The sequence below is a fragment of the Rattus rattus genome, chromosome 6 (assembly GCF_011064425.1).
Source record: "Rattus rattus isolate New Zealand chromosome 6, Rrattus_CSIRO_v1, whole genome shotgun sequence".
In the NCBI taxonomy this organism is placed as follows: Eukaryota; Metazoa; Chordata; class Mammalia; order Rodentia; family Muridae; genus Rattus; species Rattus rattus.
The window spans coordinates 6,401,465-6,646,464 of record NC_046159.1 but is presented as its reverse complement, the minus strand read 5'-3'; the positions used below and the strand labels follow the sequence as shown (position 1 = coordinate 6,646,464).

Genomic DNA, 245,000 nt, shown 5'->3' with positions numbered 1-245,000 from the left:
ATTTCCCCGCCCCCCCCCAAAAAAAAAAAAAAAAAAAAACACAAACAGGGTTTTTCTATGTAGCCTCCCTTGGCTGTCCTGGAACTTCCTCAAACTCAAGAGATCTACCTGCCTCTGCCCCTGAGTGCTGGGATTAAGGATGTGCCCCACCACCACTGGGCTCATTTGTAAGCTTTCTAATGGGTACAGAAATATGATCTGTTCAGCTACCCTCAGCTCTTTGATTCTCTAGTGTGGTGGTTATTTGGCTGGCAGTGGGGCGGGGGTTGGATTACTTTATGTTTGAATGTCTCGCCTGCCTGTATGTTTGTGCACCACTTGGTGCCTAGTGCCTGGAAAGGTAGATGAGGGCATTGGATCCCCTGGAACTACGTCTGAGGGTTGTGAGCCATAGTGTGTACTGCGAACTGAACCAGGTTCTCTGGAGGAACAACCAGGGCTCTTTACCACTGAGCCATCTCTTCAGCCCATCTAGTGTTTGTTGTTGTTGTTGTGTTTTGTTTTAAGCATAGAAACATCAGACTCCCTTGTCACCGTGTTAACGCTATGCTTTACAGAGAGGAAGCCTCACAGTGCTGCTGTGTGGAGAAAATGGCCTGGTTGCTGCACTGGAACAAGTTTTCCATCATGGGTTCAAATCTGCCCGCATCTTTCACAAGAATGTCTTCATCTGGGACTTCGTAGGTAAATTAAGTAGATGCATGTTATTATAAAGCCGCTGAATTGTTCCTTAAAAAAACTCAGGAAGCCAAAATTTTGAATGAAAATTTTAAAAACGGTAATAAGTCATACACAGGAGGCAGAAGCAGGTGGATATCTCAGTTTGAAGCCAGCTTGGTCTAAAGAGTTCCAGGACAGCCAGGGCCAGGGAGGAGGGGGGGGAGGCAGCAGGGAGAAAGGGAGGTGAGAGAGAGAGAGGGAGAGGGAGGGAGAGAGAGAGTGAATAATAACCTAGTATGTTTTGGGCTGCTGAGGGCTCAAAAAATACTGCGTTTGATTGCAGGTACCTATAAGGTAGAAGGAGAGAACTGACTCCCCACAAGTTGCTACACACACACACACACACACACACACACACACACACACACACACACACACAAAATAAGTGTTTAAAATAAAATAGGGGTCTGGAGTGATGGCACATTAGTTAAGAACACATGCTGAGGCACTGGTAGAAGGGGAAGCCCTTGGTCCTGCCAAGGTTGGACCCCCAGTGCAGGGTAATGGAGGGGGCAGTAAGGGGGATGGATGGGGGAACACCCATATGGGGCAGGGGGAGGGGTTGGGGGCTTATGGACAGGAAACAGGGAAAGGGAATAACATTTGAAATGTAAGTAAAGAAATATGTCTAATAAAAGAAGAAGAAGATGTGAAGATAGGGGATATGGTAGATTCCTTTAGGCCCATAGGCTCATGGCCACTTGGTTGCTAATATTGTTCAGTTTATGTCATGGTCATCATTTCTCACCACCATGTAAAATCAAGCACTATATGGAGAAAGCAATAAAAGTATAAAGAGGAAAAAAAAGAACACAAAAAAAAAACAAAAAAACACATGCTTCTTTTCCAGAGGACCTACATTCAGTCCCCAGAAGCCACATGGTGGTGCACAACTCTGTTTAACTCTCCTAGGGACTCTGATGTGCTGTGCTGGCATCTGAAGGCACTGTTCTCCCATAGACAGACAGACGAACAGGGAGACAAAACTGTCATACGCATAAAATAAAGATATTGTTTTGGTCAAAATAAGTCTTTAAAAAAGCATGCTAAGTTTTATAACTTTTTTTGTTTGTTTTTGGCTGGTTTTTAGTTTTGGGGTTTGTTGTTTGTTTGTTTGTTTTTGTCTTTAGGTATATAGACTTCTAGAACTCTCAGTTTCTTAAAGGTCTGGTGAATCATTTTGTGTTTGTAAATTGGGCCAACGTGAACTCAGAACAGAGCTTTCTAGCAAAGGAAGGAAAGTTGCCAATGTACCTAAGAGTGATTTTCCTCTTTTCTAAAAACCTTAGAAATTTACTGCTCCTGGCTCTGATGCCTGTATACTATGTCTCTCTCCTCAGATTGACTCCATAATGTCCATTTAGGTCTATTTGATAATCTTAGTTAAGGCAGCCATCCTAGAAGTGGGCACCGCCTTCACGGTCAGATGGTCGTGGTGTTCTTATTCCTGGAAGGGTCTGCCCTTGAAGATAATCTCCTTTCCTTCCTTTCTTCCTTTTCATTCCTCTGAAAGTATTTAAAAAGAACAAACTTTCCAGCCTTCTGTACTGTGTTCTTGATTAGAATATAAATTCCTCCCAGGCTGTGGTGGCACCTGCCTTTACTCCTCACACCAGGGAGCACACTGTTCAGACCTTGGTAATTTGTTCTGAAATGAGTGAAAAGGTAATGATTTGGGTTAGAGGGCTGGCTGTGATGCCTGGCCTCAGTAGAGTTTCCAGAATAAATTAGACAATGATTTTTACTGCATATAAAGCTTTGGCATTTCTGTAAATAACTGTTGTACTGTGGTGTAATTCTCTTCTTCTTCAGAGAAAGCAGTGGCTTATTTTGAGACCACTGACCAGATTTTAGACAATGAAGATGATATGCTCATTCAGAAACCATCATGCAAAACCTTCTGCCACTATGTGAATGCTGTCAATACTGCACCCAGGAACATTGGAAAGGACGGCAAATTCCAGATTCTCGTTTGCCTGGGAACAAGGTACAATGCCAAAGTTAGGCTTTCCTTATCTTTGTTACATGGGGAGCATGAGTCTAGAACAGGTTAGACCAGGTTATGCCCTTTTCTCCTGGGTTTCTTCATTTTGACTTTTATTATGAGACCACTGTTTTCTTAGTACCTTTCTGTTAAAATAGCACCTGATTTACTCACTTTTTAAAAAGACTTATTTTATGTACATGAGTACAGTGTCGCTGTATTCAGGCACACCAGAAGAGGGTATCAGATCCCATTGTAGATGGTTGTGAGCCACCATGTTGTTGCTGGGAATTGAACTTAGGACCTCTGGAAGAGCAGTCAGTGCTCTTAACCACTGAGCCATCTCTCCAGCCCCTGATTTACCCATGTTTAAAATAGATTTCTGTGTTTTTATTTTGTGTGTAAATGTTTTGCCCTACCTGGAGTGGTGGCTCACATCATTAATCCCAGCACTGATCCCAGAGAAGTGCAAACCATCAGTTCAAGACCAACCTGGTCTGCAAACTGAGTTCCAGGACAGCCAGGGCCACAAAGAGAAAGCCTGTCTCTCAAAGTCAAAAACAAACAAATAAATGTTTTTCCATGGATGTGTGTATGTGCTAAGTGCCAGGTGCCTGCAGAGACCAAAAGAGGGTGGGTCCTGGAAAAATGAACCCAGATCTGCAAAAGCAGTAAGTGCTATGAAACACTGATCCGTCTCTCCAGCCCTCAAATACCTATTTTATAAGTGAGAAAATAGGGAATAGATTGAGTCCTAAATCATCAAATTATCCCACAATCATGTAGTAAGAAAACAGCAATTCCTTATGGTCTGCAATCCCAGCTCTGTAGGAGGCAAAGACAGACAAGTCCCCATTAGGGCTTCCTTTGGCTACAGAGCAAGTTTAAGACCAGACTAGGGAATTTAGTGAGACACTGTCCCAAAATACTGAAAAACGGACTGGAGATGTGGCTTAGTTTAGAGCCCTTAACCAGTACACACAAAGACCTAGATTCAGTCCACAGCACTTGGAGAAAGAGCAGGGAAAGAAGGGAAGTATGGGGAAGAATAACAAAATAAATTAGACCTTAATCAAAAATAAAGAGATGCACTTAAATGAGATATACCTGCCTGTGAGTACGGCTCCACGAGGGAGCATGGTAGAAAGTAAGGTGCACTCAGAATGGGCGTGGGCTTTGGGCTTCTCCAGGAAAAGCTACAAATAATGCTCTTAGGGTAAGCAGTGGGTCTCAAGGTCCATTTCAAAAAGGTTCTAAGAAATGTTTTTCTTTGTCTTTTGATAAAGTTTAGATTTTAGGATGGCTCTAGAGATGCCTTGAGTGGAATTATAATCTGATAAGTAAAATCAAGAGCAACTAGGGTTTACACAAGGAATTTAGGGCCTGTCTTTTCCCTTTAAATAGGGCTTCTAGCAAGATTCCTAGGAAATTGTAGGTTTATATCTGGGAAAGGAGAAAGACTGTGTCTGTTTTGGTTTGGTTTTGTTTTTTCAAGACAGGGTTTCTCTGTATCATTGGCTGTCCTGGAACTCTCTCAGGAACTCTCTCAGTTCACCAGGCTGCCCTTGAACTCAGAAATTCTCCTGTCTCTGCCTCCCGAGTGCTGGGAGTAAAAGCATGTGCTGCTACCACCTGGCTGTGTCTGACTTTTTTAAAAATGATATTAATTGCATTTATTGATTATCTATTTAGTGTGGGTGTAGGAGGTGGGAGGCATGCCCGGGCATCTGTATGGATCAGTATAGTTACTAGGGTTCAAGCTCAAGTCATCAGACTTGGCAGCAAGCAGCTTTACCCAACTGATCCATCTTGCCAGCACTGGTTTGCTTTGTTTGTTTTTTAAGTTAAAAAGCTCAGGGTAAATCAGTGGTCGAGTACTTGTCCAGAGTGCCTCAGAGCATGAGGTTCTACCCCTAGTACCACCAAAAATATTTATAATAATTGTAATATACAAAAATTAAAGGAAATTAACTGCTATTTAACTTTGAAGCCATAAAACTCTGGTTTAACTCATTCACTCACCACCCTCATCACTTTGGGTAAATTTGATGGCAGGATAAACTAAATAAGGAGACCTGATTTTCAAAACAAAACAAAAAAAAAAAAAAAAAAAAAAAAAACTAAACAAATGAAAAGAGGCAGGGGATGAATTGCTCAATAGAAAATGCTTGCCTAGCCAGCACTTACTCAGGAGGAGTTGATAGGTACTGAGTTAACCTGTCAAGTAGTTAACTGAATGAAAGAAGAGGAGGAGGAGGAGGAGGAGGAGGAGGAGGAGGAGGAGGAGGAGGAGGAGGAGGAGGAGGAGGACATTACTCTCCTAAAGTATGATTCTTATTATAGAGACAAGGGAAAACAAGCAGAAGAAAGAACATGGCATAGAAGAGGAGAGAAGTGGGAGGGAGAAAAACAGAGCAGAGACACTGACCAAGAGACCTGAGCCAAAAGACCTGCTTAGTCAAAAATGGATGAGTCATAAGTAATCAGTGGAGAGGGAAGGGAAGCCTACCCCTGGGAGGAAGAGGGTTAGGGTGGAGGTGAGAAGTACTGGGAGGAGCTACAGGTACTGAGTGAGACCTAATAGTGGACAGGCAGAAAAGGCAACAAGGAGAACAGGCAGGCGAGAGAGACAGACAGCTGCAGGGTCTCTGAAGAATCAGAGCCTACACAGTGCAAGTGTGTTCTGTGTACATCACAAGCCTACCGCTAGGCTCTCTGACTCCCAGGCAGTCGGGTTGGTGGAATACAGGATGCACTGTCCGGTACTCCCTTTTACATAAACCCACTGACTGTGCTAACATTAACACAGAATGAGGCTGGACTGTGCACGATCCTACCCTCCCAATTGAAAATGTTAGTATGTGTACATTGTGCATTGTTTTTGCCTAACCTCTGGATCATAGCTTATGCCAGAACAAGCCAGGTTAAGGCATCTGTCCTGGTTAAGCCAAGTAGAAAAGCCTAATTAATAGTGAAAAGCAGGAGCTGTAGAGATGGATCACCAGTTAACAGCACTCACCGCTCTTCCAGAAAACCCAAGTTCAGTTCCCATTAGCCATATTATGCAGCAAATAACCCAGTTACTCTAGCTCTGTGGGGTGAGGCCCCACTACTGACCTCCATACGCACAGTATGCATATGGCATACACCAACACAAGCACACAAACATAAAGAGAATTTAAAGTTTAAAAAGCATAGTGAGAAGCAGAAAGGGAGATGTATACAATGGGCCATATTGGGAAGAGAGAGAGAAATATATGCTCAGTCATCCTAAGGGCCCTGACTTGGGGGAAAGGATTCAATAGGAAACAAAAGTAGTCCCACCAAGGTGTGGTCCCACCTGTCATTGTCTAAGCTCCCAATCTCTCCTGCAAGGTCTCGAGTTACAAGTTGTAAGTCTCTCTCTGGGAGAGCTCTTCCTCTGGCTGTACTCAAGATTTCAGCCTTCTCCCAGGAGAACATTTCTTGGGGAACTTGTACTTTATGTTGAGAGAGGGTTTCACTATGAGGTCTGAATAGCCTAGAACTCATGTGTAGACAAGGCTGGCCTCAAACTCACAGAGATCTGCCTGCCTCTGCTTGCCAAGTGTTTGGACTAAACAGGTATGTGCCACCACAGCTGCTCCTGGTAGAACTTTTAATTTATTGTAATTAAAATTAAAATTAAAATTTATTGTAAATTAAAATTAATTTGTTTCAGTAGGCTGATTAAAAGTAAAGACACAAGGGGGAGCCAGTTACACTGTATCTGTTAGAACTCAGGTGCTGTGTCTGTTTGGTCTGTAGGGATCACCTGCTCCCACAGTGGATTCCATTGCTAGCAGAATGTCCTGCCATCACCCGAATGTATGAAGAGAATGCACTCCTTCGAGACCACATGACTGTCAACTCCCTTATCCGCATTCTGCAGACCATTCAGGATTTCACCATAGTCTTGGAAGGATCACTAATCAAAGGAGTGGATGTGTAAAGCAGCCGACAGAAAAACTCTTCATCTACCCCTGGCTCATGACGCTTCCTCAGCTATGGGGACCTATCTGGACTGGTCTGACCATAGCACGCACTGCGGGGGCTGTGCACTAGAAGCCCCAGATTGAACAGTCTCCACTCTGCAGACAAGGCAAAGTGCTGTATTGTAGTTCATTTGAACCTGAAATTTAGTATAAAATAGAGTATTTTCATGTGTTAGAAGTGTGTAAATATGCTATCTTTAAGAAATTATATTACTCTAATAAGATACTTTTCTTAGATTGAATATTCCTGTGACTTAAAATAAGTAGCTTAAAAATGTTGGGGGCGGGGAAAGTGGTGCTAGTCAGGAAGAAGCCAGTAAATGTGTAAATAGTGCAACCCAGGCAGGCTTCTTTTTCCCTCCAGGTCTCACAGAGGAACCAGGATGCTTCGTTCTGAAGCAGCCATCCCTCCTGGAGTCCCATCCTGTGTGCAGTGAATGTATACAGCTTTACATAATGTACAGCAGTCCTCGTTGGTCTTTAAGTTATAAACCATCTAATACATTTGAATTATGAGTCATTTTTCTAGTTTTGGGGAAGTTTTAGTTGGCCCCCAGCAAGGTTTGGTGGCTCTGGGGAGGCAGGGGCATCTGAGTTGCAGGCCAGACAGAGCTACATAGCAAGACACACACACACACACACACACACACACACACAGAGAGAGAGAGAGAGAGAGAGAGAGAGAGAGAGAGAGAGAGAGAGAGAGAGAGAGAGAACACGAGCGCACAAATACCAGATCCCAAGAGCTTGGCTAATTGGAAAGCAAACACAGAAGCCCTGAGAAGCATGGGCTTATAACTTCTTTACTTTAGAAAGATTAACCTGGAGGCTTCATTGTTGGCGTTTTTATTGCTGTTATTTGACAGAACTTTTGAGATAATGAATTTTAGTATTAGTCATATAGCCACAACTGCAAGAAACAGTGTGACTCAGTTCTATTAACTCGGCCATCTAAACTCTATAACTGGAGTTAATCTACCAGTCCATTCTTTGTTAGGTCCCAGCCACTCCCTCGGTCTGCCCCATCCCCCTCTCAGGAAAAGGAAGGAATGTGGAAGAAGGAGGGAGGTCTCAGTGTGATTTGGAATGCTTTTGTGAAGGTATTTGTTGACCATGATAATGCAAATAGCAGAAGCCGAGCGAAAGAACGTAGCCTTTCTGGGTGTTTCAGGGAAATGTAAAGCAATGGCCCAGAGAAGTTAAAAGCCACTGCCTCAGACTGAGGAGTGAATTTGACACATGAGACAATTCAGGAAGCCTTTAAGTTATACCTTTCTAGTTTGGTAGCTTATTTATTTTTTAAGTTAAATAAAGATGTTAGCAACTACATAAATCTTTATCTTTTTGGTAAGTAAGTTGTGGAACTCTAATTAAGCACTGATACCTTGTTAGTAGCAAAATTGCCTCAGCAGAGCTCCAGGTTTTATTCCCTGTTGTAGCTGAAAACCAGAGCCATGGCCTCTCAGGATCCGTGTGCAATCTCAGGGCCCTGGGCTCTTGCCAGCCGTGCTGTTTTTCCTTATTTACTGGAAGAAGAGACTAATAGATCAAGTGCCTCATGCCCTTTATCAAAAACTAAGGAAGGGTCTCTGAAGGTACATTTACAAACCCATGGAAAGGGCTCAGAATATGTCTCTAGATGACCTGGGTAACCCAGAGGTTTGCTTACCTAAAATAAAGGTGTTTATACTAGAACGAGACTATTCTAGAGACAGATCTACTGTGGGAACATCCAGAAGTTAGATGCCGTCCCTCCCAGGGTTTTACCGTTGTCTTCCCGTGGTGGACTTTTAAATCAGTATTCCACAGTTGGGTCATTGGTGCAGCCTCTTTCAGACATTCTTACCCGATATCGTTTCTCCTGTTGAATCTTCAGTCACCTGTACAGATATGAAACTCTATCTCTGTGCTACTTAATGAGGACTGAAACTTAAGTTAATTCATTTTGTTGTTAGTGAAACAGGATCCCATTGTGTATCCCAGGCTAGCCTTGGAACTCCATTTGTAGACCAGGCTCACCTACCTGGAACTCACAGAGATCTACCTCCCTCCACCTCCTGAGTGAGGGGATTGATGTGAGTGCCTGCCCAGCAAACTGCTCTTTTTTTTTTTTTTTTTTTTTTTTTTTTTTTTTTTTCGAGCTGGGGACCCGAACCTAGGGCCTTGCGCTTGCTAGGCAAGTGCTCTACCACTGAGCTAAATCCCCAACCCCAGCAAACTGCTCTTAATCTCTTTGGCATTACATCGTTGTGAAAGTGGGGCAGAGTTGTGTTCCAGCTTGAGTTTAAAACTGGTACTTAAAAAAAAAAAAAAAAGTAGTAGTAGTAGTACCAAAAAAAAAAAAGAAAGAAAAGTTACCTATAAGGTTTGTTCCACGTGATATCCTTTGGATGGACTAGTGAAATAACTGATTAAAAACACCAAGCATTGTCTCAGAAGTTAGCCTTATGCCTTGGTACAGAATCTGCTCAGACGGCTGGGCCTCATGGGAGCTGCTTGACCGACCCACAGCCCATTCCTTTAAATTTCCCACTGGTCATAAATTTTAGCCTTACAGAATAAATTTAATATGTAGAAACGTCATGAGCACTTTAGGGTGTGATAAAAAAAAAGAAAAATGTTCCCACTGAATTTGGGGTTACCTATTGCAAATGATAAAGAAGTAAGACTTTCCATGTGATCTATAACAAACTGAATCAACATGAAAAATACATCACAGCAGTATCGGATTGCTCAAAACAGTTGCATATGACCACACAAGCTGTAAGGACTTTTGTAAGGACCGTACAACAAATACATTGTTGTACATCTCTGCTATTTAAAAAAAAAAATCACCTCATAGCAAATAAAAACCAAAACGACTTCTTTTGTGTGTGTGTTAGTTAGTGCAAATAAATTTATAGCAAATACCAGGGACCAAAATTAATATTCTACATAGTAACTTTAAAATAAGTCATTTTAAAGTTAAGTTGGCAAAGAGAGATGGCTCAGCAGTTAAGAGCACTGGCAGCTCTTCCAGAAGAGGGTTCAGTGGCCAGCACCCACATGGTGACTCACATCCACCAGTTGCTACAGTTCCAGAGGATCTGATGTGCTCTTCTAACTTCCTTGGGCACCCAGCGTAGTAAACTTACATACATGTAGGCAAAACGCTCATAAAATAAAACTCATCTTTCTTTTTTTTAAGTTTTATTAAGTGTGCAGTGGCTGGGGATGTAGCTCAGTAGTAGAGTGCCTGTGTGGCTTGTACAAAACCCTGGGTTCTCTCCTCAGCAGGCACAAATAAAATTGCCAAATTTTTTCTTGAGTACCAAACCCTCCAATTTTAACCTTCATGTCACCTTTCTGGTAGCCTTATAGTGACTTGCATATCACACGTGAAGAGCTTTTCCATGTGAGGTGAAATTGTCAGTTGGAAAGCAGGCTGCCAGGAACCCCTGACCTGACCCTGTTTCCCTCTGGGTGTGAAAATTTAATAGAGGAAACCTAAAATTTGCAACAGTTGAATTTCATCTAAAACTCATTTTAAATGTTCGTATTTATTGTACTTTTTCTAGCTCTGTGAGATTTACTTAACATGACTTTTTAAAAAAATAATTTTAGTGAACTTCTATAACACTGTATGAATAATAACCATTTGCTTCTACTTCCTTTTCTGACATAAGCACATGTATAAATGTAATGAAAAACAGATTAAGACTGTACATCGCACCTGTGTCTAACATGTGTCAATATCTCTAAAATAGGAGGTAGACAAGGCCATCAGATCCCCAGGTATATATTTAACAGCATTGGTAATAGAGTTCCTTATAATGTGAAATGTCTTCTAAGAATAATGGCTTTTGAATAGAGTATTCATTTAGGAAATTGTGTTTTCTCTGAAGTTTACAGAAGCTAGTCCACATTTTCATGATGCTGAAAGGACATTCTGAAGTACATATTTCAGTATTAACGCACCTTTATTGATTGACAGCAGAGCACTCTACTGCTTTGATAGAGTAAACACTATCTCTAAGCCTCTGTGTCTTTTGTATGTTTGGTTTTGCTTTTGGTTTTTTTAAAGAGTCTTTTTACATAGCCCAGGCTGTTCTAGAACTCACTCTATAGGCCAACCAGGCTGTCCTTGAACTCACAGACATCTACCTGCCTCTGCCTCCCAGTCAAAGGCATGCACCACCACACCTGGCAGGCATCTGTGTCTTTAGGAATCTTTGTTTCATATGTCACTATTTTTTGCATTATCATTTAATATAACTGGGAGACAGAAAAAAAAACCAACTTATGTCCCTTGTTTTTAAAATATATGTACAAACTTGCATAATCAAACGGACTGTTAAGCTTTTTAAAGAAGTTTGCTTTTGCAGAGTGATGAAAGGAATCCAAGGAAGGGCTGGAGTGGAGCTCAGTGTTATATGTGCTTAACACATACACAAAGCTCTGAGCAACACCCCAGCAAAAGAGAATAAACTCAAGGATGATTATAACCCCCCAAGTCTGCTGTCTCTCTCTTTCTCTCAAGGATAAGATCAAAATTGATTTCAGAAAGACATATTGAGGTATTTATATTTATATTAGACTGAAGAAAAGTTCACTAAATAAACTTCCCCCTCTTTAAAAGAGTTCTGTCATATCCTTAGCTATTTAGGAAGTAGTCATGCTTGGTCCAATTACTTGTGGGTTGGATCCAATATGTATTTTAAACAAATATTGACACAGATAGTAAGGAGTTTCTGTTATCAGTCTAATGAGGATGTAAAACAGAAAAAAAATCTTATGCTACACTTGAGCCACATATGAAGATAGCCTATGTTTTGTCATTGTTGTTGGTTTTGTTGTTATACTATTTCTGCACTTAAATTATACTGTTTTCCTTTGTATTATTAACAATGTAGGTCAGAACTGGAGTTTTCTCCCCTCCCTCGTCTGAACATGATACAAAATCCGAAGAGTATTGAAACATTTAAGCACTTTAACATATCAGACAAACTGACATGGGTTTTCAGGTTTTGGAGTACATTTAAATATGACTTTTCATGCTTTGTTCTTTACAAATAAAACTGTGGGGTTGATACTTTGTTGTTTTTGCTTCACTTTTGGTCGCTCTTAATAAAAGTTTCCAAAAACAAGAGACTTAAAAAACAGAGATAAAGGGGCTGGAGAGATGGCTCAGTGGTTAAGAGCACTGACTGCTCTTCCAGAGGTCCTGAGTTCAATTCCAGCAACCACATGGTGGCTCTGTGATAGGATCCTATGCCTTCTTCTGGTGTGTCTAAAGACAGCTACAGTGTACTCATATGCATAAAACAAATAAATCTAACAAAACAAAACAGAGATGAACCAAAGTCATTACAGGGAAGGAAGGAAAGAAAAATCTGCTGAACATAGGGTTATCCAGTAAGGTTTGGGGATGTTGAGCGGACATGAGTAGTGGACACTCTGCTCAGCAGAAGTCCAATTCAGGGGGCATCAGGATGCTGGAAATGCAAGGCCTTGCGCATGCTGGATAACTATCCTACCACTGAGTTATACTTTCACTCTTTAAATACTAACTTTATTTTAAAGGGTGGAGGGGGTGATGGTGGTACACCTTTAATCCCAGCACCCGAGGATCAAATCTCTAAGTTTGGGACCAGCATAGTCTACAGAGTGAATTCTAGGCCAGCCAGGGCTGTGAAACAAGAATCTGTCTCAAAAAAAACAAAAACAACCTTCACCAAAACATCTAGAGTAATGTTTAGCCAACTATCTGAGCATCCTGGCCCATTTAAGTTAATGCATAAGGTTAACTACTGTAAACCAGAATCTTCTGAGTATTAATCTCTAAACCTGGTGCAACTGTGCATTTGTACAACCAATGTTCTCTCCTGTCACCTTGGGGATCTTGGAATTGAACTTAGGTTGTCAGGCCTGTATGTACAGGACAGGGACCGAGGATGAGGGGTGCAGGGAAAGGCGACAGTCACGTGATGAATCCCGGGAAACCAGACTCGAGACCAACTTGGGAGTACAGATCTGAGTTTATTACACAGCTCGTACGCTTATTTACCGTGTTTGAGCCAATCCTAAACCCGTAGCCAGTCGTATCTCACCACACTATCATCACCGCACCAAAGAAAGCCCTGTCTGATGAGGTTACGCAGGAGTGGGAGGAGCATCGTCCTGTTAGGACTTCTGTGAAGACCGAGAGGGCTGTCGGGAGCAGTGTCCTGGCCTCGGTTTTTTGCTGTCTTCCGGGAGCCATCTTTGATTTAGTGACCTGTATGGCAGATCAGGACTCTGAGGAGTCACAGGAGCCTGTAGCACAGAGCTCTCCATCCCGCTTTGTCCTTCAGAAGGTTGACTTCCACATCCCCTACATGTATGCAGATACCTGTACACTCCGACCCACCTCACTGGGCACTTTTACTGTGTATTCCATCAACTTGGTTCCTCTAGAGATTCTTGACTCTAACATACATAGGTTCTTGGGGGTTCAAGTCCTGCTTCTCCTACTTGTTCTGGCGCTACCTACTTGGCCATTTCTCTCACCCACCTCCCATAAATATGTTTTGGGGTTGTTTTGTTGTTTTGTTTTTTGAGACAAGGTCTTCCTTTTATGTAGCCCTGGCTAGCCTGCACCTCATTATGTAACCAGGCTGGTCTGGAATTCACGAAGATCTGCTGGCAGCCTCTGCCTCCAAATGCTGGGATTAAAGGTTGTTATCACACCTAGCTCAGTTCATTTCTTTTTTAATATACATGCTTATTTTTTATGTTATAGATCGTGATAATTATTGCCAACCTTATTGATAGATTATTTCTTTGCCAGTGAAATAAACCAATTCAAGCCAGATTAGGTTACATTAAAGGCAGTTTTATTGGGAAACTGCTCTTGGACAATGAGTTCACTGGCCCCAAGGACTAAGGCCAGGGAAGTTACCATGAGGAAATGGGGGGCGGGGATGAGAGGGGGCATGGAGAAAGAGAAGAGAGAGGGAAGAGAAGGAGAAGGAAGGGAGGAAGAGGAGGAAGAAGAGAAACCCCAAAATGTCTGGATTATATAAGGAAGAGCCTCTTTGGGAAGGGCAGCCCAGGCCCTGGGCTGGGAAGTCCAAGGTTTGGGACAGGGTATGCCAGATAGGGAGTGAGAGATGCTGGGAGAACCTGGAGGCCAAGTCGGCTTCAATATGTAAAATATGCACCTCAGTCCCTTGTCCCTGGGATTCGAGACGAAACACTTACAGTAAAATCACCTGGAGATAGACCTTTAGGTAAGATCCTGTGCAATTGACATGCATCCGCTTCTCTGTTCCTAATTATAGATGCCAAATGTATTAGTCAGGATTCTCTCAAGTCACAGAACTTACGGAATGTCTCTATATTGAGGGAATTTATTATGACGACTTACAGTCTGCAGTCCAACAAACCCAACCATGGGCAGCTGTGAATGGCAAGTCCAAGAGTCTAGTAGTTGCTCAGTCCCACGAGGAGAGCTGTTTCAGCTGGTTGTCTGGAGACGTAGGTTCCAATAGAGGTGCTGGCACGTAAGTGCAAACAGTTGAAGAGTGAATCTTCCTTCTGCCAAGGTCCTTATACAGGCCTCCAGCAGCAGGTGTGGTCCAGATGAAAGCTGTGTACCGCCACGCCTGGACACCATATGACAAGCTGACCAACAGACAGAACAAGCGAGCAGGCCTGATGGCGGGATTTTTAAAGGGTACAAGTGTTGCCTTTGGCAGCTGGTGATGGTGGCTGCTGGGGCTAACAGTGACTTCTTGCTAAGAAGTCCTACGTCTATAACAGGAAGATCTCAAAAGCTTTTACCAAAAAAATGTACATAGGTGTGTGTGAAGACACACACGTGTAAAATTCAGAGAATTTATGACACCTAAACACTAAACTACTTTTTAAAATATTTTTTAAATTTCCAGTTGGCAGCTGGACAGTGGTGGCGCATACCTGTAGGCCCAGCACTTGGGAGGCAGAGGCAGGCAGATCTCTGTAAGTTCAAGGCCAGCCCGGTCTACAGCATGAATTCCAGGACAGCCAGGGATACACCAAAACAAAACACTGTCTTGAAAAACCAAAATAATACAAAATAAACATCAAGTTGGCTTTTTATTTATTGTTTAAATTTGCAGTACCGGAGATCAAACCCAGGTTCTCCCTGAACATTGGGCACATATTCTACAGGGAGTTACTGCCTCAACTCCTATTAATTCATCCTACAATTGTTTTGTTTTTTTTTTTTTTTTCGGAGCTGGGGACCGAACCCAGAGCCTTGCGCTTCCTAGGCAAGCGCTCTACCACTGAGCTAAATCCCCAACCCCCCCTACAATTGTTTTTAACAGTTATCATTTGTGTGTCTGTCTGGCTGTCTGTGGGATGGAGTACAGCCGTGGGAAATTGGTTCTCTCCTTTCACCATATGGTTTCTGAGTATCAGACTCAAGTTATTAGATTTGATAGCAAGTGCCTTTTCCCACAATATCTTTGTTGTGCTGTTTTGTTTTTTGTTTTGAGACAGGGTCTCACTATGTAGCTCTGGCTTTGTTCTGGAACTTCTTGTGTAAACTAGGCTGGCATTGAACGCACAGAGATCTTGTTGTCTCTGCCTCCTAAATGCTGGAACTAAAGGAATGTGCCACCATGTCTAGTCTTACTCACTGACCCTTAATACTTCTTGTTGACCCTTAATACTTTGGTTTTGAAAGGAAAGGGCATGACTGCCCCTTGGTGTGGTGGAGGAGAAAGTTTATTGTAGACAAAAAGGAGAGCACAGCCAGAGGCAGGGACATCTCGGGGAGTCCAGACTGAACATGACCAGACTGAGCTGGGACACGTGAGGAGTGTTTTATAAAAAAAGAAAAAGAAGCCAGGGATATGTTTGGTGGAGGCTCGGTATAGTGAGGAGGAAGGGAGTGCTTTTGCGGGCCCATGCTGAGGCATCCCTTCCTCTTGGGGTACCAGCCATCAAGGATGGTATAGTGTAGAACAGAATTTATTTAGGGCATGGGGAGGGGAGTTGAGGAGTAGTAGACACACACACACACACACACACACACACACACACTACACACACACACACTACACACACATTCTCACACACACTATAACACTTGGACACATACACACATGCACACAAATACACTGTAACAATTGTGCACACATACACACACACTACACACATTCTCACACTATAACACTTGGACACATACATGCACACAAATACACTGTAACATTTGTGCACACACACACACACTCACACACTAAAAACACTTGGCTTCCCCATCTGCTCAGATGACTCTGTTAACTTTTTATGGCTGGATTCTGAAAGGTTTCAGTTACCTCCCTCTTGAACTGAAGTTTAAGAATCCTGTACTCACACTAGTTAACAGCACAACCCCCAAGTTACTAGACTTGAAAAAGACCTGAAACATTGGACTGATCCCTTCTTTCATGAATTTGATTAAAAACAGCCCCAGAGGTGGTTGAGCAACTTCCTTGGACCAGAAACCAATCCAGAACCTCCACTTCCCACTCGTGTCAGGTTACTTCAGGGACTTACAATATGCTTTTGAAAGGAAGTACACACCAAGATCCTTTGAGTGAAAATTCTTTTATCTGGTAACTGTTCGTGGCAGAAAGATGAAGTTGCAGTTGATTCAGTGTGGCATGTGTCACCTGTACCAGACTCCAGAAATAATGTGGACAAACTTAGATTTCTTTACCAGATCTTGGATTTTAGTGACTTCATTCCAGGGGTCTGAGGATTTACCTGTTTTGCTTACCCAGCCAAGTGTCCAGTGCATGGTAGAGGACACTTAAACCCTTGTTGCGCCCCATTCCATTATAGAGTGTGGGAGGGTTTGCTAGTGACACTTAATCCTTTCCCAGTTATACCTGCACAATGAATACCTCTGCTTGTAAGTCCTTGGCTGCATATCTTGATTATTTCCTTAGGATATTTTTGTAGAAGTGGAATTGCCTAGGTTGAAAGATATGAACTTTATAAAGCACTTGATTCAGGACCTTTCCAGCAGTGTAAAAGTAAATTTCATTTCCCAGAGCGTTATTAGCCTCAATGGTTATTTATTCACTTGTTTATCTATTCCTTTGTTCATGTTGTCCTTCTAATTTAAAAAAAAAAAAAATCCTTAATGCTTGGCAGTCATGATGCACACCTTTAAACTCAGCACTTCGGAAGCAGAGGCAGGAGGATCTTTGAATTTGAGGCGGGCTTGGTCTCCTTGAGTTCCAGGAGAGCCAGGGCTGCACAGAGAAACCTTGTCTTGTTTATATAAATCTTTATTTGCATCTAAGGGTAATTAGATTAAGCTTATTTTGAAGAAATTCCCTGAATTGTCTGTAGAAAACCTGAGGGAACTGGAAGATCAATGAAACCCTTAGCAAGGTGAAGCCAAAGGCTTCTGTCATGTGACTTGCCTTGACTGAGCCAAGTGGTTATAAAATGAGTACACACCATGTTGGAGGGAGTTCCCTTGAGTAAGCCACCAGGAGGTGAGGGTGTCGGCTTCCTTGTGTTCATCCTCCTGACTTAGTGGAGGTTGGATTATATAAGATATGAAAAAAATAGATACATATCTTGTAATATTGCTAGGAAAGGGCCAAACTGGGGAACAGGTCAATCCTGGAAGATGAGTGGAGAGTTGTTTTCCATTCTTTTTTTTTTTTTTTTTTTTTTTTTCCGGAGCTGGGGACCCGAACCCAGGGCCTTGCGTTTGCTAGGCAAGTGCTCTACCACTGAGCTAAATCCCCAACCCCAAGTGGAGAGTTGTAAGAGTTGTTTCCAGGAGACTGAAGGGGCTTGCTGCCAGACAGCTGTGTGGAAGACTAGTGGGGCAGCTGCGGTAAGACACCCCCACCCCCCCCCCCCACCACCACCCCCACCACCCCACCACCCCACCCCGAGCTGGGGACCAAACCCAGGGCCCAGGGCCTTGCGCTAGGCAAGCGCCTACCACTGAGCTAAATCCCAAGCCCCGAAGAGCTTTTAATGGACTTTTGAGACTCGAAGTTAACTTCCAAGTACAAAAGAGAGTACATGTACTCCCTGACACAAGCTACATCACAGACACTCGATCAGCCAGGTTCATTGCTGCTCAGTGCACAATAGGTGGGGAGTGAAAATAAGCAGCAATTGGATAATGAAATGTGGTACACACAGACTATGAAATACCATTCAGCTTTAAAGAAAAACAAAATTTGCAGGTAAATGAAACTAGAAAAGATCATAATGGGGTTGGGGATTTAGCTCAGTGGTAGAGCGCTTGCCTAGCAAGCGCAAGGCCCTGTTCGGTCCCCAGCTCCGGAAAAAAAAAAAAAAAAAAAAGATCATATTGAGTGAGGAAAACCTGACCCAGGCCCAACCCAGGAAGACAACATCAAATGTTCTCTCTCCTCTGAATCTCTGCACTCCAAATCTTCAGATGTCTGGGAGTAACTACAGAAAGGAGGAAAGTAAAAAGAGACCAATGCAGGGAGTGGGGGTGGGGTGGGGGGAGTAGGTGTCAAGAAGCAGTAGAGAAGGCAGTAGCAAGGTATAAGTCATCTGGCCAGGAAAATGAAAAAGAAGCTCTCTAGAGAGGAGGAGAGGGAGGCAAACAGAAAAGGGAGGGAGGAGGGTCCAATAAGTTAGGATCTTTGAAAATGTAAGGAATGACAACTATCTAAAGAAAATGTGATTCTGTATAAAAACGTATAGTTTAAACGAATTTTTTTCATCTGGGCTGACAGTGCTCCCTCCAAGAGCCAAAGACTACTAAAACCAGACAGGACAAGCCTTTTTGTGAGCTGTTGACCAGGGTTGTCCAAGAGACTTCCAAAACATACATTCTGTTGCTATTGCCCTTGGTTGTCCCCAGGGATAGAAAGTTAAGTCCCTATTACACTTCAGAGAACCTAGAAGCCCCTGAGCCTGAATTGACCTGAATGCTTCTTCCTGAAGACAAGCTTCCATGGTACCAGAAGGCACCATGCAAGCTTCCAAAGGAGAGAAGCAACCAGTAGTCCCACCCAACTATTGATGCCTACGAACCACAGCGATGACTGGCAACGCATGGCACCGCACGGCACGGCACCGCACCCTTAAAGGCACAGTAGTGACAAGCATACCTTTGCAATAACCAACAGCTCTCTAATTGGTCTTAAGACTTACTCAACAAGAGGGGAAACATACCTGGTGCTAGAAACTTAGGTAGCTACCCAGGGCTAGTGAAGTCTCGAATCTTGGAGGAGAGTCCACAGCCACCACTTTACCAACATAATCCCCAACTACAGTCTAAGCACTTGTCCTTATTCTGACAGATAAGTACTGTCCTCACCCCCCATCAAGGAAATTTCTCTTTGCAACAGAGACTCACAAAACCATAACTAATCAAAACACAGAGTTGTATAGCCAACTGATAAAACTATAAAACATACCTGGTCCTAAGGCTATGGGAACATTGTGGAATGGGGGGATTGTAAGAGTCAGAGGATCAGGGAGGTTGCTGTGAGATTGTGTCTCCTGGAATGACAGAAGCTACATTCATAAAGTCTCACCTACGAGACTGCCAAAAAATGAACTGAACAGAGATGCGTCGATGATAGACATGCCAAATGGATGGGGGAAAGCCCATGAGGCTTCATCTAAACACACAGAACTGCAGGGAACTGAGAAATGCTGCAAGCAGGAGAAATAATCTCCTGAGAAGAACAGTTGATTATCCAAGACCAAATGGTCAGCCTTGGGCTGGAGAGATGGCTTAGTGGTTAAGAGCACTGACTGCTCTTCCAGAGGTCCTGAGTTCAAATCCCAGCAACCACATGGTGGCTCACAGCCATCTGTAATGAGATCTGATGCCCTCTTCTGGTGTGTCTGAAGACAGCTACAGTGTACTTATATATAATAAATCTTAAAAAAAAAAAAAAAAGGTCAGCCTTGAAAGCATTTATACAAGTAACATTATACAGACTGAGCAGGTTATATTTAGAAACACACATGCACACACACACACACACACACACACACACACACGAGCATGTAGTCACAATTAATGAAGAAAGAAGCCAGGAATTAGAAAAAGAGCAAAGAGGCATGTGTGGGAAGGTTTGGAAGCAAGAAAGGAAATGAAGAAACAGTGTAGTTATAGTATAATCTCAAAAATAAAAACATTTAAATGAAGAATACAGAGGTAACTGAAGAAGCCATATACTTCAAGACAGAGTAAAGGTCAACTGGAAACCACTCAGACCTGGGCATACCCTGCCCTTCACTGCCCACAAGCCTACGTGGAGGATGACTGACTTACAAATGTTACAGACCATTTATTGTGCAACTCTCCTTTGCTTTGTTTTAACCACCATCAGAAGTATCCTCATGATAATACATATATGGATGTATTTTATAGTTGTTTTTTCTCTGTGAGAAGTCATTTTGTTGAATACTTGCTTTAAATTTTCTAATAAAGTTTTAAATGTAACAATCAGATCAATCTGTTTGTTTTCATTTTGCCACTGTCACCAAAGACATGGGTTACCTTTCACAGGTTCCTACTCTCATCCTATGGAGATAAAAGAATTTAGGCCAGGCATGGTAGCTTATGCCTTTAAACCCAGCAGTCAAGAGGCAAAGAGGCAGGCTGATCTCTGAGTTCAAGGCCAGCCTGGTCTAAATAGTGAGTTTCAGGTCAGACAGGGCTACATAGAGAGACCCTTTCTCAAAAGAGGGGAGGAGGGATGGGTGGGAGGTTGAGGCTATTTAAGCAACTGGATCAAGGAAGGGGATTCTGGGATATTTATGTGCTAATTCATTGAGGAGTTAGTCATTGCTTCCCTCTCATATCTTTGAGTAACACACACACACACACACACACACACACACACACACACACACACACACTTTATGCTTCAGGCTTTTTTTCTTTTTTTTAAGATTTATTTATTTTATATCTATGAGAACACTGTAGCTGTCTTCAGACACACCAGAAGAGGGCATCGGATCCCATTACAGATGATTGTGAACCACCAGGTGGTTGCTGGGATTTGAACTCAGGACCTCTGGAAGAGCAGTCAATGCTCTTAACCTCTGAGCCATCTCTCCAGTCCCAGGTTTGTTTGTTTTTTTTTTTTTTTTTTTTTGTTTGTTTTTTTTTGTTCTTTTTTTTCGGAGCTGGGGACCGAACCCAGGGCCTTGGGCTTCCTAGGCAAGCGCTCTACCACTGAGCTAAATCCCCAACCCCCCAGGCTTGTTTTCTTTAAGATATAAAACTAACTATTCTCCTGCCTCCAGAGTTCTAGGAGTAAAGGTGTGTGCTATCACACCTGGCCTCGCTTAGTTTTTGTTTCTAATTATTATTTTTTACTTTTTATTTATTCTTTGCGAGTTTCACATCATGCACCCCAGCCTCACACATCTTCCCAAGCCCAAAATAACACACACACACACACACACACACACACACACACACACACACACACACACACACACACACACACACACGGGATGATGTCACAGGTGAGGCCGGTACAGTATAGAACGAGGCCTGTCATTGGATGAGAAGGAAGGATGGGCGGGGAAAATTTTGAGGGAAAAGGAGGAAGGAAGAGGAGACCGGAGACCGCAGAGTACCCTCAGAGAGACAATGTGTAAGCTGAGGTTAAGATCCCACACTGTACCTTTACAGGTTGTTATGAATGTTCTTAAGGGATGGGTGTGTACAGGGCTTTGTATGTTTAGGTGGGCAATTCTATTTTATCAATTGGATCAGAGGTTATTGTGTTGTGTGTTCTTTCTTGTGTAGATTTAAGTGAAGGGAGTGTGCGGCAGCTGGTCTGGGCAGCCATGGAGTTGGGATGTGTGCTTCTGGCATGGAAACCTGCCTTGGGAACTGGATGGGCAGAGAGATGGCTGCCAGGTTCAGAGAGAAGCCTTCAGCAGTGTGATATGGGATGGAGCAAAGCGGGTGAGAGGCTTTGCTGACTGAGACTTAAGATATTTAGCAGATACCTTGGGGCACTGCAGTGCCAGATCTAGTGGGGGAGAAAAACCAGCATTTTTTGTTTTTTATATTTTTACAGCAACACACACACACACACACACACACACACACACACACACACGGGAACAAACCATAGAAAACATCTCATTGTGGAAACTATAGTGTGTCACAGTGTGTCCCATAGTCTACCCCTTTATCCACACAGCTTCAATTGCAAATGTTCACTGAAATGAGTCATTGGTCTGGTTCAAGGCCTCTGGCTTCTATCAATATTGGATCCTCACTGGGATCTTCACAGTTATCTTGTTGCCCTGTGCTATGGAGATCCTGCAGTTTGGATCAGCAGGACTGGCCCTTTCATCCATCCCAACCATTTCCAGATGACACAGATTTTGAGGTGGGCCATCTCTGAGCCCTGAATCTGGGCCTGGGTGGCATCTGAGCTGTTCAGCACATCAGCTCTTCCTTACTCTCACCACGGATGAACTCTGCATCAGTGCTCAGGCTTGGCCACCCAATAACACTATCAATCAGCAGGCAGGGTCAGCTCTCATGGTCTCATGCCCTTGGGACTGGCTCACCTGCACCCGTGCCTCCAGGGCCAGCTCCAGTCAAGGGGAGCAGGGGCACTCAGAAGCACTGCAGCCCTTCCAGCGACTGGACCAGCTCTTCTGGTCTCAAATCTCCCAGTCAGGCTCACTGGTGCCTTTACCATCAGGGCCAGCTCCATTGTGCTGCCCAGACAAAGTACAGGGCTACAGCCAGTAAGGGGACAGGGTTAGTTCTCCTGTCCTCAGGACCAGCTCCTCCTCCTACTGCAGTTGGTGAGGGGGATGGACATCACCCTCATACCCACGCAGAAGAATGGAAAGTGAGCCCTTCCTTGCTGTTGTTCTTGGGCAGGCTCACCTTCATCCCCACCACCAGGGGGCAGCCCTGCTATGCTGTCCAGGCAAGGTGCAGGGCCTACTTTCTGAAGTATTGCAGTTGGTGAGGGTCAAGGCTAGCTCTCTCAGTCACATGACTCTGTGGGCAGATGGATGGGGGTTGGTGGGTGGACGACATCACCTTTGTGCCTGTGCCACCCTATGGCAGGGTCAGCTCTCCCACCCAAGGGCTAGCTCACTCATGCCTTTGCCACCAGGGTCAGCTTCACTGTGCTGCCTGGGTGAGGGGCAGAGTCCACTCTCCTGGGGGTGCTGCCACCAGTGAGAGGTGAGGCCAGTTCTGCACAGCCCCTGGACATCCACGTGGTATCCAGCAGCTGCCCCAACCAGGGATATCCCCATGTTCTCTAGTGGTAAAATGAGCCCCGGGCATCAACACTGACCTCTGCTGCTGCATAGCCGTAGCCACAGACCCAGACATGGGCTTCAGCAGCAGCTAGGGCTCACCTCGTCATGGCCTCAGGTAGTGTGGTTGGCCACTCACAACCTCCAGTCTCCAGCTCCATCTCTTTTCATAATGCTCAAGTTGTTCTACTTCTCTTTCTCTCCCATTGTTATGGTCTAACCCCCACATACCCCAGAATAGCTGTAGCCGTTTTGTTCCATGCCTGCCAGCTATTTTATATTGTTGATGTAACATGCCTGCCAGTCACTGACACAGAGACATGACTTGCCTCAAGGACGTGCTGACCACACACCCTGTTTTGTTCTGTATGTTCTGAATGTCCTGTGTAGGTTTGCTAATCTTAAGAAATTCCACAAAGCTTTAGGTAGGACCCATCAAATCAAAGGTCAGTATGAACCGTTATGTCTAAAATCATTTGTCAGAGATGATCACCAGGCAGCCCTTCCTGTACCTATATATGAGCTCACTGTGTTTTTGTGCGGCTTGTAGGATGATGTCATTATACAGGTGTAAGCAGGTACAAGATAGAACGAGGTCTGTCCCTGGACGAGAAGGAAGGATGGGCGAGAGAAAAGTTTTAGAGAGAGGAGGAGGCTGGAGCGAGGGAGAAGTGACACAGAGAGAACATGGAAGCCGATGTTAAGATTTCTCTCTACACCTTTACAGGTTGTTATGAATGTTCTTAAGGGATGGATGTGTACAGGGCTTTGTATGTCTAAGCAGGCAATCATATCTTATCAGTTGGGTCAGAGGTTATTCTGTTGTGTGTTCTTTCATGTGGCGATTTAAGTTCAAGAGAGTGTGTGGTGGCTGGACACGCTAGACCGCCACGAAATGGGGGTGTGTATGTCTGGCATGGTGGCAGCCTGCCTTGGGAACTAGACAGGTAGAGAGATTGCTGCCAGACTCAGAGAGTAGCCATTGGCAGTGTGATATGGGATGGAGTAAAGCAGATGAGAGGCTTTGCTGACTGAGATGAAGATATTGACCAGATGTCATGGGGCACTGTGGTGCTGGATCTAGTGAGGGGTAAAAGACAGCATTTAATTTTACAGCAACAGTGGCTGACACTGAAGAATGCTACTAATATTACAAAAAGTTATGGTTATAATACTCATGCTATGTTATCCCAGTGTTCCCCTGTTCACCACCCACGTACCACCCTCCATACCTTCCCTGGGACCAATCAGCTTAAAGGGTAGCTGATAATACTTTGCCTAGTAAGCCTACTGCTCCCCTTCTTGCACTTCAAACTTTTGAACCTGTTTTCCCTACAAAAAGCAAAACCTGAGAGCAGACTAGGACCACAGTCCTTTTTGGGGTCCTGGACATCCAGCGTTATTGGTGTGCGTTCAATAAACTATTCTTGCTTAACTGAGTTCAGTGTTTGTTTGGTTTGAGTGATGATTCCTGAACTCCAGCATCCATCACATACTTGCCCATTGTGGTAGTTCCTGCTGCAGCTGGTGGGATCCTGGATGACACCCTCCCCTAAATCGGTGTCAATGTCCTTGCCAATGTCAGTGTCACAGCCCTTGGTGTGCACTGGAGGGCAAGTCTGTGGGTGGCCGGGTGCTTCACAACTCTCTGTCTTCCTCCTCCCGTGCTGTGTTTCGTGGTGGTAGGTGGGGCTTTGTGTGTGTCTATGGCCGCCACCCTTGTGTATTTTTATATCTCCCACAATCACCGTGGATGCCTCTGATACTGTAGTCTGTACCTCTCCCCATTCCTCTGAGGAGCTCTCCAGACCTCTGCCCCGTTTCCTTTGCCCGTCGACATGCATCACTTCTGGCCATGTTCATTTTCTGGGTTTTGTCTCAGAGAACGACTTCTCTCAGTTATTCAAGCCCGAAAGCCTTTTTTTTTCTTTCAGCTGGGCATGGTGCTGTACTCATAATCACAGCACTTAAGAATCAGAGGAAGGAGGATTTCCTTAGTGTGGGAGTGACCAGCTTATCTAACATAGCAAATCCGAGTCTCAAATCCAAGTTGGTAGAGTGCTTGCTGGGCATACACAAAACCCCGAGTTTGACCCCTTTTCCATAGCTTTTTAATGACGTAACATTCCATTCTTCCTCGTTAGTCACTACCTTGGTTTAGGATTCCTAGTTGGCTTTCCCTCCCCATCCCTCCTTTAAGACAGTGACTCTGCACTGGAGAAAATTTCCTGAACAAAACACCAATGGCTTATGCACTGGGATCGAGAATCGACAAATGGGATCTCATGGGGCTGCAAGGCTTCTGTGGGGCAGAGGACACTGTGGTTGGGACGGGACGGCAACCAACAGATTGGGAGGGGATCTTTGCCAATCCTACAACAGATAGAGGCCTTATATCCAAAATATGCGGAGAACTCGAAAAGTTGGACCGCAGGGAGACAAATAACCCTATTAAAAAATGGGGTTCAGAGCTAAACAGAGAATTCGCAGCTGGGGAGTGCCGAATGGCTGAGAAACACCTAGGGAGATGTTCAGCGTCTTTGGTCATCAGGGAGATGCAGGTCAAAGCAACCCTGAGATTTCACCTCATGCCAGTGAGAATGGCTAGGATCGAAGACTCGGGTGGCAGCGAATGCTGGCGAGGATGTGGAGAGGGAGGAACGCTCCTCCATTGTTGGTGGGATTGCAGACTGGTACAGCCATTCTGGAGATCAGTCTGGAGGTTCCTCAGAGAATTGGACATTAAACTGCCTGAGGATCCAGCTGTCCCTCTCTTGGGCATGTACCCAAAAGATGCCCCAACATATAAAAGGGACACGTGCTCCACTATGTTCATCGCAGCCTTGTTTGTGATAGCCAGAGGCTGGAGAGAGCCCGGATGCCCTTCAACAGAGGAATGGATACAGAAAATGTGGTATATCTATACGGTGGAATATTGCTCAGCTATCAAAAACAACGAGTTTGTGAAGTTTGTGGGCAGATGGTTGGAACTGGAGAGTATCGTCCTGGGTGAGCTGGCCCAGTCACAGAAAGACATGCATGGTGTGCACTCATTGATAGGTGGCTATTAGCCCAAGTGCCTGGATTGCCCTGGATGCCTGGAACAGATGAAACTCAGGACGGATGATCAGGGTGTGAATGCTTCACTCCTTCTTTGGAAGGGGAACGGGAATGCCCTTGGCGGGGAGGAGAGAGGCAAGGATTGGAACGGAGACTGGGGGAACATCCATTCAGAGCCTGCCCCAAATGTGGCCCATGTGTATACAGCCACCCAATTGGACGGGATGGATGAAGCAGGGAAGTGCGGAGGTGTGGATCGCTCCTGAGAGACACAGCCAGAGTGCAGCAAGTGCAGAGGCGAGTGTCGGCGGCAAACCTCTGAACTGAGAGTAGGACCCCCGTTGAAGGAATCAGAGAGAGAACTGGAAGAGCTTGAGGGGGCTCGAGACCCTATATGTACAACAATGCCGGGCCGCCGGGGCTTCCAGGGACTAGGCCACTACCTGGAGACTATACATGGACTGACCCTGGACTCTGACCTCATGGGTGGCAATGAGTATCCTAGTGGGAGCGCCGGTGGGGGGGGAGGCCCTGGGTCCTGCTAGTACTGAGCCCCCAGTGAACTAGACTGTTGCGGGGAGGCGGCGGTGGGGGAGGGTCGGGAGGGGAGCACCCATGGGGAGGGAGGGGGAGGGGATGTTTGCCCGGAGGCCGGAGGGGAGTGGCGCTCAGGGGTGTGTATAGGAGATATTCAAGTTAATAGAAAAGGAAAAAGAAAGAAGAAAAAAAAGAAAGAAAAAAAAGGGGAAGGGGGAAAACAAAAGGAAAAAAAAAAAAAAAAAAAAAGGAAAAAAAAAAAAAAAAAAAAAAAAAGACAGTGACTCTGTAGCCCAGGCTGGTCTTTCCAGTGCTGTGATTCCAGGCATGCGCCACCGCGTTCCACTCCGCTTTAACATTTTCAAAGGCAGTTCTTCCATGTTAGCTACCAGGACGAAGTTCTCCTTTTTAAAGTCTTTGGCTACAGCAGAGCCAGCCCTCCTTTCAAGAGAAGCACAGAGAGGCCAGATAGAATCAGTCAGCCTGGAGAGGACTTTGAACCAGAAGAGCTGAGTTGAACCAGACAGCCAGAGATCAAAAGAACTAGGAAGGGGCGAGCTTACTCAGCAGCAAGGCTCGGAGGCAGAGAACATTCTGGGTCTAGATAAGATTGTACAAAGGCTACAAACTTCCAGGACTAGGCGTAGGTTAACAGACTGAGGCAGTACGCCTCGGAGGTGACAATTACAGCAGCAAATAAAAGATACTTTTATACTACACAGACAGACACACACACACACACACACACACACACGCACATGCATAACACGCACACGCACACACACTTGCACTTCTCTCAGCCATAATGAATTTTGCCTGTGTTCACTGGCCTAACCATTCTTGTTTGTTTTGGGGTTGTTGTTTTGTTGTTATTGTTGTTGTTGTTGTTGCTGCTGCTGCTGCTGCTGCTGCTGCTGCTGTTGTTTTTAGAGACAGGGTTTCTCTGTACAGCCCTAGCTGTGCTAGAACTCATGATGTAGACCAGGCTAACCTCAAACTCAGAAATCTGCCTGCCTCTGCCTCTCCAGTGCTGGGATTAAAGGTGCGCACCACCAGCCCTAACCATTCTTAGGTCCTGCCCTCTCTTCTTACTCAACCCTGTTGCTTGCTCCCCAGATCTCAGTGTGGATACTATGTCAGGCAGCCTTCAACTTCCCTATGATCCTGGCCTCAGGGCGTTCCTGCCCCTACATAATAAGCCCCTTCCCTCCAGTGCACTGTTTCTGGATACAGTCCTGAATAGCAGAATTATTAAGCAGTAATGGGATGTGAACTCTGAGGCTGGGTGACCTGCAAACTGTAGTTTTTGTCGTTGTTGTTGTTGTTGCTCATCCTTGCTCTACAGACTCTGTGAGCAGTGGAAGGAAGCCCGTGACACTCTGGAAAAGGAATCCAGCATTATTCCTGCAGGTGGACCTGGGGGTCCAGAGGCATCCCAGCAGGCAGCATCCCACTACTTCAGGAAAGATTAGCCAGGCAGCACTCAGACTTACGCTATTGGGTTTGGGAAGTTAATTACACAGTAATAGATAAACAATGTTGCCACGAAACCCCTGCCTGCCTCCACACCAGATTCACCATCTTGAGTTCTAGGGCCAAGTGTCTGCATCTGCTGTCTCTAGTCCGACGTAGCCTTTCCTACATGAGTGGCCAATGTCTAGTTCATACCCAGGACTCCAGGTTGTGGCAGTGTAGTGAGAAAAGGGGGAAGGGAGGAAGTTGGCATGATTCTCCCCAGTCCTCTTAATGCTAGTCTCTTAGTGTCAGCAGATGCTTGTAGCAAACTTGTGTGGGGGAGGGGGCACTCTTCTGGAACTTTCTGAATGGATGTGGTGAGGGCGCCTTACAGAGTGGTGTAGGAGCACCCAGCTGGTGTGTGTGTGTGTGTGTGTGTGTGTGTGTGTGTGTGTGCGTGTGTGTGTGTGTGTGTGTGTGTGTGTGTGTGTGTGTGTGTGTGTGTGTGTGTGTGTGTGTGTGTGCGTGCGCTTGTGTGTGTGTGTGTGTGTGTGTGTGTGTGTGTGTGCGTGTGTGCTGTGTGTGTGTGTGTGTGTGGTCCCTGCAGAAGTGAAACCGGAAAGTGGAGCCTGGTGTCTTCTTACAGCTTTCACTTTTCGGAGCTTGCAGAGCAGGACCGACACCTCCACCCCCAGCCCCACCCCACCACACACCCTGAAGGCACCTGAAGCCTGGCCTGGCCTGTCTGTCACTGAAGCGCTGGAAGGCAGTGGTCCCTGAACTCTAGAGACTTGAATGGGGACAGAAAGGCAGTCCCACTGTGTTGTACTGCTCTCTGACCAGCTGTTGTGAGTCCCCCAACACTCCTTTGACTTCAGCCTGCTGTATGTACGTGAGTAGACTGTGGTACACATTCAAGGCTGAACGGGTACCACATGGGGTCGGTCAGACTGAGAGGACCGCCTGAATTTCAGTTTTGTCATTTATGACATGACTTGACCCGACCACCCTATGCCCTTCTTTCTCTGCGTTGCCGGGGAAGCCATTTCCCAAGGATGTTCTGAAACATTAAACCGCAGGTACAACATTGTGTGATATGCAAATACTTGGTTTTTTTTTTTTTTTTTTTTTTTTTTTTTTGAGCTGGGGAACGAACCCCGGCTCTTTCCCTTCCTTGGCAAGCGTTCCAACACCGAGCCAAATCCCCAACCCCACTTGGGTGTTTTTAAAAGGAGCTAAACAATCCTAACAATTTTTCATTGGCAGTGTAAGAAACAAAAAGAGCTCTGGTCTTTGTTGTTTGTTTGTTAGTTTGTTTGTTTTCTAATGCTAAGGATCAAACCCAAGGCTCTCCCAATGCACGTACTTACTGCTGAGTGAAACCACCAGCCCTTAAAAGATTCTGATATCCAGTTGACAAGGTGTCACACTTAGTTTTTTGGTGTGGTGGGGAAAGAAATATTGAAGGTGACATTGCTAAGGGACTTTTGTGTTCGTTTTGTTGGCTGGCTGTTTTACTTTCCGAAATACGGTCTTGATAGCATAGGCTAGCCTCAGATTCGTTATGTAGCCTTAGCCTTGTGACTAGTGAGGTTATAGGAATATGCCACCACACCCTGTAACTTCCGTTTTACTGTTTTGTTTTTTGATTTCCTGTTGTTGTTGTTGTTTGTCTGTTTGTTTGTTTGGGTACAGGTGATCAAACCAGAGCCCTGCTCCTGTGAGGGAGGTGCTCTGCCGCAGCCCGGTTTTATCAGTTTATCAGCCTGACTCTCGGGCCTGCTGCTCTAGGTCCTTGCTGTAAACCGGCTGCTCTAATGCAGGAGCAGATGTGCCTGAACCTGCCCCTGCCCCTCAGGAGGAGAGGTTTTGCTCCTGTTTGCAGTCAGATATCCGCACCTTTGTGCTCTAGTCCTGCTACAGATGGATGCAGCCACGGCACATCCAGAAGCACAGGATATACAATGGTGGTGTGCTAAGTGCCCCCTGTCATCGTCAGCAGATAGACAGACTCTTAGACCGCATTCCGCTGACTCACACACATCATTCCATTTTCCAGTCAACAAACCTGTCTTCATTGTCTGTTCACTACTCAGATTAGAACTGGTAGGGAAGATCACGGATTCCAGTTTTTTGGTTTTTTTTTTCCCAATCAGCCATGTTTATCACCTGACAGTGTTTAGCTGCCCAGATCTAAGCATGATCAGAAAAGGATCCAAACACATTACACTGGGGGACTGGGGCTGTGGCCCAGTTGGCTGAATGCTTGTCTTACATTCATAAATTCCTAGCATAGCACAGAATAAGTTGAGTGCTGTACCCTGTAGTCTGGAGGATCAGAAATTGAAAGTCATTGTTGGCTACATAGTAAATTCCAAGCCAACCTGGGATACCTGAGACCCCATGGTTAAGAACTCTGGTTACTCTTCCAGAGCCAGGGGTTCAATTCCCAACACCCACAGGGAAGCTCGAAACTGTCTGTAACTTCAGTCTCTGGGAATATAGCACCCTCACACAGACATGCATGCAGGCAAAATATCAATGCATACAGGAAATAAATAAAACCATTAAAACAAAGCAAAACAGAAAAGTCAGGTACAGTGGCCCACACACCCTTAATTCCAGCACTCGAGAACCAGAAGCAGGCAGATCTTTGTGAGTTTGAAACTAGCCTGGTCTATGTAGTGAGTTCCAAAACAGCCAGAGCTACATATATAGTGAAACCCAGTCCTATGAAAAAAGAAAAAAAAATTGCTTTTGGGTTTTTGGTTTTGGCTTTTTTGTTGTTGTTGTTTTGTTTTTTGTTTTGAGTCAGAGCTTTTTTTTGTGTAGCCCTGGCTGCCCTGGAAGTTGCTCTGTACATCAGGCAGCCCTTGGACTTAGAGATGGCTGTCTCGAAAAAAAATCTAAATAAATAAATAAAATATTAGTCATCACTTACGGTAATTAAGATTATCAAGATGCTGTGAAGCTAAATAAGTTTGGCTGGTAAAGAATTTTATGACCTAACTGGGTAGTGGTAGCATAAACTCTAGAGGCAGAGGCAGGCAGATCTCTGAGTTTGAAGCCAGCCTGGTCCACATCATGAGTTTCAGCATAGCTAGGGATACACAGAGGAAACCCTGTCTCAAAAAACAACAAATAAATAAATAAAACAATTCTATGACTTTATTTAGACCACAAGTCCTCGGCTTTGGAAAGCTACGTATTCTAGATCAGCTGAGGCAAGCATTCTAGACTCAGAGTGCAAGCTAACAGTAACCAAACTCATAAAAGATTGATTTACAAATCAACCACCAATTTGCTGTAAGCAGTAAGAAGTCCAATGCCAAGAAAAGCAGCAGATGGTCAGCCCAGATTCCTAACTTCAATAGTGTGGACAGTACAGAAACCAAAGTTAGACTGTGTGGGATGATGTCACAGGTGAGGCAGGTACAAGACAGAAGGAGGCCTGTCATTGGACGAGAAGGAAGAGTGGGCAGGAGAAAACTTTGAAGGAAGAGGAGGAGACTGGAACGGAAAGGAAAAAGACAGGAGAGGGAGGGAGAGAAGCCATGGCAGGACAGTATGGCAGGTGACGTTAAGATTCCACGCTGTACCTTTACAGGTTGTTATGAATTGGGCCAAAGGTTATTGTGTTGTGTGTTCTTTCATGTGTAGATTTAAGTGTAATGGAGTGCGGGGGCGGCTGGTCTGGGCCACCATGGAGTTGGGATGTGTGTTTCTGTCATGGAAACCTGCCTTGGGAACTAGATAGGTAGAGAGATTGCTGGCGGCTCAGAGAGAGCAGTGTGATATAGGATGGAGCAGAGCTGGTGAGACTCTTTGCTGACTGAAACTTAAGATATCCAGAGATATCTTGGGCCACCGCGGTGCCGGACCTAGTAGGAGTAAAAGACAGCTATACTTTTTTTATTTTTGATATTTTTACAACAATAAGACTGGGATGATGGAACTTAGAAGCCAGGAGTTCTAAGCTGAAAAGTTGTTGGGCTATGAAGGCCTTCCTTATGGCGTGGGATTTCAGTTTATAAAACAGTATTGTAGTTGCCTTTATTTAAAGATAGTAAAAAATCCTGAACGATTTAAACTGTGAAGTAACGAGTACTCCGGTTATAATCTGAGCAACGACATTGCGGAGTTTTTCTTATTTAACTTGAAAAGTAATTCCCCCGCCCCTCACTGGCAGCAGCACTGAGAGCAGGCCCCACAGCTCTCCTGGGCAGCACGGTAGAAAGGCAGGAAAGAAGAACGAAAAGACAAAACGAGGAAAGATGGGAAGGGAAGAAAAGAAACTTTTAAGTGCCCCAAATTAGAGATTTGTTAATTAAATTATGAAAATTCCCTCTAGACGTTTATAGAGATCCTGAAAACAAACATACAAGGTGATTTCTAAAGAATCATAAGTCAGGCATGATTCTAAGTACTTTATGAGTCTAAACTCTCTGAACCCAGTGATAATCCTACCAGGGAGACGAGAAAAACCAGGCTAAAGAACATTAAATGCAGACAAGGATACACTTCCTGTTTTAGGGTCTTATTGCTGTGAACAGACACCATGACCAAGGCAGCATCTCTTTTTATTTCTTTTACAGTATATATACTGTAGCTGTCTTCAGACACACCAGAAGAGGGCATCAGATCTCATTACAGATGATTGTGAACTACCATGTGGTTGCTGGGATTTGAACTCAGGACCTCTGAAAGAGAGTCAGGGCTCTTCTTAACTACTAAGCCATCTCTCCAGCCCAAGGAATCTCTTATAAGGACAACATGTAACTGGGGCTGGCTTACAGGTTCAGAGGTTCAGCCCATTGTCATCAAGGCAGGAGCATGGCAGCATCCAGGCAGGCATGGTGCAGGAGGAGTCGAAAGTTCTACATCTTCATCTGAAGGCTGCTAGTGGAAGACTGACTGTCCAGGCAACTAGGACAAGTATTAAAGCCGACACCCACAAGGCCGTACCTACTCCAGCAAGGCCACACCTCCCAACACTGCCACTCCCTGGGCCAAGCATATACAAAGCATCACACCTCCCAAGGTCCATTTCTTTTTTTTTTTTTTTGGTTCTTTTTTTCGGAGCTGGGGACCGAACCCAGGGCCTTGCGCTTCCTAGGCAAACGCTCTACCACTGAGCCAAATCCCCAACCCCTAAGGTCCATTTCTTTTCTATGAAACAAGTCTCTTTCCTGCCATTAATTCTTCAGGGCTACACAAAAATTAAAGTCTAGAACAAGTCTAAAGTCAGCAAGTTCCAGGTCACAGGCAGAGTGCAGCCTGCACCTGTTTCTATAAGGTCAACGAACTGAGAATAATTTACATACATTTAAGTTATTAGGAAAAAATAAAGAAGAGACTATTCTTTAAAACCTAAAAGTTGCATGAAATTCAAGTCTAAGTGTCCACAAGTACAGCTGGATTAAATATTGCCGTCGATGCTCACTGACAATGTGTCCTGTATTGGTTTCCTGCTATAAGGGTCAAAATAAATAATTGCAATTCAAAGTAAGAATATAGGAATAATATATTCAAGTAAGAACATAGGAATATTTAATTATAAAATTGATGTCCTTCTGTTTAATGTATACATATATTGAGTTGCCGTACTATACCCTGTAGACATGTATATACGTGTATGTCTATATAAATAATTTAACTTTATCTTTCGATGTGTTGTGTGCAGGTGCTTGTATGTGTTGCTGGGTGTGTTCTTTTATGTCTGCATGGGTGGAGGTCAGAGGTTGACACCAGACGTATCCTTCAGTTGTCCTGTACTCATTTCAGATAGGACATGTTTCTGGTCTGGGCACTAACAGGGGCCCTGAAGGCTTCCACCAGCGAATCAAGACTCACAGATGCTATTCCAGAACTCTGGAGCACTGGGAAAAGTACCAAAGTACCATATCAGGATGTGGCTCTAGACGCCCATCTTTTTTGTTTGTTTGTTTTTTCTTTTTTTCGGAGCTGGGGACCGAACTCAGGGCCTTGCACATGCTAGGCAAGCGCTCTACCACTGAGCTAAATCCCCAACCCCCCATCTTTTTTTTTTTTTTTTTTTTTTTTAAAGATGTATTTATTATATTCATGTGAGTACACTGTAGCTGTCTTCAGACACACCAGAAGAGGGCATCAGATCTCATTACAGATGGTTGTGAGCCACCATGTGGTTGCTGGGATTTGAACTCAGGACCTTCGGGAAGAGCGGTCAGTGCTCTTAACCTCTGAGCCATCTCTCCAGCCCCCATCTTTTTTTTAATAGTCTCACTATATAGCAGTGGTTGGCCTCAAACTCACAGATTTACCTGCCCCTCTCAGCCTTTGCCTCTGACTACTGAGATTAAAGGCATGCGCTACCATGCCTTTAAAACTTTTTAAATTGTTGGTTTTCTTTATTTTTTTTTAATTACGTGTGCCGGTGAGACTATGTGTATGTGAGGGTAGTTGCCTGTGAATGTCAAAAGAGGGTGTCAGGTCCTCTGAAGCTGGAGTGACAAGCCACTGTGATTTCACTGTCATTTCTGAGACTCACCGCCTCAGTCTCTAATGTAGACCTAGTCCTGGAAGCCTCTAGCCTTTGCACAGTCTTATCCAGGCCTAGAGTGTTCCCTGCCTCTGAGACTTACTGCTGAATAAGCTCACTCTTATTCTTCCTGAGCTCTGGCTGGCTGGATAACTCAGCCGTTGTGGCTCCAACTCCTCTCCAAGCTGACTGATTCAATCTGGCTTCTCTCTCAGCCTCTGACTCTCTGCTTTGCTTGGCCTCAAACTAACTGTGGCTTGTTCCATCCCTACCTGTGTCTGGCTTATCCTCTCTCTGTAACCTGTCTCTCTAAAACTGTCTCCTTCCCTTCTCTTTCTTTTTCTGCACTGCTCTCTTGAGTAGCTTCCCTTCCCTCTCTCTTCTCGTGAGAGTTGGACATACCCTGTTCTGTCCAGTACTCTTACGCCGGGTGTAATGCGGAGACGGAGGCAGAAGGCTTAGAGTTTGAAATCAGTCTTGACTACAAAATGACTTTGAGGCCAGCCTGAAGTTATAGGAGTCTGTAACCCAAAACAACAGCGAAAGGTAATACTGGCAGGAAAAGGGCTTTTAGTAATCAAGGATCAATTTCCAGCTCAGGACATGGCACCCTCTAGTCTGTTCCTCTCGTGTTCCTCTTCCCACTTAAAAACTACAGCTTAGGTCCACACAGAGGTCTCTGTAGTTGGGCTTCCGCCAGGGTCTCCCAGGGCTGCTACTGGGCCTCGTGTTTCAGACGAGACCACCAAAGCGCAAAGCCCGTAGACAGGTTGTTTGCAATGGTTTTCAGGGTGTTTGGGATGTATTCTCAACCCACTCATCACCTCCCTGGGCTCCTTGGTTTTCTTCTACTCTCTATGATCCCTCATTTCTTCCTGTTTGGGGTGGGCAACCCAACCCACAAAGAAGTCAGCCAATCCGTGTCTACCAAGATGAGCACCAGGTCCTCGGGCCACTAATACTTACTGATGGGCAAAACCAAGCCGCAGTGAGGAGACATCCGTGAGCCTCCGAAGACCACCGAAGAGTTGACTCTGATGTAATTGCATTAGGTTTTACTCCCAACCCCCAACCCTGACACAGCAGGAAGGTGGAGCCCTGAGCCTAGTTTTAGTCAAGTATTTATAGAGGCAAGAATGGGTGTCTAGCCTGGTAAACATCTGGTCGAGGGGCCATTATGGCCTTTAACATAACTGACTGGTGCTGGCAGCCAAACCATAAACTTCTGCTTTCCTTCTGATCGGTGGTTGTTAGTGAAGTGACAGGGGCCGGCTTGTAACCTGAGGGTTTACATTTGTTGGGGAGTAACCTGGAAACTGGTGTTAGACACAGGTCTTGTTTGGGGGGTAACCTGGAAACTGGTGCTAGGTACCAGCCTGTTACTTAACTTGAGTTGAACCTTAGGTCAAGTTCTCCAAGATGGAGTCTGAGCCTAAAAGATTTGGTTTCTCATGGCCACTGGGGCCGCTGCTTGGAACATCTATACCCATGTATCCTTCGCCCCTTCTAGGGTCTTCTTTGCTGTTTCTGCAGAATATTACGAAGAAGGGGCTCGTGATGAGTGCTCACTGGCAGGTCAGTGAGGATTTCAGCGTGTGGAGTTGTGCCTCCACTGCATGGCGGAGCCTAATAACTCCAGCTAATTAGAAGGCAGGGACAGAATGCTGAAGAGCTCAGGGTCAGGCCTGGAGAAGTAGCACATGCCTTTAATTCCGGCACAGGCTTTATTATTGCATACAATGACTTCAGACTTTTTTTTTTTTTTTCCAGAGCTGGGGACCGAACCCAGGGCCTTGCGCTTGCTAGGCAAGCGCTCTACCACTGAGCTAAATCCCCAACCCCGACTTTTTTTTTTTAAACTATTTTTTATTTATTTGGTTATTTATTTATTTTATGTGCATCTGTGTTCTGCCTGCATGTATGTCTATGTGAAAATATCAGATCCCCTGGAACTGGAGTTGCAGACAGTTGTGAGCCGCCATGTGGGTGCATTTGGAAGAGCAGCCAGTGTTCTTATCCACTAAGCCCCGACTTCAGATTTCTTTTCTCCAAACGTATTAGTAAACCCCGATGCTGTTTTATTTCTTCATTTGGAGAAGCTGAACCCACCTGATTCCACGCGCCTGTTTGCATAGTTCTTTCCAGATGGTTCTAAACCGTGATTTGGATGATTCGATGTCATGTCTTCCTTTCTGGGCACGTTGGGCTCCTGTGATCACTCCAGAAACTGCATGGTCAGAGGAGACGGGCATCGTTCTCTCCGTAGGCACTGGCTTTGAAGCTGAATACCAGGGAAGCATGGCAGCCCCCTCTCTGAGCCCCATGGCTCACCGAGCTGTAAAAGGCTCATCTAAACAAGTCTGACAAAGTTGCTGCTTTCCTAGAATAACAAGTTGGAAAGAGTGAGCCGCAAGTAGGAACTCATTAGGAAGGCTGTCTTTGTAACAGAGTATTTAAATAAGGCTTAATTTATGCAGACAGGTGCCTTGAAAGCTGCCTGTTCTCTGGCCTTCTTGAAATCCCTGTCACTTGGGTTGTGTTACCAGGGGCAGTGAGTTGATCCTGCCCCCTCTGTCAGCTGCAGAACAGACAAAGACCACTATTAAGGATCTCCACAGTGAGAAAGGGCAGAGAACATCAGTGTGTTGGTTGCATGTGAATTATGCCCAAGGTATTTGCCGACTTGTGGCACAAGGTTACCATGTTGTACAAACAACTCATTACAGCAGGGCGGCCACGTGGGCATCGCAGTTCTGTACAAAAAAGAACACGGAAGACGATGTAGGGGGCTGTGAAGCGACCACTCGAGACCCACACATAACTTGTTGGGAGTGTTTAACTTTTAGTAGGGTAAAAACAAAGAAAAAAATAAAACTAGACAGTGACCAGAGGCCATGCTGGCCACCGGAACTCCAGGTATGCTGCCCATCTGTGGGCCCATCCCCCATTTTCTCAGTGTGCTGTACCCTGTTCCCCACCCACCCACCACTCCTCACTGCCATGTCCCAGCCCCCAAATCAGGCAGAGAACCCCTGCTAAACCACACCTTCCTCACCTGACTGAAGACCAGAGAGGAAACAGAAACCAAGGAACAAAGCACCCATCCGAAAAAGACAAACTCTGAAATCAGCTCCTAGACCTATGATCGCTCCAAACCCAGATGCCTAGACGTCAGCTTACAAACACAGTAACAGCTAATAACCTCCAGCACCCGGCTATACTACTACATTGAGTCCTGAATATTCCTACACGGCTGAAGCACAGGTAAAAGACCTTAAAAACAACTTTACGAAGATTGGAGATCCTTAAAGACAAAACAAATAAACACCTTAACAAAATAGAGGAAAAAAATCAAAGGAAACAAATAAATCCCTTAAAGAAAGCCACAGAAAAACAAAACAATGCAAGGAAATGAGTAAAACCTTTCAAGACCTAAACCTAGAAATAGAACCAATAAAGAAAATACAGACTGAGGGGATTCTGGAAATGAAAGAAAAAAAACAAAACCCAGGTAAGTGAACAGGAACCACAAAGGCAAGTTTCGCCAACAGAATACAAGAGATGGAAGGAGTCTTAGGCATTGAAGATGCTAAACAATATAGGCATACCAGTCAAAGAAAATGTTAAAATCTAAAAATTCCTGACATAAAACACCCAGGAAATCTGGAACACTATGAAAAGAACAAACCTAAGAATAATAGGAACAGAAAGAGAAGAATAATAGCCAGAAACTGCAAACAACCTGGGTGTCCTTCGGTAGGAAAATGGGTAAAGAAAAATATGGTACATTTACACAACGGAGTATTACTCAGTTGTTTTTTAAAAATGGTATTGTTGGGGTCCCGGCCAGCAGAAAGATACCCGAGTGCCTGCCTCAGCCATTTGGGGGGTGCTGTGGTAACCTAGTACATAAGAAACTCCCAGGATCCTATGAGGGTGACCCTAGTAAGGACTCCTAGTGATGGAGGATACAGAGCCTGAATCAGCCAACTTCTGTCACCAGGCAAGGCCTCCAGGTAGGCCTGGGACATCAACCCAGCCACAAAACCTTCGACCTGCAAAATGTGCTGAGGAAATGACAGCTCAGAGACTGTAGGAGTGGCCAGGTAAAGATTGGTCTAATTTGAGGTCCATGCCACAAGAGGGAGCCCATGCTTGATACTACCTAGATGACCAAGAACTGGAAGCTGGATAACCCTGAGACCCAGTATAGAAAAAAAAAATCAATAAAATGATTCCCGATGATATTCTGCTGTATTCATAGATATTGCCCAATGGTTAGTCAAGCTCCCTCCAACAGCTAGTAGAGCCCCATAGCCAAACATAGGCAGAGAGAACCCAAATTGGAGATCTCTATCGGGTTCCTTGGGGATCTTGGGGAACCCGGTGGAAGAAGGATAAGAAATACAGGAGCCAGAGGGGTCAAGGAAACCATGAGAATATGGCCCACAGAATCAAGTAAGCAAGGCTCATAGATGCTCACAGAGACTGACAGGACAATCATGGGTCCTTTATGAGTCTGAGCTAGACCCTCTGCATGTTACTGTTGTTAGCTTGGTGTTTTGTGAGACTCCTAAAAGTAGGAGAGAGGCATCTCTAACTCCTTTGCCTGCTCTTGGGACCCTTTTCCTCCTACTGGGTTGCCTTGTCCAGCCTTGATGAGAGGGCTGGTGCCTAGTCTTACTGTATCTTGTTATGCCTTGTTTGGTTGATAACCCTGGGAGGCTTGCTCCTTTCTAAAGGAAAAATGGAGGATCAGTGGATCTGGGAAGGAGGGGAAGGGCTGGGAGGTATGGAGATAAGAAGAAAAAAAAAGAATGTGAGAACAGAAATACTAAAATGAGGTTGGGGATTTAGCTCAGTGGTAGAGCGCTTGCCTAGAAAGCGCAAGGCCCTGGGTTCGGTCCTCAGCTCCAAAAAAAAAGAAAGAAAAAAAAAAAAAAAAAGAAATACTAAAATGAGAGAGCGACCTTGATGGATTCAGTGGGGGAGACAGCCATGATGAGATCTAATCTTCAGTGAGGATCTGGGAGGCAGGGTCCACAAAGAGTAGCTGACCATGGGGGTGCTACAGCAGCCGTTCAGTTTGCCTCACAATGTAGCCCTGGCTGACCTGGAACTTACGCACTACGGTGTAGACCTAGCCGGCCCCAATCTAAGACAGGCTCATCTCTGCCTTTGCCCGCCCACCTCCTCCTGAAATGCTGGGGTAAAGGCCTTGCCAGGAATTTTGATCTTAAAGCTCGGTTTGCCTCAGTCATGTACATCTGGGCCTGCATTTGACTAGGAGTGAAAAGGCAAACTTGCAAAGGGGCATCGGGAGACTGGAGAGCCTGCAGGGCAGTGTGCCTGAGATGTCTGCTGGTGTCCACTGTAGTATCCGTTTCCACAGAAGATGCCTACCAGAAGGATGTGGATTTTCTTCTTCTCAGTGCTAGGGATTGAATGTGGAACCTCTAAAAGCACTCTATCATGTGCTACACCCCCAGTCCAAGAAGACACAGACTTATTCATCATTCAACAACTGTTAAGGGCCTCGTGAATCCCAGCTACCTCAGAAAGGATGAGTGGTACAAAGTGATAACAAAGATATGAGATTCTAGTCACTGGATGATTAGTTAAAAAGGAAGATATATTAAGTAAATGTGCATACAACATAAATGCAAAATTAATGCATAATTGCAAATATGCAAAGTATTCAGAAGGAAAGCCGTGAGAAAACATAGGAGAGCCCTATTTACTTTATTTTTGTTTTTGAGTTAGGGTCTCAAGTATCCCAGGCTAGCCTCAAACTCCCTGTGTGGTTGACTCTGACCTTGAAGTTCTGATCCTCCTGTTTCCGTCTCCCTAGTGCCCCCAAGCCCAGTTTATGTGATGCTGAGTATGATTGTATTCTGTGAGCAGCTTCTTGGGCGTGATCACAGCACCTAGTAAAATTCATCTGCCCTCAAGTATCGTTAAGTAAGAGCTAACAATAATTAATCTTAAGTATAAGAGTTATATTTAATAAGCATCTTAATGCCACAGATATTATTACCTCATTTAATCTTCACGGCGAAGTATGTTTTGTTACCTTTTTTAAAAATATATACATATATATTTATATGTATAAGAATCTTTTTTATTGAAATTAGATTCTTCTCTCATACAATAGTTATCTCTCTATAGAAACAGAGAATCTGAGCCAGGAGATGTCCAGGGCTGGTAAGGTCACATGACCAGTGTAATATCAACTTCTAAGTAACAGAAACACAAATGTCAAGAAATATGGATCTTTCCACAAGGAGTGTCATGGCATTTGAAGCTGATGTAATCACAGATACTTTGACTACCCGTCAACCAGGAGCCTTTAAAGAGATGCTGGGAGAAAGAAAGAAGAAGAAATGCAAAATTTTGCTGGGCCCCATGGAGCAGCTGCTTCAGAAAGCTAAGTCAGAAGAAAAGAAAGTTCAAAGCCAGCCTAGATGACTTCATAAAACTATGTGTCAAAATAAAAGCTAAATATGGACTGAGGATGTATCTCAGTGGTAAGAAAGAAAGAGACGGGCTGGAGAGATGGCTCAGTGGTTAAGAGCACCGACTGCTCTTCCAGAGGTCCTGAGTTCAAATCCCAGCAACCACATGGTGGTTCACAACCATCTGTAATGAGATCTGATGCCCTCTTCTGGTGTGTCTGAAGACAGCTACAGTGTACTCAAATACAAAATAAATAAATAAATCTTTAAAAAAAAGAAAGAAAGAGACTGGGGAGACCAGAAGAAAGAAGAAAAGAAAGAAGTGCATATTTGAAATGGTGTCTTACTATATTGTCCTTGTTGGTTCCGACAGGTTGTCCTCAAGCTTGTGACAATCCTTGAATCTGCTTTGCTGAGTGCTAGGATTATTATAGCCCTGTGCCACTCACTACACCTTGACAGAAAAGAAAAGAGATATCGTTCAGCTTGGTGAGGTGACTGTGGGAATGTTCTAAATTCATCCCTGAAGGTCTTTCCCAGGTCAACCTTCTTGTAATTCGGCCTTTGTGTTAGAAGTCCCAGGGACACTGAGAAACATTCTGGTTCCCTCCCCAGTCACACCAGATTCTTGTGTTTACTAGCAGCAGCTATAGGAACATGCTGGTGGTCTCTCCTTTCCTGCCTCACCGTGGAGCTTTCTTACCTTTAGGTTCAGAGAAGTGTGTTTGATGTGTGGGTGAGATCATGGACATGAGAGAGCCGTGTTGCCATGTGACCATGTCTCTCTCACCACAGCCCAGAGGCTGAAGGTAGAGGCAGAGCGGAACTCGGTGGTAGTGATGATGGTGGTGGTGGTGATGGTGGTGGTGGTGGTGGTGGTGGTGGTGGTGGTGGTGGTGGTGGTGGTGGTGGTGGTAATGCCTGAAATTCCAGTACTTGGGAGATTGAAATAGGATTTCAAGGTCAGCCTGGCCTCTGTGGTGAATCACAGGCAAGACCGTGTAAGTGTCTGTCTCAAACACCACCCTCCATCCCATTTCTTTCCCCACCACCACGACCAAAAAGAAAAAAAAGACTTCTCTGTTGTGTCCTTCGGCTGCCATTGGAACGAGTCAGAAATGAAAAGTCTGTCCCAAGTGAACCAGTGTTTGGGGAACCGTCCACCACATTGACGTCACACTGTCAGTCTCAATGTACTTATAACAAGCTACAGACTGAAGAGGAAGCCCTCTCCTAGGAAATTATCCATAGACACCAAGTAGACACAATGTTGGCTTGAAGACAATTGGATTAAGCCTAGAATATTTGAAATCAAAAGTTACCATGAGATAGCTCGTGGTAAAAAGGCTTGCTGTCAAGTCTGTTGATGTGAGTTCCGTCGCTGGGGTCCCCACAACTTGTCCTGTGATCTCTGTGTGAGCATGCACACATTTACACAGTTAAAAAAAAAAAAAATTAAAGGCCATTGGAAAGGACCGATTCTGTGTTCATTAGCAACACAAGGTGTGTTGCTTGTCTCTAGCTCATTTTCTCAAGTGATAAAATGCAATAGGCGTAGATTAGATGCTTACAACCCAGGGAAGGTGTGCCCTAAAGAGATCAAGTTGATAACTGTTCCTTCTTGTTGTTTTTCTGGGCCTCTAGTCAGCATTCATTCCTCTCTGCCTTAGCTGTGATTCTGAGACAACTCCAAGAAAACATGAAGAATCCAAAAGAGTTTGCTTTGTTTTTCCCTTTCCCTGTCTTCCTTCTTTTTTTGTTTGTTTGTTTGTTTTGTTTTGTTTTTTGGAGACAGGGTTTCATGAAGCCAAGCCTGGCTGGCTTTGAGCTCCTGTTACCCTAGCCAGCTCCTGTGAGCTTTTGAAGATGGTAATTCAGGAGCAGGAGTGGGAGAAGTGGTAGATGGAGAACTGGGGAGCTGGGAGGCATGCTACCCTGAGTACTGTAGGAAAGATTTGGTAAAATCTGGACTGGCAGCTGTGAAATATGTCACCGATCCTTCCTGACACATAGATGGAATCTTTAGTACCTCTAACCTCCAGGTTTAACTCACCTTGGGACCCAGGCAGTGCTTTCCAGCTGGATCCTTGCTGGTCCTGTTCTTCCTGAGCTCATGTGCTCAGAACCTGTTTATCCAGACCAAGACTGTTGGCTGGTCTGCAAAAAAACAAAGCCATTAATGACAGTTAATGTATTAATTGCAGAAAGTGCCTCTTTAGGTTTCTGTTGGCAGCAAGTTACCATCTTACTGAGTAAGTGAAGTATATCCAGACTCAATTTACAACCTGGCCATGCAGGGGCTTAATCCTCCTGCTGCAGGCTTTCATTGTTACAGTTGCCAAAGTGCCAAACGCATCATCTACAAGCCATACCCACGGGTCGTTTAGTAAGAAACCCAAGCCTAAAAACAGGAACGGACCTCATGAAAACACCAGTTAGATAAAGTTTGTGTCCGAAGAAGAAAGCCTGTAAACCCGTGCTCAGGCTTACACTAATTACACTAATTACTTAAATTCCAACTGATTAAAGCAACTGCATTCATTGGTCAGTCTGCCACCACCCAGAGGAAGCCTGTAGCCTCACGGTTCAGAAAATGTCCTCACTTTTTTATCCTGTCTCCTCCTTAGTCACCGTTAGTAACATAGTGCTCTTTCCTTAGCATCCAGGAGAATGTGTTCACTTGATGAACTGTACTCCGAGCACGGCACTCATGGGGCAGGGGTTCACTGCTCATCAACGTGTGGAACTTGGTCACCTGGCCACCCTCTGCAGCTCTAACCAGTCAGATGTCATACATATACAAAGTTTTCAAGCCAAGACAGAGCAAGAATGAAAACCATTGCTTCTGAGCCTCAAAATCTGGATCCTTTTTTCTTTTGTCCCTGTTTCTGGCCAATCAATAAATTCTATTATTTAGGGTCTTAGTGGTCTCAAAAATTTTATTTTTAGATTTATTTTACTTTATCTATGCATTTTGCCTGTGTGTGTGTGTGTGTGTGTGTGTGTGTGTGTGTGTGTGTGTGTGTGTGTGTGTCTGGTATCTTTGGGGGTTAGAAGAAGGCACTAGGACCCTGGGAACTGGGGCTATAGAGGGTTTTGAGCCACTATAAGTGAGTGCTAGGAACTGAACACTGGTTCTCTGCAAGAATGGAACGTACTCTTAACCACTGAGCTATCTCCCTAGTCCCGTTGTCCCTTATGTGGTAGTTTCATGTATCAGTTTAGCTAGGCTTTTGTATTATCTTTAATCAAATTGGGTGTTGTTATTTTGTAGATGAGCTTAACACCTACAATCAGTTAGTTGACTTTAAGTACATTGTGTGGGTATGTATGCCTTACCTAATTATTTGAAAGTATAAGAGAAAGAAACATTTCCTCATTCTTAGATTCAGTGGCTGAGATCAGTGAATCAAATTCACAAATATCCAAAACAAATCAGTGGAGATGGGGAAGAGTCAGTTTACTTTTTTTTTTTCTTTTTTTTTTTTTTCAGAGCTGGGGACCTAACCCAGGGCCTTGCGCTTGTAGGCAAGCGCTCTACCACTGAGCTAAATCCCCAACCCTGTCAGTTTACTTAATATCCAACAGGCACACAAAAGAAAGCACCTAGAGGCAAGTTACTCAGAGGGGCAGTTAGGATTTCTTGTTTCTGTTGCCTGCAGTCTTACTAGGGGAAGGGGAAGGAAGAGTGGTTCTTGGAGGGAAGCAAATGACTTGGGAAAGGATTGAGTATGTTTTCAGAACGGCAGAAGTAAGAGCCTTTGTGATAGTTTGTACAGGGATGAGCGGTCTTACTGTGGTCTATAATTCCCTGAAGGAGCGATTCAGGCAGGATTCAGTCCTGAAGAGGAATTGTAAGGTGACTGACTTCATTCCTCTCAGCTTGTTTTCAGTCAGACGAGCAAGATTCCAGGCGGCTCTGTTCCTACATCAGCTGAATCTCAAATATCATTAAAAATAATGTTGATATCAACTCTTGATTTCAGGTAGATGTCCGTGAAAGGGCTATTTGTAGATAGAGAGGAAAACCAAACAAACCCAGACTCAGTTCCTTCATCACTGCATAGGTTGCTTCTGATACCTGTAGCGTGAAAACCTTGTCTGTTCCTGCTTTAGCTCCCCAATAGTTGACACAGAGCCCTATTAAGTTTATTCACAAGCTATAGTACTATGACTGGGCAGATATCCATCTATCTTAACCCTCTAAAGTATCAGACATGTGGTCCTGTACCTTCAAAATGAGCATTGCCCTGGCTTGCTCTGCTCCACGTGCATCCTCGTGGCGAACCCTCCTGGTCTCTCTACCTCTTTCCTTGTGGTTCTTCTTCTACTTTTCTCTACCTGAGACCCCTGGCCCGGGAATCAGAAGTCCTATCCTCTCTGCCCAGCCATAGTCACCTCTTTATTACCCAATCAAATATATTTAGGGCGAGTTCTTTACACAACAGCGATACAGGAAATGGTTCAATAATCACGACAAAGCTAGCATGATCTCTGGACACAGAAATCAGCATCTGCATACACACTGCACAGGACCAACGCCCACCGGAGACCAGATATACGGGGGTTTCCTGAGGCACAAAGCAGGTATGCAACAGACACTGGATTATGGACCCCAATTTGTTTTATTTATTTATTATTTATTTATTTATTTATTTATTTATTTATTGGTGCTGGGAATGGAACCTAGGAAATTTTAGGGAACCCACACATTTTAGGCAAGTGCCCTACTACTAAACTACGTTGTCTTTGATACTGGGTGCCACTATGTAGCCCTGGTTGATCTCTAATTCATATGTAAATCAGGCTGGCTTTGAATTCTCTACGTTTGACTGAATGTCTGCTCTTCCTAACTGGGACTGGTGACTATCCTCCTGTGTCAGCCCTCTGAGTGTTGGGAGTATAGACAAGAGCCATTATGCTCAGCTCCTTTCCCTTAGCGCAGGGGTTGCAACTATATTGGAGAGAGTGTCCGATCCCAGAGGTGGGAGATCATCATAGCCCCAACGGTTTCAACTGGTTTTGCTCCATCACTGCCAGTCAGTGTTTTAGAATGTCTCATTTACAACTAATTTACTCTACAACTAATAGCTCTCAGACTGGGGTGGGGACATTTTGTCATGTAAGTGTGAAGGATGAGATGCTCTACGCTCCGTTGTTGTGCTAAATCTCTAACCCCAATATGCCCATACAAAGAACACAAACCCAGTTATATTTATAAGCTGCGTGCATAGATTGGGCAGATCTACCACTACACTGCTCTACTCCCCAGCTGTGACATCCTTTCTTACCTTGGACTTTTCCGGCCATGTGGTTTTATTCATCTTCATTTCCTCCCCTCTCCCTCATCTTCCTCTGTTCTTTCCACCTTCCTGTCTTCCCCCACTCTCTAAAACCTCTAGCCCCACCTTTCCCTTCCACTGCCCAATCGCAGGCTCTAAAATAGGGAGCCGGTTCACTGGAAATCACCTGAATACATGATCCACCTCTTGTCCCACCAACCCCTCTCGAGGAAGCAGAATTAACATCAGAATACAACACAGCACCAGGGCAACCCATAACACACAGGTGTTTGGCAACCCTTGCCACAGAAACCCCATTCCCGACATCCATGGGCTCATGCAAAATGAGGCTCTCTGAACCGTGTCCATTTGGTCTTTATGGAAACTTCTTTAGGTCAAACACAACACACAGCAATATTGCAACGGGATTGGATCAAAAGTGGATGATCACAATCAAGTACTAACAAACACCTGTCAGGTGAGAAACCCAGCAAGGCCTGTCTGTTAGGATTCTTCAGCCTGACTCCTCTACCTACCGGGAAGACCCTTGTGAAACAGGTCTTATCATCCTCATCAGACAAAGGGCCAGAGGAACTTTTGGCCAGTTTCAGGGCTGGAGGAGATAAGCATTTCTAAGAACTGCCCAGGGGCGGGGGCGGGGCGGGGCAGGGGACAGGGAGACAAGTGAAAGGCAGGCAGAAGGTCAGAGGTGTTGTTGACTTGAGGGAACATCAACTGAGTCTCCTATTCTGCCACTTAGCCAGTAACACGAGCTGCTATAGTGGTTGTTATTTTTGAGACAGGGTCTCATGTACCACAGTTAGCCTCATGTTCAGTATGTATCCAAGGCTGATCTTGAACTCCTGATCTGGCTCTGCACCTTTAATACTGAGATTACAGGTATTTACCTTTATATCCAGTTTATGCAGAATTGAGGATTGAACCCCGGCTTCCTGCTTGTAAGGCAAGCACTCTGTCAACCGAGCTATGTCCTCCAGCCTGTGATGTTTAATATACACGGTTGTTTGAGAAAAAGCTCACCACACACACACACACACACACACACACACACACACACACACACACAGAGGATTTTGTTGTCATAAAGTTACCAATGGAGAAACAGCGATCTCATCTAAAATGGTTCCTCAGATAAGAAAAATCTTTACAGGGCATGCATGATAAATTCTATTCAACCACATTCTTGCCTGGACTTCATAAGCCCCTCCCCTAGCATAGATACTTTTCATAGTACAAGCAACATGATCTGGTATTCTTGCTGTCTTACAAGTTTGGGAGAGTTTAGGAACCTGGACTTGTTTATTCTTCCATGGTCATAAACATTTTCAAGCAGAAGAAAGCTGGACAAATCAGTGTTTTTCAAAAAAAAAAAAAGTTGTTATGACAAAGAGGCTTCCAGACAGCACAGCCTGTGAGCCTGTGTCGATTCTACGTGGTGGTTTCTGTGCTAACATTTTAGGTGTGTTTCTGTACATATTCATGTTATCCTTCTAACCTGTGGCCTGCCCTGCTCTCTGTAACCTCGCCTACTCTCTCCTCACCTATGTGGGCTTATCTTCTAAGAAAACCAGCGCTGATTCCACATTCGGGCTTATAAACTTTTTTTTCAACTAAAAATGTAGGTCAGCTTACAGAATGATGGGTTTTAATATGCTATTTTTATACATATGTGTCATTATACTTTGTTGTCCCTTTGTTCTTCCATGCCCTGGTGCCTTTTCTTCCCCCAGATAATCTGACTTTCTGTTTTGTTCTCTTATCATGTATATCCTATTACCTTCTCTTTCCTCACTTAACATTTCTTCCTTTGCTCTCATGATCCCCTTTCTAATATCATAGCCTCTCTCTCTCTCTTTCTCTCTCTCTTTCTCTCTCTCTCTCTCTCTCTCTCTCTCTCTCTCACACACACACACACACACACACACTCACATACTTGTGTGCACACATGCACACACATGCATGCACACATGCACACACACCAATGAGTTTTATTTTTTATTTTGCATGGTATTTATTTAGCAGGCAAAGGCACTTGTCACCAACCTCATGAGTTAGGTTTGATCCCTGGACCTTACATGATTAGAGAAGCTTAACTCCTAGTAGTTTAATCTTTTTACTTCCACATGTATGTCATGACACGCTCAAACTCATACACATGTAACACACAGATAATAAAAATAAATAATTCTAAGAAAGTCCCACTGCGTGTCTGCACCATGGTTTCCTTCTGTATTTGTCTGGTTCCATTGTCTGGCTATGGTGAATGGGACAACAATGAGAATGGGAGGTACAGGTAGGCCCTTGAGACCTTAGGTACACATCCAGGACTAGGAAGGTTGGTTCATGTAGTAACACTTTCTTCAGCTTAATATTTTTTCTTAAATCACATCTGTTGATGGTGTGTGCGTGTGTGTGTGTGTGTGTGTGTGTGTGTGTGTGTGTGTGTGTGTGTGTGTGTACGTGTGTGTGTGATTCATCACGGCATATCTGTGGAGGTCAGAGAACAACTTGCAGAAGTCAGTTCTCTACTTCCACTATGTGGATCTTGGAGGTCAACCCAGATTGCCAACCTTTGGAGCAAGCACAATCTTGCCAGCACCTATTTTCAGCTTTTATAAAAACTTCTTGCTGATTTCCATAGTGGCTTTGTAAGTTTACATCCTTTTTCTCTGTTAAAAAAATGCATGTTTGGGCTGGAGAGATGGCTCAGCGGTTAAGACCACCCGACTACTCTTCCAGAGGTCCTGAGTTCAATTCCCAGCAACCACATGGTGACTCACAATCATCTGTAAAGAGATCCGCCCTCTTCTGGTGTGTCTGAAGACAGCTACAGTGTACGTATATATATAATAAATGAATAAATTAAAAAAAACTTAAAAAATGTATGTCTATGGTTGTTTTGCCCACATGTATGTTTGTAGACTGTCAAGGTCAAAGGGCAGAACACTCCACCCTGCCTCCGTCTTAGTTAGGGTTACTGTCGCTGTAATGAAACGCCATGACCAAAGCAGCTTGGGGAAGAAAGGGTTTGTTTCTTTCATACCCTTCCACAGCACTGTTCATCATTGAAGGAAATCAGGAACTCAAATAGAGCAGAAATCTGGAGTCAGGAGCTGATACAGAGGCCATGGAGGAAGGCTGCTTACCTGCTTGCTAATCATGGCCTGCTCAGACTGCCCAGGGGTGGGTGGCACCACTCACAATGGGCTGCGCTCTCCCCATCAATCACAAATTAAGAAAATATCCTGCAGGCTTGTCCACAGCTCAGTCTATGGAAGCACTCTTTCTTCCTTTCCTTCCTTCCTTCTTTCTTTCTTTCTTTCTTTCTTTCTTTCTTTCTTTCTTTCTTTCTTTCCTTCCTTCCTTCCTTCCCTCCTTCCTCTCAAAGATTTGTTTTATTTATATGGATACACTGTAGCTGTCTTCAGACACACCAGAAGAGGGCATCAGAGCCCATTACAGATGTTTGTGAGCCACCATATGTTTGTTGGGAATTGAACTCAGGACCTCTGGAAGAGCAGTCAGTGCTCTTAACTGCTGAGCCATCTCTCCAGCCCAAGAGGTTTCTTAATTGAGGTTTTTCCTTTCTTTCCTCTCAGATGACTCTAGTTTGTGCCTAGCTGACAAAAAAAACAAAAAACAAAAAACAAACAAACAAACAAAAAAACCTGGTCAGCATCCCCTTCCCCCAAAAGGGCAGGTCACTGACTCTGTCCGAAACTGAGTCTAGGCCCAGTTCAACCTGGACTATAGGAAGATGTCTAGTGGTTAGATAAAAGCTAGCATTCGAATCTCAGGAACTTGTGAAACTGGTTTCCATCTCTCAAAAGTGGTAGACATATGGCTCTCCCTGATGTGTACCTGTGGCCGAATATCAAAGCCCGTGCTGGCCTCTAGGCTCCCTCAGTCCCTTCAAAAATTTCAAAGCCCGTACCTCGGCACCCTGGGCCTTCTCATTCCTCCAGGGTTCTCTCCTTCCAGATACTCTTTTTCAAGAGTTTCCCACACTGCTATTGTCCCTTCTCTCACCTATAGACCTGGGGGCCATAGTCAGTCTGTTTCTCTTACTCTTGACCTCTGGCCATTCTCACTATTCTTTCTCTTGTTATTCTCTATCTTCTTGCTATCACCACTGTTCTCTTCCCACTATACCCTCACCTGCCCTCCTGACACTAGCACTGACAGTGTGCAGTCTGCCTTTTCTCTCCACATGCCTCTCCTTTACCTACGACAAACGCCTTTCCCTTAACCATACCATGGAGCAGTCACGTTGGCAAGTTCTTTACTGTGCCCCCTCACATACATGGGCCACTTGTGTGGCTGGTGCTCGGGGAGGCAAGAAGAGGGGATCAGATCCTCTGGAACTGGAGTTTCAGAGTTCTGAGGCACCATGTGGGTGCGGGAACCAAACCCAGGTCCTCTGTAAGTGCTTTAAAGAAGTGATACCTGCTAAGCCATCTCTCTTACCCCAAGTGTACATTTTTAAACACACACACACACACACACACACACACACACACACACACACACACACACACACTGTAGCTGTCTTCAGCCATATAAGAAGAGGGCATCAGATCCCAGGACCTCTGGAAGATTAGTCAGTGCTCTTAACCACTGAGCCATCTCTCTAGCCCCATCCAAGTTTACATTCTTCTGTCATTTGGGTTTACAAAAGCAGATGATGGTGACACATCATTTAACAGATGTTTGTTAGACATCTGTGGTGGTCGACACTGATCGTCAATTTGACAGAATCCAGAACCTGGGAGACAAATCTCTGGACACTTCTGTGAGAGCCCTATCTGTGGGGGGCACCATTCTGTAGACTGGGGTGCCAGACTGAAGAGACAGAGAGAGAGAGTGCAAGAGTGTGAGAGCGAGAGCGAGAGAGAGAGAGAGAGAGAGAGAGAGAGAGAGAGAGAGAGAGATTGAGAGAGAGAGAGAGAGAGAGAGAGAGAGAGAGAGAGAGAGAGAGAGAGAGAGAGAGAGAGAGAGAGAGAGAGAGAGAGAGAGAGAATTTCTCTGTGTAACAGAGTCCTGGCGGTCCTGGACTCCATTTGTAGAGCAGGCTGGCCTTTGAATTCACAGAGATCCACCTGTCTCTGCCTCCCAAGTGCGGAAACTAAGGGTGTGAGCCGTCACGCTGGGTCCTTAAGGGTTTTTTGTTGTTTGTTTTTGTTTTTGTTTTGTTTTTTAAAAATCAGGTTCTAGTCACAACAGTGAGGAGAGCGACTGAAGCGGCTTCTGCTGTCTTAGTGTGGTGTATGAACTCCAGGATGAAACTGGCTGTGCTGAGCCACACTTCTTCCCCTTCAGGGGCATGGAAAGCCCTAAGTCTTTAGGGTTAAGGTCCCACGTGATCTCCCTGCTCTCCGGAAACCATATTAGGAGAGCTCTCTCCCTCATCCAGATTCTGGGCTCTAACACATACCTGAAATATGAAGTAGAAATTAATATGTAGCTTAAGAGGTATTGACAGAGTGTTTAAAAAACAAATACAGAGGAGAAAAACATTACTTCCTGCCCGCATCAGTCAGGCAGAGTGAATGAATTCACAAGGAAAGAGAAGGAAGTCGTTTCTTACTCACCCAACTGAACACTGAACATGGAGACATTGAAGTAGTTCCCTAACTGCTGACAGACCAGCCTGACTCAATCTTAACATTAAAAGCCGTCTAATTAAAAGGTCAAAACAAAGTCAATCCCACTTTCTGTAGAACTTGGGTTTGACCATGTTGTTTTTTTTTTGTTTTTGTTTTTTTGTTCTTTTTTTCGGAGCTGGGGACCGAACCCAGGGCCTTGCGCTTCCTAGGCAAGCGCTCTACCACTGAGCTAAATCCCCAACCCCGGTTTGACCATGTTTTGACCTATTTTCTGGAATTTGACATGTTCCGCACCCTTTACCCTAACCTCTACTCCGATAGGATAGGATGTTTCGCTAAATGATTTTGATTTGTTCTGCCAAGTTCCTATGCAACCCCTAGCCTTGCAGTCTTGGGGTCGATATAAACCCTCTCTTCTCCTATGTCCCACACTATTTACCCAAACCCTGCTTTAGGGAAATAGGCCTGCCTGACAGAAAATAAAGCTTGAGTGACTTGGCAAAGTAAATGTGGATAATGTTCTTCACTCTTATTCGGTTGGATTCATGCTACAAAGCCTTATTTTATATGTAATCGAGAAAGACTTGGCATCTCTACTAGAGGGCCCCTGAGATGATGTTAGGCAAAGTGGCAAGGTAAAACATACGGCCACACAAGGAGCAAAGCTGAACCAGGCTTGGCACGGAGAAAGGTACTGATCCACAAACACTAAATACATATTTTATACGGCTGGCAATATGGCTCTGTGGTTAAGAGCATGTACCACTCCTAAAAAAGGAAGAGAGTTTGTTTCTCAGCACTAGTGTTGGGTGGTTCATAACCATCTGTAACCCCAGATCCAGGGCATCTAATACTTTCTCCTGGCCTCTGTAGGCAGCTGCATTCAAACGTACATACTCATGCAAAGACATACACAACCACGTATTTAACAATAAATGGAAAATAATCTTTAAAAATACAAAAATAGTTTATGAAAATTCAAAGAGAAGCTGGGCAGTAGTGGCATATGTCTTGAGTCCTAGCACTTGGGAGGCAAAGGCAGGTAGATCTCTAAGTTTGAGGCTAGCCTGGTCTACAAAATGAGTTCCAGGGCAGCCAGGGCTACATAGAGAAACTCTGTCTCAAAAAAAAAAAAAAAAAAAAAAAGAAAGAAAGAAAGAAAAAAAAAAAAAAACAAAATTCAGAGTGCAAAATAAATGCCACTTACAGCTTGTACTGGCTGGTTTTGTGTCAACTTGACACAAACTGGAGTCGTCAGAGAGGAAGAAGCCTTGGTTGAAGAAATGAGGAAATCCAGTTGTAAGGCTTTTTTTTTCTCTTTGTGATCAGTGAGGGAGGGCCCATTGCATTGTGGGTGGAGCCACTCTTGGGCTGTTGTTCCCAGGGTCTGTAAGACTAAGTGAAGCAAGCCAGTAAGCAGTTTCCCTCCCCTACCTGTCCCTCCTATTTTTGAGATAGGATCTCATTATGTAGTCTTGGCTGGCTGGAACTTACTTGCTTTGTAGACCAGGCTGGCTTTAAACTCACAGAGACCCATCTGTCTCAGCCTCTAAAGTGCTGGAACTCCAGGTGTGCACCATTATGCCAACTCCAAAGTATTGACTTAATTGATAGCAGTGGGTGGTTTGGGGAGAACCCAGGCATTTCATATGATGTAAGCAACACTGTACCTAAGAGTGTAAAATTATCTGCCTTGCTCTGATTCAGTCCTATTTGCACATCATAGTAACTTAAACAAGTAGCAAAACAGTATAATAGTTTTGTGTGAGGTTTAAAAAAGTTTTTCTTTAGTCTTAAGTTACTCATTGATGAATAGTGTTGATGGATTCTGCTCTCCCCCCCACCCCCCTTAGTACAGGAAATTGAATTAATGCGTGCAGGGCAAGCAGTCATCTACTGAGATACACCCTTGCCCAACCTTACTCAGCTCTTTTTAAGTTTCAGACAGAGTCTTGCTAAATTGCCCAGGGTGGTCTCAAACCTGTACTCTTCATGTCCCAACCCCCAGAGTAGGTAGATTACAGACAAGTATCACCACGCTGGCTTCTTAAGTTTGTGTTGTGCTATTATGACATAATACTTGAGACTAGGTTACATTTATCCACTCATTGAAATTATAATTTATTAAAATTTACTTTAAAAATTCGTTTATCCATTATTTAAATGTTAAATTAAATCAATGGATTGGGGAGATGACTGTGCAAGCATAAGGACCTGAGTTCAGATCCCCGGTACTCAAGTAAAAGTTGTACTAAGTGGTGTACATCTGTAACCCTAATGGCTAAATGTGGGGAACAGAGAACATAAATGCAACTGTTACTTATTTGGAAGTTCTTGATTTTGATAGGCAACCATTCTCTGTAAAGAGATGCAAATAAAATATATCAATATAAATTTGGTTTTGTTTTTTAATATACTACAATCTTTAGGAGGGCATAAACTTTCTTTTAAAGATTTATTTATTTAATGTATATATGAATACACTGTAGCTGTCTTCAGACACACCAGAAGAGGGCATTGGATCCCATTACAGATGGTTGTGAGCCACCATGTGGTTGCTGGTAATTGAACTCAGGACCTCTGGGAGAGCAGTCAGTGCTCTTAACCCCTGAGCCATCTCTCCAGCCCCAGATGTAAACTTTAAATGCCTTATTTAATGTTCGTTAAATGTTAATGCTAGCACCTCTTCCAGTGTTTGCCTTCATGGAGAAGGTGCGTAACAAACATTTGCTGGCCAGCCTGGTCTACAAAGCAAGTTCCAGGACAGACAGGGCTCTTACATGAAGAAACCCTGCCTCAAAAAACAAAAACCAAAACTAAGAAAGAAAGATTTGTTGGATACATGAAAAAAATTCAAACGAAAGCTATCAGAGGGCAATCACTGGTTGGAACTGTCATTATAGATTCTGCTAAATTACAAATAATATCCTTCACAATCAGGCAAAAAATTGATCTTTGCAACTGTTTATATGACTTGAATTTCAAGACCACTAAAAAATTTCAAGTTATCGATAATTAAATATGGAAGAATAAAGTACGTTAAAAGAAAAATCAGCAGAACTATATGGCAACAAATTAGAAGGATTGAGCAGCCCGAGCCATCTAGTTGTGAAATGATGTCACTGTCTGGTCCATAATTATTCCCATTAAATGTTTGCTAAATGAGCACAAATACTCATTTATTTAACACTATTTAATAGCAAGGATAGTGCATTATAATCAAAGTGACTGGCTTAACTAGACCATCTGGGTAGTTATCAACAACAATAAAATTCTTGAGAACTCATTAAAAGGTCAGCATGACAGAGTAGCCATTAAACATACTCAGGTATTCCCCTTGCATGGTGCAAGTCAGTCATAATCACAAATAATCATACATTATTTCTTCCTTTCTTCGTGATTAAAAATCTCCTTAGGGTGTTTAGGTCATAGTATTTTAAGGGAAGCCCATAGAGGAGCTACTGGCCCCGTTTAGGGCCAGTTATAACATGTTCAAGCAGAAAATGGAGAAAGTAATGTTGGAATATACTGGCCATTCTAGTGATAGCAGGGAGTCTTTCAAAGATACCTGAGGAACTCTCTTGAGTATTTTACTCCTATCCTTCCTGTGAAAACCACTCCAATTACTTCTTGATCTCTGCTTTGAGAGTAGAGGAAGCTCTGCAGCTTCCAGGTTCTTCTATTAAGACCAGCCTGGCCCGGAACTCAATGAGATTGCCCTGAATCCTGAGTGCTGGGGTTGGAGGCCTGCACTACCACACCTGCCAGATGTATTTCTTTTAAGTAAAAGAAAAAAATAAAAATATTATACTTGCAATTTTTTAAAAAAAGATTTTTATTTTGTGTACATGGTATTTTGCCTGCATGTATGTCTATGCATGATGATCATGCCTAGAGCCCAGAGAGGCTGGAAAAGTCAGATTCCCTGGAAGTCGAGTTACAGACAGTTGTGAGTTGCCATGTGGGTGCTGGGAATTGAACTTGGCACTTCCAAAAGATCAGAAAGTGTTTTATAAATATTGAGCTATCTCTCCAGTCCTGATATTTGCAGTTTTTTATACTTTCAAGGCATTTGATAATTTAAAACTAGTTTTGGTGACTCGGTCAAAACTCATAAATTCTAACATTTCTTCAAGAGAGATGGCTCAATGCAAAAAAATGCTTTTGACCTAACAACTGGTATTCAACCTCTTAGGCTACAAGACAAGGTCAAAGGAGAGAACTAATCTCTATATTCAAACAAACAAACACACATGCACGCACCCACGCACACACACACACTAAATCACACACACACAGACACAGAGGCACACAGACACACATGCACGAATGCATACACGCAGACATGCACACAGACACACATACACAGACAGACACACACACACACACACACACGGTGAAACATAAAGAAGAAATGCATGCCCAGTGCCGTTTGTCAGCAATGGAAGTTTGGAAAGTTTTGTTTACTTTTATTTTTTGTTTTTTGTTTTTTTCAAGACAGGGTAGCCTTGGCTGTGCTAGAACTCACACTGTAGATCAGGCTTGCCAAGAACCCAAAGAGATCTACCTGTGACTGCTTCCAAAGTGTAGGGGTTAAAGATGTACACAACCACAGTCAGGCTGGAAACACTTTTTAACGCTGTCAGATTTTATTACCTAGGGACAAAGATGGCAATTAAAGATCATGATAACCCCCAAACTCCTTTTAGGTCAAATGCAAAAACTGTAAGGTATTTTGACTTGAAATAAGTCAATAGTAAATTTAAAAAAATTGAAGAATATTTTACAAGTAGGTACTAAGAATCTATCAAGTGTCGGGCATTGTTTTAGGCGGCTGTACACAAATACAAGAAAAAATCTTTGCCTTTAAGAGTTGCATTTTAGTGAGAGTTGCCAGGTTTCTTTATTCCCCTCCTTCAGAGGAATGGTGTTGTAGAACTTTTAAAAAAGTTGGGGTCTTTAGAAGTAGGTTTGGATTGTATTGGAGGAATTAGCTGTAGAATTAAAGTAGCATTTCAGAAATATTTGTTTGAATCTGCATAGTTGGCCCTACAGCAAAAGCAGGGAATCTTGTCAGTTTTTTTTTTTTAGTTGATTTTCACACTTTGCAGCAAGGGACCAGTATCAAGTTCTGGGGGAAAACGTCCTTTTTCCTACCCATCCTCTCAGGATCACTGAACTAGGTGTTATGGGTTGCTGGGCTTAAGGAATATCACAACTATACTTCCATTTCTTACTTTTTCATCTGAAAAGTTACTTCAGGGTCTTCCTCCCTCCTCACTCTCCGGAACCTCTCTTTTCTTTGTTTTCTCTAGATTACTCCCATTCTTCTAGATCCCTTTTTAATTTTCTTAGGAACATTTAGATGTTGGATTATTGTATATCCCCCAAGGAGTGGTGTGTATTTTGCTTCCACTTTCTCCCCTCACGAGCGGTTTTTCAGGGCAGAGGAGCTCTCTTCATGGCTGGAGGATTTGTGTGTTTTCAGAAAGTGGCACCATTCCCACGGTAATTACCACCATGAAATTCGCAGAGGCTTGAAAACCTCAGTCCAAGTGAGCAAAGGGAAAAAAAAAAAAAAAAGCCCAGTTATGGGTTGGGTCATGTTTGAGAGGGACAAGTGGGAATTAGTGAATGGGCCACGTCAAAATGGGGGCTTTATTAAACGACTCATTAAAACCACAAAAAACCCGAAACCTCTGTTGGAGAAATGAAAATTTATTTACATCTGGTGTGCGGAATGAGTTTGCAGAAGTCGGATCTCGCCTTCAGGTGGTCAGGCTTGAAAGTACCAGTTGAGCAGTCTCACCCTGCCAGGCCCTGAAAGACAAAACGTTAAAGCTCACCTTCAAACAGAATTTAGGAAAGATGGAGACAAGTACAAACTAAGTGGGCGCTTCCACGGCAACTTTCGTTGCCACCTCAAGCTAGAAACTGGGCATAGGTGCGGGAATGCTGCAAAAGCAGCTTCCAGAACTTTCCAAGCTGGGTAGCGTCCCGAGATGGGTGCCGTTGGGTGAGGACAACCCTCACCTTTACACCTTTCGCGTCCTGCCACGCCCCCGCGTCGCCTCCTTCCCCCGGGCGTTTGTTTACGTGACGTTGCGTAGTAGGCAGGCCCCGCCCCCGTCCCTGCGGGCCGCCGCGTTTCCCGCGCCTCGCCGCTTCTCCCCTTAAAAGGACAATAGAGGCCGCGGGGACGCGCGCGGACGCCCTGCCCTCTCCCCGCCCAGCCCACGGCGCGCACGCGCCCGTATGCAAATAAGCTCGATTCAAGAGAATTTGGTCCCGGGAGCCGCGCCTGCGCAGAGGGAAAGCGGAATCTATACCTCCGTCCGCGGTAGCAACTGAAGAACTGCTGGAGACAATCTTTCTGGACTCGGCGCTGGCGGAGGGAGTGCTTGCAGGGGGTTGGCCTGGTGCAGTTTGCACCGTGGGGACGCTGCTGCGCGTGGAAGGTGAGTGATTCTAGTCTGGACACCGGTGCAAAACTGTCTCCGAGGTTTTGCTTTCTGTGATTTTTTTTCTTTCCTCCCTTTACCTCCCCCGCCTCCTCCGTCCTTCCCATACACAAACACACAGGAAGTTTTGTCTTGGAGATGGCATTTCGGGGAGCGCTGTCCTCGTGCTCTCCGGACTCCAGAGTCTTTTGTACAGAGGTGTTGGAGATGCGCTTCTTAATTGGAGAGGATATTTGAGGTAAACCGAAAGTCAGGGTGTGGGGAAAGTGAGTGCAGCGTGGAAACGAACGAGCAGCGGCGGACTTGCATCCACGCTGAAGGTGACAATGACTTTTCTCAGTCGTAGTGTTCTCTGCCGACCCGGAGAGCAGGGTCCGGGTCTCAGATCCCGTGTGGGCTCCGGCCGGGGGCTCGGGCGCCGCGTGCACCCGCGTGTTGCGCTCCCGCGCCGCTCGCGATGGTTTGCACGCGGGTGAACAACAAAGCCGGAGCTCGGAAACTAACTTGCCACTGCCTGGAGCCGGCAGCCACACAGGCTGAAAGCAGCCGGTGAGGGCCAGCGCCGGGGTTGCGCGACGCACGCGGCGTGGCGTTGTTGGAGAAGTCCGCAGGGACGCGGCTGCGACAATGAGCGCGCAGCACGCGGTCTTTGCACTCGGCCGGTGCCGAGTGGTCTCTGCAGCCCAAAGTTCGCTGTCCGTCTGGTCACCTGTAGCGTGGGTGCGGGCGACACGGGAGGGGTGGCAGTGTCCTGCGGAACCAAGCCGTGAGGATGAAGGCTGCGGCGCGGTCCGCTGCGTGAGGCACCCAACTCTTTTTTTTTTTTTCTTTTTGTGTGTGTGCTTCACCTGACAAGCCACGTGCTTAGGGCCGCGACCGTGCTGCATCCGAGTGTCCAGCCCCGAGTGAGTCGCGGGCTGCGGTCGCCGTCGGGGCTATCGGGAGCAGGACAATGTGATTTCCTGGTGATGGCGTCTTGCCAGTTTCCAAAGCACAGCGAAAGTCGCCAACTCGCTGCATACGCGCAGCGGCGGGGACCTCTGGGCGTTTCTCATCCGGGACTCCGCAAAAGTTTGGCCCCAGGGGTCGGCGGCAGAGGACACCCGAGCTCGCGTGGGTCCTGGTCGCGGGTCCCGGTCGCCCCGACGTCGCCGATGCCGCCGGACAACAAAGGGCCGCGTGTGCCCGAGCGACGCGGGCCGGGCGGGGCGCGGGGCGGCTTTTGTCCCTCAGGTCCTCTCGGAAACTTCAGCGGCGGCGCAGCGAGGCTGTGTCCGTGGGGGCGCCTCGGCCTGCGGGTCACCCATGCGGCGCGACGGAGCGCTGCTCGGCGGGGCGCACGCGTGGCTGGGGCTCCGAGTCACGGGAGGCCGCGTCTGGGAGGTCCGTGCATCCGCCTTTGAAGTGGAACTGTTGCCATGTTTGAATTACGTCAGGCCGAGCGTGCGGAGCGGCCCGGGAGCAGAGGCGCGGCCTTCGGGCGGCGCCGGCGGGGCGCGGGCCGTTGTTCCAGCGCAGGTGAGGGCGGCGGGCGGCGCGTGGTGCCGGGGGACTCTGCAGCGCTGGGCTCCCTCGAGGAGTAGCGCTCCGCGCCCTACCCCAGCACCTCGGACTACTCGCGGGGAAGTTTCGGGGCGCCGCCTCTCGCTCCTCCTGGAAGCGGGGACTGAGGAGGAACTAGGGGGTGCGTGCCGCCTTTGTGTGTTTACACGTGGGGCCATCGGCGAGACGCAGTGCAGGTTGGGCTGGGCTGCTTTTGAGGACCGTGCAGTTCTGGTAACCAGCACCCCAGTCCGCCTCTTGTTTTTATTATTTTCTTCTCACCTTTCATAACTGCAGGTGAAGAATGACTACGGAGCCAGATGTGCACCTTACTCCCCCACCCCCTCCATGTTAGGAGTTCGTTCCAAGTAGGCTCTTCGTGTTGTCTTCATGTTTTCTAAAGAAGGTTCAGGCAACTTTTGCCGTCTTTAGTAAGAGGTGGACATAAAACTTGTTTCTAGCAGTGAACGGGAAACACCTGCTTTTGAACTGAAGTTTGCCAGACTTGAAAATAATTTTAATGATTTTTGTGCTGCAAAATTGAAGGAGAAAGTCTGGGGTTCGTTTTCGAGTCTGGGCAAAGCCTAAAGGAGTTTAAAGTATTCAGAGGATCATTTGGAGGGTGTTTTGTGTTTTGACCATAAAGTATGCAGGACTCAGATAAATCTCAGATGACCTTGAGAGCTGCATTTGGGGAGTAGGGCCTTTCAGAGATAAAGGATGCTGGGACAAGTTGCCAAAGCATCACTCTTGTAGGGAGCCCTTGCTAGCTAGTTTCACAATTCCTGGGAACTGGGGCTGACCTTCCAGTTACCCTCTTACACTTTTTTCAAGCTAACTTTTTGGTATGTGGCTCCAAGGCATAGCTCAAAAATTATGCTGGTTTGACACATGGATGCTTCTTTGGTATTTGGGGTTTGCTTGAAGTCTAGACATCCAGCCAGCAACATCATATCTGTTGCGTCTTTGACGATTTCTCCTGTGTTTCAGTTAGCTTGTTTTCATCTAGATGTGGCCTTGACTGGGAAATAATATTCTAGATGCTTTGCCCTCATGCACCATACAAATTGAAATTCGGATTTTTTTTTCCCTTTGATTATTGGTAGAGAACACCTTTCAAGTTTTGGTTGACTAAGTTACAAATACTGAAAGGCTGCCCATCTTTGGGGGGTGCATTTTTTGAAGTGAGTAGACTGTGTGTCAAGAAAATTAAAAACCTGTGAAAAGAACATGAGGTACTTTGCAAATATTGTTTTGTTTTTGTTTTAAGTATTTTTTAGACTACTTACTGCAAGACATCAGCTTCCTAGAAAAGTCCACACATGCATCATGTTGAACTAATTGATTCTGTTATAATCAAATGATGTTTGTAAGAGAGACTTGAATGACTTAAGAGAAAAGGGAAAGCAAGGTCTTCACCACCTTCTGTTATTTTGTGGGTGGTTGGAGATTTTAAAGAACATCTGTGTATGTGTATCTTCATATATGAGACCATATATTGGGGGAGTTGGATTTCACAACCACAGGAATTAAGGGATCAAATTCAGGTAGGTGGTCAGGCTTTATCTAGCCAGCCCTGTTTTAAATATCCACCTTCAAAACTTGCTATGCTTGTTTTGAACCCCAGGGTATAGCACCGGTTAAATACCACCCCCTCCCCAAGACAGGGGAGGCCATGTGCAGCCTTGCCGGTCTTACAACTCACTCTCTAGACCAGACTGGTCTTGAGCTCAGAGATCCACCTGCCTCTGCCTTCCAAGTGCTGAGATTAAAGGCCAGCCAGCTAAAATAAGCTTAAGTGGGAAAATCATCTTTGGGTTTTGTCTTCTTTCTCTCTCTCTCTCTTTTTTTAAGATTAATTTATTGATGTGCGTTGGCATTTTGCCTGTATGTATGTAAGTGTGAGGGTGCCAGATCCCCTGAAACTGGAGTTACAGTTGTGAGCTGCCATGTGGGTGCTGGGAATAGAACTGGGGTCCTGAAGAGTAGCCATTGATCTTAACTGCTGAGCCGTCCCTCCAGCCTTTGTGGAAAACAGTCTTAAGCCAGCTTCTTCCTAAGGCTGCTTTGAGGATAATTGGTTTCCAATGTCAAGCCCATACCTAGTTGCTTTAGTAATACGTCCTCTGGGTTTGCTTGCTGCTCTTCCTAAAGACTTGATATGGGAGCCCAGCCCCTATGCCAAGTGGCCCACAACCACCTACCTGTAAGCTCCAGAAGACCAAACACCCTCTCCTGGCCTCTTTGGCGCTGACACTTGTGCACACAACTACATTGACATACATACTCATAATTAAAAATGAAACAAATCATTTTAAGGTTCGAGCCATCTCCCCAGCACCTAAAAACAACTCTTTGAAAAAAAAAATCACACCCCCCCCCAAGATGATAAGACTGATTAACTGGGAAGAACCAGTGACGCATTTCTCAAGCACTCGCTTAATTGTTCAGAATGCTTAGGATGGAGGCTGAGTGTTGTGGCGCCTAAAAAGCTTTAATCGCAGTACTCAGGCCTGCAAGCAAGCGGGGTTTCACAGAGAGACACCGCCTCAAAAGAAAAGAGTGCCTCCGATGGGAAGCTGCAATTCTTTCGATTTACTTTGTCTTTTTCTCTTCGATGATGGCAGTAATACCTATTTCACAGCAGTAAGCTGCTGCCGTCCTCAGGGTTGGGAAGTGGCCATCTTACAGAAGAGAACACTGAAGCTAGGGTCAGTTGCTTTGCCCAGAGTTAATGCTGAATGAGAGGAGTGGGTATGTGGCCCTTCCTCCACCCTCAGAAACCAGTTCTGGGAAGACACTGCCCTCAACTTCTGTTTGTCATTCCAGATCTGATTCAACCATTTTACACCAAAAAGTCCGGTGAAGGCCTGAGTAAATGTCACTACTTTGTTCCTGATTTCTCCACAGTGAAATCAGTGAAGTGGGGTCCCTGCACTTTTATCTTTTTGCAGATTTAAGTAGGAAACTCTTGATGTCATTTGGTTCTCAAACTTGTTTTCTTTCTTTCAAATTGTTTCTGCAACTGAGAATTCTAGTATTGTAGGAATAATCTAAAAATCTAGTCCAAGAAGAAAGGCATTTGTTTCCAAGGTGAGAAAGCTTTCTTTCTCCACCGGGAACGCAAAGGTCACAGATCGTAGCCGGTGCAGAGTTATTTTGTTGCAAAAGTTGAAACCTGAGCTAAAATAACTCATTTCTGGTTGTGTATTTTGTTTCCGTCTATTAAAAGTTTGAATGGGTTGGACATTTTTATCTGGTTAATGTTAATGAATGCTGGATTGAAGTAGTTCTAATTGTAAGGCTTATTTCTCCTAGTTGCCAGCCTCTTGAAACAATATTTTTTTTTATAATTTTTTTTTTACTGATTGTTATGAAAATTGTTTACCATTAATCTTCTTAGTTAGTCTTTTCATTTACATTTTCTGGAAATATTTAAATTTTTTAAAGTACAGGAGCCCATAGATTAGCTATTAAGGGAAAGTTAACTTTTGGAAACTTAGAATCTTTTTGTTCACTTGTTTTATATGTATAAATGTTTTGCCTGCATATATGTATGTGCACCAAATGTGTACCTGGTTCCTGCAAAGGCCAGAAGAAGGTGTCAGATCCTTTAGAACTGAAGTTAACAGGTGGTCGTGAGCTACTGTGTAGGTGCTAGGAATTGAAACTGGGGTTCCCCCCCCCCAAGAGCAGTAAGTGCTCTAAACTGCCAAACAGTGTCTCTATACTCACATTCTTACTATAAATTATTATTTTCTTTATAATAATACAATCATTTGTCTAGTCTCTGCTGTTTATGTTCATCTTTGCTATCCTGCTTTTTTTTTTTTTTGGCAGTAAGCAGGTGGCCATTTCTGTGTGTAGAGTTAGTATCTGGGTGTGATGTATGACTTTTTGTCCTTCCAGGGTTAACTTTCTGTGTGTGTGTGTGTGTGTGTGTGTGTGTGTGTGTGTGTGTGTGTGTGTGTGTGTGTGTGTGAGAGAGAGAGAGAGTGTGTGTGAGTGTGTGTGTGTTGGTTTATAGACGCACACACTCTGTAGCTTTGGCTATCCTGGAACTTGCTCTGTAGACCAAACTGGCCTCGAATTCAGAGATTCATTAGCCTCTGCCTCCTGTGTCCTGGGATTAAAGATGTGTGCCAGGACTGGAGAGATGGCTCAGCAGTTAAGAGCACTGGCTGCTCTTCTGAGGTCCTGGGTTCAATTCCCAGCACCCACGAGGAGGCTCACTACCATCTGTGATGGATCTGATGCCCTCTTCTGTGTCTGAAGAGAGTGACAGTACATTCACATACATAAAATAAATAAATCTTTTTTTAAAAAAAAGTGTGCCACTACCACCTGGCTAGAGTTAGGCAGTAAGTGAGATCTTGTTTGTTAGGTATTTTATTAAATAAAAGTGTGAAAGAGCTAGGCGTTATGGCACAGTCGTAATCCCAGAGAGAATCAAGAATTTGAGGTCATGGGGGCTGGAGAGATGGCTCAGCGGTTAAGAGCACTGACTGCTCTTCTCGAGGTCCTGAGTTCAAATCCCAGCACCCACATGGTGGCTCACAACCATCTGTAATGAGCTCTGATACCTTCTTCTGGTGTGTCTGAAGACAGTTATAGTATACTTATACATAAAATAAATAAATAAATATTAAAAGAATTTGAGGTCATCTCCTGGACATGTGACAGCCTCAAAACAATAAAATTTGAGCTAGTTGGTGGTGGTGCACATCCTTAATCTTAACACTGGGGAGGCAGAGTCAGGTGATTCTGAGTTCAAGGACAGCCAGGGCTACACAGAAGTCCTATCTTCCAACAACCAACTAAACAAAACAAAATTGTAATGGTGAAGGGCTTGGAGAGGTAGCTCGAAGTGAAGGGCTTGCACTTACAGTTTCAAAGGAGCCAAGTTCAGATCTCAACGCACAAGACACAGCTGCCTGTAATTCCAGCTCTATAGGGAACCAATTATGTTCTCTTTGACCTCCACACAAATGAGTATGTGCACACATGTAGATACCCATACACATGACTAAAAAGAAATGAATTTTAAAAGAATGAAGACATGGGAAAGTTTTATGAATAAACTTTTCCTGGTGAGGGACGGAAAGGACGCCATCGCAGACAGAATATCGGCCTGAGTCCTGGAGTGGCCAGTTGTCAAATCTGATTTGGCCCTCTTGGAATACCAGTATTACAAGGTGGAAGCAGCCGGTAGGCTGGACTAGACTCTGAAAGGCTTTGAATCCATTGCCAAAGAGTTCAGAGCTTAGCCTGCAGCCAGAGTTGGTGCCCTGGAAGGATGATTAATATTTGAGTTGTAGAAGATAAGCAAGTCAGTCCTGACGGGAGATCAGTCTCCAAGATGGACAGAGAAGTAAATAAAGCAGAGAATATCTAAGGACCTTTGAGATTGGTGGAGGACCATGAACAGAGTGAGAAGTAATCAGTTTTTCAGATTTTCGTATGTGGCTGTGGATCATAACCAAGGAAGCTAGACACTGAAGAACAGATCTGGAGGGGCAATATTGTCATCAGTTTGAGACATTTAAAGATTAGAATGGTTGGTAGTCACAAAAGGAAGAGATTGGATCTGGTCAAGGATGTTGGAGAATTTCCTGAGTGGACTAGTCCAAACTAATGGCAAAATGCAACCTTGAGGGAGAGTGGGCGGGAGAGGAGCTGGCATTAAAACTTGTCAGTTGAGTTAGGAGTGCAGCATAAGTGGATGCAGAGTCCTGGTCCATCATTAACACCACAACAAGCAGCTGTCAGTGCTGAACTCTTGCTGAGTGCTAGCCCCCATGTTGGTGTGTATGCAAGAGTTGGGATTTAGTCCTATTTTAAGAAGACATAAAGATAAGAATGCACCTGAAGTTTGGGCCAGGGGTGTATCTGTCGTTCCTACTTTTCTCCTGAAGAAAACACTCAGTTGAATACCCAAGATATATTCTAGGAATAGAAAACCTTTTTATTTCAGTTATGTGCAGATCTTACCAAATTCAAGGGGGAAAAAATGTATCCTGGTGTTTTCCTGAGATTTCATTTCAGTTTTGTTTTTGTGTTGTTTCGAGACAGGGTTTCTCTGTATAACCCTGGTTGTCCTGGTACTTGCTTTGTAGACAGGATGCCTCAGACTCCCAGAGATCTACTTGCCTTTGCCTCTGAGTGCTGGGATTAAAGGCATGCGCCACCATGCTTGACTAGAAGCAATTCTTTCTCTTCTTTCAAAAAGATTTATTTTTAATTATGTCTAAGTGTGTTTATGCATTTGGATATGTGCATAAATTCAAGTACCTGTGGAAGCCTTTCTCTGGAAGAGCAGCAAGTGCTCTTAACCACTGAGCCATCTCTAGCCTTCTTAAGAGCACCTAAGCTTCAGAGGCCTGGGTCTGTGATTTAATTTTTAACCGTTGCTATCTCAGTAGACTTGTCTGTGAGTTTGGATCTCTTTCTTGTAAGGTGAGTTTTAGGCTCTGCCAAATGTAGCCACAGTTAAAAATACTTCAGCATATGGTTTCTCAGAAATTGGATATATGATTGGAGCTCTTGGCACACAAGTGGGGTCTACCTCTACTCAGCTTCCAGGCAAATTAAAATTCATGCTTTAAAAATGTCCCGGTAAATTTGGAAGCTTTAATGCAGGGAGTAGGCAGGTCTAGGAGAGTGGAGAAAACGGTAATGCCCTATGGGTCTCCTGCTCTCCCTGAGCATTGATCAGTGGCTTCCATTGAGTTCTGCAGCCAAATGGCCTGGCAGTGGGAGAGATACGGAGAAGCTCCTTCTGTTGACCCTTTGTGGAGAGTGTTACTCCAGTTACACTTCGTTTGCTGGGTCCTGTGAACACAGGTGGTTAAAGATGGCTGCTCACAGTTGATTCAAATGCAGCAACTTGGGGATCCCCATACCATGTGGTCACCAGTGGGTTTTCATGTTGACTTTCCCGTTTTCCTTTTCTGTCTTTACTTCAAAGTTGGCTTTGGATTTTTCTTAGTTCCTTTTGTTTTGTCCGTAGCTGCGTCCTTAGTGCCTTGTAAAGCTGTCCTCACTCTCTGTTCTGTAATATCTGCAGTGGAGTGGATTGTCTAACAGGTAGGTATCTTTCCCTCTGATTTTAAGAAATTTATTCAAACGCTCTGCTTTTTACGATTCTTGAGGTGAGGGAAAACGTGATAATAACAGTTACTGGGATATGGCGCTCTTGACTAAGTGATACTAGCCTGTTGAATGGAATAAAGTGAACATTATGTTTGCATTCTCTAGGGGATACCACTATTTTCTATTTATTATTTACTTAATTTTATGACTTCTTAAAAAATATTACAATGTACAACAGGTTCCAGCATAACACTTCATTGTAGTTATAGGCGGGGAATTCAGATATTTAAGTAGGACTGGAAGAGGGTCACCATGTCACGGTCAAGGAATGGCTTTTTACTGGATTTCTTAATTCTGCCTGTGGCAGGAGTGGGAGAGAGTGCAGGTTCTTCTGTTTTTGCTTGAAAGCCCCATTTGCTTCTTGGGCTGTTCCAGGGCTGCCTTCTTGCCACTGTTCTGACTGTTTGTAATTCCACACTCATCCTTTGTTTTAATTTTTGAGACACCAAGACAGTGACTATAAAAGATGCTTCTTTGTTTTTATTATGTCTTAATGTATATTTTGCTTGCATGTGTGTCTATGTACCACATATGTTCTGGTCCCAAAGAGGCCAAGAGAGGGTGTTGGATCCCCTGGAACTAGAGTTAAAGATGGCTGTGAACCAGTATGTGTATGCTAGGAATTGAACCTGTGTGTAATAGCAACAAGTGTGCCTGGGCGGTGAGCCGTTTCTGCGAGTCCTTCTTTTTATGTAGGCTCTCCTATGGTCCAGGCTTGCCTGGAACTCCGTGTATGAATACGTAGTGGAGGCCAGAAGAGTTGGGTGCTCTGGAGCAGAAATTACGGGAGGTTCTGAGCCCACCCATGTGGATGCCGAGAACAAGAGTCATAATCCTGAGCCATCACTCCAGTTTAGCCCCTAATCTTCCATACAGGAGATTAGTTCACCTCTTGTTGTTCTAATAGTCCCTTTGATTTTATTAATAGAGCATAGTGTTTATAGTCACTCATCCTCTATAATTTTACCAGCTATTCACTTTGCAACAAAATAGCCATACTTTGATATCAACGTGAATAGGATATTTATAACAAGGAAGTTAAAGGAAGGAGTGTGTGTGTTGAATGGATACGTTATTACATGTTAACTATTTATTGTGGGTAATAAATTGAGAAATAGCTTGTGGTTTCTGGTCTACATGCACTTATGACTTTGAGATGCAGTTTGTGTGTCATAAAAGTGACTCTTGCTGTGCGCACAGTCCTGTGCGTTTAGATCCTTAGCTTGTCATCACCACCACCATCTGTGCCTTTAGAAACGAAGTTGCAATCTTAATCAATATTTTAAGTCCTTCCAGATTTTTTTACTTTGTTTCTGAGTTTCTAAGCCCCTCAAATACATACATACATACAAGTGAGATTGTGTGGGGTCTTTGCTGTGAGCCGCGTCTGACTTAAGCTTAGGTGATTGTGTCTGGTGCAGAATGGTGTGATGGGGATGCTTGCCAGTACAGATAAGTACATAGCTAGCTGACTGAGCTATTTGAGCAAGTGAGACAAGTCCACGGGAACCACATGCTGCTTCACAAATGTGAGACTTGGAAAGAAGGGCTGCCACCAGGTCGCCAGACACACCCACCATCTTTTCAGATATAACGGGATTTGGGGGGTGGAGGGGGGCTCTGCTGTGTCTGAGTTTACCCTAGAGATTTTGAACATAACTGACTCCTTAGCTTTTATGAAAATATTTTCAGTTTATCTCAGGGTTCCTCAAACCTCAAAATGGTTAAATACAAATCACCATTTAACTGGGTTGCTGTAAACAGAGCGTGTTTGCTGCAGGTTCCTCTTAAGGGGAGGGAAGGGCTCAGAATAGGTTAAGTTCCTCTGATAAAAGACTTCCTGGGTGTTCTTTGTGTTGTGCTTCGTTTCTCATAGCACTGTCTGGAAGAGGCTGGACCCTGGGTCCCTGCTCCCACTCACTCCTTGTTCAAGCAAAAGCCAGGCCACAGGACCATGGTGGATTGTTAAAAGCTACTTGACAGGCTAGTGTGTTACTTTTGTGTTTGTCCTCACCAAAAAGTTACTGATTTTTTTTTTTTTTTTTAAGGTTTATTTATGTGAGTACACTGTAGCTGTCTTCAGATACACCAGAAGAGGGCATCAGATCTCATTACAGATGGTTGTGAGTCACCAGGTAGTTGCTGGGAATTAAACTTAGGACCTCCTGCAGAGCAGTCAGTGCCCTTTACTGCTGAGCCATCTCCCCAGCCCCAAAAGTTACTGATTGACAATGACTGGGTTTAAAAAAAAAGAAAGCCTCACTGTTGAGGAATGACCATAGCATTTCTTCACAGCTCGTCAGTGTGGTAAATGGACCAACCTGGCTTCTGGTCAGATCTGGTCTTGAAGGCTTGTCTCACAGCTTAGACAGATAGTCTTGAGTGCCCCTTAGTTCTGACATGGTGTTTTTGCAAGGAAGGAAGGGGAGTGAGGGTAGGATTTGGAGACTGCTTTGCTGTGTGTACTTCCTTTGTCCTTGCTCAGGAGGAGGCTGAAATTTCCTAGTGCTATTGATGGTTGTAAGAGAAACTGCAGACTTTTGACCTTGATGGCCAGGGTGTTTAGAGAAGAAACAGAAATATACACATTCAAGAACTACATTGTCTACTTTCTTGAGTCTGTCACTTGATACTGTGTAGCTAAAGTGGTTGCAAGGACATTTCTACATAGTTTTTCAAAAAGTTTAGTTTAAGAAAAACATCTTTGCAAGTCTCATTCTTTAGGTTTTTTGTATTATGTAGAGTACCATTCTCATGTGTTTTGACTTAATAATTAAAGTGTGTTACTGATCTTACTCATCCATTTTTGCATGCCTTTAATCCTAGCACTCAGGAGGAAAAAGCATTTTTTTTTTAAAGTCAGTATTTTCAGACTTTCTTCAATCTCATGAGAATGATACACATGCTATGGAAAGAAGTTAGTTCTGAACCTTTCATTGTGCTTCACTTCTGAACCTCTCATTGTGCTTCACTGCACAACACCTGGCTCAGCAAAAGATAACCTAGTGGCAGAGAGGAAGCTTTGTTCAAAAAATATATTTATTCCCTTTACAGCTCAATGCTAGCCCTTCCTCTCCTCCCAGCACTCCCTCACAAAAGTCCTCCCTCATCCCCCTTTCCCCTTCTCTTTTGAGAAGCCCCCATCTGGGTGTCAACCCCTCCACCCCCATTTATTTCTAAAATAAAATAAGGATGGTTCTGTGTGTGTGTGTGTGTGTGTGTGTGTGTGTGTGTGTGTGTATACAAAGGAAGTTGTCCTTTTTTCTTGCTTTGTATGATGCCTTTGTGGTAATTAGTAGTTTGGTCCACACATTCTCTGTCTGGTTGGTCCATTGGGGTTTAAGTGTTTATTGTCCTTCCACCTTCACCCACCCTTTTTTAATGAATGGTCTCACTTGGCAGACCAGAATGACCTTGAAGTCACAGCAGTCCTCCTGCCTCAGCTTCCCTACTGCTGGGACTATAGGCAAATGCCACCATTACTGAGGACTCACTCGTCTTTTATGTCCCCTGCTCCAGATCGTGAAGTTGACCTTAGATGTGCATCTCAGTGGTCTCCAGCCTAAAGACAGTTTCTGTTTTCCTTAGTAGATTTCCATAGAGCGTTTTGATCAGAGGATTAATTTTTACTCGGCAGTGCATGGACATGATTCTAAACTCTGAGCTTAGATTTCTGTGACTTTCATATCTTCCTCTCAGCTAAATGTGAGTGTAAAGAACTTTCTAATTATTTTTTAAAGACTTATTATATTTATATGAATACACTGTAGTTATCTTCAGACCCACCAGAAGAGGGCATCGGATCCCATTACAGATGGTTGCGAGCCACCATGTGGTTGCTGGGAATTGAACTCAGGACCTCAGCAAGAACAGTCAATGCTCTTAACCACTGAGCCGTCTCTCCAGCCTGATCTTCCTACTTATTAAAGAGAGCACCACCACCACCCCTTCCATAGAGTATAGTAGTGAGGTTGATGGTAGCTTCTTGTCCTGGGGACAGAGTGGTCATAGTGAATGCACACACTTTGCTAGTAGGGAATTGCATTAACTCAAAGGCACAAAATACCAAGATTGTTGTAACTAAAGTTTTACGCTCATTCTTTTTTTTTTTTTTTTTTTTTTTTTAAGATTTTATTTTATTGTATATGAGTACACTGTAGCTGTCTTCAGACACACCAGAAGAGGGCATCAGACCTCATTACAGATGGTTGTGAGCCACCATGTGGTTGCTGGGATTTGAACTCAGGACCTCAGGAAGAGCAGTCGGTTCTCTTAACCACTGAGCCATCTCTCCAGCCCTTTACGCTCATTCTTAATGGCGTGTGGGGTATGTGAGAAACTGCCAACATGACCGCTCCATGATATGGTTACGATTTTTATTACAGATACGAGAGTGAGGATAGCCAGAGGCTGCGTCTGGAAGAGTCCAGAGCAGAGAGAGAACAGTAGACTGCACATGGCCAGGGCTCTCTGAGAGAGAGAATAACCAGAGACAAGAGAGAGCACAGGGACAATAGCTAGGTTCTAAGAAGCATGAGTATCTGAGGGAGGGAAGCGCTTGAGGGAGTTTAGGATAAAGGGGGAGATGAGAAGGACTAGGGTGCAGTTTGAAAGGTGTTACAGGGGTTGGGGATTTAGCTCAGTGGTAGAGCGCTTGCCTAGGAAGCGCAAGGCCCTGGGTTCGGTCCCCAGCTCTGAAAAAAAAAAAAAGAACCAAAAAGAAAGGTGTTACAGGTCTCTGTGGTACTGAGGGAGCCGGGAGCCCGAATGGTTAGTGGATGCCTCCTAGTGAACAGCACTTTTCTGTGTATTCTGTACACTGGCTCTGGTACCCTGTGGAGTAGTGGGTCTAGGACACCCTCTCTAGCTTGTTTCAGTTGGGGTTTTTTTTGTTGTTGTTGTTTGTTTTGTTTTGTTTTTCATAAAATTTCCTGTGCTGGGGTTGGGGTAGAGCAGAGAAAAGTCCTTGCACGGTTTCTTCTGATTGTCTGCAATCCCCTTGTCTTTACAGCTTTGAACCAGAAGAAAAGATGTTTGGTTTTCACAAGCCAAAGATGTACCGAAGTATAGAAGGCTGCTGTATCTGCAGAGCCAAGTCCTCCAGCTCCCGGTTCACGGACAGCAAGCGCTATGAGAAGGACTTCCAGAGCTGTTTTGGGTAAGATTAGTTATGTTCCATTCTTACAGAGGAAATTTAGTTTTTAAAGAGTGTGGAAATATTTCCATGCAAAGCAATGGTAACAGTGTACAAATAATTAAAATCACTAGTTTTCTAGTACCTGAGGTATGAGGATTTCATGTTCTTTTTTTTTTTCCTTTTCTTTTTTTCGGAGCTGGGGACCGAACCCAGGGCCTTGCGTTTGCTAGGCAAGCGCTCTACCACTGAGCTAAACCCCCAACCCCGGATTTCATGTTCTTAAAACAAGTTAGTACTGACTGCTTACTCTGACTAACTAGTTGTGAAGCCCTTTTTGGTTTCAGTTGGACAAACCCTTTTGTTCTTAACTCTAGATGTGTAAGTGTATTTTAAAAGTGCATCCTTATCCTCTGACCCGTGTTCTTTCTGCATTGCCTTTGAAAACAGAGTTACAGTTTAGCTTGCTGACAGACATTGATCTTGACTGATTGTTTGAGTGCATATGCACCTTTTTCTTTTTTTGTTTTTGTTTCAAGACGGTTTCTCTGTATAACCCTGGCTGCCCTGGAACTTTCTCTATAGACCAAGCTGGCCTCAAACTCAGAAATTCACCTGTCTGTGCCTCCAGTGCTGGGATTAAAATCGTGTGTCACTACTGCCTGGTGCATGTGCACATTTGAATGCTTGTATGTGCTATGGGATTCATGTTGTGGTTGTGGCAATCTTGAGTGTTGATCCTGGGCGTACAGGTGATTATTCTATTTATTCCCTGTTTTCTTAGGCCAGGATCCTTGGCCTGTGAGCTTCTATCTCCTGTCCACTCTCTCAGCATTTATGTATAAGTATATTATGTATTATACATACATATATATGTATATGTAGAACACTTGGGTTGGAGAAATGGCTCAACAGGTAGGAACACCTGTTGCGTTTCCAGGGATCCTAGTTCAGTTCCCGGCACCCACATGATGTAACTGTCTATAATTCCAGTTTGAGGAGATCATCCTATTCCTTCTGTTCTCGGCACATGGTGCACACACTGATATATATAAAAATTAGGTAAACCTAATTTTAAAATTTATTTTTATTTTAAAATTTACTTTTATTAGTTTTGTTTTATGTACATTGGTTTTTACCTGCACGTATGTCTGTGTGAGGGTGTCAGGTAACTAGAACTGGAGTTATAGACAGTTGTGAACTGCCATATGGGTGCAGGGAATTGAACTTGGATCCTCTGGAAGAGCAGTCAGTGCTCCTAACTAACCACTGAGCCACCTCATCTCTCTAGCCACCTCTTCCCCCTTTTTAAGGCATGCTCTCACTATGCAGCCTTGACTATTCTGGAACTCACTATGTAGACCAGGTTGGCTTTGAACTCAGATCTCATGTGCTTCTGCCTCCCAAGTGCTGGATTTAAAGGCAGTATGCACCACTACACCTGGCTTAAAGATTTTTTAATTGGAATATATTTGATTTGATCGACTGGGTGTCTCTCTGTGTCTGTCTGTCTCTCACTCTCTGCCCCCCGACCCCTTAAAAGAACCCACTGAGGGACCATGCATGGTGGTGCATACCTTTAATCCTAGCACTCTGGAGGCAGAGGCAGGCAGATGTCTATGAGGCCAGATGAGTCTACTGATTGAGTTACAGGACAGCCAGGAGTTCATAGCGAAGTCCTGTCTAAAACCAATAAAGAAAACACAGGTTTTAAGAAAAATTCTCTTTGAAGATACCACTGCGTCCACTTTAGTGCTGGTCCTGTCTGCGTGGGTGTAGAACCGCTTCCAGAGCATTGGTTTTATATCTGAAATGTACTAGAACAGTGGAAAGGGTATGGTAGGATAGTCAGAAATCCCATATGAGCCGTAAACGGACATGTTTTCCTCCAAGAGTAGTCTCCTCACGGAGTCCTCACGAGAGAAAGGCTGACGACTTGTTGACTTCCTCACAGGCTGCATGAGACTCGCTCAGGAGACATCTGCAACGCCTGTGTGCTGCTTGTGAAAAGATGGAAGAAGCTGCCGGCAGGATCCAAAAAAAACTGGAATCACGTTAGTTCACCTTTTCTGTCTCTACTGAAACATCACCACCCCCCATATGGGAAATTCTGTGCCACCGGGATATAAAAGGCGAAAAGAGTAAAGAAAACCATTAGCCTGACTTGGCATTTCCTAGACAAGTAGTTCTGAGTTAGACATGGCCCCTCTTCACCTTCGAGAGTGAGGTGCAGCTTTGAACTCATGACGCACAGATGTCGTCTTGTTTGCCTGGTTGTTTACTGCTGGCTCGTTGTAGGGTTCTGGCAGGTTACAAAGCTCTTAGCTGTCCATCGGGCTACTGTAGGGTCTGAATGAGATGGTGCCTATAAAAGAAGAAAAGGCTAGATGAGTGTGATCAGGTCAGCGGTGTAGATGTGGGTTTTGTTGGCCTTTTTGCTCATGTCACCAGAATTTTCATAATATGTATTTTTAGATCTATTTGCATTTTATAAAATTATATCTCCCTCTCTGTGTCTTCCCACCTGTGTGAGTGAACCAGAGGGGGCTATGGGATCCCTTGGAGCTGAAGTTGCAGGCAGTGGTGAACTGCCTGGTGGTAACCATGGCAGTGTAGTCCGCTGGAAAAGCAGCCCCCTCATAATTTAACTTAGATGATACGAGCAACACTTTATTTTTATTTTATAAAAGATGCTTTTATTTTTAATGTAGTTGAGTGTTTGTCTACATGCACCACATGTCCTTGGTGCCCGCAGAGGCCAAAAGAAAATACTGGATCCCCTGGAACTGCAGTTAGATGAATACCATGAACCAAGCCCACCTCAGCAAGGAACAGCAAATGGTTTTAATTTCTGTGCCTTTTCCTTCTCCCCAAATAATTTTTTTGTGTGTATGCCAGGGTTCGAAACATGCTAGACTAAAGCTGTGGTATTCAGAGTCTCCTAGTCTAGAGCTTTGTTAAATTCTGCTGTTTTTTCAGATGTTTGGTTTGTTCTCCTGCTTTATTAAGACAAAGCCTCATGTAGCCCTGGCTAGCCTCCAGCTCCCAGTATGTCAGGGGACAACTTTGAACTTCTGATTCCCTGCCTCTCAGGAATCAGGATTACAGGTGTGAGCCACTATCTCTGGCCAAGATTTATGGAATTTGCTTAATATATAATATTCTGCTTAGATAGGAAGACATTTTTCTTTACGCAGCAGTGCTGTTGTCTTTGATGGTGTTATGTCACTACTGTAGGTTTGTTATGGCCATTACCTTAATGTAGAGCTTCTCTTACATAGCTTACCTGAGAAAATCACAAGTGTGGGTTTGAAGGTGATGGCTCCCTTTTCTTTATGTTGAAGGCCTAAGAAGTAGAACCATGCATGCATGCCAGACATGGGGGAGCGTATGCTTCTGTAGTTGGTAACGGTGAGGGATTAGCATGCAGAATGTCATGCAGCAGACAGCGATGTCCTGAGCCTCCCACTCTTGAGTATAACTGGTTCGCGGGTAAGCTTGGCCTAAGTGGTATTGAATATTCAGTATTTTCTTCCAGGTCGTAGACGCAAGAGCAGGCCCCAGTCTAAAGACAACACTGAAACCAAAGAAAGTGAAGACTCTGTCTGGAAACAGGATGAAAAGCAGCCAGATCAGTAAGCTGCAGAAGGAGTTTAAACGCCACAGTGAGTCTGCTGTTGCTGTTGAACACCAGTAGTGTTTTATTTTTGACTGGGGCTGGGTGAATCCGTTTTCTGCTGGTAGTCTAGGTGCTGAGGTGGTCCCCGCTTCCTGTTTTGGAGTCTTAGCCTTTAGAAGGCACTGTTGACTTGGTTCTTATTTCTGTGAAATAGCGTGGGACATCCTGGAGTGGATAGGGAGCTTGCTGCAAAAGCACGAGGACTGGAGTCAGACCCCAGCACCCACACAAACCTGGGTGGAGGTCTGCAAATAGCTCATCCAGAAAGGTGGTTTCTGATCCCCAGGACCAACATATTAGAAGGAAAGAACTGTTCACATGAGTTATCCTCTGACCTCTACATGTACTGTACAATATGTATGCCTACACACGCAGACGTACGCGCGCGCGCACACACACACACACACACACACACACACACACACACACACACACACACACACACACGCATGCAACAGCAACCAAAAAATAGACAGACATGTCTGTCTGTGAACACAATGCGTGAGCCGGATGGGGATAAGATATCCCTGGGACAGAGTGGCTGGCACTGAGCACTACGTTCAGTGAGAGACCTGCCTCAGGAAAGTCTGGCTTTCACATGTCATGGGTGAACAAGTACATGGACAAAACCCAACATATTCTCTCTCTCTCTCTCTCTCTCTCTCTCTCTCTTTCTCTCTCTCTCACACACACACACACACACACACAGAACACTTGATGTAAGTAGCTACCATTTCAAGTCATACTAAGGCTCTTTAGACTGCATTGCTCACTTACTGTGTTTTATACATAAGGGAATTAAATCCTGGATATGTGCAGCAAATTGGTCACAGCATGTAAGCAAAAAATTGAGAAGTCAAAACTCACACAGAGAAAAGAAGCTTCTGACCTTTCCGGTGTCAGATACGTGTGTTGTGGGGGATGAAATGTGAAAGTCAGTTCGTTCTGGGTTCACGTAGGTTAGTAGAGGTTGTTGGGATTATCTACATATTTGGCTTAGACTTTGGACTTTGAGAAGGGAAGCAGCCTCGTACCACTATAATACCTGTTTCACCCTGAGGTAGAACTGCTGGGCTAAACACATGAATATTTCTTATTAAGAATGTAGTTGTTTGGGGTTGGGGATTTAGCTCAGTGGTAGAGTGCTTGCCTAGCAAGCACAAGGTCCTGGGTTCGGTCCCCAGCTCCGGGAAAAAAAAAAAAAAAGAATGTAGTTGTTCACGGTAGGTAGAATGGCCAGTCTGTTGTCTCTCTTATGCATTTAGTAAGTCATATTACAATAAAGATAAATTAAAAATGCTAGGAGCTTTGGAGGTCCTGATTCCGAGAAGCCCGAGGCTTTGCTTGTTACTGCTTTTGTGCCTAACTGATTGATCCTCAGTGACTAAGACTTAGACTTTCAGTTCTTCACTGTATGTAATTACATCTCAATGTCGTGAGGTCTTAGATGAAATCTAAGGATATCGCCGCTTTGAAATGCAGAAAAAATGGCTCACACTGAAATTTCAGATGGTTCTAAAACACCAACCACTTAGGATCATGAGCCTCCCTCACATGGGAGTTTGTGTAATTGGGAGGTTTAAGCATCCAGTTAGATTTACTCTTTAAGGTGTGATGCTCTTGAGGTTTTGTTTTTGAATGCTGTTTATTAACGTGAATTGGCATACTAAGAGCACAAGTGATACTTCAGTCTAGGCATTCAGTTTTATTTACGTAAGCATTTTTAAGAGGCATCTGTGAGATCCTTAGATTTGTAAGCTTTTATTTTCCTTGTGATGCTGAGCTCAAACCCAAGGCTTTGTGTGTGTTCCTGGGAAGCACATCACTACTGAACTACACTTCCTGCCCTTGTAAGCTCTGTAGAAAGTGTTTTAATATGGCTAAAGAGATGGTTCAGCGGGCAACTGCTCTTGCAGGATCGAGGCTCAGAGCCCAGAAAAGAGCCCTTCCCTGGTAGCCATAACTGTCTCTAACTCCAGCTCCAGGGTATCAGATAACTGTGGTCTTCAAAGGTATATGCACACACACAGAACTTACTAGGCTTTGGTGTTTAGTAAATGCCTAGTAATTGTTTCCCTGGGTTAGAAGAAAATCTATCCATGTCCTGGAGAGATGGGAAATTTAAGTGATGCTTGTAATCTATACAATCCATAGCATAGTGTCCATCAACCAAAAGACTCAATGCTGGCATTGTTTGTTTGCTTGCTTGCTTGCTTTTTAACGTCAGGTCTCTACATAGCTCTGGCTGTATCTGCTTTATTTATTTTTTGCTTATAAATCCATGGTACAAAAATATGCTGTTTAGCTCTAAATGAGTAAATTACCTTTTCCCTTAAGTATTCTTTGCCTTTCAGAGATGTGGGCAGCATCTGGACTTCTGTGTTGCCATGATGAGGCTGAAATGTCTTCTGTTTTTAATGCAGATTCTGATGCTCACAGCACCACCTCAAGTGCCTCTCCAGCCCAGTCTCCATGCTATAGTAACCAGTCAGACGAGGGCTCAGATACAGAGATGGCTTCCAGCTCTAATAGAACTCCGGTTTTTTCCTTCTTAGATCTTACCTACTGGAAAAGGTAAAAGCAAAAGAAATCTGTTTATAGGCACAGCCTCTCCAGGGTACTGGCTGCAATATTTTCTGTGTTTGTAGCAGTTGACAGATCGCATGTTCTTTCTGTTAAAATCAATGTAAGATGGAGTAGACAGCTTACAGGGCCTTGGTTTCCTTTCTGCTATGGTAAAACACCGGGGAGAAGGGGTTTATTTTGGCTCACAGTTTCAGGGTATGGTATCCATCACTCTACGGAAGTCGCATCAATAGAAGCCTGAGAGAACCAGTTAAATAATATTACTGTCAAGGACGGAGAACCTGTGTGTGCCTGTGCTCATTCCACCATGGATGGCAAATCCTAGACTGTTTTCTTTCCCACCTCAGTTCTAAATTATATCGGATTGGCAGTTACAGCTGTCATAGTGACGGAGAAACTTGGACAGACAGGAAGTGGATAAGTAGCCAAAGACCAAAAAGAGACAATTTTAAAAGAGAAGTAGTTTCAAAGAATAATTAGCCTTCCTAGAACACAGAAAACAGGTGAGGTGTTTTTGTAGATGTGCTGAGAACTATAAGATGAAAAACAGTACAGGAAGTACAGGCAAAATACATTAACTTTCATGGGAACAACTCAGACACAAAGTTGAATTTTTAGAAACATGCCTAAAGCAAGCCAAAAAACAGCATATATGTCTTCAGTTGGCCAAGAGATACTAGCTCTGAGCCAGGCATGATGGCCTTTAATCCCAGCACTTAGGATGCATAGTGAGTTCTAGTTCAGCCTGGGCTACACAGAGAAACCCTGTGTAAGGTTCTTGAATTAAAAAAAAGGAGAGAGGAAAAAAAAGAGATAGATACCCATATAAAAAGAAAAAAAAATCTTAATGAACAAATGCAGTTGACAAGAGCCAAGAATGGTGTCACATGCTTATAGTCCACTGAGGAAGGAAGATCATGGATTTGAGTCAATCCTGGGTCAATCATAGTGAGACCCTTCTTCAAAATAAAGTTATTTTGACTGGAAAGTAACTTAATTTACAGGCTGTCATTCAGTGACAGATTTCAGTTTAAATTAAGGAATAGACAAAGTGATAGACATGGAGGTAAAGTTAAAGAAACACTTTAAAAATTATATAACCTTAAGCTGGGCATGGTGGCGATGAATGCCTTTACCCCCTGCACTTGTGAAGCAGAAGCAGATGAATCTCTGTTTGAGGCCAGCCTAGTCTTACAGAGTGATTTATAGGACATCCAAGGCTACTCAGAAAAGCCTTATCTTGAAGGTACCCCTCCACCCCCACCCCACCCCAAAAAAAGTAATTATGGAAGTTTAAAATGAGCTTGCTTGGTGGTTAAGAGCGTGTTTCAATTAAGAACAGTTGGTGCTCTTAGAGAGAACCTGAGTTCAGCTCTCCTAGCACCCTTATCTGGCCGCTCACAGAACTGCCTGTAACTACAGCCCTATGTGGTTTGATATCTTTTGGCCTCAGTGATCACCTTTATACACATAAGGTATATTAAAAATAATAAAGTAAAAGGCAGGGGCTAATTACTTGTCTGAGCTATTAAAGATGCTAGCTAAATAAAATGTACCAAGCAGCTAGAATTTGAAAGATGAATTTGCCAGTAGATGAATTAGCATAAGTTAACCCATATTAAAGGTGGCAAAACAGGAAAGTAAAGACAAAAACGTGGGACAGAGAAAGTGAAGTAATATGTCAGAGCAGGGCTGGGTGTGTAGGTTTACTAGTTAGTTTGTGTAAGGACCCATAGCTCTGCCCAAACAGAAACAGAATGCAAACTAATTAATGGTTATAGTGATAATAGTTTCAGTTACAACACTCAAAGCACGCTTTTGAAAGACCACTTAGTCCTAGCAAGCAGTAAAGTATATTCTATACAAGATAAAGTTTAAAAATTAAAGGGACAGGAAAATTATATCCACAAGAACAAATAAAAACCAATCCATACAAATGGAAATGAAAGTATAATATAAGTCAGAACATAGCTCTGTGCTTGAGGTTGATCCTTGGTCTCAGCGTGGGGAAGGCAGGCATAGGATCCTAGGCCGTTGCAATGGCCAGCAAGTCTAACCAAAGTGGTGAGATGCTGCCTCAAAAAGTAAGGTGCAGCACAATGAGGAAGACTGCCATTGTTGAGCTGTAGTCTCCACACACGTGTATGTACATGTGTGTGTACACACACACACACACACACACACACACACACACACACACACACACACAAGATGTGTGAATGAATGATTACTGCTTTTAGGAAGTAGAGGCAGGATAAACAGAATTGTTTTTATAATTAGATATTGAGTATCTAAGATACAGAAGTCCTAAATGTGAGCACAGACATAAAGGAAATCTAAAAGGAAAAGGAGTGGAGAGAATCAAGAGTGGGATTTGTTACAAAGATCTAACCAAAAAGTGTTTCAGGAGAGAAGAAGCTGCAGGGCTGCAGCGATGGCTCTGTGGATAAAGGAAGCCTAGTGCCAAGCCTGAATACTTAAGCCCTACATGAAGAGGGGAACCAACTTAAAAAATGGATGCTTGTATTATATCTTCTCCATTTTTTTCCCTTTTAGACAGAAAATATGTTGTGGGATCATCTATAAGGGCCGTTTTGGGGAAGTCCTCATCGACACTCATCTTTTCAAGCCTTGCTGCAGCAGTAAGAAAGCGGCTGCCGAGAAGCCAGAGGAGCAGGCCCCAGCGCCTCTGCCCATCTCCACTCAGGAGTGGTGACTGAGGTTCATTTAGAAGGGAGCGAAGAACGATTTAAACTTTGAAAAGACCACAAAACAAACTGACCCTCCTATTTTTAACTTGGATACCTGCTATTCTGCCAAAAGACATTTTCTAGAATAGTTTTTAATGGGTTACTATCCTTACCCTTCACCCAACCAACTCTGAAGCCAGTCTCTAGCTTACTGCAAGAAAAGACGTGTACATACTATTTAAGATGCTGAGTATCTCATAGGAAAGCTGAATGCTGCTGTAAAGTGCTCTTTAAGTCTTTTAAAATCCCCTCTAATGAATGGAATAGGGGAACTTCAGGGGACAGAGATGGGATTTGTTGTGTGATAAACCATATGTAGTTTAGTCTTTCTGTGGAGAGGCAGTGGTTGGGGCATTTTTAAATGGCTGGCTACACTTCTTTTCCCTCATGATAATTTGTCATAACTCAGTAGCATGACCTGTCCCTAGAAGGTAGTTAAAATTTTTTAAATGCTAAGGCGTTGCCAAGGTTCTGATGATTCAGACCTGTACTACTGATTATTAAGCAGGACAGACTGAGCTTTCTGCAAATAGCTTGAAGGAGGAAGCAATTTCTGAGCACACAAGTAGCACCGTGTCGCCTCCCCTTATCTTCACATTGATAAAAGACTTTATGTGGATCTCGTAAAACAGAACCAGATCTCCTTCTGGGGAAGACCTGCCTCTAGGACGGGCAAGGTCCTGTAGGGATAGAACCAAAGCATCACCACAAAGTAGAGAACACATGTGGTTAGAAACTACTTAATCAGAATGGCTAAGTCCTGGGGACGCATGGGCACAGTTGTTGATGCTGCTTGGGGCGTGTCTCCTAGAGGGCTCACAGTATGTAAATAATTGACATTGGTGTTAACACGACTGTCTGGGATTCACTGAAATCCACATGATTCAGTTCTAGCTCTGGATTACCTCAGTTGACCTTTGTGGAGGTTTTATCTGTAGAGTAGCTCTTTGCCTTGTCATAAACCTTATTAGGGTTTGGGGTTCTGTTGTTTTGTTGTTTCTCTCCCACTATTTAAAGCTGACTAGAAGGGTTAGTTGTGTGTTGAGGCTAAGTTGGGTGGTTGGGTCGGCTTCTTAACATTAAGATAGCTGAGTGGAGCTCCACACCTGGATCTCAATGACTCGGTTGGCTTCTCAGTGGAACCCAACTGAGGTTTTCTAATCGCCTCTTCTCAAAAGTTCAGGAAAAAGTAGTGCCACGTGAGACCTCACAGAGGAGGTGTACGTGGCTGCCTTAGTATTCTGTTGCTCATGATTATTTTAGAAACTGGATTTTTAAAGACTTTTTAAGAGTTTCATAACAAGGAAAAGCCACAGTTTGTGTCATCCTACAGTTTTACATCGTGTATTTCTTCCTTTTAGGAAAAACCTACCTAGTACAAACTACCACATGCACAGACTGCCCAGTGAATGGGTCAATTCTCCACAGCCCTGGTGTAGTGCAGAGTCCAGTCATTACCATTCTCCTGTGTTACTTTGACATGGGATTTTTTTTTTTTTTTTGTACATTTTGGCTGCAGTATTGGTGGTAGAATATACTTTGATGGATCATCTCTACTTCTGTATTTATTTATTTATTACTAGACCTCAACCACAGCCTTCTCCCCCTCCACTCTCTGCCTGTAGGATGTACTGTATGTAGTCATGCACTTTGTATTAATATATTAGAAATCTACAGATCTGTTTTGTACTTTTTATACTGTTGGATACTTATAATCAAAACTTTACTCTAGGGTATTGAATAAATTTAGTCTTATTAGAAAATAAAAGTTGTCTTGTGACTTTGTTTCAAATGTCTCTGGTAAGGATTTTTTCAGGGCCTAGAGAGATAGCTTAGTGATTAAGAGCACTAACTGTTCTTGCAGAGGGTCCAGGGTGAATTCTCAGCAACCACATGACAGCTCAAAACCATCTCTGGCTCTCGTTCCTGGGGCTCTGATGCTTTTCGTCTTCCTTGGGGACCAGGCAGGCAAATCACCCATTTATGTAAGATGAATATAAAGTTTAAAAAATGTTTTTCATGAAGACAAGGTATAAACTTTATTTTTGATGAGCTGGGGTTGGGTAGCAAATACTCTAGGCTCTGGGATAAGTGAATATGGCAGCTGACATACAAAGCACTTTGTGCTGTGGTTTTAACTTGAAAATGTCTGACAATGGTAATTTATCTGTGGGAAGAGTTAGACCTGGGCATTTATATGAAACAACTTTACAGAATTATGAGGAACTTGAGATAAAGTCAGGATGGACGCTTTAAACGAAGTTTTTGAGACAGTTACGCATCTAGGCTGGCCTCAGTAATCACTGTTTGACAATGTGGAATTTGGTCTCCAGAACCACGAGGCAGGAGAAAAGCTAGCTCTGACTTTCACACATGTCCTGTGGCACACTCAAGATTGTATTTCCTGTCCAAGAGTCAGAGTGTTTTTCTATACAGAACATGTTTCTCAGACTTCATATTCCAGTTTCCACCAGCTAGAAAGCTGGTATGTAGACTATTTGCTTCTGTCCTTCCAGTGTCAAAAGTCAGGATGTCAAGGCAGGAACTGAAGCCAAGACCATAGAGGAAAGCTGCTGACTTTGCTTTTCATGGTTCTACAACCCAGGACCACCTACCTGCCCAGGCAAATTCCCCAGTAGGCTGGGCCCTCCCACATCAATCATTAATCAGGAAAGTGTACTATATTTGTTGCTGTAAAATTATTAAAAAAAAATGTCTATTAAAGGCGCAGAGAGGAATGTTAACATCAGCTTCCATGTTCTCTCCGTGTCACTTCTCCCTCGCTCCAGTCTCCTCTCTCTAAAACTTTTCTCCCACCCATCCTTGTCCAATGACAGGCCTCATTCTGTCTTGTTTCTGCCTTCAGTATGACATCATCCCACACACATTATGGAGGTTGCCTTAGTTGCTGTGAAGACACACCTTGATCAAAGACGACTCTGATAAAGCATTTAGTTAGGAGCTTGCTTATAGTTTCAGAGGGTTAGTTCATTATTACAACAGGCATGGTGTTTGCAGGTAGACAGTGGACAAAAAACACCCTAGCCTGGGCTTTTGAAACCTCAAAGCCTACCACCTCCAACAAGACCACATGTCCTAACCTTTATTAACAATTGACCTACTGGGAACCAAGCATTCAAAGGCCATTCTTAATCAAACCATCACAGAGGCATTAAGATTTTCTTCCCAGAAAAGTCTAGGTTTGTGAAATTGACAAACCAACTAGGACAAATTGAACCAACACGCCCGCATTTTGTTCTACAAGGCTACCACCACTGAATATGGAAGTAGGAAGGTGGATCTGTTAACGAAATACCTATGAACCAAGTGATCTTAAAACACTGATCAATCTGTCCTGCAAAGTTCAGTCTTGGTTACTTTTCTGCACGATGACCAGAGAAACTTGTAAAAGAGAGCATTTAATTGAGGCCTTGCTTTAGCAGTTAATAACCATTAGGGTGGGGAGTGTGACAGCAGGCATGAAGCAGAATCAGTAGCTGAGAGCTTCCAGGTTGAGACAGCAATCGAGGTAGAGAAAGCTGGGTGGGCTTTTGAATTCCAAAATCCAGTCCCAGTGACACGCCTCCAACAAGCCCACACCTAATCCTTCTCACACTTCTACCAACTGCCAAAAACATTCAAGCAAATATATGAGCCCGTGAGAGCCATTCTCATCCAATTGACCACCAAACCACTTAAAACCAACTTCTGCAGCTGAGTGGAAGTGTAAAGGGTATAACTCGAATAAAGCCTGTTTTTCTGATTCCCATTTGCTTTTTTCTCTTCAAAACGGGGGTTTCTCTCTAGCCCTCACAGTCCTGGAGCTCATTCTGTACACCAGGCTGGCCTTGAACTCACACCCACCTTCGTGTCACTACTGAGTGGTGGGACTGAAGGCTTGTGCCGCCCTGCCAGGCAATGTTTGCTTGCTTTCTTTTTTTAATGATTTATTTATTCTTAGTTTGTGTGCACTGGTGTTTTCTTCCTCTGGACAAGGAAAGCAGCCAGTGCTCTCAACTCTCCAGCTCACATTGTTTGCTCTTTAAGTTAGTTTGATGGTCTAGCAGCCAGTGCCTCTAATCCAGTAGGTAAGTTTTCTGCTTCCTGCAAAGGCTGGTAATGGAGGACGAGGTCTCCTGTTTCTGTGTGCTTGATGTGTGCACCTTTCATGTTTGAAACAAGATCTCTTACTATGGGCTGGAAAGATGGCTCAGAGGTTAAGAGCACTGACTGCTCTTCCAGAGGTCCTGAGTTCAAATCCCAGCAACTACATGGTGGCTCTCAACCATCTGTAATGAGATCTGATGCCCTCCTCTGGTGTGTCTGAAGACAGCTAGGGGGTATTTATATATAATAAATACGTTTTTTTAAAAAATCTACTAGAGCTGAGTTCATGACTGGAAACACCAGGCACCCTCCTGCTTCCACCTGCCAGCACTGAGATTACGACTGTGCTCCCAGCATGACTAGATACTAGGGATCTGAACTTTGGTCCTCACTGTACTTGATAGCACTACCAGCTGATCCAGAACCCCAGTTTTGTTTTTTAATGCTGATTCGAAATGTATTATAGAAGGTGGAGGGAAGAAGATCACAATTCTAGACCACCTGAGGTATATGAAATCCTGTGTTAAAAACCGAGTCTTCATAGTCAGACAGCCTCATACAGACAGCTGTGCAGTGTAGAACTGAAGCTCTCCAGGAACCCTTAGTCCAGTGTCCTGGGAAAAGTTTCTTAACGTTGCAGATCCAGCATCCTGATGCCTGGCAGTTTTTGTGTGACATTTAATGAACTGGGACTGGAAAGGGAGGAGACAGCCAAGTAGGATCAAAGGTAGGTAATTTCACTGACTCATTCATGAGAGAAAAGAACCAGAGGGTCCTGTTGGACAATTTCCCTAGTGAGCAGTGGAGTTTGGTTACTCATTGTTGGTATCATGTTCCCTACACCACAGGCAAAGGCTACTTATTACTGTGGTATGTTGAATCTGGGGGGGTGCGTCTTGGACAAGCCTATTCATTCAGTGTAGAAAGTGACTAAAATCAGAGCTGCCCTTTTGTCTCTGTGTCTGGAAAGGAGGAAATTACTCTGTTTTAGAATGTCTATACTTACATAGCTTACCTGCAGGGGATTTTGCAGCTGCAAGGAAAGATGGGGTTTGTACCCGTGTTTGTTTTTCAGTCTTAGATAATGGCCTGGCAGTCCCAATTTGTTAAGCATGTCCCTGGTAGTATTGGGAAAGGAACTGAATAACTGTGTTGTTGTTGTTTAAGTAACAAGTGTGTTCTTAGTCTGAGCAAGCTACTTTCACAAACTCACTGCTCACTGTTCCACCACTCAGGGTCCCTGCTTCCTATGGGAAATGGCAAAACACTTAAAATCCTACAGCTTTTCTGTTACCTGGGGCCTCTGAGCTTTTTTTTTTTTTTTTTTTTTTTTTTACTTATTTTATGTATGCGTGTACACTGTAGCTGTCTTCAGACACACCAGAAGAGGGCATCAGATCTCGTTACAGATGGTTGTGAGCCACCATGTGGTTGCTGGGAATTGAACTCAGGACCTCGGGAAGTCAGTGCTCTTAACCGCTGAGCCATCTCACCAACCCCTGGGGGCCTCTGAGCTTTAACACCAAGTTGCAAACTCAGCTTCAATTAGAGCCGAGTTTACCTGTCCTCAGACTCACAAGCCAGGCAGGGGTCACAGGCTATAATCCGCAAGTTCAGTAACAAAAACCATTTTCTTAGACTGCAAGTGGACCGAGGTACTGAGAGAACTGTCCCAGGAAGCAGGCTCAGCCAACTTTCTTTTGGTGCATTACTTTATGAATGCCCACCAGGTGGCGCTAGTGGAAAACCCGTCAAGAATGTAGGCATCCTTTTTTTTTTTTTTTTTTTTTTTTTTTTTTTTTTTTTTTTTTAATACAAGACAGTAAGTAGGATCTTAACAGGTTCGTGGTTAGGCACTTTTTTTTTTTTTTTTTTTTTCGAGTTGGGGACAGAACCCAGGGCCTTGCGCTTGCTAGGCAAGCGCTCTACCGTTGAGCTAAATCCCCAACCCCAAGGTTAGGCACTTTTAATCCCAACTCTTGGAAGGCAATGCCACGCGGACCTGGTGCCTGGTCTATAGAGCAAGTTCCAGGACAGCCAGGGATAGACAGAGAAACCCTGTTTAAGAAGGGATAGGGAGGGGGTTGGGGATTTAGCTCAGTGGTAGAGTGCTTGCCTAGCAAGCTCAAGGCTCTGGGTTCGGTCCCCAGCTCCGAAAAGAAAAGGGATAGGGAGGGAACCTGTATATTTCGACTGGATTTATGTATACCTGGCTGGCCTGGAACTCACAAAAACCTTCCTGCCTCTGCTTCCCGAGTGCTGGGATTAAAGGCTTGTGCCCCCGTATCCAAGCATCCCTCCACCCACCGTTTAATGACAAAACGTTGGTGACTGGAGAATGGCTTATCAGTTTACTGCTTCTGCCACAATCTTGAGGGCTGTGGTTTGGATCCTAGAACCCACATAACATAGCCCTGAGTTGAGCATGCTGTCTCCGAAGGAACAGGTAGAACGGGATAGAAACCACCCAAGGCCCTCTAGGGCATCACACGCACACGCACACACACACACACACATTTTGCCTATATGCATATGTCTTGTGTCTTGCATTCCCTGGAGCTAGAACTAAAGTTGTGAGCTGCCAGGTGGGTATTGACACTAGAACCTAGGTCTCAGTGCTTTCACTGAGCAAACTCCAGGTCCTCTTCCCCCAACAGGATCTCACTTTAGCTAGGCTGGCTTCAAACTTGAGACAAACTCAGGGAATCCTGCCTGTGCTTGCCGTCCGAGTGTTGAGATTACAGCCCTAGCTTCCACACTCAATTAACAATCTGTTTCTGTTTGTTTAGCCAGGATAATCCCAGAATTGAGAAGCAGAAGCAGGATGACCATACTAGACTCAGAGCCTCACCCACAATCGCTTTCTTTTTAAACTTTTTAAAAAACAATTTATGTGAATGTTTTGTGTCTAAGTGTTTTGTCTGTATGTTTATGTGCACTGTGTGCACTCCTGGAGCTCTCAGAAGCTGGAAGAGGTTGTTGGATCAGGATTGGTGACTAACTTAGGTCCTCTGTGAGAACAGCCAGTGATTAACTGCTGAGCCGTCCTTCCAGTCCACTCATTTTTCTTGGGACAGTCTCAATATATATCGCCCACTGCCTTAGCACTTATAGCAGTCCTGTTGTATCCTCCAGAGTATTGGGTTTACATACATGTGTGACATGTCTAGCTCTTTTACCCTTTTCTGCCACTAAATTGTCAAGAGTAGAAAAGAAGCACATTGATGCCCTCCTCTGCATGTTGTTACTCAGAAGACTGCCACTGTGGGCAGACATCTTCCCAGAGAGGTACAATGTGGATAAGCCAGCAACCGATGATCACAGCTTCATACCTGTCAGCATATTTTTTTAAGTTAAATTTATTTATTTATTGTTTGTCTTATTTTAATTTTTAAAATTTTCAATGATGTAAATCATTATTTAGTGTGTGTGTGTGTGTGTGTGTGTGTGTGTGTGTGTGTGTGTGTAGCCCAGGGATTGAACTCAGGTTGCCCACCAATCCTGTATTTCCATGGGAGTCTGACATCCTCTTCTGGTCTCTGTGGATGTCCTTACTAAACATGTACTTCCCCCTCCCCACACATTCACATACATATACACATAACTAACCACAAAAATAAAAATCTTAAAAAATTAATTTGAAGCACACTGTTGTGATTGGGGATTGCATTAGGAAAGCTGAACTGAATATATTCTAGTTTATATCCAATCTTTCCAGGCCACGGTGATACCTGTCGGTGTTTTGTTTTGAACGTAGCCCAGGGTGGACTAGAACTCACTATATGTAGGTAGGAATAATTTTGAACTCCTGACCCTCCCAGTTCTGCCTGCTAAATGCTGGGGTTACAGGCATGGTCTGCCAAACCTTGGCAAGTACCTTGTCACCTTTTTAAAAATGCATATTTTTAAACATTTATTTTGTGTCTATGTATGGTCAGTTTTTATTGTTGTTGTTTTGGTTTTGGTTTTTTTTTTTGTTTGTTTGTTTTTAGTGTTTCTCTGTGTAGTCCTGGCTCTGTATCCATCTGTCTTAGTCATCGGATCCAGAGGTGTGGGGCCTGCTTTGGAGGGAAAGGAAAGATTGTACCCTGAAGTAGTCATCGGCCTTGGCTAATGTGTATCCTCAGGAACTAGGGTATGTGTATGGGACTGGATCCTGGGGGCCACAGGGAACTGAATTTAAAAATCAGAAAAGGGAGCGTTTACTTAGAACATTCTTTCATGGTATGGTATTCATGTCCTAGCTATTCCAGGAGATGGCGCTAAAACTCTGTAAGGTTGTATTGCTTCTGTGACCTGCTGTAGAAAATGGTCAAAAAAGGATGTGGCTATGCCAAAATGCATTAGATTAAGGCTGTGTTTCCTGCACAGCTACTGGGGAGGTTGAAGAAGGACCATGAGTTGAAGACCCTGATTCAAAATAAAAGTGGAAAATGGGGGAGGAGGAGGAGGAGGAAGAAGAAGAGGAAGAAGGAGAGAAGAGGAGGAAGAGAGATGAAGGAAATAGAAAATGAAGAAAACGAAGGGAAGGAGGGGGAGGGAAGGAAGACAATCAAGTGTTTATAAGAAGATCTTGAGGCTGCCATGTAAAACTAATTAGTATACCCAGCAACAATGAGCAGTTGCTAAGTTAAATTTATTGTAATACATTTGACTTACTACTAAAACAAATTAGCATGGAGCTAAAATAAATGAGCGTTCTTCAATAAAACTGTATTGTAAAAAAGAAAGGGAAAGGGAGACAGAAAAAAAAGAGAAGAGAGGGAAAAGGAGTTAAGAAGATGGAATGGTAGAGTATGAGACCAGCATGTGAAAGGCTCCTGGGTTTGGTCTCAAGTACCTCACATTATTTTGGTCAGAAAACCCACATCACCCATGTTAAATGGCAGACTTAGAGGATATTCCATTCATGCATGTGCATGCACATGTGTGCGTGTGTGTGTGTGTGTGCGCACACACACACACACACACACACACATATCACACAGAACACCCTACACACACACAAGCACCCCACACACAGAGCACACACACACACATACACACACACCACAGCACACATACACCACATACACAACACACACACATCAAACACAAACATCTCACACACACATCTCACAGAAACACCCTACACACACACACAAGCACACCCCCCACACACACACACACAGAGGTGGGGGGAGAGAATGAGAGAGAATAACCTGCAGAGGACTGGGCATGTCAATCCTGAAATACCAGAGGCCTATCCAGAGCAGTATTGAGCAGGGTTGGGGCAGCATCAGATGAACAGCCTGAAGCAACTAGACATGGAAGTCAGGGTTGGAACACTCAGAGGTCGAGATCAGCCTGTAGCAGCTCACCAAGGCCGAAAGTCCTCCCTCCTGAGGTAGATCTGTTGTTTTTAGCAGAATCTCGTTCTTTAGCTCTCCCCATCTTTTCATACACGTCGAACTAAACCCGAGTGGGCCAAACTCAGGGCCTCTTCTCTCCTGTCATTATTCAGCCAGTGTTATCAACCACATTTCAATATCTACCCCTCTGCTCAGACACTTTTTACCAGTGCATTTGACCTGAAGTATGAGACTGTCGCGATGTAGAATATTGAGCATTTCCCTTGCTTGTCTCTCTGCCTCACCCTTGACTTAAAGCTTTTATTCCACACTGAAGCCAAAGGGCCTTATACAAGAACTAAGACTCAGATTAAAACATGACATCATCTGATGACTGTTTAATGTCCTCTCTTCATTTCCCATCACACTTTGAATAAAAACCTAAGCCTCTTCTATTGCCCTCAAGACCCTGAATGACCTTGAAATGACCTTGGCTTCCTTCTCTGTTCTCTGTTCTGTCCTTTTTTTTGTTTTTTAAATCACTTGCTGGCTTGAAGCTCTAGACATAGACACACAGAATATCTCTCTCTCTCTCTCTCTCTCTCTCTCTCTCTCTCTCTCTGTCTCTCCCCCTCCCTCCCTCCTTCCCTCCCTCTCCCTCTCCTCCCTCTCTCTCTCTCTTTCTCATTAAAAATAACTAAACCTTAACTCAATACACTCCTGAAGTGTCCTTACTGAGATATTCATGAAACTTGTTCTATGTGAAAGAGGAAGGTTAAAAATTGTTGGAGGCCCAGTGGTGGCGGCTAGCGGTGGCAGCTGTGAGGGCTTCCCAGAAGATGGTGCTGATTAAGGAATTCTGTGTGGTTTTGCCGTGTTCTGTTCAAGAGTATCAGGTTGGACAGCTTTACTCTGTTGCAGAATCGAGTAAGAATGAAACTGGTGGTGGAGAAGGAATCGAAGTCTTGAAGAACGAACCTTATGAAAATGATGTTGAGAAGGGACGGTACACACACAAAATCTACCGCCTGAAGAGCAAGTTTCCTGCGTTCGTGAGGATGATTGCTCCCGAGGCCTCCTTGGTGTTTCATGAGAAAGTCGGAATATTTACCCCTACTGCAGAACAAGTGTAACGAATAAATCCATGAAAGATGACTTCTTCATCAAAATCAAAACATGGTGCAAACCTGACTTGGGAACATTAGAAAATGTTCACGGTTTAGATAAAAACACATGGAAGGGCTGGAGAGATGGCTCAGTGGTTAAGAGTACTGACTGCTCTTCCAGAGGTCCTGAGTTCAATTCCCAGCAACCACATGGTGGGTGGCTCATAACCATCTATAATGGGATCCTATGCCCTCTTCTGGTGTGTCTGAAGACAACTACAGTGTACTCATATACATGAAATAAATAGACAAACAAACAAACAAACAAACACACATGGAAAACTATTGACATTGCCCATGGAGACACTGCGGATCGAAGTCAAGCTGAACCAGCAAAGGAGCTGGCAAACACCCCTGACTGTCCTAAGATGGGTGCCTGAGCTGGTGACCATCAAGTTCAAGTGGTGGGGGGGCTGCAGAGCAAAGTAGAGAACTTCATCCAGAAGCAAGGAAAACGGATATTTATAAACTTACATTGCCAGCTCTTTTGTTGGATTGACAAGTGGATTGGCCTGATAATGGAAGACATTAGGAGAATGGAGAAAGATTCTCAGAAAGAGCTAGAAACAAGGAGTAAGAAGGGTTCCATGCCAGGCATGTCGGCTGCTGATGCCTAGATGAGCCCCCTGTATTTCAGAGACATTATCAAACTGTCTATGGAGTCAAGGCCAAGTGAGGGGGACCAGTAAGGCCTGTGACAACTGAAGCCACCAGCATCTCAGTATTGACGTTTCCAGTGTGTACTTCTGATGACTCAAGCACATGTGTGCACACTCAAGAGCATATACACACACCCGTGTGCGTGCACACATGCACGCACACACACACATACACACATACTCATATACACACGCAACACACAAATATGTATATACATGTATATATATATATGTGTGTATATATATATATACACACACATGTAAAGATCAAAAGGATCAATATATTTTCTTCAAAGTACTGCACCTGTCTTCAACAAAAATACTAACAAAAATATTTTCAATATATATACCTGGAACAGATATTAATAACCATCAACATGATGCCCTGGATGGACAAATGGACTGCCATGTGGTGCCCTGTGGTGCTGGCTGGCGTGCTTCATGAATGCCAGGTGTGGACCAGTGTGTACAGCCTTTGGTTATGCTTCTGTTTTATTCAAGTCACCACACACACACATTTAGTCTCATTCCATCAGCAACAATGCCTATAGAAAGATTTCTTCAATTTTTTAGATACTCCAGTGACTATGGAGTGTAAACTCTGGATGTATTTATAACTATTTATTTCTGGGTGGCCACTATCTTCCAGCCAAATCCAATGATATCTGTCAAGTGAGTAGGGAAAGCTCTTTATTGGTTTGCCCGAGGGTTGGGGATATAGTTTTTTAAAAAATTGTCACTTTTTATTGGATTTTTGTATTTTGAATTTCAAGTATTTTTCTACATCATATCTAGCAAAAAAACAGTGATGACGGTTTGTGATTTATAATAAACACTAGACAATATTCAGACTCTGGCTAAGCAAACAGGGTGATCAAGCAATTAACCTGAGTGGCACTGCAGGCTGTGCAGAGCACTTCTGTGGAGTTTTGTTTCTGAAATGGCTCTTCTGGAATTACGGCTTGGAGACTGGATGGTCTGTATTGCTCTCAGCTCACAGGGTAGGAGACTGGTCCCGCCCGGCTGTTTCCAGTTACAGTCCAAGCTAGGAGGAAATGCTGACACGAGCAGGGACAACTTGAGCATGGCACAGGCCTGTCCTCATCCTGAGGCCCAGCTAGACCTGGGCCTTGCTGACAACTCTGCTTCCTCCTCCTCCTCCTCCTCCTCTTCCTCCCTCTCCTTTTTTCTCCTCTGTCTCTGCTTTCTCCTTTTTTTTAAGAGAAAGGAGCAGTAGCTGGGAAGGATTTTCTTTTATATTATCTTTCCGTCTGATGCTATTCTCCTCTCGTCAGTCCTGGAACCCTGACCAGCATCACACTGTTGAATCCTTCAGGTTACACACTGCCTTTTAACCTCCACCCTGCAGTCAGAGCACGGTGGTGACACCCCTTTCTTGACAGGCTTGACCTTCATGTCCTCTCTGCCCTGCCCTGTGTCCCATGGGGGAAATGGCAGAGATTCCCACTGCATCACACTGCCCTGTTAGCCTCAGCAACGAGCCCTGGGTTCCATGTCCTCTAAGCTCAAGGTAAAGGTGGTTATTCCCTGGGCACTGTTGGGAGCTGGGAAAGTCACCACCAGAAGGGTCATTGCCAGCCCTGTCTCCTCCAGTGAAACCAACTCAGACATCCGTAGTTTCTCTGAGAGCTGGGGCACACAAGGAAACCAGAGCCCAGTATGGACTCTTGTGTTGCTCTAGCAGCTGTGGAGATTGAGGGATGTGGTGAATGCAAAGAACCCAGTTTACTTGGCAGTCTCCTATGTAAATCACAGTAAAACAAAGTAAGCAAAACTGAAACAAAAATAAATTTGATCTCAAAATGCAAAAAAAGGAGAGAATTGTAAAGTGAATAAGTAAAAATTTTGAAAAAAAAAGAGACTTAAATGTTTTTCTTCCTGTTAGTTTGATCAACTTGGAGTGAGTGGTTCTGTTGGGAAGAAACTAGAGAATTCTGTCACTAGCTGACATTTGTAGGGTACTTGATGCTGTTGAACCTATTGCTACATAAGAAATTATCCCTGGGCTGGAGAGATGGCTCAGCGGTTAAGAGCTCCGACTGGTCTGCCAGAGGTCCTGAGTTCAAATCCCAGCAACCACATGGTGGCTCACAACCATGTGTAATGAGATCTGATGCCCTCTTCTGGTGTGTCTGAAGACAGCTACAGTATACTCATGGACATAAAATAGATAAATCTTAAAAAAAAAGAGGAAGTCATTAGGTTTCAGCTCAGACTCAGGAAAGGTATCACAGATCTAACCCAAGAATCAGAGGTCACTGGGAACTGTCAGGAGCCGCCTACCACAGGAAGGTGGCCTTTCTAAACACGCTGTCTGAATTCACTTAATCTTTTTCCTTTCTTTTCTATGTAAGGATTTGTTTCTCTTATTTTTAAATTGTGTGTGTGTGTGCCTGTGTATGTGTGTGTGCCTGTGTGTGTGTGTGTGTGTGTGTGTGTGTGTGTACATGTGCACATAAGTGCTGTGCCTCTGGAGGTCAAAGATATAAACTCCTCTAGAGCTGGAGTTAAGGCAGTTGTGAGCACTTGCTATGGAACTAAAGTATAATCCCTGGAAGAGCAAGTGCTCTTAACTGCCAAACCATTTCTCCAGCCCCACCTCATAGGAATCTGATTGTAGCTTGGTCATCGCATCTTAAACTGTGTCAATATTGTTTCCATTCACAACGTCAACAGCTAAAGTGACCGAGGTTCTTCAACTTTCAAGCTAGGCTGCCTGCTTCAGCAACTGTATCCTTTTCTTTTCCGGTATTGAAAGCAGAACCTTGAGTGTGCTAGGCAAATACCAAGCTGCATCCCAACAATGCTCTATCTTCCTCTGTAGCCCAGGCCAGCCTTGAACTTGCCATCCTCCTGCCTCAGCCTCCTCAGTGCTGGGGCGACAGGGGTATATCGTCATATCTGGCTCGGCATTCTCAGTGAGTTGGCTGAAATGTGAAGTAGAAGCTGGAGGTAGGATTGCATGGAGAGCAGTGGGTTGGCAAAGAGAACTGGAGGAAGAAACTCGGGACCTCTGGAAGAGCAGTCAGTGCTCTTAACCACTGAGCCATCTCTCCAGCCCGCAGTTCCTCTCTTGCTTGCAAATTCCCAGTGCCAATGATAGTCACTTCTTCCTTCCTTATTTTCTTTGCTTCTTTAAATACTAAGACAGATGTGCACACCAGCACTTGGGAGAATGAGGCAGGAGGATCTCTCAATCCCTACTCTTCCCTCAAAAAAGACTCAGATATTTAACTCACTGTCAAGCAGGTGCTGGGGGAGTGCTATTCTTGAGACCGTGTTTGTTGCTCACTGGCTATAAAGATGAAATATAACTTGAAATTTTTGAACAACTTCCTCAAACCATTCACTTAATTGTCATTTATTAAAATTGAACTCTCTCCCTATTAAATGTACCACTGTGGAGTGCTATGATATTAGAACATAAGCAATTTGTAAATTGCCCCCACAGATTTTTACCAGGCTTTTGACTTTGTCTTTCTCTATTATCTACATAGCAATCAAAGCATCTCCTTCAGTTAACATATGAAGTTGAAAATAATTTCACAATATTTCCAGTTAAGCTGCTTTTTGTAACCAAGTTTTGTTTCATATCTTAATGAATCTGTGCTGTGTTCTTCCATTTGCTTCATTAATAACTCACTGTGGTTTAATTTTAGAGATATTGAATTAGATACTATGCTACAAAATATGTAATAACAAGTTTCTCCAAATGAACCATAATTCAAAGTTTAATTACTTTTTCTTCATTTGTGCAAATCTATAACAAGCCAAAACTTGATAGCTCATTTTAGTGAAGCAAAATGGGCAGAATTCAGGAATTTACTGGTAGGGAGTCTGACCCAGAACCCAGAGATGACATTATAGGAGAAAAACAAAATCACCTATGGTATCTAATTCATAATTTAGATTTGGAGAATATAATTGAAAGGCAACTTTGTTTCTTTTTTAACAAAATACCTAAAGTAGAACAATGTTGTTCTATACTCAATATTTATTAAGTAATTATGAAGAGAAATAGATTATAAAGTGGAAAACCTACTTATAAAGTGGGTGTGGTGCGAATCAGCTCTGATCCTAACACTGAGGAGACAGAGATAGGAGGGTTGACGCAGGTTCAAGGACAGCCTGATCTACATGTTAATTTCCAGGTTGAGCAGAGATATATAGTGAGACCCTGCCTTTTAAAAAAAAGTGGAAACAGGGGTTGGGGATTTAGCTCAGTGGTAGAGCACTTGCCTAGCAAGCACAAGGCCCTGGGTTCGGTCCCCAGCTCCGAAAAAAAGAAGAAAAAAAAAAAGTGGAAACAAGACTGGAGAGATGATTTAATAGTTAAGAGCACAGGCTGCTCTTCTAGAGGACCCAGGTTTGACTCCAAGTGTACACATGGCAACTCACAACTGTCTGTAACTCCAGTTCCAGGGATCACAACCCTTTTCTGAATTCTATGGGCACCAGGCATGGGTATGTACATGGAGGCAAAACACCCATACACAGAAAATAACAGCCGTTTACAAAGATTAAATCATCTTAAAAACAAACAAACAACAAACAAACAAACCAAAGAGCCAATAGTGTATGGAGAATGTTGGAAAACTAATACCACCTGGGGAAACCTAGTAATTTTTGTTGTTGCTTGGAAAAGCATCTTGCTACACAGCCCAGGTTGCCTAGAACTTACCATGTGGCACATGCTGCCTTAGAACTTGCAGCAATCCTTCTGCCTCAGTTGCCCAAGGAGTAGGCTCACAGGTGTGTCTTGCTTAAGTATTTAGTTTTGATAAACATATGACCAATCTGGTAATACTATTAGATTTAGGTGAAGGACAATCAGTTTCTAAGGGATAAAGTTGACAAACTGATGATTGTTCTGTTTATGGGGCCAGTTTTGAAAATTTTTCATGTCGTTGCTTTGGAAACACTGCAATGATTTACTTGTCTATGCCAGTTAGTCTCCAAAGAATGTCAACATCTAGAATTAAATTTAAAAACAGCAGGGGCCTGGAGAGATGGCTCAGCGGTTAAGAGCACTGGCTGCTCTTCCAGAGAGCCTGAGTTCAATTCCCAGCAACCACGTGGTGGCTCACAACCATCTGTAATGAGATCTGATGATGCCATCTTCTGGTGTGTCTGAAGACAGCTTCATTGTACTCATGGAAATAAGATAAATAAATAAATCTTTTAAAAAAGTTTGGTTAAATTTAAAAGCAGCATACAAGAGAATCGTGTTTGGATCCTAAAAGTGTTCTGTGGATCTAAATGAGCCCGTCTGATGAGCTTTAGTAGCCTGGAACCCTTTCTATGTGGCTCAGGCTCAGCTTCCTAAGGACTGGATTACAGGCCAAGGCTGCTCTTTTTCTCCCTTCCTTCCTTGATTGGCTCCTGACCCCCACCTTCCAAACAGGGTTTCTCTATGTAGTTCTGGCTAGGCTGTCCTCAAACCTGTGGCAGTCCTTCTGCCTCAGACTCCCAAGTGCTAGACTTATAGGCATGTGTATTTCTGGGTACCTGTAAAACATCCTATCTGCTGAACACCAAGATGTAACTTTGAGGTTTGCCAAATAAGCCAGTAAACAGATCCCTGTGGCCACACTGCTGGAGAGCCTAACTGGGTTCTGGCACAGACTTTTGTGCTTTTTGAACCTCACTTGTGTTTCTGATGGAATATTGGGCCTCTGTCGGTCTGGCCCCTGGACTTAACACTATTAACAGCACCTGCGGGGAGCTTGTTAGACATGCGTGTTTCTGTCCCATTCAGTGGAGCCCGGAGCCAGAGACTAACAGTCAAACCTTCCTGGTAATCCTGATGTTTCATAAGCTTCATTAGTCTTTCTTGGCGTTTACAGTGGTGCCTACGGTATCTCTGTTCTGCTCTCTTCCTGCAGCTGTAAGGACAGGGACTTGAATACAGCTCCTCCTCCCTTACTGTTCTTTTAGCATGTCTGAAGAAGTATGTCTACGAATGATTATTTCACTGTCTTGGGGGAGCAAGTCTGAAACCTGATGTAGAACTCCCAGCTAACTGTCCAGCACCCTACCCTCCTGTTTGCCACCATGCGTCCCACCAAGGTGACAAGAGACTGAACCTCTGAACCTGTAAGCCAGCCCCTATGAAACGTTTTCCTTTGTAAGAGCTGCTGGCCATGATGTCTCTTCACAGCAATAGAAACCCTAACGGAGACAGAAGGTGATATCAGGGACTGGGGTATTGCCGTGTAGGCCTGATTGCTATTGTTTGGGGAAATGTGGGCTTTGGGTTAGAAAAGCAGTTGAACACTTAAAATGGCACTAAGTGAGCCCTACTAACAGAAGCACAGGAGACAGTGGTACCGAGGGTGATTTAAACTGTGCAGGCCCGGCTTGAAAGGTTTCAGAGAAGAAGAATATTAATATGTGGTCTAGAGATCATTTTTGTGATATTTTGGTGAAGAATGTGGCTGCCTTTTGCGCCTGTCTAAAAAGTCTCCCTGAGGCTAAATTGTATAGTTTTAGATTAATGTTGGCAGAGGAGATTTCAAAACAGCCTAGTATTGACTGAGTTGCTCGGTTATTATGAAAGGTAGAAGTTTTAAGGTTGCCTTCTCCGCTAGACAACGGTTCAGAGTAGAAGAAAAAAACTGGTTAGGCCCTGGAATTGTATGTTCCAGGAAGCTTCTCCTAGGACCATAGAATGGGTAATTACATCAGCCGGTTCAGCAACTCTCTCCCAGGAACTAGGTGACCATAAAGTTAGATCAAAATTTTAGAGAACAATCTTGAGAAACAGGAAGCTTCTCCCAGGAACTAGCGAACCATAAAGTTAAACAATCTTGAGAAACAGGAAGCTCCTCCTTGTGATTTTTCTCTGGTATTCTTGACATTTTCCAATGACGCCCTCCCTACCTCCTTGGGTTGTGGTTTCTCCCTTTAAATTCCCCTTCTCTTAGCTACTGGTGGTCGAACTCCACTGCCCCTGCGTGGGATATGAGTCTCGACTGGTTCCTATCAATAAACCTCATGTGATTACAGCAAGGATGGTCTTGTGTGAGTTCTTGGGGGGTAGCGTCATCCCGAGACTTGAGTGAGGGTCTCCCTGCTCCGGGGGGTCTTTCAATTAGTGTCCAGGCTTATGCAGATCTATAATGAAAAGTAGCAATCTGAGCAAGGAAAAAAAACATAAAAAAGTACAGTTTGAGGAGAAAAGGGCAACAGGAAGTGGAATGGAGCTAAGTCCCGTGTTCAAGGAGATAAACAGATGAGAGGAAAATCTGTTACTAAATGGAATAATAGAGTGGTGGCCTTAGGGCACGACCTCATCCAGCTAAGCTTCCAACCTGTGAAAAGGAAAAGAACAACTCAGGGCCAGGTATGGTGGCACATGCCTTTAATTCTAGCACTTGGGAGGCAGAGGCAGGGGGATCTCTGAGTTCAAGGCCAACCTGGTCTACATAGCAAGTTCCAGGACAGCCAAGTTTAAGCAGTGAAAGGAACCATCAAAACCAGAAAGCTGGTGGAAATGTATTTGAACAACATTTCAGCCCCAGCAAGAAGCAGAACTTAAGCAGCTTTGGTCATGTGGTTCTGGCTTTAGAATCAAGGATACAGGAAAGGGGTTATGGAGTCTCCCTCCATGACCTGGATTGCCTTGGAGACCCCAAAATGTTAGAGATGCCAGAGCAATCAGTTACTTGCAAAGAGAGCTGCTAATGGGGAGTGGAACCAGCCCAAGAGAGACAGGCGTGTTGCAGTCAACAATGCTGAAAGAAGTTGGGGATCTGAAGAGAACTTTGACACCAGACATGGAGAGGCAGAGTTTGGAGTTTGCCCAGTTGTCTTTAGGTCTTGTTTTGGTGCAGTATTTCCTCGCTATGCTCCCTTCCCTTTTGGAATGATACTGAATGGAAGTGTATGATATGCTTTTTTTCTCTTCCTTCCTTCCTTTCCTTTCCTTCCTTCCTCCCTTCCTTCCTTCCCTCCTTCCCTTTCCTTCTTTCCTTTCTTCCTTTCCTTTCCTTTCCTTTCCTTTCCCTTCCCTTCCCTACCCTTCCCTTCCCTTCTCCTTCCTTCCTTCCTTCCTTCCTTCGTTCCTTCCTTCGTTCCTTCCTTTCTTTCCTTCCTTCCCTTCCCCTTCCTCCTTCTTTTCTCTCTCTTTCTTTCTTTCTTTCTTTCTTTCTTTCTTTCTTTCTTTCTTTCTTTCTTTCTTTCTTTTTCAAGACAGGGTTTTCTTTGTAGCTCTAGATGTCCTGGAACTCCCTCTGTAGACCAGGCTGGCCCCAAACTCGGAGATCTGCTTGCCTCTGCTTCCTAAAGTGCTATGATTAAAAGTGTGCACCACCGCCATCTAGTTGTGATCTGCTTTTTCATTTCCATTTTACAGGGAGTTACTGTTAAGAGATTTCCATGAGTCTCAAAAAAAAAAAAAAAACAAAACTTTGAACTTTTTAAAAAAATATTTATTTAATGTATATCAGTACACTTATAGCTGTCTTCAGACAGCATCAGAAGAGGGCATCAGATCTCATTACAGATAATTGTGAGCCACCATGTAGTTGCTAGGAATTGAACTCGGGACCTCATGAAGAGGAGTCGGTGCTCTTAACCGCTGAGCCATCTCTCCAGCCTGAAACTTTGAACTTTTAAACAGACTTGAGATTGTGATAAACTGTGGATGGGGACTTTTGAAGTTGGACCGAATGAAGTTTTGAATTACAATATGACCATAAGCCCATGGGAAAGGGGGAGTGGAATGTGGTGGTTTGAATGAATACTGCCCTCATAGGCTCATAGGAGTGGCACTATTAGGAGGTGTGGCCTTCTTGGAGTGGGTGTGGCCTTACTGGAGGAAGTGTGTCACTGGGGGTGGGCTTTGGGATTTTAAGTGCTTAAGCCATGTTCAATCTCTCTCTCCCTCCGCCTGCCCATCCAGCTGTAGAACATCCAGATGTCAGTTAATTCTCCAGCACCATGTGTGCCCGTGTGCTGCCATGCTTCCTGCCATGATGATAGTGATTTAAACCTCTCAACCTGTAAAGCAATCCCAGTTAAATGCTTTTTTTTAAAATAAGAGTTGCTGTGAGCAAGGTATCTCTTCACCGCAATAGAACAGTAACTAAGACACCTTCCCTCAATAAAGGAAAAGAAAAGCTCTTTTAAAAAAAAAAAAAGTAAGATGGGGTCTCACTATGTAGCCCAGACTGCACCCAGCTAAGTCAAAGTGATCCTTCTCCTTCTTCTGTCTTTGTGGTGGTGAGATGATAGGAGAGTGCTAGTGCACTTTCATGGCTGGATCTTGTCCTTGCCTTCTCTCATGATGGGCTTCTTAGCTGCCATGGGGTAGGAGGCTCTTCCTTGCAGTCCCCACAGGCCAAGACGCAGCAACAGAACCAGTGGTTTGTGGAAGGGAACCTCTGAAATTGTGAGTTAATCCCTTTAGATTGATGTCAGATATTTTTGTCATAGCAACTCAAAGTGACTAATGCAGTGACAGATAAGTGGGGACACCATCAGCAGTTATCCTGGTGAAGAGTCTACTCCAGAGTTGACCTGGAGTCCTATGTGTTCCTATTTGCAGCAACATCTGTGCTGTCACTTGAGACACATATACCGGAGCCTGGGCAGCTGCAGCCGTGTGAAGCACGTGAATAGAGATCTGTACTCTTCTAAGATGGGGGCTGTCTTAATTAGTTTTCTATTGCTGTGAAGAGACACCATGGTCAAGGCAAGTCACCATCATGGTGGGGAGCATGGCAGCAGGCAGGTAAAGCATGGCACTGAATCAGTAGCTGAGAATTTACTGTTTTTTTCTTTTTTTTTTTTGAGTCAGGGTCTCTCTACATAGCTATGACTGTCCTAGAACTCCATCTGCAAATCAGGCTGGCCTTGAACACACAGAGATCTGCCTGCCTTGCCTTCTGAGTGCTGGGATTGAACACATGTGCCACCACTCCTGGCAAGAGCTCACATCTTATCTACAGGAAGCAAGCATTGAAAAAGAGACATAGAGGCCTGACAAGGGCTTTTGAATCCTCAAACCCAACCCCAGTGACACAGTTCTTCCAACAAGGCCACAACTCCTAATTGTTCCTAAATAGCCTGCCAACTGGGAACCAAACATTCAAATAAATGAGTCTGGAGGGCCATTCTCATCCAAACCACCACAGGGGCTGTCCTGTTTTACGAACTCTTATGGAAGGACTCATCCTTGCCCAACTTTCCATGAGCTGTTCAGTTTTCTGTTTCTTACGAACATCAGTAATGTTAATTGCGTTTTATTCTCCATGACCTGTAGGTTGCTAACCTGTAGGAAGAATATCATTCTCTCAGGATTCCTACCAAGGTTACAGGAAATATTATTTTTCAAGTAATTAACTGAATTTATTCTGGTACAGACATTTGCTTTGAAGCTTTAATGAATGTGGCATGATGTGAAAGAGGCTAATTTCCAATAGCTTTAAAAATAAAATTATGATGGATGAGGCAGATGGATAGCAATTTATATCAATGAGTCAGAAGCTCAATTACCATAGAGGATGTAGAACTTCTTTGCATAGCTTTGTCTGGTTAATTTTTTTCAGTGTGACGGGTAGTCTGTGTACATATTTGTGTGTGTGTGTGTGTGTGTGTGTGTGTGTGTGTGTGTGTGTAAGCTAGAGATCAATTCTGGATGTCTTCCTCAGTTGCCCTCTACCTTATTTTTTAAGACAAGGTCTCTTGCTGAAACTGGAACTCCTCGCTACTTCTGCTAGACTGGTTGGCCTGTAAGCCCCAAAGTATCCTTTTGTCTCTGCCTCTCTGCATTTAGTTTACAGAAGCATCCTATCATACTGTGTTTTTTATGTGGGGATCCAAACACTCTGGTCTTCATGTCTATATGGCAAGCACTTGTTGACTGAACCATTTTTCCAGCTTGTTTTTACAAGACAGATTCTCACTTTGCCAGCCAGGTTGGCCGTCAACTTGCGAAGATTTTCTTATCCCAGCCTCCTGGACGCTGGGATTAGAGGCCTGTGACACAACTGGCTGCCTGATAGAAATCACAGAAAGAGTTAAACGTAGCGCTTTTCTTCTGATTTATTTTATGTATGTGAATATTGCTATCACTGTCTCCAAACACACCAGAAGAGGATCCCGTTTTAGACGGTTGTGAGCCACCATGTGGCTGCTGAGAACTGAACTCAGAACCTATGGAAGAGCAGACATTGCTCTTAATTGCTGAGCCACCACTCCAGCCCTGTAAGTAGCACTTTTAGGTGGGCAGGTGGGAGGTGATACCAGAAGGGAAGGAGGAAAGTGTCATAGACAATGTCAGGCAGCTAGGAGCTACTTACCGCTCTCCTAAAGGACTTCAAAGGAGTATAGTGTATTCATTCCTGGGTCTAGTCCTGGAAGCTTGTAGCCCCTGTACAAACTTATCTAGGCCTAGAATGTTTTCAGCCTCTGAGATTTGCTGCTGAATAAGCTTATCTGTTGTAGTTCTTTTTGAACTCAGCACTGATTCAACTCAGTTGTTCTGGCTCAAACTCCTAGCTGTCTGATTCAATCTGGCTTCTCTCAGTATCTTACTGAATTGCTCTGCTTGGCCTCATACTAACTTTGACTGTATGTTCTGATCTTCTGATTCCTCATTCTCTGTCTTGTTTTGTCTTCAACTGTGTTTAGCTTGTTCTTTCTCTTTCTTCAACCTGTCTCTTTAAAACTTTAAAATTGCCTCCTTCCTCTCTCCCTCTGCACTGTTCCCTTTTATGAAGCCTCTCTTTCCTCTCATTTCTCATGAGAATTGTACATATCCTATTCTGTCAAATCTTTCTCTGATTCATCACTTTGTCTGCCACTCAATTAGACATCACTTTCAAACATGGGAGCTTCCTTCTACAAACTAACTTTACCTTCATTGATTGGGATTAAAGGTGTATGCTAAGGCTGAGCCACACCTCAACTAGAAATAATTTTTTTTTTCAGTAAATAACACAATTTTGGGTTTCACAGTGTGATCCTAAAACAGCCTTTATTCCCAGAATGGAGATGGATCTTGGTGAGTTCCAAGCCAGACTAGTCTACATAGTGAGTCCTAAGCCAGACAAAGCTGCATGTTAGTTAATTAGATTAATTAATTAGAAACTAGAAAGTCTTTAAAAAATAATCTTAAGTGGGGAGAGAAGGGGGCCAAACAGAGCAGGGGTGTTGAATAAGAGCGAACCTTAGCAGGGGATGATGGCACATGCCTGTAATCTCTGCATCTCAGGAGACAGAGGCAAGAGGATCTCTGTAAATTTGAGACCAGCCTGGTCTACATAGGGAGTTTCAGGATGACTAGAACTACATAAAGAGACCCCGTCTCAAAAAACCAAAATAACCAAATAAAAAACAAACCCCCAAGTGAACAAAACAAAAAAAAAGTCACATTTTAGTGATATATATGTATGAAAATGCTATAACAAAACATTACTTTTTATAATAACTAAATTATAGTTATTATAATTATACTAAATTATTAGTATATGTGTGGTTATGGCAACAGTTTCTTCCTATCCGTCTTAGTTACTGTTCTATTGCTGTGGAGAGACATGATGAACAAGGCAACTTATAATTTAGTTGGGCAGTGCTAGTATAGGCCTTTAATCCTAGCACTGTGGAGGCAGGGGCAGGGGCAGGGGGGCAGGGGCAGGGGCAGGGGGCAGGGGCAGGGGCAGGGGGGCAGGGGGCAGGGGCAGGGGCAGGGGCAGGTGGGGAGCTCTGTAAGTTCGAGGCCAGTGTGGTCTACAGCACAAGTTCCAGGACAGCCAGGAGTATTAGAGAAATCCTGTCTCAGTAAACAAAACGAAACAAAACAAAACAAAACGATCCACCTTAGCATCAATGTCGGAGAGACCGGCTGCTCATGCAGAGGACCTAGGTTTGATTCCCAACATCTACATGGCACTTCATAACTGTCTGTATGTACAGTTCAAGGGAATCTGAAACCCTGTTCTATCCAGCCTTCGAGGGGACCACCCACCTAAGTGTAAACCACTTGCACATATTAAAAAACAAACGAACAAATGAACAAATGAACAAAAGCTTTAGTTTTTTTGTTTCTGTTTTATTTGTCTACTTGTTTTGCCATTTATACCTGTAGGGTTTGTTTGTTTGTTTGTTTGTTTTTTGTTTCTGAGCTAGGGTCACACAATGTAGACCAGGCTGACTTTGAACTAATTCATAGATATCCTGCTGCCTCTGCCTCCTACGTGCTGGGATTCCAGGCACGTGCACTGATACCCAGGCTTATTTGCAACTTTTAGGAGTCCCTGCTCAATTCCACATGGGCTGGTGCTGGGTTGTCTCACTGACACTTATTTTTTTTTTTTTTTTTTTTTTTTTTTTGTTCTTTTTTTTTTTTTGAGCTGGGGACTGAACCCAGGGCCTTGCGCTTCCCCAGGCAAGCGCTCTACCACTGAGCTAAATCTCAACCCATCTCACTGACACTTATATGGGTGCCCCTAGCACTGTAGCTGTCTAACAAGTGTTGGTTGAATTAAAAAGGATTAAAAGTTTGAGTTTACAAATACTGCTTGCCAATTGTCGAAAGTTTTATGGAAAACAAGGAACCAGCGAAGGGAAAATAACATCAGCCTGAAAGTTCTAGGGGTATGTCTTTCCAAAATAAGAAGGATTCATTGTTTTATTTATTATTACTATTATTGTTTTCTTTTGCAACAGGGTCTCACTATGAAGTTTTAGCTGATTCTGGAGCTCTTTATATAGGTCAGGCTGGCCTTGAACTCACAGTGATCAGCCTCTATTTCCTAGAGTGCTGGGGTTAGAGGCTGCCCTAAACACACTGCAAAAGTTTTTTTTTTTTTTAAATGTTATGTGTATGAGGTTATCTTTTTGCCAGCATGTATCTCTGAACAATACACATGCCTGGTGCCCACAGGAGGCAGAAGGAATTACAGACAGACAGCTGTGAGCCCTCATGTGGATGCTGAGAATTGAACTTAGGCTATCTGGAAGAGCCACCAGCTCTTAACCACGGAGCCACCACTTTGGTTGCTGTCTCTGAATACTTTTACATTTTTATTTATAATTTCTGTCATGCTGGCGATGGAATCCTGGGCCTCACACATGCTAGGCAAACGATCTACCGTTGAACCCCACCCGTGCTCCTGTGAGCCCCTCTCTTCGGTTTGTTGTTTTATACCTGCGTGGTACAAGCTGGCCTGGAGCTTGTGATCCTCTTGCCTCCGCTGCCTAAGAGCTGGCACGGCAAGTTGAGATTTTTTCCCCATCTCATCACATCGCTGCCACGTTCTCATGGGGGCATTTGTTCTCTTACTAGTGTCATTACAGGCTTATACAAACTATACCTTATTGCAACTGAAATTTAATTATTCGTGCCTTTGTATTTTCTTTTGATTTGTCCTTATGGTCCGAGTTGTTAAATAAATTAACAGGTTTATTAATAATTCTTCCATTGAGTAGTTAGGATTATGGCTGGATCTAATGGCCCGAATGACAGTTATGGTAAATCTGGAAATCCCTTTTTTTATGGTGGGGGTGGGGGTGGGGGTATCAATCTCTCTATGTAGCCCAGGCTATCATCACACTTATGATCCTCCTGCTTCAGCCTCTTGAGTGCTGGGAGGTATGTGCCTGTGCCACCAACCCTGGTTGGAAATATTATTTTTGGGTTCGTTATTAGCACAGGCCAACAAAGGCCTATGCAAATGTAAACGTGCCAGTTCAGTTATCTGACGTGTGCTTATCACAGGCTCCATGGCCACTCTGTGTGGCAAAAGGTAAGTAAGTGTGTTAGCCTTCCTTCCTCAGTTCAGCAGCCGGCTCTCCCTCTGGTTATAAATGAGGAAGACGGACAACCCAATGTTCATCTAATATTCAAGTTGCATGTGTAGTTCAGAGATTCAAAGCTAGAATACACCATTAAGGTACATGACAGGAGAGGGAGGAGAGATGGCTCAGTGGTTAAGAACACTGGTTGTTGGGGTTGGGGTTTAGCTCAGTGGTAGAGCGCTTGCCTAGCAAGCGCAAGGCCTGGGTTAGGTCCCCAGCTCCGAAAAAAAGACAAGAAAAAAAAAAAAAAAAAAAAAAAAAAAAAAAGAACACTGGTTGCTCTTCCACAGGCCCTCCCTGGGTTCAATTCCCTGAACCCACATGGTGGTTCACAACTGTTTATAATTCCAGTTCCAGGGTATCCAACACCCTTTTCTGACCTACACAGGCACCAGGCAACCAAGAAACACAAACATATACGCAGGCAAAACATCAACATACATAATGTGTACGATAGAATAAAACACAATAAAAGAAGATATATAATACTACCAGGATGGACTCAGACGGTCAGGAAGTGCCAAAGACAAGGTGACTTTCAATTTGTTTACTTGATTATGCTTTTGACCATCCTGTTCTAAATAATTATACTTGCCTCAATGATAGGTCTTAAAACCAATTCTATTTGGTAAAATACTTGGACACGAGTTGGGGGCAAGTTTTAATTTATTAACTTTATTATTTTGTTTATTTAGTTTATGAGATAGTATCTTTTGTTCAGGTCTGTTCCTGTCTCACTGGCATTAGAGAGTAAGCCACCCCTAAAACCTCATTAGATACAGGAATCATCACCAGTCCTTCAGAAGCCGATATTCTTCGTGTTTCTTACTAACTTTATGTAACCCAACAAGTAAATTTCCCAGCTCTTTCAGTGCCAGCAAAATGAATTGCTTCATAGCAACACATAGCCTTGGCGCACACCCTCCTATTAAAAAGGCTGCAGTCATCTTCTCTGCTCTGGTGGTAGGGCTGTCCCATAGCATTCTGCTCTTACAGGCTGAGTCCTCTGAAAGGAAACGGTGATCTTCCTCATTCTACAATGAAAAAAAAGATCATTTGAGGGGCAAGGGTGCTCTTGTATTTCAGAAGTTCAAACCATTAGTGCCTGAAGGCGAGTTTATCTGGTCATTCTGCGCACGACTTGCTGCCTCTTTTCCAAGGATTGAAATCATCTGCACTAGGGCACGCAACCAGGCAGTGCTGGCTGAAACAAGCGGGCGCATCCAAACAACCAGGTGCAGAGCCTCAGGCTTGAAGCGAAGCGTAGGGAAGGTAAGCGCCAAGCGCAGGCTTGCAGAGATGGGCACCGGAAAGGACTCGTCCCCCGCAGGTCCCGGGTACCGGAAAAGGGCGGACTGTGGTGGTCCGGAGTCCGAGAGGGGGGAGGGGCGGGGACTGGGAGGGGACGCCGGAAGGCGAAGCTTCCAAAGGGGAGATCGCGTGCTAGAGGGCGGGGCAGACAACCGGAAATAGGCGGTATCTGGGCGTGGTCGCTCCGTGCGCGGCCTACATAAGTTGCGCGCGCCTTGAGGGCACAACTTGGGCGCGAGCAGCGGAGTTGGCTGGGTGCACTGTCGGCCGCGGCCGCAGGCTAAGCTGAGGAGGGAGGAAGGGACGGGAGGAGAAGGGAGTGCGGGGTGGCGTCGGCCCACTTTGCAGTGCGCTGGGCTCCCGCGCGCTTTCGGAGGCAGCCGGGGAGGTGAAGCAGGGCGGCGGCGGGGTGGGCGGGTCTGCGCGGCCGCGGCCGGGTGGAATAGCGTGGTGTCCCAGCTTTCTGCGGTCGGGCTCCTCAGCGGCTTTGCAGAGCGCTCTGCGTCTGTTGGGCTGCGTGGGCCCTTAGACCTGTGACCCTGGTTGAGCCTCCTCTACTCTGGCCTTTTGGGCACTTGAACGAGCAATGGTGTGCAGGGGCTGTCTAGCTCTGGTCTTGCTCATTACAGGCAGGCTTCCTGAATAGGGGTGAAGTGTCCGACTCCCTGGTTTCCCGGTACCGTGGTGCAGGCAGCGGAAGGCTTGCCGGTATGGGAGTGAGTGATTGTGAGTTACTGTAAACACAACTGGAAGCCACCTCGGCGTGCAGTTTGTGAGAAGACTTGGCAGCTGTGTCCAGGGGAATGCACTTGGTTAGGGCCTGGACAGCCTATGAGACGTTATCATTCTAGATCAAGAAACTTGGTTCACTTAGACTTTGAGATAGATTGAAGTTGGGGCAGTAAACGCTCACGTAAAAGGTGCTAATTGGAAAGTGGTCATCCCCTGTCTCCTCCCTGATGACCATAGAAATTATTCAGAATGAGGAGATCAGAAACCTTTTGCTTGCTTAGCAGTTCTTCTCCATGTGGGGGGATAGAACTTCTGGAAACGTTCCTATAGTGTAAATTTTGCCTACGTATAGGCTGTCTTTATTGGCTATTGCTTGCAGCCAATTGCCGTTAGTAGGGGAGTGGAGGTAAGCTGTCTGAAGCAACGTTATGTTTTGAGTTCATTTCGTTTTAAAGAAAGGTTTTCTAGAGAATTGAAAGCTCGATGTGTACCTTTAGTTTACTTTGGTACTTAGCTCCTCCCACCCCTCGCCGCGCTCCCCTCTCCCTCATCCTTTAGCCTCGTCTGTTTCAGTGGTACAACTCTCTTCCTCCCTTTTCGGTTACCAGTCACCCTCAGAGGAGGCAAGAGTGGGAAATATGAAGTCAGCCAAGTCCCAAGTGAACCACACTCAGCAAGGGGAAAACCAGCGGGCTCTGAGCCCCCTGCAGTCTACTCTCGGTTCTGCTGCATCTCCTTCCCAGGCATACGAAACCTATATTGATAATGGACTTATATGCCTTAAACACAAAATTAGGAACATCGAGAAGAAGAAGGTAACTTTCCACCACCTCCCATTCCTGATTGTGCATGACCTTACGCCAGATGAAGGAGCTGACATTCTTTATATCAGAGAACATAGATCTTCGTGCAAATTTAATTGACCTTGAGATTTAGTTGCCTGGGAACAATTAAACATCCAGGCTAAATGTTTGCTTCGTTTGCCGACACAGCTGAATAACTGTTCTTCACATGCTGCTTTGGAAATATTTGAAGAGTTGGCTATGTTAGGTCTGATTTTATTTCTTGAGTTATACTGTTGTATCTTACATAAGAAATAGCTTGATATTTTTGTGACCGTAGCAAGTGATATGGCGGTACAGATGCCGCAGTCTTTGGAAGAATTTTACCATGAGCCAGAAAATGTTTCAGCACTGTTTTTTCTTTCCTGCTGCTAGATACAGGTTTAAGATTGGTTGGTGAGAGTATTGTAGGCAGCTCTGTAAAGGGACTTGGGTTCTTACTAGGCTAACGTTACAGTAAGTCATAAGGTAAAGATGCACACAGTTTCTCATTTCCTGAGTCATTTAGCCTGTGACCCAATTATCCCAGTCCCTTGGGATGCATGTTGTGTCTTGGTTCTCATCTGCTTCTGACAGTTAAAGCTGAACGTATCTGGATCTGCATTCCCTCAAAAACATGCTGAAAAACCAGTAAAACCTTAGGAAGCTGGTTTTGTTTTTCTTTCCTGAGACAGGGTTTTTCTCTAGACCAGACTGGTCTCAAACTCACAGAGATCTGCCTCTTTCTCCTGAGTGCTGGGGATAAAGAGGGAAGCCACCACTACCTGGCAGGAAGGTTGTTTTTTTAGTGGGGACGTATATGTACTTCCCTGGCTTTGGAAGTTAGTGCCGAAGCCAATGGCTGTTAGTTTCTGTTTATCATTTCCCATACATCTTTGGGATGCGTGCATTTGATTCCTAATGTTGTTCCTGGGTCAGCACAAGTTCCTTAGCACTGAGAACTAGTCAATGCAAGGTATATTAGTGGAAATCCTTTAATGACTTTCCTCAGTGCAGAAACTGAGTATGTGTATTCCTGTATTATCCAGCCTTACCATAGTATTTTTAATTCTGAATGCCTGTCTGTCAGACCAGTACCTCCACCTTCTAGGAAAGCATTTTAAGACCGAAAACCAGTGTAGGAGAACCTACAAAATGCTTGTGGTATAGTATGGTGGTTTATGTCAGGAATTTGTGGCTAATAGATGAATTTTATTTTTGTGAGTTTTTAAATTCATGCTTTTATTTTATGTGCATTGGTGGGTTTCACTTACATGTATGTCTGTGTGAGTGTGTTGTATCCTGGATTTAAAGACAGTTGTGAGCTGCCACGTGGGTGCTGGGAATTGAACCTGGGTCCCCTGAAAGAGCAGCTATCATTCTTAACTGCTGAGTCATCTCCCCAGCCCATTTTATGTATTTTCTTTTTTCTTTTTTTTTTTTTTTTCTTTTTTTCCGGAGCTGGGGACCGAACCCAGGGCCTTGCGCTTCCTAGGCAAGCACTCTACCACTGAGCTAAATCCCCAACCCCTTTATGTATTTTCTTAACTAGCAAATTTAGTATGAAGGATAGCTTTACATTGTGGCACTTCTGTTAGAAAGTTAACTATTATGAACACGCACATGCATTCGGTTCAACAGGTAACAGTGATACCTGCAAGCATGAACTAGTGTGGATGAGCTAGTCAGCTATGATGCCACCGGTGTTTTATGCTAGGTCAGTTGTTCTCAACCCTCCTAATGCTGGGTCCTTTTAATACAGTTTCTTATGTTGTGGTGACCTGTCCCCCAACCCCCATGGTAAAATTATGTTGTTGCTACTTAACAGGATATCTGATACGTGACCTCAAAGGGTCAGGACTCACAGGTTGAGAACCACTGTGCTAGATCATTCCTTGTTGTGAGAGGCTATCCTGAGCATTGTGAGATGTTTATCAACAACATTGGTGTCTGCCTAAAAAAATATCACAAGCACTGACTACCTCCCTTAGGCTCTGCAATTTGTGATAACCTCAAATATTTCTGGGGATAAATTGCCCTGGTTGAGCACCTCTAGTTTGGAGCATATGATTGACTTAAGACCCTACTTAGGTAGACTTATAAAAAGAGAAAAAAGGGGTTGGGGATTTAGCTCAGTGGTAGAGTGCTTACCTAGCAAGTGCAAGGACCTGGGTTCGGTCCCCAGCTCCGAAAAAAAAAAAGAGAGAGAGAAAAAAAATTCAGGCTGTTGAAGTGGCTTCATGGTTGTTGGTAAAGCTGCTTGCCGCATAAACCTGATGACCTAAGTTCAACCCTAGGATTATGCAGTAGAAAGAGATCATCAATTCCCAAAAGTCCTCTGACCTCCACACATGCACATACACTAATAATGTTAGAAAGATTTGGGGCTGGAGAGATAGCTCAAAGGTTAAGAGTATGTACACAAAGCTGGTCACTGTGACAAATGCCTTTAATCCTAGCAATTGGGCAGAGACAGACAAATCTCTAAGTTTAAGGTCAGTCTGGTCTGTAAGAGTTTCAGAACAGCCAGAGCTACATCAGGCAGCTTACACATTATCTACAACTTCAGTTCTCCACTTAACTTGCATATATCCCCCCACAGATACATATAATTAAATCTTTAAAAGACTTTTATAATTTCAGAATAATATTTTTAAAAAGTTAAATGTCTTTATTTAAAGATTCTGGAAATAGAGTTATTTGACTGGCATATGATCTAATATAAACATTTCCATCACTGGACATATATACTAGTTAATAGCGGTGAACTTACCCTATCATACCAACAGCTCTGTGTATCTTGTCAGCTTGCCACACATTTTTTCCCATAAAAAGTTTTTACCAGTGTGGATCTTTTCATCTTCTAGTTAGGTAACTGCCACGTACCCATTCACACTTCAGTATGCTACACACATCAAAAACTCTACTCTAAGCACACTGACCTGCTTTTGTGCCTGATTTTGGGAAACTTCAGATTCTACAATGCTTTTAAATGTAAGGAGGAGCTTATATTCTTAACAATGCTGCTATAGTTCTTCCCCCAGAATAAGCCTTAACTGTTGAATAATTTGTACTGGGATACCAATTTTTAGTACTTCTATTATTCACATAGAAAGTTATTTCTGTGAGGCTCTTTGAGTTCATATACAATGGGAACTCAATCCTCTAACCTGTTCTCTGCCGCCCATCAGTTTAAGTTGAGAGACCGGACCTCAGAATCTCAGAATTGTGACTGTTGGGGAATGAAACATCCGTCTGCCACACTGTCCTGCCACCACGAGCACCGCCCACTGATTTAACTCCTGTGCACGTGTGCCTCCTGATGTATCACCGCTCCATCTCTTTAGAGGCACTTTCCTGTTTCAAGTGTAGGGAGAGAATTAGTTAAAATACCAGCATCAGTGTTTCCCGATGACAATGATTTGTACCTATAGTGTTCAGATTGTTTTTAGAGCTGAGGCTGCTGCATTTTTGAGTTGCAGACAAATTCTTGGGAGTATATTCTCTTTTTCTATTGGTCAAGTACCCAAAATATTTACCAAGTTGTGGTAAGTCTAACAGAATCTTCTGGGCTGGTTACATGGGACAAAGACAGACTGAAAACTGCTCTGTTTTTTGTTTGTTTTTTTGTTTCCACCTGACTTGGAACTCAAATACAGATGCCGTCTGCCTGTATGGAATTGTAGTCTGGCACTCTAGTTTATTTCAAGAATCTTATTTGCTTCCGATTTATATCAGTCTATACCATAGATGCGTGTTTCTCTCTTGTAGCTCAAACTGGAAGATTACAAAGATCGCCTAAAAAATGGAGAGCAGCTTAACCCAGACCAGTTGGTAAGTAGTTGTAAGAGCCTTTGTTAGACCTTCTGGTCTGCTGCTGTTGCTGTTGTTGTTGTTTGAGACAGGGTCTCTACATAGCCTTGATTGCTCTGGAACTCACTGTGTCGTTCAGGCTGGTCTTGAACTCACAGTGCTGGGATTCATGATGTGTCACCACACCTGGCTGGTTTCCTTTCTTTTTTTTTTTTTTTTTTTTTTTTTTTTTCAGAGCTGGGACTGAACCCTGGGCCTTGGCGCTTGCTAGGCAGGCGCCTACCACTGAACCAAATCCCCCAACCCTGCTGGTTTCCTTTCTTGATAGAACTTGATATGGATTTAGTAAAACTATAGACTTGATAGGCCAAAGAGGAGATAGAATTCACTGTTTTTTCCCAGTGACTCTGTTGTTTTTGTTCGTTAGATTTTATAGATGGGCTTGCTTATGCTGTACTATTAGAAGATATGGGTTAAATAGCACAAATTAGATTAGATGAGATACCATATACATTGAAACTTAATTTATGCTAGGAAGACTGAGTATACTCAGTTTTTAACTCTTCACTGGCTTTCTATAAACTTGACCCCTTTTTTTTTTTTTTTTTTTTTTTTTTTGGTTCTTTTTTTTTGCTGGGGACCAACCCAGGGCCTTGCGCTTCCTAGGCAAGCGCTCTACCACTGAGCTAAATCCCAACCCCAACCCCTTTCTATTCTAAAATCTGTTCCTTGTAGCTTTCTCATTATTCAGTTGCTCTCTTTTCATTTCTTTCATATTTGAGCTATGAAAGCCTTTTAAAAATTAACTTTACTATGAACATTGGTGATAATTTTCTTCTTTTGAACTCACAGTGATACTCCTGTATCACCCTTTGAAATTCTGGCATTACAGGAAAATGAGGTGCCATGCCCAGCTACAATTTTATCTTTTACATGTTTGACTTGTTAATGGGTATACCTGGTGATTTCAATTTTTATCTAATTTGTGGGATCCACAGTTTTGCAACATGGACTGAAAAGAAGATGCTTTATACACATTGTTGTTTGGCTTGATCACATTTCCTGTTTTTCTATGAAAGGACAAAATGTGCTTGAAATTTTTTAAGATTTATTTCTTAAACGTATGTCTATGCATGTCTGTGTATGCATGTTAGTACAGGTGGGTGTATTGGGTCCCCTGAAGCTATAGTTATAGGCAGTTCTGAGCTAGCTGCCCAGTGTGGCTGATAGGAACCAAATCCACGCTCTCTGGAAAGCAGCAAGTGCTTTTTAACTGCTGAATTGTCCTTCCAGCCCTGAAGGTATTTGATCTGGCTCATAGGCCTGTTGTCCGTGCCACTAAAATTACTGGTTTTGTATTGTAGACGTTAGGCATTTAAGGCATTGTCCTCCTTGCAGTATTGCCCTCTTCTCTGACCCCGAAGTTCTGTGGTGTAGCAATTACCATTCTGTTGAGGCTTAGCTTTGAATTGTGTGACTCTGAGCATGGTGTACCCTTCAGCTGCTGAAGGGGCTTGCCTGATCAGCCAAAATTTATTTCCTTGGTGGTGGCTTCATGCTCTGTCCACTAACTTAAAATGTGGAAGCTTCTCTTTCTGTAAGAATTATAGAAGGGATGTATTGTTAGAGTGGTATAGAGTGGTGTCACTGAGGTTTTTTTTTTTTAGTCTGAGCTCAGGTGAAGTGCTTGGTGTGCAAGCACGAGATCTGAGTTCAGGCCCCAGCGTCCATGTAAGAAGCTGGGTGCGGTGGTGGCTCATTCTTGTAATCCCAGCACTGGAGTGGTGGAGGCAGATCCCCGGGCTTCCTAGCCTATTTGGCATGTTCTAGGCCAGTGGAATCTGTTTCAAAAGAAAAAAAAAAATCACCACGATAACAAAAGGAAAGCAAAAACAAAACAAAACAAAACAAAACAAAACAAAAAAAACATTGTAGGACTGGAGAGATTGGTCTGTGGTTAAGAACACTTACTACTCTTCCAGAGAACCTGAGTTGAGTTTTCAATACTCATATCAGTCAGTTTACAACCGCAGCTCCAGGGGATCTGATACTTTCAACATCCATGGTTGCTAGAATTCATATGTACATATCTATACATAACATATATAGCATTAAAATAAATGTTGGGGGCTGAAGGGTATGGCTCAGCACTTTAGAGCAGAGAATCAAATCACAGCACTCACATGGTGGCTCACAACCATTTATATTATCTATTATGGCATCTTCTGGCCTCAATGACTAACAGACATACAAGTGGTACACAGATACATGCATGTACAAACAGAACACTCACATGCATTAAATTAAAATTAAAAAAAAATCCTAAAAAAGACCAATGGGCTAGGCTTGGTGGTGTACATCTTTAATCCCAGCATTCTAGAGGCAAAGGCAGGGAGATCTCTGTGAGTTTGGGGATGGTCTGGCCTACACAGTAAGTTCCAGGAAGCCAGGCTATATAGAAAGATTCTATCTCAAAATAAAACAAAACAACAAAAAACATTGGTGCTTGAATTATATCTGAGGCTTCTCTTTGGCTTCCATACTCACATGAGAACACACACACACAAGAACATAAAAGAGAAATCACAGAGGTTTTCTATGAAGGCGGGATTGAATTTGGTCTAGGACCGGGCTAGAAAAACCTTTCACCATGGGGTGGAGAGAAGGAAGAATGCTACACACTGGGACATTGAAATAGTACCTGGCTAATATTGCTGCCTTGTGAGAGGGAATGAAATGGTACTCCTTCTAGTTTCAGAGTTCTCTGAAGATTATGTGCAGTCATTACATTTTCTGCCCATGTAGATGGAGGTCTTCTTTGCCTTTTCTACTTTGAAGGGATGTGGTCCGCACAGCGTGTTGCTCATAAGTCATGATCTTGATGGACAGATAATAAACAAGCATCAGTGCTCACCTCGACTCAAGTAATGCACACAAACACCACTGATACTCCTTCCTGGTACTCAAGTAATGCACACAAACACCACTGATACTCCTTCCTGGTACTCAAGTAATGCACACAAACACCACTGATACTCCTTCCTGGTACTCTCCTTCCTCTTCTAACTGCGTCTTAAGATCTCTCCCTTCCCTTTCTTACGCTTCCCCCCCTTAAATTAGATTTGATCATTTTATTTTTGTGATTATTTTGCCTGCATATATGCCCATGTACCACATGTGTGCTTGGTGCCTTTGGAAGTCAGAGGAGGATATTGAATACCTTGGAACTGGAGTTACCCTACCATGAGGGTACTTGGAGTTGAACGGAGATCTTCTGCAAGAGCAACAAGTGCTTTTTTTTTTTTTTTTTTGGGAGACACAGTCTCTCCATGGAATCCTGATTGTCCTGGAACTTATTACGTAGACTACGCTAGCCTTGAACTCACAGAGATTGCCTGTCTGAGTGCTGGAAATAAGGGTATATGTTACTATGCATGGTCTTACATAATTAAAAAAGCATCAATATCTAAATAAACAATAAATTATGTTAATATGAATAAGCACCTATGCACCATACTTACAAGAGATGTTCATTTCCCAAAACATTTGATATTTTAAAAGAGCCAGAATATTAGGAAGAGGTAGAATTCACTTAAAATTCACAAAGAGTAAAGAATTTCTAAACTATTTTGAAGTTGCCTGAAATATTCTTTCTAAGCACTCATTTTAGGTGTTAGGGTTCTTCAGACTCTAGGATTGACAGGACAGGGAGCACAAATGGAGAGAGTTCAACTCTATATTATCATTTTCAATTGTATATGACATGTCTTTTTTGATAAAACACAGTAGACAATATAATATAAACCCAAATTATATTTTTAAAAAAGAAATAATGTTTGGTCTATGTTCCATTGTAGAGAAAACCTTTGAAAACATCACTGAAACAAATTTTGAATGCAACAAGTGCTCTTAACTACTGAGTTATCTTTCTAGCTCCTACTTTTGTTTTGAACAAAATCTGTTGCTATTAAATTTGATAGGACTGCTTTTTTTGTACCTTATGATCAATAAATTGCTATATATTTTACAGGGTTGTTTTTCATTCTATTTAGGACTATTCACTCAATTTATAATAATGTACGTAGTAGTACTTTATTTTTTGTTTACTTACTGTGTATGACTAGGTATATATTTGAGTCGTTTTTGTTTTTATAACATAAACAAGTCAGCGTTCATAGTTTGACAGGTAAAAGACTTTTCAGGGAACACATTAAAAATTGGTCTATAGAAGTGGTTCTGAACCTTCCTAATGTTGCGATCCTTCAATATAGTTCCTGTTGTTGTAAATATCTGATATGCAGTATATCTGATGGGCAACCCCAAAGGAGTTGCAACCCACATGTTGAGAACTTCTGGAATATAGAGTTTATCTGTAGTTCACTTTAGAGATGAAAATGTCTGATTTTTAGAATTATTGAATTCATTTATAAGAGTATGTAGGAGCTCCTTTTCTACATACTGTTATCAGAATTTTGTTGTTATCATGGAAATTGAGCCAGGTCCTTGCTCTTGCTAGATCAGTACCCTACTTGCCCAGTTTGTCAAACTTTTTCTAGAAGCTGTTCTGAACTGTAATGTACATATCACAAAAGAATTTAAGTGTACAAATTAATTTATAGCATATTTGTGTAGTCAGGCAATTATTACCACAATCCGGTTCTGGAAATTCTGTCAACCTCTCAGTTTCCTTTTATCCTTTGCTTTGTTTTTAATCTCTATAAATGTTCATTTTCTGGGCATTTTGTATAAAGAATTAAAAAATTGTTTTATAGCCAGGCATAGTGGTACACTATGTATGTCTGTGCAACACTTGCGTGCCTGTGGCCCTCAGAGGCCAGAAGAGGGTGTTAGATTGCTTACGTCAAAGCTTGGAATTCAACTAGGGTTTTCTGGAAGAGCAGCCAGTTTCCTTAATTACTTAGCCCCTAAAACAAAGACTTTGAATCTGAGGTCCGTCTTTCAATATAGCAAAGACCTTTTTGTGTGTGTGAGGGGAGGTGGTGCTAGGAATTGATCCCAGGGGCTCAGGCAGTGCTTTCTACTAACTGAACTATATTCCAGAACTTTGTCTGGCTTTTTAAATTTAGCATAATATTTTTTGAGGTTTGTCAGTTTTGTAGTGTGTGGCAATATTTTATCAGTTTCTCTATAGTTGGGTTTTTATTTGGGACTGTTAAAATAATACTTCTAAATGATTTACTTATTTTTACCTTATATGCATTGGTGTTGTATCTGCAAGTGTGTCTGAGAGAAGGTGTCAGATCCCCAAGAGCTGGAGTTAAAGACAGTTGTGAGCTGCCATATGGGTGCTGAGAATTGAACCCAGGTTCTTTGGAAGAACATCCAGTGCTCTGCTGAGTCATCTCTCCAGCTCCATGAATAATCTTTCTGTGTATATGGATATATACATGTATGTAGATATGCTTTCTTTTGAGTAACACCTAGGATAGAATAATGCACATTTTGTAAGTGTGTGTGTGTGTGTGTGTGTGTGTGTGTGTGTGTGTGTGTGTGTATACTTTACTTAAATTTACTTATTTTGTGGCTATGTGGATGTTCCTTTGCCATATGTGAAGGCCAGAGAACAAATTAAAGTAGTCTATTCTTTTCTCCTACTGTGTGGGTTCTAGGAATTGAACTCAGGTTGTCAGTTTTGGTGGCAAGCGCCTTCATCCACCAGCAATCTCTTGGTCCTACTACACTCTCTTAATTGCTGAGACTCTCCTATGTCTCTTAACTGCTTGAGTAAGTTCCCAAATTTGTTCTGTTCCAAGTTGATCTTTTTTTCCATTTTAAATTAAAAGGGGACTGGGCATAGTGCCATACACCATTGACCCTAGAACTTAATTGGTAAGGTAGATCTCAGAGTTTGAAGAGTCTAAAGAGTGAGTTCTGGGACAGCCACAGCTACATAATAAGGTCAAGACTTTGTCTCAAAAAAAAAAAAAATAACTAAAAGCATGGGGCTGGAGAGATGGATGGCTCAGCGAGTGGTTTAGAGCACTAATTGCTCTTTCAGAGGACTTGGGTTCAGTTCCCAGCACCCACATGGCAGCTCACACCTGTCTGTAATTCTACTTCTAGAAAACCTGACAAAACACCACTGCACATAAAATGAAAATAAATTAAAAACAACAAGCAGAATTACACTTATTTACTTGTTTTGTTTGTATGTGTGTGGAATGGTCAGGAGATAACTTGTGAGAATTAGTTCTTAATTTTTGGTTGTGAGCCTAGACTCTTAACGGCTGAGCCATCTCTCCAGCCCAAGGGTTAGTTCTTTCCTTTCACCTTATCAGCTGGCCCCAAACTGACCTTTGTCTTTCTCCACAAAGATTTAAATTTCCAGGACAAACTCAACTCTTTTCTGATTACCAATTTGGTTCAAGTATAAAATTCTTCTTTCTTCCTCTCCCCCCACCCCGTCTGTAATTTGTGTATGAATGTTTTGCCTGCACATGTGTATGTCCACCATGTATGTGCCTGGTGTCTGTGGGGAACAGAAGAAAATGTTAGATCTCCTGGAACTGAAGTCACAGATGCTTATGAGCCACCATGTGGATGCTGTGAACCAAACCCAGGGCCTCTGCAAGAGCAACAAGTACTCTTAACTCCTGAGCCATTTCTCTAGGTCTCCCTCCCAGCCCCCAGTAAAATCTTTTGTTTTTGTTTTTGTTTTTGTTTTTGTTTTTTTTTTTTTTTTTGGTTCTTTTTTTTCGGAGCTGGGGACCAAACCCAGGGCCTTGTGCTTCCTAGGCAAGCGCTCTACCACTGAGCTAAATCCCCAACCCCTGTTTTTGTTTTTCAAGACAAGGTTTCTTTTGTGTAACAGAGCCCCTGCTGTCCTGGAATACTCTTTGTACCCCAGGCTGTCCTCAAACAGAGATTCCCTTTCCTCTGCCTTCTGAGTATTGAGATTAAAGGTGTGTGCCACCATGTCCAGCTGAAAGGTAAATACGGATGAAGTCTTAAAAGGAAAAAATATTGCTTCTTTAATTTTGGTAGGATATTGCTTGTTTCCATATTTATGTTGTCTGCTACAGGTATTGATTTATGCACTTTCCTTATGGCTTGTTACAGTACTTATGATATCTGTTGCAGGTAATTATTTACAGTTTTTTCCCCACCGTATTGTAGATGTTTTATAGTTGCTGTTCTCATGTGTATTATTCCTATAGTGCATCTGAATGGTGAATGATATTGACCAAGGTATCTTTTTTTTTTAAAGATTTATTTTATTTTATTATATATAAGTACACTGTAGCTGTCTTCAGATACACCAGAAGAGGGCATCAGATCTTTTTACAGATGGTTGTGAGCCACCATGTGGTTGCTGGGAATTGAACTCATGACCTCTGGAAGAGCAGTCGGGTGCTCTTAACCGCTGAGCCATCTCTCCAGCCCATTGACCAAGGTATCTTAATGGCTTAGTGTTCTTAAAGCCTATAGATACCTTCAACATAAACATTATAGATAGGGTAGAATTAGGGCTTGTGTTTCTTCTTCATTATTATTATATTAATTTTATTACATGTGTATATGTATATAGGTGGGTCAGATGACAACTTGCTGGAGTTGGTTCTGTTCTTCTGCCATTGGGATTGAATTCAAGTCTTCAGTTTGGCAGCAAGAACCTTTACCCACTGAACCATCTTTCTGACCCAGGGCTCTGATTTCTAATATAAAAATTGAAGCCATGCATAGTGGTATATCTAAAGATGTGCTTGAGGATTGAGGCAGGGGATTCACAAGCTTGAGTTTAGTCTGGAGTACCTAAGAATATGTACATGTATGTAGGTATCCATGGAGATCAGAAGAGGATGTCAGATCTTCTAGAGCAGGAGTTATGGGTAACTGATTGCTGGGAACTCAGATCCCCTGGAATAGCAGTGTGTGCCCTTAACCACTAAGCCATCTTTCCATCCCTTTATCAATTTAAGGAATACTTAGTCATTCTGAGATTGCTGCTGATTTGTTGTTTTTTAATTCTATTTGGTAGGAAGCAGTGGAAAAGTATGAAGAAGTACTTCATAATTTGGAATTTGCCAAGGAGCTTCAGAAAACCTTTTCTGCACTGAGCCAAGATGTGAGTATGCTTTCATTACTTATCTTAGAATCATTTTAATCACCGGCCTTGAAGAAAATGCTACTGCCTAAAAAATGGCGTTTGTTCATTATTCTGTTGCTGGACCGTCTCAACCCGCCAGCTCCCAATAATGACGTGGAGGCTTTTTATTATTTATGAAAGCTTAGGTAGTATAGCCTAGGCTATGTTCCAACTAGCTCGTATAACTTATTATATAACATATAACATATAACATAGCCTAGGCTATGTTCCAACTAGCTCGTATAACTTATTAACCTGCTTATTCTAATCCATGTTTGCCTCGAGGCCATTCCCTTCTCATTCAGTCCTGGTGAGTCCAACTTCCTATCTGTCTAGTTGGTGAGTTTTCCTGCCTAGATATCTCTCCCAGAGACCCTGTCGCAGCCTGGAAGTCCCACTTTCCATTTCCTGCCTACCTATAGACTGTTAGCACTTTATTAAAGCCAATCAGAGAAAGCCTTGCAGGTGAGGGAGGACAAAGACATACCTTCACACAGTGTACAAAAATGTTACCTCAACATTATTCATTTGATACCATGCCGGTTATACTGAGGAGGTTAACTGAGTTGCCTGGGATGTCCTTAAACTCACTACATAGCCCAGACAAGCCTGGAATTTGTGATTCTCCGTCTTAATCACCTGAGTATCTTGGATTATAAGTGTGCACCATTGTGCCCAGCTCTAGAATATTTTTAATTTTTTGCTAAATTTATTTAGGTTTTGTCTAGTTGACAATGAGTAGATTTTTCTTATCTCTTCTTTAGATAGGTAGAAGTATATTTGTATAATACTTAAAGCTCTATCTTCTCAAAGCTGCTCTGTCATATTTTAGTTTCTACTCAGCTTTTTTCCCTTCAGCTCTGATGTTCATTTCCTTTTCTTTTTTTCTCTTCTTTGCTTGCTTGCTTGCTTGCTTGCTTGCTTGCTTGCTTGCTTGCTTTCTTCCTTCCTTCCTTCCTTCCTTCCTTCCTTCCTTCCTTTCTTTCTTTCTTTTTTGGATTTATTTATTTTATGAGTGTTTTGCCCGAGTGTATGTCATATGTACCGTGTACATACCTGGTGCCCACAGAGGTCAGAAGAGTTTGTTAAGTCTTGTGGAATTGAGTTACAGATGCTTGTGAGCTGCCATGTGAGTGCTGGGAATTGAACCATGACCTACTGCAAAGGAAGTGCTCTTAACCGCGGAGTCATCTCATCTGCCCAAGAATTAAATCTTTCTAAAAACATACCAGATGCTAGGTGTCTGTGTAGTTCCACTAGATTTTTCTCAACAGTATAGTTAGAGATATAATAGCCCTGTTTTATAGGTTTGTGATCTGAGACTCATTACAAATGGAATTTACTAAAAATAATGGCCAGGATGTGATCATGGGTCCTTTGATCTCTTGAAATGTGTGCTCTTCTTCCTAGGGCACTGATACATGTCCTTTCACCATGGTGCTCTAGAGACAGCACAGACCTCAGCGAGTTATGGTGGTTCCGTGAGAGCATTTTCAGTTGCTGTCTACACTTTAGATTTATCCCTTCTTCCTTCCCTCCTCCTTTTCTCTATTCCCCCTCACGCCTCCGCCCCAATCCCTTTTGAATCAGGGTCTAACTATTTAGTGTTTGGCTAGTCTAGAACTCATTATATGCACCAGGCTGGTCTAGAACTCAGAGATCTGCTTTTCCTGCCTGTCCACTGCTTTAGATTTCTTTCCCCCTTGTGATTTGACAGTAGTCTTAGAGTTTGCCACCACCACCACCACCACCACCACCACCACCACCACCACCACCACGACCACCACCAACACCCCTTTTAAGTATTTTTAGATTAATTTATTCTTAAGTGTGTATTTGGCCTGCATGCATATATATGTGTACCGTGTGCATACCTGATGCCTCAGGAGGTTCCAGGATTACCTGGAACTGGAGTCAAGGATGGTTATGAATGAACCACTACGTGGGTGCTGGGAATCAACCTAGGGTCCTCTGCAAAATCAACAGCTGCTCTTAACTCCTGAGTCATCTCTCCATCCCTGAGCTTCCCCTCTTGAGTTAAACTCTCAAGGTATTTGCCATTACCTTCCTGTTTTCTTTTCTTTTCTTTTTTTTTTTTTCCTTTTTTTTTTTTTTTTTTTTTTCGAGCTGGGGACTGAACCCAGGGCCTTGTGCTTGCTAGGCAAGCGCTCTACCACTGAGCTAAATCCCCAACCCCTTCTTCTTCTTTTTTTTTTTTTTTTTAACGCCAGTCTACTCACATTTTCCTTAGCTTCTTGGGGTGATTTATGTCCCTTGGCAAGAATCCATTATCCTAAGTCATGGTTTAGAAAATAAACTTTCATTCAACATTGCTAATCAAATTGTGTATTTAATGTATTCTCCTTTCCAAATTGCCAAAGAAGAAAAAGGTTTGAGGTCTTCTTAGTTTCTACATAGATAAGAAGAAGCAAGCTTTTAGTGGCTTTTATGACATCTGATGCTGAGTTAGGAGATAGTACACTTTGCTGACTTATTTGACAGATGCTTGAGTTTCTGCTAGGTTGAGTCTGCACAAGATAGTGATGTGTTATGAACAACTAAAATATAAGTCTGTCATCATGGATGCAGAAAAGAAGAGATAACTAGAGGCTAGAGGTATAGCTCAGTGGTGGTAAAATACTTGTCTAATGTGTACACGACCCTAGGTTGGATTCCCAGCACTGCCAAAAAGTAATAAATAGATAAATGAATTACATACATGACTATTTGATGTGTCAAATACTTTGCTTAAGGACTTTCAGGTTGACATAAACCTGTAAAAGACCTAATTTAACTGTGAGAAATAGACTAAAGAGAAATATATGAAGTGATGATGTGGTATGTATGTGTGCATTTGTTTCTGTGTGTTGTGTGTATATGTTCATGTTCATGGATGTACATATGTGTGGAGACCCAATGTTGACTTTGGGTTTTCCTTGATTATTTTCCAATTATTGAGATAGGGTCTCAACTCAATCCAGAGGTTGCCTATCAGCTAGTCTACCAGCTTCATCAGGGGTCCTGTCTCTGCCTACTGAATGCTGGTATTACAGGCAGCCACCATTCCCGCCTGGCTTTTATGTGGATTCTGGGGATATGGATTCTTATCCTCAACCTTGTGCTTGGCATGTACTTATTCACTGAACCGTCTCCCTAGTTCTTTATATATGGCATATACAACCCTGAAGACATTTCAGGTAATTGCTTTACTTGTATGTACTAAGATAAAATCTCTTGGAGAGTTAGAAATAACACTTGTATCTTTCCTCCCTCAGGCAGACACAGACCCTACAGCTTTGGGAAGTGTGACTGATGCATCCTTGTCTAGGTCTCAGAGGAAGCCTAACTGACCCTTTTCTTACCTCAAACATAGCCCTGTTTAAATAATCCCTTCCCATTGTCTCCTTTCTTCACTAGTAACCAAAGTTAGTTGCTACTAGTCTCTACTAGTCTCTACTAGTCTCTACTAGTCTCTACTAGTAACCAAAGTTAGTTGCTTCCATTCCCTTAGACAGGAAGGAATATTGAATATTTTTCAAGTGTTTCTTTTTAGTTTTCTAATCTCAATTTATTAGGATTTAGGAAGATATTTTAAAAATTTCTTTTTGTTTCGCTTCCTTTATATTTTTTCCATTCTTTTTCTTCTTTCCTTCCCTTGGTCTTGCTGTGTAAAAAGGGCTTGTTTGGTACTCATCATGCAGCCAGGCTATGCTTGAATTTGTGATCCTGTCTTAGCCTTCAGTGCTGAGATCTTAGGCATGTACTACCATGCCTGTCTGGATATATTTTTGTAGACTTTAAGATATTAATACTTGTATCAATAACCCATTTATAGGAAAAAGTCATAGAGTTTTTTTTCTTTCTTTGTTGTTTTGTTTTAAAAAACATCGACTATTATGGAAACATAATCATAAAAACTATTTAGAAAACTATTTTCTTAGTGGAAACAGGTACACTACTTAAAAATTTTTAGATTCATTCATTCATTCATTCATTCATTCATTCATTCATTTGCGACAGGGTTTCTCTGAGTAACCTCGGCTGTCCTGGAACTCACTCTAGACCAGAGTGGTCTTGAACTTACAGATCTATCTGCTTTTGCCTCTCCAGTGTTGAGATTAAAGGCATGTGCTACTACCACTTGTCTAGATTTATTTTTTATTTTATGTATACGAGTGTTTTACTTGCATGTATTTATGTACACCATGTGTGTGCCTGGTGCCCAATGAGTCAGAAGAAGAGGGTATTACATAGTCAACTGGAGTTACAGGAAATTGTGACCCAGCATGTAGTGGTGGGATTGAATCTGACTGAGTCATCTGAACAAGTGTTCTTAACCACTGAGCCACCTCTCAAGGTCCCAGTTGTTGTTGCTGTTATTGTTTTTTTGAGACAGGTTTCTTTTCTGTGTAGCCTTGGCTGTCCTGGAACTTGCTCTGTAGACCAGACAGGCCTTAAACTCAGAGATCCACCTACTTCTGCCTCTCGAATGTTGAGATTAAAGGTGCTACCACTGTCCAGCCAATTACTATTTTTGAGATTGGATCTCACCATGTAGGTCAGGTTGTCCTGAACTCCTTTTGTCACTTCTGTAGCTGAGGAGCTAATGGAGTTGAAGGCAGCAGAGGGAGGAAGTTTCACTTTTCTTTGTGGAGGGTATTCATTGGCACTGTTGCCCACGAAGCTTCACCCTACACATATGCAAATGAGCAGCACTAATTAGACTTAATGGGCTTAAAAAAAAAGGTTAAGGGGTTGGGGATTTAGCTCAGTGGTAGAGCGCTTGCCTAGGAAGCGCAAGGCCCTGGGTTCGGTCCCCAGCTCCAGAAAAAAAAGAATTAAAAAAAAAAAAAAAGGTTAAAAAAAAAGTTGAGGGCTGGAGATGGCTCTGTAGTTAAGAACAATGACTGCTTTTCCAGAGGTCCTGAGTTCAATTCCCAGCAACCACTTCGTGGCTCACAACCATCTGTACTGGGATCCGATGCCACCTTCTGGTGTGTCTGAAGACAGCAACAGTGTACTCACATACATAAAATAAGTAAATAAATCTTTTTAAAAAACTGATTGAGAAGGTAAGTATTTTTTCGAGGTGGCTGGGTGGTTGGTGTGAACTCGATGGAAGGTTTAGGGGATGGATATGACCAATGGCAAGGTTCATTGTACTATATATGTTTGGAATTTTCAAAAAATAAAAATTGAAAAAAATCCTAATTCAATTAAACATTTTAATGGTTGAAGATGGGGACATAACACATTTGCTTTAGGTATTTTTAAGAAAAGGTTGATTTTCTTGTCCTAAATGTCTGGTGTCAGAAGTTTTGGGTTTTTAGAATAATTAATTACACATATAAAATGAACTATCTTAGGGATGAGACTTCTAAATATGGAATTCATTTAACACAGATTTTATGTACGACCCTTAGTACCTTTATATTTAATTTCCTATGTATGTATTCTGCTTGTGTGTGTTGGGTGGTGGTGGTATGTTCATGCATCCCACAGCACACATGTGGAGATCAGAAGGCCACTTGTACTTCTGTTATGTGGAGCCCAGGATAGAACTCAGTCAGGCCTGGGAGGCAAGTGCATTTAACCACTGAGCCATTTCCTCAGCCCAGTGTGCCTATATTTTAACTCTTGACTCATCACGTGGAGTTAGATGTCGAAATTTTTATTTATATTTTCACGTTGGTGCTCAAGTTCAGAGTTTGGTTTTTTTTTTTTGGTTCTTTTTTTTTTCGAGCTGGGGACTGAACCCAGGGCCTTGCACTTCCTAGGCAAGCGCTCTACCACTGAGCTAAATCCCAACCCCCCAGAGTTTGGGTTTTTGAGTTGAGGATACTGAGCATATATTATGTTTGAAGATGTTTTGTGTTTACCAGATTTCACTTGCAGATACTTTAGTCAGTCTTTGGTTGTTACAGACTGAACATTTAAATTTTTAATATTTTAATTTAATTTTTCTCCTGGAAATGAAAAAAAAAAGATTCCACAATAATAGAGAAAAGTAGTTGCTCCAAAAAGATTTGATACATACAAATAAGGAAAAGTTTTTGTTGTTGCTTTTCATTTTGTTTCCTTGTTTTGTTTTGAGGGAGGGTCTCATGTAGGGAGGCTGACTCTGCCAGTGATTAAGGATGACTTTGAACTCCTGATTTTCCTCCTGTACCACCACACTCCACTTAACGCTCTGAGATTAGCGTGGATATCTGTATTGGTTCTTTGGTTTGTATAACTTGAAGGTGAGAGTGAGCCCTTTCAACTCTGTATGTTCTGGTTACATAAATAATAAACCAGTTTATTACTCAGTGACAAGGAACTGGATTAAACTATTCAGGTATTTTTGATTTGTTTTTAGGTAGGGTGCCCCTACATAGCCCTGGCTGTCCTGGAACTTAGATAAACCAAGCTGGTCTCAAACTCACAGAGATCTGCCTGCTTCTGCCTCCCAAGTCCTTGGATAAAAGGCAGGTGCCAATGTATCATCTAATCCCAACTGTTTGTGGTTGGGTTTTGTTATACCTGGATTGCTAATATGGGTGATTGAGATGCGTGAACCTGCATTTGTTTTAACAGCTCCTGAAAGCGCAGAAAAAGGCCCAGAGAAGGGAGCACATGCTGAAACTTGAGGCCGAGAAGAAAAAGCTTCGAACTATACTTCAAATTCAGTATGTATTACAGAACTTGACACAAGAACATGTACAGAAAGACTTCAAAGGGGGCTTGAATGGTGCAATGTATTTGCCTTCAAAAGAACTTGACTACCTCATTAAATTCTCAAAACTGACCTGCCCTGAAAGAAATGAAAGTTTGAGGTAAGTCAGTGAAAAGATTTCCCTGAAATAATAAAACTTACAGCACTTGTAACTTTTCTCTTATAGGTTCAGTTAATCCCTAATTTACAAAGAAAATATTAATTTGATTCAGTATGGGAAATTTAGGTGTGCTTGTTAGATCATTTAGAAATTCAGTAAATTTGAATGTTCTTATTAACATTGTCTTAACACTAAAGACAAGGATTTTAAAAATATTTCTTGGCTGGGTGTGGTGAGACCCTTTCTCAAAAACAAGCAAGCAAACAAACAATGAAAACAACAAAAAGCGGGGTTGGGGATTTAGCTCAGTGGTAGAGCGCTTGCCTAGGAAGCGAAGGCCCTGGGTTCGGTCCCCAGCTCCAAAAAAAAAAAAAAAAAAAAAAAAAAAAAAAAAAACAACAAAAGCTTGATAATTCTTTTAACCCCATGTAGATATTAATTAATCCTGATTATAAATGAATTAATAATTTAAAACTGTATAATTGAGGCTACCTGATATTTCCTCCCATAATTAGCCACTGTTTTTATATTGGAATAATCAGCTGACAGATCTTTGTGCTTTTGCTTTGTTAAATATGGATTGGTCCAACTCTTTGTTAGCTGTAGAAGCAGAACTAAGCTGAATTCAGCTGTTATAAAATTAGCCTGATGTCAGGGAGAGAGAAGCTGGCTAAGCTCGCTCCGGGCCTCTGCTCTGCTGCGTTGCCACCTGCTTGTTGGTCGCTTCCTTCTCACTTCCGTTGGTTTGGGTAGTGGAGCTTTTTTCAAGTTGAAAACAAGCTACCCTCTATAAAGTGATCTTAGATGAAGCTTTGAGTGTTTTATTTCAAAGTTATTGCTGAGATACATATTCGATAACTAATGATACTGCACTGGTAGTTTAAACTCTTATCTTCCCTGATAGTTGTGTTTGGTAAAATCTCTTTATTCATTTTAAGTAAAACATTATCTTGATAAATAATTATAAAATTCAATATTTTCTTCCAAATAGTAAAGGGGTAACAGCATATTTGCGTATCGTGACTTTTAATGGTTATATTTCATACATTGTAGTGCTCTTCACGTATAAGCGTATGTCTAAAGTCACTCTGTTCTGCTGCTGCTTTTCCTTGTCAGTGTTGAAGACCAGATGGAGCAGTCATCCTTGTACTTTTGGGACCTTTTGGAAGGTAGTGAGAAAGCAGTGGTAGGAACAACATGTGAGTTTTTTCTACTTTGGACTTAGGCAGTAAATAATAAACTTTTTGTCTAGAAGTTTAGCATGATATTGAGGGTCTAAACTGTGTCAGTCTATCAGAACTTACACGTCTGACAATGCTGCATTTTCATTGGAAAAATGGTCCATTATGTAAAAGTAGTTACTGCACATTCCTATTTACTAAGAAAGAACTAGCAACATTTGAAGTGACAACCAGTATGATTTGGGAATAAAATCTAAGTACTAGTTCTGACTTCAATACTGGTTTAATCATGTTGAGGTTCAGTTTCATATTCTGAATAGGGGTACATGTTCTATTATTTAGTAGGTCATCGTAAGAAATGACCAATATGTGTCTAGTATGTTTGTTGAACAGTTAAATGACCACATTCTAATGGCCAGACATACAATATGAAGTACATACTTTAGGATCATGAAAACTCCCTAGAAGTTGATGAACATTTTTGTTATTAGTTAATTTCTTCCTTTTTAGAAAATATCCCAAGTTTGGGGCTGGTGATATGACTTAGTAAAGTGCTTGCCATGACAGCATAAAACCTGAATTTGATCCCTTAGTACCTGTGTAAAAAAAGACTGGTCATGTATGGCTAAAATCCCATTGCTGGGGAGATGAAAACAGGAAGACCCCTGGGACATGCTGCTTATCCAGTGTAGCTGAATCAACAAGCTCCAAGTTTAACGGAGAGTGATTGAGAAAGACCCCTGATACTGACCAGTAGCCTCCATTGGCATGTACACTTACCAATATACACATACAAATATACAGACCTACAGAGAAAATACCCATGTCTGTACAATTACCAAGATTTGTGACTCTGTTTAAAACTTAAATTACAAGTGAAAGTTTATATTTTTAATCTTTGCGTGATGAAATGCATCCCTAGTCAGTCAGGAAGCAGAGCTTGAGCCCAAGAATTCAGAGTTATTCTGAGCAACATGGAAAATCCTGTCTTGAAAAAGAAACAGAAAACAAAAATAAAGAAAAAAGTGACTTAGAAAAGATCTTGCCACTTCCTTATAAAATTAAGTGTGTACTTATTGTATAGCCAAACAGTTACATGTCTAGAACCCCAGAGAAATGAAAGCATGTGCTCACTTAAGTACCTGTATATGTTTATACTGCCTATTCATAGTGGTTTTTAATTGGAGTCAGTGTAGTTACATGGCAGTAAATTGATAAAATATGGTATATTTGTCTAGTAGATTTTTAGCAAATAAGAAAAGAAATGGTTGAGTATCATGGCTCATGCCTGTAATCTCAGCACTTGGGAGGCAGAGATCATTACAAGATCATTACAAGTTTGAGGCCAGCTTGATCTACACAGTTAGTTCTAATCCAGCTAGAACTACATTGTGAGATCTTAGGTCAGAACAAACAAAAACCAAAACCCCAAAACAGACAGTAACAACCGAAAAACTACTAATACGTACAAGAGCATGGATGAATCTCAGTGTAATTATGATTAGTAAAAGAAGCCAGATAGTACATGAGTATATAGCATATGACTTCATTTATAATGGAATTCTAGAAAAGGTCACTAGTTGCTAGGGGAGGGGACTAATTTAAGAAGACCTTGAGAGATTTGGTAGGTGATAAAAATGCTTTAAAATTGTGGTTCTGTTGATGGTAGCATGACTTTGTATCTGTTAAAGTTATGTATTTGAAGTAGGTGAAAAACTTTTTTGTAAGTAATACTTCAAAGCTGACTAAAATATAGCCATGGTGGTGCATGCCTATAATCCCAGCATCTAGGTGGCTGAATCAGGAGAATTGCTGTGAATCTGAGGCCAGCCTAGCCTACAAAGTGAGACCCTGTTTCCAAAAACCCAAAAGGCTGATTAAAAAAAGAATCAATGTTATTTTCTCAGTTAGGGTTTCCATTGCTGTAAAGAAACACTATGACCAAGGCAACACTTATAATGTACAACATTTAATTGGGGCTGGCTTACAGGTTCTAAGGTACAGCCCATTATCATCATGGCAGGAAGCATGGCAGCTCCAGGCAGGCATGGTGCTGGAGAAGCTGAGAGTTCTACATCTTTTTCAAAGGCGAAGAGGAGAAGATTATTTTCCAGGCAGCTAGGAGAGAGGTCTCAAAGCCCACCCCACAGTAACACACTTCCCCCAACAAAGCCACACCTACTTCTACAAGGTCACACCTCCTAATACTGCCATTCCCTGAGCCAGGCATATTCAAACCGCCACAGTTATAAATCTCCAATGAATAATAGACACAGACCAAGTATAAATGTTTTGCCTGATTTGGAATTGAATTTTATTGGGTGTTTAAAATAAAATACATTCAACTTTGATATTATTTTTATGATTTAAAAAAGAAAACTATTTAGTGCCAGTATGTTAGGAGTGACAGAGACAATATAACTTGAGTGATATATTAGTGAAAGATTTTTGTAGTTTCAAAATACTTAGCCAGATCTAGTGAATCAAGCCTATAATCCCATCCTGTAGGGGGCTAAAGCAGGAGAATAACCAATTTGAGACTATTTAGTGAGATTTAGTCTCCAAATAGAAAAACAAAAACAGAAGTGTCCAAGATAAGGTTTCCTATTGGTTATGATTGAGGTACTAGGTTTTAATTATGCAAATTCTTAATGAATGGTTAACACAGTATAGTGTCTTGGTGGCAGTTGGTAAAAATGTCTCAGCTCAGGGAATATATGCATTGTTAAGCTCTTTGATTAAGTTCATTGATTTTTAGTCATCTTTCAAATAGTGGAAATAGAAACCCAGAGAAACTTAAGCGATTTGTTAAATATCTAGTCTCATCTTTTTTGTTTGTATTGATTCATCATGAAGTGTAAAGATGAATTACTCTTTTATTTTTCTGGTTCAGCTAAATTCCAGGTATCATTCCCCACCCCCTTGCTGGCCCTTTCTAGTGATGGTTAACTGTAAGCAGGATAACACTGAGAATCTTATTCTCCATAGCTTTCAGTGAATTCATAAGTTATATGCTAACCAACCTAATTATTCTTTCTTAGACAAACATGTGAAAGACCTGCTGTCCAAATTGCTGCACTCAGGTTATTTTGAAAGTGTCCCAGTTCTCAGGAATTCTAAGGAAAAAACAGAAGAAATGTTAATGCAGTCAGAAAAGAGAAAGCAGTTACTGAAGACTGAGTCTATCAATGAGTCAGGTTTGTTGTAATCTTTGAAGTTCTTTAGCTTGCTGTTTTTTGAGACAGGGTATAACTATGTAGCCCAGGTTGGTTGGACTTGCCAATTTATAGTAGGCTGGTTTTGAGCTTGGAAGATTGTCCTGCTTCTACTTCTGAGTACTGGAATTAATAAGTTTGTACCAGGACTCCTGTTTTGTTTTGTTTTTAGATTTTGCTTATAATACGAAGAGTTGGTTACATTATGACCCGTCATCCTGTATTCCTAATAGCGCTTATGCTCCCTCTTTGTGGAGTTGGTTACATTATGACACATATGAAGAGTTGGTTACATTATGACCCGTCATCCTGTATTCCTAATAGCGCTTATGCTCCCTCTTTGTGGAGTTGGTTACATTATGACACATATGAAGAGTTGGTTACATTATGATCGTCACCTGTATCCTAATAGCGCTTATGCTCCCTCTTTGTGGAGTTGGTTACATTATGACACATATGAAGAGTTGGTTACATTATGATCGTCACCTGTATCCTAATAGGGCTTTCACTCCCTCTTTGTGGTTTCCTTCTGCTTTCACAGCACAGACTCCATTGTAGAGATCACATCTCCTACTGCACTTTAAAGCCATTGTTTTGAAATGATTTAGTTTCTATTTTGTTGAAAGAACACATTAGGTTAAAACAAGGCATTTGTGAAACTTTAACAAATCTCTTTGTTAAACTATAATAGGATAATTCCATTTATAGTATAGTTTGAATTTAAGTCAGCAGAAAACAGTATTTTGTTGAGGAATGTAAATTTGGGTTCAGTTATTGATTTAGGGGAAAAGAAACAAAATGGGGGTTTGGAGATTTAGCGTAGTGGTGGAGCTGGGTATGGTGCTGCATGGCTTTAATCCAAGCACTCCAAAGGCAGGCAGATCTCTGTGAGTTTGAGGTCAGTCTACTCTAGGAAATGAGTTTCAGAACAGCCAGGGCCTGTCTTGAAACAAACAAACAGAAAGAAAGAAAGAAAATCAAATATATTACTTGATAAGCCATTTATTTCCTTCTTCCTCTTTTTAAGAATTTGTTTTTATTTGGCAAGGTCTTATGTAGCCCAGACTGGCCTTAAATTTACTATATAACTAGGGTGTCCTTGAACTTTTGATCCTCCTGCCTCTGTCTCCCCAGTACTAGAATTAAAAGTTTGTACTCAGTTGCCTACTTTATATCATATTAGGAATCTAATGCTTTGTGCATAGTAGGCAAAAATAAGCAAGCTACATTCCCAGTCCTATTACTTCACTGATTCTGCTAGGACTATGCTAGGAAATGAAGCCTCCTCAAATGCTGGAATATGCTTCCAGAATCAGATGGTCAGGAGAAGAAGCAAGCATCCTAGGAGTCCTGGAGTCTTCTCTTAAGGTCCAGTGCTTCCGTGTCTCCTTCTCTTACCGCTCCTGACCACAGGATGGTTTGGCAGAGGCTCCATTTCAAGCAGAGATAACTGATTGGTCTTTGTAAACTTTACTTGTCATTACAGTTTTTTTTTTTTTCTTTTTTTTTTTTTTTTCCGGAGCTGGGGGCCGAACCCAGGGCCTTGTGCTTTCTAGGCAAGCGCTCTACCACTGGGCTAAATCCCCAACCCTCTGTCATACAGTTTTAATAGGGCTATCTGTGGTAGAAGGAGATAGTTGAGGGCAGCCTGGTCTACAGAGCAAGTTCTAGGACAACAGGGCTATAGAGAAAACTTGTCTCACAAAACCATACCAAACAAACCAACCAAACAAAAAGCAAACGAAATATTTCTAACTGGGTATGATGGTCCATACTTGAATCCCAGCTGGCAGGACTACATGATGAGACCCTTACCTTAAAGAAATGAGGTTTTAATGGAAACTTGACTTCAGTCAATACCTTATATAGGAGAAATGCTAGCTTCAATTTTAATTATCCCTAGAACCCATTCCTTTTTCCTTTTTTTTGTGCTCCACTCCTTGTACATGCTGTGCAAGTACTCTACCACTGAGCTATAAAACCAGGCCCTCCACATACTTCTGACCAATAAACAAGAGATGAAACCGTCCAGCTATGACTATATATAATTGTATTAATTCTTTCTCTCTTCTTCTGAGTCCTTTGAAATTCCTGGCTGGAATGAATTACAGGTATAATAGGAAAACTTAGAACTTGTATTTATTAATAACTTTTTATCTTCCTAGAATCTCTGAAGGAACTTGTACAGCCAGAGATACAGCCGCAGGAGGTAAGAAGCGATCAGGTCCTTTGCTGAGGTTTTCACCTTTCATCTGTTACTTGTGGTTTATAGTCTGAAGCTTGGGCAGACAGACTGAACTTGAACCTTGCCTTGCGGTTTATTAGCTTAGTGTCTGGCTGGATTGTTGTTCTCTTCTATGTAGTAAAGAGGAGGTGAGAGCTAATGGGGCTAGTCTGATAAATGGTGATCTGTTCAGCATTAGCTATTGCTGTTTTAAACCCTTATGTCAGACTTTAAGGATATACAGAATTTTTTTGATCAGAATTTACATCATAGCAGAAAAGAGTGTTTACTCTTTGAAAGTGACATTGACATTTGTGGATATTGAAGAGAATCAGAGAACCAGATGTACAATATAATAGATAATGGGAGCAAAATAGAGAAGATCTGGGAACTGCGGAGACATACAGATAAAAGTATAATCTCATAATTGAATTATCCTGACAGTGACTTTTAAAGGAAGGTGACAGGTATGTGAAAGACTCAGTCTGGCAAAGGCAAAGTTGCCTTGGAAAAGGGACTTCCTAAAGTAATTGTGGTGCCATATCATGTAATTTCTTTTAGTCTTAAATGGGTCATAGATTTCTACTTTTGAAGTATCAAAGTTTACATTTCTGTTAATTGAGGAGGAGTAGATATAAAAATAGGCCAGTTTCTCCAACTAGAATAAGGATACTAATGGAATATGAATACTAATAGAGTTGAACATTCCATTCAGAGTCTATGCATTTTTTGTTTTCTTTTTTGTTTTTTTCTTTTCTTTTATTGGATATTTTCTTTATTTACATTTCAGATGTTATCCCCTGAGTCTATGCATTTAAAAAAACTTTTTTTAAAAGATTTATTTATTTTATTTATGAGTAGCTGTTTTCAGACACACCAGAAGAGGGCATCAGATCCTATTACAGATGGTTGTGAGTTACCATGTGGTTTCTGGGAATTGAACTCAGGACCTCTGGAAGAGCAGTCAGTGCTCTTAACCATTGAGCCATCTCTCCAGCCATCTCTCTGAAGTACATTGTTTATTTCTCTGACTTAGTTTCTTAACAGACGCTATATGACAGAAGTAAATTTTTCAAGAAAACAAGAAAATGAAGAACAATCCTGGGAAGCAGATTATGCTAGGAAACCAGGTCTCCTCAAATGCTGGAATACACTTCCAGAACCAGATGGTCAGGAGAAGAAGAAGGAGTCCTTGGAGTCCTGGGAGTCTTCTCTTAAGTCTCAGGAGGTATCCAAGCCTGTGGTGTCTTTGGAACAGGAGAAGCTCAGGCCAACATTACAGGAAGAGCAGAAGCAGCAGATTTCCATGGCACCTGTCAGTCAATGGAAGCCAGAAAGCCCTAAGTCCAAAGTGGGCAGCCCTCAAGAAGAGCAGAATGTACAGGAGACGCCAAAGCCGTGGGTGGTTCAGCCACAGAAAGAACAAGATCCAAAGAAGCTACCTCCTGGATCCTGGGCAGTATCTGTGCAGAGTGAACAGAGTGGCAGCAGATCCTGGACCACTCCTGTGTGCAGAGAACAGGCTTCAGTGCAGCCTGGGACTCCAGTATCCTGGGAAAACAATGCTGAGAACCAGAAACACTCCTTAGTACCACAATCACAGATCTCTCTGAAGTCCTGGGGAGCAGCTTCAGCAGGCCTCTTACCAAATGACAAGGTCCCTCCCAGGAAGTTAAATGTAGAGCCCAAAGATGTGAGTAGATTTCTGTGTCTGCCTCATTCTGTTGATGATAAGATCTCAGGTGTGAGGTTTATATGGAATGATCCTTGGCTATAATCTTTGCTAGTATTGGTTGTCAAATTGTGTTATTATATATAATTAATTATAATTATAAATTACTTAAATTATAAATTACTTAATATTGCTTATGAAGCAAACATCACTTTGTTTTTTTTTCGTCAGGAACTTTCTGATCAAGTCTTTAGTCATCTAATAGTGTGAAGAATCTTTTCTTTGGAGAGATCAAAGCATCAGAATTTTATATAAACAAACTACTTCTCAATGCTGCCTTATAGAAAGAGAATTTTAGAATTGTCCTTTTTTTTTTTTCTTCCCCAAATAAGATTTTGCTGTCTTGGAACTTGCTTTGTATATCAGCCTGGCCTTGAACTCACAGAGATCTGCCAACCTCTCCCTCCAGAGTGCTGGGATTAAAGGCTTATGCCACCACACCTGGATTTTGTTTTTGTTTTTGAGACAAGATCTCATTATGCAGCTCTGGCTGGCTTGGAACTCAGTATATAGACCAGTCTTGCCTTAAAATTCATAGAGATCCGCTTGCCTTAGCCTCCTAAGTGCTAGGATTGGAGGCATGTACCGCCACTCCTGACTTTTTCCATTTTCTTTGCCTTGTCTTTCTTCTCTTCAAGTCCTAATTTTGTTCTCTCCTTTTGGTTTTTTTTTTTTTTACAGGTGCTAATGTTTTTATATTATTCCTGCCCTTGTAGAAATTTGACAGCTACACCTTATTAACTGATAGCATGTAATAGTAATTGCATGATTGCTGTTTTTGAGAAGCATATTAAAAACCCAGGTTAATACTCCACTAAAGCTGTTTAAAACAAAACAAAACAGCAAAACTCTAATTTGAGAGTTTGAGGCCAACCTTGTCTACATACAGCAAGTTCCACATCAATTAGTGCTGCATAGTGAGAGCCTGTCCTAAAACTAAACAAAAGCAAACAAACACATAGAAAACCAAACCAGTCAACCAATCAAAAAACCCCACTGGGTTGATTTTTGTTGTGGTTTTTTTTTTTTTTTTTTTTTTTTTTTTTGTTTTTTTGTAGATCCACTAGGCATTTGAACCTTTATCATACTAGAATATTGATCTCCTCATATTTTGAATGATATTGAAAACCAGGGATATTTAATTGTAAAAGCCCAAACATACTGATTTGCTTTTTATGGGACAGGCAGTATTGTATTGAAGTTTTAGGCTCTTTCAGTAACTAAGAGGACACTCACTTCTCTTTGAACAGCTGACCTCAGCTATAAAGAATATGGTTAATGGCTAGAGAGTGGCTCAGTAGTTAAGATCACTCACTGACTGTTCTTCCAGAAGAGTCTGGAGTTTGTTTCCTGGCATTATTAATGGCAGTTCATACCACATGTAATTTCAATTTCATTGAGTTCTAGGTACCTGATGCCTTTTAGCCTTTGCATGCACCAAGCACATAAATGGTATACACATACACACAGACAAAAAACACATGTATGAGGCTGGAGAGATGGCTCAGAGGTTAAGAGCACCCAGCTGCTCTTCCAGAGGTCATGAGTTCAATTCCCAGCAACGACATGGTGGCTCACAACCATCTGTAAAAGAGATCCGATGCCCTCTTCTGGTGTATCTGAAGACAGCTACAGTGTGTCAAATAAAATAAAATAAAATAAATAAAGGAAGAACAACTTTAAATTGTTAGGGTAAATGTAAGATGTCTTATCCTGAGAGCTTTTAACAACAGAAACCTCCATGAGTATACTTTTTAATTAAATATAATAAAGTACTTTTTCTTTTCTATTGTTTATATATTGTATATGTATATACCTATATAGTATGTATAAATATTTTAATGTTTCTAAAATCATATGTGTCTTAAAATGAGATACATACTTAATGTGATAATAGTATTCTTGTTTTGATGAGAAACATATCATTGGTATGTGTCATAGTCAGTGGATTCTCATCACAGAGAACAAATGGGAATGACTATCTATAATGAAACACTTTTAAGGAAGGCCCTTTATTCTGTGTCCTTTTAGAAAGAGATTTCTCTAGCTGGGTGTGGTGGTGCATGCCTTTACAGCACTCTGGAAGCAGAGGCAGGCAGATCTCTGTGAGTTTGAGGCCAGCCTGGTCTACAAAGTGAGTCTAGGAGAGCCAGGGCTATTATATAGAGAAACCAGTCTTGAAAAACCAAAAGAAAAAAAAAAAAGACTGCTTTATGTTTTAGAAAGATTTTTATTAAAGTTGTTTTGAAAGAGGAAAACTGAAATTAATTAGAAAATGGATTTATGTGAGAATTCTTACTGTGGTAAATCTAATATTTCCATCTGATTTCCTGAAGATGTACTAGTAATGTGAACTTCCTGGTGAGTTTCATACATGGTGGGTTTGTCTTGCAGGTGCCTAAGCCCATGCCTCAGCCTATAGACTCTTCCTCTCCCTTTCCAAAGGATCCAGCATTGAGGAAAGAAAAACTGCAGGACCTCATGACCCAGATTCAAGGAACTTGTAACTTTATGCAAGTATGAGCTGTGTTATTTTATTTTTTGTTTTGTTTTGACTTTAGTGGGGGTTTTTTTGTGCTGTTTCTTGACAATTTCTTACGTTATAGTGTATCTTGATCATATCCAGTTCAAATACCCCTGTACCATGGCCCCTTGTATCCACCCATACTTCCCAGTCCCACCTTCATATTCTCTCCCCCCTCTTAAAAAAACCCAACATAGCCTTTAGTTAGTGCTGTCTGCATGTGTGAGTGTGGGCTCATTTACCAGAGCAAAAGCAATTTACTCACTGCTACAGACCTAAAGAAAAGTGATATATGTCCCAACTCCTATGCTGTGTTTCCTTCCCCTCATGCATGATAGAACCCCAGAAGCTATCAAGGGGTGCTAGCTCCTCAGCTAGGGGTAGAACTTCACGAGTCCCCATCTCATCCATGCTGGAATATTGACTGGCTTGGATTTCAGCAGATCACCATAGCTTCTATGAGTTTGTGAGTGCAAAAGCTATGTCCTATCCAGAAGAGAGCATTTCACGACCCTCTTCCCTCTCTGGGTCTTGCATTCTTTCTGTGCTTTCCTCTGGGATATTCCCTGAACTCTGAAGGAGTAAAGCTTAGCATTCAAGTCACTCTACACACTTTGACCACTTAGGAGTTTATGCATTGACTGCTGCTCACTGCCAAAAAGCGTCTCTGACCAAGGATGAAGTAGTTCTAATCTGTGGGTATAAATACAAGTTTTTAAATGGCAGTTTGATAAAAACCCACTTATCAAAAGAATAGTAGCAGTTTTTCTTACTAGGGCCTCTGGTCCTGGAAGCCCTAAGTCTTGAGCATACAGTATCAGGGTCAAATTATTTCCTGTGGCACAGGCATAAAGTTCAACCCAGAAATGGTTGGCTACTCCCATAACTTCCCTGTCACACATCTTGTTTATGAGCCATTTTAAAAATGAATCTTAAGTGATATTTGTGGAACTAGTAACTTGTATATGAAACATCTTGTTGAAATTCTCAAGACTCTAGATCCCGTTATGTAGACTGGCGTCCTGGTTCTGCAGTTTTCTGCTATCTGGCCGAGTCAGTTCACTCTCTGCTTTGTGGTTGCTATTGTTTTTAATGTGAAAAAAGTTGTAGTCTCTACTTCCCAAGTTTGTTATGTGTAAAGGCAATAATTAAGCATGTCAAAAACATCATGTGTATAAGTCCCAGGACTGCTGTGAATCTTTGGTAGATATATTAAAACTGAGAACCTGTTTGCTGCTTCGTGTTTCCAGTCCCACTGCCTAAAAAAATTATGAGACACCATCACTTGTCTTCAAAGGTATAGAAGACTGGAAACTTGTGCTAAATTAATCGTTAAATTATGAAAAAGACCATTTTCCTCTTGAAGATAGGGTCTCCTCACTGTGCATCTTTGCTAGCCTGGTACTCAAAGTGGAGACCAGGATGGTCTTGAATTCATAGAGATCAACTTGCTTCTGCCTCCCAGGGGCTAGAAATAAAGACATGTATCACCAATCCATTATGAAATGCTGTGTTTTATTAAATTATATGACACAGACTCTTTAGAAATTTCAGAACAGCATTCTATTACTGAGGCTGACTACTGGAATAAACAAAGTGCATTTAAACAGTGGAGATACGTCTTGAGCTTTGGCTGTGGGCCTGGGTGTAAACACCAGTCCTATTTCTTGACAGCTGAATAGCTTAAGCCAGGTTCTTTCTTTAATTTCCAGCTTTCTAGTTTTCAAAGTGAAAGATAATTTGATTATCTTTCATTTTATTTCAAGATGAATCAGAGAAGTAAGATGCTTTCTTCAAATTTCTAGCTTCAGCAAACAGAGTCTGGGAGGTTTTCTTGAGAACTCTTATACACAATTATGAGAAGGCAATAGTTTCTCATCATAAAATGTTTACCAGCATAACCATTAAGTGGTTGAGATAAAAATAAGTAGCCCCTCTCATTTGTTAGTTATAATAAAAATTTAAGTTCAGTCTAGACTAGACTAAGACTAACATTTTATGCTTAAGACTCAGTCAGGCATGCATATCTAAAATGGGCCTTAGAATCCTGTTCTAGTTTTAATACTTGACCCAATCTTGAGGTTTGACAGTGACTTTAGGGTTCAGTTTTGACTCTTCAACTTGTTAACATCACAAAGAAGGAATTAGCTAGTTGCCTGCAGCTTAGCTGGCATCTTTAGTAATAGCTATGGTCAGTACAGTGAACTACTTATTAAACCATCTGTGTTTCTTTTTGCTATCTAAAATCTTCTCTAGGAGTCTGTTCTAGATGTCGACACACCCTCAAGTGCAATTCCATCTTCTCAGCCGCCTTCAGCTTCGCCAGGTAACCCACTAGGAACATAATAACGCTAAAGACTTACACAGCTTTTGAGCTAACAGTCATTTATGAATCATTCACTCGCTCCAGATAGCTTAAGTGTTTGTTAATTTATTGCCATTAGGACATAAGAATCCTTTAGTAACATATTTATATTTGTTAGAAAATGTAATGTCCTCGGATGGGCAAATAAAGATGTCTAACAGCTGCCTTAGCCATTTTCTATGTTCTTTTTGGGGTTGTGGTTTCTGAGTTCAACCTACTTGACCTTTGAGCTGTAAATCTAGTGTGCAGGCTTTTGGGTCATCCTGGCTGACAGGATTACCTCAGTAATACTTAGAATAATGACTGTCATGGTAACAAATGATGGAGCCTGAATCCAACACTGGTGTACCATGATCAAAACTATGGTCCAAATGTAAGCATTGAAGAGCTGCTAAAGTGATGCTATAATGCTGGTAAAGCAAGAATAGTTCACATTAGTTAACAGAAGTGATGGATACTAATGAGTGAAATCAAACTGAAAACTATATACTTGTAAAAAGAATATTAATATGTATAACCACAGTGGAGAAATCCAAACAAACAGATGACCAGCTAAGACTTATTAAGAAGGTTATGTGTATTAGTTAGTGACAGCTCACTCTTCCAGAATATTGTCCCCAATAATTTTTTTTCTTTTTTCTTTTTTTTCCGGAGGAGCTGGGGACTGAACCCAGGGCCTTGCACTTGCTAGGCAAGCGCTCTACCACTGAGCTAAATCCCCAACCCCCCCCCCCCAATAATTTTTCAAGTCATAGTTTTGTTTTTTTTTTTTTTGTGGAAGCTTTGGAATGTTGGTTTTACCCATATAACCTTAGAACATCTCCATGTAATTTGGAATTAGTGTTTCTGACTAGTATCCAGTCTGCTCTCTTCAAAGTTGTAATAGGAACTTGCTCTTCTAATTGACACTTACTTTGTAAAGAGTAAACTTTGTTTTGTTAAATTTATATATATTAACTTTTCTCTCCCCTTAATTGTTTGGTTTTCTTTAGTCTCTACAGTATCTGCAGGACAAAACTTGTCCAACCAAAGTGATTTTCTTCAAGAGCCATCAAAGGTAACTTACTTGACACTCTTCTTTGCTGTATGGGGAGGACATCTTACTTTGGCAAGAGTAATCAGACTTATTCTGATATATCTGATTGAGAAAAGAATTTTTTTTTATCTTAGACCAATTAGAAGAGCATATTGTGTGTGTGTGTGTGTGTGTGTGTGTGTGTGTGTGTGTGTGTGTGTGTGTGTGTGCGCGCGCGCGTGTGCGCGCTATTATTAGAGACAAAGTCTCTTATATAGCCCAGTCTGACCTTGAATTCACTTTGCAGCATAGGCTAGTTTAGACCTTGTGTGTGATCATCGTGCCTCAGGAGTGCTGGAATGTTGGCCTGCGCTAGAATGACCAGTAGCATTTGTCTTTTAATAACCTTCTAGGTGAGTCTGCATACTTACACTTAAAACCACTGGTCCCAAACACCCTTACTCACCAATACTTTGGAGGCAAGAGTAATTGCAGTTTATAGATAAATACTAATATAAATGTTTTGTTGTCGTTAAGTAACATGTTTTTGTCCCCTATGGTGCTGGACATTGGAGACATCGAGCTTCTGTGGTCGCTGGCCAGGCAAGAGCTCTGCCACTGAGTTACACCTGAGACTCTATTAAGTGAAACTTAAATAAAATGTGTATTTTAAGCCAGGGTTTTGCTCTGTAGTCCAGGGTAGTCATGAACTTGTCTTCTAGCCCTGGGGCAATGTATGCGTTCCACTGGACTGGCTTCCAGTCTTTTTAACTTAACTGTTACGGTTAACAAAGAACTATTAGGGTTAACTGTTTAGCTAACAAAGGAGGGTTAAATTAGAGTTTCTGGGATTCTCCTTCTACACAAGTATAGCCCAACAGCAACCAGTCCCACTTATGATGGGTAGTACTTAATTTAAAGTACTAAGAAAAAGCATGATTTTAGAACACTCATAATTCTCATATTTTGGTTAGTTATTAATCATGTAAATTAGTATATAAACTGTTCTAAAGTGTTAAAATAAATTCTCCTGAACTCTTTTTGAGAAGTGGAGGTTAGATGGAGCAGGATCTGGCAATATAGCTCTGATTGGCCTTGTGGACCAGTCTGGCCTTTCAAATTTTTCTGGGGTTTGGGTGTGTGTGTGTGTGCGTGCCTGCCTTGCCTGCCTGCGTGCAAGTATATCTGTGAACGTGCATGCATGCACACACACAGACTCATGATTCTTTCTGTGCCTGTTGTTTATTTTATTTGTTGTTGGAGGCAAGGTCGGCCACCGTAACTCAGTTAGCCTAGAACTACGTAGTTGAGGAAGATGACCTTCAACTCTTGGTCATTCTGACTCTGCTTCCCTAGTGCTGGGATAATAGGCATGTGCTATCACATTTGTCTATACGCTTTTCTTAAATTGACCTTCTGCCTCTCCTGAGGTAGGAGCATACTATGAAAGTCCCTTTAGCAGTTTATAGAAACGTAACAACTGCTCTGATATTTGGATACCACTCAGCTGATTTCTGGTTCTCCTGTGATATTACTGGAGCTTCTGAGACCTATGGAGAAGTATTCGGATGCAGGACTGGGTGCATAAGCACTTAGTTATCATCACTGTTAGATTATTTTAGGTATCTCTTATATTTTAATCAACGTTTGTGATGTAGGTTTTCTTCTAAACCGCGTTTGTTGTTTTATTGTTAAGTTGTCACAGCCTTTGTGCTTGTTCCTAGTTTTTATTTTATACCTGCTTCTTACTCCTAATTTTTTCTTAGAACTTTGATGCTGTTTTGATCTGTGTAGAGCTTATCTTTTTTTTTTTTTTAATCCTTTTGCCTGTCTCTGTAAGGCATGCAAAGCCTTCAGACCAAAAGCCTGATTAGATCTGTGCATAGCTTGATAGCATGCACTGCTAACAAGCTACAATGTGTCAGCCACATTGCAGATCTGGCACTAGATTTTTCTGGACCAAGAATTTGGTTTAACATGTTCTGTTATTGAACTTTATTTATTTTTCTGATCTTGGACAGATTACTTCACCTTTCTTTGTTCTGCTGCTGCTGCTGTTGCTGCTTCTTCTCCTCCTCCTGATCTTCTTCTTCCTCCCCCTCCTCACTGCTCCCTCACCCCACCCCATGTGTGCGTGCCTGTCCTGGAATTCACTCTGTAGACCAGGCTGGCCTCAAATTCAGAGATCCGCCTGCCTCAGCCTCTGCCTCCACAGTGCTGGGATTAAAGGCATGGGTCACCATTGCCTGACTGCCACTGCTGCTCTTTTTTTGGGTGGGGGGGGGTCAAGATTTTTTTTTTTTTATTGAGTATTTCTTATATACATTTCGAGTGTTATTCCCTTTCCCGGTTTCCGGGTAAACATCCCCCCCCTCCCTTCCTTATGTGTGTTCCCTCCCAACCTCCCCCATTACCGCCCTCCCCCCAAAAGTCTAGTTCACTGGGGGTTCAGGCTTAACAGGACCCAGGGCTTCCCCTAAGATTTTTGACATAGGGTTTTTCTATGTAGTCCTGGCTATCCTGGAACTTTCTCTGTATACCAGGCTAGGCTGGCCTTAAACTCTGAGATCTGCCAACCTCAGCTTCCCAAGTGTGGGTTTAAAGGTGTGCATCACTACTCTTTGTATGCCTAACTGTTCTTGCTTCTTGATAACACTAAAGTGAAGGTAATTATGCTTACTCCATGTTTGTTAGGATAAATTATATTAATATATATATAGTGCATTTAGCATACTGCATGGTACCACTGCGTGCCAGTGAAACTTAACATATCAAGAAGTCTAGGGCCCAGGAAATATGAAGTGAACACAGTATATGTTGACAATCTTTCTATCTTCCTTGTGTCTAGGCTTCTTCTCCAGTTACTTGTAGCTCGAATGCTTGCTTGGTTACTACTGATCAGGCTTCTCTGGGATCTGAAACAGAGTTTATGACCTCAGAGACCCCTGAGGTAATGAGATACATTGTCTTAATTTCTTTGCTATCTCAAAGAATTGCAGAATGAGCTTATGAGTTACTGGCATGATTGATGGAATTAAAGTGTTTGTATTTATTAATATAGTTATTACCTTTTGTAGATGTTGTGGTCCTAGAACATACAAAGGTCACTATTGTGGCTTTGCCATGTATATAGAATTAATAGTACATATCTTACCTGATATAATAAATATACTTAGAATTATCATTTTTAATTTGTTTAAAGATTTATTCATTTTGTTTCATGCATATATGTATGTGTACCACATTGTGTTTGGTGCCCAACGGGCTTAGAAGAGGACATTAGTTCCTGTAACTGAAGTTATGTAGCTGCTAGGAATTGAACCTAGGTCCTCTGCAAGAGCAACAAGGTCTCTTAATTGCTGAGCCATCGCTCCTGCCTCTCTATTACTGTTTTCTGAGATGATTTCCTGTAGCACAGGCTGGCCTTCAATTCCTGATCCTTTTGCTTCTACTTCTCAAGTGTTGGGATTATAAAGCGTATGGCCAAGCTTAGTCAATTTATTAATGTATTTTAATAAGTAATATACAGGGCTGGAGAGATGGTTTAGTGATTAAGAATGTGTACTGATTTTGGAGAGAAGCCAAGTCGTCTTAAGCCCCAGCACTCATCTTGTAGCTCACAACTACCTGTAACTCCAGCCTCAGAATCTGGGCACTTGCACTCCTGTGCACAGACAGATATATTCACACACATACAGACTTAAAAATAAAGTAAATCTCTATAACTAGCAAAGCATTGGGTTTCCTTATGGCATTTTAAATGTAGAATAAAGAAAAGCTTCAGGTCGACTTAGGAGAAATCAATCACATAACTGAAGATTTGGTTTTTACAGTGTTCATAGCACTGACTGAGTTGGAATGAGTTAACAGTCTTCCTGGCTCATCTTATCAAAAGCATTTTGACAGTATGAGGTTTGTGAATGTAGTTCTACATTTCAATCTTTACTCTTTGAACAAATCCTTGAGCTAGATAGTCATGGATGGGATGAATTGGGAGGAATTTAATAACTATTAGGTTATAATTTAAACTAATAAATGAGAGTTCATTATAGAATGTAAAAAAACATGGATGATTCGTCTTTATAGTGCTTACTTGCTCTAAATTAAGAGAGCTGGCTTTTTGACAAAGAAAAAGTGATTTCCCCCTCCCTCTCCCCTCCCCCGCCAAGAGACCTATAATGGTCTGATTTCTAATCTGGTTGAGATTGGGCTTTATGTTATATTAATTTGACTTTATAGGTAAGGATTACTTAAATTAGATGAAAATTGTTTTTTTTTAAGTCACAGAACTTAGGAAACTACTAATTTTTTTTTAAATAAAGAATTAATACTAAGGAGCTAACTAACCCAAAGTTTTTCTTAAACTCAGTCTTTGCATGTATTTGGAGTAATACTGGATTATTATTTGGAAAGCTGGTGGGAAGTTGAGAACCCCTTGTGTGACACTTTCTTTGTCAGCGTCCTATCAAAGCAAATGTACTGTGCATCCTCAGCAGTCTCGATTTGAAATTGTAAGCAAACGCTGCTCTCTGCATTCCTGTGTTCCCCTGTCACCCTAAAGAACTTGCTGACTTGTGTCAGCTTGGGGCTTAGTGCAAGTCAACCTCCTGGCCTGTGGCAAGTATGGCTGATGTCGCATTTCTCCTCCACAGATGGTGGCTCCCCCCTGCAAGCCAGCATCTGCACTTGGTTCTCCAAATCCTCCACTGTCGAAGGGCTTCCAGTTACCTCCTGCAAGTGGGAGCTCGGCAGCCATTAGCACAGCACCCTTTCAGGCCATGCAGACAGTGAGTAAGGAAGGGAAATGATGGCTGTGGAAGAGCTGAGGGTTCTCCCACACCTAGCTTTGGTCCCGGATGAGATGTTTGCTTTCATGTTGCTCTGTTGGGGCTGTTGGAGTTTAAATTTGTCACTGTTGTGATGGAGTATTAAATCTACAACCTCCAGAACTTTCAAGAAGTATTTTTTTAATTGAAAATAGATTTTTCATACAGTATATTCTGATTGTTTTCCTTTCCCTTACTCTTCCTAGGTCTTCCCACTTACACTCCTATCCAGTCCACACCCTTTCTATCTCTTTCAAAAATGAACAGGCATCTAAGTAATGATGATAAAGTAAAATAAAAAAACAAACAAATTGGAATATGGCAAAACTCCAAACAAGAAAAGAGCCAAAGAAAAAGCACAGGAAATGCATTTAGAAGTAGAGATGCATACAGGAGTCTATTAACAATCCCCAAACTGGAAGCCATAGTACATACACAGATGCACGCACGCTTGTGCACAAAGGAACTGTGAAATAGGAAAATGTCTTGACTTAACATGATATAGAGAATCCAAAGATGCTATTGCATTTATTTTGCGTTGGCTAGTCCCTGCTGGGTGTGGGGCCTATACTCTAAGAGTGATTTGTTTAAGGACTATTTTTATCAGAGCCTTGTTTCTTCTCTGAAAATTAGCAGACAAAGCCTTGAACCCATGTGAAAATGAATGTGGTTGATCCCTAATACTCTTTCCACAAAAGGAATACGTGGGTGGTAAACATTGTTTTGGCAACAGTTACGTGTAATATTAATCATTACTGATACTGCATTACTAAAGGTTCCAGCTTTAATAACTTGAAGTAGGATATAAATTAATTAAAATTCATTTAATTTTATTTTAGTCTCATTCTGGTTCACAGAGTTTCAGGTTCAGATTTGTGTGTGTTCTGAAAATGTATTCCTCTATAAATTGTAGTGTAAAACTTTTTTAAGAAGATACTATTGCAGGGGCTGGAGAAGTGGCTCAGATTTGATTTCTGAGACCTACTTGGTGGCTTACAGATGTCTGTAATGTTCTGTAACATCCATTGGATCCCACATCCTCTTGTGGCCTTTCTAGGCAGCAGCTATAGACATGGTGCAAACAATATGAGGCCAACATGTACACACACCAAGGAAAATCTTTATAAAGGAAAAGAGAGGAAAGATAGTGTGACACTAGAGTGTGTGTCTTTAGGAGAGAAAACCACTCAGTAGGGGAGTAAGGGCCTTTGTTGTTGGTGCTGCCTGCTTCACACCAGCACCTGGGGAGCAATGATAGTGGGTGAGCAGTGTCCAGCAGGCCCAGAGCAGGGCTGCTGAACTCAGCAGCAGGAATTCACAGACCCTCCTCCTATGGCTGAACTGTTTGAGGGTCTTTTTCTCCTTGCTTTTTCTACTTTCCCTGGCAGTCTCCTAATATTAGGATTCAAATTTATTTTTCTTTTGTCTAATCAAAAGCAGACAGTGTCTCATCACATGATGAAATAGAATGGTTCAGTAGGTATTACCTATTGCAGTACAGTCTAACCTGTCAGACCAGTCCACTCGGTTTGTCTTGTGTTTGTCCACTCGGTTTTGTCATAGTGCCTCTTTGTTGATGGCTCCCTGTCTGTTCTCCCTTTTTGAAGCCTACCCAGTAAAACAGGTTCTGTTGTATATTGATTGTTTAGCTCCTGTGTAAACAACACAGAGACATCAGATTTTTTTATCAAGCTGCTGGTACTGTGCTGGGCAGGTTCTAAGCTCTTCTAACCCAACTGGTCTGTTAATAACCAGATAAATGTCCCATTACCTGCCAACTGAGTCTTGCTCTGTTCCATGTGTGTCCTCAGGGCAATCTTCTCTTGGTCCTCATGGTTGATCCTGTTGCATGGTGATCTCTTTCTTTTCCTCTCCTTTGTCCTCTCTCCTTGTGATCCCTGTCTGAGATTCCCTCACTTGATCTGAATTTCTGTCCTCCTCTCTCCTGCCCAGTTACAGGCGCTCTAGCTTTTTATTCATCAATCAGGTACTATTGAGGAACATTCTTTACAGAACATTGGTCAATACAATGCCCATGTCCAGACTGGAGAACAGAACTCAGTATCTGAATACACACAAGACACACAAGACAAACCCCAACAGTTCAATAAAAGTCTCTCTCTTTCTTTTAAGTTCAATAAAAGTCTCTTTCTCTTCTAAACTAAAATAAGAACAATTATAAAAAACTATTATGTAAGAGTGACAGTGTCTAGTCCATTTGTATATATCAATTTAGGAGAAAGTACTCTATTATCTGTTCTATCTTGGTGAGTTCAGCGTTCTGCACCTAAATCATTTTCTATCATAACTTGTATTACCAACCCAAAAACATCTTCTTATACCTAAACATATTTTCTTAAATTCTAAACAAGTTCAACTTTTATTGTAAGACTATAACTATGTAGTCTTCAGAGACTTGAGAAGGTATAAAGAATATCTGTGTATATAGGAAGTACAGCGCAAACACCTTTCAAAACTATAGAAATGTCAGAGACATCGGCTGCCTAGACAGTCCCCAAAACTTCTGTATAACATTGGAGCATCTATCTTCAGCCTTTGGGCCCAGAATTATCTGGTAGATTTTTTATTTGTGAAGCAGAAATGGCTTGCCTACCTTGTCTTTGCAAAGCTCGTCAGTTGACTTTCCTGCGTCTCTGTTTTTTTTTTTTTTTTTTTTGGTCCATTTTGGACACCATACTGTCAGCAGTTGAAATAAGGATAATTTCTTGTTCAATGGCTAGCTTGCTTCTTTTGAAGCAAACGCCATACAGAGGTTCTTCAATGCTCATCATCATCTTTGAAGTAGAAATGAGGTGCTGCCAGGGGCTGATATGTCTCATTGTCAAAAAAGCCTTAAAATAGTAAAAGATCTTTAAGTGCATTTTCTGTGGATCTCTGAGGTTTTTGAAGACTGTCTGTCTGTCTGTCTATCTATCTATCTATCTATCTATCTATCTATCTATCTACCTACCTACCTATCATATATTTGAATAGACAAACATTGCTCATTTTTAGATATTTATATGTTCAACCAAGGGAATATATTTCTGTAATAAACTAGACTAGTGTCTAACATGGCCATAGTATGTTTTAACCAAATATAACCTTAATTTCTAGCATTCTGTTCTAATCTTTTGGCTCCTTCCCATTCTTTGGCTTGTCTGTCTTTACCTGTGTCTCACTTTTCTCTCTGCAATCTGTCTCTGTAAAACTGTCTCCTCTCTCTGCACCTCAAGTGGCTTCCCTTTCTTCTCTCTTCTCATGAGAGTTGGGCATATTTTATTTTGTCAAATCTTTCTGTAATTTATCACTTTGTCTGCCATTGAATTAGATAGCACTTTCAAACATGGGAGCTTCCTTCTACCAACTAACTTTACCTTCATTGTTTGGGATTAAAGATGGTGTACTATGGTCATGCCTATATTACAGCCAGAGGGATTAAAGATGTGTGTTAAGGTCTGAGCCACACAACAACTAGAAACAGTTTTTTTCAGTAAATAACACAAACAATACAGTGTTGGGGTTCACAGTATAATCAAATATTCTGCAACACTTCTCTAATCAAAATTCAAAGCAATATAAATCTATTGTTATAAACAGAAATATTTAGAAATCTGACAGACTTATGATAGAATAAATATGTCGTAAAACACTAACAGTAGCTTTTGACCAGGTTTATAGTATCAGAAATGGAATCCCTCCTGTGGTACGGACTTCATATCCAGTCAGAAAACAGCAGGTTACCCTAGTAAACATTATGCCATGATAGCACCATTGGTTCATTTTGCCAGGTTGATATTATAACATGCAGGGCCCATCACCAGATGAGACTCGATGTCTTTTCTCCTCTAGTAGCTCCAACAGCAACTTCTGGCACTATGTATGGTATATCCAGAAGGGAGAGAATTTCTTAGTTTGATTTCTCTTATGTCCCGCATCCAAGTGAGTGGTATCTTTATCAGTAGGGGCCTACTATCTAGTTGTGGTTGGCAATGCAGAGCAGTGGCAATACCCTGTGTGGTTTGGAGCATTCTGGACCAGTGACTCAGAGGGAGGAACTCCTTAGTATGGTACTGTATATTTATATGATACAGGGTTTCACTGTAGCCCTGCCTTGACCTGGAACTCCAGTGTAGACCAGGCTGGCTTTAAATTCAGAGATGTTCATGTCTCTGCCTTCCAAGTTCTGAGGTCAAAGTCATCCAATATTATACCCTGACATAGGAATAATTTCTTATACTGTGTAGAAGCATCATCTGTCAATAAAAAGCCGATATAGCCCATTAGCAAAAGGCAGGAAGTAGAAGGTGGTAGTTCTAGTAGAGAGATTGGAACCCTCAGAGATAGAGGCAAGAGATTCACCCCACACTCAAAAGAAGTCAGATGTATGAAACTGAGCAGAGGTATCTAGCCATGTGGTAGACATAGAATAGTTTTAAGTAGGTTAATAAATCACAAGCTATTATTACCTTGAAGCAACTCAGTTACCTGGAAGAAGGCAACTGGTGAGACATTGAGATCAGAATGGTCTGTGGGCTCTTGTCTGTAGGGCATTGTCTTGATTGCAAATTGATGTAAGAGGACTCAGATAGCCCTTCTACCTCCCTATGGGGTGTGTGTGTGTGTGTGTGTGTGTGTGTGTGTGTGTGTGTGTGTGAGAGAGAGAGAGAGAGAGAGAGAGAGAGAGAGAGAGAGAGAGAGACAGAGTGTGAGAGAGAGAGGGAGAGAGAGAGAGAGAGAGTGTGAGAGAGAGAGGGAGAGAGGGAGAGAGAGAGGGTGAAGAGAGAGAGATCCTCTATGGTTTCTATTCTACTTCTGCCTCTACAACATTACTTATTCTAGGTAGAAGCGAAACCATTATTTCTTTTCAAAAGCAATATTACTTACTATTTTCATGTGCAAATCATGCATGTGGAGGTCAGAGGACAATTACAATGGAGTTAGTTCTTCCTACCACTTTTAAATGGATTAACTCAGGTCACTAAGGTTGCTCAGTAAACGTCTTTACACAGGGAGCCATCTAATCTTTTCACAATTGTTTTGTAACTTGCTTGTTTCACTTAGTGTAATGTTTTTGATATGTAATATACATCATATTTTCATTGTTTTTATGGCTGAATGATACTTAATGTACTTGTCTCATTTCATTTGATTTTTTGACGTTTTACTGTTAGGAGTAATGTTGCTCAGCTCATATCTGCTCAAGTCTTGATTTCTACTTCTTTTGGGACAGTATCTGGACATTATGGTGGGTTTACATTTTCTTCACAAGGAACCATCATCTGTTCCCCAGTGCTTGTGCCAGCTTACCTTTCCAGCAGTAATAAGATTAGTTTCCCCCGCTCCCTCTTTAGTCTTGCTTTCCATCAATGGTGGGCCCAGTGGGTTTGAAGGGAAACCCCACAGTGGTCTTGGTTTACATTTCCCTGATGACTAAGGATGATCAGGCTTTCTTGTTCTTAATAGTTGTTTGTTGTCTTTGAAGAAATGTCGGTTCAAGTCCTTTGCTCATCTAATGCCTTAGGATCTGGTACAGTTGTACAGATGTTATTGAGACACTTCCTCTGAACCATACCCAGTGCTTTTGTGTGCTCTTTCCTTTAAGGTATTTAATGTTAATGCACCTCTGCCTCCACGGAAAGAACAAGCAATGAAAGAATCTCCTTATTCATCTGGCTACAGTCAAAGTTTTACTTCATCAAGTACACAGACAGTATCCCAATGTCAGCTCCCAGCTGTACACGTGGAGCAGACAACCCAACCTCCAGAGACTGGTAAGACCTCTGCATAAGTGCCACATGCCATCTTGGTGCTTTACTGGAGTACCCTCTATAGTGTCCTCTATAGACTTAGACAGCAGCTTTTTAAGTAAACAGTCTGTAAACAGGCCTTACAGCTGGAAGCGTTTATCTCTTTAATGTTTCTCTGGTAGTAAGAAGTAGTTGATGTCTTTTCCTCTGTTTAATTAAGTTTACCTCTAGCGGTGAATTAGTTAAGCTCCCAGAGGGTCTCATTCACGTATGTGCTACACCCTCCCAAGAGCTCTGTGGATTCATGAATGAAAGATAGACACACACTAGCTAATTTTTATATGCCTTGACTAGCTTAAGGGTTGTGGACTTCTAAACCTCCATGCAGCTAGCACACATTTCCCTCTTGTATTCTTGGCTTAACATCTTTTAAAATCTACATTTCATCTCTGTGACCCTGTTGCTTTCTGGGGAGCCCCCTCATAGGACTGCATTTCCTTTCCACCTATATTGTTGAGTGATTTCTCTCCTGCAGCTCTCAAATCTGATCCCTTTGCCTCTAAGTCATGGCCATTCTCTTTCTCCCCTTTTTCCTGGTCCCTTGCCTGTGCAATCTCAAAGTCCTTGCAGCCGTTGGTTATATGGCAATTCCTTAATTATCTTTCTTTTTTTCTTTTTTTCAGAGCTGGGGACCAAACCCAGGGCCTTGCGCTTGCTAGGCAAGTGCTTTACCACTGAGCTAAATCCCCAACCTTTTTTTTTTAAAGATTTATTCATTTATTATATATAAGTACACTGTCACTATCTTCAAACACACCAAAAGAGGGCATCAGATCTTATTACAGATGGCTGTGAGCCACCATGTGGTTGCTGGGATTTGAACTCAGGACCTCTGGAAGAGCAGTCAGTGTGTTTAACCGCTGAGCCATCTCTCCAGCCCAATTCCTTAATTATCAGTCAAAGCCATGTGGGGACAGGGGACCCTAAAGTGTGGAAGTGTGGCTTTTGGAAATAAGACAAAGCGTTAGCGCCAATTCCCAACATTTACCTGCTAATTTAACTTTGAGATTCCTTTTGTTTGTCTTAGTTTTGTTTTCTTCAAGACAGGGTTTCTCTGTGTAGCTCTGGGTATCCTGGAACTTGCTTTATTGACCAGGCTGGTCTTGAACTCAGAGATCTCCTTGCTTTTGTCTCCTGAGGATTTAAGTTGTGTATCACTGTGCCGGGCCCTTGCCCTTTCTTAAGTATATGCATGTTTTGCTTGCATGCATGTTTATGTACCGTGTGTGTGCCTGATACCCCCAGAGGTTAGAAAATGACATCAGACCTCCTGCACCTGGAGCTATAGATGATTGTGATGATCACATGGGCACTGGGCATGGAGCCTGTAAGAGAAATAAGTGCTCTTAACTGTGGAGCCATCTCTCCAGTCCCTAATTGGGGCTATGGGGAGGTAGAACTTGAGTGGCTGTTTTAGCTGTGTTGACTCTTGGTTTCAAGTTTGATTGTAGGGTTACTTAGACAGAGGCCAAGCAGACAGGGCTTCTAAATGCCTTGGTGTAGATTGTGAAGCTATTGTTTTACACTGTGTTACGCTTTAAGTACAGATGATAGATTTAATAGAAAATAAAAACTGAAATGAGATAAATGCTATTGTACTGTTAGCTCAGAGAAAGTTTTAATCTTTTAAAGCTGTTTTGAATGGTAAAAGCACAGGTAACCTTTTTAAATTTTTTGTTTAATTATTTCCTTTGTTAAAATTTACTACCTTCCTTCTTAATACAGAAGCACTGGTAGGTTTGCAGCGTTGGCATTGAAGCCCTTAACATGCTGAGCAAATGAGCTGAGCCTCTGGGTGCTTTTTCCTTTAGTGGTGAGGCCCTTTACCTAACAGACACTGTGACCATAGACTTTCTCAATTTTGAATTCTAGTAAGATTTTAATTCATGGCCCAGGGATGTAGTTCAGCTATAAAGTGTTTGTCTAACATACATGAAGTCCCAGGTTTCATCCTCAACACTGGTGTCAACTGGGCATAATGGCAGATGCATACAATCCTAGAATCTGAGAGTTGGACACACCAAGATAAGAAATTTATGATTATCCTTGGCTACATAACAAGCTCAGGACCAGCCTGTGCTACATGAGAGACCCCCCACACACATACAAACATACACACAACTCCCCCCTCCCCCCCAAAAAAAGATTAGAATTTCCTTTTGCTCCTTGATCTGGAATATTTAGCTTGAGATGTCTTACTCTGTAGCCTTAGTGTATCAGGAACTTGAGGTGTAGACTGGTATGGTCTCAAAGCCCAGGAGATTCAGCTGTCTCTGTCTTCAAGTACTGATGTTAAAGGCATATACGTCACCATTCCTGGCCTCATTCTTAACACTTTCACACCTTGTGAAAGTAGGGGCTTTTCTAGGCCATTCTTGCTCTGAATAACATCACAGAAACCTGTGTTTATTTATTATAAGCTTTAGGCAGAGTAGCTAGGCGTGTTCTAGGCTATTCTAACCCAACAATGCTGGCCTGGCCTACTTACTGTGCGGCCTGTGACCTGGCATCTTAGTCTTGCCTGGCACCTCCTTCTTCGTTCACGTCCCAATGATGACTCCCTTGGTCCCCACATGAAATCCTCTCTGTGGGCCTGGGAGTCCTGCCCTTCTCCTCTCCTGCCCAGCAATAGGCTGCTCAGCTCTTTATTTGGCCAATCAGAAGATGGTGAAGAACAGTGTTTTGTAAAATATTGAGTTAGGAGATGCCTCAAAATAATGACACTACAAAATAGGGACTGCCACCAGAACCCTGGGTACAGAAACCCGCACTTGCATACACAGTGCACAAAATGACCTCTCACAGATATGCTATCCATCTGAATTCTGTATTCATCACCCCATCCCACGCTGGCTATGATTCTATATCTGCTTACTGCTAACTCCTTTTCATTTCCTACTGGCCCCCGGAGTCAACCATTCTACTTTATGAGTTTGAATTTGACTGCCCTGCCTACCTCATGTAAGTTGGCATCATATATTGTTCTGTTTTAACTTATTTAATATAACCCCTGTAAAGCTCATTTATACTGTGACATGTGCTAGATTTTTTCCTCTCTACAACTGAGTAATATTCTGTTTCATATACATGCTCATGTATCTTAACTAAGCTTTTAAAGGAAAAATGTTAGATGTTTTGATATGTATTCTATATATAATATATATCAATATATTTTTATATATATTGACAACATGGGGCCTTTGTTACCATTTAATTCTTGGACTCTAAATTGTTTTCTCTTAAGCTGCAGGTTACCATCCTGATGGAACTGTTCAAGTAAGCAATGGGAGCCTTGCCTTTTACCCAGCACCCACGAGTATGTTTCCCAGATCTGCTCAGCCATTTATCAGTAGTAGGGGGGCTCTGAGAGGATGTTCACGTGGAGGGAGGTTACTAATGAATCCCTATCGGTCTCCTGGTAGCTACAAAGGTATGCTTTGAGTCTAGTGTACTAAATTATCTTAATCTATATATTCACCTGACTGAAATTTTACTTCTCTATTGTTCTTGTCATTCCCATTTATAATTGTCTATTAGTAGATGAAAATTTCTTTAACTTATGTTCTTAAGCATTGAGTTAGCTCTCTGGCACTCCAGTACTTTAATATACTTACTCTCTGCACAGACCTACCTAACTTTCTGTCTGCAAAGAGAGGATTAATCCTGTGATTTACTAAAGAAGGGAGGTTGATCAGCCTGGTTTTCATGTGGGATTTTGATTTTCATGTTTGAATTATATTTTTTCTTTTACTGATTAACTTTTAAGATATGTCAAATTAGACAAAGCTCATTCACAGGTTACTTTCAAACTATACTGCAGATAACAACAAGAGAAATTGAGTCCATATAGTGTGGACTGCTAAGATAAAGTTATGGTTCTAAGTATTGTGATGGCAGCTTGATATTAGCTTAATATTAGGTTTTAAGTATCTAATTTCATTAGTCCCATCTTTGCCCAACCACAACTTGTGTTTCAACAGTATTAGAAGTCAGGAAAAAATACTGGGTGTGGTGGTACATGCTTTTAATTCAGCATGTGGGAGTCAGAGACATGTGAATTTCTGAGTGTGAGACCAGCCTGGTCTGTATAATGAGTTCTAGGACAGCCAGGATTACACAAAAAAACCATATCTCGAAAAACCAATGTAAATAAGTAAATAAATAGCCAGCAGAATTATGTGTATTTGCTGCAGAAACATTTTAGTATGTTTTTAGTTACAGACACACTTCTCTTTTGCTCTGGTCCATGGTGCTAGATGGGCAAATATTATGGTTTCTGTACTGCCAGGAAACTCCACAGTGTCTGATAGGACTAGAAGTGGCATGACAAACAGTACAAGAAATGCCAGCCTGCTTGGGCACAGCCTTAGGGGTTGGTCCTTTTGGAGGTGCTTCTCATTCAAACGGAACTGTGCTGGAAAAAGTAGGGGTTGAGGCCAAACAGCCAAATTTTGCTGTTAGAAAGTATGTCAGGGTGCAGCTCATCAAGAATGGCAAGATGGTCACAGCATTCATGCCCACTGATGGCTGCTTGAACTTCACTGAGAAAATGATGAGGCTCTGGATTTGGTCAGAAAGGTCATGCTGTAGGCGATGGTCTTGGAGTCTACTTAACGTTGTTAAAGGAGTGTTTTTCCATTGGCCCTGTACAAAGGCAAGAAGGAACGACTAAAACTATAAAATTTGACAGTGGTGAACACAGTAATAAAACTTCCTATTCTAAAAATAAAAAAACCGAAGAAGCCATATATCTAATGGTGACATTGTAAGAGCTGTCCATTGTTTCCCCTCCAGTTTAACTTGTAAAGCCACAGACTTTACTGAACTTCATTCCCTATCGTTTTATGTATGTTGCTTGTTTATTCATTAGGTTTTGATAGTTACAGAGGCCTTCCCTCAGCTTCAAGTGGGACTTACAGCCAACTGCAGCTGCAAGCTAGAGAGTATCCTGGGACACCTTACTCTCAGAGGGTAAGTAGGAATGGCTGCTGCTACTAAAGTGTGCAACAGTTGTGGGTGTTGGTCGTGAACATTTTTCCTATCATCAAGTGAGGATGGAATTTGAAAGGACCTTAATCATGTTCATATAAACTCATTTATTCTTCCACTTTATAGGAAAAGGGTTCAGAGGTTAAATTTCTTGTTTGTAGTCACACAGCAAATAAATGGGATAAAAATTGGATTGCAAATTTTTTTTCTAAACTTCCAAGCTTGTGTTTCTTACAGTGTTACTACATTGCCTTCAACTTAACTTACCTGTTATATATGGTAGAGTTCATCTTTACAAGTTTAACTGTTTTGTTTATTTGGATTTGATCACTCGGGAGAGTTTCTTCTGTATGTCTGGCAAGACTGATAGGGGCTTACACATTTCATTTTAGCAAACTTTGTGAACTTTCTATCATGGTCGTATTTAGACTAACATACTACACCAGTATTTTTCTTTTAAAACTTTGTTTTATTTATATGTGTGTGTGTGTGTGTGTGTGTGTGTGTGTGTGTGTGTGTGTGTGTGTGTGTGTGTGTAGACACCATGGTATAGAGGTTAGAGGACAATTTGTAGGCATGGATTATCTCTGTCATGTGGATTCTAGAGATTCAGTCAGGCTTGGTGACAACCGTCTTCATCTACTAAGACCTCTCTGTCACTAGTCTTTACATTGATTTACAGTCTCAGTCGTATTGAAGAATTTATGTGCTCTTCTTGAAGATGAATGACAAAGGCCATTGTCTGCTTCCGTGATTACTCAGCACTGTACTTGTTACATGGTGTTCCCTTGATGCTAATTAATTAATCTGTATTTTTAGTTTTCGTGCCAAGTTAAAATATTTGTGTATTCATTTCAGGATAATTTCCAGCAGTGTTATAAAAGATCAGGGACATCTAGTGGTCTTCAGGCAAATTCAAGAGGTAAGGGTACTTACCTGCATAGATCTACCTAAAGCATGCTTTTACTTCACTACATACTGTACCAGCTTCTCTCTATGTAACATTCATCTGCTGAAGTTTTCAATTTCAATGCTAACCAGCATGAAATGAGGCAGTAGAGTATTAGGAAGTGTATGAACACTGTCAGTCTAGTTGTGTATGTTTTCTAAAAAGTGTTTTTTTCTTACATGAACATAATTTAACCTTTGACACAATTTCCTATGCTAACTTGAAGTTGATTCAGAGTGATGACTTTAAAAAAAACCTCTTTTTAGATTTATTCTTTTATTTTATGAGTGTTTTACCTGCATGTCTATCTGTGCACCACTTACATGCTTGGTGGTGCCTTTGGAGGTCAGAAAAAGGAATTAGATCCCTTGGAAATGGAGTTACAGATGGTTGTGGCCCACCATGTGGGTGCTGGGCACTGAACCCAGCTCCTCTGTCAGAGCAACAAGTGCTCTTAACCACTGAACCACCCCTCTAGTCCCCAGAATGATGGCTTTTGAAATGAGTGGTACTAACATTAGTGCAGTGGTAGACTTGAACAGGTAGCAGTTAAAACAGGGTGGCAGTGCACTTGTCAGGATGAGAAGAGACTATTAAATGATCCAGTGTACTTGAAAAAGAATTATGAAAGCGAAAAATTTCAAAGGAAAATAGCCTTTCTACTTTGAGAAAATGGTCTTCATCATATTGAGCAGTGTTTTGTACACACCACCTAAAACATTATTATTTTAGATCAGTGGAGAAGGTTGTGTAGGGTAAAGTGCTTACTATGCAGTATGAAGACCTGAGTTGAGATTCCTGGCAGGCATGAAAAACACTGGGCTTTGTAGCAGTTGCCTATAACCCTAGTGGTGGTGGTGGGGGGCAGGTCTTGGAGGCTTGCCAGGATGTTCTTTTTTTAAGATTTATTTATTTAATTTACATGAGTACACTGTAGCTGTCTTCAGACACACCAGAAGAGGGCATCAGATCTCATTACAGATGTTTGTGAGCCACCATGTGGTTGCTGGAATTTGAACTCAGGACCTTTGGAAGAGCAGTCAGTGCTCTTAACCGCTGAGCTACTTGCCCTTGCCAGGACATTCCATCTAGCTATCAATGAGTTCAAGGGGCAGTGAGAGACTATCTCAAAAAATAAGGTAGCTAGGGACTGAGGAAGCTATCTGTTGCAAACTTCTGGACTTTATATTGCATGCGCATGGGCACCTACACCTACATGTTCTCTCTCTCTCTCTCTCTCTCTCTCTCTCTCTCTCTCTCACACACACACACACACACACACACACACACACACACACACACACACACACATTTTATAACATTTGTAAGTTGGATTGAGAACCAAGCATTTATCTTGGGGCTTAGTCTTCCTGTCAGAACATCTCTGAATGGCTAGTAGTTGGTACTTCTATGTCTTTTAGCTAATCTTAAAGTTTCTTGAGCCTTTTTATATTATTTACTTTGAGTAGAAGATTAGTCACTGGAAAATTAGCTGAATGAGAATTATGGAAGTAAGATGAGTAAAAAATGCCTAACTCTGTTTTTAGTTTTCTGATATTGATGAGAGTTGGTAAGTTACTCAATTTTGGGAGGAGAGTGCATTTTCTTGACTTTACAAAATAGAAAGCAATCAACACAAGATTACCTAGTAGAACATTTTTATTGCTTTCGTTTTGGAATCTTGTATTTCAGTAGTTAATGTTAAATGTCCTGTCAAAGCTAAGGCCTCACTGAAAAACTCACTGTTATTAATGAACAGCAGGGTGGAGCGACTCCTCTCAGGTGAGCAGCCCAGAGAGAGACGGCGAGACTTTTAACAGTGGAGACTCTGGGGTAGGAGACTCCCGGAGCATGACCCCAGTGGATGTGCCAGTGACAAGCCCAGCAGCCGCCATCCTGCCAGTACACGTCTATCCCCTGCCTCAGCAAATGCGAGTTGCCTTCTCAGCTGCCAGAACATCCAATCTGGCTCCTGGAACTTTAGACCAACCTATTGTGTTTGATCTTCTCCTGAACAACTTGGGAGAGACCTTTGATCTTCAGCTTGGCAGATTCAATTGCCCAGTAAATGGCACTTACGTGTTCATTTTTCACATGCTAAAGCTGGCTGTGAATGTACCACTGTATGTCAACCTCATGAAGAATGAGGAGGTCTTGGTGTCAGCCTATGCCAATGATGGTGCTCCAGACCATGAGACAGCAAGCAACCATGCTATTCTCCAGCTCCTCCAGGGAGATCAGATATGGTTGCGCTTACACAGGGGAGCGATTTATGGAAGTAGCTGGAAATACTCTACATTTTCAGGCTATCTTCTTTATCAAGATTGAAATTCAGTTCAGAGAAAACAACAGAGTTTTCTCTAGTGGATCTAAGGAGAAGTAGTCCTTGCCCTGGTGGTTGACGGGTTGAGGAAAGTATTTCTGTTCCTAGGAAAAGAAGGAGGTCCTTACTTTTTTGTTTTCTTTTTATGTGAAGACTTTGAAGCAGAATGATAATTAGCACTAATCTGGCACTTTATAAATTGTGATGTAGCCTTGCTAGTCACACAGCAAATATGTATCGCTTGCACTTAACCCTGAACTGTGTTAATGGTCAGCTTACTGAACTGAATGCCTCAACTTCAGACAAGTTACCATGCCTCGTTGTGCCTCAATAAAAAATTTAAACTGCACCTCCAATTGTTTCTGTTTGCATAAACATTTGATTGAGAGGTAAGAATTTATCACTGACAACTCTAGAATCATTGGGTTTATAGTGTTCATTTAAAAGAAGACCTTTATATTGTCTAGGTCCTTCTAAGGTCACTTTCTCTGATGTGTATCTATCTCTTTTATTAAAAGATGGATGTAGCTGGGCAACGGTGGTGCAAACCTTTAATCCTGGCATTTGGGAGGCAGAGGCAGATGGATCTCTGAGTTCAAGGCCTGGTCTACAGATCAAGTTCTAAGACAGCTAAAACTACACAGAGAAACCCTTTTTTAAAAAATAAACAAAACACCAACCAACCAACCAAGATGGATCTTTTCCACTGGCCGAATTGTATATTGTCCTGGAACATGTTATGACTTCCTTGCCATAGGGCATATTCTCTGTGTAGCTACGTTTTGTTGTCTGCTGTGTGTATTAAAACAAGGCATAGTAAGAGATGCACATGTGTACTCTGTTCTTAGCAGAATGCTGGGTTCAATTGTATAGACAAAGCACTGCGTAACCAAAAAGTTTAGGCTTTTTGTTTATATCTTGTCTCTGCTACTCCTGGTTAACCTTGAGGTAACTATTTTACCTCTAGGATTGAGCTCTCTTTTCCTCCTTCCTTCCTTCCCTCTTGTTTTTAAAGACTATCTTCCTATGTATACAGGTTCAGAGTAATGGGGCAGTTGTGAAATTTACTAAGATACATCTAAACACTTAACACAGTGCCTGGCACATAAATATTATGTGCTATCGTTTTATTTTTTCATATTTTATAGTTTAGATTTAAATCTGTTATTAAATATTTTATTTCTCAGTTTCTATAAGGAGTTATTGTCAGAAGTGCTTTGTTCCTTGTTACAATATTTAGAAATATGTGAAGGACTGGAGAAACATTTTTGCAGCTCATCTGCCAAGGCAGAAACTTGTTTTGGGTTTTGATTTTCAAGTCCAGAACACAAAGTACATAGAGAAGGCACTGATGCTATTAAACAAATGACAGCAGATCAGTGCTCAGAAGCAGCTAGTTTATCAGGTCCACAAGGTCTTTCTCAAGCCTTTAGTTTATTTAGTTTTCCTCATCACCACACAATCAACACATTTACAATATTGTTGGCAACCCTATTCTCTCAGGTTAAGTCCAATTAACAATAGATTTGCTGACTAGGTTATTCCCTAGCCATTGGAACTTCTTATGTGTAACAAGCTGTCCTAGAAGAGATTTGCCTGTCTCTGCCTCCCGAGCTCTTGAATTACAGGTCTTAACGAGCTAATTTGTCAGTTTTCCCTTGGCATTTGGGATGTGAACTGAAATTCTTATGATTGAACAGCAAGCATTTCACCCAATGAGTCATCTGTCCAGCCCAGTTAGGTATTTTAAAATGCCTTCCTTCTTTAATCAGGAAGTTTGTCACGTTCTTTTGGGAAAGTCTGCTCAGGGATTCTGGTTACTTGTGCTATTTTAAGGGATGTTGCCACTGACATTTATTAATATAGTACTAAAGTTCTTAAATTTACACTCCGTGGCTCTTACCAGGCACCATGATGCAGAGTCCTGCTGAGATAGACCCTTTTAGAATAGAGGGGCTCAAGCATAAGCTAAATAACACTCAGTGACAGATAACTTAATGTGGTTTTAAATGTGCACTAGGAACTTTGTAAGACTTATTTGTTGTTTTAAATTAGATGAGATCAGATGCATTCTGCGTGTTATGGCCATAGACTGTTGTGTTTTGAGACAGGGTCACATGTACTGTAGGCTGGCTGTATCTGAGGCTGGCCCTGGACTCTTCCAGTGCAGGTCTTATAGACTTGCACTACCATGCCTGGCTGTAGGTAGTTTTCATGTCTGGGCTATTAGCTCTCATTTTCTCTGTACCATATGAGCCACTAACAGATTGGTAAGTGAACTACTGTCCACAGACAGGGTGTATGGTTGTGTGATACTCTGTTTGGATGGCTAAGGTGTTAAATACTTAAAAAGGGCATAGTGGCAGTGCCTAGATAAATATTACTTTGGTATTTCAAACTGTAAGCACACCAGTTAGTCTTTCCCTGAGCCATAGCAGGACCACCCATGAGACATCCCTGGATATAGAGCTGACATTTTATGACTTACTCTTTATTCCTTTCTCTTACCATGCCAGCTTTTGTGAGTGGGGATGTAGGTTTTCCAGTTACTCATGAAAGTCTCTAGTTGAAGAAACTATTATAACACTCAGCTGGCATGTGCAAAAGCAGCTTCCGTAACCCAGTCCAATCGGATAGTGACTTCCCCAAAGTCATCAAAGCTAGACTCTTAGAATCATTCTTGTCTTCTTATAGTTAACTTTTAATCCCCACCTAACCACACAATTCTGTTGATTATACTCATGAGGTGTTGCATACCTTTCTCATCCATGTCCTATTTTGGCCATCCTACTTCAGATCTCCATCACTCTGATGTTCATTTATTTTCTTCCCTCAGTAGTTACAGATTGACACACTTTCATACTGTATGTTGCATAAGCAAAGACAGAATAAGGTAGCTTTCGGTTAAACAGACTGCATCTGTAAGTTAACACTGGGCATGCCTATGTTTATCTCATGAAGTCCTCATGACAGTTCTTAGGCAGGATAGTCAGGTCGACAAAGGAAGGTCATTTTTAAATGTAGATATCCCTGTATGCAAAGTTATACAAAAAATAGGGATGCATAATGAGCCATAGGTAAATTATAGTTTAAGGCAAGCCGCTTAGAGTGCGATGAGAGCAAAGTTTGAGCTTACAGTTTTATGCTGACTTTTACTGTTGTCTTTAGTTTAATAACATTGTCTTTAATGAATACTCTAATTTGATTTCTGTTGCTGTAACAAAAATTCTGACCAATAGCAACTTGGGGAGGAAAGGGTTTATTTTATTTTACAACTCTAGGTCATAGTCCATCATGAAGTAGGGGCAGGAACTTAAGGGAGGGATCTAGAGGTGGGAACTGAACAAGAGGCCATGGAGTAATACTGCTTATTGGCTTGCCCTCATGGCTCACTTATCTGCCAAAGAATAGTACTATATGTTGTGAGCTTGATCCTTTGGGTTCATCATGTCAGTCTTTAATCAAGAAAATCTTGACAGGCTTGCCTGTAGGCCAGTCTGATAAATGCATTTGAGGTTTCCTCTTTCCAGATGACCTTAGTTTGAGTCAAGCTGATAGAGGGCCAACCAAAGGTAGGGAGATTTTCATGGGAAAATTGGCTTTTAAATTATGTATTTTAAATTATTTAGAGGCAATTAGAGGATCACATGCAGTTGTAGGAAGTAAAATGGATTCCATGAAATCGTATCCAGTTTCCTTTGACAATAACTTGTTAGAAAACTGTAGTCCAATGTCACAGCAAGGACGCCAGCGCTGACAAGACCTCCTTCATTACCACAGAATCCTCCGCTTACATTACTATAGCTCTACCTACTTCCCTTATGTTCTCGCCAGTGCTGATCCATTGACCTTTGAGCAGCTGTAAGGGATTATATATAGACAATCCAAGTTGGTTTAAAGTTGGCACTCTCCTTGTAGCACTCTGCACATCTGTTCAGGTTGATGTGTGTTTCAATGTCTTAGTTCCTTTATGTTCCTATGATAAAATACTCTAACACAAGCAACTTGAAGGGGAAAAGGTTTATTTTAGCTCACAATTCCAAGTTACAGTTCATCCTGCAGGGAAGTCAGCAATAGGAACGTAAAATGTCTAGTTACTTCACATCCATTATAAAGAAACAGAGAAAGGATTCATGCATCGTGCTTAACTTGCTTTCTCTACTCACACATGTCTGCTGGCCAATCTACTCCTCTCAGTCTTCTCCTAGCACTGGAACTTCTCTCCTCCACTTCCTGCCCAGCTATTGGCTGTCAGATCTTTATTATAGACAATCAGATACAATTCTAGATTGCCTTAGGCAGGTAAGGAAGAATGAATATTTAAAAAAAAAAACTGAGACAGGAGATGGGCCTGAATAGAATAGAATAAACAATACCAAGATCCTGCCAGCATTTGGCTCTCTGCTGGTACAGAATTAACAATTGAATATACAGAGACACACCTTCACACACTGTAACCCAACACCCACTGAAGAATAATTGGATTGTTTTCAGGTTTATAGTGTGTAGGAAATACACCTGTCAATAAGCCAATGGCCAATTGTTGAGGTGGGAAATGGGAGGTGTAACAGTGGCAGGAAGAGAGAGGACTCTGGGGAATAGTGAGAGTATAACAGAGATCCAAGAGAGCCATGGAAAATGAACCAAGGAGGTGGATGTAAACCAACAGGTCGATAAACTCAGGGTTATGCTGAGGAGATGTGAAGAAAGCAGCAGGCAGGACTGAAGGAGAAGTAACTAGCTGCTCAGTAGACAGGATAGCTTAAAGGGTTAGATAAGTTACAAGCTGGTCAGGGAATGAGCCAAAGATTATGGCCAAGGCACTTAATGGTAATGAGTCTCAGAGTCATTATTCTGGGAGCTGGGGCTGGGAAAGGAAGAATGAATTTAAAAATTATTTTAACAGGTGGCACCCAAAGTGGAGTGCCACCTACAGGCCTAGATTTTTCTCTAAATCTACTTTATTTAGGGTTCTTAAATGGTTCAAACTCCCTTCTAATCCACCAACCAGAGGTAGGGGAAAAGGAGGTTCATAGGGAAAGGCGGTTGTGGACCTGTTTAGAAATAGTTCTTTGGGAGCAATTCCATTCTTTGTCAGAATACTAGCAGTCCAGCCCAATAGCAAACACCAAACACGAATCAGTAGCAGCAGCTCAGTCCAGCAGAAACTGCAAGGTTCTGCTGCAGTGGCAGGAGGGGAAGCAGCAAGAACCAGCTGCAATATTACGAGAGGTTCTTTGGCGCCTTTCGCTCTATGAAGTGAAGACAAGCAAAGAAGCAAGCCCAGCAAAGACCAGAGAAGCCCAGCCAAGTGTTGCAAGGTGTCACAATGCAAGAGCGTCCTTTAACTGTGGGGGTCCACTTTCGTTCTTTCCAAACATCACCTTCTGCTCAAGTGTCTGCTCCAGTAAAACATCACACGCTCTCTCATGTGTCTGCTCCAGCAAAATATCCTCTCACAAGACAACTTCCAGGAAAAAACGTCACAATTGAGTTTCCAAAGAAACCAGAAATCTCCACTTCACCATGTACAAGTTTTCTTCCCTCTCCCTCCCTCCCCCTCCCCTCCTCCCCTCCCCCCTCCCTCCTCCCCCCCCCTCCCTCCCTCCCCCTCCCCCTCCTCCCTCCCTTCCCTCCCCTCCCTCCTTCCCTCCCCTCCCTCCCTCCTCTCTTTATTAAGATGTTTCCTCTGTCAGCCATGGCTGTCCTGAACTTGCTCAGCTGACCAGCCTGACCTGAAATTCACTGAGATCCACCTGCCCTTCCTGTGGGTGCTGGAATTAAAGGTGTGTACTGCCATGCCCAGCTTCATGTACGATTTTTTTTTTTTTAATAGCTCTCAGCTCTAGAGCAAATGCTTAGAAGTGTAACTGCTAGCCCATGTTTTAGATTTTTCTTTTTCTCTCCCTTTTTTAAAATCTTAAACAACTAAAGTTTAATTGTGAGACTTTAACTATTTAGCTTTTAATTTTTTCCTTTTATTGGATATTTTTATTTACATTTTAAATGTTACCCCCTTTCCCAGTTTCCCCTCCAGAAACCCTATATCCCATTCCCCCTCCCCCTGCTTCTGTGAGGGTGCTACTTCACCCACTCACCCACTCCCTCCCACCTCCCCACCCTGACATTCCCCTAGACTGGGGCATCAAGCCTTGACAGGACCAAGGGCCTCTCCCACTGATGCCCAACAAGGCCATCCTCTGCTACATATGTAGGTGGAGGATGTAGGTCCATCCCTGTGTACTCTTGGAATGGTGGTTTAGTCCCTGGGAGCTCTGGTGGAGGGGGGTCTGGTTGGTTGATATTGTTGTTCTTCTTATGGGTTTGCAAACCCCTTCAATCCTTTCTCTAACTCCTCCATTGGGGACCCCATTCTCAGTCCAATGGTTGGCTGTGAGCATCCACCTCTGTATTTGTCAGGCTCTGGCAGAACCTCTCAGGAAACAGCTATATCAGGCTGCAGTCAGCATGTACTTCTTGGCATCCACCATATTGCCTGGGTTTGGTGACTATATATGGGACGGATCCCCAGGTGGGGCAGTCTGGATGATCTTTCCTTCAGCTTCTGCTCTATACTTTGTCTCCATATTTCCTCCTATGAGTATTTTTGTTCTCCCTTCTAAGAAGGTCTGAAACATCTACACTTTGGTCTTCCTTCTTCTTGAGCTTCATGTGGTTTATGAGTTGTATCTTGGGTATTCTGAGCATTTGGGCTAATATCTGGTTATCAGTGAGTGCATGTGTGTTCTTTTGTGATTGGGTTAACTCACTCAGGATGATATTTTCTAGTTCCATCCATTTGCATAAGAATTTCATGAAGTCATTGTTTTTAATAGCTGAATAGTACTCTATTGTGTAAATGTACCATATTTTCTGTATCCATTCTTCCGAAGAAGGACGTCTAGGTTCTTTCCAGCTTCTGACTATTATAAATAAGGCTGCTATGAACATAGTGGAACATGTGTCCCTGTTATATGTTGGAACATCTTTAGGGTATATGCCCATAGCTGGGTCCTCAGGTCATACTATGTCCAAATTTCTAAGGAACTGCCAGACTGATTTCTAGAGTGGTTGTACCAGTTTGCAATCCCACCAACAATGGAGGAGTGTTCCTCTTTCTCCACATCCTTGCCAGCATCTGCTGTCACCTGCTTTTATGATCTTAGCCATTCTGACTGGTGTGAGGTGGAATCTCAGGGTTATTTTGATTTGCTTTTCCGTGATGACTAAGGATGTTGACCATCTCTTTAGGTGCTTCTCAGACATTTGATATTCCTCAGTAGAGAATTCTTTGTTTAGCTCTGTGGCCTATTTTTAAAAGGATTGTTTGACTCTCTGGAGTCTAACTTCTTGAGTTCTTTGTATATATTTGATATTAGCCCTCTATTCAGATGTAGGATTGGCAAAGATCTTTTCTCAATCTGTTGGTTGCTGTTTTGTCCTATTGACAGTGTCATTTGCCTTATAGAAGCTTTGCAATTTTATCAGGTCCCATTTGTCGATTCTTGATCTTAGTGCATAAGCCATTGGTGCTCTATTCAGGAAATTTTCCCCTGTGCCCATGTGTTCAAGGCTCTTTCCCACTTTTTCTTCTGTTAGTTTCAGTGTATCTGGTTTTATGTGGAGGGCCTTGATCCACTTGTACTTGAGCTTTGTACAAGGCAATAAGAATGGATCAATTTGCATTCTTGTACATGCTGACCACCAATTGAACCAGCACCATTTGTTGAAAATGCTGGGGGTTGGGGATTTAGCTCAGCGGTAGAGCGCTTGCCTAGCGAAGCGCAAGGTCCTGGGTACGGTCCCCAGCCCCGAAAAAAAAAAGAAGAAAAAAAAAAAAAAAAAAAAAAAAAAAAAAAAAAAAAAAAGGCTCCCCACTAGACTGGCCTGGGGGCTGGCCTGTGAGACATAGGGGCTGGAGAGATGGCTCAGCGGTTAAGAGCACCTGACTGCTCTTCCAGAGGTCATGAGTTCAATTCCCAGCAACCACATGGTGGCTCACAACCATCTGTAAAGAGATCCGATGCCCTCTTCTGGTGTGTCTGAAGACAGCTACAGTGTACTTATATATAATAAATAAATAAATCTTAAAAAAAAGATAAAAAAAAAAAAAAAAAAGAAAATGCTGTCTTTTTCCCCACTGGATGGTTTTAGCTCCTTTGTCAAAGATTAAGTGACCATAGGTGTGTGGGTTCATTTCTGGGTCTTCAATTCTATGCCATTTATCTACCTGTATGGTATGTACCAATACAGTTTTTTTTTTAAATCACTATTGCTCTGTAATATAGCTGGAGGTTAGGGATGGTGATTCCCCCAGAAGTTCTTTTATTGTTGAGAATAGTTTTTGCTATCCTTGGTTTTTTGTTATTTCAAATGAATTTGCAAATTGCTCTTTGTAACTCTGTGATAAACTGACTTGGGATTTTGATGGGGATTGCATTGAATCTGTAGATTGCTTTTGGCAAGATGGCCATTTTTACTATATTAGTCCTGCCAATCTATGAGCATGGAAGATTTTTTTCCATCTTTTGAGATCTTCTTCAATTTCTTTCTTCAGAGACTTGAAGTTCTTGAAATACAGATCTTTCACGTGCTTGGTTAGAGTCACCCCAAGGCATTTTATATGATTTGTGACTATGGTAAAGGGTGTCGTTTCCCTAATTTCTTTCCCAGCATGTTTATCTTTTGAGTGGAGGAAGTTAATTATATATCCAGCCACTTTCCTTAAGTTGTTTATCAGCTGTAGGAGTTCTGTGGTGGAATTTTTGGGGTCACTTATGTATACTATATCATCTGCAAACAGTGATATTTAGACTTCTTCCTTTCCAATTTGTATCCCTTTGACCTCTTTTTGTTGTCTAATCACTCTGGCTAGGACTTCAAGTACTATATTGAATAGGTAGAAAGAGCATGGGCAACCTTGTCTAGTCCCTGATTTTCATGTGATTGCTTCCAGTTTCTCTCCATTTAGCTTGATGTTGGCTACTGCTTTGCTGTATACTGCTGTTACTATGTTTAGATAAGGGCCTTGAATTCCTGATCTTTCCAAGACTTTTATCATGAAGGGGTGTTGTATTTTGTCAAGTGTTTTCTCAGTATTTAATGAGATGATTGTGTGTTTTTTTTCTTTGAGTTTGTTTACAAAGTGGATTATGTTGATGGATTTCCATATATTGAACCATCCCTGCACTTGGGATACAGATCTTTCACTTGTTTGGTTAGAGTCACCCCAATCTGGGATGAAGCCTGTTGTTTTGTTTTTTTTTAAGATACTGATCAATTATTTTCCATAGTGTTTGTTACTAGTTGGCATTCTGACCACCAGTATAAGTAATCACTTCTCTGTATCTTTACCAGCATTCAATGGTGTCACTGTTTTTTGTCTCCTCTCTTTATATTGAATAACTGCTATCAAGTCTTTCCCTGTTCAGAGAATCTCTTATGTACTATAAGGTTGCATCGCTTGTAAATAAAAAAACCTATGGCCTATAGGAAAGGGTAGAATAGAAGGTGGAATATGTAGTGGGTAGAAAGGATTCTGGGATAGAGCCAGGCAGGGATACGTGCCCTGAATGTGGAAGAGGTCAGAAGCAAGGGAGCAGAACAAAGGTAATCTGCCGAGTGGCAGAATTTAGATTATAATAACGGGATGATTAATTTATGAGCTAGTCAGGGAATGGTCAGAGTTTATGGCCAAGGTCTGCAAATATAATCAAGTCTCAGGATTGTTACTCTGGTGCTTGGGGCTGGGAGAAAAAACTTGCACTTAATATTCCCCCTATTCAACAATCTCCTTTAATGAAAACATTTTGGTAGACATAATAGGCATTGGAACACACTTAGTTTAACTAACGAGAATGTGGCTAGAACTCTGTCACTCGTCTGTTAGGATGATGCTATTGCTGTGAAAAGACACCATAACCACAGCAACTCTTAAAGGAGAACATTTACTCAAGGGCTTGCTTACAGCTTGAGAAGCTTAGACTGTTAGTATCATGGTAGTGAGAGTGGCAGACTCGGCACGCATGGTGGCGGAGAATAGCCGAGAGTTACCTTCTTATCTGCAGGCAGAGAGAACGAGACTAGGTCTCAGAATGGACTTCTGAAATCTCAGAGTTCACACACTTCCTTCCATTAGGCCTTACCCCAATCCTATCAAGCAGTTTCACTCTCTGGTTAACTAAGCATTCACATATATAAGCCTATAGGGGTTGTTCTCATTCAAACTACCAGTTAGCGTTTTAGACGTTCTGAAATAACTCAAGCAGAGTGGATAGAAAAGAATGGGAAAAGAACCTAGGATAGAATCCTAAGTAGAATCTGTGTGTGAGTTGGGAGATAATATGGTCAAAGAGCTAGGAGTATACTTTGTAAAGTGATCCTGTCTGTCCACCTCTTTCTTTGTTTCTTTGTTTCATTCATTCTTTCTGACAGTCTCACTTTATAAGTCAGGCTGCCCTTGAACAACCCTTCCCCCACCCTCCCTTTTCACCTCCTTAGTGCTGAGATTACAGGTGTAATACTCAGCAACAGACTTTAAAAACAAAGGTACTGGAGAGATGGTTCAGTGGTTAAGGGTAGTGGCTGCTCATCCAGAGGATCTGGGTTTAATTTCCAGCACCCACATAGTGGCTCGCAGTGATCTATCCATCTATAACTCCAGTTCTAGGGGAACTGACATTTTCTTCTGACCTCCTTGGGTACTGTGTGCACAGACATATGTGCAGACAGAATACTCATATGTGAAATATGAAAAAATTAAGGGTAGTGGCTGCTCATCCAGAGGATCTGGGTTTAATTTCCAGCACCCACATAGTGGCTTGCAGTGATCTATCCATCTATAACTCCAGTTCTAGGGGAACTGACATTTTCTTCTGACCTCCTTGGGTACTGTGTGCACAGACATATGTGCAGACAGAATACTCATATGTGAAATATGAAAAAATTAGTAAACAGAATAAAGAACAGAGACAACCAGAGGGAGACAACTTTCTGAATTGAAAGAAAAAAGCCTCCTCCGTATGGTCTCTAAGGGACCAGTACTGATCTTTACTTGTCTGTTTCAGTAGAGACAAAGCCAGAAGCATGGGGACATCTGCTTGAATCATGGATAAAAGAAAAGAAAAACAGTGAAGAGCATTCTTTACCACAAATGCTAAAAAACAATTAAGAATTAGCCTTTGTGGTGGTTTGACTGTGCTTGCTCAGGGAGTGGCACTATCAGGAGGTGTGGCCTTGTTGGAGGAGGTGTGTCACTAGGGTTGTGGGCAAGGAGACCCTCCTCCTAACCATGTGGGAGCCAGTCTTCTGTGGCTTTCAGATGAAGATGTAGAACTCTCAGCTCCGCCTGCACCACGCCTTCCTGGATGCTGTCATGTCCCCACCTTGATGATACTGTACTAAACCTCAGAACCAGTAAGCTAGATCCAATTAAATGCTGTCCTTATAAGCATTATCTTGGTTGTGTCTTCACAGCAGTAAAACCCTAACTAAGACATCATTAGTTAAGGTTTTAAAGTTATTCCTTTTTTTTTTTTTTTTTTTTACATTTTTAAGTTGGTGTCTAGCTGTCTTGTCCAGGTTAGTGAATCTTTTAGCCCAGCCTCCTATGCAGCTAGAAGGACTGTTATAAATTGAAGTTGAGTTAGTTGGGGGAGAAAGAGGCTGGACATCTAGGAAAAAAAAATCTTAACAAATTCTCAGCAAAGAACATGTAATAAACAGCCCAGATTTATTTTATTATTGTTAATTTAAAAAAAAAAAGATTTACTTTACAGGGATGAGTCTTTTGCCTGACAGGTCAGAAGAGGGCATCAGATTTTCTGGAACCAGTGTTATGGATGGTTTTGAGCCAACTTGTTGGTACTGAGAGTCAATCTCAGGTCCTCTTGATAAGTGCTGGTAACTGCTGAGTCATGTCTCCAGCCCACCAAGTTTATTTTAACGGAAAAAAAAATACTCAAAACAGAGGTGGAGTTTATGGAGCCAGACTGTGGAGAAGATGGGAGAGATTCCATTCAGGATGTAGGGAATGAGGTGCAGAGGTACACAGGTGCATCTGGGGGTGGTGAATGGAGCTGCCAGGGCCTTGCTCAATTTTGTAGGGCTTTTTCAGATGGGGTGGGGCACCTGATAACATTCCTGAAGCATTCAGAACAGCTACTAAAGGAACGAGAGAGTGCTGGTTAAAGACAAGGAACAGGATTGATCACCGAGTGAAGAAAATGCAGCATTACAAACAGGTGTTCTCTCTTAAGCACACACATAGTGGTGTCAATGAACCCAATAGGTCAAAGGTAGTCTTTAGTAGTTGAGTTGGGAGACAAAATTCAGGAAATGATGTAGTCAGGAATGAACAGTTCAAGACTAGAGGAATGAGTGAGCTGTAGAACAAGTATAAAAATCTAAAGGGAAAGACAGAAGAATAGGCCTTAAGTAGAAAAGAGGAGATTGAAGTGAGGCTCATGGCTGGAATATTAGCACTTGGCTGAAGTGGCGGATTGCCACATATTTGAGACCAGCCTGGGCTATGAAAAACACAGTGAAAAGGGTCTATAATCATAATTTCTTTGCAACCTACTTTAATAAGGGTTCAACCTCTCCTTTAGTTCAGCACTCGGCAGAGGTAGTAGAAGAGAAGAGTTATTAGGACATGGGGGAAGTGGACCTGTTCAGCAATATTTCTTAGGGGGAAAGCTCCATCTTCTTTCTCAGCAATTCAGTCCTATAATCCAGCAAACACCAAGTAAGAATAAGCAGCTTCAGTCCAGTCTTCTAGGTAGGCAGGAACCAGAAACTATAGTTCAATCCTGAAGAAAATACCAGGCTCACCAACCGGCCTGAGGCAAGGCAAGCTGCCGCAGGAACCTCAGGAGCAGTTCTGGGCGAGTTTCACTCAATGGTGGTGTTACCACAGGTTGAGCTCAACAACTCTATGTGGGGTGACCATGTGCTGTTAGTGAGGCAGAGCAAACCAATGCTTAGTGCTCATCTCCCACTGTCTGTGGGGTCATATTTATACTCCTTCATCAAGTGTCCTTTCACGTGTTTGCTATATCAAGACATCCTTTGACCTGTGCCTGCTTCAGGAAATCATTCTTTCCTGTGTCCGCTTTAGCACAACATCCTTTCACCTGTGTGCCCCAGCATTTGACATAATTAACTTTCCAAAGAAACTAGACATTTCCACTTCAAAGATCTATTAGAGTTAAGATATCATAAGTAAAGGAAATTGGGGGTGCACATAGCAAAGGCACTGTTTCAAACTGAGAATGCAGTTTTCATTCTGATGGCTGTGTGCATAATGGACTGAAATGGGCACTGCTTGAAGCAGTCAGTCATATAGCATACATTCTGTATCATTTTCTACACTCTTCTTACAACCCAGTTAATTGAACCAATACATCTTAATTATATGTGCCTGGGAGGATCACACCTCAGCAGCATTTGCCCAGTCATCTTTACTGTATGTTTTTAGAAACTTCTGAGTTCACAAGAGGAAAATTTTGCTGATATTATATGCTTTGCGGTTGTAGATGGAAACAGTGGAACGCTTTTTGCCTTTCACAGTGAAACTCTGGACATTTTTGGCACTCTTGGTCATATAGTTTTCTTGACTACTACATCTTTGTGTTTTTACATACACTGATTTTCTATTATATTTTGCGTTTTTATACAAACCTGCATTGAATTTTATCTTGTTAAATAATATGGTGTCTAAACATTGTAGTATCCTGTTTGAAAACATTTTAAACAAATGTTCAAAGAATGTATGCCAGGAGAAAAGGTGGCTCTGACATTGAAGGAAACCTCTTCTGTAGGTTACATGATTTCAGGGTCCCAGCAAATTTGTCTTGAAACAGTTCAGTTGCGAATGTGCAGAGTTCGCGAACAAAAAGTACCACTTCGTTTAGATATGCCTAATTTGCAACAACTGTAAGTAGAATGCCAGGCCAATTAACTTACTTTTCTTACACCGGTGGGTGGACAAGCTAGGATTTCCGTACAGCATCATGGCGGCGGTCTGCCAGAGTCTGGTGTGTGGAACAAACCAGGGCGACTTCCTGTAGAAGGACAGCTGTGGAAAGCCGGTTCCTGAGATAAGCATCATGGCGTCCCCTGAGGGTGCCGCTCAATGCTGCATGCTGGGGGAAGAGGCAGCCGTAAAGGAGTCGCCGCTTCCTCTTCCACCTCCCACCGGCTGTCGTAAAAGGTGAATGGAGAGAGAGTTGTGGAGGGGAGAGGAGGGAGGACAGGGGGCGCGGAGTCAGAGTGGCGCAGCAAGTAGCTGCAGGAGGCGGTGGCAGCGGCAGGGGGTGGGGGTAAGGTAGTCCCCTGAGGCGAAGGCGGCTGAAAGGGGCCAGGAAGCATCCGGGCTGCAACCCGGCCTGCTGGCTCTAGGACCGGAGCTCCCGCTCGTGGACATGGACCTCAATCGGATCATCCAGGCGCTGAAGGGCACTATCGACCCAAAGCTGAGGATTGCTGCTGAGACGGAGCTCAACCAGGTGAGCGAGGGGCTGCTCCTCTTCCTTTTTTACCCCCTCTTCTTCTCCCTTCCCTCCCTCTCTCCTCCAACCCCAGCCCGAGACCAGGACCCCTGCGAAGCAACTGGAGCACCTGTTGGCTCTCTATCCTTTCTTCGTGCACTTGCTCAGACCTCTTGGACAGCACAAAGGAGCTATGAAACCTTTGCTAGAGGTCTTTGGGTGTGTTTTCTTTTCCTTTAATGCGCTTACGTGGAGACGCGGTGGGAAAATTCACCAAAGCTAAGCTAGCTTGTCTCCGGACCCGCCCTTTTCAGGTGTTGCTGTTGGAAACCCTGCCCTCACCTGCTTCTGGAGGTGGCCATGTGGATCATGGCAGAGTATTGCTGGAGTGCTGGGCAGTGCTGTCCGACAGAGTTCTGGGAAGAGCACGCGGTTTCCATGTACCATGAACCTTTTCAAAGACTGGCCCAACCAGTAATACAGTATTTGAGGCATTTCTTTCGAATGCTGAAATGTGTGTGACTTTCCACTCTTGATCTTAGCCCAAAGGCCGTGTGTGACTTTCCTTTAGCCACTTTTCGTTCTTCTAAGCAGTCTAGACATTCCTTGTTCCAGTGTCACCCCTAAAATTTCTTATCTTTTTTTGTCCTCACCCGGCTCTTCTTCCTTCATCCTCTTCTTTTTCCTTTTTCCTTTCATTTCAGAGACAGGGTCTCATTGTGTCGTTCTGGTTAACCTGGAATTCTGTGTTGAACAGGCTGGCTTGGAACTCATAAATCTGCCTGTTGCTTCTGCCTCTGTCTCTAGCCTGCTGGGATTAAAGGTTTGTGTTGCCACATCTGTCCCAACCTTTCAAAATTGTAATAGTCATGAGCTCTGGTTCTGCACATGTAGAAGAGACCATGATCCTCTTACTAAAATGTACAAATTAAAATCTCCTTACATGGCTTGACAATTGTTTGGACTTCCTACAGGTGTGAAGGGATATTCCTTAATTAGTGGATCTTGAGGGGTTGCTAAGACCAGTGGCCTCCGCTTCTCTGAGAACTGTTGGATGTGCAAAATATGGACTTCGTCACTGATACAAAGAATCTGAAAACCTGGGAGTAGGAACAAGTTTTTATTTTAAGTGGCTCCCCAGGCAATTCTGTATCTCCTAAAGTAGAAGGATACATCTTGGCCAGTGTGTCTGCCCTAGCTGAGTTTTTTCTTTCTTTTTTTAAGATGTTTTGAATCTTTGAAAGAGAAATATTAACTGACAATGGAATTTGAGGTACATGTTAATCCAGGATCCTCAAGAGGTAATAAGGAAAGCCGAGATCCTGTTACTATCTATCTGGCTCTGTTCTAGAATGTTCAACTAAGAATTCTTGAGGCCTTAGTTGAATTCCAGGTCTGCTCAGTCCTGTAATCCTAACACACACAAGGTTATGCTGAATAGAATGGCCAAAAAAGGATGGCTTGATGTCTGAAAAAGGACTGTCACCCCAGAATAAGAGACACTTAGTGTCAGTACCTGTCCCAGACTTTGTAGAACACTGTCTGGAGTAATAGTCATCAGGGTTTAGTTAATAAGAATGGCATAAGGGCTAGATTTGCAACCTGCTGCTATGCACCGGGAGGCTGCCTGTTTGATGCTGCTTTCACCACAGGATCAGATGTCCCTTTCACAGTGATAACAGGGAACATAACTTTGATGCCATGCTAGACTTTCTGCCCATTGCCTAACTTTGCTTTTTTTGGTTTGTCAGCACATGAGGGTGGTTGATATTATGGAAGCAGAAAAGATTTGAAGCCTGTAGAACCAGGAGAGGCTCAATCCTGTGTTCTCTTCATATTGTTTTAATCCAAATTCTGTCTCATCAGAAGACTATTTTCCTTGTTCCTCGTAGTTTGTTTTACAGTGTGAAGCCCTAAGCTCTTCCCCAGCACCACAAACATCAAACCAAAACAAGATAACATTGTTGTGTCATTCATTCAGCATTTGCATTTGGTACAGTGTTTTGGGTTGTAATATGCGTTCAGTAGGTTTTTGTACTTGAAGTAGAAGACCTACTTTAGCATTAATAATATGTGATTTTGGTGTTGGATTTTGCATGCTTGTCCCTTAGGACCCCTGTGTCATCCTGCCTTGCTTGCATGAATGAATAGGTATCTACTGTATGAGACTAGAGCTTACTTAGCCCTTTTGCATTTTTCTCCCTAAAGGGGTCTCGTGTAGCCCAGGCTGCCTCTGCCTTCCTGTGCAGCTCTCTGTCTCCTGAGTGCTGCATCACTCTGTGAAGTTTTATATATATATATATATATATATATATATATATATATATATAAACTAAGCATACATATTCATAAATAACGTGTGTGGGTATGTGCACGTGAAGGCAGGTGGCTGCGGAGGCCAGAATCTTCTCGACTTTTGGGAGTCAGACCCTTTGGAGCTGGAGTTGCAGGCAGTTGTGAGCCACCTGATGTGGTGCTGGGAACTGAACGCAGGCTCTGCGAGAGTGGCAAGCACTCTTAATGGCTTAGCGGTCTCGTCTTTCTCTAAATTTGTTTGAGTCAGGATCTCATGTAGACCAGGCTTAAAAATTGCTTTTGTTTCATTTAAATTTGTTTCTTTTTTAAAATTGTGTATATGTATATGGGTATGTGCATGTGCGTGCAGTGCCCTTGGAGGCCAGGGTCATCAGAACTCACGTTGCTGGAGTTACAGCCCCTATGAATGGCTTGACATAGGTGCTAGGAACTGAGCCTAGGTCCTCTGAAAGAGTGGTAGATGCTCATAGCTTCTGTGTTCTCTCTCTAAAACTCCGGATTTTAGAAATGTTTGTTTTTATCATGTATGTGTATGGGGGGGGGCAGGCTACAGAGACCAGAAGAGGGCTTAGATCCTCTGGAGTTGGAGTTGAAGGGTTGTTTGTGAACCACTTGACGTAGCTATTAGGAATTGAGCTTGGGTTGGGTACTTTGGATGAGCAGCGGATGCTGTTAACCACTGCCATCCTGTCTAGGTCCCCACACCTGCTTTTAAAAACCTACTTCAAAATTTTTGTTATTTCGATGATAGATTAAAAAGGTATCTACCTCCTTTCTTTTCCTTTATTTTCTATTTTCTTTTCTTTTCTTTTTTGAGATAGAGTAAACCTCCCTTGTAAATATTTGGGGTTTTCTACCCCACCTTTCTAAGGTTCCCAAACTTTTAAACACCTGGTCTGAGCCTTAAAACACCTGGTCTGAGCAGATGTATCAACCCTCTAAGCTATTTTGTCCACTTCCCTGTCAGTAACCCTGAGATATCACTCGCCATGCTCCTCCCTTTGTGCAGTTCCCGCTCCAACACGCCAGCCCTTGCGGCCATGCGGCCATGAGCTCGTGATCTACCTATCCCAAAGCCACGTCTTCCTTCTCTCTTCCCCTCAGGGTCTCTGTCTCAGCTCTCATGCTTGGGAATCAAAGCCCTGCCTTCCTTTCTTCTGCCCAGCTACAGGCTGAGGGAATCTTTATTAGCCATCATGGATAGCCGTGTGTGTGTGTGTGTGTGTGTGTGTGTGTGTGTGTGTGTGTGTGTGTGTTACATAATAAAAGCTATATACATTAGAATCTGCCTGTCTTGGAGTGACCAGATTTTAGGGTGCAAAATTAGCATTTGATTACAAGTAGCATCAGACCAACCCACCACACTCCAGGCTTGGAACTCTACTTGTACACCAGGAGTGGTGGGATTAAGATGTATATACCACCACACCCCAGATGGAAAAGTTTTAAAAAACTGAGTTGGAACAGTAGTAGTGGCAGCACATCCCTTTAATTCCAGCACTCAGGATGCAGAGTTGGGAGGATCTCTGAGTTCAAGGCCAGTCTGGCCAATAGAGTGAGCCATTGCAGGACAGCCAGGACTACACAGAGAAATTTTGTCTCCACAAAACAAAACAAACAGATAAGTTGGGGCTGGAGAGATAGATCAGCAATTAAGAGCTTGGGATGCTCTTCCAGAGGACTCGAGTTCAATTCCCAGCAACCACGTGGTGTCTCACAACCACATGTAACTCCACTTCCAGGAATCTGACTCCCTCTTCTGACTTCTGTGGAGACCAGGTATTTACATACATAGGGGTGGGGTGCACCAGGTGGGCCCATGCCAAGATGCCCCCCTGAGAAATCGCGCCACGCAACAGACCTAATATAAAGGAGGTTTATTTGGGGGAAGGGGAGGAAGGTAAGGGGCAGAGGCAGACGAACGAGAGCAGAGCCATGTGGGCAGAGAAGCAGGGACGGAGAAGTACAGAAAGAAGAGCAGAAAGTGGGAGAGAGAGACTGGCTGGGAACACTTGGGAACAGAGAAAAACCTAGAGTGATGATTAATCCTTTTACTGCCACACCTGGCGGCGGCCGCCGGCATTGGTGACGGGTGACGACGTAAGCTGTTGCTAGGTCCCTGGGAGGAGCCTTGCGGAATCGCCTGTAAGTTAACGTGGAGTTGGCAGGTCAAGCGGAGCCCCAGGAATGTGTTAGGCCCAGGTTCTAGACAAATATGTAAATATGATCAGAAGGAATGGGTTCCATTCCTTATTGGTACCCAGAGTGAACAGCTTGTAGGTGAAAGGTACCGGCAGCTGGCTGAACAGGAAGTCATTAGCATGGATTCCTGAGGCACTGTGATAATGAAAACTGCCTAGCAGTGCCTGTCCTCTGTGCCGTCCCTGCTGTTGGACCAGTTTTTCTCTATAGAACTTGTAATTTTTTTTTAAAAACATGATTCTGTCTTTGTCCCCCCTGGATTGGGCTTCAGTTTTCTGAAGATGCGACATTTTATTTTCTGTTCGCCAAAAGTACACAACAAGAAAATTAGAGTGCTGGAGAGATGGCTCTCTGGTTAAGAGCACTGACTGCTCTCCCAGAGGTCCTTAGTTCAAATCGCAGCAACCACATGGTGGCTTACAACCATCTGTAATGGGATCTGATGCCCTCTTCTGGTGTGTCTGAAGACAGCAACAGAGTACTTATATATAATAAATAAATAGATAGATAAATAAATCTTTAAAGAAAAAAAAAAGACAATTAGAGTCCAGATAATCTGGGAGGAGACAATTGTGGTGAGGAGGTTATATTAGTTGCTTTTCTTCTTTTTTTTTTTTTTTTTGGTTCTTTTTTTCGGAGCTGGGGACCGAACCCAGGGCCTTGCGCTTCCTAGGCAAGCGCTCTACCACTGAGCTAAATCCCCAACCCTGCTTTTCTTCTTCTAGTAAGAAAATACCTGATAAAAGCGATTTAAGGGAGGAAGCGTTTATTTTTGAGGGTGTAGTCCATCATGGTGGGGAAGGCATGGCATTAAGCTCTTGACACAGTTGGTCACATGGTATCCACAGTAAGGAAGCAGAGGAGGGGAAGGGGAAGAGGAAGGGAGGAGGGGGAGGGAGGGATGCGTGCTGGTGTTAGCTGGCTTTCTTCTTTTTCTTCAAACCAAGACCCCACTTGTAAGGAGCCTCGTCCCATCTTACTTAACTCAACTACAAATTCCTTCACAGCTATGTCCAGAGGGTTGTCTCAGAGGTGATTCTAGATCACGTCAAGGTAACTTCATTGTTGACTTACCACAGAGGTCAAATAAAAGGTTGAGATTGTAAACCTGTTAATATCTTTTAGAGTCAATTAATAAAAAATGAAATTTCCTCTCTCAAAGGTTAAAGGTTTCAGAAGAAATAAATGGTCAACAGAAAGGACTTTGAGTAACAGACGACATTATTTAAAATAGTAATAAGATTTTAAGGTCTCATAGGTTCTTGTGGTAAATGAATGAATACTCATGTCTGTTGTTTAGAGAGTAACCTAGAATACTTTGTGGAGAGTGTTTCGGGAATATATGTCAAGCATGGTAAAAATACTCACATTTTTATTCATTAGTTTGTTTATAAGAATTTTTTATCACTTAAAAGTATTTTCATTTTACTTCAGAATTTATCTCATGTTAAAAGCCCTTCTTTCTGCTTTCTTTGTGCAGTAGAGGCAGTTGGGAGTCAGAGGCAGGCAGATTTCTGATTTCCAGGCCAGCCTGATGTATAGAAGGAGTTCCAGGCCAGCCTGATCTATAGAAGGAGTTCTCAGTTATACTGAGAGACCTTAACTCAACACACAACCAAAAAACATTAATAGAAAAGTTTTTTTTTTTATTTAGACAGTAATATATTCTGTAATGGTGATAATAGCTATTGAGAATGCCCTGTTATTTACAAAGCATTTCTTTGTAATTTCAGTCCTACAAGATTATTAATTTTGCCCCCAGCTTGCTTCGGATCATAGTCTCTGACCATGTGGAGTTCCCTGTGCGTCAGGCAGGTGAGTTGCATTTTTCAAGTCAATGGGAGTTCAGCTTTAAATGTAAATAGTTACAATGTACTGTATAGACCCCTACGAGAAGGTGACAGTTAAAATTCCAGCACTGATCCAGGAATGACCCTTCAGGCCCCCACCCTTATAGGAGCTGCTGGCAGTTGATGACTGCTGAAGGAGAGAGTCACTCTCCTTTGGTGATGTGGCTGCTGGTGAGTTGCCCGTGCTTCAGTGGATGGCCACACACGCAGGTTCCTAGGGCATCACAGATTTGACTCAGGGCTGTTAATAGTAACAATGAAAAGTAAAGAGGGAGTGAAGGTGGGAGGGATAGACTGTAGGGGTCCCTAGACAGTGAAGGAGGTAGTGGTGGATCGATACGATTAAATACATGATCTAAATGTAACATTCAGGGAGTAAAAAATATATAACTTAAAAATATGTATCTAGAAGTTTCTTGAAAAATTAGGAAGAACACATGAAACACTTCTAAGATACAAGGATACTTTTCTCTTCTCTGGGAAAGTTAGTGGTAGACACCGAGTCCCCACAGCTGCCCTAGTTGTTTTCTAGTTGTTTTACTCTCTTTGCTTCCATCCATCCATCAGTTCCTTGCCTCTCTAACATCTCCCTGACTTGTCATGATCCCAGTAGCATTACCATAGGTCACCTCGGTTAAGACTGCAGATTTATAGGTCTGAGTTTTAGTGGCATTTGTGTCAAGTCACAGATGTAGTATATTGCTTGGGTTTTTTTTCTTTCGAGACAGGGTTTCTCTGTGTCATAGCCTTGGCTGTCCTGAATTCACTCTGAGGACCAGGTTGGCCTCAAACCCACAGAAATCCACCTACCTCTGCTTCCCAGGGCTGGGGGTTAAAAGTGTACCACTACCATCCGACTTTGATGTTTGAATAAGGACCAGGACATGACATTCCCTTCCTCCCTCCCTCCCCCCTCCTCCCCCTCCCTCCCCTCCCTCCTCCCTCCCTCCCTCCCTCCCTCCCTCCCTCCCTCCTCCTTCCCTTCCTTCCTTTCTTTTTTTTTTCTTCTTTAATAGTGCCAGGAATTAGGCTTTTTGTTTTAAATATGAAACTTATTTTAATGTCTGTGGGATCTTATACAATTCCATGATGTGTGTCTTCCTTCCTTATCTCCTACATGTAGTCTAGGTTGGCTTTTGATTCATGATCTTTCTGTCACTGCCTTTCAAGTTCTGGGGTTATAGGCATACACTATCATGTCCAGATTACATGATTAGCCTTACACAATCACATTATGGAATAGAATAATTGTACTGAGGTAAAGGAGATACTTAGTTCACAGCCAGGTTTAGATTAAAAAGACCTTTAAAATGTGCGCGCACATGCACACACACACACACACACACACACACACACACACGCACCCACACACACACACAAGCTTACTATGCTATAATTTTTTTTACACAAACACATTGAAATCCTAGGTGCATCAAAATGTATGAAAGAGGGCTAATAGGATATCAAGTTCATAATTTTGTTAAATTTCTGTCACATTTTAACCAATACAGAACACGTTGTATTTTTCAATGGTGAAATGTTTTTATCATCCGTGTTTAATTTACAGTAAAATTGAAGTAGAAGAATCTTTGCTGGGGGGGGGCAGAAGGAGAAAGAAAGCTGAGGAGAAAGCTGGGGCACTCTTCAGAAACATGTCTGTCTTTACACACGTTTGAGAATATGTGTTTACACTAAGGGTCAACTGGAATGGTTAAAAAGCTTCACATTCCTTCTTTTCTCTTCTCTCTTTGAGACAAGATCTCACACTTTAACCCAGGCCAGCCTTGAGTTGATTATGTAGCTCGGATTGGCTTTAGACTTGAAGCGTCATTCTGTCTCACGTTCCCCATGTGCTGGGGTTAGAGGTGTGCATCACCACATCTAGCCACATCTCTTATTACCCTGGGGTAGCTCAGTGGATAAAGTGCTTTACCTGCAAGTGTGAGGATCAATGTTCTGATCACCAGAACATACATGGCAGCCAGCCACATGTGTGGCCTCCTGTAAACCCATCACTTGAAAGGCAATGATGGGTTCTTAAAGCAAGATGAGTAAGTCAAGCCCCGAGTTGGTGACCTCCACATCCAGGTCAACCCCTGCCTTAGTGAATGAGTTGGATAGTGATGAAGGAAGAGACTCTGGGCCTCTACATGCATGCATGTGCATACAGAAAAACCCTCCTTCACACGTGCCCACACACATGTGAATATGCATATATGCACATACCACAAACACATCGAACAAAATAAAACAGTCTTATAGCAGTAATTCAGCTAATTTCTTCCAAATGTCTTTTTGTTCAATGTTGAAACGAGTAGAAACAAAGTAATCGATTTATACATTTTGATTGATAGAGCTACAGATTTCTTGAGATTTTTTCCAAACACATTTGAGAGTGGATGTCTATTTCTTTATGAATTATAAATAATATCTCAAAGGACTAAATGAAATTACCAGTGCCGTAAGAGCACAAACACTCCTGAACGTTCAGGGTGACCGGAGGCCGGATCAGCAGCAGACAGCAGCTTACTGTTAGGTTTGAGAAAAGGGAAATTTCCTGATAACACTGTATTTGTGCTCAGTCTGAAAACATGGACACGACTCCAAGGATGTCCTCCAGCTTGGTGGGATGTTCCTGATTGACTGCCATATAAAACTTTTGAATTCTTCCCATCTCCCCTTCCCAAGTTTGGCTTTTTGCACCTGTAAGGTCTCCATCTTGGGTGGGTGTCGCATTACTCATGTAAGGCTTCGTCCAACACATCTGTTTTTCTCTTAAACTCAGCTGCCATCTACCTGAAGAATATGGTGACACAGTACTGGCCAGACAGGGAGCCTCCACCGGGGGAAGTGATATTCCCATTCAATATCCACGAGAATGACCGGCAGCAGATTCGTGACAACATTGTGGAAGGGATAATTCGGTCTCCAGATCTGGTGAGGTAGGCCACACCCTGTCTGTGTGATCTGAGGCGGCGTTTGGCCTTGGCTGGGACTCTTGGGCGTGTAGGTTTTTGAGATGGGTCTCATCTATCCCAGGCTAATCTCAAGTGTACCGTGTGACCAAGGATGGCCTTAAATGTCTAGTCCTCCTGTCTCCATCTCAGTTGCTGGCATTACAGCTGTATGCTGCTGTGATTGGTAAACGTGGAGTTGGAGCTTAGACCGAGGACCTCCTGTATTCTGGGCAAGTTTTTACCAACTGAGCTATGTTTCCAGCCCAGGAAATGCATTTTTAATTCTACACTTTAGACAACATATCCGTGGACTTATGAATTTTGCAATCTCAGAAGAGAAACAAATTTACTTCAACATATGAGCCAGTGATTAAATTCCCTTCGCAAATGGACAAGAAGGGGGAAGGGATGAAGCACTGGTGGGGACAAGATTGTTTAATATCGGTTATTAAGTGCAACTGTGATGAAAACAGGAAAAGAAAGGGAATTTGAGGGGGACGGTAACAAGAGAGCAAGCACTGAATTATTGTGCAGTTATTTTGCTTAGCTAGGAGAACACAGGTGAACTCACTGAAGAAGAGCACCCTTATTCTCATCGGTTCCCCATATGCCAGTTGTGTCCCAGGACCCGCTCAAAACCATTGTCTGTTTGTCTGTGAAGATCTTCTGGATCTCCCATTGGTTTTAAAGCAGTACGCAGGGGTTAGCTCCCCCTGCCACTCTTGCTTGAACTGAGAAATGGACCACAAGGCCCATCTCAAGGTGAAAGCCAGAAAAGGGAAAATTTTTAGCTATACTTTATGCCAGAGTTGTTTAAAGGAACAGCTACTGAGAGTAGACAGGAAATTCCTCTTTTTTATGAGACAGTCCTCTGTGGCTTTGTTCCTTTTGTGTCCTAAGGATCCTTGAAGATACTGCTTCTTTTTGTCTAATTTTGTTTAAAAGTATTGCAGAGAAAATTAATTTGGTACCGTAAGGAAGATATAGTATGTTGGCTTAATTTTTTCCCCAGTGTTTGTAGATCTCAGCTGTTGAATATTCAACTGAACACTAGTTTATTATTTATTTTTTACAATTTGGGATCCTGGGACTGAGCATGTAGCTCAGTTGGTAGACTGCTTTCCTAGCATGCATGAGAGCATGGGTTCGAGTCCCAGCTCTGCATACAGTGTGCAGTGTAGTGGGGTATAGCGGTACCTGTGCGAATCCCAGTTCTTGGGACGTAGAAGCAAGAGCACCAGGAGTTTAAGGTCACCTTCAGCTGCATATTGCGTTGGAGATCTCCGGTCTGGGCTACGCACGTGAAACTTCCTCACAAACAAACAGCTCAGCAAGAATTCCAATTTGGAATTCTAATTTTGCCAGGTTAATTTCTCTAATCAAATGACCTCATGAGGACATCCATGGTAGTAACAGTGGTAGTTTGTAGAAGGGGCATTTTTGCTTCCCCTTTATTTTCTTTTCAATCTTAATTACACACGAATCCCACTGAAGAAGTGAATACTGCACTAAATGCTTTAGGGTAGCATCTTGCACACTCTCACTCTTTTTTTTTTTTTTTTCTGTTTTATTTCTTTTGTTGCCTTTTCCCCCCACTTATTTCTTTGACAGTGGTTCTTTGATTTCCCCTTTTCAGAAATCATCTAGCAAATCCATATTTGTTGTATTCAAAGTATAAGAATTAGTGTGTGTTTTCACTGGAGCTGTGTACCATACTGGCTTTCTTTTTCTTTTTTTCTTTTTTCTTTTTTCTTTTTTTTGGAGCTGGGGACTGAACCCACCATACTGGCTTTCTTAACTAATGAGAACTAGGTTTATCCAGTTGACAGATGTGTGTATACATATATGTATACACACATCTTATACTCAGAGAGGTACTGTTCCAATGAACCACACACCAGCCCTAGGCTTGTCCATTTGGTAGGTATATGTGTATCTGTCTACCTATATATCTATATATCTATATTTGTACATATATATACATATCTATCATCTACCTATCATCATCTATGTGTTGGCATATCTCTGTATATATTTATGTGTGTTTGTATCATCTATCTGCATGTGTATACATAATCTATATCTGTGTTGTTATCTTCTCCCTGTGTGCCTCTGTCTCTGTCTCTCTGTCTGTCTCTGTCTCTGTCTCTCTCTCTTTCTCTCTCTCTCTCTGTGCTGTAGATCAAACCCAGGACCCTATATTTGCTGCTCCTTCTGGATATGAAGACTCAAATATAAAATAAAACAAGTAAGAATTTTTACAGAGTCGAGGTAGATTTGCTGTATACTTTGAAATTTTTGACAGTCTCTTAACATTTATTTTTTAACTTTTTATTGATTCTTTGTGATTTTCACACCTTGAATCCTCTTCCCTTCAGGTCCGCCCTCTGCCCTGGCACCTCCCCCCCAAAGAAAATAAAAAGCAAAAGACAAAACAAAACGTAAAAAACATCTCCTCGTGGACGCTGTAGTGTGTCACAGTGTGTCCCACAATGTACCCTTCTGTTCACACATCATTACTTGTAAATGTTCATTGCAATGAGTCACTGGTCTGGTTCAGGGCTGCTGGCTTCTGCTCTAGCATCAATGCTAGATCCTCACCGGGCCTCCTCCTCTTGTGGCCCTGAGCCATGGACATCCTGCAGCTTTGGGTCTGTAGGACTGGTCCATTCACATGCGTCTGCTGCTCATAGTTGAGGTAGATATTGGGGTGAGCCAACTCAACGCACTGGATCTGAATGGTGAGCTGAGTTGGTCAGCTCGCCAATTCTCCGGCACCCACACTAGCAGGGTGAGCTCTCCAGCACTGCCCCAGCTCGCTTACCAGTGCCTCAGCTGGCAAGGGGCAGGGCCAGCTCTCCTGCTCTCATGCTTCATGCTCTCGGTGCCCGCGGCTCACCTGAACCCATGCCACAAGAGCCAGCTCTACTGTTCTTCCCAGTTAAAGTGTAGGGCCCACTCTCCCCAGTACTTCAGCCAGAAAGGGGCTGGGCCAGCTCCACTGTGCTGTCCAGGTGAGGTGCAGGGCCAGCTCTCTTGGGTGCTGCAACTGGTGAGGGGCAGGACTGGATCTCCTGCCCTCATGACCCCGGTGCTGCAGATGGTGGGGGTGAGGGCAGGAGGGTTTCAGTTCCACACTACCTCATGGCAGATGAGTGGCAGGGACAGCTCTCTTGTGCTCACAACCTCACAGCCGGCTCACCCATGCTCCCACCACCAGGGCCAGATCTACTGTGCTACTCAGTCAAGGTGCAGGGTCCACTAAAATACCTTTAGGGTACGATGGAGGTTTCGTTTATTTGAGGGGTTCCCCCATTCTGTTTCCCATTTTCAGGGAATTGTGCCACTGAGAAGGTTTTTAACAGGATCACTTTTTCTCACATCCTGGCCACATGTGTACACTCTTTTGCTACATAAGTTAACAATGTATACAGTGATGTCCCATGTAATTACATCTCCTTAGATGTAACTAGATGAGTGGTAGGTTATAAAGGTATACTCTGGTGTTCACACAAGTTTGAACTTGCTAATGACACATTTCTCAGTGTTATCCATGCTCAGTGGCGCTTGGCTCTATGTGTATAACAAGGGTAAAGAGAGTTGGAGAACATTGTATCAGTATTGTAGCTCTTTGAGGGGGATGATACCATTAACCGCTTGAATTTCGGCCTTTTCTTTCCCACCTCACAGAGTCCAGCTAACAATGTGTCTCCGAGTCATCATTAGACATGATTTCCCTGGTCATTGGCCTGCAGTGGTCGACAAGATAGACTACTACTTGAAGTCACCAAACAGTGGGAACTGGCTCGGCAGTTTACTGTGCTTGTATCAGCTGGTGAAGACCTATGAGTAAGTTCTTTTCTACTAAAGAGAGCCAGTGTCCTTTGGCTTCAGGCTCGTGAAGCAGCGTGCTGTGGGGTTTGGCAAAGTCAGTTCATTGTGGAAAACGCTGAGTCAAACAGTGTGCTCACTGGCTGCAATTCATCAGTGGCACTCAGGTTCTCTGGTGTACACTGCCGATTCCTGGGGCAGTGAGCCATGGTGTGATCTACTTACTTTAGCTGCTGCTGTAGATATACCTCAGATACAGAAATAAGATACTTTTCTGGTAAAAAGAGGTAGGAAATGTAAACGTTATTTGGAACATTTCCATGACTTGGATGGCAGTTAGTGTTATTCTCTTGGTTTTAAAGATGAGTGCTGCATTTGTATATGCAGTCCTGTAGTTTTCCTTCGTTCTGAGACAATATCAGTTGGTAGATCAAGCTGGCCTTGAACTCACAGTCATCCTCCTGCCTCAGCCTCCTGACTGCTGAGATTACAGCCCATGGAGTTTTTGTTCTTTAAGGTGATAGTTTAGAAGGTTTTATAGAATTTCTATTTAGAAAATAATTTTAGATTGGCAGCAATACGTAAACTGAGAACACCCAGGCTCATAAGGTATATTTACTCTCAGTGAAGGGTGAGATGAGAAAATTTTCTTCATGTTATTTGCCCTGCAGGATGATGTATCTAAGCTATCCGATCAGCTTCCATTTTATAGGATGAATTATGGTTTGACGAGAGTTAAATACTAGAAAAATTCTCATATAAAAATTCTCATTACTAAATAGTCTTGGATTGACCCTTCCTTCCTCTCTTCCTTCTTCCTCCCTTCCTCCCTCCCTCCCTCCCCTCCCTTCCTTTCTTCCTTGCTTCCTTCCTTCTCATTGCTTCATAACAAACCAGCCAGGGCCTTTTTCATGAGCCACATCCCCCGCCCTTGGCATTTTTCCGGCAGATTTTGCTTTACAAGTTCAGGCTAGCATTGAAGTCGTGATCTGCTGTCTTTATCTTCTGAGAACTGGGATTGCAGTTGTTCAGTGTTGGACTCTTAAACTAGTCCCAACCTTCGAACAGAGATTTGTGTCTACCTGAAACAAGAATTTATCCTTTCAGAGTTTCTTCCAACTTTATTGCAATAACTCTGTAGAAAATCTAAGCCCGTGTTTTATCATTTTCTATTTTGTATGGTTAACAAGTCTTTTTCACTCACTGTTTACAGCTCAGTGGGAAGGAGAAACCATCACCTTGTTATTCTCTGTCTTTGCCCATGCAGATATAAAAAAGCGGAAGAAAGAGAGCCTCTCCTGGCGGCCATGCAGATATTTCTGCCTAGAATTCAGCAGCAAATCCTGCAGCTGCTTCCGGATGCTTCCCATTACTCTGTGTTGCTGCAGAAGCAAATTATGAAGATCTTCTATGCTCTCGTTCAGGTCGGTTCCACTGCAGAGGACAAACACGAAGGACCTTGTGTTTGTGTGCCCTGTAGAAGCACCAGTCATTATTTAGAATCATAGTTTTACCTTAGCATCAGGCTCACAGGCATTGTCTGTCTGCCATGACCACTGGGCGTCCAGAGTTCAGTTTGGTGTCTGCGTGCTGTCTTTCTTCATCTAAAGTCCCAAGTTATAAAGAACCCCAGGTGTTGCTTGACCCGAAACTTGAGTTTAGATTCACGGTGCCCTGTTTGCTGGCTAGTTGTGAGGAAGGAAATAGGGTCCTCCTTCATGGGAGATCACATTGATGGCCTTTTCTGTTCTTCAGCCAAATGTTAGCCAACACAGATTTCATGGCTCTGTGGAGGAGGGTCACTGCAGGCTTTATAGCTGGCAGTCAAAAACCATCAGAGGGAGGAGGTAAGAGTGAAACCCAGATTAGCCTGATTTTGGTGACTAGTGCTAGGCTGAGACTTTTGGGAATCTGACCCAGATCATTTTCCTTTAGCCATATTTAAGCACAGCGCAATTTTGGAAAGAGTATTCAGATAGCAATTGATTCAGGCCGATGAGTATGACAAACCTTAAGGTATATTTACACTGGGGCTTTTTACAAAGTACTTCTGGCTTCATCGAGGTAAACATAATGCCCAGCCCTAAGGTAACATAGGAATCACTTAGGCTGTTGTACAAATGACACGTCTCACAAGAGTGTCTCATGGCCTGGAGTAAAGCTCACGGCTTTAGGGGAAAAAGTCTGGGATAAGCAAACATAATATTCTGGGGTTGTGAGTAGAGCCTGGCCCTACAGGTAGCAAAAGACCACCAGGTTGTAAACTACATTTCCCCCAGCATTCCAGAAGACACAGCCAATGTCTTTTCTCATTGGCGAGATCAGCTGTGTATTTAACTTTCCCCGGCTTCTCCCCTGCTTGTCTGTGTGCACTTGGCCTTTATGCTATCCACACATTTCCTTTGACTTATGCTATAAGAGCTACTACTGTGGTAATTTAAAAAATAATTAGAAGACAGAGATGGAATGTCTTTAAAATTTGAGAATATTTAACATTGATTACTTAAAAACTTGAGTAAATGATTTCAGCCTGGGACGATGAATTGGGGTTGGCCTAAATGTGAATGGATTAAAACTCTGTTCTGGGGGTTGGGGATTTAGCTCAGCGGTAGAGCGCTTGCCTAGCGAGCGCAAGGCCCTGGGTTCGGTCCCCAGCTCCGAAAAAAACCAAAAAAAACCAAAAAACTCTGTTCTGTGCTCTCTTGATAATTCCTTGTGATATGCGTTTGGTTTATTTGAGCTAGAGCTGGGATATGCCCTTCACTTTGACTTGGGCATCTTTGGACTATTCTAGTATTGCTACAGTATACAGTTGGAGTTAAGTCCTCTGTCATATATATATATATATATTACTTTTATTTTATTTTATTTTTGAGACTGATCTCTGTTTACTCCTGGCTGTCCCAGAGCTCACCGTGTAGATCAGATACCAGGCTGGCCTCTTACAGAGATCTGCCTGCCTTTGCCTCCTGAGTGGTGGGACTAAGGTGCAGCCACCTTGCCTGGCTTCATCAGCTTTTCATAAAGGAAGTTTTTTTTTTTTTTTAAAGACTTTTTCTTTTTCAGGATAGATGGAAAGAAGCAGATCTCACAAGAGAGAAGAAAGTAGACTATCAGAGAAATATATTCTTCCACATTTTCTGAAGGTTTTGGGAAGAAAGCTTGCATGGGCTCTCTTCTAGAGTTAGTATTAGAGATCTCCCCCAGCAGGGAAAACAGCCAAGCACTGGTCGGTAACACGAAGGCTGGTGACATGAGCTTTCTGTGGATTCTTTATAGACTTGGCTAACTAACACGGGAAGAAAAGTCTCTTAAACATAAAAAGACAAAACCAGAAGATGAACCATTCTAACATCTTGTAACTGTTTTGGTAACCTGTAATATATTAATATGGTAATGTGCTTCTCTGTTGAGGCAAAATTTAAAAAAGAAAAGAACTGACTGGAGAAGTGAAACTGTCACCATGTTGGAGAGAATTAGAATCGACTGGCTGGGACGCAGACAGTCCAGACGAACTGCTCTCCAATATCTAATTCAGTGAGGTTGACTTTGTCTTAAGTAGCAATTATCTGTGTAGAGGCTTTCACACATACTACAGGGTTCACTGTTTTCTGCCTAACCCCCTGCTTGTACCTCCTCTGGACCTGAGTTCAAGCCCAAATGCCTCTCTCCCAGGAGGCATTTAGAATAAAGTGTGACCTTTTTGTGACCTTTCTCAGAAAGGTAGCCACCTCTCTCCCTTCTTCACTATTTGCCATCCCCACCCCTGCATACACGTTCTCCCAGCTGGAGTGAGAGCCTGGTGAGACAGCAGTGATGTCTCTTTTGGGGTGACAGTCACTAGCACCTAGCTAGGGACAGTAGAACAGCGGGCATGGAGGCAGCCCCTGCAGCTCAGGGCACAGCAGAGGAGATGGAAGTCTGAGCTATAGTCACAGTGGGGTCGGGCCACAAAGTAGAAGATGGGGATTGAAAAAGAGCTTCATGTGTAATTTAGTGAGGTGAAGATTTTCACCAAAGTGCTTGTAATTAAAAGTTTGGTACACCCAGAGGCAAGTTGTAAAAATAGCCCAAAATGTATGGGAAGTAAGAGAGATTTATTGATATTAAATCTTTCTTTTTTAATGGTAGACCAGAGAAACAGCCAAAGACATGTATATTTCTAAATTTAAAAGATTCTTATGTCAAAAACAGGTGTGGTTTGTAAATTCTTGTAGCCGTAGTATTTTCAGAGTAGAGATGGGAAGATTAAGATTTCACGGCTGTCTTTGGCTCCATAGCATATTTGATGCCAGCTTCGGCTACAAGAGACTCTGTTTCAAAATTGTAAATGTAACTTTTATTTGTGTGTAGTAATTGTCATCTCTGAGGCTTATTGCCTCAGTCTGCTCACCTAGGCCTGGTCCTGGAAGATTCTAGCCTCTGTACATCTTACCTAGACCTAGAATGTTTTCAGCCTCTGAGATTTACTGCTGCATAAGCTCACCCTTTTCTTTCTGGTTTATTCAGCTGTTCTGGTTCACCCTCCCCTCCAAGCTGACTGATTCACTCTTGCTTCTCTCAGCTTCTGACTAAATTGCTTTGCTTGGCCTCCTGGCAATCTGTTCTGAACTTCTGCTCCTTCTCATTCTCTGGCTTGTTCTTTCACCATAGCCTGTCTCTCCATAGGTCTCCTGGCAAAACTGCCTCCTCTCTTTCTGCTGCTCTTTTAATTAGCTTCCCTTTCCTCTCTGTTTTCTTGAAAGTTGGACATATTCTATTCTGTCAAATCTTTCTCTGATTCGTCACTTTGTCTGCCTCTCAATCAGACCTCACATGGGTACTTCCTTCTACAAACTAACTTTATCTTCATTGTTTGGGCTTAATGGTGTGTCTGTATTCCAGCCAAAGGAACACTACAACTAGAAATGTTTTTTGGTTTTTTTTTTTTTTAGTAAATAGCATAAGCTTGGGGTTCACAGTGTGATGAAATATCCTGCAACACAAAACATATCCAACCAGACAGGGCAGGGAAGGTAGCTCAGGTGTTAGAGTGCTTTCCTTGATACATGAAACCCTGGGTTCAATCCCCTGTGCTACATAAAACCAGGTATGGTAGCATACATCTGTAATTTCAGTCCTCAGGAACTGGAGGCAGGAAGATCAGGAGTTCAGGGTCATCCTTTTGGGTGAGTTTTAGGCTAACCTGTGATATGTGAGACCGTGTTGCCTCCTACCCACCAAAAATACATATTTGGTGAAGGATTCTTTAAGGTTAAATTTTAGGTTGAATCAGGAGTTGCTGTTTTCTTGCTCAAATATTATACCAGAAGGTATAAAATGCTGACTTTTATGGGCGGGGGGAATCACTGTCTACTGCTGCTCTGTTTTCTAGTACGCACTGCCCCTTCAGCTGGTGAATCACCAGACCATGACTACGTGGATGGAGATCTTTCGGACCATCATCGATAGGACGGTCCCTCCGGTGAGTCGGAACTCCGAGGAAAGCCTGCAAATGTATTGGATGGAGTACTTAATGCTAATTCAGTGTCTGGTCTGCAATTAAAAAACAAAAACAGAAACCTATTATCATACTAACTTATAAAATACTGTCATACATAATTAATAGTGTTCGTGTGTGTGTGTGTACACCATGGTATATGTGTAGAGGTCAGAGGACACTTGTGGTTCTCTCTTTCAACCGTGTGGATCTTGGGGATCAAACTCCGGTCATCAAGGTCAGTATAAATACCTTTACCTACTGAGCCCAGCAGGCCCTTGACTGTTTTCATACTGTCATTTTAACTGAGTGCTTCATTGCTGGATATCCGGGTAGTTTTAATGATTAAGCTCTTAACTCTAAGAATGTAGTTAGGTGCTTAGAGGGGGTGGGCCTCAGTGGCCGAGTGATTGCTTCCTGAAAGCGTTGGCTTCCGGCAGATCTTGCAAGACAGAAACGGCTCAGGCATATACTTTAATAAACACTGCCTGAGTGTGCTGCAAGTGTACACGGCAGGGTGCTAAGCCACCATTTTTCAGGTGAAAGTAGCCCATTGTGATCTGCAGTGGCAACAGTAGTGTCTCTTTTGTTTGTCAAGTTAACCTTTGTATTTTAAGAACTTGGGTTGTCCTGAAAATGCCCTCCATTCTTTTTTGTGTGTGTATCTTTTGCTTAGATATTTAAGTGCCAGCATCTCTCACACTTTGTTCCTATCTTCTTCATTGTCTGTATTTGAAACAAAGTATTCCAAGTTTCAGTGTGCCCATATAAACAACAAACAGTTGAGTTATTTTTGACAACAGTCTTGTTACTGTTGCCCACATCAAAACTCAGAACCTCTCATCCTCTCAGAATCGGTCAGGTGACTTGGCGCTTGTGTTTTGTTTCTGTTGGAGATGGTGTGAGCACCAACACTGGCCAGGGAAGATAGGCTTAACTTACTTAATTCTTAACGAGCTCCTTGTAAGAGTAAGTTTACAGTGTATAGCTGTGATTCAATCTATACTAAACTTTATGCTGTTTTTATAAGTGTTCTTAGGCAGAAATCTGACCTGGATGCTTCTCTGCTCTTAGGAGACTCTTCAAATAGACGAGGATGACCGGCCGGAGCTGGTGTGGTGGAAGTGTAAGAAGTGGGCCCTGCATATTGTCACTCGTCTCTTTGAACGGTATTGCTCCACTTACTATAGCAGCGATGTTGCAGTTGCCATCTTGGTGTTAGGTGTACTAGAGTTGAGTGGCCCCCTAATGTCACACAAAATATCGTATTGTCCTCTATCTTTAAAACCACGGAGAGTAGCTAGGCGTACTGATGCATGCTTCTGAGCCTCAGGGAAGTGGAGGGAAGAGGGTCAGGAGTTTAAAGTCATTCTCGGCTACTTAATGAGTTGGGAGCCAACCTGAACTATAGGAGATGCTGTCTCGTACAATCCAAAACCGAAGCACAAAACCCACCGAGGACAAAGTTTTACCAGCTGCTTAAAGCAGGCAGTGCCTCCTGCCCCAGAGGTCATAACAGAGTTGTTCAGCCCTTAGCTCTGTTCTACTCTGTGCAAAACGTGGACAAATCTAGAAATTATGCAAGACGGTGCACTTGGAGACTTTTATGGAAAAACGTGTCAGGTGTAACATTTAATACCTCCTAGGAAGGAGTTAATTGGTTTAGAAGTTAGAAGTTTCCTTCGAAAATATTAACTGTGCTCTAGAGTCCTAAGAGTTCCTCTTGATTCCTATTGTATCTTGTGGGAAAAGAGAAAGTGTTAGTTTTATGACTCGGTAGAATATATCTCTCAATATCTGCGTTTTAAATAGTAAGCATGCTTTGTTTTTAAATGTCACAGTACTTAGATGTCTCCTCTTTGAATTTTAAGGTATGGAAGTCCAGGAAATGTCACAAAAGAGTACTTCGAATTTTCTGAATTTTTTTTGAAAACCTATGCAGTGGGAATTCAGCAGGTAATAAACTCATGCTTTTAAAGTAGAAGAATGGTTATTACTGAGTGCTATTTCTATCTGTTTCAAAGTAAATTGCTAGCATGGTATTTCATCGCATACCTAAAAGAAGCCTCGGGAGTCTGCCACAGGACAGCCAGCTCGAGAATCTTGTATTCTCCATCTGCGTCTGCAGGGCTGCCCTTCCTGACCCCGAGACTTGGAAGGAAGCCTCGGATGATGATGTAGACCTTGCCAGTGTTGGACTCTCTGCCTTTTTATGTCTTATTTCTCTGAGCTTTGCCTTATTTATTCAAAGATTTATACCGTCTGAATAAATCTCTTTCAAGTGTAGTTACCCCAGCATCTACCCCATCTATGATGGGGTATGTGGAGTATGTGAAGGGGCCAGTCCTGCAGGTCGAAGCTGCAGGATCTCCATGACACAGGGATATCAGAGAAGAACCCCAGTGAGGATCCAATATTGATGGTGTAGTAGAAACCAGAGGCCTCGAACCAGACCAGTGACTCTGCAATGAGTATTTGCGAGTAAAGATGTGTAGACAAAAGAATATACTGTGTGGCACCCTGTGACACACTGCAGTTCCACGGCAAGATTTTGCTTTTTTTTGCCTTTTTTTGTGGGGTGGATGCAGGGTGGAGGGCAGATATGAAGCGATGGGAAGATGAGTGGAATTGGGGTGCATTGTAAAAGTTAAACCATCCCCCCAACAGGGCATGATGTGAAATTCACAAAGAATCAATAAAAAGTTTAAAACAAATAGTCAAGCTTAGGTCTTAGTGAAGACTCTCAGGTAAAAACGTACACACGTTCAAGGAAGTTGGAGTATTTATTCCACATAAGAAAATGAGGAACTCGTGAGAAGCTGCTGTTAAACTTCAAAACTTGCAAAGGACAAGTGGACTGGTCATTGGATCATCAAATACTGCTAAATGAATCATGATACGCTTGCTTTGTTTTTTTTTTTAAAGGGAATTAATAATTAGTAATTAGCTGTGTCAGGACCCTTGTAGGGAAGCCAAGTTTGCTCAATCAGACATAAGTCAAGGCATCAACGATACAGGTGTTTATAGATTTTTCACAGTTCTCTCAGTAATGTGAAATTAAGTCTTTCAAGGGTGACTTAAGGTGAAATGGTTTCTGAAAAGTACTTTAATATGTTGTTCTTGAGATACTCTATTGGGATAATTAGTAAACAATAGGTAAAATTATCTCTTCAGCTATTCAGAGCAGACAGCAGCCTGATCAGTTGTGTCTTTGGCTCTTTTCTGCTGCTATTAAACTCCAATAAGTGTCTTGACATTGATATCACTTGAACTCTGTTTAGAATTTTCTGGTTTTAAGCATGCATGTATATACAAATGTATGTATATATATGTACATATGCATGTATATACACATGCATATACTATTTTATTAAAAAATAATTGCCCGAGTGGTGGTGACACATACCTTTAATCCCAGCATTCAAGAGGGAGAGGTAGTCAGGTCTCTGTGAGTTCAAGGCCAGGCTCGTCTACAGAGGGAGTTCCAGGAAGCCAAGCAACACAGAGAAACCCTGTCTCAAACAACAAACAAACAAACAAACAAACAGCCATATCTGTGTGTCTTTGCCAGAATTGTTACCTAAGACATATGCTTCTGATATTTAAAAATAGTTTCCTTGCTAGGAATTTGTTGTCTGCTGCTATCTTGAATCTCCTCCACTTTGAGTCCCAGCAGTTGTTCAATAAAAACCATTCAGCTACCTTTGCAGCAGGTGTCACCACCTAGGTGGTAGTAGGACTTCAGACAATTTTATAACCTAGATTTTAGGCACCTTGTATAACATTGATATTTTTATAAATTTTGTCCATATTTTGAAAGGTTTAGCACTTGTAAGCTTGACACATAAAGTGACACAGACCAGGAAGTGGGAGGCAGGAGCCCTGTGCTGTCTCTGAAGGCCCTGGAGCCAGCCACAGCTGCTTCAAGGTTTTTTCTTATAAACAAGATTATAACCAGCCCATAAGAAAAGTCAACTTTGTGTTATGTTACCGAGATTGTTGGTAGCCTGAGATTATAATATAAATATCCCACATTTTTCTCCTAGCAACTCCATGCTTTAGAGATTCTTTTAATTTGTTACTGTCTGGAATTTATTTTGGTGTAGAGGCTAACTACGGGATCTAATTTAATTACTTGAAAGAATAATTGCCTAAACTAGTACTATTTCTAGAATAATGTTTATATTCTGAGTAAGGTCTAAGCTTTGGTGCTATTTGAACATGTGCTGCTGTGTAATTTGTTTTGAAATGTTTACTCAGTCGAATCTTTAATTTTTTTGAAAATTGAAGAAGCTAGCTGTCTTGATTAGGGTTTTATTGCTGTGAAGAGATACTATGGCCGTAGCAACTCTTATAAAGGAAAACAGTTACAATGGGGCCAGCTTGCAATTCAGAGTTTAGCTGGGCTATAGTGACACTTGCCTTTAATCCCAGCACTCAGGAGGCCAGCTTGGTCCACAGAGTCAGTTCCAGAACAGCTAGGCCTCAAAGAAACAAAGAACAGAGCAGCTCCACCCCTCATAAACAAACCAAAACAAAAGCCAACAAACACTTCAGAGGTTTAGTTCATTCTCTGTGGTGAGCAGCATGGCAGCATATGCAGGCAAACAGTACCGGAGAGGTAGCTGAGAGCTCTACATCTGGATCAGCAGGCAGCAGGAAGAGAGAGTGACACGGGGCTCGGCTTGAGCATCTAAGACCTCAAAAGCCACCCCCCAGTGACATACTTCCTTTAACAACACCACACGCACTTCAACAAGGCCACACCTCCTAACAGTGTTGTTCCCTGTGAGCCTATAGGAGGCCATTTTCATTCAAACCACCACACTAGCCATGAACTGGAAAATAGACTTGTTTGGTGGTATATATGTTAGAAGAAAAGATGCTTAAAATTCAGTATTCTACATAAGAAAATGAACTCATGAGAAGCTGCTGTTAGTTAATATTTAAAAACTTCAAAACTTGCAAAGAACAAGTGCATGAGTATTCTCACATTGTCTCCCCCAAATCTGCTGGCACAGCTCGCTATCTCTATAGTATTTTATGCCATAACCATAAACACTTTTTTCCTCTTTAACCTGTAATTGTTTTGTGTTCCTCCCTCTCAACCCCCACCTATTTCCCTATAGGTACTACTAAAAATTTTAGACCAATACCGACAGAAAGAGTATATAGCGCCCCGTGTTCTTCAGCAAGCTCTCAACTACCTGAACCAAGGGGTTGTCCATGCAGTGACGTGGAAACAGATGAAGCCACACATGCAGGTCAGTGGCGGCGGTGGCTCACCACTGTTGGTTGTCGGTTTTTCTAGACAAGGTCGGTATTGTTCAGTCTCGTGTTCATATTTACTCTTGGTTTCCACTAGCAATAATTTCTAACACGTACAGCCTTGCATTATAAAGGGCTTGCAGAGTTTGAGCATCTGAGGAGTAGACTTGAGGTCTGTGAGTCGGAAGGCTGGAGTCGGTTCCTTCAGTCGTTTATTTGGTCTTAGTTTCTGTTCTGCTAAGGCAGATCATACTGTTTATTTGAGTCTTGTGTGAAAACATTTTAAAAGCTGCCAGTAGGGCTTTACAAAGGGTACTTTGCAGAAGATGAAGTCTGATAAATGACTTTTTTCTTGTGGATGTGTTTGAAAAGGCCAGTCAGCCTGTCTTCCTTCTTAACTTCCTTCCTTCCTTTCTTGGACTCAGTTCTTTAGCAGAAGTTGAAGTTTTGTTTTTATTAAAAACAGCTTTATTATTTTTATTTTTTATTAACAATTTTTATTAAAATGTTTTGAACTATGTTTTTAATGGCTAACCCTCTTTTTATTAATAACTTTTTTCAAAGATATAATTTAGCACCATTATTTGTAATAACTGAAGAAACCAGATGGTATATGATAGACCAATAATATATATATATATTATTTGCATATAAATAACTGGGTAGTTTGAAGACATTAAAAAGTGAATCTCCACTTCCAATAAACTGAGTTCTTGGTGTAAATTATTTTTTTTCTTTTGAGACAAGACTGTCCTGGAATTCACTATATAAACTAGGCTGGCTTTGAACTCACAGAGATCCACCTGCCTCTGCCTCCTGAGTGCTGGGATTAATTCATGCCATGCTTAAAGTTCTTTCTGTCTTTTCGAGACAGTAGCCCAGACTGACATTGAACTTCTGCATAATAGTGGATGACCCTGGACTTCTGATCCTCTGTCCCTACCTTCTAAAGGTTGAGATTACAGGCATAGACCACAGATACCTGCCATGTCTGGTTTATGGAATGAAGGGGGATTGAACCAAGGGTTTCAGGAGCCTCATGCATGCTGGGCAAGCAAGCAGTCTATCGACTAAGCTACATCTCAGTCCCTTGTTCTTAAATTATTTATGTTGGTATCTGGCTTTGCACTCACCATTTTTCTCCTTCCACCTTCTGAATGCTAGGATTATATTTATTACCACACTCAGCTTTTGTTAGCTTTATCTGAATATTTGTCTTACATGTGTAGCATATTTTAAGTTTGCGAGCTGTGGACTCTGTATAACTATTTGCCTACTATGATCAAATAGCTGCAATTAGGAGAGATACTGTTTTCATTTTGTTCAGTTTAATCCCTGTAAGTCTAAGGATGACCTGAAATAGTGTCTTTTCCTTTGACCTTATTTTTATGCGGCTTTCACATAGAAACTTTCAGGAAAATACTAGCCTCTAGACTGAGTTTCAACCAAGTGATAAATTTTTTTAAAAAATTATTTATTTATTTATGTACGTGAGTACACTGTAGCTGTCTTTAGACACACCAGACTAGGGCATCTGATCCCATTACAGATGGTTGTGAGCCACCACGTGGTTGCTAGGAATTGAACTCAGGACCTCTGGAAGAGCAGTTCAGTGCTCTTAACCACTGAGCCATCTCTCCAGTCGGATAACCTTTTTTAAAGATTCACTTATTTTGTGTGTGTGGTGTTTTGCTGTACGCTTATCTGTGCATCATGTGTATGCCCGGTGCCCAAAGAGACCAGAAAGTCTTTGCATCCCCTAGAACTCGAGTTACAGATGGTTACGAACCACCATGTGGGTGTTGGGAATAGAACCTGAGTCCTCTGGAAGAGCACCTAGCCCTGTCTCTAGCGCTGGCCCTGTTCTTTTGTGAGTAGTTGCACAGGGCCCTGCTTGAGCTTAGCTGCTGTTCCTGGGCTGCTTAGGGAACTTCCCAGTGGTGGAGTAGAGTACTAGCGTTTTGGAAACAGAAGCAGAAAAGATACAATGTTGTTGATGTGTTGATGCTCAGGGCTAACATGGACACATGGAACATTTTCACAATGAGAAACATCATAGAAAATGTAACCCTGCTGGCATTTTCCTTCCCCTAAAAGTCATGGTGTGTTTACTGTTGGGTTTGTTACCGAAGTTCTGCAAGTTCTGCCGTTCCTATCTTTACTTCAAGGCGCATCGTTTAACTCTCCTTTTCTGCTTCTAGCCTCCAGTTTCCGAGAGTTCAGTCTTTCTGAGTCTTCAGCTCTTGGGCCCTCTGGGTGTGAATGCAGGCCCAGAAGGATCACTGTAACGGGAAAAACTGTCATGTGTCTTGTAGGAATGGCCTGTATCCAATTGTCTCATTTGTTTCTCGTCTTAGAAAATCTCTGAAGACGTCATTTTTTCCGTGATGTGTTACAAAGACGAGGATGAAGAGCTGTGGCAAGAAGACCCGTACGAGTACATCAGGGTGAAATTCGGTAATTGAGACAAGTCTCCCTCAGCACTTCCTGCATGTGTAAATGCAACTAAATTTATATTTCAAGGCAGTTCTGCCCTTCACGATGAGCTATGAAATCCTGAAAAGTTGATGTCATTTTGCACCAAGGAGCTTGATGCCTCTGGGTGAGGGAGATGAAGGTAGCTTTATCCATCTTTTCTGTCAGAGCTAAGGTCTTTGCCAAGTGGTTTGCTACACAGGCTGTGTGGCTGAAATGGAGGGACCACCTTCTCTTCTGTGTTACCACACTGCACTCATATTCTGGGAGAATTTTAATTTCTACACACTTTAGGAGCACCTCAGCTTGGTTTATCCCCACCCTCCCACCCCTTTGGATTACATATTCCATCACAATAGGATTTCTTTCATTGGCTTAGTTTATGCCACCAGGTTCCTCTGGGGATCTCTTGGGCTTGGATCTTTCCAGAGGCTGTTGAACTGAGCAGGCTGCCTGATAACGACTCCCCTTTCTCTGGGTAAAACCTTGTTGGAGATGTTATTATGTATAAGTCTGTATCCATCGCATAGCAGAGATATGTGACAGCCACAATGTTACCATATTTATTTGCTTTACTTCCCATTCTTTTTTTTTCTGTCCTCAGTTTCTATATTCTCCTGTTCTTAATTGGCACTAGTCAGCCTTCGGTACTATTGAAATAAAGATTGCAGTTTTGAACTGAGATAGACGTGTTAGAAAATGGTTTCCCTTGTCAAGTTAGGTGTCTTAGGTTCCAGCGTTTAGCTCCTGACTGGGCCCGCATCATGGGCACCCGAGTTACAGAGCTTAGCATGCTTTGATTTGCAGGCGGAACACCCACCATCTGTTCTTTCTCCACTGTGCCTTTTCCATTGAGAAGTCATTGTTCTGTGCAGGATTTGCTTCCCTTTCTTCCTCTCTTCCTTCTGTCTGCACCTTTCCTTGTTGGCTTTGACAGGAGAATGAAGACATTCTTCCTTCTTCTTAAGTTTTTTTGAGTGGGGCCTCACTCGGTATCTAGTAGGCTGGTCTCACACTCCTGGCAGCTCTCCTGACTCAGCTTTCTGAGTGCTGCATTTATTTATTGGCCATCCTACCTGGCAAGGTATGCTGGGGATTGAAGTTAAGCCTTCATGCACGCTAGGTAAGTAGTCTACACTGAGCTAACCTCCAAAAAGTTAACACTTTTTAGAGGTGTGTGTGTGTGTGTGTGTGTGTGTGTGTGTGTGTGTGTGTGTGTATGCACATATACACATGCACCGTGTATGCGTGGGTACCCAAGGAATCCAGAAAAGTGTTAGATTCCTTAGAGCTGAGTTATTGGTGCTCGTGAGCTGCCTGATGTAGGTGCTGGGAGGTGGACTTGGGCCTCCTGGAAGAGCAACACATGCTCTTAACCCTCCATCCCCATCTTAACCGTTCAGCCATCTTCAGCCCCATCTTAACTACTTAGCCATCTCTATAGTCCTTTTTTTTCTTTTGACTTTGTGAGTAAGACTCTCTTTTTCTCAGGCTCACCTTGAACTTGCAGCAATCTAGCCACCGCCTCCTCACCACTACTGGGGTTATATGCGTGTGCCACTGTGCCCAACTTCTTACCTAGCACCTGTTTGGTTTTGTGGTATACAGTGAATTTACTTAACTTTCATAAACCTAACATTATTTACGTCATTATTTGTTTTGGTTAAATGGTATCTCTTTTTAATATAACACCTAATAGCTTTGGCATCTTCATACTATAATACAATAATAAAAACAAAGCCCTTTCGTGCTTGCTCTCAGCCTTCCTGCTATAATGGGTATTTACAAATTTCACCACCTGGGGCTGGAGAGATGGTTCAGCAGTTAAGAGCACCGGCTGCTTCTCCAGAGGATTCAGGTTTGATTTCCAGCACCCACACAGCGGCCTACAATTGTCTGTAACTCCAATTCTAGGGATTTGACACCATCTTCTGGCTTTTACAGATACCAGGCATGAACGGGGCATTACAGACATGCATGAAGGCAAAAATCTCACACACATATAGTAATTGAGCCTTTCCCTTAGTCATTTTCTCCAGTCATGATTGAGTGGTTCTTCTAGTCATTTGATATAGGCACTGTGTTTTCAGATGATCACAGTGGAGAAAATTATGGCATTTATTACTAAATATATTGATTAAGATTAACATGTGATTATTATCATACTCTGTAATCAGATTTGTACCAATTCCAAAGAATAATGTTTTTGGATTTGGTAAAAGCTGACCTGAGCTTTGGCTTCTTTATTGTGGAAGCCTGAAGGTGAGTGTCCGAAGCTTGCCTCCATATGCATCTGCGACTCAGCCTCTGTAAGATGCAGTGGTGTTAGCTGTGAGCAGAATAAGATAACAGTATTGTGAAACTGAGCAAGGAACTGGAGTCCTAGTGTAAGGCTGTAGTATAGTACTCAACATGAAGTAATCGTGTGCGTGTGCGTGTGTGTGTGCGCGTGTCTGTCTGTCTGTCTCTGTGCGTGTGTGTGCGTGTGTGTGTGTCTGTCTCTGTGTGTGTGCGTGCGTGTGTGTGCACACGTGTGCGTGCGTGCGTGTGTGGTGTGCATATGTTTGTGTGTGTGCATGTGTGTCTGTCTGTCTGTCTCTGTGTGTGTGTGTGCGTGCGTGCGTGCGTGCGTGCGTGCGTGCGTGCGTGTGTGTGTGTGCTTGCGTGCGTGTGTGCATATACACACCATGGTTTGGAGACAGGGTTTCTCTGTGTAGCCCTGACTGTCCTGGAACTCACTTCGTAGACCAGACTGGCCTCAAATTCAGAGATCCACCTGCCTCTGCTTCTTGAGTAGACTGGGATTAAGGGTGTGCACTGCCGTCACCACCACTGGCAAGTTTTCAGATCCTTTTTTTTATTGAATATTTTATTTATTTACATTTCAAATGTTATCCCCTTTCCTGATTTATCCTCTGCAAAACCTCTACCCCCTTCCCCTGCTTCTACGAGGGTGCTCCCCGCCCACTTACCCACTCTCACCTCACCGCTCTGGCATTCCTGTACACTGGGACACTGAGTCCCTGGGAGCTCTGGGGGGTCTGGTTGGTTGATGTTGTTGATATTTGGTTGCAAATTCCTTCAGCTCCTTCAGTCCTTTCCCTAACTCCTCCATTGGGATTCCTATGCTCAGTTCAATGGTTGGCTGCGAGCATCCACATCTGTATTTGTCAGGTTCTGGCAGAGCCTCCCAGGAGGCAGCTCTGTCAGGCTCCTGTCAGCAAGCACTTCTTGGCATCAGCAATAGTGTCTGGGTTTGGTGTCTGTATATGGGCTGGGTCCCCAGGTGGGGCAGTCTCTGGATGACCTTTCCTTCAGTCTCTGTTCCACACTTTGTCCCCGTATTTCCTTTAGACAGGAGCAATTTGGGTTAAAAGTTTGGAGATGAGTAGGTGGCCCAGTCCTTCATCTGGAGGCTTGCCTAACCTCCGGATATGGTCTCTACAGGTTCTCTCTCCCCTTTGTTGGGAATTTCAGCTAATCTCATTCCCTTTGGGTCCTGGGAGCCTCTTGCTTTGCTGGTATCTGGGGCTTTCTGGTGACTACCCCAGTTCTCCATCCCCCATTGCTACACAACTTTGTTCAATTTCCTGACGCTCTGTATATCATCCCTGTCTTCTCCCATACCTTGTCCTTCTCCCCCTTTCCCTTCCCCCTCCTTCCTTCCTCCCAAGTTCCTCCCACCTTCTACCTCCTGTGACTATTTTGTCCCCCCTTCTAAGAAGAACTGAAGCATCCACACTTTGGTCTTCCTTCTTCTTGAGCTTCATACCCATGCGAGTTGTATCGTGTGTATTCCGAGCTTTTATCCACTTATCAGTGAGCGTAGCATGTGCGTTCCTTTGTGACTGGGTCACCCCACACAGGATGATATTTAAACTTTCAGATTCTTTAGTGAAACGGCTTGTTGTGAAATCGTGCAGGTGTTTATGGTGTTAAGTGGTATGTAAGAACCTCGGCATTCGACATATCATCCACTGATTGCTGCTAAGCGCCAGGCCCTCCTTAGAACTCATTCCTTGCTGTTTCTTCTGCTTGAAGCTTTTGTCTTTTGAGTCCCATGGGTGTCTTTCTCCCTCACTTACTGGTTGCTTCTTTCTTGTTACTTACCAGAGGTGGGCCAGGTGGGTTTTCCTGTGTTAGCCCCTGTCTCCTAACCCTTTCACATCTGTCCTCTCAGCCTGCCTGCTGAGGTACATCCAGGTAATCTCTGCGTCTGCCATGTAAGCTTCCACATTTGATCTCTGCGTCCCTAGAGCCTGGTGCCTGGCACATACATAGGGCTCCCTGATAAGTTTTTGCTGTATTTTAGTAGACACGAAATACTTTTCCTGGGTTCAGGGAAATAGATACCTGAGGTATACTGGTTTTCTTTAATCTTATCTCCTGAAAAGTAGCACATGGTCTTTGCTAAACATGCTAAAAATATAAATTATGCATGAAAGTCCTGGGACCATGACCTTAACATCTTTAGTCTGAAAACCACCAGTCAGGTTTAAAATCTGTATAATAAGGAGTTATGCTTTTACTGAGAAAATTCCTTTTGACATTTTAGATATTTTTGAAGATTATGCTTCACCCACCACAGCGGCCCAGACCCTCTTGTATACAGCTGCAAAGAAAAGGAAAGAGGTACACAGTTGTTCTTTGTAATTTAAATCTGAAACATGGTTTGTATTGATTAGATACTCTAATATGTCCCCAGCATTTGAAGATGTATATCATTATTACTTATAACCTGTCACTTAAAATAGTTTTGTTGTTGTTATTCAAGTAAAACGTTGAGGTATCTTTGATACTTTTTCTTGAGCTTATAGTTGATGAGTAAAATACAATAAAATAGTTTTAATTTTGACAATTAAATGGGAAAATGCTCATACTTAACATGGTGGTGATAAGATGGAGATTCATGCAGATTGAAATGGATTCTTCTTTTTCTTTAGGTATTGCCAAAAATGATGGCGTTCTGTTATCAGATACTAACAGACCCGAACTTTGACCCCAGGAAGAAAGATGGAGCCCTGCATGTGATTGGTTCCCTGGCTGAGATTTTGTTGAAGGTTAAGAGTATCAGTTTCTTCTTTTTCATGTGTGGGAGGGTATTTGTGTAGTACATGTGTGATAGTGTGTGTATGTTCATGTATGTACATGTGTGATAGTGTGTGTATGTTCATGTATGTACATGTGTGATAGTGTGTGTATGTTCATGTATGTACATGTGTGATAGTGTGTGTATGTTCATGTATGTACATGTGTGATAGTGTGTCTATGTTCATGTATGTACACGTGTCTTCCTTCTGGCTCCATTTTATTATCTTTACTATTTTGCTTTCTTTATGGGTATTTGGCTGCATGTGTGTCTGTACACCGTGTGCATGCCCGGTGCCTCGGGAAGCCAGAAGCAAGTGTCAGATTCCCTGAAGCTGCAGTTGCAGAAGGTTATGAGGTGCCTCGTGGGTACCTACGTCCTCTGGAAGAGCAGCCAGGGCTCTTAGCTGCTGAGCTGTCTCTAGCTGGTATTTACTTTTAGACAGGTGTCTCATTGGGCTTGGAACTCACCAGTTACTGGGTAACTGGGTAAGATCCCCACTGATGTTTGGGGATCTACCTGATGCTGTATTCACCACTACCCACATGCTTGGGTTTGCTTTACCATTGCTCCTGCCCATTTGGAAATCTCAGTTCAGGTCCTCACACCATGTGGCAGGTAGTTCATCAACTGAGCCATTTTCCCAGCTCAGATTAGCAAAATTTAACTAAATAAAGCTGTGAAGCTCAAGCCAATAAAAGCATGAAAATTACTAGCGACTAATTCTAGTCACCTTACTATAAATATCCTTTCCTTCATAATCTATTTTTTAAAATATATTCCTTATTCTTGGGGATTTAAAATTATTTTATTTTATATACTTACTTTGAGTGTGTGTGCATGTCTCTTTGTATGTGTCCCACAACACAGGTATGGAGGTCAGAGGACATGTGGGAGTTGGGAGTCAGCTCTCTCCTGTCTCCTTGTGGGTAGGGATCAAATCAGGCGGTCAGGGTTAATGACATTTGCTGAGCCATCTCACCGGCTCTGTCACCTATTTTCTTAACGAAAAGAAAATTTACTTTTGCAAGTTTGTCATTGTGAAACTATATCTCTGTAAGCAAGATCTGGAATGATTTTAGTATAATTTCTTCTTTATACAAACATCAGTTAATATAAAATTGATCCAAGGTGCTATTCTGACTTGTTTTAAAGATGCAGAGGGTATGTTAAACAATTTTACAAAACGGGGTACTAAATGCAAGTCGTCATAAGCATACTTTTTGGAAAGTAGCTCTTACACATATTACAGTCATTGGCACGCTAAAATTGAATTTCTGTTCCCAACAGAAGAGTTTATTCAAGGACCAAATTGAGTTGTTCCTGCAGAATCATGTATTTCCATTAATATTGTCTAACCTGGGATATCTTCGAGCTAGAGTAAGTTTTCCTTACATCTGTTATAAGATCTCCACCTGTAGGGTAGATTCCTAAGTGAATGTCATGCTTTGGTAAAAGGCTTTTCATGTGTGACGCTGTCACAGAGTGCTGTCATGCCAATGGCTGCCCTTTGACACTCACAGAGCTCTGCCATCTAGTGGCTGCCCCTGACACAGAGTGATGTCATCCAGTGGCTGCCCCTGACACAGAGTGATGTCATCCAGTGGCTGCCCCAAACACAGAGTGATGCCATCCAGTGGCTGCCCCTGACACAGAGTGATGTCATCCAGTGGCTGCCCCAAACACAGAGTGATGCCATCCAGTGGCTGCCCCTGACACAGAGTGATGTCATCCAGTGGCTGCCCCAAACACAGAGTGATGTCATCCAGTGGCCGCCCCTTGACACAGAGTGATGCCAACCAGGGGCTGCCTCTGACAGACACTGCCACAGGACACTGCCATCGCAGTTAGTTCCCCTTCTTTCCTTGCAGTCCTGCTGGGTGCTTCATGCATTTAGTTCTTTGAAGTTTCACAATGAGCTCAACCTCAGAAATGCAGTAGAGTTAGCAAAGAAGAGCCTGATTGAAGACTCGGAGATGCCTGTCAAGGTGGAAGCTGCCCTCGCACTGCAGTCGCTGATCTCCAACCAGACACAAGGTGATGCCACGTGTATCTTTTCCTTCTTTTTATAAACGGCCTTAAATAATCTCACTTCCTTCTTTAAAGAAGCAGATTTCTAAGCCTGAGGGTCCAGAATTTAGATTCCTTGCTCCCCTCCTCCGAATTTTATAGGTATTTATTTTGTCCATTTTAGTTCTGTTGATTGTGGTTTCCAGAAAAATTTAGTCAGAAGCAATAATTGCTGGGTACTAGAGTAAGCAGGCATTCAGGCACCTGGACCAGCTTTGGTGCTCTCTGTGACCACATGAAACTGGGCAAGGCATCGGCTTCTCTCTGAAGCCTGACAAGGCTGGCAAGCGCAACCTGTCAGGCCTTCGTTTCTTCCTGTCTCACTTTAAGAAGTTAGATTGGACAGCACCAGAATTCAACTCTAGTGTTCTATGATTCTACCAGTTCAGAAAGTAGCAGGGAATATTCCCAGTGGGCAGTGACACAGCCAGTTTGTTCACAGAGATATTCTATTCAACATCCAAATCACCTTTGCAAGTCAGTTCAGCTTTATGAGAGCACAAGCTGTGTCCTGTTTTGCCTGATGCTGCATGACTCCAGAAGGTTATTTAATACGTCTCTGTAGCTTGCTCACCACAGCACAGCCACATCTAGATCCTTATCCTGGAGTTAGCATATATGAGTGATGAACTCTTGCTGATTTCTTCTTTCTGACTGCATTAGCCAAGGAGTACATGAAACCATACGTGAGATTCATCATGCAGGAGCTTCTGCACATTGTCAAAGAGACGGAGAGTGATGATGTCACTAACGTCATCCAGAAGCTCATATGTGAGTACAGTCACGACATGGCCTCCATCGCTGTGGACATAACCCAGCACTTGGTAAGTGATGGCTTGCTTCTGTTGGAGAGATGTGATTCCTTACAGGAACCCGCTGTGTACAGGAGAATGGCTGACTCAAGGCAGCTGCATTACTGAAAAGCCCATTCTGACATGGGCGACCATGAAAGTTGCATCCCCAAAGCTCCCTGCGTAATGTTGAAGCAACTCACTCTCTCCCCCTGCACTTACTATCTTTATAATTTGGAGAGGAGCCTTGCGAATCTTATGAACTTGCTGAATTCCTTTTAAGAGCCTTGTAATTTTTGTTTACTTCCTGAATCTTATAAACTTTACTCTTCCCTTCACTCCCTTCAGGAAGAAATACCCACATAGCAGCAGTAAGAATGAGCTAAGTGTATATTAGTTTGGTAAAGAACCCTTAATGGGGGCTAGAGATAATGGTTCAGTGGTTGAGAGCACTGGCTGCTCTTTTTAGAGCAGGGTTCAATTCCCAACACCCACATGGCAGCTCACAGCTGTCTGTAATTCTTGTTCCAGGGGATCCAGTACCTTCTGATCTCCATGGGCATCAGCCATGTGTGTGGTGCACAGACAGACATGGAGGCAAACACATATGCACATAAAAAAAGAAAAGCCCTGAGGAGTCTAAACAACCCCCCCCCCATAAATTAAACTCCAGAATTTGGAGTTCAGTTTTATTTGTAAACACAATATGACAGTATTTGCCTTGGTCATTCAGATATTCCTAAGGTTGAATTGATTAGCCTTAAATTAACCTCTTTTTTCCTGTAATATCCTGAAATGTCACAACGACACTCTTAATGCGAGCATTCTGAGCTCTCACTTTTGCACTTGGAATTTCATCTTCCTTATACGTGGTGTGTGTGCGTGTGTGTGTGTGTGTGTGTGTGTGTGCGCGCGCGCGCGCGCGCGTGTGCGCGTGTGCATGTGTGCATGTGTACAGTGTGTGTACAACTCTGCGGGGTTAGTTTTCTTCTTCTGAATTAATGTGTGTTCTGGGGATTGAACTTCTGTTGCCAAGCTTGTGTGGCAAGTGCCTTTACCTCAGAGCCATTTTGCCAGCCCAGGAGAATGGTTTGTTGTTATTGCCACCTTGATAATTTTTTTTTTACTGTTTCCCACCCTCTTCTATACCTATACTTCCTGCTATGGATGTCAGACTGGAACTGAATCCTCCCCCTATATCCTTTCTTCTCTTTTTGTCTGTGTCTGTGTCTGTTTTTTTTTTTTTTTGTTTTTTTTTTAATAACTTCTGAGTAATCTTTGCTTTCATTTTCTAAGTTTTCTGTCACATTTTTCTTTTTAGAAACACTTTTGGCAGCATTTCTAGATTTCAGTTTTATTTGCCTAAAGATAAACTAACAGTTAAATAAATATTAGCTATTGGTTACCTTAGCTAATATGTGTTTCGTGTCATGACTACAGTGGATACCAAAGGGTGGTTATGGGCTGGAAAGATGGCTCAGAGGTTAAGAGCACTGACTGCTCTTCCAGAGGTCCTGAGTTCAATTCCCAGCAACCACATGGTGGCTCACAACCATCTGTAATGGGATCCGATGCCCTCTTCTGGTGTGTCTGAAGACAGCTACACTGTACTCGTATACATTAAATAAATAAATCTTTAAAAAACAAAAACAAAGAAGCAAAAGGGTGGTTATTCTTTTTTCTATTCTTTTTTTTTTTGGAGCTGGGGACCGAACCCAGGGCCTTGCGCTTGCTAGGCAAGCGCTCTACCACTGAGCCAAATCCCCAACCCAAGGGTGGTTATTCTTAAAGCATGCGGTGATCTGTCATTGCAAGAAAAAAGATGATCCAGTCCACAAAGCACAGAACTTAGTGTCTGAGAAATGCTAGCATTTCGGTGTGCAATGCCTCTCCCTTGCCATGGTACCAACGAGTATTATAATGTAATTTTCACAGGCTGAGATATTTGGTAAAGTTCTTCAAAGTGACGAGTATGAGGAAATTGAAGACAAAACTGTCATGGCCATGGGAATTTTACACACTATCGACACTATCTTAACCGTTGTGGAAAACCATCCAGAGGTGGGTAGGCTACCTTGTGCTTTATTAGAATGGTTATATTAACTGAAATTTATGTGACAATGGTTACGAATTCTTGTCTTTTTAATTTATTATTTATGTGTGTGTGTGTATACATGTCAGGCATATATATTTGTGTGTGTATATCAAATGTGTGTAAATACATATGGTGTCCTCAGAAGAGGACATCAGATCTTCTGGAGTTGTAGGCAGTCGTGGGCAGCCTGACACGGGCGCTGGGCTTTGAACCCAGGTCCTCTGAAAAAGCTGCAAGCACTCTTAACCACTGAACTATCTCTCCAGCACTGTGTGCTGTGATCTTCCCTGCTGATGTGTCTCACCAGCCCAAAGTCTTCTATTAATGGTTTATATTTAGTTATAGTAGTAAGTTTTAAAAATTGTCCTCACTTTTGCGTTTACGGAGGAAGATTATAACCCCATGGCCAGCCTGGGCTAGGTAGTGAACACCTTTTTCAAACACACAAGCACATAAATTGCTCTCAAATTTTAAAGTAATGTATTAAGATGATTGGGGAAGGAACTTGCACGTTTATTGAAAGTCAACAGTATATAAGCCTTTGCATTAATCTGAGTTCAGGTCATATCTACTGTGTGCCCGGATAGGTGTCTGTGAATTGCTGATTGAATAGACCAAGGGTCTTGCCTTCCAGGAACCCAGGTCTAATCGTAGTGGAGAGGGAAGGAGCTTTCAGCTACAGTGGCCAGTATTAGTAAAGGAACATTGTTGTAATGCAAGGGGTGCAGTAAGACTGGAGAGGCGTAAGCAAAAACTTAAAGACATCCAACTCTCAGAGGACACTAAAGATGAAATAGAAATAAATTTTGGTCTTAAGCCACCCAGCTTGGCCCCAAACTTAACTCTGTAACCAAGGACAGCCTTGGCCACCTCGTGCTTGGATAAAACATCCCCTTGTGCTTGGATAAAACATGTATTTCTGCAGTGCTGGGGACGGCATTCAGGGCTTCACGGATGCTAGCAGTCATTCTACCAGCTGAGTCACATCTCAGGCCCAGGGTCAAGAGTTTAGATGTTGTATTCAGTACTTAGCTGCTTCAGGAATGTTAATAGGTGATAAAGTCACTTTTACAAAAGCAGAAGTGAGCAAGGGTCAGGAGGCTCAGGGTTATTGTACCTGGTCACAACGGATCAGTTATGGGTTTAGATTTGTCATTGGGCCATTGTTATCACATGTCAGCTTTTCCATGACAACCCACAGTTCTCCTTCCCGAGTGGAATGTGGCCTTTCCTTAAAGAAAATTAGCACAGACTGCTGTGCTTAGTGGTGACAGATTTGCTCAGTAAGTGAGGGTTTGGGAAGCAGGTGCCAGCTCTTTACACTGTGCTGTTAGCCAGGTGACTGCAGATTCGCCCCATGTTTGTCAGGCACCCAAGGAGCTTGCTGAAACAGTGCGGTGTTACTCTGCCCGTCCTTCCTGTACCTTAAGGTCTTTGAGTGGATCTTTAATTTTCATGTTCAGTATTTTATTTTTGTGTTTAGTTTTGTGTTTCTGGTCTTCTTGGTAACAGTGAGTTAGACCAAATTAACTCAGAGTAGCTATACTTAAGCTAATTATACTTTAGCCATTTTTTTCTCTTTTTAAATTTCACAAGACCTTAGTAATCACTGAATCCAGTTTTCCCAAGTACGAGTATGTGAAGAGAGAAAACTGCATAATTTTGAAAACAAAAGCATTTTGCATTTTTGAGTTTGTTATTAATTTTTTTTTAACTATAAGTAATGTTGAACCTTCAAAGTTACTATAATTAGGGAAGGAGGCGTGAGTTAAGGTTGAGGCACACTTGGCAAACCACGTCTGGCTTCATACCTACAGATGAAAATGCAAAGCCTTCTGTGTAGTTAGAAGCAAAACCAACTATAATTTGCTCTCCTGGTCACCTGTTCTTAAATTTTTCACAGATTAAAAAATAATTTTAAAAAATATTTCTTTTTTGAGATTATCATATAATCACACCATTTCTCTTTTCCTCTTCCTCCCTCCAAACCCTCCCACTCCTTTTTGCTCTTTTTCCAATTCATGGACTCTTTTTTCATTAGTTTCGACATACATATATGTGCATTTTAGTTAGAGGTACGTGTCCGCATGTGGATGTGTGCACGTGCGTGTGGATGCTCTTGTACCCAGGGGCTGGAGTTACTACAGGAAGTTGTGCACTGCCTGGCCACTGTGTTGTTGAAATTTTTAATCCTGATCCGGGGCTTCCACCCCGGCCTTTGATCATTCAGTTCCCAGATTAAAGACAACTTTTATATTTACAATAAGCCTTAAACGGCACAAGAGTTGGGCGGATCCACTTTCCATGCTGCTAGACTCTACTTTCCTATGGATAACCCCCAGCTGTTACTTACTGTGTTTCATCTGGGCTGCTCTCAACCAGTCGGCCAGCCCTCAGGACCATGCTTTCTTGACTCCTAACCGTGGCATCTTCCTCTTCTTCCTTCCTCTTCTTCCCATCGTGGTCCTCCCCCTCCCCCAAGCTCAGGAATCCTAAACACCATCTATAGATGTCTCTTCTGCCCAGCTATTAGCTGTTGGTATCTTTATTTACCGATTAGAAATAGCCTGGCAACAAGGTCACATAGCATCACTTGGGTCTACCTGTGTGTGGACTCCAGGTCCCCCCACCACACACACACACACACACACACACACACACACACACACACACACACACACACACACACACACACTTAACATTACAGTACACAGTAAGACCAAGCCTCAACACGTCTGTCCTGTGACCTGAACTGGGCTCTCATATACTACTATCTCTGAGACATCTCTCCTGCTCATTCTTTAACTTTTTTTCAAAGAAAAACAGACCTATGGTTACTTAGAGAGAGCAAAATGTGGAAATCTAAAACGGTACCCAAGAGGGTTTATTTTTATTTGACATTTTAAGGATATTGGCAGAGTCTAGATTTTGGATCATTTGAACTTCAAAATAATAATTTAGCACATAGCAAGTTATCAAACTGTACCCTAAAATTATTATTTCAATTAAATAAAAAATATCACAAGTGGGCTGGAGAGATGACTCAGCTGTTGAAAACACCAGCTGCTCTTCCAGAGGTCCTGAGTTCAAATCCCAGCAACCACATAGTGGCTCACAGCCATCTATAATGCGATCTGGTGCCCTCTTCTGGCTTGTAGGTGTATATGCAGACAGAATAGTGTATGCATAATAAATAAATAAATCTAAAAACAAAACAAACATTTAAAAAAGACTACAAGTAAAATTAAAATTGAATATTAGAATATGCTCTAAGATTGAATTGTACATTTACACAGTGGTGTATCTCACCACTGATTTTTAACTTTTTTTTTTTTTTTTGATTTTTAGCTTTTATTCATTTAAAATATATTTGATACAGTAACCAGGCATAGTGGCATATAGTTTTAATCCCAGCACTTGGAAGTCAGAGGCATGTGGATCTCTGCGAGTTCAAGGCAAGCCTGGTCTGCAGAGTGATTTCCAGGAATAGTCAGAGCTACACAGTGAGACCCTGTCTTAGGGGGAAAAGTCTGATATAGCAGCTGGTCATGGTGGTGCATGCTTTTAATTCCAGCCATTCAGGAGACAAGGCAGGAAGGTGTATTTCTATGAATTTGAGACCAACCTGATCTACTGTAGTGTATCTACTATGTAGTGAGTTCTAGGTCAGCCAGGGCTATTCAACGACACTGTCTGGGCGTGGGTATATATATGTGTTGAGTATTTAATAACTGAAGAGTCCTGAGAAGATACTTAGTTAAACTCTGAACCCTACTCAGTTACTCCAGTCATCAAATCTCTTCTCAGAAGCTGTCGTTTTCTCTTGAAATCTCTCTGAGATTTTTCTGTTGCCGAGCTAGCAGAAAGTCAGTGCGTGTATTGATGATAAAATGGTTTGCTGAAATCCCTTCCCTGGCAGAGTGTGAAGAACATCTGCTTTCTCCCATCTAAGGTCCCAGTGACTGACTAACCAGAGTTTGATTCTATCCCAGTCACCCTGGAGAACCATTGAGTTTATCGAGCTTACTTAGATGGTGGGTGAACCCAAAGCAGGCTCGCTTGAATGTCTTCATTCAGCATGGCTGCTGGCTTCCTCATAGATGGAGAGTCCCTCTTCAGTTACCCCTCCCCTACCTCAGCCTATATACTGTAGACCCCCTCCAAGACACTAAGACCGTGTGTATTTAGGGCAGACTCAATATATACAGCTGGGAGAAGTCTCAGGTTTGGGCCCATGCTTTCCCCATCTCCTCCTCCCGTGAGGAATGTCAGTAGTTGACAGGCCTGCTCCTGATGGATGCTTGCAGGCAGTCACAGCTGAGCTGGTGGAGATGGCAGTTGTTCTGCCCAGAGAGCAGAGCTGTGTAACAACGTGTTGTGCAGTGGCTTTAACTGACATGTTTTATGCAGTTCGTCTTGTGATTCTTCCACACCACTCAGTAAGCATACAGTTTTAATAGAATTCTCTCATATGTGTGTCACATTTACATGGCCGATCCCTAGTGAGTAGACACCAACATTCCATGTTAAATGAGCATTTGTTTGTTAGGGTCACGTATCTTGTTGCATTGAATGGCCTTTTCCATGTCCTCTTACAGGAGTGGGAAGTGTCTGTGAGCCGGTTTCTTGAGGTGATGTTGGCTGAGATTTCATACAAGTGTGCACTCCCGAGATCAGAGCTCCTGTCCTACCCCACACTTCTGACAGTGTTAGCTGTTGTATTCTGTCTGTAATCTCTCCCTAGGTGAGAGTGACCGTCTCTTCATGAGCTGGAGGCATTTTTGTTTTTTATAGGCTTTACCTGCTTTTCTGTTAGGTTTCGTGTAAGGGAATCTATTATTTGGGATTCCACTCTGCAGTACTTCAGTCCGGTTGTCATTTGTCTTGGTCTGCTCATGCCCTCGTGCAGGAAGACTTGCTCTTTTGCAGTCAGGTGGTGCAGTGTCTTTAGTTCTTGTTTGGTGGTGACCTTCCTTTCCTCCTTATGGTTGTACAAGGATTCTCTTACTTTTTCTGTTTTTTTTTTTTTTTTTTTTTTTTTTTGTGTTATGGTTTTGTCGTAGAACTCTCTGACCCTAAGTAGTTTATTTGGTATAGAATGTGATGAGGAGGTGTCCAATTCGGATTTTCCACGGGTTTAACTTGCATCACTGTCATTGGTCAACTTCCAGAACCTCCCTGTGTTTTCCCCTATTTACTTTCCCCATGAAGATTACAACTTCCATTCTCAAAAGCCATCTCGAAGATATTTCATTGGGATGACGTGAATTTATGTTAATTTCAGAATGATCACAGTGATTTTGGACTCTTTAAAATTTATCTTTAGATTATACAGCAGCTGGAGAACATCTGTCTACGAATCATTGATCTTGTCCTACAGAAGCATGTCATTGGTAAGTTCAGAGGTTGGAGAAAAGGTAAACAGATGTTTTTTTTTTCAATTTGATGAACCGAAAGCATAGTTTTTAACCCTTCAAACTCAGTGAGGTCAACAGTTTTGAGAAAGGGGAACTTGGTTTCTTTAAACTTAAAGCTCAGCTTTCTGATAATAGTTAGGTATATTTTAATTCAGTGGCAAACTCTTAATGTGTCCAGTGAAGAATTGCTGACTTTAGAAAATTTAAAGGCTGGAGAATGCAGTATTTACATTTGAAGAGATGAACTGGGGTTATAGGTTATAGGTCAGATGGTAGCGTGCTTGCCTGCTACGCAGGAAGCCCTGGGTTTTGCTCCCAGCACCACACATGGTAACATGGGTGGGATAGCACTTGGGATGTGGAGGCAGGGAAGGCAGAAGTTCAAGGTCGTCCATCTTTGGCTGCACAGTTTGAGGCCAGCCTGGGCTACTTGAGACCATAGTAGGGGGTTAGGGAGGAAGAAGAGAGGGAGAGCGGGAGAAGGAAAGAAAGGGGAGAAAAAAGGGAAGGAGAGGAAGACGGGGAGAGGGAGAGAGAAGTGGGTGAAATGCTTTAGTCTGTGATGTAGAAAGCTGTGTATTTTACTGAGTAATCACAGGGCATGTAAATACAGAGCATCTCTCTGGGCCTCTTCACTTACATGAGGTATAAAGTATTCTGAAGAATACTTCTCAAACTGTAAGTTATAGAACTGGAAGAAAATGCGATATATTTTATAGTTGTTGGTAAAACTAAAAAATGTGATAGTAATATATCTCTGTACCGTTAAGCTCTTCAACAATATTACTAATTACTTATGTTTTAAATCTACATGGTAGAGCCATGCTAATATAGTTCTTATAAATTTGTAATATAATTTATAGATAGAAACTATGTTATAAAATAGACATTTGAATTTATTTATTTATTTAGATGGGGTCTCATTATATAGCTCTGGCTGTCCTGGAACTCACCCTATAGACTAGGCTGGCCTCAAACTCAGAGAGCTTCTGCCTGCCCCTGACTCCCAAGTGCTGAGATTAAAGGTGTTTACCACTCTGCCTCAGCTGAAATTTGAATTTTCTCCCCAGGATTTCACTGTTACCTTGAGTAGCCTGGAACTTGCTATGTAGACCAGGCTGGCCTTGAACTTAGAGCTCTGCCTGCCTCTGCCTACAGAGTGCTGGAATTAAAGGCATGCACCACTACACATGTCCTAAAATAGAAATTTTAAACATTTTTTCAGTACTATGCACAGATTGTTGTCTGTCTTTGTTGAGTAGAGGGTAGATCTCAGTGAGAGTTGAAGGCAGCCTGACTGGCTGATGCCACTGAGGAAGGGGTGCAGGGAAGCATGTGACAGACACATGGAAGGGAGTTTGAATCCTCTGTATGGTCCCCTTTAATCTTGCTATTTCCTTGCATTCTAACTAGAGTTTTCTCTTCTAGAATTCTATGAGGAAATCCTTTCCCTGGCATACAATTTAACCTGCCATGCCATCTCCCCGCAGATGTGGCAGCTCCTGAGCATTTTATATGAAGTTTTCCAGCAGGATTGCTTCGAGTACTTCACAGGCATGCACTGATCGTACAACAGCTTTTCTCTCTATCTATATGTATTTCCCTTAACAATGGATGATTCAGCACTAATCAGGTGTTTTCATTCAGTGGTCAAAGAAAGGGTGGAGTGATTATACCTGTCTCGTTTCTTAGTTTGCAACCAGCGTGTATTTGTGTGTAAATTGAGTAAATACTATCTGAACACAGCTATGTCCTGAGCACTGTCATCAGCCCAGCCATCTAGCAGTAGGTGGCTGCAGCCCTTCTGTAGTTTGCATTCTAGCAGGAGGGGAAGTAGCAAGGGTGCTTTAAGGCCTGAGGCCTTGGCTGTATGTCAGGTAGTACTGAGTGCAGTGGGAACGGGAACAGGGAAAGGTTAGAAGTGTTATTCTGATAAACAGTGAGCATTTTAACCTTCCTAGCCTGCATTGTATATCATGAGCTTTCCTAGCGTTTGTGGTTGCTAAGGGAGACGGTATTCGAGTGCTGTGGAGCTGTGGTTCCAGTGGGAATCATTCATTCTGCACCTGTTGCACAATTCTCAATGGGATTCTGGGTCTTTCCCCAGACATGATGCCTCTCCTGCATAATTACGTGACCGTGGACACCAACGCGCTGCTGTCCAATCCAAAGCACTTAGAAGTCTTGTTCACAATGTGCAGGAAGGTAAGTGCCTTCTGCCGTTGTCCTGTGACTCTTTACCATGTTTAAGTGTTTAGTTTATATTGCTTTACCGGAATAAATCTATCAATTTCATTTTAAAAATGACTTTGTGATTGTCGTAACTTGAAAGTTTCACAGTATGTGTTGCACTTAGGTCACTTCGATATCTACGAGCTTTGAAATTTTCTAAGTTAATACAACCATCTCTCGGTGTCCATAGAGACCACTCTGGTCCCATAACTGACAAGTATGGTCTTTGTCCACAGCCCTTGTACATCTCGGCATGTACTTTAACTCACTTCCGTAACACCTAATATAGTGTAATGTTATGTAAATGGTTGTTAACCATGTGGTCAGGGAATAACAACAAGAGAAAGAATCTGGCACATTCAGTGTGGGTCCCAGTCTTAAACGCTTGGCTTATGGCTGGCTGAATCCGTTGGTAGAGAACCTTGCAATGTGGAGAGCCAGCTCTCTACTTTTCAATTTTTTTCTTCTAAAATATAAACTTCATGGGTGCTGGAAAGACGGCTCAATGACTAAGAGCACTTGTTGCTCTTGCAGAGGACCCAGGTTTGGTTCTCAGCACCCACATGGCGGCTCACAACCATCTGTGACTTCAGTTCCGGGGCTTTTGCACACCTTCCTCTGGCCTCTGTGGGTACCAGGCATGTACATGGTGTACACACATAACTTGGAGGCAAGACACACCCATAAAATTAAATAAATCTAAAATGAAGATTTAAAAACACAAGCTTGTTAATAAGTAAAGGAAAACTAACCACACAGGCAACCAGCCTGTGGCAGAATGGTGCCGATCTTTTAACTTTTAACGAAATGTATATTGGAAGCCATCTATGCACCTGGATGTAGATAATCTAAGCACAAGCAACATATAGCAATGGTGAGAGTTACAGAAGCAACACTTAGTTTAGTATGTGATGATTCATGGATGTATTTATGCACAGACATGGTTGTTTACTGTACTGATTATCTTAACCACTATTTGGTTATACCTTACAATTTTTTCAATGACTAAGTCATGTTTACCTCCTTCAGGGAAGTATGTGTGTGTGTGTGTGTGTGTGTGAGTGTGTGAGTGTGTGTGTGTGTGTGTGTGTGTGTGTGTGTATGTGTGCGCGCGCGTGTACATATATGTGTGTAAATTTGTAATGCATCAATCTGGCAGACAAACTGTGGAAAGCTCAAATAGCCAGAAACCAAAAGGTTAGTCCATGGAGTTGGGGGTGGGAAATAGCTGTGGTGCAGCATGGTTCTCATTAGCAGGGAGGTAACTCAGGGGGCTGGTAAGAGCTATAAACTGGTAATCAGTGCATCTGGTTTGGGTCCCACTTAAATTATATATAAAGAGCTTCCAAAGTTGTACAAATGTCTTCTCTAAGCTCAGATTTTAACTGAAGCTCTGTAAAACGCTTTTATCCACCTGTCAGTCTTCATGCCTCAGCCCTCAGCTATAGGGACAAGGGGGGAGGAAAGCTGCTGTGTACAGCAGTTGCATGTGTGCCCTCAGGAACTCAGTGTTCTGTATAGCAGACACAGAGAAGGCAGTGTTCACAGCACTGTTCCTGTCAAGTAGGTGACATACTTCATTTTCTTCGTTTTAATACTATTCATATTTATTACTATTGAAGTGCACCAGATATTTCCTGTGTATTTTAAAAACACTTATTTTTAATCATGTGTGTGTGTGTGTGTGTGTGTATGTGTGTGCGTGTGTATGTATGTGTGTGTGTGCATATGTGTGTGCGTGTGCGTGTGTGCGCGTGCGTGTGTGTGTGTGCGCGTGCGTGTGTGTGTGTGTGTGTGCACTAGCTCCACCTCCCAGGGATGACGTCTCTTCCTGACTAGTGTCTTGTGTGTGTCCACCACGCCTGCTTCTAAGAATGTTTGTATCTTCTCCTCCCCAACCTAATGAGTTTCTTGGGATTGTCTAGAGGAGACCTGCTGCACCTCTGAAGACCTCATCTCTTGCTTAGCAACTGTTTGAGCCTTTTTGCATATCTTACCGTATTTAACTTTTACGATGTTAGGGAGCCCCACTTTCATCCCTGGGCCTGCTGCTTGGTAAATTGTTCTAGGTCTCAGAGCTCCTGTGCTGGAACCGTGTTTGAAATCAGGCGTGTGGCTCCACAGTCCACCTGTAAATTACAAGATATATCTTGTTTCTTTGCCTTTTCGCAAACAAAGATCTGTCTGCTTCTGTCTCCCAGTGCTGGGATTAAAGGTGTGTACCACCAGACCTGTCCAGAAAGTTGCTCTTCTAAAGTCAGTGATCCCTGTTCAATGTGATGGCTGGCCTTTAATCCCAACACTTGAAAGGCAGAGGCAGGTAGACTCCTCTGAGCCTGATCTTAGTGGTTCACATGGTGAGCTCTAAGCCAGCCAGGGCTACGTAGAGATCCTGTAACAGCAAAACTCATTTCTGACTGACTTCACAGGGTTTGCTTCCTGTGGTGTCATGGACTTCCCTGTGGCACTCATGCTGAGCTACTTGTCTCTCTAGGTGCTGTGTGGAGAGTCAGGGGAGGATGCCGAGTGCTACGCTGCAAAACTCTTGGAAGTCATCATTCTTCAGTGCAAAGGAAGGGGAATTGATCAGGTGATACATGGCAGAAAAGCATCCTCCCGGACACTTAACATAAAGAAATGCCTGTGCTTGATTGATATTCTACTTATGTTTGATGGAAAATTAAAAAGGCAGCCAGAGTTTGTGCCTGCTGGTGGGGTGCAAATCCTGTTTGAATAATAGAAAAAAAACTGACTCAGAAACATTTACAACAATGATGTTTAATAAGCAGTAACAGAGAACAAACAGGCACGTGTGTAATAGAGGTCACTTGGGTCTGAGCAATTGGTTAAACAGAGGACCTTGAGTGGAAAAATAGCAAGGTCGAAGGTTGCTGAGCATGCTACCAATGGACGAGTCTTCTGCAGTTGGGCAAGGAAGCAGCGGCTGGTGTAAGTGTGAGGAAAGCAGAGATTGTGAAGCAGGAGATGGCGTCGGAAACATCAGATTATATATAGCAGGAGATTGCGTAGGAAGCATCAGAAAAGAGAAGGCATTAGAGGAGAGAGCTGGGTAAAGGACAAGAGTGTAGGTTTGCCTGCAGGCTCTTCCCTGGGTGGGGAAGCTAATGGGCAGCAGCATGTGGAAGCAGAGTTACGCAACCCACACTTCCTGTCTATGGGTGGTGATAGAGTTCATAAAACAAAAAGTTTCCTAAGGTCAGATCAAGGGGAAAATGGGCCAGGCAAAAGTCAACAGATTTTATTGTGTGCCCACTGGCGTGTGTCTGGGGAGGTGTATTTGTATTATTTTCCAAGTTAAATATGAGTGGTTTTGCTTTCTAAACTCTAGGGCCATACTGATTGTCCTGAAAGTGCTGTTTAGATAATGCTAATACAGGCACATGGCTTGAGTAGAAAGAAGGAATGTGGAAACTTGTAGGATAACTCATCATTGACTTGGAATTGTATGTGATGTGGGAAAAGGTGACAGCTTCAGTTTGGACAGATGTGGTTATTAGGAAGGAATTGAAGAGTTCTTCATCTGGACCGGCCCCTGTATAGTCAGTAAGAATTTGCAGCATAGTGCCGTGGGTTTGTATTTGACCTGGGCTGCAGAGGAACTGGGAGGCTTGAGACTGTGCTAAGGAGTGGAGGACGGTAGGTGATTGAATTTTGGCGTGGACACAGGTCTCACCGGACATTACACTTCTCTGTGTTTCCTGTCAGCTGCTGTTGAGTTACAGGCTGGTCAGAATCAGGTTTCACTTTCAGAAGAGAATACTTCAGAGATCACTGTGAGCTATTTCTACCAGGAGGGCAGTATATCTTATCTGTGATGTGAGGGCTGTTGCTGGTGATCTTTCATTTATTCATTATTTATTAGATAAAATATTTCTATGAATTTTTTTTCTAAGTCATCAGTCTTGAAGGTCAGAAAGGGATGATTGTTATATTTTAAAATTTAAAGGGTTAGGACTAACTCTTGGTGGCTTTACATATATCTGATAGTAGAAATCATTTCACCATGGCCTAGGATTTTTAATGTATCAGACAAATACGATACGACCCAATCAAAGAACACTTAGTATCTAAATGGGAAGCCAGTGCAGGGCTAGCACTGTAGTTAGAGGACTTGAGACCCACACTCCTTTTTTTCAGCGTTTTTGAGCTTTCGGGTGTATCTGTAGAATTTTGTTTTTCAAGAGACAAACCGATCATGTCATACTCTTGCTCATTTAAATCCCAAATTTGTCATTTACCTTAAACATGGAAGTGGCTGAGTAAGTGAATTGTTTTAAAGGATGAGCTCATAGGCAATCTCCAGTGGCTCCAGTGTGGACGTAAGAGGGAGGAGACATCTTCAACTATTACTCTTTGTCTCCTTATCTCTGAGTTTGGTGGAAATTTAGGTCTTTAAAAGTCTCCTAATTGAAATAAGCAAACACTTATTGTCACAAGGACTCAGTTATTGGTGATACAGGGAGTCTCCTGGCCGCCGTGTGTGGGTGACTCTTGCTTCTGTCCTATCCTCTAGTGTATCCCGCTGTTCATTCAACTCGTCTTGGAGAGGTTAACCCGCGGGGTCAAGACGAGTGAGCTGCGCACCATGTGTCTTCAGGTGGCCATTGCGGCCCTTTACTACAGCCCTGAGCTGCTGTTCCACACGCTGGAGCGAGTCCAGCTGCCACACAACCCAGGACCCGTCACGTCGCAGTTCATAAACCAGTGGATGAGCGACACCGATTACTTCCTTGGGTGAGTGCCTTTTACATTGCTTTGCCGTTGCAGGAAATCTACTTTGTAATACACAGAGGTGTGTTGTGAGATAATCTTCATAACTCGGGGACTGTTTTAGTGTACTATTTAGATTTTTGAAGATTAAGAATGTTTAAAAAATTATTTATTTTGTGTGTGGGGGCAGACTTGTATCATGGCATGTGCATTTCTGAGGACAGCTTTTAGGAGTCTGTTCTAAAAGCATTCTTAAAGCAGCACCTTTATTTGCTGAGCCATCACTCCAGTCCACATAATTAGGAAATATGGATTAGAAGTATAACCTGATGGAAAGATATAGAATATAGTGTTTAGTGTAAGTTCTAACTTTGTTCTTTTCAAGACTGATCTTATGTGCCCAAGCTGGCCTTGAACACCCGATCCTCCTGCCTCTGCCTTCTGAGTACCAAGCTTTTAAGATTTATTTTTATTCATGTTTATGTGTATATCTCTGTGGAGGCATGCCATGTGTACTCTATGCATGTTTGGGTATGTTCAGAGGCCAGAACAGGTGTTGGGTCTCCTAGAGCAGGTGTTGGGTCTCCTAGAGCAGGTGTTGGGTCTCCTAGAGCAGGTGTTGGGTCTCCTAGAGCAGGTGTTGGGTCTCCTAAGAGCAGGTGTTGGGTCTCCTAGAGCAGTGTTGGATCTCCTAGAGCAGGTGTTGGATCTCCTAGAGCAGGTGTTGGACCTCCTAGAGCAGGTGTTGGGTCTCCTGGAGCAGGTGTTGGAGCTCCTGGAGCAGGTGTTGGAGCTCCTGGAGCAGGTGTTGGAGCTCCTGGAGCTGGTGTTGTAGGTGATTATAAGCCATTTGTTGTGGGTGCTGGGAATCAAGCTCAGGTCCTCTAGAAGAACAGCAGTTGCTCTTACTCACTGAGCTTGTTTCCTCCTAGCTTTTGTCTTTTAATTTTGATATTTTAAAACAAAAGAAATATTTCATAGGCAAATGTGTCTAAATTAACCAATCATTTTTCCTTTGGAATTAATTTTTTTTTTTATTCTGTTACGGCAAAGACTGATGGCAGACGTATGTATGGTTAGCCAGGTCAGCACGCCAGATGAAACAGCTTTTGGCACCCTGGGTTGGTGTAGATGGAGCATATCTGCCAAGAAACCCTGAGGACCAGGCTAAGGAAGCACAGTATGGAGAGTCCTTCACTTTTCCCATTGTATAGAAATTGTATGCTGTCAAGGAGCCATTTCTGCTCTAGCAAACCTCATTATACCAACATTCAGATACAGCTCTTTCATTAATCATAAGTGGTATTATAGCGAGGGTAAATGCTAATGGCAGACTCCTATAAGCCCTTTCCCCCTCCTGAAGCCAAGTCTTTTTATAGAGCCTAGGCTGGTCTTGAAATTGCTCTATAGTCCAGGTTCACCTTGACTTTACATTGCCCCTGTCTCAGCCTCCTCTGCTGGGATTATAGGTTTGAGCCACCACACCTGACTCTCCCCACAAGTCTTTGGTGATAACCATTGGTCTGTTTGTAGAATTTGGTTTACATGGGCTTCAATTGCTTTAGTTTTTCTAGAGCTGTGATTCTCAACCTGTGGGCTATGGCTAAATATCTCCAAAAATACTTAATTATGATCTATAACGGTAGCACATGACAGTTATGAAGTAGCAATGGAAGTGATTTTATGGTTGGGATCAGCAGAGCATGAGGAAGTCATGCAGGGTTGCAGCATCAGGAAGGGTGAGAACCACTGCTCCGAGTTGGTGCTTTGTGACCGCATCTGCATGTTTTCCACGTTTTGCAGACACCATGACCGGAAGATGTGTATAATAGGACTAAGCGTGCTCTTGGAGCTGCAGAACCGACCTCCTGCCGTGGATGCTGTGGCTGCACAGATCCTCCCCTCCATTCTCTTCCTTTTCCTTGGCCTGAAGCAGGTCTGTGCTACACGACAAACAGTAAACCGTGAAAATCACTCAAAGGCAGAGAAAGCTGACATAGAGGAAAATGGTAAAGTCTTCTACTCATGATTTGTACTATAGTTGGTTTTGCTTTTAAAAATTGATTAATTTATTATAAAATTTAAATTATTATTTTATGTGCATGGGTGATTGCCATTATGTATGTATGTATGTATGTAGTATGTATATATATATATGTATGTATGTGCGCCACATGTGTGCCTAGGACCTGTATAGGCCAGAAGAAAGTGTAGAGTTTCCTAGAACTGGAATTCAGATTGCTGTGAACCACCATGTAGTGCTGTGAACCAAACCTGGGTCGTCTGCGGTACAACCACTGCTCTTAACCACTGAGCTATCTCTTCAGACCCATACTTTGCTTTAAAAAAGTTAAAAAATATGTACTTGTTTGGGTACACATGTGTGCGGATGTCAGCGAACAATTTACAAGAGTTCGTTCTCTGTTTCTCCCACGTGAGTCCCCAGCTTCCAGGCCAAGTGCCTTTACCTACCGAGCCATCTCCACAACCCAGTGCTTTTTTGGGCTAGGCCTTGCTTTGTAGCTCAGACTAACCTTAAGCTTACGACATTCCTGCTTTAGTCTCCTGTGCACTGGGACTGTGTGTGCACACTGTCGTCTCTGACTCGGATTTTGATTTCAGCATGTGTTTTCTTTAAATTGTAGCCTGTTTGGAGTCATTGAACAGATTGACATTCTCTGGCCTTTGACCCATTTAAACTGGGGCTTGGGTGACTTACACATTTCATCATGTAGGATATATTTAGATCTGTGCTCCTCTTGACACTGAAAACTCCAGTGACTTCTAAATGGACCCTAGTAGATGTGTTTTCCTCTTGATCAGTCTATGTGTTAGAGAATCAGATGGTCTTGACTTGTTGTTATTTGTTTTTGAGACAGTGTCTCATTAGTTTGGGGTTAGGCTAGATGGGTAGGTTTGTGTTAGCAGAAACGACCTCTTGGGGGGATTTTGGAGTATTTCATAATTGTCTCCTTAATGATTAAGAGAGTTGAAGTCATTGCTGCTGAAATGTTCACATGGATGGGAACCATTCTCCTTTTCTTCCCATCAGAAGAACTCGGGGAATCTGCAGTTAGACAGTACTCGTACGTTACTAGGGTGGCCATGGTGCAGCATCTGCAGTGTTCAGTCTGAGCCACTGAGCTGAAAAGGGTGAGGCCAGTCAACTACTGCAGCAGAGATAAAGTTTACAACTGTAGATGGATTCTATGGTGGCTTCATGTTTTCAGAGTGTTTTGTAATCCTTGTTTCTCATCCTCTCACATAATTAATGGCCCCCCAGAGGAGATTTCCAGTGAGGAGGAGGAGACAAGTGTAAACGCTCAAGCTATGCAGTCACAGATCGGCAGAGGCGAGGAGGAGGAGGATGACGACTGGGATGAAGAAGTGCTGGAGGAGACAGCCCTCGAGGGCTTCAGCACCCCACTGGACCTCGACAACAGCGTGGATGAGTACCAGTTTTTCACACAAGCTCTGCTGAGTACGTCTTCTCTTGTCATTCCCCCTGGCCCCATTCTCCAATCTGAAGTTATGTTTTCAGACATCTTAGATTTCTTCCTGTTAGAAGTTGTTTTGGGATCCCCACCACCACCACCACCGTATTGGTATAGACTTTTAGAATTTTATCTTTTTATCTTTCCTTTTAGAAATAACCAAACATACATCAAGTGAAAAAAGTTAGCACAATAACACACGCAAAGGCTGTCCTAAGTTCCATTGCTGTAGCATCAGCATCAGGGTGAGCCTGCAGGTCACCTTTAAAGGAGTTATTTATCAGTTATTTATCAGGCCCCCATCTCTGTCACAACTGAGACTTCATTGGTTGATGAGCAGAGTATAGAGACAGTTCAGTTCTTAACGTGTGTACGCAAACTCTGAAGAGCCACACTGTGTGCAGGTACCCAAGAGCCACACTGTGTGCAGGTACCCAGGAGCCACACTGTGTGCAGGTACCCAGGAGCCACACTGTGTGCAGGTACCCAGGAGCCACACTGTGTCCTCGTACCCAAGAGCCACACTGTGTCCTCGTACCCAGGAGCCACACTATGTGCAGGTACCCAAGAGCCACACTGTGTGCAGGTACCCAGGAGCCACACTGTGTCCTCGTACCCACATGAAGAGCCGCATACTCTTTCTCTTTGAACTTTCTCCAGTCGCGCTCCAGACGCAGACTTAGCAAATTTCCTTAAGAACTCAGGTGACCAGATGCTCGTAGTCCTTAGTTCCACCGACACAGTTTCATGCCACATACAGAACAGACTCAGAATTTCCATCCATCTTACACAGCATATCACAACTGCTAGGAAAACGGACTGCCGTGACCGGAGGTGTTACGGTTCTGACAGAGCACGGGCCAAGGGATGGTTTTAAATGGGATGAGTTGGGATTATAAGTGATGAGACTCCTTAACGCCACGTGTCGGAAGGCCTTGTATACAGTAGGAGATGTGAATGGGAAGCACAGGCTCTGTGCCACTGCGGCAGAATGGAGAAATGACAGACACAGACACACAAAGAAATTGGGATCAGGTGGGATGCGTTCTCCGATAAAGAGGCTGCAGCACCCCGGAAGCTCAGCAAGTTTATTGCAGTTGAAGAGGGAGGAGAGGTTTTTACGTACAGCTGAACAAGGAGGCAGGTTTAGCTCATCTGCGTAGAATAAATTTCTTCCTCTGAAGGAGCATCTTCAGGTTGCAAACACTGGGTGGCAGGAGTTAAGAGGAGCTATGGTGGACATTTTCTGTACACACCGTCAATGTTTGCACATGGACTCAAGGGAGGCTTTGCCATTCTCTGAGCCTCATTCATAGAAAACTTTGCCTTCCCATAGGACTGAGGCACTGGAGTCCTTGACATGGCTGAACTCATGTCAGTGACACACATTTGACTCAGGACTTCACTTGTTTCCTACAGATAAAACTGAGGAATAAGCCAATGAAACACTTAGCAAATTATTAATCTGATAGTTGCACTAGAAAAATTAACTAATGTCTATTATTCATTTTATGGTTCAATAGTGTTTCTGTGGTTCTGTTACTTCTACTGTTAGATGCCTAAGATTCTCACGTGTGTGCAGTATTTTTCCCAACTATGCAATGCCAACATAACACACCACCATTATTTAATTTTGCCACAAGTATAGGAGTGTTCTGAAAGCCAGCTGTAGAGATAGAAATTGGAAAGTGTGCTTCAGGATGGCTGTCAGTGGACATGGTGTGCATCCTGACCACCTCGGCAGCTTTTCAGTCTCCAGTTCAGAAGCTCCTCCGGTGGGGTTATGGCCATCTGCAGACAAGCTTGGACAGACCACCAGGAAAAAAGCCTCTGAGAAATCCCTAGGAAGGAGGGCAGGACCAAGGGTGGCTGCCTTGGATATGAGCCCTTTGCCCAGTGCAGAGTGGAGTGTTTTCCTAAAAGCCGTTGACCTTATGTGGTAGTTTACTTGTGGGACAATTCGGTCAAAGTGCAAAATCTGGAGGAGCGCAGGCAATGTGAGATTGCTAGATCAGGACTATTGTATGGGACTGGATGGGAGGAGCCTGTAGGTAGAGGACTTTAAGAGACAGGCAGAGGACCGGATGTGGGCTGGGCATGGCTACAGATGTGAAGTGTTTGTAGTGATTTCCTAAGAGGCTAATAGAGCTAGCAAGGAAAATGGGGGATTGCAAGCATTTAGAGGAAAATGTTAAACCTTGTTTCAGTTGTGCTAAATTTGAAGTATTTAGCTGGAAAAGTCCAGGAAAAGGGAAGGATTTTGCGCAAGGGTGTGTTGGGCCCGCAGTGCAGAAACTGAGCCGGCGGGGAAGGCACTAAGAAGGGCCCAAGGAGGACGGGAATGGGGGAGCCTCGATGTTTCCAGTGTCAGAATTTTAGGGAGTAGCTGGGGAAACTTCCAGAAGAAGATAGAAGAAGACAGAGTTTGGGAAACCACAGGTTCGTGAGAGTTATTTTCCTTGGGGCTCCTCATAGTTGATTGAGTATCAGTGGGCCCTCAGAAATGACCATTAGGATCAGACTCATGACCCTGCCTACTCCTGTGTGACAATCTCATTGTGATTTGTTCATGCTACTTACCTATCCTGAGATAATAACGGTCACTGGCTCTCTCACCTTTTCTCCTCCAAACCCCACGAAATGCTGTAGCTGTGCAGAATCGGGATGCTGCCTGGTACCAGCTGCTGGTGGCACCACTCAGTGAGGATCAGAAGAGAAAGCTACAGGAGGTGTACACGTTGGCAGAGCACCGAAGGACACTGGCAGGTCAGCCATTCCTTTCCATATCGGAGTTGTGTGTCACCATCTGCCTTACTTGATTAAAACGGCTGAAGACCAGCCTTCATGATAATGAAGGATTCCATTGTCACATAGCTGTGCTTGTTTTGTTTTTAAGACAGGGTTTTGCCATGTAGCTAGGCTGGCCTGAACTTGTAATCCTCTTATTTTTATCTGTATGTACTGGAGTTACTGTGCTCCTCCTGGGCTGAATGGTTCTTCTTTATCTCTATTCAAGATGCTGGGGTTTGAACTCAGAGCTTTGTACATGTTGGGCAAATAATCTCCCAGTGAGCTACAACCCTAGTAGTTGTTGTCCTCCACCTCCCCCTTCCCTTCCCCTTCTTCCTCCCCTCCTCCCCGTCCCTCTCCTATGTCTGTCTGTCTTTTTAGCTGGCCTGGAACTCACTGTGTACCCCACACTAACTTCAAACTCAACTATCCTTCTGCCTCAACCCCCCTGAGGGCTCAGATTACAGGTGTGTTCAGGGATCTGGGAAGCAAAGAGGAGATGGGGCTGGGGTCCTAGAATCTCCTTTAAAAGCACATGCCATGGGGCTGGAGAAGGGTGCTCCACAATTAAAGAGTCATTGCTATTCTTGCATAGAATCTGGGTTAGGTTCCCAGCACCCATATCGTGGCTCACAACTACCTGTAGCTCCAGTTTCCTTTTGTGATGCCCTTTTCTGGTTTCTTGGACACTTCACACATGTGGCATAAACCCCTCTCACACAGGTGCATGTGTGTATGCATGTGCACATGCACACATATACACACACATACACACAAAAATAAATCTTTAAAAAAGCATACCCAGTAACCTCACTTCCTCCAGTGAGGCCTCTCCTCTTAGAGGTTCTACCTCCCAGTCGTGCCTTAGGCTGGGAACAGAAGTTCAGCATGTGGACTTCAGGGGACATTTCTGACCTAAACCAGGGAAAGTCCTTATAATTGTAGGGATTCATGTGTTGGTGACTGTTAATTTTCAGTTTTTAAGGAGAAATTGTTTAATGTCAGGATTCTGAGCTCCCTCCTGGGTTGTTAATTGGAAAGACTTTGTGCTTAGAAAGTATTTCAATAGAAGACATGGGGAGTTTTAGGTGAGGACTGTTCTAGTAGATCCGGGTGTGGGTAGGGGAGAGACTCATCTTTTGTTAGCTACATCGAGGAGTGGAGCCTGTAGCTATTGGCTTGCAGCTTCAGAACTGTTTACATTTCTCTTATGCTAGCAAATGGATTTTCCACGTCAAACATAATTGCCTGTCAGTGTGGTTTTGTTGTTAAAGGCTGGCATCCGGTTAGGCAGACCAATACCAGTAATCACCCTCTTCTCAAGCTGAAATCTGTAAAAGGAGCCAGGCCTGGGAGGGGAGGGTGGTGTCTGTAATCCCAGCACTTGGTATGTGGAGCTGGACAATCAGGAGTTGAAAGCCATCCTCAGCTGGATAGCAAGTTAGAGGCCCTGTCTGGAGCAAAACAAAACAGTCCACTATCATAAAAGTCTGTTTTTTTAAGGTTACTTTAAACTCTCTCACCTGAAGCAATCATTCACATTTTCCCTCTCCACTTTCTTTTTTTTTAACAGCAGGGCAGTTCCACATTTGAGGACAGGAGCATCTTCTCTGCGTTTAATTTTGGAGCTGCGCCCAGCAACACCCGGAAGGCGCATCCACCGTGCACCGATCGGCGTCACCGCTGCTGCTTAGTACACGGGTTGAGGGCCAAGAGGGAAACAAGGGACTGAGTCGTCGGCATCAGGCGGCCACGGACCTGTTCTCCCTTTCCTTGACCCTTCTCACCCTGGAATATATATATTTTTAACAGCTACTGTAATGTATGAAATTTTAAAAAAGCAGAATCATTGATTGGAAAGGACAGAGCGTCTGCTCTGAAGGCTGACCGCTGAGGGGTTAGAGTTCTGTATCGGCGCATGTCTCAGGTTTTTGCCATGAAGAATCAGTGGATTTATGCAGATAACAGTGCCTTCTGTTGTACATGAATAATCAGAAAACAATTTTTTTGGAGTGCATTGCAATTTTTTTAAAGCATAAAACATATTTCTAGATATCCTGTAAACCTTGGTTATGTCATTTCATTCTGCATTTTACTCTGTGAGTTGACCGTCAGACAGTTAGTGCAGGTCTCACTCTGGCTTCAGAAGCATCCCTGCACCCTTGGACCACCCTGTGCCCAGAGGCTTCCTTCAAGGGTCGGAACTCAGGCAGTGGCTCTGGTTTTCCCTAAGACATCTGTGGCTATCCTAAGAACTGTCTGGTTTTCCCTAAGACATCTGCAGCATCCTAAGAACTGTTAAGAACCGTTTCCCACCACATTTTCTCTCTCGAGTGGAATGATGATTCTTTCAGGATCGCAAGTGTATTGATAATATTGACAACCTGCTAGTTTCAGGCTTCACCCGCTTCTTGGCAGCCAGCAGCAGGGACTTGTCAGTTACTGGGCTTAGCAGAAAGACTGATGGTCTTATGGGTCATGTGTTTAAGTGATACTGCAGGGGTTGTGGGCATCCCAATATGAAAGCACACTGAAGTTCTAAGCAGAAGGTGACTCCTGGGTGGGGGCTCGGTCAGTAGTTACCATTCCAACCATGTTGGACAGGGCCCAAAGCATTTTTGTTTTGTTTTTTTTTTTGTTTTTTTTTTTTTCCCCTTTTTCCATTCAGCCCTCCCTTCTTTCTTTGTGAGAGAGAGAGACTGTTTCTGTATGCAACCCAGGTTGACCTCAAGATTGCAGTCCTCCTGAGTCAGCCCCATGGCTGCTGCTAACACACCCAGCCGGTGGGTTTTGCTACGTAGTTCTGGCTGGACTGGAACTCACTCTGTGGCCTAGGCTGACCTCAGACTTGCAGCAGTCCTCCCTCAGCTTCCCAGGGCTTGGAGTTACAGCCGTTACAAATGGTAGACGTCTTTTCATTTAGTAAGAAGACCCGACAGCCTAACCTAACAATCTGCTCTTCACGGTCTGAAGTCTCTCCAGCCTGATTCAGCTCAGTCTTTATTACGGCTCAGTTGCTTTTTCATAAATTCCTCAAGGGTTGGTCTCTTGGCCAGCTGGGTTTACAGGTGAGTGATGACGTCACTGTCGCAGACGGCTTTTCCCGAACTGTTCAAAAGCAGACTATGAACCATTGTGCTTTCATTCGGCAAAATGAAAATATGTTATCAGGACTCGACATATTTCTGGATGTGATACAGATTTTGTTTATGTGAAATACCTGCAGCTTAAATTTCCATCAGCAACTGGCAGGATTTTCCGGGTGATTCCTGAATTATCAATCCTTACTTGTATTCCTTTTTTTTTTTTTTTTTTTTTTAAATTTAGGTTATTTAATTTTTTTCAGAAGTAGCTTTAAAAAGCCACATGTTTAAGAGTGAAATCACCCTGTATTTTGCCATCTCTCATTTTTCAGGGCACCAAAGCTGCGTGTCCCCCAGCAGTTAGAAGGGAAAGATTGCATTGCGGGGGCTTTAGACCTCTGAAGTAGTCCGTTTTCTCCCATGTCTTATGTGGTTTAATTGTAACATAGGTAGTATGCCTTCACACTGGATCCCAGGGGCATGGGCTTTGGAGATCTTACTTCATGGTGAATTGTCATCTGCAGTATTAAAGGGAAGACATATTCCTGCGCATCACCATACCTTGTTTTTAAAGCCAGAGTCATTGTATGATTTTTATTACCTGAAGTGCTAACCGGAATGTGATCTGGTTACCTTGGAAATGCAGGAACTTTTATGAATGTACTGTAAAATAAAATGTGGGCTAATCCCCAGGAACTGAACTCTGCTATGTGGAGTGTTTTCAGGAATGTGGAGGTGATCATGCTTTCCTGACTCCTAGGAGCCTGGGACAAGGGGGCTGTTGGCACTGAGGGGAGAAGTCGGGGCCCACATGTTTCATCATGGACAGGAGAGCATGGCAGCACTTCTGCAGGCCACTCTAGTGCTTACTGGTAGGCAAATGGTGAAGAGGATCAGACACAAGGAACACTAGTTTGAGGCCAACCTACATTAAACCTTTCTCTCTGGACATGGTTGCATATACCTGTAATCCCAGCACTTGGTAGTAGGCAGGAAGGTCATAAGTTCAAGGTCATCCTCATCTACACAGTAAGCTAAAGGCCAGCCTGGGTGATGTAAGACTGTCTCAAAAATAAATGAATAATTTAAATAAAAGTTTAAATATAAAAACTGAATCGAATAGCATGTTCAAATAAATTAACATGCCAAAACCATTGTCCTTTCACTAAGGTGGAAAAGTATTGGATAAAATTTAGCGTCCTCCAATAATGAGAATGTTAAAGGTCCAGTACAGCGAGAATTTGCCTCAATAGAGTTCCATTTGTGTTGAGTTCAGGTAACACTATTAAATGGGGGGAAGTTAAAGTCTTTCTTCTGAGAACTGGAATTAAGACAAGGGTGCTAACTTTAGATGTTTTAATAGCCCTGGAAGGCCTAGCCTGAGAAATAAGACAAAAGAAAGAAACAGAGGGCACTGAAATCAGAAAGAAGACTTCATTTCTGTTTGTAAATAGCATGGTTTTTAAATTTTAAACTTTTTTTTTTGACAAAATATTTTTCAGACAGTGTGTTCTGGTTGTGACTTTTTCTCTCCTCCAGTTCCTTCCAGATCCTCCCCACCATATATTTCTTGTTACACTGTGTGTGTGTGTATGTGTGTGTGTGTGTGTGTGTGTGTGTGTGTGTGTGTGTATGTGTGTGAGTGTGTGTGTGTGTGTGTGTGTGTGAGTGTGTGTGTGTGTGTGTGTGTGTGTGTGTGTGTATATGAGTATGTGTGTGTGTTTGTGTGTGTGTGTGTGTGTGTGTGTGTGTGTGTGTGTGTGTGTGTGTGTGCATGTGTGTGTGTGGTGTGTGTGTGTGTGTGTGAATGTGTGTGGGTGTATATGGTGTGTGTGTGTGTGTGTGTGCATGTATGTGTGTATGAGTGTGTGTGTGTATGTGAATGTGTGTGTGGGTGTATATGAGTGTGTGTGTGTGTATATATGAGTATGTGTGTGTGTTTGTGTGTGTGTGTGTGTGTGTGTGTGTGTGTGTGTGTGTGTGTGTGTGTGTGTGTAGGTCTCACGGGCTTGGTGGCAATCGCCTTAACCTGATGAGCTATCTTGAGGGCCCAGTATGATTGTACATGAAGAAAAATCTAAAGACACAACTAAAACTCTGCTAGGACTGACAAAGAATTTCAGTTAAATTGCAGATTAAGATTAACCTATCAAATTAGCATAGATACATGAGTAACAAACTAGCTGAAAAATCCAGAGTAGTCACAGTAAGTTGCAAAAATAAATATTCCAAAACCTGTAGTAAGTTTAACCGTGAAGGAAAACAAACCACCAAAAGGAAAATGAAGATAAACCACTGGTGAAAGGAACTGAAGGTACAAAAAGCAGAAAGGCATTCCATGTTCACAGATTAGAAGAATTGTTACCATACAAAACAAGCCCAGCTCAGACAAAGATAAAATGCTACTTCTGGATGAGTGGATAAGAAAGTCACATTGCAAAGGAGTGTGGACAAAAGTGGTTACGAGTTTTGAGGCCATTATAGTAAATGTCCACTATTGTCTATACTCTCCTAGTAACTCAAGTCCCTTCTACATGCAAAATACACTCACTTCCTCCCAAGATCCCTGAGGTCTCATCAAGTAATGTCATTGGCTTAAGTTCATTATTTTATAATTTGCATTAAGTGCAAAATTGTTTGTTGTTTTTGATACAGTGACCCAGGAACCGAGGTTTCCTGCGCTCACACACTCCTCCATGTAACATACAAAGGTGAGATTGTAACATACAAAGGCTCATTAGAGTGTGAGGAGAGGAAGGTACTTAGTGACTAATTCTCCTGGAGGAGAGGGTCTCCTTCCAAGATGACCCGGTTGATCTGGCCCTCTGTTGTCTTATCACCCTGTCATTTCCTTTTCTGTTTCCTGGAATATGCTGTGTAGGAGGAACTTAGCCAAACAGGCCTAGCTGCAATGCTGGGATATAGACCGTTGATACTTCTCAGAGCCAAACTAGAATCTGCTGGCATGGCTAGAGACTGCTGACCAGGTGATGGAGCCAGTCAATAAGAAAGAGACCGCCACGTCTGGCTACTTGGGAGGGGGTATAAAGGTTTGCTCAGTTCCTGCAATAAACGGGTCTGCTTTTGCCACTTGACTCCCGGAGTCAGTGCCAGAGTCTGTGTTCTTGACTCTGTGCCTTCTTACCCCTGCCCCCAAGAGTCTTGGTTGGAGTCACAAGCAACACTACTACACTCAGCCGCTATTGAAAATGCTTCAATTTGAAGTTTCTCTGTCTTCTAATGACACAAAAAATTGGGCTTGTGCCCTTAAAAAGTTCTGTTACTTCTTTAGTCATCAGGAAATGCAAATCAAAACAACCCTGAGATTTCACCTCACACCAGTGAGAATGGCTAAGATCAAAAACTCAGGTGACAGCAAATGCTGGCGAGGATCTCGGAGAAAGAGGAACACTCCTCCATTGTTGGTGGGGTTGCAGACTGGTACAACCATTCTGGAAATCAGTCTGGAGGTTCCTCAGAAAATTGGACATTGAACTGCCTGAGGATCCAGCTATACCTCTCTTGGGCATATACCCAAAAGATGCCCCAACATATAAAAAAGACACGTGCTCCACTATGTTCATTGCAGCCTTATTTATAATAGCCAGAAGCTGGAAAGAACCCAGATGCCCTTCAACAGAGGAATGGATACAGAAAATGTGGTACATCTACACAATGGAATATTACTCAGCTATCAAAAACAATGACTTTATGAAATTCGTAGGCAAATGGTTGGAACTGGAAAATATCATCCTGAGTGAGCTAACCCAATCACAGAAAAACACACATGGTATGCACTCATTGATAAGTGGCTATTAGCCCAAATGCTTGAATTACCCTAGATGCCTAGAACAAATGAAACTCAAGACGGATGATCAAAATGTGAATGCTTCACTCCTTCTTTAAAAGGGGAACAAGAATACCCTTGGCAGGGAATAGAGAGGCAAAGATTAAAACAGACACAGAAGGAACACCCATTCAGAGCCTGCCCCACATGTGGCCCATACATATACAGCCATCCAATTGGACAAGATGGATGAAGCAAAGAAGTGCAGACCGACAGGAGCCGGATGTAGATCGATCCTGAGAGACACAGCCAGAATACAGCAAATACAGAGGCGAATGCCAGCAGCAAACCACTGAACTGAGAACGGGACCCCCGTTGAAGGAATCAGAGAAAGAACTGGAAGAGCTTGAAGGGGCTCGAGACCCCACATGTACAACAATGCCAAGTAACCAGAGCTTCCAGGGACTAAGCCACTACCTAAAGACTATACATGGACTGACCCTGGACTCTGACCTCATAGGTAGCAATGAATATCCTAGTAAGAGCACCAGTGGAAGGGGAAGCCCTGGGTCCTGCTAAGACTGAACCCCCAGTGAACTAGACTGTCGGGGGGAGGGCGGCAATGGGGGGAGGGTGGGAAGGGGAACACCCATAAGGAAGGGGAAGGGGGAGGGGGATGTTTGCCCGGAAACCGGGAAAGGGAATAACACTAGAAATGTATATAAGAAATATTCAAGTTAATAAAAAAAAAAAAAAAGTTCTGTTACTGTGTTTTTTATCCCAAAGAAGCTGGTTTTTTAAAAGATGCTAACCACCAAACTTACACCAAATGATGTAGTGGTAGTTTAGCTCTACTGCTTTGGCTCCCAGCGGGTCACACCCTCGCACCCGCCCAGGAGCAGTCTGGATTCTCGAATGAAACACACGCACGCACGCCAGTTTTGACATACTGTGACTTGCTCAAAGGTTTAGACTCCTAAACCTTCCTCTGCTATCAAATGCTCCCCTCCTGTATTCCTGAGACTCCTAAACCTTTCTCTGCTACCCCAGGCCCAGTTGGGGAAGTGGTCAGTGGCTTCTTATATGGCTGGTTGGCTTTCTCTCCTGTAGCTATTACGACCTATCCTCTCCTGGGTTATGGGCAGTCTCTCTCTTCCTTTCTCTCAGGTCCTAGCCCAGGTAATCTAAAAGTTCTGCCCCTCTCTCTGCCCAGCCATTGGCCATTGGATCGTTATTGATCGATCGAAAATCAATTAGGGATAAGGACCTTTAGCATTTGGACATGCAGATTCCTGATTAATTCAAAGCATTAGAACCAATCCCCAACAAAATGATCTACAGCTTCATGAAAAAAGCTAAAATATTCAAAATCTACAGTGTTTAGAAGAGGGACAAGACAAGTTTATCATTTTTCAGTCTGGTTTTGTGACTATTTGTTTGTTTTAGCGAACAAACTTTCAAGGGGGTTGAAACTAGGTGGAAAACCACTTTAAAAGGTCAGTAGCATGTAGAATAGTATAATTTGTTGGTGATTTTCTTCAGCTAGTTTCAGAAAAAGAAGCCACATAGAAAATATGGATGGATCGTATGGGCTGTTCATCTCTATGCTGATGGATCCCTGACATTTGACGGCCAGCCAGTCTAGCCTAACCAGTGAACTTCAAGTCAAGAAGAGACCCTGTCTCAAAGGAGGTGGATTGTGTCCTTGAAGATGACACCCGAGGTTATCCTCCACAAATACACACAAAAAATACACACATGCACTAAATAAAAGAAAATTCACTCTGTGAGACTTTCATTACACCAGACCTAGCAAAGGTCACTCAGCCATGAAAATGTCCTTTTCTACAAGAAGTCTGTTGCCATTGGGTAAGCCTAATAGAGTCATAAAAGAGTTCTTGAGTTCAAAGTCATTTCAGTGTGTCCTTAAGAAGACCAAAGATGCTGACAGCGCTAACATTTTTTACTGGAATGAAGACTGCCTTGTTTATGGTCTAAATTTATACCTTCCTAGACCTTTTTTTAGCCTGTACATGCATGATGACTTTCTATTTTCCTATATGTAATTGCTTTTACATAGCTTAGTCTTTAATTCCTGGCCCCAAAAGGGGAACAGAATAGACAATAGTTTTGGCCTTTTAACTCCAATGAGAAGAGTCACCATTGACCAAATGAGAAGGTGTCATAAATGGCTGCTCCCGTGCTTGCCTGTTGCAGGGTATTTCATCATACTGTGAACCCTGAGATTGTGTTATTTACTGAAGAAAAAGAAAACTGTTTCTCATTGTGGTGTGGCTTAGCCCTTAGCACATACCTTTAATTCCTCTGGCTGGACAACAGACATACCCTTAGTACACAACTTTAATCCCAAATGAAGGTAAAATTAGTTGGCAGAAGGAAAACACCCACGTTTGAAAGTGAGGTCTATTGACAGACAGACAAAGTGACGAATCAGAGAAAGATTTGAGAGAGTAAGGTGTGCCTAACTCATGAGAAGAGAGAGGATAGGGAAGCTACTTGATGGGGCAATGCAGAGAGAGGAAGGAGGCAGTTTTCCAGGAGAGTTTAAAGAGACAGGTTGAAGAAAGACCTGTGTAGACACAGGTAAAGACAGAGCAAGCCAGAGAATGAGAAGAAGCCAGAAGATTAGAACAGATTGAGGCCAAGTAGAGCAATTTGGTCAGAAGCTGAGAGAGAAGCGAGTTGGAATTGGTCACCTTGGAGAGGACTTTGAGCCAGAATAGCTGAGTTGAACCAATAAGTCAGAGCTCAGAAAGAGCTACAAAGGGTGAGCTTATTCAGCAGTAAATCTTAGAGGCTGAAAACATTCTAAGCCTAGATTAGATTGTATGGAGGCTAGAAGCTTCCAGGACTAAGCCTATGTGGGCAGACAGAGACAGTAAGCTTCCTAGATGACAATTACCTTTGGCAAATAAAAGTTAACATCTGTACCTCTGTGATTGGAAGCATCCATTAGCAATTAGAACACAGGTCCCAATATAGGAGGGCTGGATCCTTATTGTCCACCTGGTCTCCATAGGCTGCTTGTGAGCTTTGGGTACACATGCATGGTGGCTGCTTCCCTAAGACCTGCGGGATGGGAGATAGGTAGCTTCTGCTAAAATTGACCAAAACTACTGCAGTTTACTGTCCAAGTCTTAAACTGGCAGTTCTAAGCCTTAGATAAACTCCCAGCTCCCAGTTAAACAGATAAATCCCACTGCTTTATATGTGGTTCAGATGGGAAGATGAGTGGTTCCTAGTGCCTTCTGTTGAACTGCCTTCTTGTAGTTTTCTGATCACATTTGGATTGTTTAAATTTGGAGAGCTCATCTGAGCTGGACAGTGAGAAGTTGTTGTGTCACAGTTTCTTTTGAGATTGAAACACTCCATCCTGCAGAAGCCTTTAAGCAGGAAGGTGACTCAATGGCTTGAGGAAGTTCCTGAAACTGATCAGATTCACTAGGCCCCTTCCTGCCAGATAAGCAATAAAAGCTGAGAGTCCCTCTTATACATGTCAAGCTGCACAGAAGATTCTTGAGATGAGACTGCTGCCAGGAAGAAACAGAAACCAGATGAGATGCCTGGAAGGGGTTTAGAACAAGTCACTCGGCAAGGACATTCCAAGTTGTTGAACCGCCAGGAGACTGTACAGTATGCTCCAGGTTCTCAGCAATTGTGAGCTGTCCCCCATGTTAGAGTGGGCTGTGGTGATCACTTACTTCTGTAAGTAACTCCTTACCCACATTCCTGTAAGTAACCACAATGAAACTCATTGGTTAGTTGGACTCTTATGGTATTTATTCTTTGGTCTGCCATGATTCTTCAACTGGGGTGAGTACCTATGCGTTATATCATCTATCTCCCCAGAAAAAAGTTTGTCATACAACAGTTGTGAAACTGATTAAGGCAACAAACCACAATAAGGGATCCATCAAGCCTTTAGTCATTGTGGCTGTGGTGTCATCTAGAGGCTCAAGTGGAAGAATTCCTTCCCCCATGGGGAGGGAGGGTCAGGTGGATACTTACAGATCTTACAGGCCAGGAAGCCATGGATAGGTCTCGTGCTGTTTGACGGGGCAGTGAGGCTGCTGAGTGTGTGTGTGTGTGTGTGTGTGTGTGTGTGTGTGTGTGTGTGTGTGAGGGCTGCACAGTAGCACTGAGTCAAGAGTGGAAAGCAATGAATGGAAGATGCTGAAATACTAAATGGAACCAAATGAGCTTCAGCTCTTCTTGGCTGGGAGATTCATGAAACCAACTTTTCTCCTGAAGAAAAGCATGTAAAAACCCAAACTTGCTTACTAATGAAAGATCAGGAAGTAAAAAAAAAAAAAAAAAAAAAAAAGACACTAAGTCCAAGAAATAAGGAACTCACATTTGAATTAACATTTAGTGTTGACATTTGAGTAAAACTGAGAAAAAACAGTCCAGCTCAGTGTAGGAGGACTTTAGATCTTTGAGATGGGTCGTCAATGTCCTGTCGCTATGGTGCCCTGAAAATCCGCCATCCCACCGTGATCTAGGCAATCACTGGGAAAAGGGGCTTCACTCCATAGTAACGAATTCAAGATACCAAAGAGGTGAAGCAGATTTAATAGACGGTTTTTGCAGAAAGCGATGACAGCATCGAGGATGTTTTCTAAAATGTCCCTGATCACAAGAAATTCCTATCTTATTTCCCCCATAGGCTGGGAATTTAGAGATTTACAACCCGGCATCACTACCTCTTCAACCCTCCCACACTCAGGCTTTCGGATACAAAGTCTCATTTAAGAAGTCTGTGGCTTTAGATGGCTCCCTTTCCAATTGTGGGCTCAGTCACGTTGCAGAGTTTTGGGATAAGCAGTCACCAGGTGCTGGGAAGGAGAGAGAGAGAGGAGCCTGGCATTTCTGCTTTTCTGTAAGTCTAAGTGAGTCTCATACTGAAAATGGACCAGAAAGATGTATTTCTTACATCGTGGAACCTGGTTAAGACAAACAAGGGAGTTTAGATATTCAACATTCCAAATAGTGTAGGTTAGGGTGCCAGTGGCTGAGGCCATTTTATTTATTTTTTTGCTGTGTTTTATTGTTACTATGTGTGTGTGTGTGTATGTGTGTGTGTGTACGTGTGTCACAACAAGCATGCAGAGTACAGCTTTGTGGAACCAGTTCTCCCCTTATTAAATCGATTAGGTGCTAGATTTGTAATCAATTGACGGGGAAACTCCGTATGTAGAAGTGAGTGCTCCTCTTTGTCTCGCCTGTGTTTTTAATTTTTTTATATTAATTATCTGTGTGTTTCATGTCATGTACTACAGTCTCATTCATCTTTTCGTATCCACCTCTGCCCTTGCAACCTCCCAACCCCCCTTGCCCCCCCAAAAACCAAACAAACAAAGCATAGAAACCATCACGTTGTGGAAGGTACAGTGTGTCACAGTATATCCCATAGTACACCCTTTTGTCCACACATCTTTACTTGGTAATGTTCATTGGTCTGATTCGGGGCCTCAGGCTTCTACTGCACTGTCAACCCTGGATCCTTACCTATTGCTGCCCTGTGTCATGGAGATCCTGCAGCTTTGGAGTGACAGGTCCAGCCCTTTCACACGCTCCAGCAGATCACAGGTGAGGTAGATTTTGGGTTGGGCCAACTCAAAGCCCTGAATCTGGGCCTGGGCTGTCCTGTACTTTTGTTTGAGACAATGTCTGGCCTCAAACTGTCAGTGGTCCTCTTGCCCTCAGCCTTCCTAGTGCTGGGATTGCAATGTAGACTGCTGTCCCCAGCTCCAATTTCTTATGTTCGATATTTGGGTAATTTGTGGTCTGTGCTGCCTGCACCCGTGTGTGTGTGTGTGTGTGTGTGTGTGTGTGTATGGTGTGCTGGGGACTGAAACCAAGGCCTTGTACATGCTAGGTAAATAGTCTATCACTGTGCTAAGTCCCCAACCCCAACATAGCTCTAAAGAAATAAAAAAAATGTTTTCAGGTCAGTTGGATTAGGAGACCCTCTCTTTACCATATAAGGTAGTGAAGATCACATACAAACGTTTAAATGGTTATGTGATGATCTCTGTCATGTCTTATTCCTTCCTAAATAATGCAAAAACCATTGACTATCCTTCTGTAAGGTGCCCCACGGAGCACAGGCTGCTGATTGCTGAGTGGAGGAAGCTGGAGCCTGTGATTTTCCTCAGGGAGTGAAGAGTGAACATGACCTCTGAGAATCTAGGTGACTTCTGTGGCAGACAACATCACCTGGTACCTTAGTCTACAAGGAAGCTGTTCATTATGGAATTAAGAAAAAAAAACATTTTAAATTTCTCTCTCTCTCTCTCTCTCTCTCTCTCTCTCTCTCTGTGTGTGTGTGTGTGTGTGTGTGTGTGTGTGTGTGTACTTGTGTTTGAATGTGTGTATATCAGAGTATTATTTCCAGGAGTCACTTCTTGCCTTCTACTCTGTGGATCCTGGAAATTCAACTCTGGTCATCAGGCTTGGCAGTG

The 245,000-nt window shown here is 42.7% G+C and overlaps 4 protein-coding genes, 1 long non-coding RNA gene, 1 other non-coding gene and 2 pseudogenes across 17 annotated transcripts in view; 6 read left to right on the top strand and 2 right to left on the bottom strand.

Moving 5' to 3' along the window:
- Dennd5b (DENN domain containing 5B) overlaps positions 1-7,227 on the top strand; it is a 124,060-nt gene extending 116,833 nt beyond the window's left edge. For both annotated transcript variants that reach the window (XM_032905450.1, XM_032905451.1), the window contains 3 exons: positions 558-684; positions 2,533-2,707; positions 6,491-7,227. In XM_032905450.1, coding sequence (XP_032761341.1) covers positions 558-684; positions 2,533-2,707; positions 6,491-6,674 — 486 coding nt within the window. In that variant the 3' untranslated portion in view covers positions 6,675-7,227. The remainder of the gene's footprint in view (positions 1-557; positions 685-2,532; positions 2,708-6,490) is intronic.
- Positions 7,228-33,830: 26,603 nt separating this feature from the next.
- On the bottom strand, positions 33,831-33,952 carry LOC116904677. The gene has a single exon (XR_004388374.1). It is a non-coding gene; the product is annotated as a small nucleolar RNA SNORA3/SNORA45 family (small nucleolar RNA).
- Positions 33,953-57,625: 23,673 nt separating this feature from the next.
- On the bottom strand, positions 57,626-58,128 carry LOC116903114. The gene is made up of 2 exons (XR_004388251.1): positions 57,959-58,128; positions 57,626-57,745 (listed from the first exon to the last, which is right to left on the bottom strand). It is a non-coding gene; the product is annotated as an uncharacterized LOC116903114 (long non-coding RNA).
- A 135-nt stretch (positions 58,129-58,263) lies between these two features.
- On the top strand, positions 58,264-82,997 carry Sinhcaf (SIN3-HDAC complex associated factor). 2 transcript variants are annotated; one of them, XM_032905446.1, is made up of 6 exons: positions 58,264-58,383; positions 72,092-72,238; positions 74,169-74,268; positions 75,753-75,879; positions 78,317-78,467; positions 81,036-82,997. In XM_032905446.1, the coding sequence occupies exons 2-6, from the start codon at positions 72,111-72,113 to the stop codon at positions 81,193-81,195; spliced, it is 666 nt and encodes a 221-aa protein (XP_032761337.1). In that variant the 5' UTR covers positions 58,264-58,383; positions 72,092-72,110; the 3' UTR covers positions 81,196-82,997. The 2 variants fall into 2 exon arrangements, with proteins under 2 accessions (XP_032761337.1, XP_032761338.1); XM_032905447.1 differs by lacking the exon at positions 58,264-58,383 and adding an exon at positions 58,513-58,624.
- Positions 82,998-91,487: 8,490 nt separating this feature from the next.
- On the top strand, positions 91,488-92,449 carry LOC116904513 (annotated as a pseudogene).
- A 16,397-nt stretch (positions 92,450-108,846) lies between these two features.
- On the top strand, positions 108,847-162,418 carry Caprin2 (caprin family member 2). Of its 9 annotated transcripts, none has more exons than XM_032905438.1 (19): positions 108,847-109,016; positions 109,969-110,175; positions 113,953-114,015; positions 121,994-122,080; positions 128,678-128,916; positions 130,033-130,115; positions 133,139-133,294; positions 135,478-135,521; positions 136,573-137,229; positions 139,663-139,785; positions 142,049-142,118; positions 143,150-143,214; positions 146,021-146,122; positions 147,825-147,959; positions 153,604-153,772; positions 157,053-157,238; positions 158,679-158,779; positions 159,656-159,719; positions 161,506-162,074. In XM_032905438.1, the coding sequence occupies exons 2-19, from the start codon at positions 109,999-110,001 to the stop codon at positions 162,072-162,074; spliced, it is 3,090 nt and encodes a 1,029-aa protein (XP_032761329.1). In that variant the 5' UTR covers positions 108,847-109,016; positions 109,969-109,998. The 9 variants fall into 9 exon arrangements, with proteins under 9 accessions (XP_032761329.1, XP_032761328.1, XP_032761327.1 ...); XM_032905437.1 differs by lacking the exon at positions 108,847-109,016 and adding an exon at positions 109,036-109,217 and having other exon boundaries at positions 157,059-157,238; positions 161,506-162,418; XM_032905436.1 differs by lacking the exon at positions 108,847-109,016 and adding an exon at positions 109,036-109,217 and having other exon boundaries at positions 161,509-162,418.
- On the top strand, positions 157,258-158,656 carry LOC116903112 (annotated as a pseudogene).
- Positions 162,419-176,252: 13,834 nt separating the features above from the next.
- On the top strand, positions 176,253-235,429 carry Ipo8 (importin 8). Of its 2 annotated transcripts, none has more exons than XM_032905445.1 (25): positions 176,253-176,576; positions 182,810-182,891; positions 185,712-185,868; positions 189,574-189,732; positions 190,982-191,138; positions 195,089-195,178; positions 196,268-196,362; positions 197,065-197,149; positions 200,323-200,457; positions 202,819-202,918; positions 207,492-207,568; positions 207,880-207,996; positions 209,316-209,405; positions 209,897-210,062; positions 210,759-210,919; positions 212,822-212,947; positions 218,308-218,374; positions 219,827-219,952; positions 220,506-220,603; positions 223,125-223,220; positions 225,165-225,385; positions 227,165-227,370; positions 228,645-228,842; positions 231,505-231,621; positions 233,222-235,429. In XM_032905445.1, exons 1-25 carry the CDS (start codon positions 176,493-176,495, stop codon positions 233,236-233,238), a joined length of 3,027 nt encoding a protein of 1,008 aa, XP_032761336.1. In that variant the 5' UTR covers positions 176,253-176,492; the 3' UTR covers positions 233,239-235,429. The 2 variants fall into 2 exon arrangements, with proteins under 2 accessions (XP_032761336.1, XP_032761335.1); XM_032905444.1 differs by having other exon boundaries at positions 233,219-235,429.
- The last annotated feature ends 9,571 nt before the right edge of the window (positions 235,430-245,000 follow it).

What these genes read in the sequence shown, in the direction of transcription:
- Sinhcaf (XM_032905446.1), top strand. Translation starts at nt 72,111, where the DNA reads ATGTTTGGTTTTCACAAGCCAAAGATGTACCGAAGTATAGAAGGCTGC. An exon ending in GAAGGAGTTTAAACGCCACA is followed by an intron (nt 75,880 to 78,316) that starts GTGAGTCTGCTG and finishes TTTTTAATGCAG; the next exon opens with ATTCTGATGCTCACAGCACC. An exon ending in GATCTTACCTACTGGAAAAG is followed by an intron (nt 78,468 to 81,035) that starts GTAAAAGCAAAA and finishes TTTCCCTTTTAG; the next exon opens with ACAGAAAATATGTTGTGGGA.
- Caprin2 (XM_032905433.1), top strand. An exon ending in GAACTTGTAACTTTATGCAA is followed by an intron (nt 139,786 to 142,048) that starts GTATGAGCTGTG and finishes AATCTTCTCTAG; the next exon opens with GAGTCTGTTCTAGATGTCGA. An exon ending in TCTTCAGGCAAATTCAAGAG is followed by an intron (nt 159,720 to 161,505) that starts GTAAGGGTACTT and finishes ATTAATGAACAG; the next exon opens with CAGGGTGGAGCGACTCCTCT.
- Ipo8 (XM_032905444.1), top strand. Translation starts at nt 176,493, where the DNA reads ATGGACCTCAATCGGATCATCCAGGCGCTGAAGGGCACTATCGACCCA. An exon ending in GTTCCCTGTGCGTCAGGCAG is followed by an intron (nt 182,892 to 185,711) that starts GTGAGTTGCATT and finishes TCTTAAACTCAG; the next exon opens with CTGCCATCTACCTGAAGAAT. An exon ending in CGGTCTCCAGATCTGGTGAG is followed by an intron (nt 185,869 to 189,573) that starts GTAGGCCACACC and finishes CCCACCTCACAG; the next exon opens with AGTCCAGCTAACAATGTGTC.